This window comes from Lepidochelys olivacea, assembly GCF_965140295.1.
Source record: "Lepidochelys olivacea isolate rLepOli2 genome assembly, chromosome: 3".
NCBI lineage: Eukaryota > Metazoa > Chordata > Testudines > Cheloniidae > Lepidochelys > Lepidochelys olivacea.
In genome coordinates this window covers 21,305,317-21,520,368 of record NC_140413.1, presented here as the reverse complement: position 1 = coordinate 21,520,368, position 215,052 = coordinate 21,305,317, and the positions used below count along the sequence as shown (strand labels likewise).

Genomic DNA, 215,052 nt, shown 5'->3' with positions numbered 1-215,052 from the left:
GAATCCGTTGTGGTAATAATACAGGGTTTCTTTCTTTCTTTCTTTCTTTCTTTCTTTCTTTCTTTCTTTCTTTCTTTCTTTCTTTCTTTCTTTCTTTCTTTCTTTCTTTCTTTCTTTCTTTCTTTCTTTCTTTCTTTCTTCAAACTGCCCCAGCGTCTGTTCAGGTTGCTTGCCGACATTAGGTTTTGACACTTCTCTGTTGACACAAACTACAGTGTTTGCCCCCCCTTCCACCCAGATTATACCAACATCTAGGGACAGCCCCCCTCCCCCAGGATTCGCTTTGACTAGTCAGTTTGAATTTAAACTCCATTCTTCAAGATTTTGTAACGTGGCTGTACAAAATTACCTTGGGGAAAAGGAGCGTCAGTTTTTACCCTCGAAGCATTTTTCTATATACTCTGTTATGAGGTTTAGATCATTTTAACCCCTGCAGGGCACTGTATGCACACCGATGTACAATGTCTGTTGAACAAGTGATAATATGGAGTCATTCCATGGAAGTGGATGGAGTTCCTCCAGATTTTCACCCATTTAAATCAGAGCAGAGTTGAGTCCCAAATTTCTGTCATATGGTGCTATAGAATGGAGAAAGGCTGGTAGTACTTTGCTCTCACTCCAGTGTACAATAGGAGTAATTTAATGGAGTTAAACTGGTGTAAAGTCGATGTAAGTGATAGGTGAATCATGCCCATACATCTTACTGACCTGTTCAAACAATGGTGCAGGTGAGGTGGAACTGACACAAGTGTTATGAACATAAGAGAAATAGACATTGACTGGCCTGAGATGCTTTCTATAATCTCTTAAAATTGCAACAATTTCCAAACTATGTAACTTTGCAAATGATTTGTCAGCAATGGGACAAAACTTACCCAGTGTCTTCAGTTGAAATGGGGCTACTCACATCAGTAAGCACCTTTTTGCCATTATACCATTCATTCTCAATTATGTGCTGAACAGTGGACACATAATCAGAAGCAAAAATGATAAATTGTTGAGGAGCCCCTGAAGAATTTTAACTATTGAGAACCTGCTTGTTGGGTTAAGGGGATAGAAACTAGACTTCAGGCCTCATCCTGCTGCCCTTTTGCAGGCAAAACTCCCATTAAGCTTCAATCACATCTTGACTTTATAGGGCACTGGTGGGGCTAAGGATACATTCCCAGGGTTTGATTCTGGTTTTACATTAGTGTAAATTACACTTGTTGAAAAAATTGGAGAGGATTCAGAAAAAAGCTACAAGAATGATTCAAGGTTTGGAAAGCCTCCCTTAAGTCTCTCACTGTAAGAGCTCAATCTATTTAGTTCATTCAAGAGAAAGTTAAGAAGTAACTTCATCATGGGTTACAAGTACCTACAAGGGGAAGAGATTTCCCAAAGGAGAAGGCTCTTTAAACTAGCAGAAAAAGGCATAATGAGATCCAATGTTTGGAAGCTGAAGCTAGACAAATGCAGAATGCAGACTAGAAAGAAGGTGCACATTTTTAACAGTGAAGGTAATTAACCACTGGAACAATTTACCTAGTGAAGTGATGGTTTCTACATAGATTGAAGTATTTAAATCAAGACTGAGTATCTTTCTAAAAATGTGCTATAACACAGGAGGTATGGGCTAGATGGAGACATTAGTGCATGATGTTCTCTGGTCTGTTACACAGGAATTCTGACTAGATTGGTTCTTAACATATATCAATAATGGTTCTTAACATATATGAATCTATGAAACTTTAATGAGTTGCTTCTGATTGACACCAACATGAGTGCACAATCGGGGCCAAAGACTTAAAATACCTGTTTTTAATTTTTTTTGACAGAGTTAAAACAAATGAATGGCTCCTGGAGTTCCTCAGAGAAAATCCAACCATTTAATTAGGCTTTTAGTTTTTCTAGCCAGTGCCTTTATAATGATTTATAAACAGTTTGAGTCCCATTTTGGCATACTCACACAGGGGCCAAAAAGCACTTGAATGAAACATTCACTAATATTTACACTCTGACCATAAAAGGTGAACAGTTTGCTTGTGGCTACATATAGGTTTGTAGGAGACTAAACTACAACCTAATCCCCCCCACCCCACCTCTTTATATATAGTTAAATAGAAGCGCTTTGTACTACTCCAAAGTAATTTAAGCAATCCAGGACCTGAATAGCACTTATGCTCTTAAATCTGAGAAACTCATGCCTCAGTGAAAGGGCAGAAATGGACACCATGGACCTGACATTGGCCTCTGTTACATCTATGCAAAAGAGGGCAGCAGTTGGCCACAAATTCTGGATTTCTTAGCTCTGTTGGCTGAGATTAGAATCTTGTTTGCACATCTTTGTGGCAATTTAATAGGTCTTTGAGAAAATACGATATATTTTCTCGTACTAGCTAAAATATTGCCAAATGAATACCAATGCCTGGTAGCTACAGTAATTTGCTTTTGTAGGAGTTAAATCAATTTTGTAACTATATATGGGTCTAAGTGGCAAAGTTTGGGTCTAGATCTGAAGCCAAACTTTTCCAAAGATCAGAAGTGTTTGGACCTGATTTGATTTGTGCTATTGTAGAGAGAGGGAGTAACCTCAAAGAACTAGGTTGGGATCCAAACTATTTCAAAGTTCAGAAGAGTTTGGATCTACAAGGTTGGTTTGGGTTCAACTCTAATTATAACAAATACCCTGAGAAGATAATACAGTTACAGAGAATAAACTAGGCAATATTAATAATGACAAAACAGACTCTGGGCTAGATCCTCAGCTGGTATAAGTTTGCATAGGTCTGTCATTATATCACCTGGGGATCTGGTCCTTTAAGTCTGCAAAGCTAAGATTCAGTGGGGCAAATTCTGCTCCATGTAAATTTAGTTTAACTCCATTGACTTCAATGGAGCTACTCTGGATTTACACCAGTATAACAAAGGACAGGTTGGCTCCATATATCAGAATGAATGTAAACAAGTGCTAAATATGGCATATTCTTACATTGGGATTACTTCAAGACACAGAGGTTAACAGTGTAAAGGAAGACTTGACTCCTTGCCAGTGGTGTGTGGTGTGTGTTTTCTATTTTGGATTTCATGATTTTTTCAGCCGGACCTGACTCTCAGTGGTTTGAGGCTTGTAAATAACGCTAGCCAGGTGAAATGCATTTCATGAGGGTAAGCCTTAGCAAGTGCTTCAGTAAAGGTCAGCTGGAGAGTTCACAGGTTTGTTTCAAGTTTCAGTGTTATTAACGATAAAATTTAGAAGAAGTTATTAAAAACAAGGAGGCTGACATGAACTTCTCTGAAGCAATTTGTCCTGGAAATATCATGTAATTTACAATGTTGCTGAGACTTTTAAGTGCCTAATTTTTCAAACACTACTGGCTGCTTGATATTTTTCTCACTGCTCAAACACTCTCCCCCCCCACCCCACCCCAGTTCTCTATTCTCCAAAAATATTAGTAGTGGCAGTTCATAGCTGGTTCAAACCTAGCTGAGCTCTATATACAGGAAGTCATTGCCAGCTGATGGCTACCTTGTCAAAGAAATTGGTAGCCTCTAGCCAATTTCTAAACAGACAAAGGTCTGTATTGCCAAAGGCCACTGCCACAAGTGACATTAATTGACATTTCCTTTTGGCAAGGAAAGAATAGGCCCAGGAAACTGAACTCACTTCTCAATACTACAGATGGTACCTCCAGACAAGGTTAGACACTATGGCGACAAGTGTAGAAAAACCTAAGGATATGGATACACTGCACACTAAGGCTGGGTCTGTGGGACTTGGTCTTGAGGACTTAGTATTCCCAAGCCCATGCTTGAGCATCCACACTGCATTATAAACCTGGGTTTACAATTGCTGGACTTAGGTCTCACAGCCATGCTAGCACGTCCATACTGCACAACTCAGACCCTCTGACTCGGGTCTGTGGCTTGTCTTGTGCCCACACTGCAAAATGGTAGGACTTGGATTTGAGTCACAGTGGGACTTGGCCTCTGCTGACCTGAGCTGGACTGATTTGTGTATGAACAGAAGGAGGGCTTGGGCTCAAACCCGAGTCAAAGCCCAGGCTTGCTGTGCAGCGTAGACGTACCCTAAAATAGACTGAAATGCATTGGCAGGACAGTGTAGTGAAAACCTGCATTGCTTTGCCCGTAGTGAATACTTTGCTGAGCCTGTGGATAAACTGTAGAATTTAGGCTCTTGAGTTCTGCCTGGTATCTTTCATGATTGCTACATTTAAAAAAATGGGCCAAGTTTAAGGCACAGTGAGAGAGTCTGTGATGACACCCGTTGTTCGTTTATATTAGAACCAGTCACCAATCTGCTGCCTGTGGCTGCCTCTCTGTTAGGTAGGGGCATTAGGGTTTTAGACAGAGAAAACTACAGCTGCCCACCCTTCAGAAAAGCAGCTTTTCTGCCCTCTCTTTTTGCCTGCAAAACGTTCGGAGAATTTCACCAGGATAGCAATATCTGGGCGAGAAAAAGTGGGGAACAAAAAACACATTTATCTTTTCATTTTAAAAAAAATCAATTGCAAAACTCTCACTGACTTTGAGGGGACCAGGATTTTACCTTTGGGGACTAATATTGCTTTCACTCACATGAGTATAAGCCAGGATGAACTTCATTGCAGTTAATCAGCAAAAGATGGGTGTAAGTGAGATAGAAATGTATCTATCTGGGGTCAAATGTATCCCAGGTGTAAGTCAATAAAGAAGGCATGGAAGGCAGAAACAGGATAAACTGGAGCTGTGTGTATAAATGCACTACTGTCTTCTAGTGGAGGGAGCGTTGCTCAACATTATTCCTGTAGATGCAGATTTTGGAGCCAAAGGTCATGAGTTCTCTTCCCTTACTTCACCTGTTTGCAACCTGTTGCCAACCGTCTCTCTGTGTAGAGTTTTACAACATCACTCCAAAGCAGCTGCAAAATACTGGAAGTAGCCAGGGAAAATCTGCTGATCGCCTCTGGAAAATAGGGACCTAAAATCCATTTTATCCCCAGAGCCCTAATAATCCTTCCCTGGCAATATTTGAAGATAAAATGACATGCCCATGCTGATCCTGCAGTCCCGGGCTCTCCATCACTCTAAAGGGGTGGGTGAAATTCCCCTGGTGCAGAGAGACTGCACAAGGCCTCTGTGTTACTTATGTCCCACCCAAGTCCTGAGGTTTCAATTTCCTCAGGCCTTTAGTGGGACATAAATACCGTACGGCCTGGCTTTCACTCAGTGTTTATAGATACAACAGCTAATGACATACATCAAGGCAAGCTGTGCACTAGGAAGAATCACTATCTGTGGTATGATGTGGTCCTTATCACTGTAGTATCTGAGCACCTCACAGTCGTTAATGTATTTATTCTCCCAATACGCCTGCCTGGTAGGGCAGTGATATTATCCCCATTGTACAGGTGGAGAACTGGTGCACAGAGAGAGACTACTTGCCTTGCCCATGGTCACGGAGGAAGTCTGTGGCAGAGCCAGGAATTGAAACCATGTCTCCCAAGTCTGAGGCCAATGCGCTAACCACTCTCATTTTCCTTTTAATCAAAGCCACAACAATAACATTTGAAGGAATAAAACCAGTCAACTAAGAATGTCTTTTTGATCAGATACTTCTTGCCTGGGCTAACTTTTTGGGCACGTCTAAGCATTATAAATAGGATAGTGGAGTATGAACATGAACAAATGTGAATTCAGTAGGGTTAGAGTGATTTCAATGGATAATTACAGGTTCTCAATCTGCACTGTTTATACAACCTTTCCAATAAAAAAGCCACAGTTTCCATGCAGAGAATATTCTACAGCAGGATTTATTTGACCTTCAGCACTGTTTTTATCTGCAGGATATAATTACAGCTAAGCTAGAAATATTAAGCATTTGAAAAGAACTGTGTATTTACAATTTGTTGGCTCCGTCCTCCCCTCCATGGGATATAATTCACAAAGGAAGAGGAAACTTGCAAATTGTTACCATTTGATTTGGAGGCACTAATGCTTGAATTCAGGGAAGCCTCTGCATTCAGGAAAATGCTAATTCATGTGCCTAACTTTAAGCACATTGAAGCCAACGGAACTTAAGCATGTGCTTAAGCATGTTCCTGAATGGGGTCCTAAAACCTCATGAGTATCGCTGTGTACACAGGCACATGTGTTCTATGGAATGCCAGGGTAGGAATAGTTGAAGGCAAAATGGGTTTGTGCCAAAGTTAACTTGCTAATCATTATGATGTCTAAGCTGATTACTGGCAAAAATCACTTTTTCCAGAACATTTAAACCTTTTTTCTTCCTCTCACAGATTTTTTTTTAAATGTTCTTAAAGAAACAAGACTATCATAAAAACTTTTTACGTGAAATAGAAAAGACAAGCATAGAAGGAAAAAGTGTAATCACTGACACAGACAAAGATTTAGTGGAAAAATCTGTAGTAACGGATTATCTTACAGCAGTTTTACACTGTTAGAGCTGTATGGACTTCAGCGAAATTATTACTAGTTGACAGTGGGGTAGGTGGATCAGATTCAGGCCCAAAATGTATTCTTTGGCTAGATCTATGATGCCTGGAATTCTCTCAATGACTTGAAGCAGAACTGGATAGATGCACAGTCATAACAAACCACAGAGGCTCTGACTACACTACAGAGCTTGCAGCCGACGGGAGAGAGCTCTCCTGTCGACCTACTTACTCCAGCCCCTGCGAGCAGCCGGAGCTACGTCCACACTGGTGCTTAGGTCAGTGTAACTTACGTCGCCCAGGGGGGTGGCTTATTCACACCCCTGAGTGACATAAGTTATCCCCGACATAAGTGGTAGTGTGTACACAGTCTAAGCTCCTCAAAGCCTGTCTAATACTGAAATGTGACATTGAGACAAAAATACTGTGGATATTTGCACACTATCAGCTTGATTATGTCATTCTCTCTCTCTCCCTACAGTGTTACTAAAAAGACAATTGGATACTCTGTAATGTTCATATTTTGCTGTATTCTTCACTTTCCCTTTCCCTTTCCAAAGCAAACCAATCATCTTTCCATTTACAGCTTTAGGCCCCAAGCCTGCAAGCTCTTGGGCACATGCTTAAGTTTTGTACCTGAGTGGTTCCACTGAGATCCTCATGCATAAAGTTTGGCACATGCATAAGTATTTGCAGAACTGACGCCTTACAGGAAATCAGAGATAAGGGGGTCTGATTCACCATTCTCTTGCTCCAGTTGCTTGCCATTTCATGGAGTTACAATTGGACTAACATAGTGGTGAATCAGCCCTGAGAACTGATGTGATGAATTAGGGGTTGCTTCTGCCAGCTGAAGCTAATGGGAGTTTTACCACTCAGTTCAATAGAAGCAGGATCGGTTTCACACTTTCACGTGTAATATTGAAAGAGGAGAGGCATCTACCTTTCATTTAAAATCAGAATACAGAACTCCACTTCTAATATGCCTCTCTGACACAGGCATCATAAATGCTAATCGCTGTGGCATTAATGAAGGGTCTGTACCTACTTTGGAGCGAGTCCATCTGGAAACATGGTGGTTTCCTGTTGTCCTTGTAGCCAGCACTGTAATAACAGTGGCTATTCTTTTATTTCCATAGGGGCAATGTGGCTGTGTTGAGGAGAAAAAAAGTCTGAGCAAAGGAGAAAACAATGACCATCTGAATACTGTACTTTTCAAACCTCCCTGTTCTTCAAAACAGGGTTGGCGTTCCCCAGCTCCCACTAGCTACACAGGGGTCCGATCTGAAAGCCCATGGAAGGACTCCATTTGACTTCCATTGGGTTTGACTCAGACCCCCAAAGGCCAAATATACCAAATTACCCATTATCCCCATGACATTTGTATAACTGAGGCTGGAATGGGTTTAATTTTTTGCTTTGCAATAGCACCTCGAGTTGTAATAATGGCTGAGCGCTCCCAAAGCTTGCCTTTGTAAAATGCCAAGTTCTGCCTTTCCACTCTGCCAGCGTGACTGTACAGATCTCTCTTTAATCCCCAGTACTGAAAAAGTGACCATTCAACCCTTTGGGCCAAACGCTTTGCTTGTGTAAATCAGCGTAGCTCTATTGAAGTCAAAGGAACCACTCTGGCTACAGCAGCTGAGGATCTGGCCCCAGTGATTTACCTGAAGAGGAAACAGCTGCCAAGGGCCCCAACCTGCAGAGCATGTCATCATATTACTAGCGAATGATCAAGTAAACTATGAAAAAATACATGGTGGGAGGGGAAAAAACAAATATTCCCCTGATGGGATGTTACTGACCGTTCAGAGCCAATGAAATGGGGCAGGAAGAATTTTTTTCGGCTTCCCTCTCTTCAAATAAATCACTGATAAAAACCGAGGATATTACAAAAGGATTGACATGTTACATGTTATACTGTAGCCTAAGCAGTTTTATGTTTTCTATGACAAATAATCTGAATTCAATCTCTTTTATCCATAATATGGTGCATTACTAAGCACAAGTCAATGCACATTATGCAAAGCTATCTATGTCCTATGCCAGTCTGCCTGTTCGGGACCTTAAAAAAAATTAAGAGTCAGATCTTCCACTGGTGTAAATCACCAGTTGAGGATCTAGCTCTACATCTCTAAAGGTATTTTTACAGCCTAATACTTAAAGACTATTCACAGGTACTAGGGTTGATTTGCTCCTTACCTGCAGTGGTTTTACACCAGTATAAATTTACTTACTTTATTGGAGACAGGCCTGACTCAGACTGGTGCAAAGGAGATCAGAATCAAGCTCACAAGTATACTGAAACTATGACCAGATGGAACAGGGTAGAAATTTGGGAATTAAAAATAGTATTGCAAATCTAGATGGCCTTTAAATAGTTTGGTTTTGAATGGTGTAAACCAAACCTTGATCTCAGTAATGGCCCAAAGTCATGAACGGCATTTTATTCTCAACATCTTGGCTTTGCTCCTTGTCTTTCTTCATCATTACTTTCTAGTATCTTTTTATATTTTGGGGGCCTGATTTTTCAAGGCGTGGAAGGCTTCTCATAACCAAAGAGAGAGGGTGGGTTAGAACTCACAGAGCATGCTAAACAGGAACACTATGACCCTGAGCAGCAAGGCACTTAAGCACATGCTTAACTTTGAAAAAATCTGACATCAGTGGGATTTAAACGTGTTCTGAAAATTAATCATTTGCTTAACTGCTTTGCTGAATAGGGATGCTCTGCTGAACTGATTCTGATCTGACATCAGTTGTACCGTGGTGTACCTCCATTAACCTCAGCAGAGTTACGCTGATTTATACCAATGTAAGAATGATCCGAATCAGATCATGGGTTAAAATCCTGGCCCTACTGGGAGTTTTGACATTAACTTCAAGAAAGCTCATATGCCCTATACGGTTGGAAAGTCAGGTGGGATTCTCCAATGCATCATTCATTTTCTCCCTCTTAACTTAAAAAGAATAAAGGTCAACATTTCTAAGCATACACTTAGGGCTGGTTTATTCACAAGCCTTCCCCCATTTAACTAAATCTGTTTCGTAAAACCAATTTAGCTATTTTTGGTGTGGGTCTGTGTGTGGACACTCTTATTTTGAAATAAAAGTGGCTGAAGTCTGTTTGTTACCAACTTCAGCTGAAAATGTTGGGGCAAATTTCATGCTGTTACCTCTTTGAAATTCTGGACTTTTTCCCTTAGCAAGAATTTGATGCATTTTTCTTTGCAGAAAACACCCCTCCACCTGCTCCATATTTCTAATGACCCCAAGAGAAATGTTCACAAAACGTGTTCACCCAAGCCTGTTCCATTACTGACTTTACTATCATTGCAATTGCATTCTTTCAAGTACGAACACAATATTTGCAGCTCCAACAACAAAATAAGACTCTGTCTTGATCAGCCATAGTTTTATTTATTTGTTTTTTTTTTCTCTGAATAAAGAAGGCCTAAAAAACAACCTGGGGGGTCCTTGTTCCAGTATGTACTCATGTATGAAAAAAATACTTTCTTACATATCCCTGTACATGCCTACAAAACTATACATTAATTTTGCTCACCTTTTCCAGGTCTATGTGACATGTTTCTACCGAAGATAGTTCTGTAACTGATGGTGTAAATGCATTGTGTGTATGTATTCTAAAGTTTAAATAGAATTGTACATATTGAATTGTAAATGAACTGTAAACAGCAATCTATATTTTCTTGAATATATTTTATAGCAGTATATATTTGTTAAATAAGCATTCTTGTATACTCCTCATTAACCTTTTTAATATTTTGTACAGCTAAGTTTATTAAATATTTTATGGATATGTTTTTCTGAAAATTTTTCTTCCTTCTGAGGATTTTTGCGTGTTGAAAAATGGAATATGTTTGGTTATGAACATCCTTCACTGGTCTAGTCATATCACTAAAGCGTCTGCACTTCCTGGTTTATTTAGGATATTAAAAGAAAAAACAAATGCAGTGTAAAATTAACTACTTTTTCCTTTCTAATCCAAACTCTGTTCTGTATAAATCTGCAGAGTATGTGTCACATCCCTGCTGTCTGGTCTGCGACTAATAAGGGCCCACCTACTTTGGCTACTAGACAAGCAACTCCCAAAATCAATGGGAGCTTTTCCACTGACTTTAGTGGGAAGTGGCTCAGGGCCTCAAGGGATTACTCCTTTAGTTCAAACAGTAGATGGTTGTGCTGTGGTGCTGACTGTCACCTGTTCAACTCTGATGACCCATGTGAGGGTTCATCTTATGTGCTCTGGGGGGTGTAGTTACACCCCATCTCTTATTCAGGGCAGATTGGAGAGCTCACGCTAGCCAGCTATGAGAAAGGGTGGCAAAAAAGGAGTTAACGGCCCAACTCCATTGTCTTTCAATGGGAGTTGGGCATCTAATGCTCTGAGGCACTTTGGAAAATCCCACCCTTGAACTGGACTCTACGAACCTGGATACTCCTCCCACTTACAGGAGTTTTCCACCAAAGTAACTCTTGTGATTTCCTTGCGGTTACTCTTGATTTACACAAGTGTCAGTGAAAATAAGGCCCTGAGAGTAAAAATGAGTTTTTCCCTGTCACCCATTACCAACCTTAGGCCAAGTCATGCTCTCACTGAAGGCTTGATCCTGCAAGGTGCCAATCACATTGACTCCTATGGAGCAAATGACCAAGTACGTCATTTAATTTAAGCATGAATAGTCCCCCTGGTATGAAGTTATGTGCCTAGATCTATTAGGCCCAGGATGACTATCACTTCACAGAAAGAAAAGGAGTACTTGTGGCACCTTAGAGACTAACCAATTTATTTGAGCATAAGCTTTCGTGAGCTACAGCTCACTTCATTGGATGCATACTGTGGAAAGTGTAGAAGATCTTTTTATATACACCCAAAGCATGAAAAAATACCTCCTCCCACCCCACTCTCCTGCTGGTAATAGCTTATCTAAAGTGATCACTCTCCTTACAATGTGTATGATAATTAAGTTGGGCCATTTCCAGCACAAATTCAGGGTTTAACAAGAACGTCTGGGGGTGGGGGGGTAGGAAAAAACAAGGGGAAATAGGCTACCTTGCATAATGACTTAATAAAGGATCTATAACCTATCCTGAAGGATGACCCAACACTCTCACAAATCTTGGAAGACAGGCCAGTCCTTGCCTACAGACAGCCCCCCAACCTGAAGCAAATACTCACCAACAACCACATACCACACAACAGAACCACTAACCCAGGAACCTATCCTTGCAACAAAGCCCGTTGCCAACTGTGCCCACATATCTATTCAGGGGACACCATCACAGGGCCTAATAACACCAGCCACACTATCAGAGGCTTATTCACCTGCACATCCACCAATGTGATATATGCCATCATGTGCCAGCAATGCCCCTCTGTCATGTACATTGGTCAAACTGGACAGTCTCTACGTAAAAGAATAAATGGACACAAATCAGATGTCAAGAATTATAACCTTCAAAAACCAGTTGGAGAACTCTTCAATCTCTCTGGTCACGCAATCACAGACATGAAAGTTGCGATATTACAACAAAAAAACTTCAAATCCAGACTCCAGCGAGAAACTGTTGAATTGGAATTCATTTGCAAATTTGATACAATTAACTTAGGCTTGAATAGAGACTGGGAGTGGCTAAGTCATTATGCAAGGTAGCCTACTTCCCCTTGTTTTTTCCTACCCCGCCCCCCCAGACGTTCTTGTTAAACCCTGGATTTGTGCTGGAAATGGCCCACCTTGTTTATCATACACATTGCAAGGAGAAAAGGAGGACTTGTGGCACCTCAGAGACTAACCAATTTATTTGAGCATAAGCTTTCGTGAGCTACAGCTCACTTCATCGAAAGCTTATGCTCAAATAAATTGGTTAGTCTCTAAGGTGCCACAAGTACTCCTTTTCTTTTTGAGAATACAGACTAACACGGCTGTTACTCTGAAACCTGTCATTGTAAGGAGAGTGGTCACTTTAGATAAGCTATTACCAGCAGGAGAGTGGGTTTGTGTGTGTGTGTGTGGGGGGGGAGTGAGAAAACCTGGATTTGTGCTGGAAATGGCCCAACTTGATTATCATACACATTATAAGGAGAGTGATCACTTTAGATAAGCTATTACCAGCAGGAGAGTGGGGTGGGAGGAGGTATTTTTTCATGCTTTGTGTGTATATAGAAAGATCTTCTACACTTTCCACAGTATGCTTCCGATGAAGTGAGCTGTAGCTCACGAAAGCTTATGCTCAAATAAATTGGTTAGTCTCTAAGGTGCCACAAGTCCTCCTTTTCTTTTTGCGAATACAGACTAACACGGCTGCTACTCTGAAACCTATCACTTCACAGTATCAAACCTTAACACCTGTTAAAGTAGGAAAGGAGAAAGAAAGAAATGTTTTTACGGCTGATTGACAAAAGCAACTCTCTGAGACTGCTCAGAGTCTAGTAATGTTAGTAGCTGTCCCAAAGGAGGGGGCAGAGTGCAGGTGACACAGTAAAAAGTGACTGACAACTGCATCCATCACATGGCTCTGCAATTTATTTTTCACACATACAATGCCAATGATATCCAGGTGACAAATATGCATGATTTAAATATCTGATCAAAACAAACTGAATTTGAAAATGTTGATGAAATTTTGAATTCAAAATTTGGAGGAAAAAAAGGAAACATTTTGGAAAAAAAATAATGAATTGCTTTGGGATTTTTTTGACCAGCTCTAGTGATAGTTGGTAGACATTAGATCACATAGTATTTAGGCAGCAAATTTTGTATTAAGTAATTTGTATAACTAAGCATCCTTTGGTTTTTGGTCTTCCTTCATTATTTCTTCTTTCTTCATTTTTATTTTTTGAAAAGTCAGCCTCCTTTTATACATAATAAAAAAGCTATTTTGGCAAAGCTCGTTAAAAAATCCTTTTTAGGTTAACTTTTAATGTCAAGGGATGCATGAATTAGGAAAGGTTTTTGTAGGATTTCTTTCCGTTTATGGGGACTACATTCATTAAGGGATAGTCCAATATCTATGGGAGAATCTTTGCTGCATGTGTTTTCAGTGGGACATTTGTATTTGGTGAAACAGTCACATAAACACAATTGCCAGAAAAATCAAGGTGTAGAGAATGAATTGTTCTAACCTGTGTTCATAAGATGACCACCAGCTAAGTGATTTACACAAGATGAAAGAGTGGTGTATGACTAAGAATGCCCCGTGTTAGAACTCTACCATCTACAATATTGTAAGCGTGTTTATCTGGAGAAGGCACATTTGGGAGCATGGAGAAATCCTGAAAGGCATCAGATACGTGTTTCATTCACAACAGACCAACATCACTTTTCAAAGCCAGAGAGAAACATATGCAGATCAGACACTAGAAGTTTGCCTGAAGTATTTAACTCTTACAATGCTGGCATTTTCCAGACTGCAGCTAATTTTAATGGGCTTTGGATCAGGCTCTTATACCCATCTAGAGACTTACCTGGAGTGTTTCCTGTCAGACCCCATGCAGCTCTATATATTTTAGTAAACTCCAAGAGATGTTTGAGGAGATGATTTGGGAGGGCTTTTGTACAAAGCACAGCATAGGAGGTACAGCTCAGTCTATGTTCACTAGTTAAATATTACCTGGGCATTGTTTCATTTATGCAAGTACTTCAATTTTCTCTCCCACAAAGTGGAAATTTCCAAAGGAATGTCGCTGTGTTTGGCTCTGTCCTGTTTTGGAAATTGCCTGGTGCAAGCCCATAGGGTTATGATAACAGAAGGAAACCCCCATCTGGTGAGCCACATCACTTGTTTTCCTTTTCTCTTAAAATCTTCACTCATGTCTGCTGTAAGTTAGAGATAAGAAAGATTAGCATGTAAAAGGACTTTTACAGGGTGCCACCTATCCTGGGCCCCACTTCAGGAAAGCACTTAAGCACATGTGTAACTTTAAGCACTTGAATGATCCCATTGACTTCCAGGGGGCTATTCATATGCTTAAAGTTAGGCACATGCTTAAGTGATTTGCTGTATTGGGTCGTTGACCAAGAATCTGCATTTGAAATCCCTCTGACTTTCACACTTGTCTGATCTCTTATGTGTAGACTCACCTGTTTTGCTAGTGAAAAGGGACCCATACAGAAGGAACAACAGATAAAGTAAACATTTATATAAGACAGCCCAAACGGTGAACATTATTCCTCCTAATAACAAGCGTAGTTGGCACAAAAACACGGTTGGCAATTTTAAAAGGTTTCTCCCTTCAATAAAAATGAGAAACTGAGCACTGGCATTGGGAATGCCTCTACTCCCCCTCCCCCTGCCAAACTCCATTCCATGTGGCCTGCATACGGAAGGATTTTTGTGAAGATTGGGTATAGTGTAGTGTATTTGAGAGGTTGGGGGCTTTAAAGGACGTTAGATTGAGATTTTAGTGAATCGGAAAAATAAGGGGCATTCCCCAGCTGTCATTTACACTCTGAGTTTCTTCACAGAGGGTAGTGGAGAACTTTTCAGCAAGGATTTGAACAACAAACCACACATTGAAAAATGAGTCATATGTTTTAAACAACATGCTATATTTATTAGCCTCTGCAAACTGGTAGGAAACCACAGCACAATTATTTTCTTGCAAGTACTTTTGTGCAATATACGAAATGGAAAAATCCAGTTCACTTAGCATCAGCTTGAACACTTGAAAATAATCTCTAATTGAGGCTCTCTCAGGGCAAAGGCAGTGGCTTTTTCTTACTGTGTCCCACTTGTGCACGAGCATTGTCCTGTTTCATAACTTCTGCGTGATGCTGCCCTGAGCAACAATCACTTCTGGCAAGTGGATCGTATTTACTGCTGCTACAGTTTTTGCTTTTACCAAAATCCCATCAGTTGTTCTAGCAATAGATGCTGCTTTTAATGGTGCCTGGTCACTCGCAAACTCTCCCTGGATTCTTATTTTGTCTAAACGCTGAGAAAGAGAACGGTTTGCTGAGAGCGAAGAGCCCCAGAACCTCACTGTAACTGTGAGCCTGAGTGTGACCTGTGACACTGAGAGTAACACGACAGTCTCCCGGGTCCAGCAGGTTTACACAAATCCAATAATGTTTTGAGCAACTGTGCTAACAATAAAACTTTGTCTCTTGTTCAGAGTGTTTGTTCACAGGCTAGCTAGGCTTTGGGGGTGGAACCTCACTAAACCACAGGCCCTATAACTCATACAAAGAGGTGGTTTCGGCAGCAAAGATTAAATAGTCTAGGTGATTCAGGAGCTTAAATCCATTGATGTTCACTGAGATGTAGACTCCTATGTGCCTAAGTCACTTCTAAAAATGGGACTTCAGCTCCTAAGTCAGGTAGTAGTTTTTGAAAATTCTGCAGGCACTAGGTTATGAAGTAGGATAATTAAAACCAAATAATTGATGTCAAAATACAAGCAAGTACATTTTGCTAGAAATGTTTGTACTTTTCTCACTGTGTTTGCTCACTTGCTCCAAAAGACCGCAACTGAGCAAAACACTTGAGTTTAACGTTAGATATGCAACATCTCCTACTTACTCAGCAAAGCACTTAAGCATCAGCTGAAGTCCCATTGAAGTCAATGGGGCTATTGACGAGTGAAACATGAGCTTTAGTGCTTGATTGGTCAGGGCCTAATTCACAAAATTAATTAATTTACAATTGGTCACCAGTCATTACTGCAAATTAGCAAGGTTTTACTGTATTCTTACAGTAAACTGGCATGTTTGGCCCATGGTCTCTTTTGAAGTTCTGTGCTTTGGATCTTGGCTAACCCCTTAGCACCAGAAGAGTTGGATTTTCCTGGTGAAAAGCCTGTTGCACTCAGCGTGAAAAGAATAATATTTCTCATACTGCAGATGAGATCTGTCAGCACAGTACTTAGAGCTTGATTTTCAGAGGTGCTGATTAGTTCCCATCGGCTTCAACAAGAGGTGCGGGGCGGAGGGGGTGGGGGTGGGTCAGCACTTCTGACAACTAGGCCCCTTCTTGTTAGCACTGAACAGAGTAGCATATTTCTAGACTTCAACCATGCGGAATCAGCTCCCAAGAGGAAGGAATTGATTGATTCATAAAATTCTCATTAGCCTTAGAGCAAACAGATTTAATAAAGTCATAAGGGATTATTTAGCAGCAGATCTGGCTGTTACTGACCATCTCTACCCACATGATAGGTCTCAGTGCATTCAGTGGGATTTACTATCATTGTTTAACAGGGCACAAGAGAGGAACAATATAAAAAGAACACACAAAGTTCATGTATTGTGAAGTCAGTTCCCCATCTTCTGTATATGAATAATACACTGTGAACAAGAGTACACCATAGGTTTTCAGTTTCCAGGCTTCAATGGTTGCTTGTAGTCTCTTATTACTGCAAGATTTTCTACCTCTGGAAGGACCACTTAACACAGCTGAATGTTTACAAACTGATTCCATACCCAGCTATTCAATTCAATATACTGCAAGGAATGAACAGTTTATTCAATCATATCAACAGGTAATTACAGAAGAATCTACTGAACTCAGTGCTGACATTTGTTGCTAACATACATATATATGCTTCACCCTGCACATGGGTTCAGAAGCCGTAGCAGAAAGAACATCTAAAATGACTGCATATCAGCATCTGGGGGCTGTTTCACCGCACATAACTGTAGATTTCAAAACTGAGCACAGTGATTTTTGTTGTTGCAGTTGTTATGACCATATAAGGCAACAACATATATTCTATTGCCACTATGGTCCTGCTGAGGGAAGGCAGCTTCTATGAGCTTGTAATAACCACGACCAGGTTAGTTTCACAGAACAGTCTGGGACAATTGCCTCACACACATTCATCTTATGCCACCACAGATTGCCTAACATTTCAACCTTAAGCATCATCTTCTGTTTCATTAACATCATCCACAAACATCATCCACAAATTCATTGGTGTACCAGCTGTTTTACAATCCTGGAGTTCTGAAGACAAGTCCACAAAAACCTGGAAATTGGATTCCGCTACAGTTTGCCTTTAAATACCAGAAAGTAACAAAGGAACTTAAACAGAAATGACCGTGTGCGTAACCATATAAAGGAACAGCAAGAAGAGAATTATGGGGTTATCCAGTCTGACCTCCTGCATCATACAGGACTTCTCTATCATCTCCCATAGTGCCTTATTTAAATTCTTAATGGATCATACAAGTCAGAGATGAAAAAGACATATTAGGTCATCTATCTCCCTGCCAGGAAAGGACTGCTCCTTACACTATATTATCAAGTGCTTTTTCTATTTTTAAGTCGCTCTGGGGATTGGGCTTATATCTTTTCCTTTGAGAGACTATTTCACAATCTCACTGTTAAGACGTTTTTCCTGATTCCACTTGTCTCTCTTGGCAATTTCTGCTCCCAATGCCTATAGAGTTTTCATTCTTAGCTTTGAGTCATTTTCACAAATGATAGATTTTTTTTTTGCACTGTTTGCAATCTAGATTGAAGTGAAATAAAAGGGCGAAGGAGTGCGCATGATGATGATGAAGTGTATTTATTAGTAATGTATTAGAGTAAGGACCAGATCCTCAGCTGGTACAAACTGATGGAGCTATGCATATTTACACCAGCTGAGGATTTGGCCCTATATGTTTTAAAATGGTTCATGAAATTTCATATGCACATCCAGTTGCGACAGAAATGTTGGCCATTTTCTTATTGTGAATTCATTCAACTTGAGCATTTGGGTCAAAAGTTTTAATCTTGCATCCCTCTAAACTTAGGGACTTAAATCGATATTTAGGCACATGACAAAAGTGGCTTGATTTTTTAAAGACGCTGAACACATGCAGTTCCCATTGGCTGCAGTGGGTATGCAGTACCTCTGAGAACCACGCCACTTATGTAAGTGGATGAATATAGATTTAGGTATTTAACTTGAGACATTCCACTTTGACACTTCTGACCTTGGGCCTGTCCTTTTCCTGCTCTCATTTTGAACTTCTAGCTCTTCTAGCACTTACCAGCCATGTGTCCAGAGAGAGGTCTTGGTGGTTCTCATACCAATTTGTGGACAGTACTATCAGCTGATAAATATTTCATACTCTGCAAAGTCCTGCTCTATATTTGACAGAATCCCTGAAATGCCTTGTAGAGCACTGCTGGAACAGCATGGGGATCCAAAATTATTGTGTGGATGGAGCTATACTTTAGACCAGTCAGTAGGACTTTATCCTTCTGTAAGATGTCTCAGTAGAAAACAAGCCATAATCTATAACGCACAAAAAAATTAGGGTCAGAATCTGAAAGAGAATTACACATTCACCAAAGGGTAACTTTTTTTTCCTTGTCATTATTCACTGAATGAGTGTTTATAATCTGGTCAGAATGTCTTGTACCCAGTCTGTAATCATGGCCGCCATCTCTCTGCTGGCATCTAGGACAAAAGCATGGCGGATTCCCTTCTCACAGAGCCGAATGTCCCCATCTGGAAAATCCATCTTGATCTCTTCAAAATACTGTTGTGGGCACCAGTTGTCTGCAACTCCATAATAAAAAATCAGCTAGAAATCAAAGCATAGAGAAAACATTCATTTGAAAAGGGAAGGGGGGAGCAATAGTCAAATAAAAGAGCAATACAGAATCCTAGAACTTAGGGGAAGTGGCATGATCCAGCAGTCCTGCTACTAATCATGATAAAATCACTTCACTTCGCTATGCCTGTTTCCCCATCTGCAAAACTAGGGATGATGATACTTTGTAAAGTGTTGTGAAATCAAGTGGACGAGTGCTCAGTAAGGGAGAGGATTTTCTTTATTATTTGAGATTGAAAACCCTGTTAAACCCGCTAGATCATCAAGTCCATGCCTCACCAGGGCAGACTGTAGGCTTCTTAACAGCATCTAGTTAGCGTTTTCTACGTTATTAAGGGAGAGTTTTCCAATGATTCTGTCTAGTAAGAAATGACCAGTTAGGTTTGGACTGGATACACATATTAAATATTCTTTAACACTACTGTATATAAAGAAAAATTAAATCTAAAGGCCAGATCCTCTGCTGGCACAGCTCCATTGAAATCAATTTACACCAGCTCAGGATCTGGCTTGATACAATTTACATATAAACATACCACCTTCTTTCTCCCATACACCAAGAAAGATGTTGAACCACCAGAAATGTTGTTCCAGTCATCACATTGGTGATGAAAGCAAAATGACAGCTAATCAGACACTGTACAGGTTCTTCATTATTTAAAAGGAAGTGTAAGAAGGAAAAGGAATTAAAAAAGGCCTATTTTTTCATCTTACCATTTTATATTTAAATATACAGTGGGATCATCAAAGGACAATGTCCACAAGTCAACAACTATGACATGTTACCAGAGGTAGATGCTTATACATTTGGTAGAGAAAATGAGCTACACTCTGTTAGGAAAATAAAAAATGGCCCCCATTATTTTATCCTCCTGTCTTCTCTTTGTGCTCTTAACAAAGCTATGAAGGGAGGGAACTACGAGGATGGATTCTAAAAAAATACCGGAGCTGATCTAGAAAAGCTCGATTGCCGGGATTCTTTGCTAAAATGCTTCAGCAACTGTCAAGATGCCGTTATCCAACCTCTGCTGCAACTGTCAGGGCAACTGCATATGGAAAGAACTGACCAGAAAAGTTCCCCCAATTATGAGATCTCTAGCAGAAGAAAACAGTTGGTTAGACTTTTCTGGGTCCCATCACTCACTCATGCTGCAACAGCTACACACCAAAAACATCAACGTAATTTAAGTCCTGAATAGCAAACACCGAGGCCCGTGCAATTTCAGTTGCACGAGTTATCCCTTTACAGGATCGAGCCTTAGAAAGCATTACATTTTTAAAGTGTACAGTAAGACAACACTAAAATGGCAGGGTCTGTTCATCACTTACCTAGCCCAATATGGATGGGAAAAAAAGTAGGTATATTGGATTCAATCTCACTTAATCTGCATGTTAAGCACACCAGACTGTTGTGTAGCAACCAGTTGTGTGTCTGGAGTTAATTCATTTCTAGCTTAGGAGTTTCTGCTTATAGAGGTCCAGAAATCAAAGAATGTATCCTATTCTATTTAATTTAGGTATTTAGAGGGTACCAATCACTGTACTGCACAGGTACTGGCATATCTCTGTGTGGTACATATATACTGACTTGGCAGCTCATCCCAGCTGCCTTGCAGCCCAGGGTTTTGCCTAAAATGACAGGAGATTTTGCTTTTAGCTACTATGCGTTGCTGGTAAACACTACCTCATCATCATCATCCAGTTGGAACAAGACCTTGTAATTGGTGCAAAACATGCTACATGTTGTCTGTCTATTTTATCTACTTATCCCATACCTATTATCATAGTATCTGAGCACCTCAAAATCTTTAAGGTATTTATCTTCATAACACCCCTGTGAGGTATTATCCCCATTTACCGATGGGTAACCTAGGCTAAGAGATGGTAAATGAGTCGTCCAAGGTCACACAGGATGTCTCTGGCAGAGCAGGAATCTGAAGCCAGGGCTCCGAAGTCCAAAGTTAATGCCGTAACCAATGGACCATCTTCCGCTCTACCAGGAAAGTGAAAATGTCTCTTTCTTAGAAATCATTTCATAACTCTTCTGGTAATGTCTCAGATTTTCATAACCAGCTTTTTGAAGGGGTTATGGACGGCAAAGTCGTAAGATTTTGAAAATGTGCAAGAATGGGTCCAAAAATGATGCTTTGTGCTAAAATGCCTCAATGCAAGTACGAAAAATATGCTGATTTCTCAGTGGGTCACATGTACAGCTTGGTCCAATTACATTAATTACATTTGTTGCATATTTCATTTCTGAGCTTCAGCACATAACTGAGCAACACAAACAAATCAGGAGACAAACAAGATTGTTTTTAATCACAAAAAAGCTTCAATTGTTTTAATTTTAAACCATTCTGCAACAATTTGAAGTAGAAATAAATGCACCTCATTGTATACTGGAGTAGAGGTGGGCAAGGGGCCAAAATTTCGTTATGGATGACATTTTACAAAATGTTACATGTTTGTGTCTCATTTGTTTTCCTGACATTGAAGCTCACCAACTCAATTTTTGGATACAGTGGAATACTGGCTGTATCAGAACGGTATGTCTTTAGTGGACACATAACTAATACAAGTTATACATCTAGGCGCACACGCACATGTGTTTAACATAAACACAACTTAGCAACTGAACACAGAGTCTCGCAATGGGCAGTGTTATGTAATCTTAATAATAGGTGGGATTAGCAGCCATGCCACTTTAATATAAATAAAACTTATATTCACATATATTCTAATGAGAAATTCCTGAACTTTGTTAGAATCCAACTTTGTTTTCTGATAGTCAGTTCTGCTACCTGCATCCAGGTGTTGAATGCATTGTGCCATACAATCTAAAATGTGGGTCACAATTAGGGGGCGAGATTTTCAAAGACATACATGGAATTAAGGCACCAACGAAAGTCAATGGGGGGTCGGTATCTAACTGTCATTTTCAGCTTTGAAATTCTCTCCGTAAAGGGTAAAACAGTGGAACTCTTCACCTATACACTACATGGCCAAGAAAACTGTAGATGAACTTTGCCATTAATCCCAACTCATTCAGACCTTATTTAAACAACAATAGTTTTCTCTGCAATTCAAACTTGCCCTCCTTTTAAGATCAATCGCCTGGCTCTGGCCCACTTTGTGGCCTTTTACTCCTTTCCCCAATTCTTTTGCCTATCGGGCCTGCTGCTACTCTGTCCCTCCATACAATTTGGTGACTGTTTGAGAATGAACATTCTCCATTGCAGCAGCTAGCACTTTATGGAAAAGACTTTCTTTACCTCCAGGCTGCATACAGTAAAACCTGCCAAGAGCGACACTTCACGGGAGTTAGCAAAAGTGGTGACTTGTAAGAGGTGGTCTCTCTTCAAAGGTCTGCTGTAAAATGGGCGCTTTTACGATGTAGAAAAAGGCTACTATTGTTACCCATGTTTCATGTTTAATCTGAATCGCCTTCTGAATGAAGATTACATATAGTATACAATACAGTACTGTACTGTATTTGAAATCTCTTGGTGGGTTTATTAATACAGTAGTACAGCAGAGTATACAAAAGTACACAGCATTTCTCAAATTGGGGGTCCAGACCCAAAAGGGGGTGGTAAGGCTATTGTAGGGGGTTTGTGGTATCGCCACCCTTCTGTGCTGCCTTCTGAGCTGGGCGGCTGCAGAGCAGGGGCTGCTGGCCGGGTGCCCAGCTCTGAAGGCCGCACCAGTGCCAGCAGCAGCAAAGAAGGGTGGCAATACCATGGCAGTGGTACTGCCTTCAGAGCTGGGCACCCAACCAGCAACTGCTGCTCTCTGTTCTGCATTCAAAGCTGGGTGGCCAGAGAGCAGCAGCTGCTAGCCAAGCACCTAGCTCTGAAGGCAACGCCGCTGCCAGCGGCAGCATAGAAGTAAGGAAGATTGGTTCCTCCTACAGGTGTGTTATTATAGAAGGGAGTAAGGAAATGTGGTCACTAGTCACAGATGATAGGTTGTTACTCTTCACAGATTCTTCACAGTGAAATTATAGGGGGAAAATGTTCCATGGCCTCTGCAAGTAGTCACTCATGACAGGTGGTCTCTTTTCAGAGGTGGTCGCTAAGACAGGTTTTACTGCATTTACATTAAGTAGCTCTGTAATTAATGAAACATAAGTAGCTGGAGGCACATGGACTCTTCTTCATCAAGAGTGGGGAACGTTGGCCTTCAGTATGCTATTTGTGTAATTGGGAATCTGTAAAATACATCTTTTCCTCTGGCCCATGTGTGGCTGTAGAGTTGACCTGAGTCAGTACAATCACTATACCATTATGAGTACACTATTGCTAACCCAAGCATTCAAAAAACATGGGTCAGGCTCCAATAGTCACAAGACTGGCTTAAAAAAATCATGAGATTTAAGGGGAAAAAACAATACATTTGGGATTCTTATTATTTTCCTTCTGGTCTTGGAACATGTAGGATTCCCATTTTGTAGCTGACACCGTGAGAGCTAGAAACATACTTTGTGAGAGCCGGTAATCTTGTGGGTAAGGCATTTTAGCTTATGTGATCCCTCATGAGAGGCACCTGTTGCTTGTGAATGAACAAAGTGGTCTGTTTTTTCTCAGAATTTCTCTACACGGACAGACTTAAGATTTTAACTGTGTATTTCAATATTTTTAAGTTTTGGGGGTTAAGTTTAATCTTAATGCTGAATTTTTTGAGTTTCATATAGTAGTAACTACAATGTTCTTGTAAGCTGTTCCACTCTGAAGTTATTATAAGTATTTTTAACTTTAACTCCTTAAACGTTGTCTGCATACAGTATTATCAGCTCCTCTGCCAGACCCGGCACAATGATAGCAGCTGCTGTGTCAACACGAGGAGAATCTGAGATTGATATCAACAGGATGTTTACATTTTAAAGAGTTTCTAAGAAAACAGTAAAGATTTCCTGCAGTCGACTCTATTGGCATTTATTTTAGTGTGTATGACAGTTCAAAAAAAGTATTAATGATTGAGGGTGGAATTTCCTTATGGCTCTCATAGGTCAATACCGAAAACAAACAAACAAACAAAAATAGTTAAAAATATCCATTGGGTTAAACACAATTTCCTTTATCTTTTTGGAATTCGGTACACAACACAGGGTACAACTTTAGACCCCTGCTCCTGGGGCAAGCACAACTCCAACCGATGGCACAGAACGAAGGACTGGCGCTGAGTTGATATAAACTGGTGGCACATGTGCCACTGCAATCAAGCTAGTATCAGTATCCTCACTGAAAAATCCTGATGTCAGAAATGCTAACTCTATTATTACGCCCGCATGCATTCACCGGATAAGGCAGCAGCGTTCCTCCCTGAAGGGTCGCGCCACAGTAACTAGTCAATAGTCTAATTTGCTCTTGGGTGGAACTTGGTTTAAAAGACTTCAGGCCGGGATTCATTTTTGTCTCCGTCAAGATGTGTAAAAACTGATTTGTGGAAGTGCCTCCTTCTCCTGCCAAGAGCATAATGTAAATGAGACAGAAATGGATTGGTCTGGGATGCTCTTTTCCAGTTTTGGATTTGCCTCAGCAGTGCCTTGGCTTCACCAATCTGTTTCTGGGTGGAATTCAAAGTGTTGGCTTTAACGTATAATACTCAAAACGCTTTGGGACCTGGTTCTTTGAGACATCGCCTCTCTCCCCCTGCGGTATTGCTGCAGTCGAGATCAACGGGTGTGATGGCAAAGCCTTTGGACCTTGCTCCCTAGCTAGCTTTGCCAGACCCCAGATTTGTTCACTTCCCGGGCACACTGTAAAGCAATTTTTGTTTGTTTGCTGGGACTTTGCAAATGGGCAGGTTGTCGATCTGCAGAGCAGGACATTATTTTTAATAGTTACTTGTCTGGCTTGTGGTAATGTTGTAAGGGGACAGGTCAATTAAGATCTTAATTATTTGTATGGGTTTAAAAAAAAACAACATTAAGGAAAGCGCGAGGGTTTGTGAAACCTAAGTAAATAAAATCAGCTTCTCTGTAAAAACTGAGAGCTGAAAGGCAACTGAAACCCAGCTTTCAATGTGAGGCAGGTGCTGAGTTCTGAAAAGTGGGTTCTGTACAAGTTGGCTACATGATTCTGTAGGCCGTGTGTTTCCTCTGCATTCTGCGATATGTTTCATGCTACGGAATACACTGCATATAGTAGACTCCTTGGTGTTCATGCCTAATCCCCACCAGGGTTTATGGAAAGTATATGTCTGGACAACAGGGAAGTTTGTTCACTCTCTCTTTGCTTCAGTGCAACCTCATGCAAAAATATCTGTTAATAATGCTAAAGGCAGCTATGCATGTGGACCAAAGATTACACAGAGAACTATTTACTTACAGTGCCTGAGACTCAAAGACTATGGGGTAAAAATATGCTTTTAATAAAGGATGTATAGGATTTGTTCATAAATAACAGCCCTTTACATAATACAGATTATTTGTAAAATCTTAAATAAAGTGCTTTGCAATATATATTTAGCCATGTCAGTAACGTGCAATCTCATACAGAAAGTCTGGATAAACATCAAAATATAAAACCAAGGATTTGAAAACCACTATTGAAGTTTTAGAAATATATGATCAGATTCTGCAGCCCTTGCTCACTCCAGACCAGATTCTGACACCCTTACTAACATTCAACAGGACCTCACCTCCCCTAGGTCATTGGGATTGCCATGGAGTAGGGTGCTACTCAACTTGAGTAAGGCTATCAAAGTCTGGTCCTTGGTGAGCAGTTCCATTGACTTCAACATGACAACTGAAGGGGAAAAATGAGCGAGGGCAGCAGCATCTAGCCCACTGTGACCCACAGTGAAAAAGGCCAGGCCAGGTAGAGCAAAGCTGAAACCGACCTAGTTCTCAGCTCCTAACACTGGGCTCTATTTTTCTTCATCTATGACTATGGGTACATCTACACAGCAAGCAGGATCCTATGGCAGTTAGTCTCAGAGCCCGGGTCTACATACTATGGTGCTAAAAATAGCTCTGTAGATGTTCATGCTTGGGCTGGAGCTCAGGATCTGAAGCCTAGGTCTGGGGGTGGGCTCTGGATCAGGTCCAACAGGAAAAAACAGCCATGAACCACTACACATGGGGTGTGATGAAATGGGACAAAAATTGGGAGAATTTCTATAAAACCAGAGTGCAAGTATTTACTAAATGCATCCTCTTGGAAGCCCTAGAAGCAGAGATATTAGTCCTTTTTTAAGAGTACATTCCCACTGAGGTCACAGGACTGCTCCTGTGAATAAAGATACGTCACAAGTAAGACTTACAAGATCAGGCCTTAAAAAAAGCCCAGGAGTATACTTAAAGGAGTTAAACATAATTTGGGGATATTATGCAGTAATGTTACTGCTTATCACATCTACCTTGTGGAAAATCTGCTACAGCCATTTACCCTTTCTTTTGACTTTTCCTTACACTTGCAAAGATTGTGATGTTCGGTGTTGATTCGTCTTTTACCAATATTGAATTACAGCACACTTCCTTTTTTGTAAAAATCACAATAAACTTCCTCTAGTACAGTATCTGTGCTTCCAGTTTCTGTTAGGAAAGGGAGTAGGTGTTATTACAGTGAAGGAACTCAGTTCAGCTGGCTCAAGAATAATCAGCTAACAATAATTAACCCCCATAGCTAAGTTAGTCTTGCATCACTAAACCCTACCTTATTTGTCTGGATTTTCTAATTTAACATAACTCTTGATGGTGCTGCAATACCGAGCCTATTGGACATTCACTCACTGCTTGGTTTTCATTAACAATGTTCATGCCCCAATTTTAAAAAATCCACCATAATTATATGGGAAAAAGGAACTCTCCATTTTCTGCACACAATTCCATTGCCACTGCCATTGAATGTGCATATTTTCCCTCTTTAGAAGTCTGCAAGTGAAATGTCTCAACTAATGACCCAAATAATGTTCCAACCCCCACAAAACACACATCTGATCAATTAGCATTGTTAGACTGGGAACCTTAGGTCTGAAGAGAAACATATTTTCTATTGCTCCCCAACTACTAAGAATTACAATTAAATCTGGATGGAGAGAGACTGGAATAATTTAGTGTCTCTTCTTCCCTCTCCTTCAGAACACAACATGAAAATATGATCCAGAAATAACTTTTCTATTTCACAGCAGCTGGCACAGTCAGGTGTTAAGGTTGGCTTTTAACTTATGATCACACTGACTACTAAACAGTATAAATTTTTTGAAGCAACAACTTGCCAACTCTATAGCAACTTGGACTATAGTTCCTATTTTTATAAACTTCCAACCTTTATAAATTAAACCCATTTTTACTGTCAATATACTTCCAATTCAACTTAAGGCCAACTCAGATTTTTCCCCTAATTCTCACATTCCCAGAAATTACTAGAAGGAAGAATAAAAAAAGAAAGGCATTTAACCTCACATTTGTTTCTGCTTCTTCTTCGGCTTGCCAGCTGCCTATAACCTCGCCTCAGCGTTTCACTTTCTTGGGTACATTTGTCATTTTAGAAGTGTGACGACACAGTGGAATCAATAAAACAAAGTTAATACAGGGTTTCAAAGGTTCCTGCATGCCAAGGCATTGCATAGATTGACAGTGTCAAGAAAACACTTACTAAAACAGACAAAGGCACCTGCAAACAGTTATCATAGGTTCTGATGCCGCAAGGGAAAGAAGCATGTGTGTAACCTGAAGCATGTGAGCAGTCCCACTGAATTCAATGGAACTACATAGCTATAAGTAGGATCCTACCAAATTCACGGCCACGAAAACACATCACGGACTGTGAAATCTGGTCTGCCCCTGTGAAATCGGGTCTTTTGTGTGCTTTTACCTTATACTATAAAGATTTCATGGGGGAGACCAGCATTTCTCAAATTGGGGGTCCTGACCGAAAAGGGAGTTGCAAGGGGGAGGGTTGCAATGTTATTTTAGGGGGTCACTGTATTGCCACCTTTACTTCTGCACTGCCTTCAGAGTTGGGTGGCTGGAGAGCGGTGGCTGCTGATTGAGGGCCCAGCTCTGCAGGCAGCAGCACAGCAGAAAGGGTGGCAATACCATACCCTGCCATTCTTACTTCTGCTCTGCTGCTGGCGGCCGCTCTGCCTTCAGAGCTGGGCTTCCTGCCAACAGCCGCTGCTCTCCAGCTGCCCAGCTCTGAAGACAGTGCCACAGAAGTAAGGGTAGCAGTACCGCAACCCCCCCCACAATAGCCTTGTGACCCTTTTTTACCCCTACAATTACAACACAGTCAAATTTCAGATTTAAATAGCTGAAATCATGAAATTTATGAATTTTAAAATCCTAGGACTGTGAATTGACCAAAATGGACAGTGAATTTGGCAGGGCCCTAGCTATGAGCACTGTGGCTCTGACCCAGCAAAGCACGTAATGCACATTGATAGTCTCATTGAAGTCTATGGGTCTACTCATGTGCTTAAAGTTAAGCATGTGATTAAGGTCAAATTTTCAAAAGTGCCTAAGGTCCGATCTTGCAAATCATTGCTTTACTTTATTACTGTGAGCAGTCCCCTTGTAATCTGCAAAGCTTTACTTATATGGGGTGTGATCCAAAGCACACTGAAATGAGTGGGAGTCTCCAATGGCTTTAATGACCTTTGGATCAAGCGCACGATTAGTTCTCTTTAAGTCAAGTCAATGAGACTACCTGCAAGGATCAGGCCTTTGGTTTCTTCTTTAAGAATCTCTCCAAGGGAGACAGGACAATTGTCCTTCCCCCAGAGGCAGAGTTAAATAAAATCAAATCATACAAGCCCAGTGCTCCATGATGAGAATGTCATGGCAACTTTTTGGAACATCAGAACTGGAGCATACCCTTTTGCAGGATTGGTTGAGATTGCATCTTGTACTTTTTCTGTCTGCATCCAGGCCAAAACTGTCTGGGCATTTGAAGGGAATAACTGTGTTGAAAGGAATGACAGACAACATTGATAACGGCACTGTTGACTGTACGTGGAGATTTTTGGTTACCTAGCCCAACTAGCAGTATTTTATTTCCAGTGCTCAAAATATTAAAATGCATTTAGAAGCGCGCAGCAGAAAAGTGACACATAAAATCAAAATTTAACCTTAACCAACTGACAGAAAATACACATGGTTGGATTCTATGATGTGTCAAGTTCACCTTGCCCCGCTTACATTGCATGGCACAGGGTGAGCTACAGTAGCTGAAGATTTACACTGGAGAATCCCATCCTGTGGAGAGGCAATCTCTGCCACTGTCAAGTGCTGGAAACCACTCTTGCAGGTGCAGGGAGGGAGAGTGTGAAAAGCATGGGGAAGGGAGGAGGCGTGGCTGAGCGAGTCTTTGCCATTCCTGATTTCCCATTGGTATAAGGTCCCCTCAGTAGAGTAAGTGAAAGTTGCCCCTCTCTGGCCTTAACTTATACCAGAGCCAAGCAGCTGAAGATCAGGGAGTCACTATTGTCTCCCTGACCCCTCTTCACTGTGCCTAGGCTGTTTCAGGTGCAGTGGAAAATCAAGCCCACAGAATCTGATTCTGTACAATAAGTTTCCAGGCACTCTGAAGCCTACTGTGTCTGTGGAGTCAGCATGAAGCACTGGAAACAGCTACAAACAAGGCTGAGAGCTCTTTTTATTCAGAATATCACCAGGTTCAATCATCATTGGATTTTGCAGTCTGTCACTATCCAATTTTTAAGTTCTCTGCCATTTTGATTTTACAAATTACACCTAAGGGCAGAGGTGCTGGAACTAGCGGACTGCTGCACCCCCTGGCTTGAAGTACTAATAACAACCCATATAGATTTGGTTTCTGCCTTCGGCACCCCCACTCTAAAAATTGTTCCAGCACCACTGCCTGAGGGACAGCAGGGCATGTATATATGCCATGCCAAGAGTTCAAGACCATTGTGATGTCAGAGGTAACTCAACCAATCATCACACTTACTCTGCAGCTTATTTGCATGGAAAAAATTCATTGGTTCTGTGAGGGAGACTGCTCAGATGGTGGATTACTTGGCCTAACTGCCCACACCCATGCACCAAACTGCAACCCACACAAATCAACATAAATCCTCCAGCACAATCCCTCAGACACAAATCAGCACAACCACCTATACTCACAAACACCACCACAACCAGTATACACAATAACCCAAATATGTAGCTCCTCACCACACACCCCTCGCTTTGTCACCCACACAAATCTACACAATTCTCCCAGCACAATGCAACTGACGCAACAACCCCAAACATCACTCTGAAGCCTAGAATGTCTCTTGAGTTACTGTGAAGTGACAAATACAGCTACAAGTATGTTTGAGAGCTCTTTTTGTTTAGCATATCACCAGGTTCAATCATCACTGGGATTTGTGGTCTGTTACTGTCCAATTTTTAAGTTCTCAGACATTTTCAGCTTTTTTACCCACAACTTTACGCATTACACCTATGCAATAGCATGGGTTTTCAGCTACTAGTCTAATAATAATAGTTGATCTTACGTAGAAAATATCACGGGCCAGATTCTGCTCTCAGATACAGTGGGGGTAAAGCCAGACTAATTAGAGTAAACAGGTCTGAGTCTTCTTTTACATTGGTGTACATCAGGAATAACCCCTCTGAAGTCAATGGAGTTACACTGGTGTAAAAGTGGTCTGAAATCAAAATCAGACCCAGTGGAATTCCTCTGGATTTACATTGGTGTAACTGAACGCAGAAGTTGTCCCCAAGTGATTAGGCATCTCACAAAACTCTGAAGATTAAATGGTTACCTTCTTTAAATTTTGTTTTATAGTTGTACTGTCTCTCTCCACAACCTTCATCATTTCTTGGCTTGCCATATATAGGACATTCGCTGAAGAAAAAGAAATGCACAGTAATGGAATTAGAAAGCAAATCTCTTACACTTACAGCAAGCTATGGGTGCAATCCTGCAAACAAATACTACCGGCTGTGCACTTATTATCCTGCGCAATCCACGGAAAGCAACACAGCTGATAGAAAGTGTTCGCAGGACTGGGCTTTGGGCCCTACAATATCATGCAACATATCAGATAATTTTCAGTGAAATTCACTTATCACTATTCAGACGACGCAGCCACTTTGCTACTGACTTTCTGAGAGGGCTACCTGACCCAAAGTACTAGTGAAGAAAAAGGTGCAATGTATTAATTAACTATTCTTATATTACTTGGTGTGATCTTTAGTATGCTCTTTGGGAATAATCAGAAGTAATGGATGGAATTCTCAGCACTCAAAGAGCATTTTTTTCTTTTTCAAAGCACGTTGCAAATACACAGAGTAATTTATTTTCTCAATACTCCTGTAGATTAGGTAATTCTGAGTTAATGTTAATTAATTATTAATTATTCTTAGTCTACGGATTGTGATAGTGCCTAGAGGTTCCAATCACAGCCCAGGACCCCTTTGAGCTAGGTACTGAACAAACACAGACTCTAAATGGAGCTGCCTGGCTGTCAGAAGCAATCCTCACCAGAGGAGGGAATGGTCAGATATCCATGATGGCTAATACTGTGCTGGCTGCTGGTTTTTCAGGGAAGACTTCCTAAAAACAGGGTCCTGTCTGCTCAGTATGGACATAAAAGACCCCATGAAGCCCTCTGTGGATTTAGCATGGCGTACCTGGCCATGGCCCCTCCTCCCAACCATGTCTTCTTGGCTGCCACCCCCAGGCTGGTTGGTTGCTAGCAGTGCTTTGTGTATAGTCTGATCTGGCTCCAGTTGAAGTCCATGGGAGTTTTGCCATGAATTTGCAAGAGCACCAGAAGCCGCCTGTTGGGATTGGGATGAATGGGGCTGTATACATTAAAAAATTATTGACCACCAATGTGGAACGTGACAATCTTGCTAGCGATACCGCAGGCAATTTCCTGTTCTCAGCCCAGCCCAACAGTGAGAGCAAAACTGAGTTAGGACAAGGACAGACATCTAAAACGTCTTCTGCCTGCAGCCTATTTAGAGTCTCCTGTCTCCCCTCTTCCCACCTTAGCCAATCCTCTCTCCCATCTCTGCTTTAGGAGGTGACAAATTGCTCACTGATGGGTTTTGTTGAGACATACTGGGTTGCTGTTGCGGTTCTTGCCTACAAGGTGTGTTTTTCCTCTTCAGGGAGCACAGAAACAACCTCTTGCACAACAAAAAGAAAAGAGTCAGGGGCTGCCCAATTCCCACTGAAATTCAGTGGGAGTTAGGAACCAAACTCCCTTAGGCGCCTGCAAAAATCCTAGCCATGGGCTGCAACTTTCATGTGCTACTGATGATTTTGGGTGCACAAAATGAGACACCTTTAGGGTTACCATATTTCAGGTTCCCAAAAAGAGGATACTGCTGGGGCAGGGGGTGCAGATGGGGGAGCTGGAGGGATGTGTGTATGTACTGGGAGGGATATTTGGGGGTGCTGGAGGGGTGTGTGTACTGGGAGTGGGTTTGAGGGGTGCTGGAGGGATGTGTGTACTGGGAAGGATATTTCAGGGGCTGCTGCAGAGGTGAGAGAGTACTGGGAAGGGTATCATGGTGGTACTGAAGTGGGTACCTGCGGCCTCACTCTTGAGGTGGGGGGCAGTGTTCACTCCCTGTCACAGTGATAAGGTGGCTGGCGCAGGCCTGGGGTGCAGTGTCAGCCGTCAGTCAGCGCCTCCCTGCCTCTCCCTCTCCCCAGGGCTGGGGGACAGGGCCTGAGTGGGCAGGATCTGGCAGCTGTGGCTGCAAGGAAGGAACCAATCATCTACAACTGCAGGAAAGGGACCAGTTGGAACATGGAGACAGCTCTTTCTGAGCTGCCAACATCTGCTTGCAAAAATTCCAGACACTGCCTCTTATCTGAAAAGTCCCCCCGGACAGAGGACCAAAAAAGAGGTCGTATCTGGGAAAACCAGGATGTGTTTAGACACATTGAGCACGACTTTCAGAAGTGCTGAGCACCTGCAGATTTGGTTGGCTCCCACTGGAGCGGTGGCTGCTCAGCACCTCTGAAAATCGGGCAGAAGGCACCTCAGATCAGAGGCCATTTTTGAAAACACTGGCTTTAAAGTGCACTGAAAACTAGGAAATGTAGTAGAATTGATATGGGTACAAACCCTGAGCTGTGAGAATGTCCATATAGCACTAGGGCTACGCTACCGGCCTCTGGATAAAGAAAAAGAAACTGAGTGCACTGTGGTGAAGGATTACAAAGTGGCAGCAAAATCTAGCAAAATGGTAATGAAGGTGGAAGTCAACTATCCACATAAACGGGTTAAACAGCATAACAGGACAAAGTTTAGAAAAACAATTTCTTGCCACTTTAACACTAGACACTTTCAGTGACTGCTTGGAATAGCCAGTTCTAGAGCACACAAAAGGAGAGGTTATTCTTGATGTCTTAGGAAACACATAGGAGCTAATCAAGAAGTGAAAATGGCTGTGCCACTAAGTAACAGTGACCACAACATAATTAGCTCAAGATGTAAAAACAAAGAACAAGAGATTCTTTAAGTATATCAGCGGAATGAAGCCTGCAATAGACTTGGGAAGCCTGCGGGAGCATCAGGGCTAACGGGAACAAAGAAGGAAGATAAGGGCATTGCTGAGAAGCCAAATGATTTCTTTGCCTGGTCTTTATCAATTAGAATGTTGGGGAGATTCTTACTTCCAACGTGCTCTTTTCTGGTAATATGGATGAGATGCGCTCAGAGTCTGAGGTGCCAGAAAAATTACTGCTGAAGCAAACTGAACATTTAGAAAGCATGTCACCAGGCCCAGATGGTGTATCCAAGATTTCTGAAGGAGCTTAAAAAAGAAGTGGCTGAACTGCTAACAAAAAAATTGCAAGCTCATTAAACATAGCCATCCAGAGATTCAGAGACTAGCAAGTGTTGTATCTATATTTTAAAAAGACCCTGGGGTAAACCAGGGAATTATTGACTGGTAAGTCTTGCATCTGCACGGTAAATTGATTGACATAATAACTGAAAACTGAATAACAAAACACCTGGAAGGTGTCTAACTAACATGGAATCTGAAAAGGAAAATCATGTTTTACTAATCTCTTATAATTCTTGAATGTGTCAATGAAGTAGTGGATAAAGGAGAACCAGCTGACATAATTTATTTAGACTTCCAAAAGGCTTTTGACAAAGTTCCACAGAAAAGGCTAATAAAGAAAATAAGTAGTAACAACATGAGAGGCAAAGTGTTGCCTGGATCAAAAACTGGCGACGAGACAGAAAACAAAGGGTAAGATTAAATGGCAAAAGGTTAACAGCAGTTGCCTCAAGGTTCCATACTAGGTCCTGTGTTGTTTATAAATTTATTAATGACCTGGAAAGGGGACTGAGTAGTGAGAAGTAGCAATGTTTACAGATGACACAAAGTTATTTAGGTTAGTCTGGATCAGACAAAACCTAAACAAGTTAGGTGAATGGGCAACACAATGGCAAATGAAATTCAGAGTCAATAAATACAGTAATCCATGTGGGGAGGAAAATATTTACCTATTTGGACACCTTACAGGGTTCTAACTGAACAGTATCAGCTCAAAGAAGGCCTGGATGTCACTGTAGACAGTTCAATGAAAACATCTGCTCAGTGTACAGCTGCAGTTAAAAAAGCAAACGATGTTAGGTTGCCTAAGGAATGGGATGGTGAATAATACAGAGACTACTGAAATGTCTTTATATAAATCAATGGTGCAGCCTCATTTGGAATACTGTGTGCAGCATTGGTCACCCCATCTGCTATAGGATATTGCAGAACTAGGTGGATTCAGAGAAAGGTGGCGAGAATAATCTAAGACATAAAAAAAAATCACACAAAGAGAGACTGAGAAGATTGGGATTGTTCACTTAAATAAGGCGATAAAAGAGAGAGGATATGATACAAATCTATGAAATATGGTATAGAGAAGATAGACTGGGAACTTCTGTTTTCGCTGTCTCATAACAAGAACAAGAGGGCAGTCAGTGTAATTAAAAGGTGGAAAATTTAAAAAAAAACCACACTTTTTCCACACACAGTGTGATTAAACCTTAGAACTCAGTGCTACAGGAAGTTGTTGAGGCGAAGAACTTAACAAGATTCAAAATGGGATTGGACATTTATATGGAAAACATATAACCATTTTTTTGGTGCAAGGGATGTTAAACCTCATGCTTAAGGGCTTATCCTGGTCTCTAACTATTAGAGATCTGGAAGAGACCTCATATAGAGGGCAGATCACCCCACATCTGTATACTGAGGGGTTCTTACACCTTAATCTGAAACATCTGGCACTGGCCAATGTCAGAGACAGAAGGGTGGACAAGATGGGTCTCAGGTCTGATCTAATCTGGCAATTCCTAAATACAATGCTTTTGGAGTACACCGTGAAATTTACTCCTCTTCCTAATTATTATTTTATCAGGGCCAGTGGTGATATTTTAAAAAGCAACTTCTCCAGATTTTTATGTAAAAATCGAACTTGAAAATAACTCAAATGCTCAACCGAAAAGGAAAGGGTACAGAAAACATCCATGTACTGGGTGAATGACGAATATTCATCTTTTATTTAAAAACACCCCACCCCCACCCCTATCCCAACCCACCCCTCTCTACAAGGGACCAACCAAGTAAAAATGCCTGCAGCTTGTGCTTTCAAAGATACTGAATAGCCACAGCGCCCACTGATTTCAATAGGAACTGTAGGTGCTCAGCACTTATGAAAATCCGCCCCTTAATTTCTTGTGATAGTAAAAACTGATAACACCTTCCTACTGCTATTTCTCCGGTGACCAAAACAACAACAGAATACAAAGGTTTTTTTATATTTGTATAATTAATATTCTTTTTTGTAGTTTAAACGCAGTTTAAATGCAGTAGTGCAGGTATAAATATATACTGCAGCAATAAAATACATGCACAGCGCAGATGTACAACAGACACGGACATCTTTCATAACAGCTTACTACCCTGGAACAATCTAAGGCCTGATCCTGCAAAGACTTATGCATGCAAGCAGTCCCACTGAAGTGAACTTGTCCACACGTGGACATAAAATTAAGATGTGCTCATACAAAGGGAAGCATCGAAGCCTTAAAGAATGTTGTGAGCTAGATCATACTTCCATTAACGGGTTAAATCAAATGGAAAATCCCAACGTTTTAAAACAATGTACAGTCAATACTGCACTCTGTTTATTTATTAGATATTTATATTGTGAAGTGGCTAGCGAATGCATAACATTGGGTGCACAGACATACTCTTTTATAGCAGGATCAGTGGCTTTCTCTCCCCTTTGCTGTTACAATACAACAAATTGGGCTCCTTCACAGTGATTAATTTTTTCAAAAACAAAATCATAAAGTTCAGGGAGAAATCTCTCTCTGCCACCGCTTCCTAGTTCTATACTCTGCTAACCTTGACATGTTGTCCTGTTTCCTTACTAGGAGAACGCTGAGCTTTGTTGTCAAAGAAAATTATTCAGAAGTATCCACTAAATTTTGTGCCCGACTTTAGGCCTGATTTTCAACAGGTTCTGAGACTATCCAGCTCTAACCAACGTCTATGGTAGCGGAGTGCTTGGCCCTTCTGAAAATCTAACTGCGAGTTGGACACCCAGAATCTGAGGCACACAAAATTAACAAACGCTTCTGAAATCTTCTGTCAAATTGGTCAGTGGGAGGCTCCCCACTGAGGTCATATGCTAGGTGCTTATTGTCACCCATTTTTGCAGGTAGGACGGTCTGAGACAAGAGCCAAATGACTTCTTCTGTCTGAAAATTTCTATGAAACTGCCTAGAATCATTATTAGAGTCCTGTAATCTGGAACAATACTTATTGTTTGTCTTGACTTCTAGTATGATGTAAACAAGCACTTTGTAGTGTACCTCTCTTGTTCAAAGCAGGGCCCATATCATGTGGACATATGCACATGCTTAACTTTATGCACTGTGCGTAATTTCATAGAAATCAATGGGATTACTCACACTGTGCAAAGGTAAGCACGTGCATAAGTCTTTGCAGGATCGGAGCCTGGGGTAATCACCTGAAGTATGCCGCTAATTTAGGACTGTGTCCAAGTTACATCGGGGTTGTGACCTTAACACCCAACTTGCAGTTTGAAACCCTGAGCGAGCAGTGCCACTCAGAAATAAATTGCATGTCTCAGTTCAGGGAAATTTGGTTTATTAAAGGCAAACCAAAGTTAAAAAACAACATTTTTTTTTAAAAAACCCTTACATCTTTTAGTAGTGTGAAGGAATAATTATCTTTTAGATAAAGAGTTGGATGAGGAATCAAGAGGTCTGGATTATCTCCCCATCTCGGCCACAGAATGCCTATGTGGCCTCAGAGCGGTCACAAAATCCTTGCACCGCAGTTCCCGCATTTGTAAAAACCTGATAATAATACAGGGTTGCCTGACGGGGGTGATGTGAGAATTAATTAGTGAATGTTTGTAAAAAGCCTTGAAACAGTTGGAAGGAAAACATTATATAAGCACAGATTACCGTCAATTAGGATTTATAAAAGATAATTTAAAAAACAGTAATAAAGTTTGTGAACTTGACCACGTCCCTTTAAAAATTTCCACTACTGCCTCACATACGGCATGTTACAGAGACAAAGTACAAGCGGACTGAAAGTAAACAGCTGTCCTGAATACTAAAAAGCCCTGCAATAGCAGGTCTAAGGGCCAAATTTGCAAGTGCTCAACAGCACCCAAAGTCTGGGCTCATCTACATGGAAAAGTTGCATTGGTTTAACTTAAAGTGCAATTTTAAATGGATTTAGTGAAACTGGTGCAAATAGACTGTGTGGATACTGTTAGACCCTGCTTCCTGCATATCCTTATACATGTGCTTAACTCCGCTGTCATTAGAAGCCTTAGGACCGCTCACAGTCGTTACATTAAGAACTTGTGTGTTTTCAAGATCAGGGCCTCATTTTGGTTTAATTCAGGATTAGTTTGGTTTATCTTAAATCAATTAGAAATTGGTGTAAGTTGAACTGAAATAAGCCACTTTTACTCTGAAATAAAAGTGTCTACACAGGGGTTTCACCAGCGTAACTCAACTGGTTAAAAAATAGATGTAAGTTTAACTGGCGCAACTTTCTCATGTGGACAAGGTCTCAGCTGAGATTTAGGGACCTAAACAAAGTACCAAAATACTCAGCAGCTCCCGTTGTGGCACCTGTATGATCAGATTTTCAAAACAAGATCAACATGAAACATACCAGGCTCTTTCGAAACTCTGACCACTTATTTTGGTGCCTAAATGGGAGGTAAGCTCTTTTGAAATTGATGCCCTTGGTCTCTTATGTATTTTACAGACATTAAAGAGGGGTGCACTGTAAAATTAAAAAACACACTTATGTCTGACATTTGCTTTACCTACGCTTGTTATAAGTAACATCCAACAGTGCTAAAAAAGAAAAAAGATAGCAATCCCTCCGACATCCTCCCCCAAACTATATTTCTACTTGTCCAGTTTGTTTATTTTGTGTACATGACAGTGATTTGTGCACAGCCAGCTTCACTGTTTCCTCTGCATAATCGGTTAGGCCATGATCCTACAAAAATGTGCGCACACGTTTGTCTTGACACACTGTAAGTAGTCCGGCTTCAATGAGACAACTCACAGAATATAAAGTTAAGAATACATCAGTCTTTGCAGGATCAGGACCTCTGTCAATTTCCTCTGATTATGTGGGTTTTTCACATAGCAATCAGAGCGAAAAACATTTTTAAAAACAGGACAACGTAGTTATAAACTCACAGAAATTGGCAGGAGTGATCAGAAACAGCTGTAGCAGTACCTGAAACAATTTTTAATATATTTTATTAAATTGATTACTTTGCCACAGTTGTTGGTGTCCCTTTATATTCAGAACCAAAACTTTAGGTTTTAATTACCCCCCCCCACAAAGCTAATAATAAAGTTATCATTAAAAATTACATTTCACTTTTAAAACGTAAAGCCATTTTGAACTGGTAAATCCTGTCTATTTTCGTAAAAAAAAAAAGTTTGATGTACATAAAGGATATACATATCATACTGCAAAGGTGAAGTGGAAGGAGTGAAAATGGAAGTCCTTCGTTTATTCACAGGTCAGGTATAGTGCAGTTAACTGCAATGCAAGTTTCTCCACATGATCCTGCCAATGACCTTTCTCCTGACCTGGAAGGATCACTCTCTCTCCATGAATTAGAGGTGATTAAGCATCAGTGTCAATTTAGTCTCAGGCCTTTGCTAATCAAAGACGGCTAACTGTGCCAAAATGTGTCTGATTTATTCATGGTGGTTTTGTGACAGAAGAACACTGATTAGACTCAAATCAAGGACCCAGAAAAGACTGCTTTATATCATTGGTAGTTCTTTAACCCAAAGTGTCACAGCAAGGGCTTAATATCCATCGGCTAAATTAATAGTTTTCACCAACCACAGTGACTGAAATCAATCAAGCTTTTCAGTCTTTTGGGCTATTTAATGCTGATTCAATTAACCAATTGTCAGATGAATATCTGTATCTACTGAGCTGTAACTATTGAGCTGAAATTCAAACTCCCCTCATTTATCCCAATATACAGTAAGGCAAGTAAAGTACAAAATAAAAGATTTCCCCTGCTTTGATGGCACGAGAAGTCCAGTAGCCTTATTTATTTCTCAGGTTTAAGAGCCAGATCCTCTGCTGGTATATCTGTAGTGCAGCTCTATAGTAGTCAATGGAGCTACACTGAAGATATTGCCCTAAAACTTTAAAACCTGTACTAGTTTTCAGCCAGGACACATGATTTAGGGGTCTCGAACACATGACTTATGAGGAGAGGCTGAGGGCACTGGGATTGTTTAGTCTGAGGAAGAGAAGAATGAGGGAGGGGTTGATAGCTGCTTTCAACTACCTGAGAGGTGGTTCCAAAGAGGATGGTTCTAGACTATTCTCAGTGGTAGAAGAGGACAGGACAAGGAGTAATGGTCTCAAGTTGCAGTGGGGGAGGTTTAGGTTGGATATTAGGAAAAACTTTTTCACTAGGAGGGTGGTGAAACACTGGAATGCGTTACCTAGGGAGGTGGTGGAATCTCCTTCCTTAGAATTTTTTAAGGTCACGCTTGACAAAGCCCTGGCTGGGATGATTTAATTGGGGATTGGTCCTGCTTTGAGCAGGGGGTTGGACTAGATGACCTTTTGGGGTCCCTTCCAACCCTGATATTCTATGATCCTATGATTCTATGCTACTCAGCTCGGCTAAGTTTACATGTGACATATCTGACATCAGGAATCATAACATTCAAAAACCGGTCGGAGAACACTTCACCCTCTCTAACCACTCAGTAAAAGACTTAAGGGTGGCAATTTTGCAACAGAAAAGCTTCAAAAACAGACTCCAGCGAGAAACTGCTGAGCTTGAATTAATATGCAAACTAGATACCATTAACTTGGGTTTGAACAGAGACTGGGAGTAGCTGGGTCATTACACATATTGAATCTATTTCCCTAAGTTAAGTATCCTCACACCTTCTCGTCAACTGTCTAAATGGACCATCTTGATTATCACTACAAAAGTTTTTTTCTCCTGCTGATAATAGCTCATCTTAATTAATTAGCCTCTTACAGTTTGTATGGTAACTTCCACCTTCTCTGTATGAGTATATATATCTTCTTACTATGTGTTCCATTCTATGCATCCAATGAAGTGGGCTGTAGTCCACGAAAGCTTATGCTCTAATAAATTTGTTAGTCTCTAAGGTGCCACAAATACTCTTGTTCTTTAAGCAATTTAGTGATTTCCTTTGACTTCACTTCCATAGTTTGAACAGAATGTGCGTGTTTTCTTGAAATCCCCTAGCTTTTTGCTTGATGACTGAATGTTGCAATCTGTAAATACCACTAGGTTGCTGATTTGCAACAGGAAAATTGTATTAGCAAGAATAGTTAATTGCAAACTCCAGTTGGAAATTGAAGAGCCACATTGTGTTACTTGTGGTGATGGATGGCAAGTTGGAATCATGTCTGTTGAGAAAAAACAAGTCTAAACAAATGTGGTCTAGCCACGTCAAACCAATTTATGAATACAAAAGTGCAACTTGGTTACATTTTGAGATGGACGTGAGCCCTGAATTAGGTAAAAAACAATAGCACTTTGAGATGCCATGACTTTAGCTCTTGTCCCCATTGTCTAAGCACTTAGCAACGTAAATAAAGTAATGTAAAAACAATACTGCGTTCTCTTAGTTTCCCAAGCATCTGGGCTCTTCTGTAACATAAAAACTACAAAGCAATACAAAACTACAAAAAAATACAAAGCAATGCCACACTAGTGGAACAATAGAGAAGATCCAAAGAAAAATTGTTTTCCACTTTTTTGACCAAGCAATTAAGGAAATAAACATGAAGACTCCTTTTCCAACAAAAAATGAACGGCCATGAAGACAGCCCTGGCCTTCTTCATGGCCATTTGTTCTTCAGGCTACAGCAAATGTGGGAATACACAGAGCTACCCATGCTCTAGAGAGCACTTAATTCCCCTCATGCTTGTTGGCTCTGCTCAGACTATCCTCCCGCCTACATGACTGACTGAGCCTATAAATTCTGCTCATTAAAGATGTCTCAAAGTTATGTTATAAGTCAGTAATGAGGGAGAATAAAGCAACTTTGATAGGCAATTTACTGGTGCCTGGGAAGCAAACGCTGCTGACAAATCTGGAGGTGTCTCAGAAAGAAGGCTTGAGGAAAGGCCTAATCTGCTCAGCCACTCTTGTTGGAAGTTCCTTAGTTTGATCTTCTGCTTGTACTAACCAATAGCAAGAGTGAGGGGACAGCCCACACTATGCCTGAAAGTTTTTTTGTTTTTAATGGGGCACATGCAATCTTTGGATCCAATTGTGTGTGTGAGCTCCTGGCTGCATTTGGCAGGAGCCGGGTAAGGGCGTACAAGAAGGAGCATCAGGGAAAATGTTGTCAGACTCAGACAAACTTCCTCCTCAGGGTGCGTGTGGCAGCACTCCCCCCACAGCAGCGGTTCTACCACCCACACAAGGGCCAGATCCACAGGGCAAGGGGCCACCGCCCTCCCCCCACCATGCTCCTTGCTGGGAGGCTAGTGCCACTGCTCGCCAGACAGGTTCAGACACACTACGTGTGCAGAGGAGCAGAGGTGAGGGAAGGCTTCTTGCGCCACTTCATCCCCGACCCTTCTCATTTACACACCTGCCCAAGCCAGGCACAATCCAACCCATGGAAATTGGCACACAGAGCTCTTGCTCCCTGTGCTATACTCTCCAGTCTTTCGTCTGCTCCATGACATGGTGTCTTTGCATTGGGTATTTTGACACAATATCATATGGCAACCTCCTGTCAGATTGCTGCCTACTATCACTCCCAGTCACTTCTGGCACTCCTGCTTTCCAGATACCCGCCTCCTTCCACTAAGTATATGTGTTTAGGCTTTTTTTCCCTCTTCCACAGATGTACTTTATTAGCTTGCATTTTTCCAGGCTGAATCGTATTTCATTGTTTGCTGCCTGCATTTCCAGCCTTTTCTATTACGTCACTGTCCTCACTGGCATTTGCAGTGCCTTCCCTTTCAGTATCATCTCTACTTCTGGATAACGATCTGAAATACCACCAGGCCTTAGCAGAGCTTCCTTCAGTACACTCTAGTGATCATCTGCCAACCCATTTCCAACACAAAACAAGGGGACGTTCAATGACATTAAACGGTGGAAAATTCAAAACCAATCAAAGGAAATATTTTTCACACAATGTGTGATTAAACTGTAGAACTCGTTGCCACAGGAAGTTGTTGAGGCCAAGAATTTAACAAGCTTCAAAAAGGATTGGATGTTTCTATGGATATCAAGAACATCCAGTGATATCGTAATTAACGGCAACAACAATTTTGGAAGGGATATTAAAACTGGTGCTTCAGGGCGCAAGCCAGTCTCTAACTATTAGGGTATGTCTATACAGGGAGCGTCTCAGAGCCTGGTTCAACAGATGTGGGCTTGCGAAGCGCTGAAGACAGCTGTGTAGACGCTACAGCTCGGGCCACTCAGGGTCTGAAGCCCACCTCTGGCTTCAGAGTCCCAGCTCCAGCCCAAATATCTACACAGCTATTTTTAGCACCATAGTGTGAGTCCAAGTCTGCCGACCCAGGCTCCAAGGCTCGCCACTGCGGGCTATGTAGACAAACCCTTTGAGATCTATGCTGAGGGGAGGATTATCCCACACCTGCCTTCCATGGCCTTCTTGCAGCTTCCTCAGATGCACCTGGCCTTTGCTAAAGGCAAGATACTCGACTAGATGGACCCTTGGTCTGATCCAGTCTGACAATTTCCCTGTTCCTAGCAACTCAATGCTGTACCAGTCAGCATGAGAAATTTACATTCATCCATGACCAACCCACTCTGAACTAATTTGTCAGCAATATCTTGTGAGGCATTGTATGTTCCACCAACCTAGACAAAATGAGAGTCCCCGTCTTTCCTGGGCCAGTCTATGGAGTTACAAGAGACCCAACTTGGGTGGTGGGGGGGAAATAATATAATTTCTATCCCACCAGGTAAAGATTTACAAGAGTGGCTAGACCTAGTTTTCTGGGTCTAAACCTATTGGGTCAATATGATCACTTCTTGATGTTTAGCAGCTGTTCTCTGCAGCTTAGCACAGTTTGTACATCGCTTAGCACAATGGGGTCCTGGCCCATAACTGGGGCTCCCAGGCACTACAGTAATAGATGTATGGTATCACCTTAGAGACAGATAGTGATCAGTACTGACTGAACGGCCTTCTGCAGAAGCCAGTAGGAACTAGGGAGAGGGAAAGGGCTGACATGAAGTGGAGGATAATTGATTGTGTATGGTGGGAGGAGCTCCTTCATTCATATGTATTATTTTTTGTATTAAAGTAGTGTACAAGGGCACCAATCAAGATCAGGGCCCCATAGTCCTAGGTGCTGGCAGTACTATGAACATGGAAGTCTGCAATGATACATTCTTATTCAAGTCTAATGTCATAAAGGGGATGCCCGCAGAGCCCTCTCAAAAGTTCTTAGCCTCCCTTACTAAGGTTGACTGACCACGTGATCATTTCATAATACCAGATTGTTGCAAACTCTACAAGAAATATGTTTCAATAACTAAGTTCTTGAAAGTGTACTTCCCAACATCTGGCATATTTAAAGGTAGAATGAACAATATGCTAGAAAATGTACAAAAGTGGAAAATCCTGCAATGGCTTGGAGATGGACTGGGTCTTATTGTAATTATGAATTCTTTGTATTCAGAGTGTGTGCAGAGGCACCAACCAGGATTCTGGCCCCACTGTGCTAAATCCAATCTCTGCCCCAAAGAGTTTACAGTTTGTCTCTGGATTCCATAACTGTGTAACACCAAGTTGCTCATAAGCACTGGATTGTTGGCCACACTTTCCCTGAGAAAGAAAAAAAAAGATTAGAGTCCGAAGTATGAAAATTATTTCCAAAGGGGTGGAAACAAAAGACCCCTCACTCATTTGTACTTTGCAGCTTATCTGCATATTACCGTTTGCCTGTCTCTTAAACGTCCTCTCACTACTGAGACAGTATTAGCCAAATTACAATGTAATTAATCAAATTTAGGTTGAGTTTCCATGTCAAATTGAAATGACCTGCAAGGAGTAGATTTAGCCTTTGAAAATATGTTTTCCTCGGGGAATGTACTACCATCTGGTCACATTTTTTCCTGGTAAGTTGCCCATCTTATTGTAAGGTTCTTCAGAGGAGTGTAACACTAGTTTCCTTTCCAGTTTATCCTTTGCTCCCAAGGAAGCAATCTCTGTCATTCCTTAGAAAAGCTCAGAACACAGTGGTAAGAAATAATAATACCAAACAGCAGTGTAATTTCCTAAGGGGAAAACATATTTTCTATCTGTAATTATTGCCAACAGCAATCTTGGAAATTTTGTATAATTTACTGTTTAAAGCATCAAACAGAAGGAACTGTTTAGTACCAGGGATGACTGAAGTAGGAATGTGAGAAAAAAATAAAAGTAAAAACAAAATGTTGATGTTTGGAGATTTACATGATGTAAACGTTTGTTTTGGCTTCCTTGCTGGTTTACACATGGGTCTCAAATGAAACCAGTTTAATTAGTGCAGAATAATAATAATAATAACCCCCCCAACCCACATAATAACTGCATTTAATATAAACGTCTTCTCCAATCTGCTCGATATTAAAGTTACAGCAAGACCACAACTGTACCCGAAAGTTAGCCAGGAGCACTCGAAAAAAGCACAGCAGGGCTGAAGGCAACAACAAACAAAACATTATTCAACAACTATATCCAGGTGCTTTAACAAACAATGGATGCCTTGTCAGGGAGTGAGAAAAAAATTCATTTGCTTTGTGCATTGTGGCATGCACCGCCTATGTGGGGTGTGTGACGGAAATTGAAATATCTCTGCTCTTATGCCTACTCTGAGTTACTTGGATTCAACTCCCATTGACTTCAACTGATGGAGAGATCTGAGTCTTAACCAATCAAACTCACCTCCAGTTCAAACTCTCGCATACTCTGCAAGATGGCCCTGATGATGGAAATTCTGGTAGAGGGTACAGGTTTTAATAGTGGAAAGTAACTACAACCTCACTTTCTGTGTAGGAAGGACACAGAAAGGACCTCAAAAGGATGTAGGGCTGGCTACAAAGTAGGATGGGCAGAGTGTGTTCTAATTTAGCAGCTCCATGCAGAGGCTCCTGCCAGCACTCTGATGGGAATCAAGGCCCCATTCTAGCCAACTATTTCAGCATGTGAGTAGCTCTATTGAAGTTAATCTCAATGCTTTTGTGGATCAGGGCCTAAAGTTGATCCTTCCTCATGATGAACCATGATGGAGGGCAGCACTTGGACCACCATTTGCTTTCAAAGGAGGTGAATTCCCACTCAGGCACAGTGGATTTAATTAGCATGGGAAAGTGAACCTATACCTCCCTGAGTCAGCTTGGGCTGATTTCACTCCCATGTTCTGTAGCGTTGAACCCCCACCCCCGATTGCCTTACATACAACACAATTCTAGTGACAGCTTGGTACTGCTGTCTTCAAATACCTGTTCACCTGATCATTAGCAATTAGCAATAACTGAAATCACCCTTCCAAAACTATACTCATGACATATGGCAAGGCTGGCTTAAATACTCTTTTAACGTGTCACTAGAGGTACATCTAGACTAGAATCTGGGGACCTGTTGCAATTAACCAGTATTTAACTCGAGTAAGGTAGCGCCTTTATAAATGCTCATCTAGATACTCCCACAAATGTTTACTCCAGGACACAGGCCTTTGTGGTTTACCCCTGAGTGTTGTTAGCTTTGTTGGAACCATTTTACCCTAAAATAAGCGGTACATGTTTGTGCCCTGGAGAAAACATTTGTGGAGTGTCTAATGTCAAAGCCGTTACCTAAAGCTGTTACAAAGCCATTATCTAAATCAAGTTAATTGCCAATTAATTATCTCAAGTTACAACATGACCACAAATTCTATTCTAGACGTACCCTCGTGGAACTGAGAGAGAGGCACAGGAAAAGGCCTGTTCCAAAGCCTGTTGAAATCAATGCGAGTTTCTCCACTGAATTCAGTGGGCTTTGGGTCAGGTTCAAAATGAACAAAGCCCCACTATGCAGATGACTGTCACTACTGCTACTGTCTAACATACAAAGTGACCACAGCTGCTAGCATTTAACCAGCAGATACCTATTTTCAACAACACCTCCATGCTGCAGGTTTTTCTTCTCCCACTTCCAGTCTGTTAGCAATGTATCGCCCGACTCATCACAAGTTTGTCAAATTAACTCAGCTCCCAGGGATGACACCCAAGCAAGGGTGAATACACAAACCCCCAAACAAATCCCAAACTGTGCTGTGTACTTCTTGGACATTATCAACAGGCCCATTCTCAAAACATTCAAGACCTATGAGTAATATTTATGATGGGAATAAAACTGACAGTATTTATATATATATATATATATGCACAGGACATCTGTTGGAAAATAAAAGCTTTTACAAGTAATAAAATGCCCTTGTTAAACTTTTATCTCTCTTTCTTTTGGAAGTGGGGTACATTTAGAAAGCAGAGTGACTTAAAAAAATAAATAGGACTGTAAATATATAAAAGTCATTCACCTTCCTCCAATAATTTAATAAGAGCATCCTATTCCTAAATTGGGGAAACTTTAGTTCACTCACAGAGAGAATAAAGCAGATGTGGGATTTTTCCGTCCGTGTTTAAGTGCTGTCTTGGGAAGGTGAGTTGTCTGACAACATTAAGCAAACATTTTAGTCAGGCATCGCACAGGAAAATAAACAGTAGCAGAGGAAGCATGAAAATATGAAAGGCTGTTATTCTTTGGCCCCTTTTCCTGGAAGGCAGGTGATAAAATATTACCGTATTTCCACAGGTAAGGAAACACTCTCTTAAGTGCCTCGCAAAAATACATATTACAATAATAATTTAAAACGTCATGCCGTATGAGACTCAGCTGTGGTAGCACAGAAGGGCTGGTGGAAGCTCTGTGACTGCAGGAGCAAAGGAGAATAGGATTTGCCATTCTGGGTGAGCCCAGTGGACCACCTAGTCCAGTGTCCTGTCTCTTGACAGTATTCGGTAGCAGCAGATTTAGGGGAAAAGTTTAAGACACCTTGCAGTAGGCAGGTATGGAATAACCTGCTCCTAAGGAAAGTTCTTTCTTAACTCCCATTAGTCAGAAGGTAAGAAGAGAGGGAGATCAGATGCTGTGCCACTCTGAGACTTTCCTGTCCCATTTGTCTAGCATCAGCTCCAACACTACAGTAAGATCTGTGGCATGCAGAGTACATGTAGTTATATACAGAAGCAAAAGGCAGGCTGCGTCCACACTGTGGTGTGTGCTACACACAGCAGTGAAAGACTGGCAGGTCCCCACTGCCAGAGCCTTTCCCTAATTGCCTCCCCTCTACCAGGGCCTTTCCCTACGCTAGCTGGATGTGCAGTGTCTGTACTCTACACACCATCGTAAGTGTAGACCTGCCCTTAGAGAAGCCTGAGGGTTGCCACGGTGGCTAGCACTTGCGTGAGTGCACTAGGATGGAAGGGAAAGAGGGAGGAGACCTCTCTCCATGGCCACACTGGTTCCTACTGTACAGCTGTAATAATCTGGTTCATGCTATACAGATGTAACTTTCTAATCATGCAGGCAAGATGCTGATTTCACTGACTTGACTTGCAACTAAACTTTACCTTTAAAATTCAGAATCTCTGGCTATCAAGGCAAATGCAAATTTTGGAAAGGTTTCTCCATTATAATACTGGAATGGGTTATTTAAGGCTTACAGTATTATCCGAAGAAACTGCCCTGCTGTGTGACCTTGGGTGACTCACTGTACTTCTCTGTGCTTCTGATTCCCCTCCTTATTCTTTGTCTTGTCTGTTTGTGGCCAGGATGGTTTCTTATTATGTGTCTGTACAGAGCCTAGCACAATCAGACCTTGATCGTGATCGGGGCTCTAGGCCCTAATGTAATGAATAATAACACCATCATCACCACCACCACCACCACCATCATCACAGGAAAACTATTTCCTTGAATCAAGGTGAAAGGCATTAGCAGAACACTGCAGGCAACACCCTTATAACTGTACAGAGGATTTTAGTTTCCAGACTGTTACGGGCAGATCAGTTCACTTCAGTGTAGCGGTGCCCATTTACAAGCTAATGAGTTTGCCCGTAACCTTTTAGGAGTTAAGACTGTCATTTCAATGCAAGCAAATACATTCTGTAAATGCTACTGTCTTCATTTTAAAGCAAAGGTAAAGCTTAAAAGTAATATAATTTAGGTGCCTAATTTTAGGTTCCTGAGTCTGAAAACTGTCATTGAGAATTGAAGGGGAAAGTATTTGTATTTCATCACGTAAAATGACAGACTTGTAAATGATCGGCCTAATATACTTTCTAAAACATTTAAAATTAATAAAAGGTCTGGGGAAGGTGGGTGTTAAATCGTTTTGAATAGTTTTCACAATGCTCTTGTGTGGTAGGCTGAACTGGATGCTGTCATACAATTAGCACTTCTGTAATGTTTTAATTTCAAAGTGCTCCAACATTACCAGCAAGGAAGCTTCCCATTTTATATATAAGGAAACTGAGGCAGAGAGGGGAAATGACTCCTTCAGATAAGACAGCAAGTCAGTGGCAAAGCTGCAGTTAGAACCCAGGATCCTGACAGCTAATCCTCTCTAACCACTAAATGTTCTGCTTCCCTAACTGGCAGTGAAGGTAAAGCTTTCCTGAATAATCACAACATGTTGTTTTCTGCTGAATGCAACAAAATGAACCATCTGTAGATAATATGCCAGTATTTAATGTCTCTTGGTCTTAAAGAGAGAGATGGATCAAAAACAAAACCTGGGATCTGAACATTCCCAAACTTTCCCAGATCCAGACTCAAACGTCCCAATTGCCCCCGGGGTAAAATTCTCAAAACGACCTAATTGCCTAACTACCTCCAAGTGCCTAAGGGCATGGCTACACTGGAAACTTCAAAGTGCTGTCACAGGAGCGCTCCTGCGGGAGCGCTTTGAAGTGCGAGCGTGGTCGTGCTTGAGCGCTGGGAGAGAGCTCTCCCAGCGCTCCTGGTCATCCACCTCCACGAGGGGATGAGCTCCGAGCGCTGGGAGCGCGGCTCCCAGGGCTTGGATACTGTCTACACTAGCGCTTTAAAGCGCACTGACGTGCTGCACTCAGGGGGGTGATTTTTCACCCCCCTCAGCCAGCAAGTTAGAGCGCTATAAAATATAAGTGTAGCCAAGCCCTACGACACTTTTGACAAATTTTACCTTCTAATGAGCCAAACCCAAATCCTGGATCCAGAAAGCTCCAAACTTCAGAGAAGTTTTGATTTGGATCTAAATTCTGTGGCTCAACATATTTCGATGTCATTTTATATCCTCTCACAGCCCTCTAGAATATAGTGAAAGGAGGATTATTGTCCCCACTCTTCATTTTTATGATGTTTTAAAACAATTTCAAATGCTGTTTTCCCAGTTATGATTTTTTCACTCCTCCCCATCCTTTCCAAACCCCATAAAGCAAACTATCCCCTCCCCAGATTTTAGCTACTCCCCTGGCCTGTAAACAGGTTAAACAAACAGGGAGATTCCTCAAGAGAAGTCACAGGTTCAAGATCACAAAGGATGACCGGGCATATGGGCCATTTGGAGGTTTTTCTTCCTATTGTGCTTATCTGTATCTTTGCTGTCATCCAGACGTTAACCTCTGACCTACAAGCCTGCCTCTCTAAAAAGCCTTGCAGTGTTTACCCATTATGTAATGTCTGTGCTTTTGTGGAAATTTTACAGAAACAAATGGAGGAAGTTTGCCAGTCAAACTAGTGGACAATAAATCCTGTCCCATGTAGATAGACTGGTTTACTGTCACCATAAACCCCATACTTCCATGTCACAGAAGAAATGATTTCAGATTTCAAAACATTAAAGTGACATAAATGTTCCAGTACTGAAGAACAAGGCAAGTTTTATATTATCATTATTTTTATTAGATAGGAGAATTTACAAATTAATTTTTACTTGCTAACCTAATGATTGTCTATGTTTCAGATAATGGCAAGGCCAATAAAGTCCCATACTTAGTACTGTAACATTTTTTCTGTCTCTTCATTAGTGCAGGTCTGAAACACTTGGTTTCAAATCCTAAAATGAGTTTGCAGTTTATAACATTTTCACTTCAAATGCCTTTCCTCAAAAATACTTCATTGTAAGTCGCTGATTATTTGGAGTCAGTCTTTAGCAAACTGCTTTCAGGATTGTAGATTGCATCTTTATAGGTACATTATTTTGTTATCTTGTTCTCCCACCCTCCCTCTGCCCATTTGTCTGTTTGTCCTCTTGCTGCCTCCTGTCTGCACGTACATTGTAAGCGCCCTGGGGCAGGGACTATCGTTTTGTTATCCCTATTTGTCAGTACAATGCCTAACACAATGGGGTCCTGATCTTTGAGTGGGGTTCCTAAATAATAAATAGTAACAACAACAGCAACAACATGTTGTTTTAGATCACATGTAGAAGCAAATACATTTTCAATCAGTAGTGGAGTGGGCAAAAAGAAACGCAATCTTCCTGTCTTCATATACTCCTCTTTTTGGTTGACTCTCCTCATTAAGGACCTCTTTCTGCTCCCTCTGAAAGGAGATTTACTCTTGACGTTAGTGAAAACAGGATCGGAACTCAAAGTCTTGTTATAATTAAGTTTTATAAATCTCATTTCCTTTCAGCGGAGAGAAAACACATTGTTGTGACTAAGCTTTGGATGTGGTAACAAATCCCTGGCAGGTTAGTTTGTTTTAATGGACACATTACTTTTAAGGAAACTTTTACCATTTTTTCTTGCCCTTAATCATAGCTTTTATTGCAATTGCAGTAATTCAACAGATGTATGTGCCAAAGGTAATATGTGTATTTTTAATGAGTCGACACAAACTTCCTGGAGAGGAGAAACAAATTCATTTTCAGAACATTTTTGAATCATATTTAATAGCTATTAAAAGGACAGGGGAGTTGATCAGAACAACATTTATGACAGTTTCATATGCTACACTAGTTTACAGATGAGTAGTTACATACAACAGGATTTAAATAGGCCAGATTGCTGAGCTAAATATTTTTTTGCTGAACTGATGACCAAGCTATGGTCCTTTTTTCTTTCCTGCTTGTGAACCTACAAAAAAGACCTACAGGTTTGATCCTGTAAAACCGAACTTGTTCGGGTAGCGGTAACCTATGCGTGTAGTTCCTTTGAAGTCAGTGGGCCACATAGTGCCATCAGTTTCCAAACTGCTGAAATCAATAGGGAATTCTGCTTAAAAACGGATGGCGTGATGCAGCCCACTGAACAGTCACATGAATAAGACCCACTTACGTAAGGGCTTGCAAGACTGCCTTCAGAGGACCACACCAACAGCTGGTTTAAATCAATAAAGTGAATGGATTGACACCAATTTTACACCAGCTGACGAGCGTGTCTTAAAGCTATAAGGTTGGACATCCTTGGCTGTTTATATCTAAATCGTCTCTTTGCATGGGAAGATGTTAGATAAATTAAAGCAACTAGTGCACTTAGCACGATATAAACTACTGTAATACAGAGATGTTCGCATCCTAGAATTGAGTTCTTGCCACGGCTGGAGTACTGAGGGAAGGAACACAAAAATATACTGTGACCTTATATTTACTTCCTATGTTGATAATAACTCCTGTAAAAGATGACATGCCCTTACCTAGAGAACAATGTTTAGTAACTCTGAGCCTAATTCTGTGAGGTTCCAAGTACTCCCATTCCCCTATAACTTGATTTATTTAACTGCTTACTTGGGACTATATATTACAATTTGTTGTTGAGGACAATGCATTTAGCACTGTCCAGAACAGACAACAAAGACATTCCCTGTCCAAACACTTTATGATCTAAGGCCGTGATCCTGCGAATGATGATCGAGTGCAGACTCTTCCACCTGCACAGAGTTGCACTGCAGTGGGACTCGGTCTACCCTGGTACAGCTCTTTGCAGCACTGGGGTCTAAACAATCTCTTAGAAGGCAGGCCACACTGGGAAGTCTAGGTGTCAGATAAGAATGTCTCTAAAAGATTACTATAAAAAAATCAGAATTCACTTCTTTTGATCACCGCATGGCAGCTTCTATAGCAAAGTGTCTTCAAGCGTTAATGTATTGAAATAATGTGGGAAACACCACAATATGCTTTGATTTTCATTTTGGAATTTTCAGCAGAATTTGGGTGAATAATTCCCTACCTGAAATCTGCTTTTGTCCATAGAAGATGTATAAAGTTTACATATGCATTTTATTTTATTTTATTTTATAGTATGCCACAACATATGAAGAATTTTGATTTTCTGTCTTTCTTTGGAGAATTTTAAAATTCATATGTGTAAAGCATCAAAGAAATTCCTCATGGGTGTAAAGTTATTTATGTGTGTAAATGTCAGCAGGATTTTCTTTTCTGCATTTAATTCGACATTGGTGAGGCCTCATCTGGAGTACTGTGTCCAGTTTTGGGCCCCACACTTCAAGAAGGATGTGGATAAATTGGAGAGAGTCCAGCGGAGGGCAACAAAAATGATTAGGGGACTGGAACACATGACTTATGAGGAGAGGCTGAGGGAGCTGGGATTGTTTAGCCTGCAGAAGAGAAGAATGAGGGGGGATTTGATAGGTGCTTTCAACTACCTGAAAGGGGGTTCCAAAGAGGATGGCTCTAGACTGTTCTCAATGGTAGCAGATGACAGAACGAGGAGTAATGGTCTCAAGTTGCAGTGGGGGAGGTTTAGATTGGATATTAGGAAAAACTTTTTCACTAAGAGGGTGGTGAAACACTGGAATGAGTTACCTAGGGAGGTGGTAGAATCTCCTTCCTTAGAGGTTTTTAAGGTCAGGCTTGACAAAGCCCTGGCTGGGATGATTTAACTGGGAATTGGTCCTGCTTTGAGCAGGGGGTTGGACTAGATGACCTTTTGGGGTCCCTTCCAACCCTGATATTCTATGATTCTATGATTCTAATAGCACCCCGTTAAGAACTTTGTAATGTTAATTACAGCCAGAAAGAAAAAAATTGACCATCAGTGTCAAATGTCCAAATTTTCATTGTCCAAACTGCGTGAAGTGAAAAAAGTAAACAAAAACTCAAAAGGTGTAAAGTAAATTATATTTTAAAATGCGTTCTTTTTAATAATGTATGGTGTTAATAGTACAGATTTAAAGATATTCTTTTAAAATATATTTTGGGGAAAATATAATGTTTAACCTAACAGTCTCCGTTTAAGAAAATAATTTTTCAAGACATCCAACCACTTCATTCACTCCCCGGTTCTGAAAAGGTCCTTAAAACTCCAAATATTGTGGATCATTTTATGGATCAATTCAGAGCACTGTTTTATGAACAGGTTCAAATTTCCCTGTATCCTGTCCAGAATTCTTAACTTGAGAAGAGAAAAGGACTTCAGGACACATACAAATCCTGCCTCTCTTTAAAATTTGTTCAGAGATTTGTTCCTGTTTTAACATCAAGTTCATTTGATGCCCTATACAGCATGCTAGGTTTGTTGAAGCAGTTGGATAAAAAGTAGATATAGTAAAAAAAATATTCTGCTCACCAACACAATCCACACTGAAGAGATTTAGGGAGGTAACTATTGAAGCTTCATCAGGACATTTCAATCCTCGCAGCACAAACCGCACCATGGAAGTTTTGACTCTTTCCGGGAGAAATGACAGCAGGTAGACTGGCATGTACAGAATGTACCGAAGCTTGCACAGCACAGGTGTCAGGAGCTTGCCTTGCGGGGACTGAGCCATGCGCTCTATTGTTGGAAACAGCAGCACAGAGCGGAGAACCTGCACAGAAAGAGACTGTCAGGAAAGTCCTCTAGCACTGTATCAAATTCTGGAAGAGAGATTTTTTTTTTTAATGAGGCTTATTTTTAAGTAAAATGAAGTTTGTCAGATGCACTATTAACTTGCAAAGATATTTATGTGCTACATGAAATGCCAGTTTTTTTGGAGGGAGCAAATAAGGGCCTGATTCTGCAAGATACTGAGAGGTCTCAACTCCCATTGACTTTAGTGGGACTTGGAGGTACTCAGCATGGTGCCAGATCGGGCTCGAAGTACAATTTAGAAGCGAGTGCCCAATGCTTTGAACATAGTCAATTGTTACGTAGAGATGACGGTGATACCACAAGAGGGCAGTACACAGGAAAAGTCTTTTTTTGTGTGTCTATGCAGGTTTTTTATTCTCATAATTTTATTTGATTGTTTCCTATGGGAGAGAACTGATTTTTCAAAATCATAGCTATCACATCATGGTCTTTTCAGTGGGTAGTGCAACTACAGAAAGGTTGATCAAACCATAGTAAAGTGGGGCTATGACTACAGTTAAAACAAGATTATTATAGTTATTTATTAGTTTTACCAATAAATAGCACCTAACAGCCATGGTCATGGCCCAGGACTCCACTGAAGAATGTTGCATAATACAGGCCACAATATTGTACTGTAACATATGTATCTTTAAGCTGCATGGTGATTTGAGCTCATAGGGACTGAAAACACTCTGATCTCAAACTAAAGAGAAAAAACAATATGAACCAACCATTAAGTGGAAACATTTAACTTATGCCTATTTTTAAATTCTATTTTATTGAGGGGATTGTACAAATATTCTTAGAGAATATATGATAGAAATCTATTATGAGATGTTACTCCCTCTACAAGTGCCTTGGACTATCACATGAGCTTTCATGTAGGAAATACCTGTAAAGATACACAGTTGCAATAGCTGGTAGTAGTATGAACAAGGCAGACTAAGACAAAGATATTATGGCCATTAAAGTGCTAGGTAATTATGGGAGACTTGCTGTGTTTCACAACGTACTCTGCATAAATGCAGAAGAGGCAAACAGTTACTTCTGCCCAGTTATCAGACTGTCCAGCTTTCCAAGGATTCTTTTAATTATTCCACATATTGTATGATTTAGGCTGGGATTTTGCTTTTAAATTAATTATCTTCCCAGTCTATTAGACCTATATCCTGCAAACTGCTCTGCAAGGGCGGATGCCTAGCCTACGTGGAGACCCACTGACTTCAGTTATGGCTTGATGGTCCAGCCATGCAGAGTAACTTGCAGGATCAGGGCCTTATAAGGTAACAAAAGAAATATGGAAAATGCCAGTAATAGCCTACAATATATTTTCTATACTATATTTAAGATAGGACTTTGAAAGGGTTATTTATGTCGAAGGCACAAACATTTTAAGACTCCCTACACTTTTTCAGCTGAGACTACCTTGATTTCAGACAAAGGAAAATATAGTCTCAGTGAAAAATCAATCCTGGGCCTCTTTTTATTAAAGGCAACCAACAGCTGGCGTATAGGAATGCAACTTGTACTAAATTATGTGGTAGTTTTGTGATATTTCAGCTAGGCGCTGAACTCAAACTCTTGTGATTTAAAGCAGATTTGACCCATGTTCTCAGCCACACATTAATCCTATGCCATTACAGTTTATAGATACAGGATTAGCTGCTTTGAGAGAAGTTGCTAAAGCTTAGACACAAGAGAAGGAAAAACCTAGAAAGCAGTTATGTCCCTTTCTCTCCTGTACTGTGCTGCTACTGATATATATATATTTAAAAAATTGTACTGTATCAAGTTTAAAAGATGGAGCTATGAGGTATTTAAGGGCACATTTCTTTTTCTTTTTGTGTGTGTTCTGCACATAATATAAAGAGAGCTTTAAAATATATGTATTTCTCAACCACTCATCAACTGTTCATTAGCTCTCTGCTAGCATCCAGAATCCCAGATTTGTTTAAAGGCACAGTTCAATTTTAACTTACTTGCAGATAACATGAGGATAAAAATGACAAAAATATAAATGATGATTTAAATTCTTATTGTGTTGGTACAAATATTCATAGGAGTAATATGCTGCTTCTGTTCCATGCAGAATCTGCATTGGAGTATACATTTACCTTTATTTTGAATGTATACTTACTGCAACTAATCAGAATGCAAATATCTAATATCTACCGTGCTTATGATATTTTAAAGTGTCAAGAACACATCTCACACTATATACAGAATACTACATTTACACAAGTAGAATCTACTAAGAAGAAAATATATAAATACTTTTTATGCTACTAAAATAACTAAAACTTACAGAGCCAGCTTTTAAATGTCAACCAGGCATTTTGACGATATAAAGCACTGTATAAGTGCTAAGTATTATAATTACTATTATCAGTATTAACTAAAGCATATAGGTTAACTTGTCTCTCAGTGTAAGGAAATCATTCTGCATACTTTGGGAAACAGATTTCTCATGGTACCAAATCAACCAAGACACACAGAAAATATTATTACATAAATAGGCAGTAAGTCTAGTGGTTAGAGCAGGGGGACAAACATTCAGGACTCCTATGTTCTATTCTAGACTCTGCTGGTGACTCTGTGAATCTCCTTGGTCAAGTCACTTAACCCTTCATGCCTCTGTTTGCCTATATGTAAAACGGTCATTATACTCTCACACTTTATTGGAGTGTCATGATAATAAAATATAAAGTGTTTTATGGTCCTCTGTTGAAAGATCCTGTGAAGGTGCACTGTTTCAACACTAGAAATGACACATGCACTTGCAAATTAAAAGTAAGTTATGTGAAATTTTAAATACAGATTTTTCTATCTGGTTTTGCTCCAAGCCAGCCTGCTGTATGCGTTCACCATCAACTTCTCACTTAAATAGCTAAGGCTCAAAGACCTGGATGGTTCAACCGATTGGTAATAGGATGCAGATCCTTTCACCTTCTGGTGTCCAATATAAATCTTGATAGCAACTGCAAGTTTTTGCCATCTGTCAGCCCTTTCATGGTATATATGAAATGGACTGATTTCCTAGTCCAGTTCCTAATTGAGTGGTGTGCATATCACTAATAGAAGCAACTGGCAACCTTGCTGGTAGCATGAACTGGGAGGCCAAGGAATGAACTGGCATAGAACCTGATTATATTTCACCATATGTCCCTCCAAAACAGATTGACATTAGCAGGGAAGTGTGGGGAGGTTTCCACTGCCACTGCCTATGAGATCTGGTATTTAATACCATCAGTTCATAGCTTTTCAAGTACATGTATGTCACATTCCAGGAAGCAATCCAGACCAGTGAGAGGTTGTGTTACCACCTGTCCTGTAACCCTGGGTGCCTGATAATGCTTTGCTGTGGTATATCCCAAGCTGGGACACTCACAAACAGCCAGACTGCATGCTGGTCACACCCTGAGTGTCTGTGTATAGTTACAGTCCTGGCCCAGCAGTTCTGACCCCAGAACCTGTTAGCAACACTCCAGTCATACTCTTACTTCCACCAGCCTGGGTTACTACTTACAGGGTGGCCACAACACACCCCCAGTCCCAAATTTTCTCCAAAAATATGTGTTCTTCACTATCCAGCCTTCTTCTGGGCTGTTCAGATATTAAAGGTCTGTTGTCTCTCTAAAGGGTCATTATTCAACAGCTTGCTACTTTAACTGGAGTTCCCAAACAGTTCAGTTTAAACACAACACAGGATTGGTTTAGATTAAAATATGAAACAAGTTTATTAACAAAAGAAGATAGGATGTTAAGTGAATTCAAGTATCAGATATTAAAGTCAGAAAGAGTAACAAGAGAAATAAAAATAAGTTTTAGCTACTACAAAGCACTTTAACAAGCTAGACTTGGTTCAAGGTAAAATCCTTACCACAGGTTCCCAGCAATACAATACGGCTGACCAAATTCTGAGGTCAGGATTTCCCCCCAAAGTCAAAGGGCTGGTTCCTTTGTCTTCTCAGGTGAGTGAGTCAGAGTGAGAGATTGGGGTGTTTTTGTCCCTTCAGTTTTATAGTCCACTCACCCTTTTGAAATGCATTTTCCTGGGGTTTACCCCTAAATAAAGTTCATTCCAGCTGTGAGGACAGAGACATGGAGTCTTGTGGTGAAAGAGGTTCCATGTTGTTTGCTAGAATGCAGAGCAATCTGTTCCTGCCCAGCTTTGTTGCCAAAGAATGGACACTTGACAGGTTATTGCCAGTCAACTTTGATGGCACCAGGCTAGAGCAGTGGTTCCCAAACTGGGATTTGTGAACCCTTGGGGGTTCGTGAAATGTTACAGGGTGTTCTCAGGAAAAAATTCCCTAATGGCGGACAGAGCTGTCCCTTGGGACCCCGGGCAGCATGGGGCCAGAAGCCTCAAGCCCCTGGACTTCCAAGAGCTAAGCATATCAAAGCAAGCATATCTATCACACTGAGGAGATTTAAACTTCAAGACTTCTTATAAGAAATGGAAAGGGAGGTGGATATTTTTTGTGGTTTTTAAAATTAAGTAGGCAGCTAGTACTGTTTTTAAAATTATCATGAAGAACAAGTTTAAGTTTTGCTGTAACCTGCGTTGTTTGCCCGGACTGCTCAAGACCTGAATGCTTGTGTTGGAGGAACTCTTTGAGTTGGCTTCTTAAATAGCTTCATGCTGTTTCACATCTGATACTCCTTGATGAAACATAGGAGCCTTGTCTTATAACAGGCTTATTCAAAGTGATACAGTACAAGCTATGAAAGTGAGATCTTGGAAGACTGCTGCCATTCTCATAATGTAATAAAAATACTGTAATGATTAATAATAGTGTGTAATAAGCATGTCATAAAACAAATTTTATATTTCCAAGATCACTGCTTTTATAATTTATACTCAGGTAAAGGAGAAAATCCCTGAAAATATTCATTTTTAGGAGGGGGTTCGTGAGACTTGACATTTTAGTGAAAGGAGTTCACAGGCTGTTAAAGTTTGGGAACCACTGGGCTAGAGGCATCAGCTTGTCTTTTGTCTTTGGGAAACCGGTTTACCCCCCTTCCCAATTGTCTGGTAAACACTTTTTAGTTATCATTTCAGCTTATGTTCATAACTTTTAATACACATATCGTACATACATTATGCAAGGATATTGATGATCAGTGAGTTATTCATTTTAAATGATACCTCACGAGGCATGTTTTGCACAAAGAGTATTACAATAATGTGAATACAGGTGTGTGATAGAGAGTGAGTACAGTGATGCTATCGGTCACAATGTAATCCCTGAGCTCAGACACATGGTCAATAGGAGATTTTATAAAACAGATTATAGGGAAACCAGATATGTAAGGGCAAGAGTGACTCCTCAGGGCAGAGAACAGTAAATCTCTTTTTGATATCACACAGACAGGTTAATTTCAAGGGTTTTTTTCAGGCAGGGTCTATAAATGCCTGACTTTGAATGGTACAACTGGCTTCATGTGATCATTCAGTATAAATTGCTATCCTCAGCGTTTGGGTACTGGTCTAAAACAATGAAAACTGATCCAGCCTGTAAACTACGTATAAACAAAAACATGCTTCTCTATTTCTGTAGCTTGACTTTCCGAGAGAGTAAAATGCAAACAGTACAATCTACCTGGGAGAGGGTAAAGTGCAAACAGCTTCAAAAATTACCAGGGATGATGCTAACTTAAAAAATAAATAGAGCTGGTTGGAACTTTCATTTCACTAAGCCAAAATGTTTTATGGAGTTTCCTTACTGACAGAATTTTATCTAAAAGGTTTTTGGTCCAGAGAGAGAAACAGACAGACTCTGGGCTTGTCTTCAGTGCTAAAGAAGGTGTATTTTTTACTTTTGGGTATCTAACATGCATGAGCTATCCTGAGATAAAAACCACAGTGAAAACAAGGCACTCTAGTTTTATTACAGTGTAAACTAGGTGAGGTCAATAATACCCTGCTTGGTGTTGCAATTACACTACAGTTACACTAGCTGGGTTAGTATCATACATGCATGCACATGCAAGGGCTTATTTTACTGATGTTTCTACAATTTCTAGAGGTCTGGTGAGGAGATCAGAAGTTGAGGTTGATTTTTTTTTTTTAAACAGAGGGGTAAGTTGCACTACTGATAGGTTAACACCAGTGTTTTAAAACTTGAGTGCCACTTAACTTTAGGCACCAAAACAAGTGACATGGTCTTCAGAGGTGCACATTCCCCACACGTCCCATGGGAGCCAATGGGAACTAGGGATGCTCAGCTCATCTAAAATCAGGCCACTTATTTAGGTGGCAAATTCAGTCACCCAGGTAAAAATTGTACGTGTGTGTGTGTGTGTTTTTATACATATATAAAAAAGGGAGGGCAGGGAGAATAGTGTGAGAGCACATACATGGATACTGAAGAGATAAAAAGGGTTGTGATACTTTTTTTTTTCCAAGGAAGAAACCTGACTTGCCAGAGTAGGTGAATTCTGTTCTAAGCCCATCCGGATTCATCTGTTGTGTATCTTGGCTGTAAATGGACAAGTTATCTCTGTGTATATCATTTCACAGAGATGCTGCAGTTTTAAAACAGCAATGTTCTAGTCCATTGACAAAACTGTGGTTTCCATACTGTCAGAAATTGGAACTGGCTCGGAAATGACTTGCTCTCTCTATGTTAGTGACAGAATCAATGGCGGTTGCGGTTCACTTCCACTTCTAAAGGCAGAAATATTCTGAAGCTTGTCTGGCTCTGGCTGAAGAACCTGTTTTAAATTATTTGGGGTGTACAAACAGTTAATGTAATCACCGTTAACCATAAGAATGTAGGATGCAGATTCCATACCAGTTATGTAACTCACAGTTTACAATGAACTTAGAGATAAAATCAGCTGGCAGAAACAGGAAGCAATCCATTACTCTTTATAACTGATCCATTACAGTGACCCATGTTCAGTAAAGCGGTATCCAAGTACGATACTAAAACTCACATGCAGAATCTGCAGCCACACACCATCGATCCATATAAAAAAACATTAGCATGTAGAAATAAGGCATACTTTGAAATCACAAGACTGGAAAGAAATACAGTAAGGAAGTTTCAGAAAGCATTCTTAATAGATCACTGACTCCTTCAAGAATTTGTGGAAACCTAAGGCTGTTTGTCTGTCAAAAATAACACTTATTTTGATATATTTTAGTTCATCCCATGTATTAGTTTATTATTCCTCTGTTGCCTTGGCAGAGGAAAAGCCATTATCTGTCAGGTGAAACCTACTACATTTTTCAAAGATAACATAATGATGTACTTAACGGTAATCTACGGTCCACATTTGACTTGAGAGTGTCACATTAATCAACATTTCTTTTACTCAGCATGCAGGAACCTGCAGGCAAAATCCCTAGGGTCACGGAAATATACCCTACTTTATTAACACAGCTGTGCAGAGAAGGTATCCAAGTTAAAGCACATGACAAAACAGACATTTTCTTATGTTTCTCTCTCATCAAAGCACGATTTTCTAGACTCACCAATTCCGTTTGCTCTCTCTGTCCATATTTTAAACACTTGCACTCTCATTTGAAATCGACACACGAGAACTGCTGAGATACTGTCTTTTTCTCTGAATATAAAAAGATTTTTTATGCTCTAAATGAGTTTTCCTTGCACTGTATATTTAAAGTCAGTATTTTGTTAGTTATATTAGCTAGCCATTTACCTTCACATTAGATAAATACAACCACAGTATTATGTGACAGGGAACAATAGAATTAGGACAAAAAAAGATGCCAGGAAAGTTTGTGAACAAAGATACAAATATTTAAAAATTATTTCACTACAAGGGCTCCACCGCTGCTCCTGTGGCAGGGGCTGAGAGCTGCTGCTCCAGCCCCTAGGAGGCTGACTCAACCCCAGCCACTTTCCTGGTGGCCTGGGGTTGGCCACTGGTTGCTGCTCTAGTGGCCCCAGGGCTGACCGCTGGCTGCTGCTCTGGTGGCTCCTGCTCCAACAGCAATAGGGCTGACCCCCAGCAGCTGATTCAGACCTGCCACGGCTCCAACCCCAGCGGTGCTGACCTAACTCTGCTGATGCTTCAGCCCTGGGACTGTTTCTCTGGCAGCCCCGGGGCTGACTGTCGGTAGCTGCTCTGGTGGCCCCAGGGCTGACCGTTGGCCAGCTGTTCTGGCAGCTTGGGGGCTGCTCCTCCGGCAGCCCCGGTGCTGACAGCTGCTCCTGTCCTGCCCCAAAAGTAGTCCCAGAAGTCCTGGAAAGTCACAGAAACCATGACCTCTGTGACAGAATCATATTCTTACTCATTATACCTATTTTACAGACGGATAAACCGAAGTACAGGGGAGCTTAGTAACTTGCTCGAGGGTAGTTTCTGTATAAATGAAAGAGCCAGGAATACAGACACAGGCATGCTAGCTCCCGGTCCCCTGCTGTAACCACCAGATCACACTCCTGAGGAAGTGGAACTGATAGAGTACAAAGTCAGCAAACAATTTGAAGGAGAAAAAGCATGTTTGTGTAATCAATCCAAACTTTGGAGGGAAAGAGGGTTGTACTGTTCAGGAGTGCCAGTGTGTATTCTTGTAGTTGGTTAGTTCAAATAGATTCTTATGTTACCAAATGTAACCCGCCTGTATGTGCTGTTACATGGGTCAAGACGATCTCCCACTTAGGACATATGTTTTTTATACATCCAATTTTAATTTTCTATATTTTGCATTTAATAATAGCCCAGTTTCCATCTTGGTACTGGATCCTCCTCATTTTCATTATTCTCCCCTTCCCAAATCTCTCATTGTACAGCATGCAACCTATGTTAATGAGTAACGGTTTAGTGTAAGTGACAGAAAGAGGCACATTGCACGAATTTTCCATGGAAGTCACTGGCACATGAATAGCGACCTCATGCAGAGCATAAATTGTTTCACAAGTGAGCTTAACTAGTTGGACTATGCAATTCTCAGGAAATGCACTGTTAGGAAGTAAGTGTCAAAACTGTAAATTATACACTTGACTCTCTTCTAATGGGATTAAGGAATATTTGCTCCCCAAAAAATGTAAACTTCTTTGTGTGTATTTAACTGGCTGATGGCAATGCTTGTCAGTGCCACTTGAGTAAAGAGTCTGTCCCCGTTACTCAGTTTTCAGAACTCAGAGACTAATCCACGAATCATCACAGAGCCTCCTGGCGTGATTAGTTATAGGAATTCTCAGGATAGTGATCCCTGTGCTCAGTGTTAACTATTGGCAGGATCAGAGTGAAAATGTACTCATGCGTGGCTCTGAGCCCTGCAAGTCACCCATACACAACTCCAGCGGGAGAGACACAAACACTCTCAAAAGCAGAATTTATCTCCTAGCATCTGGGGAGTTTAGGAAAAGACAACAATTAATTGTCTGGATGCATTTTTAAGAAACTCCCTCCCTGCAAGCAAATCAGTACTCTGCTTGGGAGCAGTGGTGTGAAGACAGCAGTATAGCAGCATACAGTAAAGTGTTTAGACAAAGATGAAAATGTATTTACAAGTTCTGGACAGTAATTTTTTTAAAATGTACATATATACACTAATTCAAACAACTGTGCCCCAGGTACAACACCAAGGCATAAAAGCAAACCATCCTTAGGTGAGGATAAAGAGTGGTTGACATACAAATTGCTCATAATCCCAGTTTACTAGGTAAGTTTTGGATGTAAAAACACTTGATAATTTCTGAGATGTCTGCTATATGGTATTAGGCCTAGGGATGCTCCTGGGCCCCAGCCAATTCACTCCCAACCCAGATGCAAACCTACAATTCTTTGCTGGCTAGATTTAGTAAGGGCAACAGATCCCAATGCAGAGCTGTGTTGGATTCAACCTTGGATTCAAGGTTCAGTGTGTGGGTGAACCTCAGCCCCTATATGTGAATGAGTGGGCATGTGCTAAGGTTTTCTGTGAAACGTGGAAACCCGTGAGTCCCCTTCCCTGCATTCCCCTCAAAAGGCCCAAGACCATCCTTCTAACCATAGACATTATCAGGAAGAGAGTCCACCTCAACTGCTTTCTCTGAGAGCCTGGTTGACCTCCTCCAATGCCAGTTCAGCTACTCTATCCTCAAGAGTCTGTACTTGGTCTCTCAGGCCTATGAGCTGTTTGCACTGTGTGCATTCATACACCACCTGCCCAAAAGGAAGGCAACTGCACATGCAGCATTCAGTGCAATAAACTGGGTAGCCCCCATCCTGCTGCCGGACTTCTGCCTGCATTATTTTTACTCTTGCAGGGGTTTTTGTGGGGGAAGGACCAAAAAAAATTCCACCATGGCTAAACAGCAGAGTAAAAGAGGTGGTTAGAGGCAGAAAGGCATCCTTTAAAAATTGGAAGTCAGATCCTAGTTAAGAAAATAGAAAGGAGTATGAACTCTGGCAAGTCAAGTGTAAAAGTATAAGACAGGCCAAGAAAGAATCTAAAGAGTACCTAGATAAAAACACACAAACTAACAGCATTTTTTTTAAATACATCAGAAACAGGACTTCTACCAAACAGTCAGTGTGGTATTGGCAATTGAGGTGCTAAGGGAGCACTCAAGGAAGACAAGGCCATTGAGAAGAAACTAAATTAATTCTTGTCAGGGTTCCCTCCCCACTCTGAACTTTGGGATACAGATGTGGGGACCCGCATGAAAGACCCCCTAAGCTTATTTCTACCAGCTTAGGTTAAAACTTCCCCAAGGCACAAATCCTTTCCTTGTCCTTGGATGGTATTGCTGCCACCACCAAGTGATTTAGACAAAGATTCAGGAAAAGGGTCACTTGGAGTCCCTGTTTTCCCAAAATATTCCCCCAAGTCCCTTCACCCCCTTTTCTGGGGAGGCTTGAGAATAATATCCTCACCAATTGGTACAATGTGAGCACAGACCAAACCCCTTGGGTTTTAGGACACTGAAAATTAATCAGGTTCTTAAAAGAAGAATTTTATTTAAAAAAAAAAAGTAAAAGAATCACACTTGCAAAAATCAGGATGGAAGGTACTTTTTACAGGGTAATAAAAAGATTTTAAACACAGAGGATTCCCCTCTAGGATCAGCTTCAAAGTTACAAAAAAAACCCCCAAAAACAAAAACAAACCCAAAACCCCAGGAATAAAACTCACTCTTAGCATAGGGAAAATTCACAAGCTAAAAGAAAAGATAATTTAATGCATTTCCTTGCCATTACTCACAATTTTTGTAATCTTAGATGCTCATTTCAGGTATGTTTTCAGGAGATATATTTCCTGCCTGGTCTCTCTCTCCCCATCCAGAGAGGGAACAAAGAGAGCACAAACAAACCCTCCCCCCTCAGATTTGAAAATATCTTCTTTCCTCATTGGCCCTTTTGGTCAGGTGCCAACTAGGTTTTTCGAGCTTCTTACCGCTTCAGGTAAAGATTCAGTACAGGAGGGATTTTATGCTACCCTTAGCTGTATGTTTATGACAATTCTTTACATTGATCTTCACTGCAGAAGATGTGGGAGAGATCCCACACCCGATCCATTCTTTTCAGGTGATAAATCTGAGGAATTGTCCCAGACTGAGGTGTCAATAGAGGAGGTTTTGGAACAAGTTGCTCAGTTAAACAGTAATAGGTCACCAGGACCAGTTGGTATTTACCGAAGAGTTCAGAAGGAACTCAGATATGAAACTGCAGAACTACTAACTGTGGTATGTAACCTATTGCTTTAATTAGCCTCCGGGCCAGATGACTGGAGGATAGCTAATTTAACACTTATTTTTTAAAAAGGCTCCGGACGTGATCCTGGCAATTGCATGTTGGTACGCCTAACTTCAGTACCAGGCAAATTAGTTGAAACTACAATAAAGAACAGAATTATCATATGTGCAAACACAGTATGTTGGGGAAGAGTCAACACGGCTTTTGTGAAGGGAAATCATGCCTCATCAATCTAAAATCCACCAGAAAATATAATTATGTTATATAATCCCATGGTATGTCTATACCTTGAATACTGAGTTCAGTACTGGTCATCTCATCTCAAAAAAGATATATTAGAATTGGAAAAGGCATAGAGAAATGCAACAAAAATGATTAGGGGTATGGAACAGCTTCCATAGGAGGAGAGATTAAAAAGACTGGGACTGTTAAGGGCGGAAAAGAGATGACTAACAGGGATATGATAGAGGTCTATAAAATCAGGAATGGTTTTGAGATAGTGAATAGGGAAGTGTTATTTACCCCTTTACACAACACAAGAATGAGGGGTCACTCAATGAAATTAATAGGCAGAAGATTTAAAACAAACAAAAGAAGTAATTCTTCACACAACACACAGCCAATCTCTGGGACTCATTGCCATAAGATGTTGTGAAGGACAAAATTACAACTGGGTTCAAAAAAGAATTAGATAAGTTCATGGAGGATAGGTCCATGAATGGCAATTAGCCAAGGTGGTCAGGGACACAACCACATGCTCCAGGTATCCCTAAACCTCTGACAGTCAGAAGTGGGGACTAGATGACAGGGAATGGATCATTTGAAATTGCCCTATTCTATTAATTCCCTCTGAAGCATCTGGCCACTGTCAGGCAGCAGGATACAGGGTTAGATAGACAACTAGTCTGACCAAGCATGGCTGTTCTTATATATAGCTTAACTTATATTTAGGGCTGTCAATTAATCAGTTAACTCAAGTAATTAAAGTAAAACAAATTAACTAGATTAAAAAAAATCACAATTAATCGCAGTTTTAATCACACTGTTGAACAACAGAATACCAATTTAAAGTCATTATAAATATTTTTGGATGTTTTTCTACATTTTCAAATATATTGATTTCAATTACAATATAGAATACAAAGTGTACAGTGGTCATTTTATATTATTTTTGATTACAAATATTTGCATTGTAAAAAAGATAAACAAAAGAAACAGTATTTTTCAATTCACCTCACACAAGTACTGTATTGCAACCCCCTTATTGTGAAAGTACAACTTCCAAATGTAGAATTATTTTGGTTTTTAGGGAAGTCATTAATTGCAGTCAACACACGATTAACACAAAACAAATTAACGCTTTTTTTTTAAACAAGTGTTAATCGCATGCCTCTGTTTTGATCATCTTCACTTATTGTACTTCATTGCTTCACAGACATTGGCACCGTTCTACTGTGTTCTAATGATCTAGAGTGATTAAATATCAGAAAAAGTTAATGGAGCAAAGCAGCAAAAGTTCAGGTCTTTTGAATGGGAAACGTATTTTTAAAAAACTTCCAGAAGGTTCTCTGGATAAAAAGACGGTTATCATTAGCTGAGTTCCAATACTATCGAAGTACTTCAAGTCTGCAGTACCACCTATGTGCTAAATATGCTTTTGCCTCCAGTTCTTGTGCTACAAAAAACCCACTGACAGCAAATGAATCCCACCAATCGTGACAGAGTAGGCTTACAGAGTTTCAGGATCGCTGCACATCCATGGATCAAACAAAGTACAACACCGTAACCAATGCTACTGCAAAGTGGATAGCTATGGACTGCAGACCACTTAACATTGTAAATGACAGAGGGCTAAGAGATATTATTCAAATTGCATCTTCCAATCAGTCATACACCTTGCCTTCCCGAGGACCCATTGCAACACAAATACATGACCTATATCACAATGAGCAGACTACAAATTTGGAGCTTCAGAAAATGCACTAGCTGTTGCTTTGTCTGGTGATCACTGGACATCCTTGAGCAAGCAATGCGATCTTGGATCACGGCACACTTGACTGACACTGCAGTTTGTTTAACAAAAAGAAAAGGAGTACTTGTGGCACCTTAGAGACTAACCAATTTATTTGAGCATGAGCTTTCGTGAGCTACAGCTCACTTCATCGGATGCATACCGTGGAAACTGCAGAAGACATTATATACACACAGAGACCATGAAACAATACCTCCTCCCACCCCACTGTCCTGCTGGTAATAGCTTATCTAAAGTGATCATCAAGTTGGGCCATTTCCAGCACAAATCCAGGTTTTCTCACCCTCCGCCCCCCCCCCCCCACAAACTCACTCTCCTGCTGGTAATAGCCCATCCAAAGTGACCACTGTCTTCACAATGTGTATGATAATCAAGGTGGGCCATTTCCTGCACAAATCCAGGTTCTCTCACCCCCTCACACTCCTCCAAAAATCACACACACAAAATCACTCTCCTGCTGGTAATAGCTTATCCAAAGTGACCACTCTCCCTACAATGTGCATGATAATCAAGGTGGGCCATTTCCAGCACAAATCCAGGTTTTCTCACTCCCCCACCCCCATACACACACAAACTCACTCTCCTGCTGGTAATAGTTAGGTAATAGCCCATCCAAAGTGACCACTCTCCTTACAATGTGCATGGTAATCAAGGTGGGCCATTTCTAGCACAAATCCAGGCTTTCTCAACCCCCCGGGGAACACACACACACACACACAAACTCACTCCTGAAGAGAGACATTATAGCTCAGTGATACTGATTTTGAAAATGTGCTGGCAAAATGTAGACAACATGTGGGTCATTTCAAACACAGTCCAGCTAACAGTACAGAGTTAGAAATACAACAAGCTGCAAATAGGCAGAAACAAGAACCTCTTGGACAACTGATTTCAACCAGATGGAACTCTGCATTGGGTATGGTTCATGGCCTGCTTAGAAATAAAGTCGTTATCAGGGCTACATTCGCTCTTCAAAAGCACCATCTATCAGTGCCAACAGGTAGAGACTTTGAAAACCTGCAAAAGCTAGAAACGCTACTTGAACCCCACAGATTTGTGGCTGAACAACTTGGGGAAGAATTGTATGTCTGCGGCTGCATGGTTTTACCCGCATTCTGCCATATATTTTGTGTTACGGCAGTCTCGGATGGCAACCCAACATATGTTATTTGATTTAAAGAACACTTTCACTGCAGATTTGACAAAACACAAAGAGGGCACCAATATCAGATTTCTAAAGATAGTTACAGCACTTAGGGTGGTTTAAGACTCTGAAGTGCCTTCCAAAATCGGAGAGGGACGAGGTGTGGAACATGCTGTCGAAAGTCTTAAAAAAGCAACACTATGATGCGGAAACTACAGAATGTAAAGCTCCAAAAAAGAAAATCAAGCTTCTGTTGGTAGCATCTGACTCAGATGATGAAAATTAAGGTGCGTCGAAGCCCACCTCTTGGTGCCAGCTGGTAGAGGGCACAGCGTTATAGGGATCTCCTGGCTCTGGTCTCTACATAATGGTCATCAAAGAGCGTCCTGTAAGAATGTGTCACGCTGGTCATCATAATCATTGCAAAACTCATATATGGATAATATTTGAGGAGTTGTGTACATATATACTGAAAATTATGCTCTTAAGGAAGAAGTCCCCAATTTTCTCCATCATATCCACCCTTACCGGTAATGAAATCTATTCATACCCCCAAGGAGCTGCAGGCGGGAGCTGGGGTGGGCATGGAGCTAGGGCCAGGAGCCGAGGCCGGCGCTGCATCTGGGGCCACGGCAGGGAGTGGGGACTGGGGCCCGGAGGCGAGAGCCGAGGCCAGGGCCAGAGCTGGGGCTTGGCCTGAGTGGAAGTGGGGGCAGAGCTGGACTGGGTGGCTCTTCTTCCCCACCCCTCCCTCTGGGCCCCACTCGGGGGGGTACGCCCCACAGTTTGGTGACCACTGTTTTAAGGTCCGTGAATTGGGTCTGGTTACCAGAACGTGACAAACAAGTTTCTTTCAGGCAAGGGACACTTATCTACCTGTCTGGCTACATATAGACTGAGTATTGTATATTCACAATGAACTCCTGTTTAAATCTAAGCAAAATGCTAATCAAGTGATTGCAAAGAATCTAGGTCAGGTCTATACAGGAAAAAACAAGTGAAGACTGTGGCTGGTCAGATCTACATCTGGGTGTGCACAGGTACACCCTGTGCACACCCAGTTATCCTTCACTGAGGGGACAAGTTGCCAGCTGACATGTCTTATGAACAGAGGATTACAGCTGGGCTGGCTGTTTAATGCTGGGAGAGACACTTCAGGTGAGCCAATCTTTATAAGTCAGGGGAATGTCAAGTAAGTTAAATTTAGGCTCTACAAATCATATATAAATGTTTCCATTAATTCTACTTGCTTCTTTTCAAATCTCTTCTCTTTATTCAATAAACTTTTACTTGTTTTCACTATAAATACATCTAAGCGCTGTGAGTGGGGTGAAGCGCTGCTCCTAAGGTGAAACTGGTCAGCTGGTGTGTAGTGTCCCATTGGGGAACAGCAAATCTGTGAAGTCTATGAGTGTCCAGTGGAACAGGAGCTGGAAACTCCAGGGGGATGCTCTGAGGACTTGGGGGTTGGAGTATGCTTATCCCTGCAGAGGGACAGCGGAGCCTGTGCTGACTGAGAGAGGAGTGCTTGGGTTGCCTGCGGCTGGTGGAGTCAAGGAGCTGATCCTGGAAGGCCTAGACAAGGTTTCCTCACACTAAGGGCAGGTAGTAGCAAGGTTCCTAACAACTCTGGGTACCCTTGGGATGGGTGGCAATGTGTAATGCTTCCCAATTCCTCACTGCACTGCATTCCAAAGCAGGCTGCTTTCCTCCTCCTCCTCGCTGCCCAGGAGAGAGCAGGAGTTGGGGAAACAGAGCACAAGAGAGACGGTCTTGCTGATATCAGTTCTGAGCGACAATAGCCTAGAGCAGCAATTGCAGGTAAAGTCCTGCTCGGTCCCTGAAGTCCCAGGATGGAGCCTCAGTTTCTCCGTGCAGATGGTACACATACAGACTGATATACATAGCAAAGGACATGAGCATGCTCAGTGCAGATGGAATCTTCAGAGAATTTAGCTGCTAGACTAACAATTCTCTAATATTGTGGGACCAACATGGCTACAAGAATACTGCATACAAGCCTCTACTGAGCATGTACGAACTGAGATTTTTTTTTAAAGGCTCATAATTTGGCCAAATCCAAATAATTTTTCATGGGAAGAGCAAAAGACATGTCTCTGACAATAGGGCAACCCCACAGCCAAATTTCAAGTCCCTGCTAGAAAGCTAGAAAGTTTAAAAAATTCTTACAACCAATTTTTAACATTTATTTTAAACATGTTAAAACTATGTTTCCTCTAATCTCATTCTCAGAAATGGCTGAAGCATTTTCGCGGAAATAAAAAATCAGCCTCAGATAGACACCCTGAAGGGTTCATGTAGCGTTCATGCACCTGGAAACAGTCAGGGCACACCCTGACTGTTGTGTAGGAGCAATGCACACACTGCTCTGTTCTATCCAAGGACATGGACCATGAAAACATGGACCATCTGGGAAGTCAAAATAAGGACATCAGCCGTGGGAAGCTTCCTCGGCCGAAGCTCAAGGCCTGAGAATAAAGATTGTAGTAGATAGAGGCTAGTAAATAGGAATATTAATCAAAGTCATATTATTTCCTTTGTTGATGCCTTTTGCAGTCGGTTGGGGTATGTGATGCGCAGGGGGGAGAGAAATAAAAGAGGTGGAAAAGCTGACAGGGGTAATCCCATCAGCAGACCAGCCTGCTTGCTTGCCTAAAGCCGTGTCCTGTCTTGTATTGAACCGCCACAACACCCAGTCGGGAAAATTTCAGTCTGAATGATTAAAGTTAGCGGTCGTTATGAGCAAATGAAAACAGTTCATATAATGGGAAGTGTAGGGCAAACTGTGTGTTGCTACTTGTGCCACTCTTAATAATAACCAACATCATAAGAGTTCAATGAAAGCTAATTAATGTTTGTACTGAATTTTAAAATGTAAACACTAGTCAAATACTGAGTATTATTAGTATTTGGCACCTCAGGCCCAATCCTCCAAATATTTATGCATGTTCTATAAGTAAGTAGTCTAGTTGAAGTCAATGAGATTACTTGTATGAATAACATTAAGCATGTCTGTTTGCAAGATGGGAGCCCAAATTATCTGGACTGCAAATTCTTTTTGCAGGGGCCTTCTTTTATATGTGTTTGATTATATGATGGGATTGTCTGCAATAGAAGAGGACTGAACTCGATGACCCAGGAGATCCCTTCCAGTATACGTCTACCACTGTGCAAATAAATAAAAGCACCAGCATCCTACAATCATATTTGGCTATCACTACGTGGTACTAGATCAACAAAACTGCACTCTTATGACAACTGATCCAAAAGTAAATCTGTTCAGACCATTTTCATCCAACTACAGGCATTTTTTGTTTGTTTTTCAAATCAATCAGGAAAGGTTTCTGTAAAACAAAAAACATTTACTACTGTTAAATAATCCAAGCGGGTTACAAAACTATCAAAATGTATTGCGCTTAAATACTTTGGCGTAATTCTGGTCGTTGGCTTTAGCGAGCAGGTGCTGGGTGGTGTCAGTGGCCTGTGACATACTGGCCATCTGAGCAAATGATCTGGTGGTCTCTTCCGGCCTTAAACTCTATGACTCTATAAAATGTACTCATTCCCAGTCGTACACCCAGTCTCTCTTCTTGTTCCTCTGGAAGGTAATACTGTTTGGTTTCATTTCAACTTTCCTCTTTGTACAGAAGGGAGACCATGGATTGTATCTCTTGGGATATCCTTGGGGTATGGGGTATATACACATCTGCGATGAAGTGGTCTCCTAACATTACTACAACTGCTCTACACTACTGCAGCTGTACTTTAGCACAACTCTCTACTTCTCCCCTACACCCAACTCTCAAAGACAACCTGAAAAGTTTCAATCAGTCTAACCGTATAAGATAGCTAAGATTTATAACACAGAGGTAAGAGGCAAGTCTCTCAATTGGAAAAGGTCTCCAAATAAGTTTTCTATCAAGATGAACCATATATACACCATCTTTCTTATTGTATACAGTTATTCATTGTGTAAGGTACTGAGGCTCTCACAGTCAGTACTCCTATTGCTGATGAGAATATTTGAATCCAGTTGGGCTGAGGCTAAGGTACATCCTTCAAGGCAGAGTCACGGTCAGATGTTGGTCACATCTGAACTGGAACCAGAAAATAGGCTCTTCCTGATTTTGGATTGGACCTAGACATTACATTGTAAACAATTATACAGATCTATGAATTTATTAATATAAATAAAATAAATTAACAGGTGGTTTGGAATTGAAGCTCTGATTTGGGTCCATCTCTAATTATAAACTTAAATAAAAATAGTTTCCTTGTATCCATAGAATGCTTTCAGACATTTTGCTTTGGAACTTTGGGATCTGTTATTGACAAATACAGGGGATCAGACTAGTGACTCATCTTGTCCAGTCTCCTATCTCAGACACTGGCCAGTACCAAAAGCTTCAGAGGAAGGTACAAGAAGGTTCACAATGGACAATGATGGAATAGTTTGCTTCCAGGTGAAGTTTCTTCCTAACTTCTGTCAATTATTCATTGTCTTCTGGCCTGAGACATGAGAGTTTACATCCCTATTTTTTAAACTTGTCTGCTGTAACTGTGGTGTTCTCATTAGCCACATCAATCTGTGTAATCCTTTTTTGAACACTACTAAGCTCTCAGCCTCAATGACACATAAAGAAACATAAGACAGGGTTTTTCATCATACTAGGAATTATCTTGTGACTAAGCAATGAAACAGGCTGCTCTGTTTACAAGCTTCCTTTGGGTTGACTCACATTTATTTGTAGTTTTCAAGAAAACAGGAGCAAGACAAATCCTGGACAGCATGAGGCTAAAACAAAGCCATTTGATTCAAGAAATTTACAATGGGAATCTTGAGATCTATCCTTGCGTCCATTGACCCAGGGGATTTTCTCGCACTAGCAGAACTAAGAGACCTATTTACCTGAAAAACTGCAACTCTCCCCTTGCCATATTGCCACAGTTAAGATCAGGACTCAAAGAGATGGTTTTGTACACTTAAAACAGGTCTGTCAACTCCTTATTTTAAGTCTCTTCTTTTGAAAAAGCAAAAGTATTTGAAAGACAATTATACACATTTGTGGTAACAGTGTAAAACAACAAACTCTGGAAGTTAAAAATGCTGTTTATCCTTTACCGTTATTATAGTTTAGCTTCAATAAGGAGGTCTTTTTCCCTCAGAGAGAAAATTATTGCTTGTTATTCTCTTCTCCAGAGAATCCACATCATTGGCATGTCAGAGAAAAGAACAGACAATTCATTGGATGATGAAAGCTCAAGGTAAAGCGCCAATTAAACACTTAATCTCAGTAAATTTTGCTCATTTGCACAGGATTAAGGTGATGGCCAAAAGTGGGGTACAGGAAGACATTTTCCTTATGACATATTGTTGAATACATAGCACAGATTTTTCCATGCGCTGGAGCGCTCATTAGGGACTGTTCTTTAACACTTGGGTGGGTGTTTCCCACACTATTATATACAATTGCAAGGATGTGGAAGTGTTGGACCATGTTGCTTTCCATCTGCTAAATCCATGGTTCTCAGTTTGCACTGTAGCCTCAGTGAGATCTGGCCATAGCATATCCAAGAGTCTTACCTTTAGAAATAGCCTCTATTTTGATAGCTTTATTAGCCACTGGAGACAATACTCAGCAACACAGCCCTATCACGTTATTGCACTATGAAGAATTCTGAAAGCTCTGAATAATGCATTGCAGCTACTGTACATGTATAAAGAAATAAGTTCAGAAATTGAGCACTTGTCTGGGTTCTGGCCATGAGTGACTAAGATTTTTATAAACGTCACTTTATGAACACAGTTGTAAACTATTTAATGCATACCAACAAGAAACTGAAGGTTAGCACTATTATCTCTGGGACAGGGTGTCTGCTCATCTATTATATTTAATTTTTAATTTCTATATATTTTCTCAATAATTTTAGGCTATTTCTGACATTAGAACAGATTAACAATGTTGTCATTTTATTGGCAAATGTGGAATATTATCCTTAATAACCACAGGAAAAAATCATCCAAAACACAAATGGGTGGGAGAAACCTAGGAAGTGATTTTGCTGAAAAAAGAATCGAGGTGATGGTGGACAGCAACTGAAACATACATATGTAACAGGATGTAAAAGAAAATAAAAACTGTCAAAAGGAGTTCTCAGTACAAGCAACAAAACTGATAAAGGGGCTGACTGGACTTATTAATGAGGAAAGATTCAGAGAGAGAAAAATGAATAATTTGACTAAGAAACAGATAAGAGGGATACAGTGGAGAATAACTAGAAAAATATTTTCAGGATGTAAAGGCACCAAGTTCTAATAGTCTAGAAGTAGTTTGTGAACTCTAGTATATTTCAGTGTACAATTCAAGAGACAACCTCCCTGCCATTAACATGGGTTTTACAGGTATAACTCCACTGACATGCACTGGCAATAAAACCAAGGTAGTGGAGTGAAGAATTAGTGTCCACTTCTTTTGAGACCATGCTACACACACACAGTCAAAATGCCTTAGAACTTTATTTTCAGCCTCCATTTATGTGCATGTAAAATTGTCATCCACATATCTACACATATATTTTACAGGTGTAAACACCGTCACTCCTGATTGTACAGTTCTGTCACCTACACGAGTGATAGATTTTGCACCCACAAAACCCACAATTATTTGCACAAAGTACAAGCATACATATGTAATTTCACAGTTTTGCACACACAGATGTGGAGGCCTGGCAGAAAACTCAAACAGGGTATTTAATACATAATGATAATAGCTAATATGACTACGTACAAATATTTGTTCTTACTCAGCGTTCATTCTTCCTCTATGGTCTTCAAGCCATACTTGTTACCTTACTGAAAAGGAGCAACATTTTGCTTCAGTTAAGACGCACAGAAGAAAGAGATGGATTCCGTTTTGGCATCAACTTTTACCATCAACAAAACTCTCAGGTTTTGAATATGGAATCTTGGTGGTTCTGGTAGAAAAAAAAGACAGTTACCTGTTCCGTAGCTGATATTCTTCAAGATGTGTTGCTCAGGTCCATTCCACATTAGGTGTGTGTGGTTGCCACCTGCACTGGTGCCGGAAGTTTTTCCCTCAGCAGTATCCGTAGGGGAGCGGCTCTGGTGTCCTGTGGAGTGGCGCTCGCATAGCTCCCCTCAACCCTCAGTTCCTTCTTGCCGGAAACTCTGACAGTGGGGAAGGAGGGCAGGTTGTGGAACGGACATGAGCAACACATCTCGAAAAACACCAGTTACGGAAAGGTAACTGTCTTTTTTTCTTCAAGTGCTTGCTCATGTCCATTCCACATTAGGTGACTACAAGCAGTTCCTGGGGAGTTCACAGCTGTAATTGGATTGCAATACAGTTCTGCCAAACCAGTGTCGTCTCTAGCCTGCTGAGTGACGGCATAATGAGACATGAACGTGTGGACCGAGGACCACGTCGCAGCTCTATAGATGTCCTGGATGGGACGTGTGCCAAGAAGGCTGCTGAAGATGCCTGCACTCTAGTCGAATGGGCCCTGACGACTGGTGGCAGTGGGACCTTTGCTAGCTCCTAACAGGTCTTTATGCAAGAAGTGATCCAGCTGAAAATCCTCTGCAAAGAAACTGGAAGGCCCTTCATCCTATCCACTGTAGCGATGAAGAGCTGGGTCAATTTATGGAAAGGCTTGGTACTCTCCAAGTAAAAAGCCCAGGCCTTCCGGATGCCCAGGGTGTGCAGACGCCTCTCCTCAGCAGTCTTGTGTGGCTTGGAACAGAACACTGGCAGGAATATGTCCTGGCTCATGTAGAAGAAAAATACCACCTTTGGTAGGAAGGCCGGGTGGGGCCACAGCTGGACCCTGTCCTTATAAAACACTGTGTAAGGCGGTTCTGAGGTCAAAGCCTTAATCTCTGAGACTCGTCTCACTGACATGACCACCACCAGGAAAGCGACCTTCCAGGACAAGTAGGAAAGGGAGCAGGAGCCCAGCGTCTTGAAAGGCGGCCCGGTGAGCCTGGAGAGGACCAAGTTAAGGTCCCACTTCAGGACAGGGGCCCGTACCTGCGGGAAAAGCCTCTTGAGGCCCCTCAGGAACCTGACAGTCATGTCATGAGAAAAGACTGTCTGACCTTAGATCAGCTGATGGAACGCGGAGATGGCCACAAGGTGCACTCTGATGGAAGAATGCACCAGACCCTGGGTCCTGAACTTCAGTAAGTAGTCCAAGATGGACTGCACTGAAGAATGTGAGGGAGAAATGCTGCATTCCGACACCCAGTGGGAAAATCTCATCCACTTGGCCAGGTAAGTAGGTCTTGTAGATGGCTTCCCACTTCCCAGGAGGACCTGCTGGACCTCCTCTGAGCAGGTACGCTCCTCTGGGTTCAATCACAGAACATCCACACCAAGAGGGGTAGAGACTCGATGTGGGGGTGTAGGAGCCGACTGTGATCCTGTGACAGAAGGTCCGGACAGCCAGGAAGGGACCAGGGAGGGGCCATTGCTATGTGCATAAGTGCGCTGAACCAGTGCTGGCGAGGCCATGCAGGGGTGATCATGATAACCTGTGCTTTGTCCCTCTTGATCTTCACTAGGACCCAGCTGACCTGGGGGATCAGAGGGAACACATACATCAGACCCTCGGCCCATGACAGGAGGAAGGCTTCGAAGAGGGAGCCCTTGCTCAGGCCTTGCTGGCAGCAAAACTGATGGCACCTTCTGTTTTGCCTGGTGGCAAACAGATCTACTTGGGGAGTTCCCTACCTCTGGAAGATCATGCGGGCCACCTCTGGGTAGAGTAACCACTCGTGGTGAGAGGAGAAGTCCCTGCTGATGTGATCTGCTAGGGCATTCCTGATGCCAGGGATCTGACCTGCTTCCAGATGGATACTGTGGCTGATGCAGAAGTCCCAGAGATGGAGAGCCTCTTGGCAGAGAGCCAACGAGTGCGCTCCTCCTTGCCTGTTGATGTAGAACATTGAGGTCATATTGTCCGTCAGGACTCTCACCACTTTGCCCAGCAGGTGTGGCAGGAAGACCACACAGGCCAGCCGGACCACTCTGAGCTCCTTGATGTTTATGTGTAATGTTGCCTACTCTGGGGTCCACATCCCCTAAGTTCAGAGATGTCCAAGGTGCACCCACCAACCGAGGTCTGACGCGTCAGACACCAGCTTGACAGATGGGGCGGGACTGTTAAATGGGGCTCCTTCCAGGACCTTCTCACGATCAGTCCACCACTGCAGCGAGGTGAGAAGCACTGGGGGAATGGTGATGATCTTCTCCAGGTGGTCCCTGGATTTGTAATAGGTTGATGCCAGCCATTGCTGCAGGGGCCTCATGCGGAGCCCTGCATGGCGGACCACGTATGTGCAAGCTGTCATGTGGCCTAGCAGTCACATGCACACCCTGGCCATTGTCAGGAGAAATGCGGACACTTCCACGATGAGGTCCATCAGGGCCTGAAACCTGACTAATGGCAGGAATGCTCTCGCCCGGGTCGTGTCGAGCACGGCCTTGATGAATTCTATCCTTTGAACTGGAACTAACGCGGACTTTTTGTGGTTGACCAGTAGTTCCAAGGAGCGGCACATGGCTTGTAGTGCAACATCATCATGTTGGACCTGAGCCTTGGAGCTGCCTTTGACCAGCCAGTCATCGAGGTACGAGTAAATCTGGATACCCCGACACCTGAAGTAGGCCACGACTACCGCCGTGCACTTGGTAAACACCCTTGGTGCTGCAGCTAGGCCAAATGGAAGGACTGCAAACTGGTAGTGGGCCGAACCTACCGTAAAACGGAGAAAGCGTCCGTGTCCTGGGACGACTGCTCCCCTATGGATATTGCAGATGGAAAAACTTCCAGCACCGGTGCATGCGGTGAGCACACCTAACGTGGAGTGGGCATGAACAAGCACTCAAAAAAGAAACCACCTTTTCACATGCCACATGGAGATGTCAGAATAATTTTTTTTTTTTATTTGCAAACAGTACATTTTAGCAGGAAGCCGCAGAGAGAGAAGCAGTATGGAAACCCATAATGTCTTCAATATACTCACTTTTCTGATTATAACTGCACTGTACTGAGATATAAGAACTTAAGAATGGCCCTACTGGGTCAGACCAAAGGTCCATCTAGCCCAGTATCCTGTCTTCCCACAGTGGCCATTGCCAGGTGCTTCAGAGGGAATGAATAGAACAGATAATCATCAAGTGACCCATCATAAAGATGTATAATAAATTAATAAATTAAAAAACAGGAATAAAGGCATAGCAGCCCGGTTAATTGAACCTGGTAGCATTTTTCCTTCATTTCATTTTAGCTTGTGTTCACTATTACCACACTAACTGCACTCTGAAAACACCTTTGGGATTTACAGTAAGATGACAGAATCTTTGCAGTGTGGTTATGCCCAGAAGAGAGAGACCATGAATGACATCTCAGTGGACTATGTTTATCCTTGGTTACTTTCCTGCCACATTTTCTCAGTTGACAGCACAGTAAGGTCAGTCTGCTGTCTGAGGTGCTCAGATTATGGTGATGAGGGTCAGATAAGCCCCAAAAATAGACAGATAGAAAACTCGGTGCTGTATTTTCTACTTTATACGTTCTGCAAAACTTAACCTGCAACATTTTTGCTGCATAAAGCAGAATACATGCAGCTCCAGGGACGCTTCTAAGTCAGATTTTTGGGTGGAAAACTGTAATTTGCCTTAGTTATAGGGACTAATTGATGATATGCACTTTTGCAATTATCCTCATTGCTTTGCTATGGTTGCCAAGCTGTTCAATGAAGTGCTGCTCCTACAATTGCTTTAGAGCCCTTGTTGAAATGTGCACTACACAGACTCTACACATATCCCTTACGTAGGTAGAGAAATTCAGGGGCAGTAACAGCAGTGACTGTTGCATAAAACTGGGATGACGATAATTTTACTTTACTTTGATATTATTTCTTCATTTTTCCAAGTTGGGTCAGTGCCCCAGCTGCCTGGAAAGCCTCAATCCTCTACTGTGATTATTCCCCACCCATCAATAAACTAAGAATAAACTCAGATACTGTATACACTGTACCAAACAGGGAGCAGATACAGGCAATAACAAGATATTATATTTTTTTCAGTCACTCTCTTGACTCTTATCTATGCTTAGAAAGCACACACCTAGCCTGACACACAAGAGGCATCTGACTCCTTAAAGTGCTACACTGACATGGCTGTCTTCACAAACTTCTCTGTGTTCAACAGGACTGTCACTTATGGGGCAAACTAGAGAACAGTCAGCGAGAGCTGAGGCAGAAGGCAGGCGGTAGCCAGGGCTCCCGTCAATGTCGCCTCTAGAGATTTGCAAAGCAAAGCGATTTGGAATTCATAACGTTCTTTAACAAAACAATATTACCTTCATATTGTGTTGCATATGCATTCTAAGCTCAGGCTGGCTGTGTGACAAGGGCTGTTTCCTGCTTGAGTGCTGCCTTCCGTTTACCTTTGTCCCGTGTCAGGGATGTCTCTGCTTTTTAGCATCTTATGCATTCTCTTTTGCTCATACTTAGCTTCATGTTTTTATATTTAAAAGATACTTGCGTCATATTCTTGCCTACTAGTCTGGAGTCAGTTCAACTTCAACGAGGCTTTATTGGCATAAAGAGTGGTGCAAGTGTTGCCAAAGTGTGAGAAAGAGACGGATCCTTCAGGTATCCCTCAGAGGCAGGCACAACCCACCTGGGACAGACTCTCAGCTGCTGTAAATCTGCCTAACTCCACAGACTTCAAAGGGGCTACATTATTTTACATCAGTTAAGGATCTGGCCCCATTACTCTGAGTTAGAGAAAGATCCAAATACCTCAGAACTTTGGGGAAGTTCGTATCCATACCTAAACTTAGCAGCTCATCCTATTCATATAATGGGCTGGACCAAAACAATGGACTCAAACATCTCTGTATTCAAATTTTTAGGTCAGGCCCATTTCAATTTTTAATTGGGCATGCTTACAAGGGATCTTTAGCCAGGTGTGTTGCTTAGTTCCAATGTACACTGTGGGAGATGGTATTCATAAAATTTTGTTGGAAGACCTACACGTTATCCTCTTCAAATGGGTTCCAAGAGCACAAATTGTCTTCTAGAGATATGCTTATGTACCTGCCTAAAATTACTACCCCCTCTGTGAGACTGCACCACTCTGTGTTGCCCTACATCCCTTCTCCCTTTTCTTAACAGTACTTTCAAACTACAAACAGGCAGGAACACTCTCCACCTGTGGAACTTATTGCCGCAATATATTCCTGGCAGCCACATTTCAGACATGCATGAGTGCTAGATACTAGGCTAATACTTTTTAGAGGCAGGGAAGCAAGCTGGAGACTCAAGAGCAGATCCTCAGCTGATGTAAATAGTCATTGCTCCATTGAAGCCAATGAAGTGATGACAATTTACATCAGCATAGCATCTGCACCTCAGTTTGGCAGGGTATCTAGGATGGCTTAACTTATAAACTATGGGGTAGGAAGAAAGGAATTTAGCAGGAAGAGCAACTAACAGGAGGCTTGAAGAAGTTGTAAGTTAAAGTACCCATTCCACACCCATTTTAATTTACACACTCCTCAAGTACATTAGGCATGCTAATTTACACTGCCTTACATAGGGCTGCCAACCCTCCTGGACTGGCCGGGAGTCTCCTGGAATCGATCTCCTGGTGGCTACTGAAACCAATCTGGGAGATTTTAATAGGCAGCCAAAAGTCCAGTCAGTGGTGCAGCGGGTCTAGCCCTAGCTCCGTGTGACTCCTGGAAGCAACTGGCACGTCCCTCTGGCTCCTAGGTGCAGGGGCAGCCAGGGGGTCTCTGTGCACTGCTCCCACCCAGAGCACCGACTCCACAGCTCCCATTGGCTGGGAACTGCAGCCAGTGGGTGTTGTGGGGACGGTGCCTGCAGGCAGAAGCAGCACGCAGAGCCACCTGGCCACCCCTGAGCTTAGGAGCTGGACATGCCAGTTACTTCTGGGAGCTGCCCAAGGTAAGTGCCACCCGGCTGGAGCTCGTACTACTCACCCCCTCCTAACCTCCTGTCCCAGCCCTGTAAAACTTCCTTGTCAAATTTTGCATCAGTTTCCAAATCTAAACAGTAGAGTTTAGTGAAAGTGTGGACTGAACTCCACCCTGCTGCTCTGCATACCTCTATTAAAGGAATAAGTCTAGAAAAAGCAATAGAGGCTGCTTTTGATCTAGTAGAATATGCCCTAATTCCCCCAGGGTGAGGTAAACCTAGCAATTTATAAAATTCACTAATACATAAACTCTATCTAGATGGGTTAGATTATGTGAAAATCTGAAACCATCTTTGGTAAAAACATTGGATGTATACAAAGAATTAGTTTATGAAAAACAGTAAATGGTAGATCAGCCATGCAATCCATTTGTGTGTCTTGCTTAATAGACCAGATGGAACAATGTACAGGTTTACCTAGGCTCAAAGTGAGGTTTCATCAATCTTGAAAGCACTATGTTCAAATCCCAAAATGCTGTAGGATGCCTGACTGAGATTATTAAGACTGTTCATGAACCTCTTAACTACATCAGGAGTAAAGACTAATTTACCATCTGAAGATAACAAAATACCCGCTCTCAAGATACAATAAGTATCCTGTATGTAACTAACTGGTGTCATAAAAGGATCTATATTATACATGGACACCCACAATAAAAACTTTTTCCATTTATGATGATCATATTTTTATGTGGATTCTTCCCTTGAATTTATCAGCACATTTTCCACCTCTAAGAGCAAGACTTTTCTAACAATCCCAGAGTTTTATTCCCCATGCTATTAAATGAAGAGATTTAAGATCCAGGTGATAGATCTCCCTCTGTTATGTCAACAAGTACGGATGGTAGGGGTTTGATTAACCCTCTGGACATGTAAAGCAAGTCCAGGTACCACTGTTATCTGGCCTAGGCTGTTGCTATTCAAAAACCCTGGCTCTGTCTTGGTTATTTCTCCCTGACTGAGGGGAAATGCATACATAAGGGCTTGACCTCAACTTCTTAGAAACACATCTGATATTAGGTCTCTGTCTTTGCCTGCCCTCGAGCAAAATTTCTGACACTTTCATTGCTGCTGGATACAAAAAGATCCATTACAGGCTTCCCTCACCACCTGAACAGGTGTGTTACCACTTTGTCTTTTAAAGACCATTTGTGTATTTGAGAAGTTGATCTGCTCAGATGATCTGCAAAGGTTTTTTCTTCTCCTGATATGCAGATCACTATTGGGTGAACACTTTGTTCTACACACCAATCCCAAAGATACCTTGCCTCTTTGGACACTTATAGAGAATGAGCCCCAGCTGGTTTGTTTGGATTATATAATGCTGTCATATGGTCTATTGGCACCCGGCCAACTCATTGTCTGACCTGAAGTAGGAATGATTTGAGAGCCAGCCTGTTTACTCTCAGTTCTAACCCACTGATAAGTTTATTTTCTCCTGGTGACCAGTGCTGCGTGACCATAAGATTGCTGTTTAAATTGGCCCCTCATCCCAGAGCAGATGCATCAGAGGTATGACTGGTGGCATAGGCAAATTGAATGGCATACCCTTCATCACATTTAGACAATGTCCACCACATCAGTGTTGTTAACACATGCTGTGGAATTACCAATTTACAATGCATATTGTCTATACCTGGTTTGTAATTTCTTGCTAATTAGTGTTGCAGACTTCACAATTAAAGACTGATGCGAAGAGACTCATTAGCCAGAGAGGGGAATGGGGAGGAAGATTATTGACTGCTGAGGAAACTGTAAAGACTATTTTGTTTTTATAAATCTTTTTCCAGAAGAAAGACATTTGCTACAGTTAAGTCCAATTTGGCCCCTATGAAAGGGAATCTTTGAGTTGGATTTAAGAGTGATTTTTCCAAATTTATGCATAATCCCATTTTGGCAAAAATTAAACATATTTGTTTTATACGTAACAGGATCTCTTCCTTAAATGACATTTTTATTAACTAGTCGTCTATGCAAGGATATACATAAATCTCATGTTTTCTCAAATACCCTGCTATGACAGAGAGGCATTTTGTAAATACTCTTAGGGTTACAGATACATCAAAAGGGAGGAACTTGTACTGAAAATGGTTTTCTCCTACCATGAAAGAGATATTTTCAATGATGTGGCCACAATTAAATGCAGAAATGTGCATCTTTTAAATCCAGAGCTGCAAACCAATCTGAAGGGAAAGAGAAGGAATTATAGAAGTTAGAAATGACATGAGGGAACAAAAATGTTTTGTAAAGGTGTTTAATCTCCAGAGATCCAAAAAAGGGTAACAGCCACCATTTTTTTGAATTAGAAAATAACATGAGTGGAAATCCCTCCCTGTGTATTTGTGATGTACTTCCTCTATCACCATAATTATAACAGGGGCTGAACTTCCTCTCTGAGTAAACCCAAATGAACCAGGTCCTTGCTTGATGATAAAATGGGGATGGTTGGAAGGAAGGGATCTGAACTCTAGTGAATAACCACATGCAATAATTACTTTTCCTATGTGATTAATTCCAATTCATGGCAAAAATAGGCAGGTGGTTCCCAAACAGAGGGATAACAAGACTGGTTTGTAGCTCTTTGTCCTTATGTTGAACCTGAGATCTTTCAGGAGTGAGATTTCCCTTTATTACTGTGAGGTTTAAATGACCTCTTCTGGTGTTCTAGGGAGGAATGTTGCTGAGGCTGGTGATAAGAGCAAGGAAACAACAATGAAGAAGGTGGGTATTGTCTCTGGTACAGGAAAAATGGAACTGAAGGTGATCTTCTCATTGGATTAAATTCCCCCAAAGATCTAGCTGTAGATCTGATATTCTTCTCTAGCATATCGTCTGCCTGTATGTTAAACAAACCGTTTCCTTCAAAAGGAAGTCCCTCAATTCTCATCCTTGTCTCTTAAGACCCACTGATCTCAGCCAAGCATGTCGTCTTAATGCAATAGCTGAAGCTATTGCTCTAGCTGATGCATCTGAAGAGTTAAATGCTGCGCTCAATTAGTATTTGGCCTCATTTTGCCCCTCTTCTAAAAGAGCATTTGCTAATCTTTTCTGTTCCTCCGGTAGAGCAATCAGGAATGTTACCATTCCCCCCCATAAATGATATTGATATCTAGCCATGACAGCTTAATTTGCTATTCACATGCTTAATAAAGTAGCTGAAGAAAATATTTTCCTCACAAAGACATCCAGTCTTTTTCCTTCTTTACCAGAAGGAGTAGAGTGAACTTGCCTATCCTTTGACATATGTACTGCAGCGCCTTCTACTAATGAAGTAGAGGGATGGTATGTAAGACCTTCATGAGGAAATTGGTACAATCTGTTAGTCTTTTTGGATGTAGGCTGAAAGGCTGAGGGGGCATTCCAGATTGTCCCAACCAGCAACAGCAATCCTTCCAATAAAGGGAGCATGACCCCTCTCAGTACTGCATCAGGAAAATTCTATTCCCGTACATAGGAACATCTTGATAAGAAGCAGGAGATGGCCAAAGAGACCATTGAACCCAAGGAGCCAAAAGCCCATATTTGAAGCCAGATGGAAATATCTTTGTCCATACAGATCTGAAGCAAATGTATGAGATTGCTTGTAACAGTCTTTTTCCAGATCTGATCTCTGATCCGCACCCATTCTGCGATCTGAGCCAGATGGGTTCGGATGGACCTGGAGATATCAATCTTCCACGCAATAAAGTAGAATGGAGAAAAATTCTTTTCTGGAGATCCAGGAGCGTCGGATGGTGGGCGTAATGGAGAAATCCTGACTTCCTCAACACTCCTTCTCTTCCCTGGGGAAGCATGCAATTGAGATGCTCAATCACAATGCCTGGTTAATCACCAACAGAGTCTGAGACAGAGCCAATCGAAGTACCTGTGCTGTAACTACTATTTCTTGCAGTGTCATGTCAATATCTGTTATTGGATCTTTATCTTTCCCTCACACCATTAATTCCTTAGCTTTAATTTTCAGAAACTGGATCCAACATGAAGAAGAATGTTTCCTGCCTCTACCATGAGAAACTGTTCTCACCATGGGTTCCCTGAAGACCCTCTATCCAGGTAGATCCTCCTCTTGTGGATTGTCTCTTTTCAACTCCAACAAGAATGGAGCATTCATGCTCCCATAATATCTGAGTCTATGAGAAAAGGATTGGTGCTAGAAAGAGGCTGACACAACAGTAGGAAAGGCTTTCCTCTTTGAAACCTTCCTGCTACTGGACCCTTTGGTGCTGCATATCAAGGGAGAGACTTTATATTTCCAGCATATCTTTTCAGGCCTGACACACTCACTACACCTGACACATTGTTGTCATAATATATACCCCAATGGTAGCATGTAACATAGCACTGAAAAACTAATAACCCACTAATCATTAATATTCTTAAGTAATTTATCTTCAGGGTGTGTACAAAGAACTATGAATATGTGCCAGAATTATATTCTTAAAATGTGTTTGGTTCCAAGGCATAGGCACAGTTTCCCCTAGACAAAGGAAATGGGTATTTGCTTGTTGACCACCTTGGTCATCAGGTAGAAACAATGAAGGTACATTTCATAGAATCATAGAATATCAGAGTTGGAAGGGACCTCAGGAGGTCATCCGGTCCAACCCCCTGCTCAAAGCAGGACCAATCCCGAACTAAATCATCCCAACCAGGGCTTTGTCAAGCCTGACCTTAAAAATATCTAAGGAAGGAGATTTCACCACCTCCCTAGGTAACTTATTCCAGTGTTTCACCACCCTCCTAGTGAAAAAGTGTTTCCTAATATCCAACTTAAACTTCCCCCACTGCAACTTGAGACCATTTACTCCTTGTTCTGTCACGTGCTACCACTGAGAACAGTCTAGATCCATCCTCTTTGGAACCCCCTTTCAGGTAGTTGAAAGCACCTATCAAATCCCCCCTCATTCTTTTCTTCCTCAGACTAAACAATCCCAGTTCCCTCAGCCTCTCCTCATAACTCATGTGTTTCAGTCACCTAATCATTTTTGTTGCCCTCCGCTGGACTCTTTCCAATTTTTCCACATCCTTCTTGTAGTGTGGGGCCCATAACTAGACACAGTACTCCAGATGAGGCCTCACCAATGTCGAATAGAGGGGACTGATCACGTCCCTCGATCTGCTGGCAATGCCCCTACATATACATCCCAAAATGCCACTGGCCGGCCTTCTTGGCAACAAAGGCACACTGTTGACTCATATCCAGCTTCTCGTCCACTGTAACCCCTAGGTCCTTTTCTGCTGAACTGCTGCTGAGCCATTCCATCCCTAGTCTGTAGCGGTGCATGGGATTCTTCCGTCTTAAGTGCAGGACTCTGCACTTGTCCTTGTTGAACCTCATCAGATTTCTTTTGGTCCAATCCTCTAATTTGTCTAGGGCCCTCTGTATGTTATCCCTACCCTCCAGCGTATCTACCTCTCCTCCCAGTTTAGTGTCATCTGCAAACTTGCTGAGGGTGCAATCCACACCATCCTCCAGATCATTTATGAAGATATTGAACAAAACCGGCCCCAGGACCGACCCTTGGGGCACTCCACTTGATACCGGCTGCCAACTAGACATGGAGCCATTGATCACTACTTCTTGAGCCCGACAATCTAGCCAGCTTTCTATCCACCTTATAGTCCATTCATCCAGCCCATACTTCTTTAACTTGTTGGCAAGAATACTGTGGGAGACCGTGTCAAAAGCTTTGCTAAAGTCAAGGAACAACACATCCACTGCTTTCCCCTCATCCACTGAGCCAGTTATCTCATCATAGAAGGCAATTAGATTAGTCAGGCATGACTTGCCCTCGGTGAATCCATGCTGACTGTACATTTACATAAATGGTAAACAAAGCCATCAATCTATTAAGTGGGGGAGATAGCCTCTTGCAGAGGTCTGAACTGCTTATGCAAAACAAATGAATAAGCTGATTGTATGCAATATTACTGTATTATAAAAGTGTATTGAGTAACATCTTCTATGAAAGCCTCTGACACATTGGTGATGAATATCATTGGGAAATGTATGCATTAACACTATGTGAGGAATTATGGATACTCGCTAATATTATGCTTTAAAGTTTGTGACCAAAACCACAGGAAAACAGATTTTCCACCAGACAAGAGGGAAGGGAGTTATCTACCTGTCTCTACTGTAAAGCAAGCATTATGGAATCAAAACATTGGAAGCCCCATTTACATACAAATCAGCAGGGGGCTTGGAAGTCCACAGGAAGGGAAAAACAACATGAGATCACCCTGCCTATTGAAGATTTACTGGACTACAAAGAGAGGGGCAGCATGCCCCTAAAAGATCCTTCACCTAGGAAGAAAAGGGAAACTAGCACCTTGTACTTCTGTGGAAGGTCCTGACTGAGAGAATGTGAGCCATGACTGGAAAAAAGACAAATTTCTCACCGACCTACCTTGAACACAGACAGTAGCTTGTTAAGTCCCAGACACTACAAAGCAATTTACTTTTATTTGCTTGTAACCATTTTTGTCATTATCCATTTTACTTGAAGTCACTTAAAACCTCTCTCTTTTTGTTAATAAACTTGTTCTACATTTACTCTAAACCATGCAGTGCTCTGTTTGAACTGAAGAGATTATGAACTGCAGTTAAAATAATGAGCCGCACTTTTGTCTCTTTAAAGGAGCAACAAACCTTATTAATTCTCTGAATATCTGAGGAGAGGGCTGGACATTTCATGGAAGATGGTTGTGGGGAAATTTGGGATTGGGAGTGTGTTGGGGTCATCCCTCAAGTAGTAACCCAGATTGTTGTGGTGCTGGGGTCAGAGCGTTAAACCAGGGCTGCACAGCACACGGACACTCTGGAACTGCATACTTGTCTTCTGGCTATTGGTATCTGGGCTGTGAGCCACAGCAGCAGAGCCATTTAACACACCCAGGGTTACAGGTCAGGAGGTAACACAGCCCCTTACTGGTCTGAGTTGAACCCTAAAACTTCACAGAGCTGAAGCTAGTCTCTGAAATTTTTCTGAACTTTGCACTCGTTCGGTTCCAGATAATTTTGCTGACTGAGCCTCTTGTGGTAAAATTGCTTGAAGCCTGTTCTGCCTCTCCTGATTTGCTCATATTGTGAAGGTTGAGCAAATTAAGCATTTCAGCCGTGAGAGTCCCTCACTCAAACATGCCAGGCATCTGGCTTGTGTGTCAGACGCTGGGAACACAGACAGGCATGACATGCACCTTTTAAATCTAGGCTTTATTCTTTGGTTCTGCCCTCCTTTCACCGAATAACTTATAATTACTCTGATCTAATACTAATATTAAAACTATTTAACTATCAAACTATGACCTAGCTCCAAAACCAAACCAGCTATGGGTCCAGGAACATCCCAGAGTGGTTCCTAATCCATTCAGATGGTTGTAGCTGGAAGGAACTGAGCTGGCTGGAGTTCCATACCCTTTTTATACTCTCACCCTGGAACATTCGATGCTCACTGAGGGGAAGGAAGAAGGAGGCATGTGAGCTAGCTAGAATTCGATTGTTCAGAATGAACCGGTTGGCGCAACACCAAGACTGGGACTATACAGAGGACACACAAAGAAGATCACCACCAAATTATTCAGCTTTATTTCAAGTATGTCTTTAATGCCTTATGCCTACAGTACTTCCTGGCAGTTCCACCTAGATAGAAACAAACCTCAGGAGCAAACATTGTTTTTAAAAGGTATTTGTATTTTAGACTGCTGCTTTTCAGTATAATGATGAATACTGTGCAGCGCACAATGACTACATGCTAAGGCAGAATACCAGTTCTTAATTCTGTGGGTCTGATTCTCATTTCCGCTAAGATGAGATAAAAAATTTATGTCCATTTTACGGTTGCTTTCTGCTGCCTTAGTGTAAATGTGAATCTGGTCAGGAAGGTTGGAAGCCTGGGTCCTGATTCTAATTTACTGCTCTGACAGTGTTAAGAGGCCTGAGTGTAAATATGAATCAGGCCTCTGGAGTTTTAGTTCTTATGCTGTTTTTCATACCATTATTAAAAACATACCACAATATCCACACTACCTGCCCCAAACACCAGGGTAATACTTTTGTACAGTGGTGTTTTGCACCAAATCTGTTGAATACCATCGGACTTTTCTGTTTACATTATCATGGAATTTCTAATACTTTATGAAACATCCATTTTGTGTAGCTCAGTCATCTCACAGAAGATCCAAGCTTAAATGAGCATCAGTATCCATGTGCCTTTCGAGGCAAGAAAGCCGGAGGCAGAGAAATCTTACACTATGTCTCATTTTGGCTTCTGACAGCAGAGAATTACTTGTTGCCAGTATTTCTAATCACAACAGAATAACAGTAAGTATTCACATTTATTGACTTTACATGGCCAAGTTGTAGTCAGAAGACTAAAGACTTTATGGTTCTGTGGGGTGCTTCCAATGTTACACAACTCTTCATATGGCGGTTATGGGTGTGATCCTGCTCCCATTGAAATCAGCAGCAAAACTCCCATTGACTCCAGTGGGTCAGAATCAAGACCAATATGAATAAAATATATTTGAAAGAATAATTTACCAGGATAATACAGGACTTACCATCTAGGATATTTTATAGTCAATATAGAGCTCACCTAAGTCAAGAGGCTGACTGCACCAGAGGCAAAGATCTCCTCTTTATCCACAGAACCAGTACAGAAGGGGCAGCAGCAAACCAGGTTTTGCCCATGCTCAATTACCACCTCTTGTAGAGGTGTGAGTACTTTAGTCTATGCTGATGTCAGTGGACTTTGAATCAGTTTCCGAGTCCATGGGCTCTCAGATGCAGCTTCCGACAAGGCTGTCAGTGCCAACTATGGCAATGGTTTTGCAATGTGGACATCTGTCTAATGGAAAGTGAACTGCGACCATCAACTCATTTCACATGGGTCATCATATGACATCACAGGACAAAGACTTTGGTTACAATGGATGAGGGCTGGATTCTGTAGCCCAAGGGAAAGAACTTGTATCCCAATACCAGTCACCTGAGGGTAGGAAATTGCACTGACTAAGAGTGAAAACCTACTTATGTACATGAGAAACCTAACTCAAATGATTAGTCCTCACTGACTTCAATATGATTTAATTAGAATATTCTATGTGGGAAATTTAAGAGGAAAAAAATGGTCATCTGTATTTTGAAATTGGTTGATTTCCCCCCCCCCCCCAAAGCACGTACTCATAACAAGAACTTTGCCATATGGAATGTGGAATTGCACTATGCAATTTTGAGTTCTAGCCCTAATGCAATTTATAGACAGTACAAAATATTTCTCCTTTGGTTAATACTCTATGGGATAACACTATATACAGAACTATTTGTGAATTATTAAAGTATGTATTTTACAAATATTAAATTCACAGACTGTACGTTACATTTAGAAGTCTCGCAGGGCTGAAATGCAAATTATTCTGTACTATAAATATTTGGGTAACTGAAGACTCGCCTAAATACATTTAAAAAAAGCTTTTTATGTGTTTTGGTAATAATGAGAAAACTGTTCTCCCAAAAATCTGTATCTTATTGTTGGACTGAAAAGTTTAATGTACAAAATATTCACTGACAGAGCAGTATTTTACCCTCAGAATTAAGTCCCATCAAAGCGGGCAATATCATCCTGACTCTGAGGAAAGTGCCAGAGGTGACAGCCAAAATTTGTAACGGTATGATAATGCCGGCAGGGAAGGATTTGTTGCTATTATGATTAAAACACATAAACAGCAGAAGTTTAGGAGGGGAGAGAGTGAAAAGGGAGGAAGATTGGTTGGAAGAAGGACAGGGAGAAGCTTATGTTGGAATGCAGTGTCACAGTTACACACCATAAAGCTTTCACTTCTCCCATTACATGAATGTCAAAAAGCAGCTGCCACTTTCCAGGAGACATTCTTTCCATTTCATTTTGAAAATGTGGGGTGGGATAGTGTAGCACTCCCACAAGATCACTTCATTGTGTTTGCAAGGCACCCATAAGGTATATGCACTGGTAAATTCAATCCTTGCAACCCATATTCTGGTAGACTTCCTGTTTGGGATGAACCTACAGTGTGTCCTTAATGCTCACAATAGAGAGAGGGCTCTAAATGAAGAAAACATGAAGGGTCAGATTCTTTGTTGCCCAGTACCAGGTGTAGTGCAGAGTGTGAAACACTAATAAATCACAATGGTAATGTAGTTACTTTATACTGGTGTAAATGAATACACAAAAATTAAGGACAATGGAGAACCTGACCCTATAACAATGTTCCCCAAACTGTGGGGCCTAGAGGAACGTTTGGGGGGCGGGGAAATGGGGGGGATGGCGGGTTACAGGTCAGCCCCACCAAGGGGTGAGGAGGAAGCGCCACCCAGCCCCCAGCTCTGCCCCGGCCATGACCATGGCTCCACTCCCAGCCCCAACCCCTCTGCCAGCCGCAGTCCTGGCTCCCGGCCTAGTCATGGCTCCAGCCCCAGCCTCGGTCCCGACTGTGGCACCCCTCCTACCTGCAGTTCCTGTGTATGTGTGGGGGGGGGAGGGGATGGAGAGCATGGACAGGGATAAGGGGGGGTGCAATGTAAAACGTTTGGGGGCCACTGCCCTATCATTTGAATCTCCTGAAGCAGCTAAGAAATGGAGGCCAAGATTTTCCATAAATGAGCAGTGATTCTAATGCCTCAGTTTTTAGATGCCCAAACTGATACATCTTGAAAGGGCCTGATTTCCAGTGAGCAGGTGCTCAGCACTTCCTGAAGATCAGGCCCAGATGAGGTTGGTCACCCAAAATCACTAGTTTCTTTCAGCCATAAAGTTTAGCAAGCTGATGAGAAACCATTAGCTGAGAGCTTACAGAAGAACGAGCTTAGTACATGAAGATATTTTTTAAATTTAACTGACATGGGGTTTTATCCTCCAGTCAAAGGGCAAAACAAATCCTGACTAGTGAAATCTGTGATATGCTCAGATGAGAGAGAGAGTGAAGTGTACATTGAGAATTAAAGGAGGGTAAAAACCAGAACTTTGTGTCATTTTCTGTTTTTCAAGCAGTTTGTTCTAGGGAGAATGAAAACAAGAGCATGGACTACAGCCTAAGACAAAGTTTACGCCCTAAACATTGCCAGCACCTGAAAGAGAAAAAGGAGGGAATGCATTGAGGAGCTCTTTAAGTTGCTTTTTCCACCCCTCCATTGACTTTCCCAGGACTGCAAGCATTGCACGCATGAGAGAGGAAAATATAAGCTTGTTTCCTAAGCAAGTTTACAGACTACTCAAATCTTCAATTATTAGGTTAAATGGAAAAGGGGCAGCACAGGCTAAAACAGCACATCTAAATTCACTGTTTGAATTAAAATCACAGTCAGTCATACAAAGGTTTTGTGCCGAATTCACTTTTTGCTACCCAAGCTAGGAAAACAGGAATAACCTACAAAAAGGTTTGAGCTCTATATGTTCCAATTTAAAAATCCACTGTTTAACTTTTAAGATTTATCAAAACCTTGATTTTGTACTTCCTTTTTCAGGAAAATATCTACTTTGACTAGTCACCAGAAGGCTCTTTAAATTCTATTAAAGGGGAGGCATTCATGCTAATGCTTTCAAGAACAATTAGGATTTAGTGCATTCCACTTCTATAAAGGGTGATGCTTCATTGCAGAAGCTGAAATTAAATGGAGTGTGCTTAGAAATTTTCCAGTGACTAGAAATGCTATGACTGTTATTAGAAGCATATTTTCATTAGCGTTAATTGAACTTTCACACATGATTCCAAAGTTAACAAGTTCATTAAATACATTTGTGGTTTCTGGATTTCCACTTAAAAGAATATTTCAAGCTGTATTACACATTAAGGGAAAATGCTAGCGTTTTTCAAAATGTCAGAGTTAACTAGACTTGTGTCTGAAAAATAGGAATTGTCATTTGAAACAAAGCAAAACAAAGTAATAGCACACTTAAAGAGAAAAAAAATAAGCACTTACTCAACAGAGGCTTCTATTTTCCTGCTACCAGGCAGGAATTAAAGAGAAGTTGGCAGAGGAGGAAATGCATTGTGCATTGACATTCTGTTTTCATATGACAGTACCATTGGAACCCTGACCGAAAGAGCTTACAGTTAAGTACCTAGCAAACCACTGGGTGTTAAAAATTAAATAATAATACATTGGAATCAAAGGGAAAAACATAGGACTTATATTGCCATTTTTGTGGCAAGGTTCAACATGTATTTTAAATTATTTTGAAGGTAAATACATTTCTCTTTTAATTTAACTTCTATTTTCTTATTTTATGGCTAAATATGGAAGTGGCACCAGATCCTCCCTGGTGCAAAACCTGTAGACATATCTTCACTGCTACAATGATCAAGTGGTGTTACCACATCCAGGGCACTATATGTTCCAACAACTACTATGTGGGTTAAACCAGACAATCACTATACTCTTGAATGAACCCACAAAGGAAAATGATAAAAGACAAAAACACCCTATCATCTGTGGGTGAACATTTTTCACAAAGTGCTCAATGTCTGATCCATTAGTCATCATCCTCAAAGGAAACCTGCACAACATTTTCAAACAACAAGCCTGGGAGCTTAAATTCATAACTCTGCTAGACACTAAAGTCTTGTTTACACTGTACAGTATTGTCAACAAAAGTCAGGTTTCATCGACAAAACAGTGGAAGTGTATGCACTGCCATACTCCTTCTGCCGACAAAACTCTCCTGCTTCACCGACAAAATAAAACCACCTTGACGAGAGGCGTAGAGCTTTTTGCAGCAAAGTTATATCGACAAAGTGTCAGTGTAGACACTGCACTTGGTTATGTCGCTATATATGGCCTCCAGGAGGTGTCCCACAATGCCCATCCTGACCGCTCTGGTCAGTGGTTTGAACTCCGCTGCCTTGCACCAAGCTATATAGGCTTCTGTCCCTTTAAAGGACCAGGAATTTTTGAAATTCCACTTCCTGTTTGCTTGGCATGGAGAGCTCATATCACATCTTCCTTCCCAGCTGATCATGGTGGCTCCATGCAGCAAACGCTCCCTCGCTTGGAGCATACCTGAGCTGTTAGATCTGCTGGCACTGTGGGGAGAGGAGGCTGTGCAATCCCAGCTCCATTCCAGCAGTAGGAACTTCAATATCTATGGTCAGATGTCTCATGGTATGTCGGATAAAGGCTACTTATGGGACATTCATCAGTGCCATTCGAAGATAAAGAATATGAGGCAGGTGTACCAGAAGGCAAGGGAGTCAAACCACTACTCTGGTGCTGCGCTGAAAACCTGCCAGTTCTATAAGGAGCTGGATGCCATCCTCGGCCATGACCCCTCCTCCACCACCAAGAGCCCCGTGGATACTTCTGCGGGGCTGGAGGTGGCAGACAGACAGTGGACTCCCCAGAGGATGAAGTCATGGACGAGGAGGTCGAGTTGGAGGATGATGTGGAGCCCACGGCAGGTTTGTCTGGTGGCACAGCGAGTCAGGACCTCATTTCCACTCTAAATAGGTCTAGAGCCAGTCCCAGCATTCCATCTCTGGTGCGCATGATGCGGAAGAGGAGAGCCCAGGTAAGTGATCTTTTTTGAGTTGTTGCTGCTCAGTTATATGAGGTAGAGCTGTCCTTTGCTTTGTATATTTTAGAAGTGGGTGATGGGCTAGAAATGTACAAGACTAGCTGTGTTTGCCTGCGCTTCACATTCCCCTGTGCAGCTGAACAGTGCAGTGGAACGGTGTGTTAATGCATATCAAGATTTCACGGGAATCCTCCAGAGAGATCTTTAGGAAACTTTCCTGGACGTACTTGCCAATCCTCTGCCAAAGCTTCCTTGGCACAGCTGTTTTCTTCCTTCCCCTGTTGTAGGAAACTTTCTTGTGCCAGTCAGCAATCACTTGCACAGGGACCAAAGTGTCACACAGGCGAGGAGCATAGGGACCAGGTCTGAAGCTGCACACATGCAGGAGATGCACACTTGCTTACCCTCAGTAGTGAGATATTGGCTTCAATGACCCCTGCCTGTGGAAATCCTGCCTGTGGCAGAATTTACAACATTGTCCCTAGTCACCTGCAGTGACCCCCTTAAAAAAACACCTGGACCCTTTGCCCCATCTTGATCGTCCAGCCATGGCCCTGGTTCCAAACTCACCCTAGTTTAGGGTGTTCACTGAGATGTGTGCTTGCCAAGGAACAATGAGAAAATGATCCGTATGTAAAAAGAGGTGTATTTTATAATAATGATTCAATGTTATGTGTGAACTAATAATCATACTTCTGTTTATTGTTTATTGCGCTTCTGCAGATGTGGCCTTCAGAGGAACCCCCTACACGCTGGCGGAGCACCTCTACCAGATAAGGAAGCGACCAAGTCGGAACAAGGAGGACATGTTCCGAGAGGTGCTCCAATCCTCTGAGGCCGAAAAAAAGAGAACGCAGAGAGTGGGGAGAGACTTTAAAGAAAAAAATTAAAACAGACAGGCAGGACAGAAAGCAGAGTGAGGAGCAAACTGTGAAGAACAAGGAGCAGATGATAAAAGTGATGGAGAAGCAAACAGAGATGCTGAAGTCCTTAATCATGCTCCAGGCAGAACACAATGAGGGCGCACAGTAAACAGGGGCTGTTGAAAATGCCGCAGAAATGAAGTTGGAAGCCCACGGAATGATGGAATAGAAGAAATTGCATCATGGGACATTGAGCCCACACCCACGATGCAGTGTGATCCATTCCACCTTCCCACAACTCCTAACTGCAGAAGGTGGTGAGTAGCACCGTGGGATAGCTACCCACAGTGCACTCCTCTCTCTGTCGAAGCTACAGCACCAACTGTGGAGACACTCTGCCGACAAAATCAGTGTTGTGTGAACATGCACAAATGATATAATTATACTGGTTTGTGTTCGTCGGTTTAACTTGCGTTGACAAAACTCTGTAGTGTAGATAAGCTCTAAAAATCATGGACTGAAGAGAGACACTGGATTTATGGATTACAGCAATCTGTAACCCACTCACCCCTTCTTTTGCTCTATGACTGCAGGGGTGTTAACAGGCTGCTCTACCTTGAACTGTCCCTTAGAATGTGTGCTAACTACTTATGCTAAACAATCTGCTCTATCTTGCATTTAGTTGTGACACTTGGGAGTACTTTTTCCAGATATGAGAAAGAGCTCTGTATGGCTGGAAAGCTTGTCTCTCTCACCACCAGAAGCTGGTCCAATAAAAGATATTATTTCATCCACCTTGTCTCAGAAATTTCAGAGAAAGGTAATCAACTTGCACCCCTTCCCAAGAAACAGCATTCCTTTGATGTGTTTCCCCTACTGTCTCTGCAGTGCAGTAGGCCTAACTGCTCTCACAGACCAAACTCCCCCCAACAGCCTAAATTCAACACTCCACCCATCCTCAGCACTAGATTTTGCCTACTCTGCTCACTCTCTCAAGTCCAACATTAGTACTCTCTCCTCCCACTTACCCTTAGAGAATACTGAGCTGAAGATTCAGGGACAGAAGAGGTCAGAATCCAAAACATAAAGACAGGTTAGCATTCTAAAACACGTGTGTGACGAGTTCGGTCACAGAGACCCCCCTTGGGACTGTCACCTGATGTGCTGAGATTACCTCTCAGCCTGTTTTCACTACCAGCTTGGGACTATAGAACCCTGCCTTGTTGAGCCAGACACACTAGCCTGCTGCGACACAGACCCAGGTCTGGTCCACGCCCCCAAAGCTGCAGGCTTTAACCAAAAACTGCTCAGTAGGTCACCTACCTCCAGCACCCAGACACCCAGTTCCCAATGGGATCCAAACCCCAAATACATTTGTTTTACTTTGTATAAAGCTTATATAGTGGGGAAATCCCCACTCCTTCATCTGAGGAAGAGAAGGGATTTGAACTGGGATCAGCCACCTCTCAGGTGATTGCCCTAACCACTGAACCATGAGATATTCTGATGCACATCTCCCTCAGTCTATCTTGTTGAACCTGCTCCATTGTGGCTAAACAATGAAAGAGTCATTGAAGCTGGGGGAGTAAATCCTGGGTCTCCCACATTCTAGGTGCATGTTCTCATCACCAGACTACAGAGTCATTCTCATACTTGTGCTCTCGCTCTCTCTCTTCGCTCCCTCAGATGACTCCCACATTGCAGGTGAATACCCTCACCACGGGGGTAAAAGATCTGATGGAGATGGTCCTCCTCCTCCTCTGAAAAACAACATGGGCGCCTAATTCCAAAGACAGATTTCAGAGTAGCAGCCGTGTTAGTCTGTATCCGCAAAAAGAAGAGGAGGACTTGTGGCACCTTAGAGACTAACAAATTTATTTGAGCATAAGCTTTTGTGAGCTACAGCTCACTTCATCGGATGCATCTAAGTCTTTAAGGTGCCACAAGTCCTCCTTTTCTAATTCCAAAGAGGGATTCTGGCTAACAGAGATAGGCATCTCCGTGCAGCCTGGATTTAGGCACCTAACTCAGAGAGAGGGGTGGGGCAGACTAGCATGCTGGCTTTTGTGAATTGCAGTCTCTCTCTCCCCATTCATTGCATAGGAGCCTGAGTGCCTAACCAAAGCTTTGTGAATTGCAGTATGTTCCCATGATTCTCTATGGGCCGTAGTACTTTTTGTGCCTGAGGATCACATGTGTTAATAGGGATAATGGTATTCCCCTACCTCACAGGAGTTAAGTGTAGGGTTACCAGATAGCAACTGTGAAAAAACAGGACAGGGGGTGGTGGGTAATAGGTGTCCATATAAGAAAAAGTCCCAAATGGGACTGTCCCTTTAAAAACGGGACATCTGGTCACCCTAGTTATGTGAAAACTCACATAACTCCTGTGAGGTACTCAGATACTGTGGGGGCCATGTTAGTATCATAGATAACACGTACAGGAATTACTGGGTGAAATTCTATGGCCTGGATTACGCAGACTGTCAGACTACAGAGTCCTAATTATCCCCGTGGCTTTAAGATCTATAAGAGAAAGAGGTAAAGGTCATCCAAAATTCCTGGAAATCAGGTAGCAATAAAGGAAAGAAATACAAGTTAGTTTAAAACAAAATGACATTTGCCTGAAAAATTTCAGTAACATTAAAATTTGCCTAAATGCAACATTCAAAGTCCAGAGCTTTTCTCACTGATTTCTATGAAGAATAAGTTTGTTCCCGAGTTTCCCTTGCTTCCTACTGGTAAGCGGGAACATGCCAGCCTCCGTGGCAGAACCTCAGAAACATTCACAGAAAACTCTTTAAACATGAGGAAATGTTTCTTCAATAATACAGAGATTAATACAATTGAATGTGTCCCGACAATTCATATAATTCAATCTTGGAATCAATTCTTTGTGTTCTTCGCTATGCCATGCTTGTTTTCTTCCTAATGAATGAAGCATGTTCAGTAATAAGCAGATGTGAACAATCTTCATATTTTTTCCTCAGATTCCTGGCTTACAGTACTATTAGTGCAACATCCTACCACACCTTGAGAGAATTATCTACAGTACTATGCCCATCCTAAAGATCCCTACCGGCCAGCAGATCCTGGACAGGTCCCTGTGCACAGCTTAAGTAAATGGGTTGTCTGAAATGGAACTCAAGGCAGAGCATGAAGCACCGATGCCACCTTTTTGGTGCTGACTCAGGGCTGCAGAAGCAATCATGGTTTCATGTGTGGCTTCTAGGCACAGGTTCTGGCCTGGGGATTCGCTGGCCACAACGCTTACGCTCAGAGGCTACGCTCCAGGAGCATTAAAATGAAGAGAGAGAGAGAGAGAACAGAGAGAGAGAGAGAGAGAGTGTGTGTGTGTGTTCAGTGTCTGGGAGAATTTTGTCTTAATTGCCTTTTCCCCCCTCTCTTTAAATCAATTTCAATTTCATATAAAAAGTGCAGAATGCTGTCGCTATCTGATTTCTGTGAAAACATATTAAATGCAGAAAAACAACAATTCCCAGACATACATAGCATGCCTCAACACTGAATTTTGGGCATTTACTAGATATAGGGCCAGATTTTCAAAAGAGCTCAACACCCAGCAGTACCTGTTGTGACACTTCTCAAAAATGCTCAGTACCCAGCATAAGCGGTAAATCTGGCTGCAATTCTGGGGGCTGTACTCTTGAAAATCTTGGCCATAAAGTTCTAATTGTTTGTCACATTTACTCACATCGTGCTCTGCGTTTAGGATACCTTCATTTTTTTTGTGGAACTACTTGATTTAGTTATTAAAATATGGATCCAAATATTTGGAGATCAAAGACAACAAGGTTTGATGAACAAATCTGTAAAAATCTACAGGCCTTAATAAATCCTGTTTTACCATTTGCCATTCTAGACCTCTTTTTATTTTCAGGTCTTCATTTCCCCTTCAATACATAAGAATGGCCATACTGGGTCAAACCAAAGGTCCATCGAGCCCAGTATCCTGTCTACCGACAGTGGCCAATGCCAGGTGCCCCAGAGGGGGTGAACCTAACAGGTAATGATCAAATGATCTCTCTCCTGCCATCCATCTCCACTCTCTGACAAACAGAGGCTAGGGACACCATTCCTTACCCATCCTGGCTAACAGCCATTAATGGACTTAACCTCCATGAATTTATCCAGTTCTCTTTTAAACCCTTTTATAGTCCTAGCCTTCACAACCTCCTCAGGCAAGGAGTTCCACAGATTGACTGTACACTGTGTGAAGAAGAACTTCCTTTTATTTATTTTAAACCTGCTACCCATTAATTTCATTTGGTGGCCCCTAGTTCTTATATTATGGGAAAAAGTAAATAACTTTTCCTTATTCATTTTCTCCACATCCCTCATGATTTTATATACTTCTATCATATCCCCCCCTTTAGTCTCTTCTTTTTCCAAGCCGAAAGTCCTAGCCTCTTTAATCTCTCCTCATATGGGACCTGTTCCAAACTCCTAATCATTTTAGTTGGCCTTTTCTGAACCTTTTCTAATGCCAGTATATCTTTTTTGAGATGAGAGGACCACATCTGTATGCAGTATTCAAGATGTGGGTGTACCATGGATTTATATAAGGACAATAAGATATTCTCCGTCTTAACTATCCATGATGTCCAAGATCTTTCTCCTGATTAGTTGTAGCTAAATTAGCCCCCATCGTATGTATTGTATGTATAATTGGGGTTATTTGTTCCAATGTGCATTACTTTACATTTGTCCACATTAAATTTCATTTGCCATTTTGTTGCCCAATTACTTAGTTTTGTAAGATCTTTTTGAACTTCTTCACTGTCTGCTTTGGTTTTAACTACCTTGAGCAGTTTAGTATCATCTGCAAACTTTGCCACCTCACAGTTTACCCCTTTCTCCAGATCATTTATGAATAGGATGAATAGGATTGGTTTAAGCTGGATTTTTCATTATTAGGTTTCAGATGGATTTTTGATGGATGATCACAGATTCTGGTTTTCAGTTCCTATTTTACTCCTTTTCTGTTTGGTTATTTCAGTGTCTTGTAACATTCCAGAATTATTTTTTTGAGATTTATTTGAAATCAGAGGTTTCCCTTAGCAATGCAACAAACATAAATGTTTTCAAAAATTAGATTTTAAGAGGCTCTTAACAGTATTTTTCCTATTTTTCTACACTGTGTGTAAGCACACACACACAAATATCTTGCTTATCACATTGCTTCTACACACAAATAAATGAACCATAGCCATGATTACAGGAAGTATACAGGTTGTAATTTAAAGTGGGCAGGGTGAAGAGAGGGGGAGGGCTCTGAGTTACTACAGAGAATTCTTTCCCAGGTGTCCGGCTGGTGGGTCTTGCCCACGTGCTCAGGGTCTAACTGATCACTATATTTGGGGTCGGGAAGGAATTTTCCCCCAGGTGAGATTGGCAGAGAGCATGGGGGGAGGGTTCACATTCCTCTGCAGTATGGGGCATGGGTCACTTGCAGGTTTAGGTGGATTCTCTGTAACTTGAAGTCTTTAAACCATGATTTGAGAACTTCAGTAACTCAGCCAGAGTCTATTATAGGAGTGGATAGGTGAGGTTCTGTGGCCTACAATGTATAGGAGATCAGTCTAAATGATCATGATGGTCCTTTCTGACCTTAAAGTCCATGAATCTAAGACAATTCCCACAAAGTCCTTTTAAATAAACCTCTCTTTCTGTTTTTTCCAGGGTTTCTTACCAAAGGCAGCCTGATGTAAATTAATGAACAGATTACTACTCTTGACCTTGCACATTATCTCTTAAACATGTTATCAATCAGAGATAAAACAAAACCTTGTACTCCCATGATAGCTATCTTCTAATGGATACAACTGTAGCTTTCTGTTAATGTTTTACACATTTATCCCTAACATTCAGCATCACCTTTATATAACACATCAAGCATTGTCTTTTATTACCGCCCTGTCAGATATCAGTTTGTTAGCAATAAGCTTTCCTAATTTGGGATCTGATCATGCAAGGTTCTAAGAGTACTCACTGGGAGTCGAGGACACTCAACACTATAGGAGGTGTTCACTACCTTGGCAGGATAGGGTACAGGTTGAATGGCTGTTTCACCAATGTAAAAATCATTCAAGAAGAGACATTTGGCAGCGTAGGTTAGAAAGCAGTTACTGTCTTCAACTCTAGGCCCAGAGCAATATCTAGGAACTAGTCATTTAACATTTCAAAATTTATTTAAAACACCCATATCCTTTTAATCCTGATTCCACATTATTGTAACCTTCTCCTGGACTACCTTCTTGGTGTTCAACAGAGGTGGGCAGGAGCTAGGTGATAAGACATATAGCTGTGGTTCTTGATCTGCTTCTCTCAGAGCATTGCAAGAGGAATGGATTTAACATGAGGGGTCTCTAGTTTACTTTTAAAAATATCTATATCTATATCTATATATATTTTCTGTCCACTCATTTACAATCATTTTGCCGTCTTCATCCTCATTGCTTTTCTATCTAATTTTTTTTTGTTCTGGTGCTAAACGCAACCAGGCAAATACAGGACTAAATTGCTCACCTCAAGTGTTGACGACATGATGAACTGCAGCTTCCATTTGGACAGCATAATCAGAGCAATTGTGTTCTGGTGATGTGTAATGGAAACATAGCTTGAAACATTAATGAGGAGAATAAAACAAATCATTCTGAGTCAAGATTAATTTTAAGAAAACTGTCTTTGGAACACAGCACCAGGAAGGAACTCCTGACAAGTAGCCTGAAGAACTTCAAATATTACCCAACTCTTTACTTTATGTTTAGGGGGACAGTGAGATTTGGGTTAGAAGTTTAAGATCTTGTCAGCCAAGACTCAGAGGGTGTACAACAAAGGCACAGTTGAAGCAGGTAATCCCTTCTTAATATGAAGCTTTAAGAGTTCTACATACTCCTAGTCTTAATGTTTGTATTTCCAAACTACACTGAAATTTATTACAATGGTCACCTGACCCTTACGTTCCACCGCTTCTAGCCAACTACCCAGTTCCAGGCAAGAACAGATTTAGGTCGTAGATACTTATGCCTACTAGGGTCTCTACAGAGAACTGTTTGAACCTAAGAACACAGTAAGTACTACTGCCACTCAACAATCAGCCACTGAGTTCCAGTCAGCTGCATGGATAGCATGAACAACAAATCCGCTGCCTAGTGCCCAGTCTGAGTAACCTGACTGTGAGCTGGGCAAACTTAGCGCAGGTATACAGGGAAACATTCTCTTGCTGGGTTTTAGAGCTACCCTGTGGAGGATACTCCAGCCATTCCATGACCCAGCAGTCCCTTCACCATGGGAAGGAGGGAAAGGTGGAAAATCCAAAGACTGAAGGAAACTCCAACCCTGTAGAAGCAGCTTAAAGCAGGAAGCCTGGGAGTTGGGCTGACAAAACTGGGTTTTACCAGGCCAAAATCTGTGTATTCCCGCCTCCAGAAGCATGTGGATGGAACTACACAGTATTTCTCTTTGCAATGGCAGAGCACCACTTACTGAGAATAAGCTCCAAATTAGCATTTTAAGCAGTACTCAAATAGAAAGGAGACCTGTGCCTCTAAAGCTCTCTGAGCTACAGTTTGCCACAGCAGAAAGTGCAAACCTTTAGGCAACAGCATTGGTTTAAATTCTTTAGAAATTTTAAAGCAAACAGCCTCCTGTACCATTTTAGAAGAAATCAGATAATATACCAGTGTGCATAATTGAAATAATAGGGAGTTAAATACAACTGGCCACAGTTTATTTGTGAACTCTTGCCTGTGCTATGTTTAGTGACTAGTGCTTGCATTATATATCAGCATGAAGTCTTCTCTCCCCACCCAGAGATAGAATTTGTGAGCATTAAGGACACCAGTGAGCTGCTATTCAATGTTCTTACACCTCCATAGAGAACAGGTGGGAACTGTTCTCAATAGGCTTAATTTCCTGACTGACAATGGATCGTGTGACTCAGGTTTTGAGGACAGAAATTTCAACTCTGGATGTTATTCTTCGGAGTCTCAGGAGTTGGAGCCACACCTATCCCTAATGAAAGCACTAGGGATAGATTTGGCTCTCTAACTCCATCCTTAGGCATATTACATTGGTAAAATATAGTATCAGTATGTATTCGTTTCTCTTCTAAACAGGTCTGTCTATCTCTTGCCACATTTGGAGTCCTCTGCAATTATTTCATGTACTTGAAGGAGTTCACTGACTTCACATTCTTTTGTCATCTGACTGCAATTTTTTCATTCCTTTGTAAGGGAGAAAGTCTTTTCATGGAGAGAACTATATAGAGAATGTGGTAATTTGGATGAGTTCAGACTATGCATATTCACCCAGAGAGAGAATCTGTAGTCACTGACGCTTACATAACCAGCCCTGCATGACTGCGGATTGTGAAATATGAAAAAACACAGCAAATTCCTTGACACATTTTTTAGTTCAAGGGAGTAGGATTGAGGCCTTCAAGGTTGCAAGATCTACCATTTAGTACTATTGAAAGTGTCCGGCTGTAGGAGTCTGTTGAAGGTACTGATAATCTCATCCATGTCATATTGCTGTTTGCCTTTCACTTATAAAGGTCTCTTAGTTCTTGTGGGATTTTAATTTAGCTTTGAGAGATCTCATAAATTTATCTGTTTTGGTCAGCAGGTGGTCTCTCTCTAAGAAGTCTTTGCTGGCTGTGAGCTCTCGAAAGCTTGTTCTTGCTTTCTGCCTTTTCCCCAAATAGGATAGCTTTATGTTTGTCCTGGATTTTCGTATGCAGGTTGTTTTCCCTCATCTTCCATAATATTTGCCCAAATTCCTCCACAAACCTTTGCAGGAGCTTTTACTCCGTAGATGCTTCAAGGAACTTAACATTTTATTTGTTATATTTGGGCAGATTTAATAAATCACCTAACATTAGTTCTTGCTATTTCCAGATAGATGAAGGATTGCACTAGGATCTCGCAGCTTGGTTGAATGTCTGTTCCTCTCAGCACCTACTCTGCTGCTTATGGGCAAAATAAACAAACTGAAGTTTGTGGGAGAATATACTCCTCATACCTTTGTCAAAGTAGATTTTGCAGCATCTGCAGATGTGATAGTTGGTCACCAACTGCGCTAAGTTTTAGTGTAATGACAGGCTCAGTCCACCTGCACCTACTTTCAAGGATTCTCAAAGATTTGTCATTTACCCAGACTTGATAACGGGTATTGCTGAAAAGTGACAGATATAATACAAAGTTTCCAATTCAGCAACATTCTTAAGCATGTGCCTAAGTCTCTGCTCAAGTGCTTTGTTGAATCAGTGTCAAATTGTGTTAGTTTCTGTAACCTCCCCTTTTCCTCATTCAATTTCCTACTGGCTGCTGATAATGGGAAGGGGATGGGTATATAGCAGCCCAACATTAAAGTTTTAAAATATGCTGAATTTATCTGGCATGATGGAGAGAAGGATTATAAAAATGCTCCTTTCCTTTCTCTAGCTTTACACTATGTTTTCTTATGGTTTTTCCAATTGCAATTTTATTTGCTATTTTATGCAATCCCCTCTCTTGAACTGTTTGTTAAATATTATTTCTACTTTGATCTGTGAAACAATTCTGTGCCTGCTGTCACTGGGTTTACGTTAAACTATTCCTTATTGTTTTCTGTTTTTCCTTTTCATTTAGTGCTTTCTTTCCCCCCCTGTTCATTTCCTTAATTTTTTTTTAACATTGCAGTAACATAAATTCAATATGAAACTACAGTCTCCTTATCTATTCGCCCTATATTTTCAGACCATGGCTTTCACTATAGTATCTGAGCACTTATGGTCAAGTCTCTTTCTTACCTATCAGCTATGGTCCTTGGTTAGGAGTCTCTCACTTCTCATTTCGGTATAAATCAAATATAACAAGTCTGTGTAAGCCAAGAAAATCTATTAATTTATTTCTCCCATGTCAGTGTTCCAGCACATGATGCACAGATCTACACAGTACAGCCGGCATGTTCCCCCAGCATAAGAAGAGATGCTTCTTTTGAGGAAATGCTTACTCAGAACTCTTTGCCATGCTTTAAGTCTGAGACAGGCCTACTCCTGCACAGACACCGTTCAAAAGGCAGTAAAAAGGGCAGAGATAAATGTGTTTTGTGAGTGCAATAGAAGCTTTGTAACCATCAATCAAAAGCAAACCTGTCAATGAAGTCTAAGTTTCCTGAAAGTGATCATTACAACTGACTATGGTAAATGTTGATCACCATAACTGAATTAGACTCTATGCAGTGACTACAAACCCCTTGTACGAAGTGAAAACCTCAAAAGTGGGATCAAAACCTGTTTTCGTGTTTTCTGTCAGTCATGAGCTTGCTTTGCCTCTTTTGCAGCTTTTCAGCTGCTGTCTGGTTCTCAAACTATATGATTCATTCAGAGAACTCTTACACTGGCTAAGCTAAAGTTTCCTTTCAGAAAATGTTTTCTATAATGATGGCACCACGTGCCTGTTGGCTTATGTTCACAGGTCATAATCTCATCAGAAAAATAAAAACCCCATGACCCTTACACTCTTTCCGCCTATCCTTCCATGTTGCTGATAACATTCTGTCATTATTTCGAAGGTCAGACACTCACATAAGGATAATTCTAGCAGTTCACGTATTGTTAATAAATTTCCCTCTTTTGATCCTGTAGTCCCTCTTGGATTTCCAGCAATTCTATACTAAAGAATTTTGTTTTCTCATAAGAGGCCCTTATTTAATATTGTGGTGACTTCTTTCTTTCCTGTCATTATGAAAATACTTCCCAACTTCATAATCAGGCTTTCAACACAATTGAGTCTAAATTATTAACTCAAGGGGTCAGTGAATTGAATTTTGTATCATAATACATCACTTGGCAAAGGAATTGTGACTAACTTTTTATTTACCTCTGTTATGACCCAATCCTGCTCCCACTGAAGTCAATGGGAAATTTGCCACTGACTTCAATGGAAGAAGGTTCAGGCTGTTACTGAGGAACAAAAGGAGCAGTTCTGTGTGTGGAGACAGAAGTAGGTCTGTCAATTCACCTCTCAATCTTCTTTTTGAGAAATTAAACAGCATGAGCTCTCTCACTGCAAGGCATTTTCTGCAGCTCTGGAATAATTTTGTGGCTCTTTCCTGCATCCTCTCCAGTTTTTCAACATCTTTTTTAAAATGTGGATACTCAAACAGTACACAGTCGTCCTGTATTGTTTCATCAGTGACATATGCAGAATTAAAATCATCTCCCTTTTACTCATTATTCCCCTTTTTTACATCCAGGGATCACATTATTCCTTTTTGCCACAGCACAACTGAGGGAGCTCATGTTGAGTTAATGTCTACCATATCCCCTACACTCTTTCAAGACTCACTGCTTCCCAGGATACAGTCCTCCTGTGGGTATGACCTCCCCTGTAACAGAGGCCATAGAACATCCCCAAAATAATTCCTAGGACCTATCTTTTAGAAAAACATCCAATCTTGATTTAAAAATGGTCAGCAATGGAGAATCACCATGACCCAGAGTAAATTGTTCCAATAGTTAATTACTCTCACCGTTAAAAATTTACATCTTAATTCCAGCCTAAATTTGTCTAGCTTCAATTTCCAGCCACTGTATTAACTTACACCTTTGTTTGCTAGACTGAAGAGCCCATTTTTAAATATTTGTTCCCAGTATAGGTACTTACAGACTGTAATCAACTCCCCCTACAACCTTCTCTTTGTTATACTATCCTTGACTCTATAACGATAAGACAAGTTTTCTAATCCATTAATTATTCTCATGGCTCTTCTCTGAACCCGCTCCAATTTATCAACATCCTTTTCGAATTGTGGATACCATGTCTGGACACAGTATTCCAGCAGTGGTTACACCAATGCCAAATACAGAGGTAACCTCTCTACTCCTACTTGTATTAAACAATGACCACCTGGGCCTGAAAAAAGGCCACCAGGGCTCAGTTGCAGGGAGGGTGCTCAGAGAGAAGGACAAGCTCTCCAGGGAGAGAACCCTTCCCAGAGACCACAGGCCTCAAGGAAGAGGGCTGTGCGATCCCTGAGCCCAAGGGTGGGGAAGACTTTATTTCAAGGTTATTTTGGGATTTAATGAAGTAGAACCCCAGCAGGGAACTTTTGTTTCACACCCATCTGGATTGTGTGGAGTTCTTAAAGGGCTCTGTGAGAAGGGAAACCAAGGCAGGGAGTGTCTGCAGCACCCCACTAGGTCAAAAAGGGGACTCTACAGGACAGGCACACCCCACAACAATCCTCATTTGATGATGACTCTGCCCACTGACGACTGCTTTTTGAGAACTGTCAGTTAACCAGTTCTTAATTCATTTAATGTGTGCCGTGATACTGTGGAGTGCTAAATCTTAAAATCAGAATCTCATGCAGTATTAAGTCAAATGCCTTACAAAAATGCAAGCATAGTACATTTAAGTCGTTACCTTTATCAGTCCAACTTGTAATCCTGTAAAAAATGAAATCGGTTTGTATGACAAGACCTATTTTTCATGAAACCATGTTGACAGGCATTAATTATATTCCTATCCTCTAATTTATTATAGGGCTGTCAAGCGATTAAAAAAATTAACCACGATTAATCGCACTCTTAAACAATAGAATACCATTTATTTAAATATTTTTGGATGTTTTCTACATTTTCAAATATATTGATTTCAGTTACAACACAGAATACAAAGTGTACAGTGCTGACTTTATATTTTGATTACAATTATTTGCACTGTAAAAAAACAAAAAGAAATCATATTTTTCAATTCACCTAATACAAGTATTATAGTGCAATCTCTTTATCATGAAAGTTGAACTTACAAATGTAGAATTATGTACAAAAAAACCTACATTCAAAAATAAAACTACGCAACATTTTAGAGCCTGCAAGTCCACTCAATCCTACTTAATGTTCAGCCAATTGCTCAGACAAACAAGTTAGTTTACATTTACAGGAGATATTGCTGCCCGCTTCTTATTTACAATGTCACCAAAAAGTGAGGACAGGTATTTGCATGATGCTTTTGTAGCCGGTGTCGCAAGATATTTATGTGCCAGATGCGCTAAAGAGAGTCCATGCTTCATCCACCATTCCAGAGGACATGCATCCATGCTGATGATGGGTTCTGCTCGATAACAATCCAAAGCAGAGCGGATCGACACAGGTTCATTTTCATTATCTGAGTCAGATGCCACCAGCAGAAGATTGATTTTTTTTTTTTTGGTGGTTCAGGTTCTGTAGTTTCCGCATCAAAATGTTGCTCTTTTAAGATTTATGAAAGCATGCTCCACACCCTGTCCCTCTCAGATTTTGGAAGGCACTTCAGATTCTTAAACCTTGGGTTGAGTGCTGTAGCTATTTTTACAAATCTCACATTGGTATCTTCTTTGCATTTTGTCAAATTTCCAGTGAAAGTGTTCTTAAAATGAACATGCACTGGGTCACCATCCGAGACTGCTATGACATGAAATATATGGCAGAATGTGGGTAAAACGGAGCAGGAGACATAGAATTCTCCCCACAAGGAGTTCAGTCACAAATTTAATTAACACATTTTTTTCTAAATGAGCATCACCAGTATGGAAGCATGTTCTTTGGAATGGTGGCTGAAGCATGAAGGGGCATACAAATGAAAATGAGCAGGTGTCGGTCCGCGCTGCTTTGGATCGTTATCAAACACTTGTATGAGTGAATTGAAAAATACTATTTATTTTATCATTTTACAGTGCAAATATTTGTAATAAAAATAATATACACTTTGATTTCAATTACAACATCGAATACAATATATAAACGAAAAAGTGGAAAAACATCCAAAATATTCAATAAATTTCAATTGATATTCTATTGTTTAGCAGTGAAATTAAAACTGTGATTGTGATTAATTTTTTAATCGCAATTAATTTTTTTAGTTAATCACATGAGTTAACTGCAATTAATCGACAGCCAATTTTTTATTAATAAAACCGTGTATTGCCTGGAAATGATTTCACACCCAGATCATCCTACTTGCCCCTTTTTAAATATTGATTTAACATTAGCACTCTTCCAGTCTTCTGGAATTTACTTGTTATTCCAAGATTTATTAAAAAATTAATATCAGCAGATAAGAAATCCTAAGCCAGCTTTTTTAAGATTCTTGAGTGAAAGTTACTGGGGCCCTCAGATTTTAAAATATTTATCCTTAGTAGATTATGTTTAGCATCCTTCTTGGTTACTGATGGACTAGAAAGTACTTCATCATCTTCACGTGATACAAGCACATCATTCTGCTTTTCCAAATACAAAACAGAAATATTTACTGAACATTTCTGCCTTTTCTGCATCTTTTTACTATCTCCATCCAAAAACAGGCCTAAACCATTGCTAAGATTTCTGTTGTTTCTAATACACTAAAACTCCTTTTTATTGGCCTTAGCCTTCCCAGCCATTCATTTTTCTCTGATATCTTCAGCTTCCCAATTTTCTATACTTTATAGATTCTAATTTAAATTAATTGAATTCTAATTTAAATTAATTGCTGTTTCCCCCTTTTTCCCCATCTGCTTCTTTTATTTCTAACTGATGCTTTCACTTAGCTGATGAGTGCAAATCTATACATATTGTTATGCAAACCATTTATTTTCTTTTACTATAATTTTCTCCATATTTTTTTAATAAAGTCTGTTGTACAGGCAATTTGCTACAGTTGGCCCTAAGAGAGTGTAAAATCCTACACCACTAAAGAGAGTGGCAAAGGCTAAGGAGGTTCTGGAGGTCTCATCAGAAGGGGCATGGGCAAAGGTGTCCTCTTCCAATGAAATGTGTCACAAAATGGCTGTGAGCAGGCACATACAAGAGGAAAAGATATATCGAGGAGGGACTGAGATTTGAAGGGAATGTAGGTGACACCAGGCATTCTGTCTTACATGGCAGCTGGACTGGCCAATCTTTGGATACAGAAGATTTCACTTGAAAGAATTCATTTTGGTTGCCCAAGTTTGATTTTAATCCTAAATGCTCTCAAGAACTTTAAGAACTGCTGGATTCCTTGGGCTTAAAGGCAGATTCTAAACTGGAAGAATGGACAGTAATATATATCCCGTTATTAGAAAAAGAAAAAAGAAGATAGTAGCAACCTTGGAATTGTAGACCAATAAGCCTTCTTTCAGTACCAGGTAAATTAAAGGGAATGATAAAATATCTATATGAGCATAATATGATCATGAATAATCAGAGAGTGACTTTTGTAAAGGAAAATTGTGCCTCTCTTATCTACTCGATTTTTCTGGATGCACTAAAAATAAATAAAATACATACATAAATAATGGACACAGGAGATTTGGTTGAAATGATGCATATGGATTTTCAAAGTCTTAGATACAATCCCTCCCTCTGTGACTTTTAAGTCCCCAAGACTGTGAAGAAAAGTAACTAATAATGGGGTGAGAGGCAAAGTTCACTCATGCACTAGAAACTAGTTAAGAGACAGAAAACAAAGAATGGGCATAAAGGATCAATTTTCAACATTGCAAAAGGTAACAGAGAGGTGCTCAACAATCCATATTAGCTATGTTTGATATTTTATTAATGATCTGAAAAAGGGGATGAACTGCAACAAAATTTGCATATGGCACAAAATTACTTAAGTTAGTCAAGACTGGAGAAACGTCAGAGAGACTCAACAAAGCAGGGTTATTGGACTGCACCAGGGTGGGTGAATTCATTGTTGACTAATGTAATGGAAGATACATTGGAAGAAACAATTTGAACTACTCAGACATGCTGCTGGATTCTACATGAGCTGTAACCACTCAGGATAAAGAGTGGGGTGTACTTTGCACATGGAATAGGATAACAGTGTTTTCAATCAATGATGCCCTCAAACTTGAGTTCAGTTCTGGTCATCATCATCATCATCATCTCTCTCACACACACACACGAGAGAAAAGACTGGGTCTGTTTTGTCTGGAGAAGACTACCAAGAAGGGTCATGGTAAAGGCATTTGTTTTAGTTCAAAGAGAAGTTCTATTGTCTGTGTCACGCAGAAGGTCAGAATAAATGATCACAGTGGTTTCCTTCTGGCCCTATAATCTATGAACACCAAGGAATGACTGGCTCAGTGAGGGTAAATTAGCTTGTCCCATTTTCTCTCTCCCCCCCAATACAAGAATATAGGGCCATCCAAATAAAAAAAAAAGAGGCAGCAGAACAAACTGCTAAAAGGAATCACATTTTTCTTTTTACTCAGTGCACAATTAACCTGTGGAACTCACCACCACAAGGTATCACTGAGGCCAAGAGATTAGCAGAATTCAAAAAAATATTTATTTGTTTAGACTTATACATACATCCATTAACAAGGAAAGCCTATTCCTTGCTTTGGGTACTCTTTGACTATTCTTAAATACATACCCATAAACCAGGCCATTCATTTAACTGTCTATCCATTTATATCATTTAACTGTCTATCCATTTATACTGATACTCAGCATCTGGAGAAAGGGAAAAATGCAGTCATTTGGAGGGTTATTCCCACCCCTGCATTGCCCCTTTTCTCATTGGAGATACCATTGGCAGAGTCTCCCGTACGACACAGTAGCAGTCACACAGAGGACACAGAGAGAAACTCCTACTTGGAATTCTGACAAGAGGACTGAGGCCAGCAGGGGATGCAGCTGTGGCGATAGGGTGATCCCTGACAATATCCCCATACCATTCCTAGCTCTGATGTCAAACTCTAGCACAGCTCAAAGCCTCCAGAGTTCTGGCTGAGGGGCAACCATGGAGAGCAAGAGAGGCTGCAGGACAATGCTACTGAGATTTCACTTCTTCCCTTTCATGCCTGCCAGCATATTCTATCAGGTTTCTCCCATCACTGTTCACAAAGAGGACAATATTTGATTAGATTATGACAGTGTTTTAAACTAAGTACCAAAAATTAAACCTGCTAAATATTCACTAAGGATATAAAAACTAGTGAACTGCTAGAATATATACAACACATTAAGCTCCAGATCAGAACAGTAAAACATGAGCAATGAAAGGTTCATAAAAAGCAGTGAATTTAAGACCAAACCAAAAACTTATACAATAAAGGAATATCACAAAAGAACTATACAAAAATAAAACCAAATGATCTAGCTACTAAACTACACATATGTGCCTGAAATCTTGTGGGAATCAAATATTCCAGTAAAAATAAAAAGGGAGATGGAAACACAAGTTTCTTATTATCACACTTCATACATTATAAAACATAAGTTAACTTATTTTTGGCAAAAGGACAAAGGTTGCACAACACTCTGGCTTACACAAATATTTTTTTATTGTTAAATGCATCTTAAATGTAGCATGTCATAGATTAACTTCAAGCACACATTGCACAGTGCAGTTTCAGTGTCCTAAAGATACCTACGTTTCAACACATTGACAAATATCATGCTGCCAGTATCCACCGGGCCAGGTGTAACAAAAATTACTCAACAATTCATAGTTAATGGAAACCAGATAAAACAATTTGAGTAATAAAATCATACATATGGAGAGCAAAGAAAAGTTGATATTTTTGGACAAATTACTGCACTTGATATTTTCTAGAACACTCCCTTCTTGCAAAACAAACAAACAAACAAAAAAACAGTTACACAAGTTCCTTCAGAAAACTTTGTTTATAATCACAGAATGAGTTATGCCTGTGGAACTAGATTGGGTTAAGTTAAGGTTTCAGTTTTTGAAAAAATTGCTGTTTCTTTTAGAGGGGGGGAAAAGCTTGAATGGGAGGGGACATGGTTATGAAGAAGTGAATGGATATATATATATATAAGCATTGCATTCCTGCTCCCGTCCCGGTAGGGAGTTAATATAAAAGAAGAGGTGAATATTTGGGAGGAGGGGAAGTGAAGAATCTCACTATTATTAATTCTTGTGATTTATTGCTAAGAGTTGACAGTGTGCTAGGCACTCACATTCAAAGGAATGTCCCTGCCTGAAGTCACTTGTTATCTAGAAAACATTAGACACAAAGGAGCTCACTGAAAATGTTGAGATATAAAGGAAAATGTGAACACCAGATATGAGATCTTCCCCCTCTCACACATCCAAACTTCTCTGCTTAAACTAGGTCTATGCCAGAAAAGCAAGAATTTTAGTACATTTGCATTTCATTTAAAAAGAAAGACTGTCCTAACTCTACTACTACTGACATTTTATATAATTAAAAATGTTTAAATCTCTAATTCATTTTTCACAGTTTACGCTTTTTTTCATTTACATTTAGCATTCTATTCATCTTCAGACAATAAGAGCAGATTGACCCATAACACTTCCCTTAAAAAATGTCAATTTTTGTTATTAGTTAGTTTGAGTTTTGGGTTCTCATGCAATAACACAATGCAGAAATCAAATATCTAGTGGTCTCAGCACAGGATTATTAGCAAGGAACTCTGGAATTTCAGTCCGAGTACCATCACTACCTCCTTCTAACCTTGTGCAAATCAGTTAACTATTCTGCCTTTGTTTCTCTTTCTGTAAAATGGAAATATTTACTTTTCTGGTTTACTAGGATTTTGTGAGGTTTAATGTTTGCAGATTGCTCTGACGTTATGAAAGCACTATGGAAGCCCTAAGTATTCTTATTCTTAAACATTTATATTACAGTAGCAATTTGAGACTGAATCAGGCCCTCATTTTACTAGGCTATTATTCTATTGGTTATTATTTGAATTCATGGCACTGGTAGTGGATGTTTAAATAATAAATAAATATTCAAGGAAATTTTGAAAAATTATGCAAACATTTTGACACATATTACCATAGGCTTTTCAAAACACATTAATTAGGTGCATGTTGATCCTGAAACTAGCTAGTAGTATCCCTCTTAATGAAAAAAAAAACACCTTATCCATGACATGCAGCAGCATATATGTTATGTGATCTTCCATTCAAATTATATATTGCATATTATTATTAAAATGTAAACATATCAAAGGGCATCACTGCCAATAATGACATTTACTACTGAATTACCAAACCAGATTACTCAAGTTAATTAACGTTCATAGCATCCTTTGAGATAGATCAGTCCTGCACAAATACCTACCTCATCTCACAAATAGGGAATTCCTACTATTCTGAGTTGGCAGCAGTTCCCTATACCTCTTTTGCAGGGGTGTAAATTGCTACGCATGGTGCTTTACAGTGGAAAAATCAGAGCATATATTTCTGTATCACTCTCTTCTTTTCTGGAGTCAGACACTCACGAAAAGTAACTGAATGTCATTTACTTTAATAAGACTTGGTCTGAAAGTAGGGGGGATGCTGCTTCTACACAAAGGATGTGGAATCATATTATTGTCTTTGTTGATTAATCAGATGAAAAGCGTGGGGGATGCTCTGCTGAGCAACACCACTTCCCTTCCCCAAGGCTGACATACCTGGAGTTCCGATGCCCGCTTCATCATTTCAAGGGTGATGTAGCAACCGATTGAATGACCAATCAGCACAAGCTTCATATCTTTTGGCACGTTCTTTCTGAGGAAGTCCAACTTGTGCTCAATTTGTCCGTGAAGTCCAAAGACATCCTCTAGCTCTTTAATATCCGTGTCTGAAAAATAAAACAAATACACATTCTTTTATTTAAGGGCATTTCCACGAACTCATCTCTCCCCACTTCTCTAGGAAACTCTCTGAAATGAAAATAATTTGTAATTTTGAGTGATCACCCACTGATAAACATAGACCTTCATTATGACCTGCACAGGATGTGAAATGTTGCGTCTAACTGAGGAAAGGGAAGGACTCAGCAACCCAGGGAGCTGGGAGCATAACACCCCAGAACGATGCTCTCTCTTCAGTGGCTTTTCATTCAATTCAAGATCAAATTCAAGGCTTTGGTCCTGATCTTCAAAGTCCTCTATGGACTGACTCAGGTTCCTCAGGGACAATTTACCCTGTGTGATCATGACCTACCACAACAGCGGTGTACCACATGAACAATGGAACCAGAAACCTAAGGATCAAAACTAACACACTCAAGATAGAACTTTTTCTCCAAACAGACCACAGTTGTGGAACTTGTTTCCAGAAAAGGTCAGAAGGATCACGAACCTTCGGGCCTTCAGTGCATAATATAAAATCCACTTCTTCAACATCACGCTCTCCACCTTCAAAATAACCCTACCAAAATCTCACATTTAAAAACACAGAGGTGCTCGCGCACACACCAAGAGAGAGGTATACACAGATTGTTTTGAGTCCACTTTAATAAACTTGTAAATATATTTACACAAGTTCTTAGAGTTCACCAATCATTGCATCCGATGAAGTGAGCTGTAGCTCACGAAAGCTCATGCTCAAATAAATTGGTTAGTCTTTAAGGTGCCACAAGTACTCCTTTTCTTTTTGTGAATACAGACTAACACGGCTGTTACTCTGAAACCAATCACTGCTAATTCTCTGCTCCACCAAAGACTTTGTGTAAGCCCAGGCAAGTGTCTCAGTGCCTCAGTTCCCATCTGTAAAATTGGGACAGTAGCATCTCCCTACCATGAAGGAGTTTTGTGAGGATAGATACATTAAAGACTGTGAGGCACTCAGATATATTTAAGTACCAAAGAGAAAGAGAGAGAGAGAGACGTAGACAGGGCCAAATTCTCATTTACAAATACTATACATAGAATAAATGACATTTATACCCTCTCTTTAAAGGCCCTTTCCACAATATAAAGGGGGTTGAGCATAAATGAGAATCTAGTCCACAATACTGCTAATGCTGACATCAAAGTTTTAAATCCATGTACAGCAAATTTCTTGCCAATCACAGTCAGCAGTTTTAAATACTAAAATTTTTTCACATTAATGCAGTAGCCACTTTCCTAGATGGAATGAGCTGGTACTGTACTAGACGACCTTTTTGGTTGCTTATATAAAATGACCTTTTGATGCAAAATGATAATTGTTAAAAGAAAATAATGTATCCGAATATCTCCCCCCCACACCAAACCTCAAGCAAATTACCACAGAGTTTGCCACAGAAAGGGCTTTGTTCAACCAAACTAATACTCCTAGTAAAACTGTTATTGGTCACGTCCTGGTATGATTTATATTAGGTTGCTTTAAATGAAAAAAGAAAAAAGGTTTTATTAAAACACATGTGAGGGACAGAAAATTAGATGAGAAGCAATGTTTTGCCTATGAGGCTTTCTGCAGGTAATGGAAAATGAAAAAGCTTGTTCTGTTTTCCAAAACTTCAAATAAGGGCCTAAGGCCAAAACATTGTTTTTCATCTTAATTTCTGTTTTTAGCAAAAATTGTCTTTACTACTTTTTATTTGTTTATTTGGCAGCCTAACTTCATGCAGGAGATAGCTGGCCACCTCACTCATCTCAGTAAAAGTACACAGAGGACATGTCAAATTCAGAATAGCAGTATGGTTCATGGTTAGGGCATGACTCTTCACTAGAACTCAGTAGAGTGGAGTTCTATTCCAGGCTCTTCCACTAACCTACTGTGGGACCTTAGGTGAATCAGTTTCCCTCTCTAAGCCTGTTTCTGATCCCATCCTTTATTTGTCTTGTGTTGCTAACTTTCTGGATTTTATTGAGAGTCTTGTAATATTGGACGTTTTACTTAAAGCCCCGGTACCTAGAAAGAAGTGATTTTATGGGAATCTCAGCTTTCATTTTAAAAAATAGAATACAATAAAAATAAATCTGTAACTCTCATTATTGTAGAGAAAAGCTCAAAAATATGTACCACAAAGTTAAAAAAACAGATGGCAAATAGAAAACATGCATAAATAATAACAACAATAAATTTATCTCATGATTTTCTGTGGGGCAGGAGTCATGGTTTTTGAGCATTTGGGGTTCAGATACTGTGTCTTTCTACATTACAAACTTCAGGTCAGGGAAAGTTGCTCACCATGCGTATGTACATTACCTGACACAATGGACATACCAAAAACTCTTGTGTAATACATCAACAACTATGGGCAAACATAGTGCCAACATTTTCAAGCTAGTCTTCCTGAAGATAGGCACCTAAATCCATATTTAGTCACCCAAATAAGTGACCTATAAGCTTCTAAGGTACCCACAGCTCTTATTAATTTCAGTAGGAGCTGTGGCTGCTCAGAACCACTGAAAGGATGGCCACTTATTTAGATGCCTAATTGTAGATGGCAAGCATGTTCTTTTCTTTTCTGGTATATTGTGAGGCCAAATGACACAAGTATGACAAACACTGCATGGGAAGATAAGCATGTATTTGAGTTTTGTAGGATCCATATGCTAACTTTCAATAAATTATAGATTATGCTTTGATCCTGCACTCTTTACTCAGGTAAAACACCTATTAATTGCAATAGAAAATTGAACTGTGACCTATAGAACAATCCAGTTTGAAACTATGAGATTTTCTTCCCTTGTTTAACAGCAGTGATTATTCTAGTAACTTTCATCTCTAAACATAATAGTACAAGAGAAAAATATGAAACTGCTTTCATCGTGGAAAATAACTATGGCCCTGATCCCACAAGCAGATGTGCGCCAGTATGGAATCCTGCTGATTTCAACAGCTGTTTTCACAGATGAATAAGAATGGCCGCAAATCAATGGTTAATAGCATTTGAATAAATAAGAGATTTACTGGATTGGACCCATAAAACCCCTACTGGCAGATGCTGAAATCACTTGCGGCTTTGCCAATCATGAATAATCCACACATTCCAAACTCCAAGACTTCTACACCATCCCACATCATCATGTATCCCCATATATATTGACTTTTTTTTTTGTCCCCATATAAAATTGTCCTTGTCTCATGTTATCTCAAAGTGTCTCTCCAGTGCAAACGTTACCTTTATAATGGAAAGAAATCTATGGGAGCAGGCTTGTGTCACTGGTTTATACGATTATTTATTTATTTTTATGGAATAAAATCGTCCAGGGATTGTCCAAAATCAACATGAGTTTCTTGGGTGGAGATGTTTAAATGGGATCTTTATATAAGCAAATAGATTTGCACAAACACATTGGCAGTTCCCTCTCTAATGGCTCTACATCAGAGAAGAGAGCAAAGGACGAGCTACTTCACCTCAGGTGTGGAATAAATTGCACGGCTGAAATGGAGCTCATTTAAGCTGAATTTTTAGATAGCAGAAGTTACATGAGTTGTACCTTATGCTGAATACACCCTATCTGAGCCAAGCCATGTAGTCTTAAGACTTTATTTAGCTGAAATGTATTAAAAGAAATACTGTATTTCTTATTTTCTTTGGCAAAATGTTAATCTACTGATGTGCTTTTGGAAAAATAAGCTTGTGATCGCTTTAAAGAATCACTTTTTCTGACCTCTATTAAACCCAGAGTCAGAAAACAATGATAGATGAAATTCAAGTGTTTGTTCAGAGATTAGTTGTCTGGTTAACCTTGCTAAGAAGAATGGGACTCTGGGTGTGAGAGAAATAGCCTTTTTGGAAGGGGAAAGGGGGTAGTATTGTATGTGAGTGAAAGTAGATGAGAAGAAAATCAATGGAAGGAACAGATGGATGGGTATCTCCAGCCAGGAGGCTGTGCACCCTCAAGATGGGGGCAGGGGACAGATAGCTCAGTGGTTTGAGCATTGGCCTGCTAAACCCAGGGTTGTAAGCTCAATCCCTGAGGGGGCCATTTAGGGATCTGGGGCAAAAATTGGGGATTGGTCCCCCTTTGAGCAGGGGGTTGGACTAAATGACCTCCTGAGTTCCCTTCCAACCCCGATATTCTATGATTCTAATACAACCATATGAGCAGACAGTAACAACTCCCATGAGACTAACAGGGACATATCATTACAAAATCCCGGATCTCTTTTAAACTAGTTGCTCATAAAAGACACCAAAGGTGAGATTTTCAGGGATGAAATCGTACACTTACCTTTGTACATGCCTAATTTCTGCATGTAAATCCCTGAAGTGTGCATGCAAATAAGGGACTTTCATGCACACATGGACAGTTAGGCAACAAGATTTTGAACACTTAAGTTGGGTACCTATGAATATTTCTGTGCAGTTGCCAGGGTCAAACTTTGAAATCTGGCCCAGGATATTTAATCCTAGTGGAAGACTTCATAAAGTAATTCCATAACCCCCAAATTTTAGTCATGGTCTGCTAAGACACAATATAGACTTTCCTTTGAAATAAAGGGAAGATAATCTGGTGGAGTGCTAGAGGCAGCCATTAGTGAGAAAAGTAATTGTTTCATTTTTTTTAAATAGAAGAGTAAAGAGTGTCAGCTATCAGTTACTTTATTTTTAAGATAATAGACCAGTTCAGCCACCCATTCAGTTATGAGTCTATGTATATGGCCTTTGTCATTGAGCACTTCCCATTTTTCCAAAGATGACTATATTCCCTCGTTTCCTTCCCTCCTATCAAGCAGGCTTTGGTTTTATTTTTGCTTTGGCTTTTGTTTAAAGAATGACTCTGTAGAAATGGAGGATACCAATGTGGGCAAATAGGTGGAGTTTACATTTGGCTCTGAACACACTAAGGTGTTTCAACTAACAGTGACTCCCATATTCTTTGTCTGGCTCTGGTGAAGGGTCTATTTCCCATGGTCACAAGCCTACCCCTATAGGTCAATGGTAGTATGGATCCAGAAGAATGTAGCTGTGATGGAGGGCTGGCAAATCAGGGAGGAAAAAATGTACTACTTTTGAAAGGTGAAAAAGGGTTAATTCATCACTGTGAGAAGGGAAACAAGAACTTGGAAATAGGTCGTCCTATAGCATAAGTATAGTATATTCACATCTATTTGCAAATATACTAAAGTAATAGAGGGCTGTGTTACAAGAGGGCTGTGTTACAATGTGGGAGGAGCTAAAGTTGCTCCAAGAGCCACTGAGTTTCAGAGAGGGACAGTTTCTCTAGAAGTTCAGAGGGATGTATGTCAACTCCACTCTCTTTGAATATTATGGTGTGTTCCCCTTTCCATGCTTTATTAACCAGTCCAGCGTGAGGAGAATATAACCTTGGGCCTGCCTTTTCTTTGCTCCTGTTGGGATAATTTGAAACCCGAGGTTGCTAAGAGGGCAGGGATTGTGATGATGACTGGCTACGGAACAGAAATGTACGTGGGGTTAAGTTTTGCCCCCCCCAGCCCCCGAGTAGCCCTAAATATGAATTACATGGAGAAATACATCAGCACTGTTTGACTGCATAATTAGATGCCCCGTTCAATGACCCTAACCCTTTCCCTTCTGATCAACCCACCACACAGCTCTTGCTCTTATTTAGTCATACAATTATTACAATTTACCAAGGGTCATGGTGGCTTCCCCATCACTGACAATTTTTAAATCCAGATTGCATGTTTTCCTAAAAGATGTGCTCAAGGAATTATTTTAGGAAAGATGTGTGGTCTCTTATACAGGAGGTCAGACAAGATGATCACTTCTGGCTTTGGAATCTAGGAATTTTTTTTTTTGCCACTGAGAAACCCAAAATAAAAATGTTAAAAGCCATGGAACTGTGCACTCAGAAACTGAACTGCAAGTTTTTGCTTTGCACATGAAATACAGGTAAATTTTTGGAAAATGTACCCCCAGAGATCTACTGCTTAAAGCCTGCATGCTTTACCAAGCCCAATTCGATTATTGAACCCTAGCTAATTTATATTAGCAAACTCCAAAATGGGGGGGGGGAGGGGAGAGGAAGCATGTAAGAATGTTCAATAAATATTTTAAAAAACCCCATTGACACTAGGAACAAGTTCTTAAAGCACTGTGTTTTAGATTAACCTTTAGACCTTAATTTGGGCCCTCCTCCCCTAGGGAACTGTTCATGAGACATTTAAGATAAATATACTATTCATTAGTGTTTATTGGAGTAATTACTTTTTGTAAAAGTATCCTCCACAAATAAATTGCCATTTTCTCAGGCTGCTGGAGTGATTCATGTGCATTATTTTCTTTATTAGAAAAATAACACAAATCTTAATTTATAAAAGACTATCTATATTTTGTTCTCAAATATTTGCTTTCCATATCTGCAATAATATTCTTTAATGCCTAATTTGTTTTTCAACAGGTCTTGTGTTAAAAATAAATCATATATGCATGATCACAACAAATGCAGTAAAAAACAAGATTTGCTTTTAAAATAAAAATTAATTACAGCAAACAAATTAACTAGACATACACATTAGTGTCTATTTTGTTCTGCATACCTAAAACTTCTCTAAGCAATAATCAGCAGAGACCTACTTTTGCTGAGATGAACATCAAGACCTAAGAGATAAAGAGACAGACCTTTGGAGCACTAAATCTTCATGAGTGCCCAAATGGGAAGTCAATACAGGTATTGTTACATATGTTTGGATGGTCCAATTCTGAGCTTCCCTACACCTTGCATACTCACTTACCTGCATGTAAATTAAGTGTGATGTGGGTATAAAACGCTACCACCCAGACAAGAGTTATAGGACTACATACAAGCAGGAAAGTGCTTGTTTAAAGATGTAACCAAGTCAGTGAGGAAGGCTGGCAGCAAGACCATCAAGATGGGAACTGTCTCTTACTATGTGTACACCGCACCCAACACAATAGGGCTCTGACCTCAGGACTACCCACAATACAAATAATATATTACAATTATAATAATAATGAGGAAGTCACATGGTGGAAATCTTGCAATTTTCTGGCATCACTAACTCGCTGAGTCTACTCCATGTGATGAGGAGGATCCGCCTGCTTGGCAGAAGTCATCTTCATTTGGTTTCTCACAGAGAAAGTCAATGTTTCAGCTGAGCAATCTGTTTGTGCTGTAAAAGGCCCTTCCCAAAAGTTCTCCCAGCCCTAGCTCCTGAGTTGGACTCTGGCAGGCAGCAATCTAGTACATTTCTTACCTTATGCATTTCCTTTAGGAACTGTCTTATTTTTATTGTGTATTTGGACAACGTAAGTACTGTCCAGTTTTAGAAAGAGAAAACTGTTTCACTGATATCTGAATTCTGTTGTGTCACCAGCCTGAGGTGTGTAACGTAGCATTCCTGGACAGAGGCTTACAATATGGTGTGTTCATTCTTTAATTCTTTAGACATATAGTGGAATAATCATCATTTAATATTTGACCAGACATAAATATCTTCCCGTTTTACAAAGGGAAATTTGTGCCATCAGATTCAGGCAAAGTTTGACTGGGGGAAAGGCAGAAAAACTTCAACTCACAGTCCATTTTAATAACACCTTGTACTGTATTTCCATAGTGACTTCCATCCAAGAGCTATTATTAATTCTAATACTTTGTGCACTGTTTTTATAAAACTGAGGCTATCCCTTCACCCAAGGGATTTGTAATCTAAATTAGGCAGACAGTATATGATGACAACACATAAAGGAAAGAGGCGGGTAATCGGATAAAGGTTAAAACAAAAAAAAAGTAACATGAGTGGCATTACTCAGGACAGAGTCAATGGGGTAACTCAGTCAATAAGGTACTAGGCAAACATAAACACGATTAGCAGAATCTGACCATAAAGAACAAAGCTTATAAGCTTTGATATGTTTGAATAGATGGAAATATGGAAGAGGGGTAGAGAGCCCAAGAGCAGAAAGCAAAGTGAGAAGTGTGAGTATGCAGGTTGGATTTGAATGAGGAAAACAAGACAGCAGGAGAGGTGAGAAAAAAGACGAGTCTCCACCACAAGGGAGTGGAATAAGAGGAGTCATGGTGAGAATGGGAAAAGGCGGCAAGGACAGCAACACTGTGAGAAGATAAGAGCACAGGGGTAAAGGCAGGGATGAAGGAGAGGAGATTCAGGTAGAGCTGAACTGTGCAGTGCCTATAAAGGGAAGACACAGAATTTGAACTTTAAACAAGACAGACAGGAAACTAGCAACGGACTGAGAGGAAGTCGATTCAAGGCCAGCATAGCTACTGCTGACACCTCTTTTATTAGTGTTTCACAGAACTCTAACACTATACTCATCTTTGGACCTGTGACATGGACTACAAAGATCCGAGTCAGTAATGCTCTGTCTATATAATAGACTGTGATTCTGCAAGACCACAGGGAATGCCTAGGAGTTTGCAGTGAACCATGACCATGGAAGTGTGTGCTTATGTGAATGAATAAAACAGTCTGCATTTGCACAAACACAAACCTGTTCAGATTTACAGCTTGTGATTCATAGGTGAATTCAACTGAGCTCTGTGTAGCACACCTCACCTGGGTAGAATGAAAACAAAAATAAGCCTTTATTTAAGTATAACAAAAGATCAACTTTGCAACAGTAGCACTTAGGTCTCTCTTTCAGCCATAATGCAGAATTCCAAGAAAAATAAATCCATCCTAATGTCTTTGGCGCATTGCCATACCTGCAGCATTACAGCTCAGATAGAGGACTAAGAATCTTTGCAGACACTTGAAAGCCACCAGCTCTTTCTCCATGAATGATGAAAGAAGAACGGAATTCTTGGTAACAGGATGGCAATCTTCTCAATTACACTGCTACCTTATTTTAAAACTATTGGCAGTAGAAGAATGTATATTGCACTGTCCTGATTGTTAACATAAATTGCTCTGTTTCCCAAAGCTACATAATAATTTGAAGGTTGGAATGCTTCCTTGTTTTAAATGGCATAAACAGAAGGTTGATAAAACATCAATAAATAAGCCTACATTGTTTAAATAAGTTACAGGGTGGAACCCGAGCCCCACTGATGTAAATCGGAATTCTGACTTCGATTTTGAGGGAGCCAGGATTTCACTCACAGACTCCAATTCTCCACTGCCTTGCAATATGTGTAGCCATTTAAACCCTGAAAAGTGATCACAAAGTGAGTGTAAAATGCTACCAAATCAAAACAGGGGTTGTTCCACTCACTTTGCACAAGTATCAATGACTACACAAAGTATAAAGCAGAGATTGGACCCTGAGAGCCAGATTCTGTAGTCTGCTCAATTCACTTTGTGCCACTTTTGCCAAAAGTGAGCATTAGAGCAGGCACCTTAGGGGAGCAGTGGCCAGGCATCAGGGAGTCCCAGCTGTCTGACATGCTGTGCTCTGTGTCAACATCAGTTTACATGAGCTGAGGATCTGAGCTATGGCATTTAGAGACTCTGTTCCCATCCCACCAGTACTGAATAATAGCAAAGGGGGGGGGGGGAGGAAATGCATCACCTGCAAGGGCAGATGATGGTCCCCTGATAAAAAAGGAACTGATACAATACTGTATAACTAAATAATTTTTGCATGATCCATTATTATTACTGGAGGCATCTTCTTAAAAGATAGGATTATCAAACTAGTGTCTAAATACCAAATACATGTAGATGAATGAGGGAACTATACCACTAACCTTTTTTCTGTACGATTTTATTAATATAATATTGTCCAAGATTAGTATTTAAAGGAATTAAACATATACTTAACTAAATTAGGTACCATACTAACTGTATTAAAGTAGCTAGTTAGCTACGCTTAGTTTCATTTACATCACTTCAGGGCTTTCACAGCTAATTTAAAAATTCAATTAAGTCCGCTATTCAGTTGTCTGCAATTTTAAACAGGTAAAGTTTTGGGTAGGATTTTCAAAAGGGCTCAGCATAGGCCCAACTAACTGGGAATTTTACCATTGCTTCACTGGGAGCAAAAAATTAGGTGACTATTGAGCATCTTTGAAAATGCCTCCCATTTAGCTGACACCCCCAGCCCCCAATACTGTAGCATAGGGGTCGGCAACCTGCGGCACGCAAGCCGATTTTTACTGGCATGTTGCTGCCAGCTGGGGTCCTGGCCGCCGCCCCAGCTCAGCCCGCTGCCGGCCTGGGTGAACGGAACCCCGGCCCGGCAGTGGGCTGAGCGGGGCCGGCGGCCAGGACCCTGGCTGGCAGGAGCCAGCGGACGGAACCCCAGACTGGCAGCAGACTGAATCGCTCGGCCCGCCACCAGTCTGGGGTTCTGTCCGCCGGTGCAGTGTATTGAATGCCTCCCTGTAAGATTGTGCTACTTGTGGGGCACCAGGACCGGCAGCCATAACTAGCACATTCCTACGGGGAGACATTTAATGTCCTACACAGGGGTAGGGAAGGCTGTGCCTCCGCAAACAGCTGGCCACTTCCGGCTCCCTGACTGCCCCCCTCATAACTCCTGACCCATCCAACCACCCTCCCCCTGCTCCTTGTACCCTGACCACCCCCTCCCCGGGACCCCCTGCCCCCTGCCCGCCCTCCTCAGAACCCTCCACCCATCCAACCCCCACCTCCCCCCGCTCCTTGTCTCCTGACAGCCCCCTCCTGGGACCCCCCTATCCACCCCCCCAGGCCCCACTCCCCCATCCAAGCCCCCCTGCTCCCTGTCCCAACTCCTATCCACACCCCTGACAGGCCCCCCAGAACTCCCACGCCTATCCAACCACCCCTGTTCCCCGTCCCCTTACCGTGCCACTCAGAGCATCAGGACTGGCCGCCGTAAGTAGCACATTCCTACGGGGAGCAATTTAATACACTCCACCTGGCCCCGCACAGCCCGCTGATGGTCTGGAGTTCTCAAAGTATGTTCTCGCACCCCTTTTCAAAAATTACACTACAATTAGCTTAAAAACTTGAAAACTTTGTTTGTATATTACAGTGATCGTTAAAAAATGTAGAATGTTAACAGACACATCGGTTTGATGAAACAAAGTAGTTGTACTTACGTCCCTGTGCTTAATTTGTGTTTTCAATGATTTACCTTCTAAAAAAATCTCGCATGTCTCACACCCCCAGAAAGGGCATCTCGCGCCCCCAAGAAGTACGTGCACCCCAGGTTAAGAACCACAGCACGAAATTGATAAGATCTGCATTTTAATTTAATTTTAAATGAAGCTTCTTAAACATTTTAAAAACCTTGTTTACTTTACATACGACAATAGGTTAGTTACATAATATAGACTTATAGAGAGAGACCTTCTAAAAACGTTAAAATGTATTACTGGCACGTGAAACCTTAAATTAGAGTGAATAAATGAAGACTCGGCCCACCACTTCTGAAAGGTTGCCGACCCCTGCTGTAGCATATGAGCACCTCACAATCTTTAAAGATTCTGAGGTGCTTCTAGTACATTAATCATAGCACTGGAAGGGACCTTGAGAGGTCATTTAGTCCAGTCTCATGGCAGGACTAACTATTATCTAGACCATCCCTGACAATTTATTACAGTGCTTAACCACCCTGAGAGTTAGGAAGTTTTTCCTAATGTCCAACCTAAATCACCCCTGCTGCTATTTAAGTCTATTGCTCCTTCTCCTACCCTCAGAGGTTAAAGAGAACAATATTTCTCCCTCCTCCTTGTAACAACTTTTTATGTACTTGAAAACTATTATCATGTGCCCTCTCTGTCTTCACTTCTCTAGACTAAACACCCAATTTTTTCAATCTTCCTTCATAGGTCATGTTTTCTAGACCTTTAATCATTTTTGTTGCTCTTCTCTGGACTTCCTTCAATTTTTCCACATCTTTCCTGAAATGTGGCTCCCAGAACTGTACACAATACTCCAGTTGAGGCTTAATCACTGCAGAATAGAGCCGAATTACTTCTTGTGTCTTGCTTACAACATTCCTCCTAATACATCCCAGAATGATGTTTGCTTTTTTTTGCAACAGTGTTACACTGTTGACTCATGATTAGTTGTGATCTATTATGACCCCAGACCTCTCTCTTCAGTACTCCTTCCTAGGTAGTCATTTACCATTATGTATGTGGTGAGCAACTGATTGTTCCTTCCTAAGTGGAATATTTTGCATTTGTCTTTATGGTCCTTCCCTTCCTTGATGGACCCCATCTCTGCTTAACAGTCCTTCCTCCCAGAACAGCATCTCGTGGTTAAGGAAGCTAAAGCCCTCCTGGTGACATCATCCTCGCAGCCAGGTATTCACCTCTAGGATGCATCTGTCTCTGACTGGGCCCCTACCATTGACTGAAAGGATCGAAGAGAACACCACCTGCGCTCCCAATTCCCTCACCCTTACTCCCAGAGCCCTGTAGTCATTTCTGATCTGCTGAGGGTCATACCGCAGAGTATCATTAGTGCCCATATGGATGAGTAGCACAGGGTAAAAGTCAGAGGGCCAGATGATCATCGACAACTCCACCATAAGATCTCAGATACGGGCCCCTGGCAGGCAGTATACCTCCCAGGATGCCATGTCAGGCTGACAGATGGGTGTCTCCATCTGCCTCCAAAAATGGTCACCAACCACCACTACCCTACATTTCCACCTGGGAGTGGTGGCTGCGATCCTCCCAGCCTTGGGACTATATGGCTTCTCCGCCGCCATCTTTTGGGGATGATTCCTCATCACTCATTGCCAGGGCAACATAACATATCCTCACAGTATCCCTCTGAGGTAGGGAAGTGCTGTGATCCCCATTTTCCTGGGCGGGGACACCAACGCACAGAGAGGCTAAGTAACTTGCCGATAGTCACATAGGAAGTTAGTGCCAGAGCAAATAAATGAAGGCATGTTTCCCACGTCTTTGCCTAGTGCTCTAACCACTGCGATGTCCTTCTTCCATCTCCAAACTCTCTGCATGTTATGGAGATGTTTGTGGAGACAGACAACATAGCTTCAACAGAAACACTTCTGAAGTACAGTTTCACTATGAAAAGTGGCTAGAATAATGGCATTTCCAGATTCAATTTGCTATGCATGTAATGGATGTTCGTTTGTTAAATGCCAGTCATGCAAAGTTATCTGACCCCGGAAGTCAAGCTCTGGGTTTTTTTCTGATCATGCAGTACCACAACTCAGATGAAGTTTATTATAGGCTCTAATGCACAACTGAAGTGTATGCCTTAAAAACTTTATGTAAACCGAAGCCCTGATTCAGCAAAGCACATAAGCAAGTAACTTCATGCATGTTAGTCGCTCTGTCAAGCATCAGAAAAAAAAAGGAAAAAAAAAAAAAAAAAAAAAAAGCCCAGGCAGAACAGCAACAATATCAACCTGCTCAGTCTGAGCCTGGGACATGGTTTCCATTTGTCTTCCTGCATCCTCTGACAGCAGCCCTGCTGCCAATATGTCACGACTCTGCTCCAAAGGAATCCCCTTTCGTAGTTTATCTGATTAGTTTTTAGTAGTAAGAGTAATTAATAATTGGAAGAGACGACCAAGGGATGCGATAAATTCTCTGTTACTCGGAGTTACTCCTTCAAGCGTGCTTTGCTTTGCATTGGTCCACATTTGAATTTAATTTGCAACTCCATGACCTCCAACACACATATGCATACACCCCAAACAGGTTATGGATTTATATTCATAGACATAACTACCAACAAACAATTAGATCAAGCAATGTTTCTTGCACTAACAGATGGAGATTTCCAAAATTCATATTGTAATGGTTCTTGACACCATCGATCAGGTGGAATAAAAAGAAAACCACCATTAGCAGTCGTTGAACTGATGCCATCAAAGCTCTATAACATTTTTTATTCCCAGTGCCAACCTACCAGGTAACAGGAAAAAAAATTCTAAATGTCCTAGTCACGAAGTGGAAACGTTACGCTAATAAGTTAGAGTTCTTGGTGAATGATTCTTATCTTAAACCTAGACTGTGTAGGGAATGAAGAGCCAATGGTCATAACAAAAGCAGTGTATTTCAGGCACATGGAATGATTCTGAGTAATGGGGATAGTCCAAGCTCATTCTGCTTACAGATGGAAAATATATTGTACAAATTGCCTTGGATTTCTGGTAGAAAGTCCTCAAAATCAAAATGAAACAACATGGTTTCTCACCAACCCCAATCTCTTGTTTACTATATTTAAACCAAATTTCATCCTTAATCCATTTACAAACAACAAGAATACAGTAAAGGTACAAACAAAATATACTGAAACATCAAACTGTTGCTCAACTCAGTGAACTGAGGCATATTTTCTAAGGCAGGACACCACAGACACAAATGTTACCTTTTCATGGGGTTCCTTAGGGTTCAAACTGTTTTGTGTGTGTGCAAAGAGCCATCTGCATCTAATTAAAGATGATGGTATCAGCTGGAGAACATACCTATGTCATGGGGTGAAAGGCTGAAAACAATCCATAAACAATCCTAAAACTTAGCTCCAAAGCTCCGTGGAATGCAGTCAGTGAAGGGTTTAAACTCCGCAATGGGTGGATATCAACAAATTTTAACATGCCTCTTATTTTCTACACAAGAATCTAAAAGGATATTTTAGGGATCCAGCAATTGTCACTTTCAAACAATTCTTTAAAAATATAAACTTACTAAGCTCATTTGTAATTTGGGATGGATAGTGCAGGTTTATTTTAACAAAAAGTATTAGTGAAACATTGAATAATGAATTAGAAATGTACCAGTGGACGTTCTTTAAGAAATAAGCTCTAAGATACTATGGTGATGGACACTGTAGAAAACCTTGACATAGACAGCTCAAGAATGCAAAGAAACTATCTTTCACATGGCAACAATACAAGTGAAGACAGTCAGATTCTTTTCTCACACCAGTACAAATTGGGCATAACTTCACTGAAGTCCACAGAATATCAAATAATATCTGAATCAAGTCTGTAGCCTTTCAATTCAAGTAAGTAAATAACTGTATACACAACATTGTAAGATCTGGCTTTATCATTAAAGTTACTAAATGTTTGGATGGGATGCTAAGAAAATAAACAGGAAAACGTAGATACACATTTCCTTAATGCATGCTGCAAAATTCTATTTCATTCATTTTGACCATTATTGAGCAAGGTTCTTGAGCACTTGCCTAGCTTTAAGCATCTAAGGGGTCCTGTGGAAGTCAATGGGAGTTTTGCCATTGACTTTAATTGAGTGCCAAGAATCACCTTTAGGTCTACTCACATGATTCTAGTTCAACATGCGCTTAAGTATCTTGCTCAATCAGGGCTTTTAATAATAATTTACTGCATGCGGCTCAAAGGAAAAAAAATGTCACAGTAAATAAAACATTGTAGCATCTCTAGGGCTATTCACTTTTCACACATTTCAATTTAATACATTCCAGTGGGTCCATAAAATGAAATGTACATTTGTTTCCCTAAAATAAGCATCCAGTAATAAAACCATAATGTGAAATATAAGTATTGCCAAGCAATGACAAAAATGTCAACATTTATATCAATACTAATGATTCATGATGTACATTTAGGATTTAAACAGTCCTCAAAAGGCTGAGATGTACACGCTTTTTGAGCAACAGAGATTGCAGCATCAAGATAGGCAGCATGACTAGTCTGTGTTGAAGCAGTTCCTGCCCTGTCCTGAGAAAACAACCAGTTCCTCTGCACAGGAATTGATGTGGGATAGCTTACTGGTGACGAATCCTATGTGAGGGGCTCAAAGTGAATCATCACTTGCAGTAGCTAGCTACATAAACAGGAAGCTCAGCGTCTACCTATATTTAAAATCCATGCTTACAAATGAAGCCTGCCTAACTCTGCCTGGATAACAGGTTCATGATTTGGTTCTTTCTTTAACACAGCCAAAAGATGCCAATATTCAAGAATTGGGTCCTGACTGCATTTCTTTGTACACGATGCTACTCACAATTCTAAGAATAAGCAGCTTTCATGATGACCAACATCAGAAAAGAAAAAACTGTCCTAATATAAACTCGGGGGACAAATTTTGCAAGCTAAATTGAGCAATAAATTAAGTTGCAGATATATAACTTGGTGTAAGGGAGTCTATCTGGGTCTCAACTGTTGTAATTCGTATGCGAGGGGGCAGAAGTTGTTGTAAATAGGCATAAATTAAGTGTGTGTGTGTCAGGCACTGTAGTTTAACTCAGGCCATGTCTACACTACAGAGTTAAGTTGACTTAAGTTATGTTGAAGATCATAAGACGCTTTAGTAACATTGGTTGTGCACGTCCACGCAACAGTCCTTGTGTTGGTGGACAGAGTCCACAGTTGGTGCTCTAGCATCGAGAGAGAGAGAGTGTTGCATTATGGGTAGCTACCCCTCGGTGCAACTCAACACCCTGTGTCGCAGTAAATCATAGAGACGTGCTCGCTGTCCTGTGATGCAGTTCTTCCCATCCCATCACTCCACAGGCTTCCTACTTCGTTTTGTGTCATTTTTCAACTGTCCTTGTGAACTATGTGCCCACCATCTCTGCCTGACAGCATGGATCCTGAGCTGCTGACCAGTCTGGTGATAAGCGCTATGAACACAACGTGGCTGGTCCTGCAGTACTTCATGAGCTGTGAAACAAGAGTGTGAATGGAAACAAATAATTCAAGATTGTGTACCATGGAAACACATAATTCAAGATTACTGCTGGCATTCACGGAGCAGCTTGCCACAGTGGACTGTTGGCACTGGGCTAGGAAAACAAGCACTGAATGGTGGGACTGCATCGTGATGCAGGAATGGGATGACGAGCAGTAGCTGCAAAACTTTCAGATGCACAAATCCACCTTCATGGAGCTGTGTGCTGAGCTCGACCCAGCACTGCTGCACAAGGACACCAGAATAACAGCTGCCGTCACTGCTGAAAAGCAAATTGCAATTGGCGTGTGGAAACTGGCAACTCCACACTGCCGCCGGTCAGTCACAAATCAGTTTGGGGTGGAAAAGTTCACCGTGGGGGTTGCGATGATGCAAATGTGCAGGGCCATTAATTGCCTCCTGCTATGAAGAATGTGACTGTTGGTAATGCACAGGAAATAATTGATGGCTTTGCGGCAATGGGATTCCCTAACTATAGAGGGGTGATAGATGGCACGCATATCCCAATTTTGGTCCCCAACCATCTTGCCGTGGAGTACATCAACCAAAAAGACTACTTCTCCATGATCTTACAGATGCTGGTGGATCACCAGGGCCATTTCACTGACATCAATGCAGGGTCGTCAGGGAAGGGCATGATGCATGCATCTTTCAGAACACTGTATGCTGGAACTTTCTTTCCAGACTTGAAGAGCCCAGTGCAGGCTGTGCACATGCCCACAGTGACCCTTGGAGACCCCGCTTACCCCTTGCTCCAGTGGCCCATGAAGCCTTACACTGGGAACCTAGACAGCAGCAAGGAGAACTTCACCATCAGGCTTAGCAAGTGCCAAACAACCGCTGAATGTGCCTTTGGCCAATTAAAAAGTCGCTGGTGGTGTCTTTTTGGCCGGTTAGACCTCAATGAGGAAAATATTCCAATGGTCATTGTGGCCTGCTGTACTCTACATAATATTTGGGGTAGACTGCTGAGGCTGATCAGCTGGCTGCTGATTTTGAAGAGCCAGATACAAGGGCAATTCGAGGGCTGCAGCAAGAGGCTATTCGAATCAGGGAGGCTTTGAAGGAGCATTTTGACAATGATTCTCAGTAATGTGTCTTTATGTGATGCATTAGGCCAGGCAATGATTACTTGCCGCCTTGAATTACCCCTGCTTCCTGAGAGTTAATTGTATAGCCAGCGTGTTTCAAAGTTAGCACTAATGGGTGTGTGTTTGTCACAAATACTCATTTTAATAACAGGACAAAACACAAATTTTTGGTAAACTAGGGGACACGACAATGAAGAACAGTCTCATAGTTAGGGTTTTCACAGCTGTAACTCCAGCTTTCTATGGGAAACCAGTCCCTAGGTGTGAAGTGCATGGGCGGTACTGTGAGGGCCTGGGAACACACGAGGACTGCGGTGGAGGAGTTTGGGGAGTGTACAGATTGGAGTTCTATAATAGCTGCAGGGGGAGTCACACACAGATGGGCTCAGATTGCAGGGTAGCGAGGGACTCCATTGTCTCTGTCTGGCCTTCCAAAAGCTTTATCATCTGCTCCTACCCCCGAGGCCTTTCCAAGCTATCCCGCCTCAGTCTTTCATTAATTTGAGGTCTCCCTCTTGTTTCACTATGTGCTGCATCTGTTGATTGCAGCACTTCATGAAATATATCCTGTTTACTCCCCTGGTTCGCTGCCTTATCTGACGGAAGCGCTCTGCGGGTGTGGAGGAGGGGGACCTCAAGAGCACATCTGCAGAAGCCAAAGAAACAATGAACAGAGACAGTATTGTGAGTGTGGTCACAGCCGTTAATCACTATAGTTACACACACCTATTTTTCACCATCGCTGGGCTAGCATACAGGTCGGCTCGAGTCCCCAGTACGGTGAGTTTGGCAGGGGTGGGAAAGAGGCGGGCAAGAGGGTAGAAGGAACAAAGGGTAGTTTGCGAAGGGGGTTACTACAAGCAGCTAGGGAGACTATTCTGAATATTACGAGGAGTACTTGTGGCACCTTACAGACTAACAAATTTCTTTGGGCATAAGCTTTCATGGGCTAAAACCCACTTCAACACTTCCTGGGTTAGTGTTTTTGTTGTGTGGTGTGTAGTTGCTGGTGAGTCTTTGCTTCAGGTTGGGGGGTTATCTATAAGCAAGAACTGGCCTGTCTCCCAAGGTCTGTGAGAGTGAGAGATCATTTTTCAGGATAGGTTGTAGATCCTTGATGATGCGTTGGAGAGGTTTTAGTTGGGGGCTGAAGGTGATGGCTAGTGGCGTTCTGTTATTTTCTTTGTTGGGACTGTCCTGTAGTAGGTGACTTCTGGGTACCCTTCTGGGCTCTGTCAATCTGTTTCTTCACTTCAGCAGGTGGGTATTGTAGTTTTAAGAATGCTTGATAGAGATCCTGTAGGTGTTTGTCAGAGAACACCTCAACCTCCCTGGACATTCAATAACAGACTTAAAAGTGGCAATTCTTCAACGAAAATACTTCAAAAACAGAGTCCAACGAGAAACTGCAGAACTAGAATTAATTTGCAAACCAGACACCATCAAATTAGGCCTGAATAAAGACTGGGAGTGGATGAGTCACTACTAGAACTAAAAAAAAAAAACACTAGGTTTCAGAGTAGCAGCCGTGTTAGTCTGTATCCGCAAAAAGAAAAGGAGGACTTGTGGCACCTTAGAGACTAACAAATTTACTTGAGCATAAGCTTTTGTGAGCTACAGCTCACTTCATCGGATACATGCAGTGGAAAATACAGTGGGGAGATTTTATATACACAGAGAACATGAAACAATGGGTGTTATCATACACACTGTAACAAGAGTGATCAGGTAAGGTGAGCTATTACCAGCAGGAGAGTGGGGGGTTGGGGGGGAACCTTCTGTAGTGATAATCAAGGTGGGCCATTTCCAGCACTTTACAAGAACGTGTGAGGAACAGTGGGGGGGGGGTAAACATGGGGAAATAGTTTTACTTTGTGTAATGACCCATCCACTCCCAGTCTTTATTCAAGCCTAAAACTAAAAAAAAAAAAAAAAACTTCCCCATGCTAATTTGCCCCAACTGTTACTCACACCTTCTTGTTAACTGTTGATAATAGCCCACTTTAAGTGAACTGTCTCAACCCCTTACTTGGTAAGGCAACTCCCATCTTTTCATGTACTGCTATATATATCTTCCTACTGTATTTTCCACTCCATGCATCTGACAAAGTGGGTTTTAGCCCATGAAAGCTTATGCCCAAATAAATTCCTTAGTCTATAAGGTGCCACAAGGACTCCTTGTTGTTTTTGATGATACAGACTAACAGGGCTACCCCTCTGAAACCTATTTGGAACATTGGTACCCTTTTCCACACGCTAGGGTAATCAAACCCAATATCTCAGTCCTAAGGGTAACCCTATATGCAAGGGTACATATCCTGCATGCGTGTGGCTTCAGACTGGCTTCGTATGCTGCTCGCCTGTGTGCTGCGCTGCTCCCTGCAGAAATAATTGACGGGTGGCGCAGCAAAGTTTCCTACAGTGGAGGGAGAAACAAGGCTGCTCTACCAATGAACCTTCTTCAGCAGAGGATTGTAGAGTACCTACAGGAAAGTTTCCTAGAGATCCCTATGGAGGATTCCAGGGACATCCCTGTGTACATTAACAAACTTTTCCCCCATGGACCCACTGCATAGATGCACAGGCTCTGTTGTTAATTTCTGTCCCTTATTCCTCTTCTACCATACAACAAAGTACACGAGAGCTCAATCTCCTTTCACCATTCAGTATCAAAACAAAATGAGCACTTACTGGAGTTCCCCATTCTGCGTGCCAGAGCCAGAGTGTTGGGACTGGCTAGACCCCTCTGGAGTGGAAAAGAGGTCCTGACTTGCCACGCACCGGAGGACCCTGCCGTTTGCTCCACATTGTCCTCCAGCTTCACTCTCATCCACCACTTCGTCATCAGGGGGTTCAGTCTGCTGGTCATTGCCTCCAGTCCCCCTGAAGTATCCACAAGGCTCTTGGGGGTGGAGGTGGGGTCACTGCCGAGGACGGCATCCAGCTTCTTATAGAAGCGGGATGTCTTCTGCGCTGCATCACAGTGATGGTTGGCCTCCCTTGCCTTCTGGTACAGCAGCTTCAGCTCCTTGATCTTAGCACGGCACTGCTGCGCATCCCTCTCATGCCCCATCTCCTGCATGGCACGAGCAATCAGCCTGTAGGCATCAAATTTCCTACAGCTGGAGCGAAGTGTGACTGCACAGCCTCCTCTCCCCATAGACTCAGCAGATCCAACAGCTGTGGTATGCTCTACGCGGGAGAGCATCTGCTGCAGAAAGCCAGCATGGTCAGCTGGGGAGATGCTATGAGAATTGTGCACACCAAGCAAACAGGAAGAGGAATTCCAAGGCCTTTAAACGGGGGAGGGACACATTCTTGTGTATCTTCAGGGCAGCGGAGTTCAAACTGCTGACCAGAGCAGTCAGGATGGGCATTGCGGGATACCTCCTGGAGACCGATTAGGGCGACATAACTAAGCGCAGCATCTACACTGATGTTGCGTCACTCTAACTACAAAAAGCTCTATGCCGCTCATCGAGGTGGTTTTATGATGTTGGCTTAGCAGGGGAGTTACATGGCTGGGAGGAACATTTCAGTGTGTACACCTCCACTGTTTTGTTGATGAAAGCTGACTTTTGTTGACAAAACAGTGTAGTATACACAAGGCCTTACAATTTTACACTCTTTAGTTGCTTCTTCTGCTACTTCCCTGTCTTCTGCCCACTAAATACACAAATCATCCACCTAAAACTCTTTTACACCTACCTACCACCTTATATTTAGCCTTTGAATCTGGCCATGTGTTTTTAATACTGCACCTGCTATCCAACATCTCAAATATACTCTTTGCTGAAGCACAGGAGGGGAGTCACTAAATTTTCAGGAGCTGTCTAGAAAAATGCCATAGACAGAAACCTGGAGCTGACTTATTTCAACACTGGACCCACAATTTGTCAATAGCTCCCAGTTACCCCAAAGAGATGGTATAAAGTACTTTTCAAAACAAGCAAGCATTAAAAACATTTGACATGCTTCCAAATAAGTTAAAAACCATCAGGTCGCCAATGTACTCTGACTTCATACACTTTTACATAAACTCCCTCCTTGTTGCTTATACGGAGACAATAATGAGAGTGAAGTCAGTCAGTTCGTATTGCAACTGAGTTACCATTTAGATTTCCCTGTAATATGACATTTCCATTGGATTACTTCCCTTAACATTTGCTATTGTGCAGGCCACAATCCCATTAGCGGTGGCACAGTGACCACCATGGTAATTGCTTACACACACAAAAATATTATTAGAAAAGTACTGCATGTATTCTTAGCTATCATTACTACATCTCAGCAAGTAGAAACAAGTGTGAGAGCCAACACTGCCTGATCTACCAGCTCTCCACAGACCACCAGCAAGTGCCTGGGAACCACCAGTGGCCCACAGACCACAGTTTGAGAATCACTGTCCTAAAATAATATGCAACCCTCTTATTATAGCACACAGTGTTCCTTGTCTTCTTCAGACTACTATTTTAGCCACTTTCCTAGCAGAATAGTTAATCATAGGATTATACAAATGAATGGCCCTTCTCTGGCATTCCTGCAGACCCTCATATTGTGTCATCTGGCAGACAAACAATGATCCAACATATTATATAATAGGCCAGATTCTGCCCCGATTTACTCCAGTGTAAATCCAGAGTAACTCTGTTGACTTCATTTAGGGTTAATCTGGATTTATATAATTGTAACTAACGGCAGAATCTGTCCCAATGTTAGTTACACAGAGAGGATTTGCAAATGAAACCATAAACTCCATTTTGTCAGGTAGTAAATCCTAAAACAGAGCCAAGAGGCAATTAACCAAAGAAACAACATAGCATAGAGTTTCCAAATGTCCCCACAGAGTGAGAGAGAACATACATAGCCATTTCACCATCAATGTTTTACACTGATAAGAACGTTACCATTTTGGATGATGTAACCTGAAGCTCTCCGTGCCTTCACATGCTGTTTGTCTGCTTCTCCCACTACCCTTTCCTGGGGCTTCTTCCATGCTGCCACTTAAGCATGCAACCTACTTTCCGAATGTGTTGCACGGCCACTACCCTCTCTGTATTAAGGGCCTGACCCAAAGCCCACTGAAATCAATGAAGAGATGAGATTTCTAGTAACCTTCAAGGGCTTCGGCTCAGCCCTTAACATGCTTGTGAATACTCTCTTCCACCATGATGTCTAAATGAAATTAACTGCCTGATCATGACTTCATAGATTGTAAGGCCAGAAGGAACCATCATGATCATTTTCTCTGTCTTCCTGCATAACAGAGGCCATAGAATTTCATCCAGTAATTCCTGCATCAAGAATTTCACCCATAACATCTGGATGAATTAGAGCCTATCGTTTATAAAGTCAATCAGTCTTGATTCATAGCTATCTAGTGATAGATAATACAGCACATCTCTAGGTAAACTGTTCTAATAGTTAATTACACTCTGTTAAAAATAAACATTATTTGTAGTCTGAATTTGCCTAGCTTCATCTTTCAATAGAATAGTTGACTGGAGATAGCCTATATATAAAATCATTATGTTATCAGACATTGTTTTACCAATAACCATTTTGCCCATTTTACCTCCTTGGTGTACCACCTGTCCATCTGTCTACTTTATGTCTTAGATTATAAACTCTTTAAGGCAGGGATCATAACTTACTTTATATTTCTATAGCGCCTAACACAGTATGGGTACTACCATAAATTAATAAACCAATAATAAAAAGCTAAAGATTTAAAATTCAAATAGAAGTTTTCTGACCTTATAATGCAACATAGAAAAGTATCTGTAGAAGACAATTTCATTTAGGGTTTTTTGAGGAAGAAACACTGGATTTTTATTCATATTCTGGCCTGGGACACTGTAATCCTTATTGTTGACTGAGTCATCAAAAACCTTTGTGGAACGTAATTGTAATGCATGGCTGCTTATGTGCATCTAGTTTATTTATACAAATGTATCTGGAGATAAAGACAGAGTTAAAATCCAAGCAGTGGAGTGTTTCAGAAGAATGAACAAGCACTTCGTTTGAATGGTTTAGAAGAGACTTTTTTTCCCCACCAACCCTGATACTGTCTGCACCTTTTGTTATTACTTATGTAGCACTATGGGCACTTTGCATGCAGGAGAAAGGATGTTCTGTGGCAGAGGCAGTGGGTTGGGACTCTTGAGATCTGGTTCAATTCCCAGCTCTTCCACAGATGTCCAGTGTGACCTTGGACAGGACTCAGTGCCCCAGTTCCTCACCTGTAAAATGGGGATGGTAATTATCACAAAAGACCACTAAACTACTTAATACGGCATGTATTCAATTTCTAAATAAATTAATTCATCTCTCATTTTCCAAACAATATGAGTTCATTTGAAGAAAAATAATGGAGGAGGAATTTGACTGCTAAGACTATTTTAAGCCAGACTGTCATCTCAAATAGCTTTTACACTATGGAGATGCTCCAGAGTTACAATGTTCTGCGATCAGAATCAGACTGTATTTCTTGGTAGTAGCATGGATATTTCAAGATATAAATACAGAGCCAGTTTCTGCCACAACTTACTCATACGCAGTGGTACCTCATTCCTCAAGCAATCCCCATTTGCATCTCTGGTGAATTTTTGGAATTTTTTTAAAAGGAAGTTATTTGAAAATAATTACATGTCGTTTACAAAGTTACACTAAAGTATCTCTACTATTCTCTTTCAGTAATTAACTGTTTCCTGGAGAAACATTTTCCTCCATTCTTTTCTTAATTACCCACTGCTCCTTTTCAGAATACACATTTTCCATATACCAAGCACTGCACATTTTTACTCTATTTGCTCCCTAAATGCCAGTCATACACCATCATTATCCGCATTTAGTCTTGCTAATAACTCAAAGGCCCACCTATTTAATCCCTATGAAAATAGAAACTGACATTCATTCTCAGGCAGTAGCCTCTGTTTTGACAGCTAGGGCACTGAGCTGCAATGTATTTTTAAAAGCCTCTTATAGGAAAAGCACTAACTTGTAGTTTAAATAAACTTTCTCAATGCCTAACATGTTACTCTGTGAGCTGTAGAAGATTACATTTCTCATCAACATGTGACCGGAAATCTCAAAGAAAAGTAATGCAAATCCCTTTTAATAGTGATATGCTAAAAGAAGCCCTACAAATTGGACAAATAAACTAATTATGGGTATACTTTCACTGTTTATTTTAAATTAAAGGCAGACATTGCTATATTGGAATTATGATCTGTTTGGGTTCACACTTTTCCCCCCTTTGTTTCTTACAAACTTGTATTTTAAATTGAAATTAACCAACAGATGTCCAAATACTCACAGCTCATAAAGGCAGTCACCAATAAAATCATAATACATTTCACGTAGCAGACAAAACTGCCAGGATAAATAAGTAGTCAGTGTTTATGACATTATAAAAGAAGCCGTTCATAGGTAGCATCTGTGTGACTGACTCAAGCACATTAACCATTAGGAAAACTATGAGTCAAAGTGTCAATATTAGGCACTGCAAAGGAAAAAGCAACACCTTTAAGATTCTGCAAACGTTTATACAGCATATATAGATTATGTTGATTTTTAAACAGAGTGTCCAAGAAAGTGCTCATAAGCTGCTCTCCTTTTTGCAATTTTAAACACGTCAGCATCAGGTGTTATATATAGTGAACAATCACAGCAGTGTTCAGCCTACAAGGATTTTTATAACAGTTGAGCCGGAAGATGAGCCACTCTTTTTGACTAAGGGGCAAGACTGATTTTTGGCTAAGTGAAGGTCAAAATTATGAATAATTTATGCACAGCTGGTTGCTAAAAGTAGAATTATAATACTGAACTGCTGATAAATCAGTTAAAACTCAACATATCTACCTCCGAACAGAGGGCAACATGCAAATTGGTGAGTGCTAAGCCTCTTTGCTTCAATCCATATCAGGAGGCAAGGATGACAGGAGAAAATTCCTTTACCAGATGCCATATGATTCCTTCTTTACATGAAGCCACAGCAGCAAATGGTGAGCTATTTAACATCCCATTCACAATCAAATTGCTAAGCAACATGCACTGCTAACAACAATTTTGTTACCATCGGTGTCTCTTATTCAAAAGTACAGAATACTAGTGCATCCCTCAGCTCTCCTTAGACTATTAGGAAAACAAACACAGAGAATGAAACTTACAGAAGGGAAGAGAAAGTTACTTACCTTATAGTAACCGGAGGTTCTTCGAGATATGTGCCCCCCCCCATCTGTATTCCATTGGGCATATGCAGGCGCTCTACATGCCAGGAGCCACAGAATTTTGAAAGCAGTGTCCAGTGGTCCGCATATGCATCCTCACTCACCTTGTGCCTCCAACCTAGGAGATACAGGAAGGGGCAGACTGACAGCCTCTTCAGTTGCTTCTCAGTCACGAACCAAAAGATGGTCCAAAGCAGAGGGGAAGGAGGATAGATAGCAGAACACAGACAAGGACCACACATCTCAAAGAACCTTCAGTTGCTATAAGGTCTCTTCTTCTTCAAGTACTGGTCCCTGTGGGTGACCAACAAGCAGTGCTCAAGTAGGAGGAGGGTGTGAGGACACAAGCGGCAGAGCTGAATGAAGGACCACCATTCCAACGGATACATCAGCGGAGGAATCTTACACCAAAGCATAAAGTCTTACAAACATGTAAGATATCAAGTAGATGAACTTCTTGAAGCAATATCATAGATGTTGCTTCCACTCTTGAGGAATTGGGCCTTGTCCCATGAAGGGGAGAAAGATTAGACAGCTGACGACAGAGCAAAATACAGCCTTAGATCCTTTAAGAGGATACAGCCTGACCATAATCTCTTACCGCTAAGGCAACAAATACTCTGGTAGACTTTGTTCTCTACATGTAAAAGGCCAAGGCTCATGGAGCAACAAGGGGATGGAGCCTCCTTTCTTCTGAGGATGCATGAGGTTTTGGAAAGAACATATTTTTTGTACTGCCCTAAGGCTCAGATTTGAAAGACTCTGGAATCATAGGTTTAATTACTAGCATAATCAGTTTATCCCTTCAACCTTCCCAACTATTAAAATTGGGTTTCCTGAAATTCTTTGTGTGGGTCTTTCAAATGAGACCTTAAAACCACAGGATGTTGGTGCTTATTGGGGACGTGAAAGAGTCCATGGAAGAAAAAGATTTGAGCCTCAGTATTCTTGGGCAAACTCTCCTTTTCCTCCACTGTTGTGTAGTGTGCCAGTTATCCACCTGGTTTCCATCCTCCTGCAGCATTCACATAGCCTCAAATTCTGTTTCTAGCACTTCACCCTCCAGAAACTCAGGGCCCAATAAGTACGAGCAACAGAGAGCAGGATCCTTTCCCCCGTGCCTACAGATTTGTGTTCCTCAGGGGTTTTATCATCCAGAATGCTGCAGGATGTATGTTGGGGGCTGACATAGGAGGCATAGAAAATGGGTCCATCACCTGTACCCACCAGCCAAACTTCTTTGTGAGGGGCAGAGAAGATTTAGACACTATATAGGCAACTGCAGCCACTTTGACCCACAGTCTACGGAGAGCCTTCCATTCCACTGGGCCAAACAAGGCACCTTGCTACTTGAGCCTTACATGGGAAGTCAGGATTTGCCCCATAATTTGTAATGGGCTTTTAGACCCCTTTGGAAAAGAGAAAACTTAATATAAAATATTGTTTTCTGCAAACTGAATGAAGACAATGAAGAAATAGCAGGGATGTTTAAGTCAAACTCAGTATCAACTGGAAAAGTCACCCATATCCTAGTGTTGAGAGAGGAATGCGTTTGCAGATGTGTGTTGCAGTGAAGACACTTTTTTCTTTTCGCATCCTGACAAATGAATAGGAAACTTCATTCTTCTGAGGTTTCCCACCTCCCTCAGTTTTCAACTGTATTGTGTAACATGAGTGTACTGTGTAACATGAGTGTTTTATATTTTTGCACTATACACTTGCAGGTGTGATCTGACTGCATTTTCCTTGTGCTGACTCTTTAAGGCACTTTTGTGGGTTATTCACACTGCAGCACCTCATAGATACACTTCACAAATAATTTTTTTAGAGATTCATTCTGGTTTCCTCTTTTCTTATTCCATCTTTTGAGGCTTTAGTTTGCAGTTTTCAGATAAAGCATTTGCAATTAATTCATGCTTTTGTTCATTGCATTTGTTGCAATGAACATATGCAGGAAAGGGGATCAGCTTCTAATAACTCAAAATTTACTTTTTTGTTATTTCCTCTTCTCCTTTCTCCCAACACTGACCAACATCTGTTCCCTCAATTGCACTCAATTTATTATTATGATAATGAGATATAACTCGAGGACTTCTATCTGTTTAGCATTTTCCCATGGGTTAATAAGAAATTACGTGAATTCTTAACGTGTTATCACAGAGTGTAGCTTGCTGCCCTACTCAAGAAATCAGTTTAGTAATACTACTAAATTTTTAAAAATTATTAAAATTTTTGGATTTCCTAGAAGACTAGTTTGAAAAGCTGCCTGAGGAATATTTTTAAATAAATTCTAAATTCACACTGACAGGACTTCAACTTCCTGCTCCTAATAAAATAAACAAAAAGTTACACCAAAGCCTTGCATCATTTCATTAATTTTTTTCTGTAGCTGTCCCTCAACAGTTTTCTATGTTTTTATTAACTCCATGGTGCTGCAGACTTACCAGCAAGTGCAGATCCTAACATATACTATGGTATGGCTAGTAGTTGGAAGCATGGGGACTTCTCATCTCCCATGGCCAAAGTGTTAATGTTTGCCTCAGAGTTTGACATTTGACCAGAATGATTTGTAGCAATTTGACAAAAACACCATTAGATTTCAGATTTCACTTTGAACCTTATACGAAGGCTCAAAAGCTCAGGTGCTAACGCTATGGTAAGGAAAGTGACCTTAAACATTTCTGCTCTTAAGCCCCCCTTATCCTGAAAACTGCTTCGTGTAGGTGTAAATGCAAAGAGTAAATGCTTAGGTTTGTCTATGAGTTAAGGAAGTAATTTAAGACCAGAGAAGTACCATTTAATGGTCAGGGTGTAGGCCTGGAAGCCAGGAAACCTTGTCCTGGGTTTTGGATATGGCCACACTACTTCCATGGCTTTGGACTGTGTCACTGTGCTCCTTCTCCCTGGCCCCTCCCTGCATCTATAAGACAAAGGTCTTGTCTACACACAGAAGTTACACTGATCGATTTAAAAACAGTTTTAAGATAAATCTAGTTACACTGGTGCAAATCAACATATAGACATTTTAATTTTGGTTTAAGACCAAAATATTTCCAATTACCTTAAATCTACCCCTAACTGATTTATGCTAAACCAAAATAAATCTGCTAAAAATCAGTTAAAATCAGTTCCAGTGAACCCACAGCAACTCTCTCATGTAGAGGAGCCTACAGATGATAATAAGAACACTCACAGTACTTTCTGCCTCACAAGGTTGTTCTGAGGGAATGTCTGAGGGCATTCCAAAGATGAATAGTACCATGGAAGTGTTAAGTGATATTATTAATAAACATAGGTTTTGCAGGACAAATCATTGCTATGGTAAAATCTGTGTATGTTACAAATTACAGTACAGTACCTTCTGTCATTCCCATGCCACTAGGGGGCTTGCAGTGCCCAGCATGGCTCACAACCCAAACTGGATATTGCCCGTTTAGTCCATGGTATAATGCCCGTATGAAGGTCCTGTAATAGCCTGCCAGTCCTGGGTTACCTGACAAGAGAAACACACAAGTGTGTTCATGTTGATCTTACAACTGACAAACTACAACACAGTTCTGTATGAAACAAACATTTGGTGTGTCTTCTTATGTCTCGTACCTCTGATATTTTTACAGATATGTACACCTTATTTCACTACAGTATCAAACTGTTTCAATTCTACTGACCCTGGGTACTGTGTATCTTGACAAGCTGAGAGTAACCACAGTGAAAAGTGCACTGCTACCCAAATGGAAAGCAATAACTCTTTTTCCATTGAAGGTCAAGCTGCTTTCCCTGTCCATCCTCTTGATTTCTGTTAACTGTGTCTGAAAACTCATACAAATTATACCTACCTTATGTATTAACAAATATCAATGACTATATAAAGTTAGCTCTGGGGAAACCCACTGATGAGTGCAGAATGAAAATATCACAAGGATTTCTCCATATCACACTGATGTAGATACTAGAGGTTCTGCTACTCCATTCTCTGAAACTTCATAATATTCCTTTATCTCTTCAAAAGCTGATTTGTGTCACATTGGGAATGTGAAGGTATTGCTTGGTCCAGCAAAAGAATGAGACATTTTTCTACCGTGTCCACACTGGCAGCTCATTAGATTGCATGAAATCTGTTGTGCATGCAATCTCAACTCTGGTATTTCCTGCCTTTTCAGTGATTAATTTTGCAACCTTCGTGTTAAATTAACATAATCATTTCACACGAAGGGTTATGCTATTTGGATGAATGTAGCTGCATGATGATGGCAATGCAGCATCACAATGCCTACAACTTAGAAGCAGCTTTCAAGAATATTTCAAGATGAAGCACCGTAATATATTTTTTTTAATTATCACCAATATGTATTTAAAAAATACAGGCTAGTATTTTCAAATACTCCAAGAGACTAACTCCCATTGACACTGAATGTGATTTAGATGCCTAACTCCCTGAGGTGCCTTTGAAAATTCCATTCATAATATGTATTGTTTTTAGGGACATATCATGAAACCCACACTCAACATTCACTAATTCCATTTCTCAGGCTAAACTCCCAGACTTTGGAAACTGACTGAGGAATTCAGAATATGGCCCATTAAAAAGGCGCAGAGTACACCATTACATTAAGTGTATATCAGCAAATCTTCCTTCAGTAGCACTTGAAGTGTGGATGCTATCCGTAGAACACCACTTGGAGCTCCTCTGCACACAAAAATTGTACAGCAGTAACTATACCATACAGCACTATTTTCGTAGATGCAGTCATGCTAGTATAAAGGCGCCAGAAGGGAAATAATCCTGGTATATGGCTCCTTTAGATCAGCATAACGGTGTCCACACTAAGGGTTGTGCCAATTATTCTGATAAAAATACCCAGACCCCTAAGCAAAATAGTTATACAGGTACAAAAATTGTGTGTAGATCACATCTAAGTTTATTCCACCTCCTTCTCTTTCTGTGCCGCATATTTTCATTTATTTTAAATCTCTCACTTTAGCCCTTTTATTCTTCAGGTATTATACAGTAAATACAGTGCCCTGCAAAGAGGTGTTCTCTAGAAAATATGTCGAATGTGCACTTTCTTCTTCACTTATCTATAAGCTAATTGCTTGTGCTAGGCCTGACTGTTTGAGGTTTAATAGAAGTACTATTCTAAAAATAAGTGTATTGTTACTAAACTGTACAGATCTAACCAGACTTCCCTCAACACTATTTTCTGTATTTCAAGCCCATTATGTACATTAGCAAAATTACAATGCAAACAGATAAAAATATTGTGTATATAATCAAAGGAGCACTACAAGGTTTATATTAGCACCTGGGAAAAAATTAATTAGGAAAAGTTAAAAATGCGTCCATTTCTCAATGTCTAGATTCTATACAACTGAGCTATATTGTACGTGTCAAATAAAACAAAAAAAATTGGATTTTTGATGAAACAATTATTTATGAGAAAATAAAAACAGATGCAAAAATATATACCACAAAAATGCTTTAATTATACAGCACTCCTTAAAATGCTGCATGTAGAGAGGTAGAAAGATATTGAAAAGGACTCTAGGCACCACTTGACAAACATCTTGAACTCACGTTACAAAAAAGGAAGTCTGTCTTTCAGCAAGATGGAAGATGAAAGTAGCTACCCAAAGATATAGTGTATCTGGTCACTGAGAAATGTTCCTGCATTATACTTCAACTCTGAAATACAATGCATTAAGGTGTTTTATGGTCAAGGAATCCAGTTAACCTCAAAGCAGATATTTTCCTCTCTGAATGCTTCCAATATCCATTTTCAACCAGTTTCTATTTTCTTTATTAACTCAAAAGCAACCAAAGAGGAAAAAAAAATCTGACAATGTCCAGAGCTTTTACACATTCTCTCCCATCATCAACTAGGGCAGCTAGTATGAAAGTATTCTCATGCTTCAGTCACCCGCTGAAGAATAGTGAAAGTTTGAAGTGTTTATAGGGTACTTGTCAGGCTTTGTGTTAAATCCTCTATATAGCTCACGGCACCTGTGACTAATGCCTTTCTGAGACAAAGGAGATTTCTATCCTCTGATAAATGGAGTTGCTACCTGAAGTTTATTTTAGACAGAGAAGAGAGATAAGATCCATAAAAAGCAGGCAACTGCGCCCCATGCCGAACCCTCATTATAAGCACCTGCTTAGGATAAAAGAAATACTGTGCAGTCAATTATTAAAACAGCTACTGATACTTAAAAATGTCTTGGAAGGGTAGAAATGAGAACCGTTGCCACAAAGTGACCTTCTTAATAAGAGAAATCAATAGCATGTCAAGGTTTTAACCAACAAAAAGCAGTGGAGAGAAATTCCATAGCGAACGGAAGAATAGTTATAAACAAATTGTTTATTGAGCTTTCAGTTCCACTGGAGTTACTCCAGATTTGCAGCTGTGTAACTGACAGCAGAGTATAGCACCTCGCCCACCATCGAAAAGCCACGAGGCCGAAGCCTTAGAAGTGCAAAATGGAAGCTTCTCAGGGTATGTCTACAATGCAGCTGGGACACACACAGGGTATGCCTATAATCTGAGCATGGGTAGATAGAGACACAATAGCTCTTCTCAAGCTAGCATGCTTGAATACAGCAGTATAACTGGGGTAGGGTATGCAGTAACTTGAGCTAGCTGCTCAAGTGCACAACCAGGGGGTCCGGGTGGGCTTGTACTCAGATGGCGCCACCTATGATACCCCAGCTACACAGTTATATTTAGCATGCTAGCTCAAGCAGAGCTAACATGTGTCTGTCTACCCACACCGGGAAGCACACTCCCAGCTGCGCTGTAGACAAATTTAAGCATCCACTTGAGGGTAACATTTGCAATCCCCAAGCCCAGTGGAGTTTACTACCTATTGCATTTCTACATGCCAGCATAATGTTCAGCAGCTTTACATGGTCAGTCTGAAAGACACAAAAGGTGTCTGTCAATAAAGGAGACAAGGGGGTGGGTTGTTGTTTTTAGTGCAAAGGGAATCTAAGCAAAGCATTTCCATGCATTACAATTACAAGGTAACAAATGTTTCCTAGGCAGGAGTATCATATCAATGAAAGACAATGGGTTTTAGTCTGTGCATTAAGAAAAGGAGTACTTGTGGCACCTTAGAGACTAACCAATTTATTTGAGCTGTAGCTCACGAAAGCTCATGCTCAAATAAATTGGTTAGTCTCTAAGGTGCCACAAGTACTCCTTTTCTTTTTGCGAATACAGACTAACACGGCTGTTACTCTGAAGTCTGTGCATTGGTGTGGGACCAAAATACGTAGTTTTAGGAGCTCTTCTGTTGCAACAAAAATATTACCTAATTAAACAATTTAAATTGTATCTACCTTGTGGGATGAACTGCCAAGTTTATCACAAAGGTAAATGCCCCTGGAGCAATGCACTACTGCTCATTTGTCCATTCTACAGATTTCCCAATAGCATCAAAACAAAAACCATGCAGCATATCTCCATTTCTTTATCTCAGCAAGTAACTGTTGAAAAATGGAAACCCTGAGTGAATGCAATACGCTGTATCAACTTTCACCCTTTGCAGCGTACTCAAGTTTATTGGAGCAACACATCATTTCTCAGCCACCTCAGGGCAACTGAATCATTCATGTATGGTAACAGTTTCAAGTTCCAAAGATTAATCAATACGAAGAAGCACATATTAAGCAGATGTCCCCAACTGTGCTTTTTTTGTTATGGTTTTTATATTTTCAAAAATATCAAATCAATTATTGATAAGGAGTGAACACAACAGAAACAAATATTTTGATTTTGTTTTCTTGGATTAGACTACAAATTTGATTGATAAAGGTAATCCTGTTCATGGGAATACTTAGACTTCCGTAAGGTGTTTGTTTCGGTACAGCACAGCATTTTGATTAATAAATAGAATGATATAAAATTGACACACATTAAATGAATAAAGAGCTGGCTAACTGATAGACCTCAGAATGTAATTGAAAATGGGGAATCATCATCTAATGGGTGTTTCCAGTGGGGTCCTGCAGGGATGAGTTCTTGGCCCTGCGCTATTGAACATTTTTATTAGTGACCTGGAAGAAAACAAAACCATTGATAAAGTCTGCAGATGGCACAAAAGCTGGGTAAATGGTAATAAACTCACAGTTTCACAGGATTTATGGCCAGAAGGAACTATTTGATCATCTAATCTGACCTTCTGAATAAAACAGACCAGAGAATTCCACTCATTTACACTTGCATTTAACTCAATAAACTTTTGCATGGCTAAAGCGTATCATCCAGACACACATCCAATCTTGATTTAAAGATCTCAAGAGTTGGAGAATCCATCAAGTCCCTGGGTAATTTGTTCCAAATTGTTAATCACTCGCGTTGTTAGAAATGTGTGCTTTATTTTTAATTTAAATTTGTCTGGCTTTAACTTACAGACATGAGTTCTTGTTATGCCATTCTCCACCAGATTGAAGAGCCCTTTGGTATCTGGTATTTTCTCCCCATGAAGGTATGTAGCTGTGAGGTATGACAATTTACACCAGCTGGAGTTCTGCCCCAATGTTTCATTGATAAACAACAGCAATGCTGCAACACAACTTGACATTTCCTCTAGAAAGCTACACAGAGGCAAACTGCAGGTTTTTTTCAACACACATGCACGCACTCACACACTTTCAAAAGAACAAGCTATATATATAGTAAGTAAGTATGGAACTGGATATAGTATCACCATCCAAGTTAATTACGTGGTTGAAGTTTTTGTGCTTAAAATATAAGTAAATAATAATGTTCATTTTAAAATCACCGTATCCCCTGCACACAGTGCAGCAAAGACAGGTAGCTTTTCGGCCTACAAGACTCAATCATTTTGAATTTTTCTGCAATTTTTTTTTTTTAATATGTAGCCTGAACTTTAGTCAGGAAAACAGTGGTAGCAGATAGCTCTGCATACTTTGAAATAATCCCCAGATTTACTGCAGGACTCACAACATCCTCAAAATCAAGGTACCAATAAATATAAAAGTGAAATGTTTAGGTTTGTAAAAAAATGAGTGTACCATTAAATATAGCAGTATGGACATGACACAAAAACAGCACACAGAGGGCTTGCCTTTGAAACAGGAATAGATTAAAGCGCACTGTGGAATTTTTAGTGCATGGCAGCAGGGTCCACACAGACACTTAGTGTGTGACACGCTAGGGAGGGGTCGATTTACACCCATTTGCCAAGAACTAGGCATTCGTATAGACAAGCCCACATACCGCAAAATCCAGTTCCCACCAAAAAAAGGGGTAACTCAGGAACACATCTCGTTTCACAGCCATGTTTCCCAACCTAGGGAAACCTGACTACTCCAGAGGGAGCACAGAGTAAAAAAACGGAACAAAACAACTCAAACAGTTTTGGAAGGGATATAAATACCTCTGCATCAAGGCATAAGCCACCCTCTAATTTATGGAAGTTAGGAAAGAAATTTTCACCATGTGTACATTTATTCTTCAGTTCCCAAGCAAAACAGAACGTGACACAAAGATACAGCAGGAGACTTACACCCAGCCCTCTCTCTCCTCCAGCAGCTCATCCTCTGAGCTCCCCATAACTTCCTTTTCCTCCCAAATGTGTGTGTGTATATATATATGTGTATATATATGTATTATATAACCACCTAGCTACTGAGCCAAATGTCTCATTAGCCCAGCAATTACAACCCAGGTGTCAATCATCCCCCCCCCAACAGAAACTGGTTATTTGCTCCCAGCTGAACCACAACTTTCTTTGTGCTGCAGCATGCTGAGTGCCAACGGTGCTATCCTAGCACCCTGTCCCAGCAGGTTATTCCATCACTGCCAACTATAAGGTTTCTTTCACCTTTTTCTTAAGCAGCTGGTATTGGCCACAGTTGGAGACAGGACACTGAGGTAGCCAGACCACTGGTCCAATTTAGTTAGGAGATTCCTATAGACACACGAGGTCTCAATCTGACCCACGGGGTAGTAAGGAACTGTGAAGAGAGCAGAGAATGAGAGAAGCTCTCTGAATAAATGAAGGGAGAAACACAGGCAGCAGGGGATTTACAAAGAGCTTTAGAACTGCTAGATATAATCAACAATTGCCAGAGATTTAATTTTAGAAACATTCCAGTTTCAGAACTCAGAACTTTTGCAACAAGGTTCACATGATAATTTGTTTCGACAAAATTAAAATGCTGAACGGTATTTTGAAATGAGCAACCATAAATGAAAGTTTAAATCCGAGGTGCACAGCAGGACCCCACAGATTTCATTTCTGTCGCATGGATTCCAGTTGCCCCCTTCCAGGGCTGCCATGGCTCCCAGTTCTGACTTGAGGAATCACAACGACAAGTTTCTTGCTCACAGAAACTTAATCTGCCCTTGGCTGCAGTCCAGCAACCAAGGAAGGCAGAGATGTAACTCGCCCATGTTCATGCATGGAAAGCAGCCCACATAGATGTCAGACAGATTTAAATGGAGCATATACAGAACACAATGATGTTCTCACGCATGGGAAAGGCTTAAGGAGGCTGACACACACACACACATATCAAACAAACTGAAGATCAGGTCTTAAAGGGAAACATAGGTTTCCGTGACATGCTGGGCAAAGGATTTCCAAATAAGATATATCGAATGCATATTAAAGTTATACAAATGATCATCATAATTAGCTCCTGTCACTTAACTTTCATTTCTTACTTGTGTGCACATTCAAGGGCACGACGATATCTCTCCTTTATTCTTTCCCTTAAACATAGCCAAAGTGCAGGCAACTGCAAGTATCTTAAGCAGAAACACATAAAGCGGGCTTCACTTTGACACATCATAACTACGGTGCTATGAACTCGGCTGAAGAGCACCTTATAGTTTTTGCCCCCATTATGTAAACAGAGGACCGAATCTGCATTTTGCACTTATAGTCACTTGTCCACATTTACAGACTAGTGGAAAACTCAGAAAAATTCTGTGAGGCACCTGCTGTAAACAGCTTATTATGTCCCTGAGGTTCCCCAAGCCTTGCTTCTTCCCCTCCTGAACCCTTAACATATTGAATTTTTGCCCAGATAGCTATAAGAATCAGGCTGTTTTGTGTGTGAAGAGGCACGTGGAACCCACATGGCAAAGTAATCAAAGAACAATGGGCAGTCTTAGGGTTTCCAACTTTCTACTTGCACAAAACCAAACACTCCTGTCCTGCCCCTCCTCCAAGACCCCACCCATGCCCCGCCCCCACTCACTCCAGCCTCCCTCCCTCTATTGCTCACTTTTCCCACCCTCACTCACTCGCTCATTTTCACTGGGCTGGCTCAGAGGGCTGGGGTGAGGGCTCTGGCTGGGGGCAAGGGGTTCGGAGGACGGGAGGAGGATCAGGGCTGGGGCAGGGGATAGGAGTGTGTGTGTGGGGGGGGAAATGAGGGCTCCGGTTGGGGGTGCGGGCTCTGGAGTAGGGCTGGGGATGAGGGGTTTGGGGTGTAGGAGGGTGCTCTGGGCTGGGATTGAGGGATTCAGAGGGTGGGAGGGGGATCGGGGCTGGGGCAGGGGATTGGGGCACCGGGGGGGGGGCAAATGAGGGCTCTACCTGGGGGTGTGGGCTCTGGGGTGGGGCTGGGGATGAGGGACTTGAGGTGCAGGAGAGTGTTCGGGGCAGGGATTGAGGGATTCAGTGGGCAGGAGGGGGATCAGGACTGGGGCAGGGGGTTGGGGCCCAGAAGGAGGTCAGGAGTGCAGGCTCCTGTCGGCGCTTACCTCAAGCAGCTCTGAGAAGCAGTGATATGTCCCCCCTCCAGCTCCTACACAGAGGTGCAGCCAGGTGGCTCTGCCCACTGCCCTGTCCATAGGTGCCACCCCTGACAGCTCCCACTGGCCACAGTTCCTGGCCAATGGGAGCTGCAGGGGCGCCACTTGGGGCAGGGGCAGCGCTGAGGAGCCCCCTGGCTGCCCCATGCATAGGAGCCAGAGGAGGAACATGCCGGCAGCTTCCCGGCAGCTGCACGGCACGGAAGCAAGCAGGAAGCCTGCCAGCCCCACTGTGCGGTGCCATCAACTTGACGGTCAATGGCCCGGTCAGCGGTGCTGACCAGAGCCGCCATTATCCCTTTTCAAGCGGATGTTCCTGTTAAAAACCAGACACCTGGTCACCCTACATATTTAAATTCCATCTGTAGGATGAATCAGGTCTGTACCATCCTGTGAGAGATCTCATTGCCAGCCTAACTAACATGCCTGAATCTAACCAGCTAACCAATTGTGCCCATGAATCAATTCCACGGACTGAGGGCTAGAAATCACAACAGGAAAGCGCATCCTCATTTTCCATGTATGAGTAAGAGAATATGCCAGTGTAGGCTACAGATAATTAAAGTTTGAAATCCCAGATGTGCCTCTGGACGTAGACATTAGTAAGCAGTACTGCAGAGGTGCATTACATTTATCAAGTGCAATGTCATATTTCAATAATTACCTCCAATTCACCCAGATTTTAAATGTACATAAGCATGGCAGGTCATGGGATGTAAATTTATTAATAAATTGATTCCCTATGAAACTTTTGCAATATTCCTAATTCATATTTATTAGAGGCAGAAAAAAGTTAAGAGGAACCTATCAGATTGACAAACAGACAGCATAAAAGTTTAGCAGGATGCAGTAGTCTCTTAAGGTGGTCCCCACAACTTCACATGGGTTAAGCTTTATTAACTTTTTTTCCTTTTCCCCCAGAGCAAATAAACAATTTATAACCTTTAATTATGTTTCTTGGTACAGCAAAAGGTTTGTTAAGCAAGACTGCAGAAACGACAATGTCAAAAAGGGCCACTGAATGACTTAATATGTAAACACTCAAAAGTCAGATGGTGACACTAAATAGTACTATGTATTTTAAGTAAAAAGATATAGGACCAGATCCTAATGAGGTGTAAATGCAACATTCAATATGGAGCTACACTGATTTATACCAGCTGAAGACCTGGCCCAGGATGAATGCTCTTTTATGGACACAAGAATAAGGGGAAAATAAGTTTAATAAATCCTAGTATAAACTTTTTTTTCCTTGAAATTAATGAACTTGAAATCTAAAACCATGTCAAATTCAAGTCTTGTTTTCAAATAAGCAAAGCACCATACTGAATGACCACGGTATTTTTAATATTAGTTTCTGCATTACTTTTTGAGTCAGATAATATACAAAGATAATGAAAGAGAAAAAGAACACATAACCCAAAAAACCAACAAAACAACCCAGATATTTGATAAAAAATATATACAAAATAAATATTAGTCAATCTGTATTGAGGTCTGTTTTGAGGTAATCCAATTACTTTTCTATTTTATTCTCTGAAGGACAATGATCAGCCCATGATCTTATGAAATTTATCTTCCTTATACAGTAGAACCTCAGTTACAAACACTTTGGGAATGGAAGTTATTCGTAACTCTGAGATGTTTGTAATTCTGAACAAAACATTATGGTTGTTCTTTCCAAAGTTTACAACTGAATATTGACTTAATACAGCTTTGAAGCTTTACTATACAGAGGAAAAATGCTGCTTTCCCTTAATTTTTAAGTAGTTTACATTTAACACAGTACTGTATTTGCTTTTTTTTTTTTTTTTGGTTTCTGCTGCTGCCTGATTGCACTTCCGGTTCCAAATGATGTGTGTGGTTGACTGGTCAGTTCGTAACTCTGGTGTTCGTGACTCTGAGGTTCTACTGTAGCATTCTGGAAAAATATTCCAAATGGCTAATTGTGAATGCCCTTTAAACATTTCCAAATAATCTTTTCTAGGTTTACTAGTCCTCGACCAAAAAGCACAGGAACTGACTTCAAAGCTAGAACTCAGTTTGATTTATCTGTTTGTTTTTTAAAATAATATAATCACACAAAAGATAAAATTAGGAGGCCAGTAAATGTGATGTAGGGTGTTACTTAGGATGTGGCTAGATTCTACTCCTTTCAAACGGCCTGATCCAAAATCCACTGAGGCCAATGACAGTCTTCCCAAACTTGGTTGGGTCCTAGGCCAATGGGAGCATTGCCAGTGGCAGAATCAAATCTAAGGGGAAATCAATCTTCTTGGGAATGAAAGGTATGAAATGAAGAAAAGAGACTCTCAAATGGCACAAAAATTAATATTGGGCAGAATCCGGTTATACAGTATATCAATAATTTGTAATAAAGTGTATGGAGCAAGTTGGAAAAAAATAACCCAATGAAACAAAACTGGTAGCAGCCAATACAAGGAAAGATGGCAATAGAAATCCAAATGGAGATGGACAGACTACAAATGGGCAGACAAACTCTTATGCAATTCAATGGAGAGAAATATAAGGCAATGAAGTTATGGCTAAAAAACATTAAAAAAACCAATCTACTCACAATATTATTTGAATATGATACATTGCATACCAAGTGGTTCTATGATTTTATCCATCACTCATGTGGAATTCATGGTTAAGTGGAGGTGGGGGAGAAAGCAATTAATTTTTTTGCATCTTTGAACTTAAAAGTTTTCAAATGTAAACTGAAGGTCTCCCAACCTTGTACCAAGGGCCTGAATGACAAAAACTGGAAAGTGTGTGTGTTTTTGATAGTTTCAGTATAAACCACTTTATAGACATAAAATAAGCATATGCGTAGAAGAACGAACTTTAATAATGGAAGAGAATTAGAAAAATTTTGTCTGCATTCCTTAAAAAAAGAGAAGATTCCTTTAGTATATTCAAAACTTTCAAGGGACCATGGCACTTTACAGAGATGTTAAAAGGCAATTTGTCATCCTTTCTCACTCCTGAGTCCTAAAGAAAAGATAATACCTTAGGCTTTGCTCCCTAAAGTCTAATAACGGACTCACACCTGTATTCCTTACTGACTCTCAACTCAGTCAAAACTCCCACTGACATCAGTGGTTCAGGCAAAGAACTGGGGGAAGGATGGTTTCTATTAGTGGCTCTGCCACAGACTTCCTGAGTGATCTTTTTCATCTCAATCAACTTCTCTGTGCCTCGGTTTTTCCATCTGTAAAATGGGGGTGATAATACTGCCCTACCACGCAAGAGTGTTGCAAACCTAAACTCATCAGTGCTTGTGAACTCATTAGTGCTTTGACCTGATGAAGCCTGGGTACTAGAAATGGGCACTAAAACTTAAAACTGAGAGATGGAAACACATGATGAAAATGCAAGTTATTCTTTATTTATTATGAGAGTTTTTACTTCTTTAGGAATGACTAAGGAGTGGCTGTCCATTATATATACTAGCATACTCACTGGAGAGCACTGCAACACTCCAGTACAGGAGAAGGAAAGAACAGATTGGCAGCCTTGACTTTGAATTTTTGGATTGGTCAGTTTTTCACAATTGGAACATTTAAAAAAAAAATAACGGGTCAGATTTATCCCAGACTCCTACAGGCTTATACCAGGGGATGAATGAGGCCTGACCTATTCGTTAATTAGATTCAGAGAGTGGAAGACATGTTTACTTTCTGTGACTTAAAGAGATCAGCAGGTCAAAGTATTAAATGTCACTTCAGATCTATATCAGGCTCAGGCACTTCCAGCAGCAGTGACCAGGAAGGAAGAACTACATTATATACTGATGCTGCAGTTACTAACATTTTAAACTTCTTATGTATGCAAGATGTTGATTCCACCAAAACTGAATTCCCTCCACAGCCAGATCTAACAGCAGGTAGTTTCCTCTTTCCTTCTGCTTCATGGGCCACCTGATGAGAAACATACCATTATTTTAAAAACATCTCCCTGGGATGGCTCGAAAATTCTTAACCTTTTATATTATAATAAACGGGCTTTTCCCACTCCTGTCTCTGCTGTGTTGCCCAGCCAATCCTGCGGGAGCTATCCTTCCAAAAGGTTCCCCACAATCAACGACCCTCTCCATTGGCGGAGGCAATCCAAACCGCAGAGAGAGAAAGTGCATTAAGTTTTCAATGCAAAATGTCTATCCCTCTGATTTGGTAGCAGGAGAACCTGGCAAAGCACAGATGTCACTCCCCTTCCGGTCCCTGCCCTGCCCTCTCAAACTTGACAAAGCCCACTCCCTGCAGGGCCCCATCAGAAGGATTTCTGCAGCACTGGGGAAGGAAACAAAAGTAGCATCCCAAACTCAGATTTGACATAGGCCTCTCTCTGCCCGAGGAAGAAGAAAGCATGGAATATGCATAGTCTATTTTTAATGAAAGATTTTTTTCTTCTTCTCTTGAAACGCAGTGAAAGCCGGTGTAATGACTCAGCTGGAACAAAGCACAGCAACAGTCAGATTGTACAGTATTACTCAAATATTTAGCACTCTTAGGACCTGATCCAAAAGCCAATGAACTCAATGGGAGTCTTTCCACTGAAGCCCATACAGTGCTTATCATGTGTAGATCTCAAAACACTTGATATAGGAGGATAAGTGTAATTATTCCCACTTTACTTACCTGTCCACCACATCACAAAGCTTAATAAGGTTCAGCAAAGTGAGTATTGTCTCATTATAATTATGCAAGTTATGTTTACCTGCAGTTGTACTGTGGAAGTGCCGATCAGAGAAAGCACACTGTTTTGATTAAAAATATTATAAATTGGCCCAGAAAATAGGTACAAGATCATGAACTGCTCTCCTAATGACTCAAAAAAGTCTAGAAATTAATAGAACCCAAGGCCAGAAGGGACCATTGTTATAATCTAGTCTGATCTTCTGTATAACATAGATGAGAGAACTTCCCCAAAATAATTTCTCGTGCAGATCCTTTAGAAAAACATCCAATCTTGATTTAAAAATTGTCACTGATTGGGAATCCATCATGACCTTCGGTAAATTGTTCCGATGGTTAGTTACTTTCACTGTTAAAAATTTAAACCTTATTTCCAGTCTGAATTTGTCTAGCTTCAACTTCCAGCCCTTGGATCATGTTATAGCTTTTCTTTGCTAGATTGAAAAGCCCATTATTATATATTTGTTCCCAATGTAAGGACTTGGGGGCTCTGATCAGGACTCCCCAAAACCTTCTCTTTGCTAAGCTAAATAGATTCAGCTCCTCTCTGAACCCTTTCCAAGTTATCAACATCCTTACTGAATTGTGGACACCAGAACTGGACACGGTATTCCTGCAGCAATTGCAACAGTGCCAGATATAGAGGTGAAATAACCTCTCTAATTCTACTCAAGATTCCTCTGTTTATGCATCCTATGATTGCATTAGCTCTTTAGGCCACAGCATCAGTCTGGGAGCTCATGTTCAGCTCATTATCCACCATGACCCCCAAATCTTTTTCGGAGTCACTGCTTCCCAGGATAGAGTCCCCCATCCGGTCAGTATGGCCTACATTCCTTTTTCCTAGAGATATACATTTAACATTTAGCCATATTAAAAGGCATATTATTTGCTTGAGCCCAGCTTACCAAGTGATCCAGATTGCTCTGAATTAGTGACCTGTCCTTTTCATTATTTATCACCTCCCAAATGTTTGTGTCATCTGCAAACTTTAGCAGTGATGATTTTATGTTTTTTTTTAGGTAAGTAATAAAAATGTTAAATAGCACAGGATCAAGAACCACTGTGGGACCCCACTAGAAACACACCGATTCGATGGGGATTCCTCGTCCACAATTACATTTTGAGAGCTATCAGTTAGCCAGCTTTAATATGCACCATGTTAGTGATGTATATTTATAAAAGATGAAGCGTTGCTGCTTGGGGGCAGACGGAAGACTTACACTGGCTTTTTGTTGTTGTTGTCATCTGTTTCCCTTCATTTATAAGTTTGCAAAATTCAGTCATTTGCAATGCATCTCAGTTAGCATGGGAATCAGCAGGATGCTACCTGTACGGTATCTCTCACAGGAGCAGAGAATTGTGTTCTTAATAACTTAACTATCTATTTCCCTCAACTTGTAATTCTGGGAAGGCGGGGGGAGTTATTTTGCTCTCCAGGGAGGTATTTTCCCTGCATGAATACGCTGGTCATTAACTTGAAGCTGAACTGCGCGGAGTCATCTGTTCCCTTTGGTTCTTTCATTTAAGTACAAATATCAAAATTGCCAGAAAACAGTAGGGGTTCTTTTCCCGTTGTCAATCAGTCCCTTCCTCTCGCTGCTCCGCAGTACAAGTTATGGCACGTTATGTTTAAAGTACTCAAGAAGAGCCACATTCTGATATCAGCAAAGCCACTAAAGCCAATGGACTAAATTTACCCCAACTTTCTTAAGGTCCACAAACATCAGGAAGTCTGCTAAGGGGCAATTGGGGCTGCATAATATGGTCTCAACCTCTCTGGTGCCCCACAGTGCGTCATGTACTAAGTTCAGCATCCACTAGCAAAACTGCCCTGGAGCCCTGGATGGAAACCAAACCGAAGCTGACCTTCTCTGGCAGAAGCCATGAGGGATGGTGGAACTGGAGCAATCACTGCCTTCCTGTGGGATGCTGGAGTGCTATTGTGCCCCCCCATACCTTCTAGATGTCTGGTAGTGTGCTCTTTGCACCACAAGCGCCAAGGCAAGCACTGTAGGTGCTCCAAGTGCTAGGATCTAGCATCAGCTTGGCCCCATTATGCCAACTATTTCCAAATGCCACACTCCTCCCAAGGCCACCAGACCCTTTGTGACCCACTCCTCCCCACCTGGCATGGAACCTCCCTGCTTCTGGAGAGTATCATCCATCCCCGCACAGCAGAAGAGATTAATTCTTAGCAGATTCACCACACTGCCCTCAGCTGATCTATGACTTCTCAACAGATTAATCACAGCGGAAATACTAACTGCCCTGAACTCTACAGTGTGGAGAATCCCCTCGCCAGTCCCTAACATAATTCTCTGGGTATGCAGTAACCACCAAAAAAGTACCATAAGAACAGCCATACTGGGTCAGACCAAAGATCCATCTAGCCCAGTATCCTGTCTTCCAACAGTGGCCAATGCCAGATGCTTCAGAGGGATATTGAAAGAACTGAGGTTTAGGAGCTGAGTCAGCCATGTTTAATGATGGAATATCTATGCGGCAGTCTCAGCGGTATAGCCAGTCAGGAAGGATGAACCAGCAGCTAGGGTGCTCATCTGAGAGACCTGGGTTAAATTCCTTTCTCTGCCACAGATTTCCCTGAGTAACATTCGGCAAGTCATTTAGTCTCTCTGTGCCTCAGTTCCTCCTGTGTAAAATGGGGATAATAGCACTTCCCTTCCTCAGAGGGCTGTTGTGAGGATAAATACATTAAAGATTGTGAGGCACTCGGATATGACAGTAAGAGGGGTCAGTACTTAGGGTAAATACAGAGAGCATGGTGCTGAGACATCAGATAGCACATGTCCATACAGAAACAAGCTGGGTCCTTTGGCCTCACGTTTTACTCAGCCAAAGATATAAAAATCTGAACAGAACAGGACATTATTTTTACCCTGTAAACACAAAGCATCCGTAAGTTATTTAAACATCAACAGCAACTGCACTGATCTAGATTTCATCAGAGAATCTCAGCTTCACCTTACAAACATTATTTAACTCAGCCACACAGATGAATTATTATCCCTATTTTACACATAGAGTAGTTGAAGCACAAAGGACTGTGATTACTGCTATTTTTACTGAATGCCTTTAGTGTATCTGGTGTTGTTCAAGGATCTTCTGCTACTACAACAAAAAAGTCAGACAATACACTACAGCTTCATGAGAACTTGGGTGATGGTCCAATCTTGGGATCAGCAGTGCAGATGCCTTTGGAGGAGGGAAGAGATGTGTTACTATTATATTTTACTGGGGGAATTGTTTTTATTTTTAATTTGTTACTTAATTGTCACTGAACATTATTATTTACAACTTAGATACCACACTTGAGAATTGGGCAATAGATTAGATATGCTTTGCAAAAAAGCATTTTTTTAAGGCACAATATGAATAAAGGAAGGAGTCCGTTTGGCATGATAAAATAGCCTGAAGCCAATCAACCATTCTGCTAATTCAGCCTCCTTACACTCCACTGATAATGTCTGAAAACAGATTTTCATGAAGTACAGCTATTAACAAAAGAGTTTGATTAAGTTTATATATGCCTTCAATGACTGCTTGCACCCCATGTAGTGCACTCTGGAGACGATTTTCCCTTTGTTTGCAGCAAAAAAGTTTTCCAAAACGATAAAACATATTTATGCTAATCTTTCAAACAGCTCCATCTTCTGGCATATCCATTCAACACTACATTCAAAAATCATGACTCACTTATTATCAGTTGTTAATTCTGTTTGATTTGTAATAAACGGTGTCTGCAAAACATATGGTGAGAACTGTGAACAATAAACATCTGACTGTGAGCACTTTTTGTAGCAATCTCTGAAGGGAAGGAAAGAGAAACTTCACTTTCATCGCTCAACACCGAGGGTTGACTGTACAGACAGTTGTCAGAACAACAAACGCACAAGAAAAAAATATTGATATAACTCTTGAATAGCACGAAGGGGCGATTCTGCCACCCTTACTCACCCTGATTATTATTCACTTTTCTATGGCCCTGACTGATGAAAATACTTAAGCACATGCTTAACTTTAATCAAGTGATAAAACAATTTTAACGTCAATTGGACTCCTCACATGCTTAAGATTAGGGATAAGCTTAAGTGCCTTGCTGAATCAGGGACGACAGGGCCCTGATTCAAAGTGTACTAAAGACAACTGGAGTCTTTCTATTGACTACAATGGGCTCTGGATCACGCCCCAAGTGAGTTGTCCAAGTGAAATCCAGAGGACTAGCATAGAGAGGTACTACTCAGCAATGGGTAATGGTGGTAGAACCTAGCCCTAAACTATTAAAATTAGAAAAGATATAATAAAGAAGCTGCTACAAAGCTTTACATACCAATTTAAAGATCTAAACTGCTGATTTCCAATGCCACTTGCATGACTATGACGAAGAATAAACTGAAATAGCAGACAGAATTACCTCCCAAAGAGACTGTACAAAACACATAGCTAGAACAACAGATTCTTAACAGAGGAAGATTATAAAGGCCATGTTCTGACCTCCAGTTCTGACTTTAATAAGAGTATGACCATTCACATCCAAAGTTGCAAGATCAGAGAGATCTTTCAAATACTTCCCTCTGGACTTCACTGTGACTATTCACAGCAGAAAGCACTATGTCTGATAGGTAGGATTCAGCCCACGTGCTAGAGAGCAGGATTCAGCCCAGCTTCAGCAAAGCACTTAAGTATATGCTTAAAATTTAAGCACATCATTTAAACACATCTTTAAGGCCTACTGAAGAACAAAAAAGATTTAAACAGGTTTAAGCTCTTTGCTGAACCAGGAAATAGAACTTAATTCATTAACGGTCAGACTACAAAGTGCCTGCTCACACTGGTGAGTAGTTACTCGAAAAAGCAGCTCCTTCAGTAGACTTCAGTTAAACTACTCATTCAAGTAACTGCTCACCAGTGTCAGGGGCTCACATTCCAGACCTAGCCTTCCTGTATCTTAATAGGAGTGAAAAAACAAGAAATCATGTTTTCGAGTCCATGGGTCCAACAAATTAATTTATAATACAAAAATCTATTTATGTAGTCATTTCAAAAAAACTGTAATAAGCCCTTCATATAATGACTAATTTGTGAAAGCAGCTGACTGGATTTTATCCAGCAATCTCTGATATTCCTTACGCTTTCCTCTTTGACAAGTTGAAATCCAGAGCGAGCAAAAATAAAAGGTTATTCAAATTTTATTGAAATATATTTCCATTTTTGTACATTATTGAATGGAAGTGAAGGCTTTAAAAAGTACTTCACTTTACATTAGAATTTACTAAAATTAAAAACATTTTATTTTGAGGATGACAAGTGACTAAGGCCCTCAATCCTGCAAACACCTAAATTCTACTCACATGAATATTCCCACTGACTACTCATACAAGTAGAATTACACACATCCCTAAGTGCTGGCAGAATGAGGATCTAAGCCCCCAAAACATCTTTGCAGTGCATGTCAATCTTTTGTTGTACAGAAAACCATAAGCAGCTGCCATGTGACAGTCTTAAAGTAAGAAGAGCTCCCTAAAAGGCTAAATCTTACAATGAAAAAAGAAATCTAATACTACCAAATCACTGCATATACTGGTAAAACAATATGATGATCCAATAACCTAGAAACAATCCAACTGCAAACAAGCAGATCAGGAAACTTGGCCAGTAAGAGAGTATTCTACATGGATAAAAGAATAAAAATCTGAAAAGATTCTTGTATATTAATGCATTAAACTTGTGCAAGCACACCTTACCACAAAAAATGTTATGATTTACATTACGCGTTATCAACCATGAACTAAACTTCCTGGTATAAAACCACAAAGATGACAAAACTGCCCTATTTACATCAATGAAATCAAGAGTTAGGATGTTTGGAATGGAGCTATTACAAAGTACTCCTGCAATGAGCTAAACAGCATAGAGGTTATATAAGTCTGTACTCTATTTATTTACTAAGTTGCGTGTTTTATAAATACACAGACATAAATAGACAGATTTTCTTAAAACAGAACAAGAAATTTCCATCAAACTCTGTGGGCCCCAGTTCAATGATGCCAAATGATGTTAAATATTGCTATTGTAGATTGTACACGCCACTGCTAATTTTACACTAAACCAACACCGCAAAATAAAAAATAAATTTTCATGACTTTGTCTGATGCTATTCCCTAGAATGAGGTATAGCCCTGATAGCCCTGATCCTGCAAATATACATAACTTTACTACTGTGAATCTCACAGATTTTAATGGGACAGGTATATGGTAGTAAAATTGAGCATATGCTCTAACTGGGTCTTTTTTCAGAAGAGTATATGGCAGTAAAAGTGTTAATACTAAAACAGTCCGGGCTTTGCCTACAGTGGGGAAAAGTAATGAGTTAGAGAATGCATTAACCAACCTATTCTAACTAACATGATGTTAAACAAATTTTGCACCAAATGTGGATAAGCACAATCCTATTTAAAAATGCATCCGCTGGTCATGGTTACATTAGGATTCACTCCACTAAAGTCTATGCATTTTAACAGCTGTAAGACACTGCCCATGGGCTTAATCCTGCACCACTGAAGTCAATGAAACCTTTGCCATCAACCTCAATGAGTGCAGGATCAGGCAGTATTTTTGAATCACCTTCCATATTTACAAGTCAAAGCTGGGAGCAATTTGACCCTTTATGTATGGTTTTGATTAAACAATGAAAAGGAAATAAATATACAGGACATATTCCCAAATCCCCTGCAAAGCTTGGGCCTGTTGCCATTAACTCTGGTGGGAGCAGGAGCAGGGTCCTTAGCATTTTGGTATCTTTCCTTTCTGTACTCTAAAAACAGTTTGATTTGATTACACATAAAACAAGTCATATGCTTGAAATTTATTAGACTGGAAAAGTATGCACCAGATCACTCTAATAAGCAGAACAATGAATCATCATCTACATTAAAACTAACTATAGTCGGTTCAGACCAGTGAGTGCCTGGCTCCACGTCCTCTGCTTCTGGGGCAAGACTCACCCTTCAGCTCTTGCCTGGATTTTCCTTTCATCAACCCACTACTCAGCCACCCTTTTGCCCTTTCTTGCACTGCCTCGCCCTATAAAAGGAACAGAACTATAATACAAACCTTTCAAGTGTGAAAATTCCAGCGCTCAGAAATAATTATTTATCATTTTGTGACTCAAACAGTTTACAAAAGCTAGAGGGAGAATGGGCTGGAGGGGGGAATCCACCTAATTCTGAATGTTTGTGTCTGGGAATATATTGCAAGGTGATCAGAGATCCCAGATTTTCTCAATGCCTGCTCCATTATCTTAGATGTTCCACAGTTAATAGAGTTTTTGCTGAATTATATACATAGGCCAACACCAAAGCAGAAAACTTACAGTGACAGAAAGGTTGAGTTATGAAAAATAAAATTGATATTACTTTAAATCAGTTAAACTACATTAAACAGGTGGTCAGAGCAAGGGGTGTGTGTCCTGTTCTTGGCTTTGCCACTGACTTACCCCTCCATGTCTCAGTTTACCCATCTATGATATGGATATAATACCATTTTATAAACTTCCCACAGGAATTTTGTGATGTTAATTTATGTTTTTAAAACCTTGGCTGACAGGCATTATAGAGATTGAAAATGAATGCTACTAGAGCATTATAAACAACAAAGTAAAGAAAATAATTCAGGGAGGAAAAGTTATAAGTAGAGCTGGTCAAAACAAAAAATTAGATTAAAAATGTTTTTCAATAAATTGGAAATGAAAAATTTAGCCATTCCCTCACACACACTTTTTTCTTTCCTCCTGTCCCTTCTCCTCTTACCCCTCTTCCAGCCCCACCCCTACCCCCTGTTTTCCTGCTGAATTCAACAGAATGAATGATGGTGGGAAATTTTTTTTGTTTCTTTTTCATTCTTCCTTTGCAGCTTTTGAAAGTTTCCTCAACTTTGGACAACTTGCAGTTTGTTAAAAGAAGAAAAGAGAAAAAACCCCTGGACATCGTTTATTCTATTGCATCCAACACTAAAATGAAAAAGAAGGAAAGAGGAAAAGCAGTGGGAAGTGGAAAAAAACAAAACAAAACAAAACTGAAAGACCAAAAGATCTAAATATTTTGAGAAAAATCTTCAAGAAAAGTTGCAGGACCCAAAACATCATTCCATTTCTAAATCCATGGAACAAAGATGACTCCAATATATTCTGCCAAGTTTTTTTCATTTTTCTACCTGCTTCAGTCTGTAGCTAATGGAAACGAAGAATGAAAACCATCCTAAAAATAAATCATAGATAGGACCACATGCTATATTTCAGATTCAAAGTAAAGCTTTCCAAACTTTTGGGGTATTCTAATCTCTCACAGATATGCATATGACCCCAATACTGTAGCATCTCAGCACTTCTCAGCCTTCAGTATATGTTCAGAGCAGCCCTGTGAGGCAGTGAAATGCCTTTATCGCCATTTTACAGCTGGTAAATGGAGGCACAAATTATTAATTACTATTATTAGTGTACTATGAACTATAAGAAGTTATAAGTAAGACTAATGCCCAAATCCTCAAAGGTATTTAGGTGCCTAATGCCCATTGAAATCTATGGAAATTAGGCCCATAACTACCTTCTGAAGATCTCAGTTTAAGTGACTTGGCCAAAATCACGCAGAGCAGGGAACTGAATCCAGGTCTCCAAAACCCCAGGTAAATGACTTAAAAGCAGACTACCCTTCCTGATCCAATTTGCATGTTTAGCAGTGCAGACATCAGCTACCAAGAAAATGTTACTAGATACACTTCCAATTTTTAGAAAAAGTGTTTTAGAACATGACTTTTCCAAAGGTAAGTTAAAACCAGTAAACGAAACATCTACTTTGCAGAGTAGTAATAAATGAAGATATAAGAAGCTAATATCCAACATTAAACATTCTAAGTAGACATTAAAACTTGGTTTTATATACATTTCAATTTACATTTTCAACAGCGTTAACCCATTCTCTCTTCACCATTACTTCTCTGCCACATGGATCCCACCTAAAAAGAGTCCATGGATTTAAGGCTTTTCCCTAATATTCTCCATTAATTTATCATCATCATCATTATTGCAGTTGTGCTCAAAATCCCCAACCTGGATCAAGTTCCATTGTGTTAAACAGTATACAAACATCTAGAAAGATGCAGAATCTGCCGTAAAGAGTTTACAATCTAACTTGTAATAAGACACAGCTACAGATCACAACAAACTATAATAGGTGGAAAGAGGGAGAGAGGATAAGAGCTCTCCTTTGGAATAACAGTGTGGGCAAGTACCCCAAGCACTCCTTTCCTGGGGTTTTGCTTTATTAAACAAAAACAATAAATGCTCTTCCCAGGGATCCTCTCGCAGGACTGCTCAAACCATACCCTAGATCCTCCTTCCCCTAGAGAGAAACATCTGCCTAACAATTCACATGCCTCAGTAGGTCAGCGTGCTCACTTAGCCCTGTATCAACCGCTGCTACCAGACTGGGACATTTCATGCTAAAAATGCCAGTTTGTTACTGTTAATTACAAAGGGAAAACTGTTAAATTTCTTAAAAGTTTACAGCCATAATGGAAAGATTTCTAGCTATTTCAGATTATTATTTCTGCAGTGCTACCAATTCTCATTGCTTTACTATGTCTCTCACAACGTTTGGTGTTCGATCCTGAAGGGATGAATCTCAGCTCATTAAAAAAAATAAAAATCTTATGGTTGCAGAGAAATGCTTGACAGCGTGAAATCTCAAGGCCCAAGAATCAGAAGGCAAATCAAAAGAACCCATTAAAAATAAATTATTAATGATTTTTAAGTTGAGCTCATGATTTGGGGTGGGGGAGGATCTGCGGGAAGGGCTGACTCATGTTTTTTGAATACTGGGGATTGGCAAGTCTGGTATTGCAGTAAGCCATGGGTCCAGGGTCACTGTACTAGTGGAGCTAGAAACAAGAGTCAACAGGTAGACATTCAGAACGTAAAATCATCCATATAATACGGAGTCCCATTACAGGCACTGCACGCAGCAATATCTATCGTTAAAGTTGCCTGATACTTTCAATTATAAGACCGTTTTCAGTTGCATACATATAAAATTTTGCCAAACTGTTTGGGCTGAAATTTTTCATGTCAGTCTTCGGCCTAAGGCACTTTCCAGACTTTTTGGAAAGTTTCAGCTAAAACAGTTCAGCTGCTTCCGAGAACGAGGTGAGGGGAAAAATGTGTTGTTTTGCCCATGTTAAAAACCTTTACAACTACAATTGTTTTGGCAAGAAACTCTAGAGCCTCCATGCTTTGCAGCAGGGACTTGAAATTTGGCAGGGGGGTCATGCTGGTGTTAGCGATGTGCCTTTTTCTGTCTTTTTTTTTTTTTTTTAAAAAGAGCCCAAATCATTCCTAGTTATAAACCTCTGAAAAAACTGCACTTTACATATGCTCAGTATTAAGAATCTGGAGGACAGTTTCTCTAAAAATTCTGTTCACACCAAGCACGCGCTCTCCCCCTCACAGCCTCTACATGCTAACCAAATGGTACATGCACCATCCCCACTGACCAAACGGACATGTACCATCCCAGGACTGAGCAGGGCTTCTCCTGCAATTGCTCCTCTCCGCTGCTGTGTGCCAGAGTGGGGCTAGGTGCCAGAACTGAGAGCAGGCGGATTGTCTCCTCTGTGCACTCAGTGCTCCCCCTGCCAGTGCCCAGGCAGAGAAGAAGAAACACCTTGACTCGTATGCACAGGGATGAGAGAACGGCACAGGAGAATTGAACTGGTGGAAAAGGGGTCGAGAATAGAGCTGATTGGAAATTTTCAGACAAAACTTTTTTGGGAGGGGGTGGGGTGACAAAATGCTAATTTGTCAAAACCCCAAACTCTTCATGGGACTGTACTGGAAAAACTTCCATTGGGAAAGGCTTTCCAGGTCCAGGTCCTAATTGCTGGTTAAAGCCCACCCCAGAATAGCCTGGGATAGAGGAAAGCAGCACAGAGTGAGTGTCCCACATCCCAGGTGAGTGCCCTAACCCCTGGCTATTGGCTATTTTAGGGCAGATCTCTCTCTGTTTTTTTCACAAAAACCTTTGAAAGGTCTTGGTTTCATTCTGATGTGGAATGGGAACATTTTTGAAAAATCCGAAAGTTTCATGGGAGGGGAAAACTATTTCTTGATCTAGCTAGGAGCTGGGAAAAGGAAAGGAACACGGACGGGAACAAGAGAGGCAGGAGACGGGCTAAGGCTAGTGCTGAAGGGGAAGGCAGTAGCAGGGGTGAAAAGGGGCTTGGAAAAAATAGCATATAATCACGTAATTAAAGACTACCATAATACTACTCACAAGAGGGCCGAAAGAAGGTTGCACAGGAAACCTTACTCCTGGCATTTCCTAGCTTTTGAGTGCTTGGAGAAAAAACTTGACATCTGCTTTGCTTCAGTCAATATTTAACATCTCAGGTAAAAAAAAAAATATTAACTATCACCTGAACAGAAATTAATACATACATACTTAATCAGAATCAAGTCTTGGTTGGTTACTCTACAGCTGCTAACTGCTAGAGCAAAGATTAGCCCTGTAAACAGATCACTGTATCCATGGTAAAGTGTCATTCAATGTTTAACTTTTTAACACATAAGAAGGTACTTTGTTAACTGCTAGGAACCAGGAGGTCATTATAGCTACTATAAACTGTGAAAACGGAAAAAACAATCATCTGGTTATAGGACTGCGGGAGAGCCAAGGGCTCTCAGCTCCTCCAGCTGGATACTGACTGCCAGGAAATGCCCTCACCATCATTCATTATTCCTTAGTCCAACATTTTGTTTAGCAACCTGTTTCTTTTTAAAAAAAGTTATTTTCACAGTCAGGGGAACTTCCAATTTGTACTGAAAATAAACGGCAAAAACGTGAATCAGCTGTTAGTAAAGCCTCCCAGACCGCAGGACAAATGTTGCTATGAACATTTCACTTTTGCTCCTTCTGGGTGCTTGTTTGGCCAAAAGATGTTTACAAAGTTTTTGCAGAATGGTTTTCTCGGAAATTATATCTATGTAGTGCTGCCACTCCACTGCCTCACACATAACAATTCTTTCCCTGTCTTCATCACTTCAACGCAGAAGCAATGTTCAGGAAAGCATCTACAATATGGGAGAACACTTGTTTAATTCAGCAGGTCTCTTCTGGCCTTCCAGAAGTACATCCATTTAAAGCAGATTGCATGCTACAGACTTTGGTCCCAATCCTGCTCCTCTGAAGAGCTCTGCTGACTTCAGCGGGGGTCTGCCCATACAGCGGTCACTGCAGGAACAGATTCTGCCACCCCTATTTGTGTTAGCTGGTGCTTACTTCACCAGATGTTCCCTTGAAAAGGTGGCCACAGCTGATTTTTATTTATTAGGAGCAGTATTTCTCAACTATCGGTTAAACAGTGATAGGTTTAACATTAGCTGATGTGTTAAAATGACACAATCATCCAACTCCAGTAGGTATCGCACAAAATGTAGTGCCCAAGTCCCAAAGAGAGATGCCCAGAAATATCAGATACACAGAACTTTTGGGGAGGCTTCCAAAACCTTGCATAAGAATCCAACAACGGAATCTGCATGCTTTTTTGCTATAGAAATGGACACAACATTTTTAAGGCATTGGGTGTTTTTTTAATATACAATATGATTTTCACCAATCACAGTCCAGAAGTAATGCATATTTAATGTATTTTGACACAATTAACATTTACGGGCCTGATGCTAAGAGGCCAACTACCACTGAAGTAAGATCAGGGTATTTATTTTTAATGATGGAACTAGTGTCCAAATACACCATACCCCAAACAATTATTAATTTTTTGGACTTGCCCCTGAGTAGTTATTTATAACAGCAGAGTATACTTACAAATAAAGAGATTTTTTAGTCAAACACATGAAAAGGAACTGGAAAACCAGAAGGGTCATTCATTGCCTCACTGTTTCTCAGTCAATTAACATTATCTCTAAAGTACAGTACTGTGATGGAGAGAAGAAAGTTAAAAGTACTACAATAGTTGGCCCCTAAGCCCAATATAAGCAATCACTATTGAGGTCACTCAACATAATTATAATTGTAGTGCTATACTGGATCATTGAAGGACAACTCCTGCTTCCACTAAAGTCAATGGCAAAACTCCCGTTGATTTCAATGAAGCTAGATTTTGGCTCTTAAATCTTAACTCTATTTAATCAGGCAAGTGTTAACAGTTTTGTATGTATAAAATGTAAATAATTTAAGTAATAATCTTGGATATTTGTTAGATTAGTTGATTTAAAGGGTAATTTAGGCTCAAAATCTACGATTTTTTTAAAGAAGTCTATTACAAAGCTCACATTAAAAGAAAATAATTGATAAAAATAATTTCTTCTTAATTGCAATTGAAACTCTTCCCTGTGAATTTAATCATTCAGGGGACATGTATGCAGGGCTGATGAGGAAGCATTACCCTAAAGGACAACAGCTGCAAAGTGAAACTGACGAGGAAGAGAAGCAAAACTGCCCTGCCTGCTTCAACTGTTCAAGATAAATAGGATGCGGAAAACAAGTGAACAGCATAAGGAGAACATCAGACTTTGTAAATTTTCAGTTTTATGCATGTAAAGCACAACTTGTAATGCAGATTATAAAAAACCAAATGAAGGATGATTTTGTGATTCAAGTATCAGGAGTTTGGGTTCTATTCCTGCCTCTACCTCAAACTCCCTGTGTGACAAACTGGGTAATTTTGTCATATTTAATTTAAACCTGCCAGTGTTCTTTTAATTAGAGCTTTGCGTTTTTTCCAAACTTACCTGGAATAATCAGAAATAAGAGCCCGGGGAGAGTTTTACTTTCAGTTTCCAAGAGGTCTTTCCAGGGCCCACACTTTAAGACCTGAGTAGCTGCTCCACAACAGTAAATAAATTCTTCATACAGAGGGATCTGCTCTTCTGATCCTGGTCTCGTGCTCTCTGCTAAACAGAACAAGAGGCTGTTATAACATATCAGTAAATATCTATGTACGATTAGCACCACAGCACTAAACACCCCATCAGTAAACAATAAATAACCAAAGAAACCCAGTTCCCATGTCCAGTGTTCAACTAAACAATGACCTGATTCAGTAGCTACTGCTTTAGTATATTGTAGACATTGGTATAAAGATACAGAGGCCACTAAATTGGGGGCACATGACTCTGACATATACATTGATCAATCAGGCCATAACACAGTACAATCGTTACACCTGCTACACCTCTGGGCCCATCCATCTTGCAATACATCTCATTTTGCAAAGCTGCTAGTGCAAAGACTGACTGGGGTTTTCTGGACAAGGAGAAATCACCCCCAGAGCTATATATTTACAGTTTTTACTTTTGGTCCAATAGCAGGAAACAGATAACAGAGAAGGATTACGTTATATTTACTAAAACAGGACAAGGAGGTCCTCATTCAACAAGGTAAACTTTCAACAATGTGAGTAACCCCACTGACTCAGATGCTTAAAACTAGGCATGTGTTTAAGTACCTTGCTGAACTGTGGCCACAGTAAGACAAAATGGGTTCTACACTAATGCACAGAAGATGCTTTGCTCCAAACTTCCTATGTGACTTCTTGCGCAAATCATGCAATAACTTATCCGTGCCTCAGTTTCTCACACCATAAAATGGTGATAAGGAGAGTTAAGGAGAGCTGTGACAAATGACAATGTTTATAAAGTGCTTTGAGAGCCACAAGTGGAAGACTCTAATACTGAAGATGCTACATGCTGTATAACAAGACAAGACATGACATGACTGCAAGTGGACACTACTGACAAAGGAACAGAGCATCACCATTAAAGTGAAGCTGTCAGCATCAAATCTGATATTAAGTACTTTAAGTTACTGCTTCTGTCTCCGAGTTCCCTTTGTCAGTTATTATGGTTTTTACATGATATATTCCTAACTTTTTAAAGAAAGTTTTCCTCTCCCCTGAAACTGAAACTGAGTGAAAAGACCCAAAACAAAACTAACAGGGGAAAACTGACTAGCTAAAAACCAGATCCTGCATTCAGATCCGAGAAAGCAGGCCATGGAACTCCAGGGAGCAAGGTTCTACCCAGGTGGCTGTAATGGGCAGATCCTTGTCTAAAAGGAAAGAAACAGTGCACTGATTAGGCACAACTGCCCATTAAAAACAAACTGAAAAAAAGAAAAGAAAAGAGAATATTTTCCCCCTTAGGCATTATAGTACATGCAACAATGGTAGAGTAATAAAAATTGTGTTCCCGCTTTAATCTCAACAGGAATAACAATGACTCTCAGCAGCTCTGAGATGGGATGTTCACCCCACACTTACCCTGAAGAGGTTAATGGAAGCCAGTTAGGCCAATTAACCTATTAAGCTACAAACTGGAAGAATTAAGGCTGAGAAAAACGCCCTAATTAGGGGAAGTTCACCTGTGCAGGAACAGTCAGGGCTTCCATAAAGCCAGGGAGCTGATAGCAGAGAGGGGCCTCAGGGAAGTATTCTGCAATCGCTCCACGGGAGAAGGGTGGTCTGTTTAGGGCTAGAGAAGCAAGTAGCCTACAGGGAGGAGGGAATTCTGGGTCTGGCAAACCTAGGGAAGGAGGGAAGCCAGAAGGGTGGGAAAGGCTCAGGTGAAAGGCAGCAAGGTCCAGAATGGGACAGACCTCAGTTGCTCATTAGAGGGTCTTTGAGCTGGAACCCAGAACAGAGGGTGTGCCTAGGTTCCCCTACCAGCCGCTGGGGAAGCGGTACCATGGGGCAGTGAATGGGAAGACTGCTCAAGACTGCTGGTAAGGAAGGCCTTTGTTACCCCGGAAGGGAGAAACATACATAGTGAGAAGAAAAGGAGGACCTGTGGCACCTTAGAGACTAACCAATTTATTTGAGCATAAAAGCTCATGCTCAAATAAATTGGTTAGTCTCTAAGGTGCCACAAGTCCTCCTTTTCTTTTTGCGAATACAGACTAACACGGCTGCTACTCTGAAACCTTACATAGTGAGGTGACTGGAGGACCAAGTCACAAAGAGGGAGCACACAGCCTCAGAGAGTGAAAGAGAAAGCAGCAGCCAGGCATGCAGTGAGCAGCAGGAGGGGGGCCTCACATCTGTAAAGCGCTAATCCCCAGAGCTCCACCTGCAGTGAGTGGACCCCATGACAGGCTCAACAAGACTAACAGACCAGCCTCACTAAACACAGAATGGGAGGTGATATCAGCATGGCACACTGATGTGCGTTACCACCATCATCTAGAATTTGTATTCAGATAAGGCCCAACTGTGATCAGAGCCCTCATTGTGGTAGGTGATGTCCAAACAGATAGTAAAAGACAGTCCCTACCCTGAAGACCTTATGATCTAAATAGACAAGTCAGATAAAGGGTGGCAGAGGAAAGCACTGGAGAAGTTACTTGCCCAACATCACAGCCAGTCAATGGTCAAACTGGAAATAGAATTCACATTTCTTAGGCCACAGTCCAGTACCCTGCCTCCCAGCCTTGTTTGTACTCTCAACCTCACTTCCACTATAATGTCGTTTTTGTTTGGGAATATTTATAGGGATGCAAGGAAAGGTCTTCATCGTCTAAAGCTACGTTGGCTTGTTCAAATTATATATCTGTGTCAAAATTTAATTTCAGTGTGTTTTCTTAATTCTTTAACCATCTGAATACAGCAATGAAAAAGAAAACAATGCACTATAATATGAAAATATAAGGGCCACACAAATATAACAACCAATACATATATTCATCATTTAGAAACTTTCTAGTATCCAAGTGGAGGTCACCTGGGAACTGAATAATTTTGCCAACCAGGAGCTTTTGTTCACCTCTAGACACATCTGTAATATTAGTCAAAAAGGTGTGCATGTTCATCAACTCACTAGTTATGAATAAAAATGTCATCAACGTGAACTATGACACACATGTGAATGTTTGCCAAAAGGATCATTTATCAAGAAGTGGCAGGTGCATTTGTCAAACCAGAAGACTTGCAAAGTCATAAGCGTTGGCCTTGTTTCAATGTTATTTTATACATATATCATCTCTTGGGGCTGTGACCCAAGAAACCCTTACTACCAACTGGCAAAGAGGTTACAGGAATGTCCTGATTCTGTTATGTACATTCTGCTTCAAAGAATGCCATGTGAGGTCTTAAATGTATCAAGGTACGAGACACCACAAGAATTAAAAAAAAACAAAACAGGTTTTCTCTCAGACAAGAGATCTTTATTCACCTCTCTCTGTGTCAGATGTAAACCAAACACTGAAAACTAACGTAATGGATACCCATTTACATATGAAATCAACGGAGAAGGAGCGCTCGGGAAAAAGAAGCCCTGGGTGGTTATACTGTCTCTATGTACAGACAAACTTTCTCCAACACTTATGAAGTAAATGGGCAATGCATTTACATTGATGAAAATGGGAGATCAGCCACCCTTGGTCGAAATGCTGCAGAGGACTTTTGGAGGTGAGATAAACTTATTGAGATCAGAAGTTAACCTGTTAAAGTTTGGTCTCTAGAAAGCAAGTTATGATTTTGTTTTATATGCAAGCCTTTGTTGCCAATATTCTGACTCATTAACATTTAAATCTTTGATAATAAACTTATTCTTATTCATATATCTACATGCTGTAACATTAAGCAAGGTGATGATCCTGAGTTGAATTCTACAAGCTGGTGTGCACAGTGGTCCTTTAGGGACAGCAGACCTGGTATTTGTGTCCAGTGGAGAAGGGGATGAACACTACAGGGAAACACTTCAAAAGGACTCAGGGACTGGAGTGCACCTACTGTTAACCCACAAGGCAAAGAAAGAGCTGGCATAGCCCAGAAGAGTGTGTTTGGGTGATTAACACGCTGGAGGTGTCAAGGAGCCAACACCACGGTAAACACAAGCAAGACCCTCTCATACCATAGGCAGTGGGTAACAAGGTGACAACTCTCAGTCTTGGGTACCCTGAGAACCATCACAGGGGCTACTGTAATAAATAGGCCTACATGTTTACCCTAAACATAAGCTCAACTGTGAAGAACAAGTGAAAGTTCATAAAGTGTCACAATTACTTATAACAATGAATGTTAATGGAAATAGGTGCAAAAACGAGACAAAGACTGAATTAATCAAAATGAAAAGGCATACTGAGATAATTCAAGGACTGTATTAAGATGATGTCTGGTAAACAAAAGAAGTATGGAACTGGAAATCCAGGAACCAAATATGGTGAGTCGGAAATGAGGCCTAACTGGTGAACAAAATAATGAAGGGATGGGAAATTCCAGCCGTCACTCCCTTTTGGGGTCCTTTAAAAAAAGAGAGACTTTGGGAGGCAAATGCAACCATTAGCAAAGCTTTTTACACGGTCTCCCACAGTATTCTTGTCAGCAAGTTCAAGAAGTATGGGCTGGATGAATGGACTATAAGGTGGATAGAAAGCTGGCTAGATTGTCAGGCTCAACGGGAGTGATCAATGGCTCCATGTCTAGTTGGCAGCCGGTATCAAGTGGGGTGCCCCAAGGGTCGGTCCTGGGGCCGGTTTTGTTCAATATCTTCATAAATGATCTGAAGGATGGTGTGGATTGCACCCTCAGCAAGTTTGCAGATGACACTAAACTGGGAGGAGAGGTAGATACGCTGGAGGGTAGGGATAGGATACAGAGGGATCTAGACAAATTAGAGGATTGGGCCAAAAGAAATCTGATGAGGTTCAACAAGGACAAGTGCAGAGTCCTGCTCTTAGGATGGAGGAACCCCATGCACCGCTACAGACTAGGGATGGAATGGCTCGGCAGCAGTTCTGCAGAAAAGGACCTAGGGGTGACAGTGGACGAGAAGCTGGATATGAGTCAACAGTGTGCCCTTGTTGCCAAGAAGGCCAATGGCATTTTGGGATGTATAAGTAGGGGCATTGACAGCAGATCGAGAGATGTGATCGTTCCCCTCTATTCAACATTGGTGAGGCCTCATTTGGAGTACTGTGTCCAGTTTTGGGCCCACACTACAAGAAGGATGTGGAAAAGTTGGAAAGATTCCAGCGGAGGGCAACAAAAATGATTAGGGGACTGGAACATATGACTTATGAGGAGAGGCTGAGGGAACTGGGATTGTTCAGTCTGCGGAAGAGAAGAATGAGGGGGGATTTGATAGCTGCTTTCAACTACCTGAAAGGGGGTTCCAAAGAGGATGGATCTAGACTGTTTTCAGTGGTAGCAGATGACAGAACAAGGAGTAATGGTCTCAAGTTGCAGTGGGGGAGGTTTAGGTTGGATATTAGGAAAAACTTTTTCACTAGGAGGGTGGTGAAACACTGGAATGCGTTACCTAGGGAGGTGGTGGAATCTCCTTCCTTAGATATTTTTAAGGTCAGGCTTGACAAAGCCCTGGCTGGGATGATTTAGTTGGGGATTGGTCCTGCTTTGAGCAGGGGGTTGGACTAGATGACCTTCTGCGGTCCCTTCCAACCCTGATATTCTATGATTCTATGATTATCAACAGAAAGAATAGAAAGGAGTGAATTTTCCATTATGACTGCCCACCTCATCCCCCAACATCTCCTGTGACCACAGGATCCAGCATAACATCACTGGGCCTTCATCATTCTAATCCCAGGAGATGTCCTGACCAGATCGGAATAAAGAGAGAACTCATTTGACATCACCAGCTCTGGCTAAATCCCAAACACCATCTCGCACGTGAGGTTTAGTCGCTCTCCCCACCCTCCCACCTTGTGTGTCCTTTTCCTTCCTCACCTTATTTCTTCTCTTTCCTATCTCTCTCCTTTTGCCTCCTGTTTAACAGAAGTCCGGTTTAGCCAAAAACGCCTGTATATTTTGCAACATTGCTTTTAACTGCCTCTTTGGTCATAGGCTTACAGCAATGTCTTAAATAGCTTGATAATGGCACAAGTTTGCCAGGTCTCAGAATGGCTGATAAAACCATGCACTGTGCCGGTATTTTACTAGATCTTCGCTGTTTCAAAGAGTCAACACCAGGGGCAGAAGCTGCATTTTCTATCTGTGCTGTTCTGCTTTTTTCTCTCCCCTCTTATGTGTGTTTGCCTCGTTCTATCTTCTAGGAAACGGAATCAGACTTTAATCAACAACCGTGATAACAATAGTTTCGGCCAATCTCAGCTAACTTTTTCTCTTTTCCCCCCAAAAAAGACAGTTATTACTAGCTAAGGGTTTTTTCCCCATCTGAAGACTCTCTCCAGCTAAAGAGAAAGGGAACAAGGGATGTTGTTAAAATAAAAGCCTTACTTTTAATACTCTATATTTCAAATGCTTAACCTTTTCTCTCCCCTCCCTCTTTTTTCTGTATCCTTAATAAAGGGTTTTAAATATTTTTAAGGGCATATTTGCCATGACACTGAGTAGGCTGAGGTCTCTGTATACCAAATGCTGAACCTTGGTTAAAACTGTTTAATGTTGGACAGTTACAGAATTGTGTTAATACCTTTAATGCTGGTCCTATACATTCCATTGAAATACAACAGAGCTCAGTCAAGGGCTCACTGAAATCAATGAGCAAACTATCATAAGCTTCAATGGACATTAGTTTAGGCCTTACACTCTTCCAATCTAAGATCCAGACCTCAGGCCTTTCTTAAACCATTAAGGACGGGTCTAAATACAGTTGGAGTACTAAATCAATTTATGTGAAATTGGTGGAGCCACCCTTTGTGTGGGCACTTTTAATCTGAAATACGAATATCTATACCAAGGGGCATTGCACCAATTTAACTACATCCATTTCTAAACTGGATTTTAATTGAATCAGAGTTCAAACTGTGTGTAGAGAAGGCCAAGATCTGGACAGAGGAAAAAAAAATACTTTTTTTCTACTTTCAGGTATATGTGATACAGAAATCATGAAGTGCTTTTTCAGAGTACCAAATTACTGTATATAAAGCATAATATCAAAAGAAAATGAGGGTAATAAATGGACAAACAGATTGTAGGCTGCAATTTAAATTGAAACAATGAGTCAGCAATACAGATTATATGAGGTCCAGAGTTCCACCAGAGCTAGACTGTAAACAAATTAAATTTTCATTGCAATGAATGGGGCGGGGGTGGGGGAGGAGGAGGGAAGGAAGGCAGTGTTTTCTTTTAAATAGCATTAATGAAGAGTTTCTGGTAGCTCAAGGGGTGTGGGTGGCCTGCATACTTTTGCTGCAACGGCATCTCAGCTCTATTCCCCACTGCTGTCCTAAATTTCTATGTGGGTGTGTTCAGCTGCACAGCGATAAGCATGAAGTCCCAAGGGGTTACAGATTTATTGTATATTTCACTCTCATACAACATCTTCTACATTAGGATCTCAACGCATTCCACAAATATGAATGAATTAAGCCTCACAGCACCCATAGGAGGTAAGTGGTGTTCGTTTCTCTCTCTCTAAAATAGAAGACAGACATGACTTTCTAAAGGGCGGAAGAATCCTATATTAAAAGACACACATAGAACCCAGGGTTCCCAACACCAGGCCCTGATTTACCCACAAAAGATAACTGAGTTGATTTTAAATATCCAAGGTGCAGGGAAAGGCACAGTCAACTCTTTTTCGCTTTTGTTTCACTGTTTACTTTAAGGAACCCTAACAGATTTGGTAGGACCAAAACCTGATTTGCCCAGTCATTTTCTTACATCTCCTCTATAGTTTGAGTGCAATGCTTTGCACATACTTATTTTAAAATGAACAACTGTGTCAACACACATTTTTCTAAAATAAAGTTGCAGGACACAATAAGCAACTGCATAAGACCAAAAGAAAGAGTTTGAGTGAAGAAAAACAATTTCAGTTTTAAAAAACAGTTCAGTTTAAAACTTCTGGGTTTGACTTAATCATTAAGAAATAAAACAGATCTTACGAATTCATCGTAATGATTGGAAGTCCCTTTGCAAATTATTGAATTTTGCAAAATCTGTGAAAAAATGGGGGAAGTGGAACAAGGATACTGCACTATAACTTTGCTCATTTATTTTGACAAATATACTTATGTTTTAATTACAGCAGACCCTTGCTAATCAACATTTGGCAAATATGCAAACAGAAATAGTAATTCCTCCCCATTCCTCAAAGATTCTTCAATAGCAGAGTAACTCAAGTAAGGTCTCATTCTTCTGCATTATTTTCAAATATTCTGCAACCGAGTGACATAAATAATTAAACCTAATGATTGTCAAAATAAAGGATGCATTACCCTTGCTTTGTTAAATTGCTTAATATTCAAAAAATCTACAAACTTCAGTAAATTGTATTTGCTTTGTTAGAAAGTCAGTGGTATTAGCTGGGATTTACACTTGAGCAACAGAGTTCAAAATCTGGTCTAACTACCTTGTTCTGAAGAGTTTACATATAATCTGATCCTACAATATCTTATTCACAGAAGCAAGTCTCATAGGAGCAGTGAAATTCTGGCCACACTGAAGTCAATTGCAAGACTCCTTTTGACTTCACTGGGGCCAGGATTTCACTTGAGAACTCCAGTGGGACATGAATGAGGACTACTGACATGAATAGGATTTGAAGGATCAGTTCATAAATCAGACAAAAAATGAAGGAATGCAACAAATTTAGTTTGGATTAATAGGCCAGAAACATGTCTTGTTGGTTAAGGTGCCTTTTCTTCCTGTAGTTTCAATACCGCAGGACTTTGATTTTATAGCACATGTATGCTGTAGTGTCAACTTGGAAGCAAGAATGGATGCTAGAAGGAAAGACAATTAAGCAGATAAGAATTTATACCAAACACTTGTAATTAGTATCTAATAAAAACTGCCTGTGAAAAAATCCTCAGTAATAATATTGCATGAGCCCAGGGGTTTTAGCTCCAGGCTGCTGAATTTTTCCCCCCTATGATAAATCATAACATATACTGCTGAAAAATATTATCAGCAAAGAAGTTTGGGTGATTTTTTTAAAACCTGGTCTGTAAAACAAAACAAAATCAAAAACTCAGGGCTACATGTTCAGCTGGCATAAATCAGGATTGCTCCATTGACTCCACTGTCTCTAGATGTCAGATTATAGTATTTAGGGGAATCAGTGCACCCAGTTATTCACCAGGAGGAGATTGTCAATTCTATTATCTATGCAGTTCTCCTCTCATTTACACTGATGTACCTTCAGTCTCGTCCAAATTACAATACCGTAAGTGAAATAAGAATTATGCCCTAACAATCTCCCTTTCCACGTACAGTCACTGCCCGTCTATCTGGCGATATTTCTGATATAACAGTCAAGCTGCTATGTGATGCCATTACTTGGCTGCAGGCTTAACTTGCAAGAATCACTCAGAGGATTTTCAACCAAATACAAATTCTTCACCTTTCAATTATTGGTTCACATCCAACCAAGATCAGTGGTGAATGAAATGAAGCCATTATTATCAGGGCCATAACGAGTAGCTGGTCTCACTCCAGTTCTTGTAAACAAATGTCCATGTGAAAAAAACTACTAGTGACTCCCTTTGAACAGCATCAGCAGAGGCCAATGTGTGAGTGGCACAAAAGCACTTTGGCAAAGCAGCGTGGGGAAGCTCGCATTGTTGCTGCCTGTGGACAAATAGGGGATTTCTTTCTGCACAGCTTTCAGTCCCGCAACTACAACAAGAGGACCGGTACTTATGAAGAAAGACTTAAAAGTTAATCATTTTTATTTTATTTTTATTTGTGTGTGGGATACAACATAATTTGACACCAAATGTCAACCAAACACCATGAAAAGCAAAGAAATAAGCTGCAAACGCATCCAACACTCCCCTCATAAACCTCAAATAACTCCCCTTCCACCACCCACAGCCCACATATTTCCACTCTCATCCCAAACACGGGCATATTCTTGCTGCTTACCATGCCCCTCCTACTTCCCTCCCAGCCTCAGTACGTAGTAGAGTCGATTGGTTTAAACGTTTAAGAGCTAAACATAGGAGAAGAGTGTGACTGAACAGCCCCATCTGGAGCACCCTTCTGTGGCAGGACACAGCATGATACGCATCAATGCCTCGGTTTCTCCTCTCAGGGAACCAATAACTCCATGCAAGCTTATCCACTAGTCCATCAGCACAGTTTATTACCAGACACAGTTCATTTAATCCTGAATGAAGTCTCAACACATATAGTTCATTTCTCACCCCAGTGCAGTCATTAAGATCACCCAACATCTCATCCAGTAACACCCCATATATCACACACCGGCATCTTCAAACATGCTCACACTCTCTGTCAATCCTCCCCTGTCCTTGTACCAGAACAGCCACCCTCATACTTATAACTGGAGTGCAACCACACTTTTCCCAATGAGAACCCGCACAGCCTCCTTGCCAGGGGAGCATCCCTTACCTCCCCTGCTCTCTCACAGTTCCTCTGGATTCAGCTCTCCGCCCCTAGAGAGGTCAGCAGGTGAACTCTTCTGCTGCTGCCCTGCATTCAGCCCTCTCTGGCCCTTGGTTCCAGCTCTCTGGCTTAGAACCACAGGCATATCCCTCTGCTACTGGTCCTCCTGCCTTCATCCCTCTATCTCTATGACTTAATAGAATCATGGAATATCAGGATTGGAAGAGAACGCAGGAGGTCATCTAGTCCAACCCCTGCTCAAAGCAGGACCAATCCCCAACTAAATCATCCCAGCCAGGGCTTTGTCAAGCCTGTCCTTAAAAACCTCAAAGGAAGGAGATTCCACCACCTCACTAGGCATTCCAGTGCTTCACCACCCTCCTAGTAAAAAAGTTTTTCCTAATATCCAACCTAAATCTCCCCCACTGCAACTTGAGACCATTACTCCTTGTTCTGTCATCTGCTACCACTGAGAATAGTCTAGATCCATCCTCTTTGGAACCCCCTTTCAGGTAGTTGAAAGTAGCTATCAAATCCCCCCTCATTCTTCTCTTCTGCAGACTAAACAATCCCAGTTCCCTCAGCCTCTCCTCATAAGTCATGTGTTCCAGTCCCCTAATGGTTTTTGTTGCCCTCCGCTGGATGCTGGACTTGGGGACCACCACCCAGCAAATGCCTCTTGCTGCTCTCCTACCTTCAGCCTTCTCCTGGGTCCCAAACATACAGTCTCTGGAAGCCCTCAGCTGCCCTTTCCTTACTGATTCCGATTCACTAGCTGTGTCTCTGTTCCTCCATAGACCCCAGGTGCTGCCCGCCCTCTTAGCTGGCCTAATGGGAGAACTATTCTGGTACAGGGATGCTGGACCTACTTTATAGAGAGGGGCCAGCCACCCTGTGACAGGGAGCATGATGAGTAGCAGGGATCCTGTGGGGTGGCTGTGGGCCCTGAGAGAAGCATGATCATAGAATCACAGAATATCAGGGTTGGAAGGGACCTCAGGAGGTCATCTAGTCCAAACCCCTGCTCAAAGCAGGACCAATCCCCAATTTTTTTTGGGGGGGGGACATCTGCTTGGAATTATGGAAAGAGGAAGCACGATGTGCAAGTGAAGCGGTGAGGGAGCACAGCACCTAGCCCAATGGGGTATTGGTCCATGACTGCAGCTTTTAGGTACTACCAATATACAGATAACAAATAGGGCTGTGTTTGATAGAGATGTGAGAAAAATGAGATATGAGATGAAGAGGGTGGTGTACATGAGAGATGGAGGAGAGAAGTTATTTGATGATCCATAGGTGAGGGCAAAGGGAGACTATATGTGGCAATACTGTGGCTGAGCAGGTGGCCTGAAGTAGGGAGTAATTCAGTGCTTCTGTACTAAGCTACTGTTGCTTGAAGGGTTTCCTTGGCATTTCAAGGCAGTAATGTCACTGGGAGTTGTTGACATGCCACTACTTTGGCAACAAGACTCTCAACTCCTACGACTTTGCTCCTGGGTGCTATATAGTCAAGCCCAGGTATCCATGCTTGAAGCTGATGACTCAGCTCCCCAGCACACCAAGCCAGCTGTACTGATGGAGAGCCCTTTAAGTACCAATATCTTGGCACAACCACTGGGCTCCTCCCATTACAGGGACAAAGCTCTGGCCACCCCAGTTCAGTCTCCAGCGCGCACACACCTCTACCTCTTCAGCCTCGGCCCCAAAAATGCCCCAATCACGTAATACGATGGTCACATCTCAAGACAGTGAATGTTTTTCATTTAAGATAACACTTTTTCTACAGGGAAATAGAAATGAAAGTTTCTATCAGAGAAAAGTGTGTTTGATGGAGAGATCTGAGTGAAAGAGTGGTCAATGCTTTCAGAGAGGGAGGAAATTCGGAGCACAAAGGACAGAAGACAATTCTTCTCTCACTCTGTCTCAAGAGGGGATGGTGGTTTACAAGGAGTAGCAGGAGAGGAAACAATTATCATACTGAAGAGTTATAGACACTTCAATTTAACTCTTACTTTTGGCCTAACTTCCATCCCTCTTCATTAGCAATTATTTTCCTGGTAGCAAATCAATCTCTCCTATCTCAGGAAAAGAGAATGTGTCCCTCATTCTCAACCTTAGTTTTCATTCCTCCTTTCTCAATTATCCTCTATTTGAAGCATTCTTCCCTCTCTATTACATGTTCCACTCCCCACCCTTCCCTTTGAGCACAAACCCGCCTCCGCTTCAAGACTCATGCACTATTTCAGGGATTGGCAACCTTTGGCATGTGACCCGTCAGGGAAATCTGCTGCCGGCCGGGATGGTTTGTCTACCTGCAGCGCCCGCAGGTTCGGCCGATCACAGCTCCCACTGGCCACAGTTCGTCATTCCAGGCCAATGGGGACTGCGGGAAGCAGCATGGGCCAAGGGATATCATCTTAGCTATGCTTTTTATGTAGCCTGTTGTAAAAGTAGGCAAATATCTAGAGAAGTTAATATACCCCGTGGAAGACTTCTGAGTAGCCCCAGGGGAACACATACCCCTGGTTGAGAACTACTGGCTTAGGACACATCCCTGTCATTGGTGTCTCCCATTGGCTAGTTTAGGGAGTTCCATATCTAGTGAGCAAGATTTTGTGCATTGCATTCTAAGTTGCCTATCTCTCCCTGAGCACTGTATATGGAGTGTAGACTCCTGACTTGGCTTAGAGGATCTCAGAGCTGATCCTGTGATTTTCTAGGCATCTAAAAGTATAATGCTGGGTGATGCTCAGCATTGCAATGCCTAAGTCCCTTTGTCAGTCCCACCTTTTGTATATAAAAAGAACAGGAGTACTTGTGACACCTTAGAGACTAACACATTTATTAGAGCATAAGCTTTCATGGGCTACAGCCCGAAGCTTATGCTCTAATAAATTTGTTAGTCTCTAAGGTGCCACTAATGCTCCTGTTCTTTTTGCAGATACAGTCTAAGGGTATGTCTACACTACGGAATAAGGTCGAATTTATAGAAGTTGGTTTTTTAGAAATCGGTTTTATATATTCGAGTGTGTGTGTCCCCACAGAAAATGCTCTAAGTGCATTAAGTGCATTAACTCGGCGGAGCGCTTCCACAGTACCGAGGCTAGAGTCGACTTCCGGAGCGTTGCACTGTGGGTAGCTATCCCACAGTTCCCGCAGTCTCCGCTGCCCACTGGAATTCTGGGTTGAGATCCCAATGCCTGATGGGGCTAAAACATTGTCGCGGGTGGATCTGGGTACATATCGTCAGGCCCCCGTTCCCTCCCTCCCTCCGTGAAAGCAAGGGCAGACAATCATTTTGCGCCTTTTTTCCTGAGTTACCTGTGCAGACGCCATACCACGGCAAGCATGGAGCCCGCTCAGGTAACCGTCACCCTATGTCTCCTGGGTGCTGGCAGACGCGGTACGGCATTGCTACACAGTAGCAGCAACCCCTTGCCTTGTGGCAGCAGACGGTACAGTACGACTGGTTGCCGTCATCATCATGTCCGAGGTGCTCCTGGCCACGTCGGCTGGGAGCGCCTGGGCAGACATGGGCGCAGGGACTAAATTTGGAGTGACTTGACCAGGTCATTCTCTTTAGTCCTGCAGTCAGTCCTATTGAACCGTCTTATGGTGAGCGGGCAGGCGATACGGACTGCTAGCAGTCGTACTGTACCATCTTCTGCCGAGCAGCCATGAGATGTGGATGGCATGCAGTCCTTCTGCACCGTCTGCTGCCAGCCAAAGATGTAAAAGATAAATGGAGTGGATCAAAACAAGAAACAGACCAGATTTGTTTTGTACTCATTTGCTTCCCCCCCCTCCCCTGTCTAGGGGACTCATTCTTCTAGGTCACACTGCAGTCACTCACAGAGAAGGTGCAGCGAGGTAAATCTAGCCATGTATCAATCAGAGGCCAGACTAACCTTCTTGTTCCAATAAGGACAATAACTTAGGTGCACCATTTCTTATTGGAACCCTCCGTGAAGTCCTGCCTGAAATACTCCTTGATGTAAAGCCACCCGCTTTGTTGATTTTAGCTCCCTGAAGCCAACCCTGTAAGCCGTGTCATCAATCGCCCCTCCCTCCGTCAGAGCAACGGCAGACAATCGTTCCGCGCCTTTTTTCTGTGCGGACGCCATACCAAGGCAAGCATGGAGACCGCTCAGCTCACTTTGGCAATTAGGAGCACATTAAACACCACACGCATTATCCAGCAGTATATGCAGCACCAGAACCTGGCAAAGCGATACCGGGCGAGGAGGTGATGTCAGCGCGGTCACGTGAGTGATCAGGACATGGACACAGATTTCTCTGAAAGCATGGGCCCTGCCAATGCATGCATCATGGTGCTAATGGGGCAGGTTCATGCTGTGGAACGCCGATTCTGGGCTCGGGAAACAAGCACAGACTGGTGGGACCGCATAGTGTTGCAGGTCTGGGACGATTCCCAGTGGCTGCGAAACTTTCGCATGCGTAAGGGCACTTTCATGGAACTTTGTGACTTGCTTTCCCCTGCCCTGAGGCGCATGAATACCAAGATGAGAGCAGCCCTCACAGTTGAGAAGCGAGTGGCGATAGCCCTGTGGAAGCTTGCAACGCCAGACAGCTACCAGTCAGTCGGGAATCAATTTGGAGTGGGCAAATCTACTGTGGGGGCTGCTGTGATGCAAGTAGCCCACGCAATCAAAGATCTGCTGATATCAAGGGTCGTGACCCTGGGAAATGTGCAGGTCATAGTGGATGGCTTTGCTGCAATGGGATTCCCTAACTGTGGTGGGGCTATAGACGGAACCCATATCCCTATCTTGGCACCGGAGCACCAAGCCGCCGAGTACATAAACCGCAAGGGGTACTTTTCGATAGTGCTGCAAGCTCTGGTGGATCACAAGGGATGTTTCACCAACATCAACGTGGGATGGCCGGGAAAGGTACATGACGCTCGCATCTTCAGGAACTCTGGTCTGTTTCAAAAGCTGCAGGAAGGGACTTTATTCCCAGACCAGAAAATAACTGTTGGGGATGTTGAAATGCCTATATGTATCCTTGGGGACCCAGCCTACCCCTTAATGCCATGGCTCATGAAGCCGTACACAGGCAGCCTGGACAGTAGTCAGGAGCTGTTCAACTACAGGCTGAGCAAGTGCAGAATGGTGGTAGAATGTGCATTTGGACGTTTAAAGGCGCGCTGGCGCAGTTTACTGATGTGGTTAGACCTCAGCGAAACCAATATTCCCACTGTTATTACTGCTTGCTGTGTGCTCCACAATATCTGTGAGAGTAAGGGGGAGACGTTTATGGCGGGCTGGGAGGTTGAGGCAAATCGCCTGGCTGCTGGTTACGCGCAGCCAGACACCAGGGCGGTTAGAAGAGCACAGGAGGGCGCGGTGCGCATCAGAGAAGCTTTGAAAACCAGTTTCATGACTAGCCAGGCTACGATGTGAAAGTTCTGTTTGTTTCTCCTTGATGAAACCCCCCACCCCTTGGTTCACTCTACTTCCCTGTAAGCTACCACCCTCCCCTCCTCCCTTCGATCACCGCTTGCAGAGGCAATAAAGTCATTGTTGCTTCACATTCATGCATTCTTTATTCATTCATCACACAAATAGGGGGATGACTACCAAGGTAGCCCAGGAGGGGTGGTGGAGGAGGGAAGGAAAATGCCACACAGCACTTTAAGCACAGCACTTTAAAAGTTTACAACTTTAAAATTTATTGAATGACAGCCTTCTTTTTTTTGGGCAATCCTCTGTGGTGGAGTGGCTGGTTGGCCGGAGGCCCCCCCACCGCGTTCTTGGGCGTCTGGGTGTGGAGGCTATGGAACTTGGGGAGGAGGGCGGTTGGTTACAGAGGGGCAGCAGTGGCAGTCTGTGCTCCAGCTGCCTTTGCTGCAGCTCAACCATACACTGGAGCATACTGGTTTGGTCCTGCAGCAGCCTCAGCATTGAATCCTGCCTCCTCTCATCACGCTGCCGCCACATTTGAGCTTCAGCCCTGTCTTCAGCCCGCCACCTCTCCTCCCGGTCATTTTGTGCTTTCCTGCACTCTGACATTATTTGCCTCCACGCATTCGTCTGTCAGTGTGGGAGGACAGCATGAGCTCGGAGAACATTTCATCTCGAGTGCGTTTTTTTTTTTCTTTCTAAGCTTCACTAGCCTCTGGGAAGGAGAAGATCCTGTGATCATTGAAACACATGCAGCTGGTGGAGAAAAAAAAAGGGACAGCGGTATTTAAAAAGACACATTTTATAAAACAGTCGCTACACTCTTCCAGGGTAAACCTTGCTGTTAACATTACATATATAGCACATGTGCTTTCGTTACAAGGTCGCATTTTGCCTCCTCCCACCGCGTGACTACCCCCTCAACCTTCCCCCCTCCCTGTGGCTAACAGCGGGGAACATTTCTGTTTAGCCACAGGCAAACAGCCCAGCAGGAATGGGCTCCTCTGAGTGTCCCCTGAAGAAAAGCACTCTATTTCAACCAGGTGACCATGAATTATATCTCACTCTCCTGAGGATAACACAGAGAGATAAAGAACGGATGTTGTTTGAATGCCAGCAAACATACACTGCAATGCTTTGTTCTACAATGATTCCCGAGTACGTGTTACTGGCCTGGAGTGGTAAAGTGTCCTACCATGAAGGACGCAATAAGGCTGCCCTCCCCAGAAACCTTTTGCAAAGGCTTTAGGACTACATCTAGGAGAACCGCAAATGCTAGGGCAAAGTAATCCTTTCACATGCTTGCTTTTAAACCATGTATAGTATTTTAAAAGGTACACTCACCAGAGGTCCCTTCTCCGCCTGCTGGGTCCAGGAGGCAGCCTTGGGTGGGTTCGGGGGGTACTGGCTCCAGGTCTAGGGTGAGAAACAGTTCCTGGCTGTCGGGAAAACTGGTTTCTCCGCTTGCTTGCTGTGAGCTATCTACAACCTCCTCCTCATCATCATCTTCTTCGTCCCCAAAACCTGCTTCCGTATTGCCTCCATCTCCATTGAAGGAGTCAAACAACACGGCTGGGGTAGTGGTGGCTGAACCCCCTAAAATGGCATGCAGCTCATCATAGAAGCGGCATGTTTGGGGCTCTGACCCAGAGCGGCTGTTCGCCTCTCTGGTTTTCTGGTAGGCTTGCCTCAGCTCCTTCAGTTTCACGCGGCACTGCTTCGGGTCCCTGTTATGGCCTCTGTCCTTCATGCCCTGGGAGATTTTCACAAAGGTTTTGGCATTTCGAAAACTGGAACGGAGTTCTGATAGCACGGATTCCTCTCCCCAAACAGCGATCAGATCCCGTACCTCCCGTTTGGTCCATGCTGGAGCTCTTTTGCGATTCTGGGACTCCATCATGGTCACCTCTGCTGATGAGCTCTGCATGGTCACCTGCAGCTTGCCACGCTGGCCAAACAGGAAATGAGATTCAAAAGTTCGCGGTTCTTTTCCTGTCTACCTGGCCAGTGCATCTGAGTTGAGAGTGCTGTCCAGAGCGGTCAGAATGGAGCACTCTGGGATAGCTCCCGGAGGCCAATACCATTGAATTGTGTCCACAGTACCCCAAATTCGAGCCGGCAACGTCGATTTAAGCGCTAATCCACTTGTCAGGGGTGGAGTAAGGAAATCGATTTTAAGAGCCCTTTAAGTCGAAATAAAGGGCTTCATTGTGTGGACGGGTGCAGGTTTACATTGATTTAACGCTGCTAAATTCGACCTAAAGTCCTAGTGTAGACCAGGGCTAACAGGGCTGCTACTCTGAAACCTTTTGTTTATAGGGACTTGGGCCATGGAGTTTTTCTTCTTACTTGTATTATAGAGGCATTATGTAAATTTAAGAGACTACTTACATAACAAATATTCTGAGAGAGTTTACCTGAGAATTAGTAATATCACAGAAAAAAATATTACGACTGGCAACATTATTACTATATCGATTTTACTGAATGCATACCTGCATAAACTTACTTCTTGCAATATTGTTATAGCATGAGAAATTTAATGCAGTATTATTCCACAATTAGTATAACTGCATCATCATTGTGTCGTGCACAATATTACCTATAATGTACTATTCCAGCACTATTATAGTACGCAACACTGTGCTACAATCAGTATTTTTTCTTGCACTATTGGTGCACGAGAATACACTGCATGCAACATCATTCGGCAAGGCAGTGCTGTTTCTTGCGCTATGATAAGCGCCTACAGGCAGCACCAGCTGCAAAGAAGCGCCTGGCGTGCGAGGTTCTTTGGGCATGATCTTGGACAGGAATTGATCTGATACCGGGAGACCAGCAGCAGCGTTATCCCTTGCACAGCTGCGGAGCCCTGCACTGACAAACCCTGCAGGCAGCAAGGTCCCCTGCCCGGCAGCAAGGTCCCCTGCCCGGCAGCTCCCGGGCGGGCAGGCGGCAGTCCCATTGCCTCACCCCCCTTGCACTGCACGGAGGGCCGCCGCCGGGAGGCCGGGCCTCGCCCTAGCAGGAAAGCGCCGGGCCGCAGCTCCGGAGCAGGGATGGAAATGCCCGGGCCGGACCCCCGCGGCACGTACCTGCCCCGGCGCCCAGCATGTCCGCGGTCATTGGGCTGCACGCGCCGGCTGCCGAGCAGCGTCTGCCAGGCCGGGCGGAAGGAGGGCGCGTCCCGGCTTCTTCCGCCCGGCAGCGGAGGCCCGGAGGCCAGGGCGGGGCGGGGGAAGCCTGGCGCGCCCTTGTGTCGCGGCCGCGCCGCGCGTCTCTCTCGCGGCGCTGGGCGGGATCGGCGTCGCGGGCCGTGATGGCGCCTGCGCATCCCCTTTCCCCCCCCCTCCCCGCCCCGGGCCCCCTGGAGACCGCTGGAAGTCGGCCCCCGGGGTGGGGTCCCCATGGTGGCAGCCCGCTGGCTGGCGCAGTCCTGGGGGACCGCAGCAGGCACCTGGCACCCTCCTGCAAGGAGCCCTTGGCAGCATGGCCTGACTGCCTGCATAGCGGGGGGGAGGGACCCTGCTGCTTGTCCCTTTCCAGTAGGGTGACCAGCTAGCAAGTGTGAAAAATCAGGATTGGGGGCAGGGGGAAAGAGAATAGGTGCCTATAAAAAACAAAGCCCCAAATATTGGGATTGTCCAATCTGGGTGCAGGCAGCTCAGTGGGAGATCTGGGTATGGGGGGAATTTGGATGCAGAGGGGTTTGTTGGGGGGGGTTCTGGGTGCAACAGTAATGGGACTCTGCAGGGGGGTCCAGGTGAAGATGGTTGGAGCTCAGCGAGGAAGGGCGTCTGGCTGTGGAGGGGGGAATAGAGCTTGGAAGGGGGGTCTGGGTGTGGCAGGTTCAGTGGGGTGGGGATCTAGGTGCAGCTGGTTGGGGGTCAGTGGGATGGGGATCCAGGCAACTCATTGGGGTGGTCCAGGTGCAGGGGAAGTGTGGCTTGGAAGGGGAGGTTCTGGATATGGAAGGGTGAGGCTCGGCAGGAGGGTCTGGGTATGAGTATGTGGGGGTCTGGATGCGCAGGATTGGTCAGATGGAGGAACAGCTCCCTGTACAGTGATCCCCCTCCCTGCAGCTGTGGAGGGATGGATGCAGGAAGTGGGGGGAGTTTGCAGAGCTTCCTGGAGCCGGGGAGAAATCTGGGGGTGGGTCTGACACAGCCCTGGGTGCTGTGCAGGGGAAGAGGAAGTCCCTTCTTCCCCAGTCCAGCTGTGACTAGCAGCTGAGGATGGGAGCCACCAGCTGAGTCTTCCCCAGTCCCGACCCCAACGCCACAGAGATTTACATCTCTGCTGGCTGCCCTGGGCACCCAAAACATTCTGCTGGGAAGGGTCACATGACCGCTCTTGTGGCTTCCCTCTGCTTCCCTGTCAGAAAGTCATTTTTCTGTAGGGAAGCAAAGAAATCTGCGGGGACAAATTCTGCACACTTGTAGTGGCGCAGAATTCCCCCAGAAGTAATAGAATATCTAACACATACAGAGAATAAAATAGTTTCAATGTAACATGCCTATAAAGATCCCACATACACAAAGGCTTTTAATCTTAGGGTTTCAATCTAACCCCATACTTAATACAATGTGGTATACGTGGCCTCCACATATACATGAGAAAACATTATATTCACAGCTTAAAAATAAAACATTTACTTAAACACTAACCATTTAACAAACATTTAATATTTAACATCTTGTGAGTGGTGATCAGCCAGTCACAGGATGGGTAGGAGAGATCTCATTCAGAGGCAGGCATCCACTTTATTAACAGACACTCCCAGTCTCTCTTAAATAACAGGTAGAAAGAATATCAGACTTACACTTCTGCTCTGTCAGTGTTAAGGATGATGACGTCAACGCCTGGAGATGATGGATGTTACTGCTTTCCTGGAGCTACTGCTGCTGCCTTAGAAGATACTGCCTGTGTAGCAGCGGTTGCTGCTGGCCGCTGCTGCTGGCAGGTAGCTGCTCTGAGGGCCATTGCCAAGGCAGCCTCAGAGTTGTGTTGCTGCTCTCAGGAAAGTTCCACCTTTGCTGCTGCTTTTCTTCTTTGTTTTTTTCCAGGTAGCATTCTCCTCCTCGGGTGTCTCGCCGTCTCTGCTCACCCAGGAACCACAAATCCACTACAACTCACCCTGCTAGCTGTCGACCATATAGGCTGCTTGCTCTGTCAATGTCAGCTCATCTCAGCCAATCAGCTTCCAGATATTAGCAAAATTCTAGATCTTTCCTATTACGTCATTCCTATTTTTAGATAGCTAAGCTCCTCCTTCTGATGCCATCTTGGGTAGAACTCCTTCCTCTCACCTATTTTTAGATAACAGAGCTCCTCCCTCTGAATTGTTGGAACCTTCCGCAATTTTCCCCTCTAAATTTAAACTACATCATCCCTGTCTCCGCTGTTTTGACATAGTGAATGCCAGTGAAAATGAGGTAGGATCAGAGGCTAAAATAGGAAAAGAACAAGTTAAAAATTACTTAGACAAGTTAGATGTCCTCACGTCACCAGGGCCTGTGAAATGAATCCTAGAATACTCAAGGAGCTGACTGAGGAGATATCTGAACCATTGTCAATTATCTTTGAAAAGTCATGGAAGATGGGAGAGATCCAGAAGACTGGAAAAGGGCAAATATAGTGCCAATCTACAAAAAGGGAAATAAAGGCAACCACGGGAATTACAGACCAGTCAGCTTAACTTCTGTACACAGAAAGAAAATGGAGCTAATAATTAAGCAATCAATTTGCAAACATCTAGAAGATAATAAGATGATAAGTAACAGTCAGCCTGAATTTGTCAAGAACAAATTGTGTCAAAGCAACCTTATAGCTTTCTTTGACAGGGTAACGAGCCTTGTGGATGGGGGGAAGCGGTAGACGTGGTATATATTGACTTTAGTAAAGCTTCTGATACTGTCTCACATGACCTTCTCATAAACAAACTAAGGAAATGCAACATAGATGAAGCTTCTATAAGGTGGGTACAAAACTGGTTAGAAAACCGTTCTGAGCGCGTAGTTGTCAGTGGTTCTCAGTCATGCTGGAAGGGCATAATGAGTGGGGTCCTGCAGGGATCAGTTCTGGGTCCGGTTCTGTTCAATATCTTCACTAATGATTTAGATCAGGGTTCGGCAATCTTTTAGAAGTGGTACGCCGAGTCTTCATTTATTCACTTTAATTTAAGGTTTCGCATGCCAATAATATATTTTAACGTTTTTTAGAAGGTCTCTGTCTATAAGTCTATATATTATATAACTAAACTGCTGTCATATGTAAACAAGGTTTTCAAAACGTTTAAGAAGTTTCATATAAAATTAAATTAAAATGCTGATCTTACACGGTCGGCCCGCTCAGCCTGCTGCCAGCTTGGGGTTCCGTTCACCTAGGCCGGCAGCGGGACCCCGGCTGGCAAGGGGCCAGCAGCCAGAACCCCAGACCAGCAGCGGGCTGAGCGGGGCTGGCAGCCAGGACCCCAGACCAGCAGTGGGCTGAGCAGCTCAGCCCGCTGCCGGTCTGGAGCGCCATCCGCGGACTCCTGCCAGCCAGGGTCCTGGCTGCCAGCCCCACTCAGCCCGCTGCCGATCGGGGGTCCCGGTCCTGTCCACATAGAGTAGGTACCTACCTTCTCCCTTGTTCTAGCCATTCTCTTCCTCTCTCTGCACTGAGATGAGGGTGGGAGTGCTCTGAGAACAGGGCTGGTGGTGAAGGAGCAGGCTGGGGGTTGGGGTGCAGGGTCTGGCCAGGAGCTAGAATGAGGGAGGGGGCTCAGGGTTGGGGCAGGAGGTTTGGATGTGGAGCGCTTACCTGGGCAGCTCTCATTTGGTGCAGGTGGGAATGTGTGTGGGGTGTGTGTGTGCAGGAGCTCCCGTTTTGTGCTGAGGGTGGGGGTGGGGATGTGAGGGGTGCAAGAGTCAGGGCATGGGGTGTGGGGGGGCTGGGTATGTGTGGGGGTGCAGGAGTCAGGGCTGGGGTTGTGTGGGGGTTCAGGGCAGAGGGCTGGGGTGTGTGAGGGGGTGCAGGGGTTAAGGCGGTGGGCAGGGGTCGTGGGGGTGCTCCCAGCCCCCTGCCCTGAGCAGCTTATGGCAGGGGGCTGGAGGGGATATGCCGATTCCACCCCCTTCCCCAAGGTGCCCAGAGCAGAGAGCACGCTGCTGCTCCGCTTTTCCCTCTCCCCTCCGTAGCAAGGGCCATCAGCTGATCGGCCACAGGGAGGGAGAGGAGGAGAAGCAGGAACCTAGCATGCTGGGGGAAGAGGCGGGGTGAGGGGAAAGCTTGCCTGCCCTGCAAGGAGAGAGTAGTGGGTGGGCCGGGCAGGGCAGGATTTTTAATGGCAGGCTGATGTCTGCCAGGGTAGGCAGATAGCAGCGTGCCATTAAAAACTGGCTCGTGTGCCGTCTTTGGCACGCGTGCCATAGGTTGCCGACCCTTGATTTAGATAATGTCATAGACAGTACACTTATAAAGTTTGCAGATGATATGAATCTGGGAGGGGTTGCAAGTACTTTGGAGGATAGGATTATAATTCAAAATTATCTGGACAAACTGGAGAAATGGTTTGAAGTAAATAGGATGAAATTCAATAAGGACAAATGCAAAGTACTCCATTTAGGAAGGAACAATCAGTTGCACACATACAAAATGGGAAATGACTGCCTAGGAAGGAGTAGTGTGGAAAGGGATCTGGGGATCATAGTGGACCACAAACTAAATATGAGTCAACAATGTAACACTGTTGCAAAAAAAGTGAAGATCATTCTGAGATGTATTAGCAGGAGTGGCGTAAGCAAGACACGAGAAGTAATTCTTCCTCTCTACTGTGTGCTGATTAGGCCTCAAATGGAGTATTGTGTCCAGTTCTGGGTGCCACATTTCAGGAAAGATGTGGAAAAATTGGAGAAAGTCCAGGATAGGACAAGAAGCAATGACCTTAAATTGCAGCAAGGGGTATTTAGGTTGGACATTAGAAAAAACTTCCTAACTGTCAGGGTGGTTAAGCACTGGAATAAATTGCCTGGAGGTTGTGGAATCTCCATCACTGGAGATTTTAAAGAGCAGGTTAGACAAACACCTGTTGGGGATGGTCTAGATACTACTTAGTCCAGCCATGAGTACAGGGGACTGGACTAGATGACCTCTTGAGATCCCTTCCAGTCCTATGATTTTGATCTGACATGTTGGATTCTCTATTTTTAAACTATGATTAATTTCTACTTATTTAGAGCCTTAATCTTAAAAGTAATTATCGTTTTATGCAACTCAAAGTGTCCTGATACTGTCACCATCTTAAATATGTCAATTTGGAGAAGTGAATTTTATGGTGTTTTTAAACCCCCCTCTGAGGTTTTCCTGCAAGCCTCTGTTAAGGTGCTGCAAGATAGCTCAGAACATTCAAAGCAAATATCTCTTGTTACAGTCCCCTTCTTGCTTGATTTGCACCCACTTGTTTATAAATCCAACATTTCATAATTTTATGAGTTCGATAAGTGTGTGGTCTTGTCCAGTGTTGGTTCAAGAGTTTCCTTTATAGGAAACCGCACCAACATGTCTTCGTACTGGCACGATTTCTCACCACTCTTGATTCTCACTTGATTCTCACTCACCTATGTGCCACAGTAATTTCTTTTAAGACTGAGGGGCTGCATATGCTTTAGCTGCCTGAAATTCTGTTTGATCCAGCCCACCAAAATAATGAGCATAATAACCATTATAATTTGAAATGCCAATATTATCTCAATGGGATGTGGAATTATTTTAAAAAATCCTATAGTTGTTGGATATCATCTCCAAAACACTTCCCATCAGCTGTGTTTAGCACTTCTTAGATACTCAATTATTTGGTCAATTTTCTTAGTGGATTGGTGAACAGTAATCATAACTATGCATTTTCTTGAGCTTTTTGTAATTATTTTTGCAATTCAGGATGATTTATCAATTGCTTAACTAAGATCATATTTAATCCTAATTCAGTTCTTTCATATAGCTCATATTGATCTTTAATTTCTTCATTTTCAATTTTGGGTAATGTGATCTTGAAATTGCAACCAATAACTGAGGTAATGTTACACAAGCATTTGTTCTCATAAGGATTATGAATTATATTGTATATATGATTTACTTAAAACAATGTACACCAACTTCTGATACATACACATTTTCTTCTGATGTATACAACAATTGATCATTAAACAGAAAAGGATCTAACTGATAATGGCATTTTCCTCTCTCTTTATTTAAACATACATCATAAGGTTGGATTGCATCACTATTGCAAACGTATCCAATTCCACGTTCCTCCATACAAGCCTCAAGTTCAACAATCCATGTCTAATTTTGTTTTATGGCCCACAATTTGTATTTTATTGGTTGCATTAATATTTAACCCCAGTGTTACAATAGGAAATATCCATTAAATTTGGGCACTAAGCACCATAATTATATATGTAGTAACTTGATTTAATTGAGGATTGTATGTGGAGTTCACCATCTTCCATCAGGAACAGAACCTCTTCTCAGCCTCAGTGGCATATTTCCACATTATACTTCTTATTTCTAGAGGTAAACTTCCACTCATTACATCTTGTATAATGTATTTACAATGCCATTTTCCATTTCCACTGACTACACCATAAAAAAAAAATGTAAGCAAGGCTTCTCAAAAACATTCATAATCAAAACCCTCATTCAGACCTTCACGTTCCAAAGGAAAAATAACATCACTGCAAAAGCCCATTATAATGTCATTCTTTCCATTCTGGCCATCAGTGTTGCATACTGGAACCACACAAATTAAATTTTGATATCATGAGCCCAAAAGTGGGACATAGAACAGAGTCAATATCAAAATATTTTAAAGTATGAATATTTTTGCTTATTAGCCAACATGACTTTCAATTGCTAAAAGCAGACAGAAGGTGAAATATGTATTAAGATATAAAGTTAAGTGTCTGGTCTTAAAAGTAGCCATTGCCCACTGGTCAAGTTAACAATGGGAATTACGAATACTGGATCAGCATTTTTGATCTGTTTGACTAATTAAACTTATAAATCAGAAAATCCTATATTAGCTTTCACTAGAATTTTAGATCATGAATTTGACGGGTTCAATTGACCAATAAATATTGAAAAAGCTGGTTACATCTTTGTTCACCAAAAATTAGGTGAAATTCTGCCTTGTATTTTTGCAATTCATATTCTCTGTTCATGCTGTTGTACTGGGCCCTATAGATCCCAGATTCATTTGTTAACTTAGATAAGAACAATGTTGGCACCAGTAAGTGAATTAAAATTGGACTTGACATCATAAAGTGTAAATTTTGGAGTAGCTATTTCAAAAGTTTGAAGGTCATGGTGTATTTTATAGAGAGAAATTCTATTATTATTTTCTTCCTGTCCATCTTTTACCAAGAATATTATGCTAATGCCAGAGATATATTGCTTTGTAACACCTTCACTGTGTTTAAGATGACTAAATGATGTGCCTTCTGTAATTTTTCCCAGCCAGGTAGTAAAAGTGGCTATAAGGTGATGGCTAGTACTTATATCATTTAAAAAGATGTTGTTAAAGGTTTGGACACTCATGGCGATTGGGGGAGGTCCCGGACAGTTGGAAAAAGGCAAATATAGTGCCCATCTTAAAAAAAGGTAAGAAGGAGAATCCGGGGAACCCACCTCAATCCCTGGAAAAATCACGGAGCAGGTCCTCAAGGAATCCATTTTGAAGCACTTGCAGGAGAGGAAGGTGATCATAGAATATCAGGGTTGGAAGGGACCTCAGGAGGTCATCTAGTCCAACCCCCTGCTCAAAGCAGGACCAATCCCCAACTAAATCATCCCAGCCAGGGCTTTGTCAAGCCTGACCTTAAAAATATCTAAGGAAGGAGATTCCACCACCTCCCTAGGTAACGCATTCCAGTGTTTCACCATCCTCCTAGTGAAAAAGTTTTTCCTAATACCCAACCTAAACCTCCCCCACTGCAACTTGAGACCATTACTCCTTGTTCTGTCTTCAGCTACCACTGAGAACAGTCTAGATTCATCCTCTTTAGAACCCCCTTTCAGGTAGTTGAAAGCAGCTGTCAAATCCCCCCTCATTCTTCTCTTCCTCAGACTAAACAATCCCAGTTCCCTCAGCCTCTCCTCATAAGTCATGTGTCCCAGTCCCCTAATCATTTTTGTTGTCCTCCGCTGGACTCTTTCCAATTTTTCCACATGCTTCTTCTGGTGTGGGGCCCAAAACTGGACACAATACTCCAGATGAGGACTCACCAATGTCGAATAGAGGGGAACGATCACGTCCCTCGATCTGCTGGCAATGCCCCTACTTATACATCCCAAAATGCCATTGGCCTTCTTGGCAACAAGGGCACACTGTTGACTCATATCCAGCTTCTCATCCACTGTAACCCTAGGTCCTTTTCTGCAGAACTGCTGCCGAGCCATTCGGTCCCTAGTCTGTAGCAGTGCATGGGGTTCTTCTGTCCTAAGTGCAGGACTCTGCACTTGTCCTTGTTGAACCTCATCAGATTTCTTTTGGCTCAATCCTCCAATTTGTCTAGGGCCCTCTGTAGCCTATCCCTACCCTCCAGTGTATCTACCTCTCCTCCCTTTAGTGTCATCTGCAAACTTTCTGAGGGTGCAATCCACACCATCTTCCAGATCATTTATGAAGATATTGAACAAAACCAGCCCCAGGACCAACCCTTGGGGCACTCCACTTGATACTGGCTGCCAACTAGACATCGAGCCACTGATCACTACCCATTGAGCCCGACCATCTAGCCAACTTTCTATCCACCTTATAGTCCATTCATCCAGCCCATACGTCTTTAACTTTCTGACAAGAATACTGTGGGAGACTGTGTCAAAAGCTTTGCTAAAGTCAAGGAACAACACATCCACCACTTTCCCCTCATCCACAGAGCCAGTTATCTTGTCATAGAAGGCAATTAGATTAGTCAGGCATGACTTGCCCTTGATGAATTCATGCTGACTGTTCCTGATCACTTTCCTCTCCTCTAAGTGCTTCAGAATTGATTCTTTGAGGACCTGCTCCATGATTTTTCCAGGGACTGAGGTGAGGCTGACTGGCCTGTAGTTCCCAGGATCCTCCTTCTTCCCTTTTTTAAAGATGGGCACTACATTAGCCTTTTTCCAGTCATCCGGGACTTCCCCGATTGCCATGAGTTTTCAAAGATAATGGTTAATGGCTTTGCAATCACATCTGCCAACTCCTTTAGCACTCTCGGATGCAGCGCATCCGGCCCCATGGACTTGTGCTCGTCCAGCTTTTCTAAATAGTCCCGAACCAGTTCTTTCTCTTCAGAGGGCTTGTCACCTCCTCCCCATGCTGTGCTGCCCAGTGCAGTAGTCTGGGAGCTGACCTTGTTCGTGAAGACAGAGGCAAAAAAAGCATTGAGTACATTAGCTTTTTCCACATCCTCTGTCACTGGGTTACCTCCCTCATTCAGTAAGGGGCCCACACTTTCCTTGACTTTCTTCTTTTTGCTAACATACCTGAAGAAACCCTTCTTGTTACTCTTAACATCTCTTGCTAGCTGCAACTCCAGGTGTGATTTGGCCTTCCTGATTTCACTCCTGCATCCCCGAGCAATATTTTTATACTCTTCCCTGGTAATTTGTCCAATCTTCTACTTCTTGTAAACTTCTTTTTTGTGTTCAAGAACAGTAAGGATTTCACTGTTAAGCCAAGCTGGTCACCTGCCATATTTACTATTCTTTCTATACATCGGGATGGTTTGTCCCTGTAACCTCAATAAGGATTCTTTAAAATATGGCCATCTCTCCTGGACTCCTTTCCCCCTCATGTTATTCTCCCAGGGGATCCTGCCCATCAATTACCTGAGGGAGTCAAAGTCTGCTTTTCTGAAGTCCAGGGTCCATATTCTGCTGCTCTCCTTTCTTCCCTGTGTCAGGATCCTGAACTCAACCATCTCATGGTCACTGCCTCCCAGGTTCCCATCCACTTTTGCTTCCCCTACTAATTCTTCCCAGTTTGTGAGCAGCAGGTCAAGAAGAGCTCTGCCCCTAGTTGGTTCCTCCAGCACTTGCACCAGGAAATTGTCCCCTACACTTTCCAAAAACTTCTTGGATTGTCTGTGCACCGCTGTATTGCTCTCCCAGCAGATATCAGGGTGATTGAAGTCTCCCAGGAGAACCAGGGCCTGCGATCTAGTAACTTCCGTGAGTTGCTGGAAGAAAGCCTCGTCCACTTCATCCCCCTGATCCGGTGGTCTATAGCAGATTCCCACCATGACATCACCCTTGTTGCTCACACTTCTAAACTTAATCCAGAGACACTCAGGTTTTTCTGCAGTTTCATACTTGAGCTCTGAGCTCTGTTTCATGTCAGAAACAATCAACATGGATTCACCAAGGGCAAGTCATGCCTGATCAACCTGACTGCCTTCTATGATGAGATAACTGGCATTGTGGATATGGGGAAAGTGGTGGATGAGATATACCTTGACTTTAGCAAAGATTTTGATGCGGTCTCCCACAGTATTCTTGCCAGCAAGTTAAAAAAGTATGGATTGGATGAATGGACTATAAGGTGGATAGAAAGCTGGCTAGATCGTCGGGCTCATCAGGTAGTGATCAATGGCTCGATGTCTAGTTGGCAGCCAGTATCAAGTGGAGTGCCCCAGGGGTCAGTCCTGTGGCCGGTTTTGTTCAACATCTTCATTAATGATCTGGATGATGGGATGGATTGCACCCTCAGCAAGTTCACAGATGACACTAAGGCAGGGGTCTCAAAGTCCTGGCCCCTGGGCCATCTGCGGCCCGAGAACCTCCCCACTGCGGCCCGCGGAGGAGAGACGCAGGCAGACAGGCGCCGCCCCCCGCAGCTCCCATTGGCTACAGGGGAGAGGGACAGAGGTACCATCACTAGTTGCTGGGCAGAGCCAGCCATGGAGGCAGCATCATTAGTTGCCGGGCGGACACAGCATCACTTTTTTCCACAATGAATATAATTTAACAAGTCAAAATACCGAACACAACTGTCTGATGCCCACCTTGCTCCAATCCTGAAGGTTTCAGCTGCTCAGTCACTTTGGCCAAACATCAACAAACTGACAGAACTGAAGTGTTGCCAGGTGTCTGGCAAACACTAAAAACTCTCTGGGAGGTGAAGAATTGTATAAAGTTGTATGACAGTTTTATTATTTCTAAGAAATTCAAAATAAAAAATACAATATAGATGTTTCTTTTCTGAACACCATCTTCAGTGACATTATTGGTTTGCTGGGAGGATTTGAGGATGGGCACTGGCCCTAAGGTAAACTGAATTTGAGACTCCTGCACTAACGCCTGGTCTACGCTACAGAGTTAGGTCGAAGGAAGCTGCCTTAAGTCAACCTGTTAACGTATGTGTCTACACTACAGGGTCCTTTACGCTGACCTAAGTCGCCTCTAATGTCGACTTCTGTAATCCACCTCTGCGAGAGGTGTAGCGCTTGTTGATTTTCATAGGTCGACTGCGAGGTTGTGCAGATGCAGTGTTGTGTAATTTTACTTAATTGGCCTCCAGGTGGTGTCCCACAATGCTATTTGGTGACCGCTCTGGAGATCATTCTGAACTCTGCTGCACGGCAGCCAAGTACATAGGAAACAGCCCCTCCCCTGCTAAAGCCCTGGGAATTTTTGATTTCCCATTTCTTGTTTGATCAGCATTGGGAGCGTGCCAACTTGAGCACAGCTGATCATGGAGACTACACACCCCAAATGCGCTCCACCCTGGTCTGCACAGGAGGTGGTGGATCTTATCGCTCTGTGGGCAGAAGAGTCTGTGCAGGCAAAGCTCTAATCCAGGAGAAGAAACTCTGACATCTATGCAAAGATCGCTCGTGGAATGGGGGAGAATGGCTACACGACGGTCACACAGCAGTGCTGTGTGAAAATAAAAGAACTTCACCAAGTGTACCAGAAGGCAAGGGAGGCGAACGGTCATTCTGGTGCTGAATCCCACACATGCTGGTTCTACAACGAGCTGCATGTGATTCTCAAGGGTGACCCTACCAATACCCCCACAAGAAACGTGGGCATCTCACATGTGTGTGAGTCTAGGGACGACAGGGAGGATGATATGGTGGGTGAGGAAGAGGAGAAGGAGGAGGAGGAGAATGGGAGACAGGCGAGTGGTGGATCCATTCTCCCTGAGACCCAGGAAATACTTTTAACCCTGGAGCTCTGTGGGTCGCAGGACATCATGATGGCCGACCATGATGCCGGAGAAGGTACCTCTGGTGAGTATACAGTTACAATCAAAGTCCAGTTAAAACTTTAGTGGGCACAAACATTCGGTGGTATTGCACATTTACTGTGAAGAATAAACGAGGTGCTGAGGTTCTTTGCTTACAAGAGGCTGTTTCAGCTACACAGAGGGTGGCCCCCAGAAACTACTGTTTATTAGGACCGGGATAGCCCAGGAATCCTCCATGGATATCGCTAGGAAACTTTCATGGAGGTACTCTGCCATCCTTTGCAGAAGGTTTCTGGGCAGGGCAGTCTTATTTCTTCAACCATGGTAGGGCACTTTCCCACGCAACTTCTGAATTAAGTCTGCTGGCATCATTGCGGTACACAGGATAGCAGCATACGGACTAGGTCTATACCCAGACGCTTGCAGCATCTCCTTCCTATCTGCCTCTGTTACCCTCAGGAGACTGATATCACACAGGGTCACCTAGGGGAAATGGGGGACACTCTCATTAAAAGTGCTCTTACAAGGGGGGGAAAAGAAAAAAGCGCATGGCATGTCGACCCACCCCACCCCTCCACATTCCAGATCGCCAAACTATGCGGCCGATAATGTGCCTTTAGTGTTCTCAGCATGGGTCAGCAAGTAGGTTAAGTGGCTGATAGGGGACTGGGGCGCCACATGGGAGATTCCGCAATTTGGGAGTGAAAACATTTCCTCCACCCCATTCGTAAACAGATTCACGTGGTGCTATGGGGAGAGCTGATTGTTTGACTAGTTACCTCTGCTCCCGACATGAGCCTGCCATAAACTTCATTGAAAGTGCAGTCACCCATGACTCGGGGCAGGGGGCGCTACTCACCATGGCTGGAACAGCAAAACGGTACAGTGAACGCTTACGGATTCTGATTGTGTTATGGCTTGCACCTAGTGTAATAAGGGTTTTTTTTGTTTGTTTGTTTTTTTATAAATGAAAACAGCCTTGCTATGGAAACCTTTTATGCATGTACAATGGTCCCTTTCTTTTTTCCCCCATGACTGACAGCTGAAATGTGTCCTTTGGCATGTCATCAACACCTGAAAGTAGACTTTCGCTGATTAGAAGGAGGAGAAAGAGAACGCAGGAGGACATGTTCACCGAGATAACGAATGCCTCCGGGACAGCTGATACAGAGCTGAGAGCATGGAGGATTTCACTGTCTGAGAAGTTAGACATGGACATGGAGAGCAGAAATGCTTCCCATAAGCATGAGTGTGCAGCGCAGGGTGAGATGCTTCGGATTATGAGGGACCAATCAGACATGTTGAGGTGTCTGCCCTCCTGCTTCTGTTCCTTCAGGTTGACCAGAGTCCCTCTGCAGACCCTAGTGGACAGCCAGCCAGCATCGCCTAGCGCAGAATCACCCTCCCCCAAGCGTTCCATGAGATTTGGGAGAAAAGTCCATTATCCCTTTCACTTAACTCAGGGGGAGGGTATAAGGAACAGAAGGTGCCCATTCACAGACCTTTTATATATCTAGAATGCGGTGTTATGTTACACAACTTAAAATGTTTCTCCCGTTCCAACTTTACAACCCCTTTTCCGCAAGGCTAACTTTTCTTCTGTTCTCCCTCGTTACTTATGTTTGTTAAATAAAGTAAATGGATTCGAGAAATAACTGTTCTTTATTGAGTAAAAGCAGTGGGCTTAGCCTGGGGGTTGGCTTTACAGGGACAGTGATACAAGCCAGGTGAAGCTTTGGGAAAGCACAATGCAGACAGCAGCTCACATTACTGTGACTCATTATTGAAACGGATTTTCACAGGCTCACAGATACACAGTGCCCCTTGCTGTACTCTTCTTATTGCCCTGGTGTCTGGCTGCTCAAACATGGCTGCCTTGTGATCTGCCTCAACTGACCACCCTTGTGGACAATATTCCCCCTTTTTTCCCCCACACAGATATTATGGAGCACACAGCAGGCAGCTATAACCAGGGGGATGTTCTATTCACTACGGTCCAACCTTGTTAGTTAACTTCTCCAGCGCCCTTTTAAATGGCCAAAGGCACACTCAACCACCATTCTGCACTTGCTGACCCTATAGTTGAACCATTCCTTACTGCTGTCCAGACGGCTGGTGTGTGGCTTCATGAGCAATGGGAGCAAGAGGTAGGCTGGGTCCCTCAGGATAACTATTGGCATCTCAACGTCATCAAAGCTCATTTTGTGGTCTGGAAAGAAAGTCCTGGATTGCAGCTTTTTTAACAGACCCGAGTTCCTAAAGATGCACACGTCATGAACCTTTCACCGACATCAAAGTAGGATGTTTGGGAAACACCCCGTGATCCACCAGTGCTTGCAACATCATTGAAAAATATCCCTTTCAGTTTATGTACTCTTTTGCAAGGTGGTCTGGTGCCAAGATGGGGATATGTGCACCATCTATCATCCCACCATAATTAGGGTCACAGTATAACCATCCACTATGTCCTGCACATTTCCCAGACTCACTCCCCTTTGTAGCAGAAGTCGATTAATGGCCCTGCACACTTGGAGCACAGCAGCTCCCATGGTTGATTTACCTACTCCAAATTGACCGGTAACTGTCTGGCGTTGCAAGCTTCCAAATAACAATCACCACTCACTTCTCCAGTGTCAGAGCAGCTTTCATTTTTGTGTTGCTGAACTGCAGGTCAGGGGAAAGCTCTGCACAAAGTTCCTGGAAAGCAGTCTTCCACCTTCAAAAGTTCTGCAGCCACTGCTCGTCATCCCATACCTGCAAAACGATGCAGTCCCACCAGTCAGTGCTTGTTTCACGGGACCAGAAACGGCGCTCAGAGTGCAGCTGCTCTGTGACTGCCAGCAGCAACTGTGAATTGTTTTTTTCAATGGCTTGAAGGAGGGCTGCTTGCAGGACATCGCTATGTTCCGCACGGCGGGTCCTACTTAGGCTCTGGAAATACTGCAGGAGAAGGCGCGAGGTGTTTGAGATGCTCAAAGCAAGAGTGCACAACTGAGCAGGCTCCATGCTTCTGGGGTTATGGCATATGTGTGGCAGTTTTAAGGTGCGAAAAACACTGGGTTTTTTGCCACAGATATGAGGGAGGGAGGACAGTGCATCATGGGACGCTGATGCAAGGTTCCCATTCTCCCCTGCGACAATGATTTGGTCCCATGAGGCATTTCACAAACTTCGCAAAACACACTGCGGCAAGTTGCACTTTGGGATAGTTACCCATGATGCACTGCTTTGTACATCGATGCAGGCACTGCTAATGAGGACATACTCCATCGAGACAACGAGCTTGGTGTGGCCACACACAACTGACTTAATTAATTTGGAGGCTCAAGGTCGAATTAGATAAAGTCAACTTAATTTTGTAGTGTAGACAAGCGACTTGGGGGGGGGGGAAGAGGTAAATATGCTGGAGGGTAGGGATAGGGTCCAGAATCTAGACAAATTGGAGGGTGGGTCAAAAGAAATCTGATGAGGTTCAACAAGGACAAGTGCAGAATCCTGCACTTAATACGGAAGAATCACATGCACTGCTACAGGCTGTGGACCGACTGGCTAAGCAGCAGTTCTGCAGAAAAGGAGCTGGGTATTACAGTGGTTGAGAAGGTGGATATGAGTCAACAGCAGGGATCTCAAACTCAAATCACCATGAGGGTCACAAGAGGACTAGTACATTGGCCCGAGGGCCACATCACTGAAACCATTTCATACAACGACACAAAAGTCAAAAATGAAAAAAAATGAAGAGTAATATATTATGCTATTAAAAGTCAATGTATTAACTTTTTAAAAACTGTAATGCGAAAAGTCAGTGCTAATTTTGACAGTCATTTCATTTTTGGCCACTTAGCTGGCAGCGTTTTGCATCAACATTAGGTTTGATAGCCTGAGACGAAACCAATCTCAGTGTTGCTTGCAAATTTTCATCAGTGAGCTTTGACTTTAAACACAGATTTGTTAATCTTCATGGAAGAAAAAAAAGTGTTCACATAAATATGTACATGTCAGGGTTCCTTCCCCACTCTGAACTCTGGGGTACAGATGTGGGGACCCGCATGAAAGACCCCCTAGCTTATTTTTAGCAGCTTAGGTTAAAAACTTTCCCAAGGCACAAACTTTGCCTTGTCCTTGAACAGTATGCTGCCACCACCAAGTGATTTAGACAAAGAACAGGGAAAGGACCACTTGGAGTTCCTATTTCCCCAAAATATTCTCCCCAAGCCCTTACACTCCCTTTCCTGGGGAGGCTTGAGAACAAACAAGATGAGCACAAACCAGACTTGGGTTTTTAAGACCCCAAAAAAACAATCAGATTCTTAAAAATCAGAACTTTATTGGAAGAACAAAAGAAGATGAGAACAACTCTAAGATCAGAATGGAAGGTAATCTTACAGGCAGTCAGATTCAAAAGAGAGACTCCCTCTAGGCAAAACCTTAAGTTAAAAAAAGACACAAAAACAGGAATACACATTTCCTCCAGCACAGCGAATTTACAAGCCAAAATAAAGAAAACCCAATGCATTTTCTAGCTAGATTACTTACTAACTTTACAGGAGTTGGAGGGCTTACATCCTTGATCTGTTCCCGGCAAAGGTATCACACAGACAGACCAAAGCCTTTCCCCCCTCCTGATTTGAAAGAATCTTGTCCCCTCATTGGTCATTTTGGGTCAGGTGCCAGCGAGGTTACCTTAGCTTCTTAACCCTTTACAGGTGAAAGGATTTTGCCTCTGGCCAGGAGGGATTTTATAGCACTGTATACAGAAAGGTGGTTACCCTTCCCTTTATATTTATGACAGTACTTCCAAACATTGCCATTATCCTTGCAGAAGCAGAGAACGTGGGAAATCTTTCTTGTGAAAGAAACTGGTAGAATTCTGGAATTCCAACATCTGTATACTTTTGCTTCAAAATGGTATCACACTGAAGCTCTGCTAACTCCATCTGCGTTTCCTCTGCAACATTGTCAATTTCCACAGCAAATGGTGTGGAAACAAGTCGAAAATGTGGTTCAAGTGCCTTGAAATCTTTAAACTGTACATCAAACTGTTTGTGTAAGTTAGAAATGATATCTGGAAATTTTTTCAAGGATTCAACTTTTTCTAAGGAATTCAGAGTCAAGAAATGGACCAAATTGCCAGCAGTCAGCTGTTTCCCCTACAAAGTAAGCTTGACTTTGAATAACTTAACACTGTCATACATCCGTGTTATCACCTCTTTTCTACCCTGAAGCTTCAAGTTCAGTGCATTCAGGTGATCAGTTACATCTGTTAGAAAAGCAAGGTTACAGATAAAAGTGAATTCAGGAAGCTGTGGAACCTCCTTGTTTTTCATTTTCATGAAGGAATCAATTTTCCTCTCTAAGTGCAAAAAAAAAGAAAGCTTCAAAACATTTCCACGACTCAGCCATCTAACTTGAGTGTGATACAGAAGTTCCCCATATTCGCTGACCATACTTGCTCGAAAAGAAGTGACCTTTTTGAGATTCAGCCCTCGTGCACATACAAAATTAACGGTTTTAACAACTACATAACTTCCTTCGTTTGTAGATTTTTACTACACAGGGCTTCTTGGTGCAAAATGCAATGTAAACTGGTGAAGCTAATTCCTGGTATATTGAGGCTGTTTGGTTTGGTCTTCAATAATCCAACCGTGCCAACATTTTCAGAGCACATTGATGGCGCACCGTCCGTGGCCAAAGATACGAGTTTGTTCCATGGCAGTGCAGCTTTTTCAATGTACTCTTCCTGTCCTTGAAATATGTCATGTCCCGTTGTGGGACTCTTCAGTGGCATTAAGTCTAGCAATTCTTCAGTTATATTCAAATTGCAATCTACACCTCTAATGAACACTGCACACTGTGCAGTATCTGATACATCTGTATTCTCCTCAAGAGCAATTGAAAATGCTTCAAAGTCTTTTGCCATTTGAATCAATTGTTTTTGCACATTATCTGCTAAATCTGTTATCCTGCAAGCAACTGTATTGGCAGACAAGCTTATGCCTTCAAAAACTTTCTTCCTATCAGGACATAAAATTTTGCTCTACTTCACAGGACATTCTTTTACGAATAGACCTTCTGTAAAAGGTCGCGATGATTTAGCTATCATTTTGCTTATCACAAAACTTGCTCTTACTGAATCTTTGCTCGACTTGTTAATCTCCGAAAAGAAATTTCTTTGCTTGGCAAATGCTGCTTTAAGTTGCCAAACTTTTTCCTCTCGGATTTTTCCGGTGAATGCATCATATTTTTCACGGTGCATCATGTCATAGTGCCGATGCATGTTATACTCCTTGGGAACAGCAATCGTTTGCTGACAAATAAGGCATTGAATTTTATCTTTTACCTCTGAAAAAAATATTAATTCTCCCCTTTGTCTTGGAAAACTCTTTTCATAGATACTAAGGTCAGAAGGGACCATTATGATCTAGTCCAACCTCCTGCACAATGCAGGCCACAGAATCTCACCCACCCACTTCTGCGAAAAACCTCTCACCTATGTCTGAGCTATTGAAATCCTCAAATCATGGTTTAAAGACTTCAAGGAGCAGAGAATCCTCCAGCAAGTGACTCATGCCCCATGCTACAGAGGAAGGCGAAAAACCTCCAGGGCCTCTTCCAATCTGCCCTGGAGGAAAATTCCTTCCTGACCCCAAATATGGCAGTCAGCTAAACCCTGAGCATATGGGCAAGATTCACCAGCCAGATACCCAGGAAAGAATTTTCTGTAGTAACTCAGATCCCACCCCATCTAACATCCCATCACAGGCAATTGAGCCTATTTACCATGAATATTTAAAGATCAATTAAGTACCAAAATAAATGTGTTCTTTTTTTTGATGCCGAAGTCATTTCTGAGGGGTTTTAATAAAATATAAACACTCAATAATGCACCTTGCTCAAAGGACAAAACATACACTTACTTTTAGAATTATTTTGGTTAAAGACCCTACCCCCTTGTCTGCTCCCAGCCCCACCCCCAGTCCACCCCTTCCATGAGGCCCCACCCCCATTCCAACCCCTTCCCCAAAGTCCCTGCCCCAACTCCGCCCCCTCCCTGTCCCTATTCCAACCCCTTCCCCAAATCCCCAACCTGGCCCTGAGCGTGCCGCGTCCCTGCTCCTCCCTCCTGGAAAGTCCTAAGCGCCACCAAACATCTGTTTGGTGGCAGAAAGTGTTGGGAGGTAAGCAGAGGAGTGGGGACGCGGTGTGCTCGGGGGGAAAAGGGGAGGGGTGAGGGGAGCTCGGTGAGCAGCAGAAAATACATTGGGCCGCATGTTTGAGACCCCTAGTCAACAGTATGCCAAGAAGGCTAACAGCATATTGAGCTGCATTTGTAGGAGCATTGCCAGCAGATCGAGGGAAGTGATTATTCCCCTCTATTTGGCACTGGTGAGACCACATCTGGAGTATTGCATCCAATTTCTCCACCCCCCGCCCCCCACTACAGAAAGGATGTGGACAAATTGGAGAGAGTCCAGCGGAGGGCAACAAAAATTATTAGGGAGCTAGGGCACATGACTTATGAGCCGAGGCGGAGGGAACTTGGGTTATTTAGTTTGCAGAAGAGAAGAGTGAGGGGGGATTTGATAGCAGCCTTCAACTGCCTGAGGGGGGTTCCAAAGAGGATGGAGTTAGGCTGTTCTCAGTGGTGGCAGATGACAGAACAAGAAGCAATAGTGTAAAGTTGCAGTGGGAGAGGTCTAGATTGGATATTAGGAAAAAACTAATTTCACTAGGAGGGTGGTGAAGCACGGGAATGGGTGACCTAGGGATGTGGTGGAATCTCCATCCTTAGAAGTTTTTAAGGCCCAGCTTGACAAAGCCCTGGCTGGGATGATTTACTCAGGGTTGGTCCTGCTTTGAGCAGGGGTTGGATGAGATGACCTCCTGAGGTCTCTTCCAACCCTAATCTTCTATGATTCTATGACACAACTCCCAAATGTTGTCCTACTGTATTTAACTTATTAGCCAATACCTCTTCCTCTATACTAGGGACATCAATTTGTTAGCTCTCAAATTGGCGTGGGGCATTGCTCTAGACTTCAAAATAGTGCTTCAAGCCCTGTACCTGTTCCTTCTAAGGTTGTATTCATCAAACTTTTTTCTTCTTCTATCAGTAGGAGCTTTCATTCAACTTTTTTTTCTTCCATCCCACCACCCAGGAGTTCAGTATAATTAGTTTGAGGGTTAAATTGTTAACGCCTTTTTTTTAAACCTTTATACCATTTTTATTCCAATAGATATTGTGTTACTTGCCAAATAGTTAAAGATTCCTAAAAGGTAAGTGGGGAGGTGTCTGTTCATTTCTAGGTATATCCAAATTTACACTATTATAAGAGAATTTTTATAGCCACAACTACCCAGAAGAGCCAAGATGAATAGAACAGCCTCTTCCACCATCTGACTTGTCTGAAAGATAGAAATAACTGAAAGACCCTTTCCTCTGAAAACAATAAATTCATATTTATTTTAATACCAGAATTATAAAAGCCATAAACACTCTTATTTTAATGAAATATATTTTAACAAACGCATTCCTATTTAAACTCTCTTTACTAAACTACTTATTTCTGTCCTAATTCTACTCTTATTCTATTTATACTTAACTATTTTATTCTAGCACTTAATATAAACTTATCTGTGACCTATACGTAACTTAATCTATTAATTCTATCTATCCTATATACCATATTTCTTAACTAATCTACTCACTAACCTTTCTTCTAACCAACTATGATTACTACTTATCCAATTATTTACAAATCATACTTTTTACAAATCACCCCTCCTAATTTTCCCACAATACTCTTCCATTAAAATTAATAGAGCAGTTTAATGATTCTATTATGTCTGTGCTGATGGTACCATAATTATTCTTTCCCAAATCAACCAACCCAAATTGTAAGTTTCGTAAATTTTACCTCCCAATTGTAAAAGTGATTGGTTGACTCAGCGGGACACGGAGCTGCCTCTTAAATCCAGTATCAATCATGATTCTATTCCGGGTGGCTGTACGATTATCTCCCTCTATGTTGGTATTCAGGATGGAGATGGATGATCTGTGTTAAAACAACACAATACCTCCACGTTCATGTTTGATAGAATTAAAACCACCGGGACCAAAAGTCGCCTCTCTCATATTACCATTAGTCTTACAATTACTAAGTCCAGCAAATTCTCCTTGTCCTCTCCATTCCAACTGACCCCACTTTCCCCATCTTCTTCTTCCCAATATTCCACCATAGTTATTTCTTATCTGGTGTATCCTTTTCTAATTCTTTCTCCCTATTAAACAAAATTACTAGTTATTGGTGTCTTTATACATTACTTAGATTTCTTACTTATCACTGCCTTAACTACTATATCTTATTTCAATGACCATAGAGCATTTCTTTTAAATCTATAGCTCTATAATTCTTCTCTCATTCTTTGCAGGTGCAGTACTGGTTTCATCTAGAGATTTGTCATTAATGTGATTGCTCTTTGTTTATGTGCTTCAGCAATAGATTCTGAATAGTTGCTGCACCCCTTGGTACCATACTTAACACTTATTTACTACCTAATTGAACTTAACCCATTACATACTTATCTACTAACATTAACATTATTGCTATCATGAAATTATCTAACTTCCTTCACTATATAATTATTCATTCATACTTTATCTAGATGCTTTCCTATTAAATTCCACATATACAGTTGATCTTCCCCAGTCATTTGTTTGGAGATAGTGCCAAGGTGTGGACAAAGATGTGCCAAGGGGGGGAAGGAAGGGGGTGGGAGGTGAGGGGAACTTGGCGGGCTGCAAGAAAACTCTGTGGGCCACATGCGGCCCATGTGTTTGAGACCCCTGGCTTACACCTTAGCTCCCCTCCATTCCTTCAACTGACTGGAGTGGAATCACTGTTTTTTCTCCCTTTATTTCTACCTCATATATAGAGTGTGATGGGGCAAGGCCAGATGGCTATAGAAAGTAGTGGGAGATAGATATATTAGCTCCAGGCTAAACAAATCCCTGGTACCAGGATAAGTGAAATGGCAGCTGCTCCAGGTCAATTTAGACACCTGGGGCCAATTAAGAACTTTCCAGAAGGCAGGGAGAATGCTAGGTTGATTGGGACACCTGAAGCCAATCAGGGGCTGGCTGAAACTAGTTAAAAGCCTTCCAGTTAGTCAGGTGGGTGTGCATGTCAGGAGCTGTGGAAGGAAGTTGTGCTGTTGGAGAGACTCAGTAGTACACACCATATCAGGAACAAAGAAGGAGGCCCTGAGGTAAGGGTGAAGTGGAGCTTGAGGAAGTGAGGGCTGCTGTAGGGGGAAGTAGCCCAGGGAATTGTACATGTCATGTTTCTAAAAGGTCAGCTACCATAGCTGATACTATTAGGGTCCCTGGGCTGGAGCCCTGAGCAGAGAGTGGGCCTGGGCTCCCCCCGCTTTTGCCCCCTGATTAATCACTGAGACTGGGAGACAACAGAGTCTGTGCAAGGAAGGATAACTTCTCCTCACCTCCCTCACTGGCTTATGATGAAAATGGCTCAGTAGACTGTGATCCTTGTCTCTAGAGATAGAAGGGTTACATGGAGGGTCACTGAGCCTCTGAGGCTACCGAAATCTGCCAGGAAACATGGGACCCACGGAGGCAAGGACAGAGCTTTGTCACAAGAGGGACTGGCTTTATTGGTCACAATTACCAGTCCCACTCACCGTGGACTCCCTGTGGCCTTTGTCTGAAAAGAACTTGTATAGGACCTGGGTCTCCCACCTCTCATTCTACAGGTTTGAGACCTTCCAATCTTTGTCCATCAACTCTGATGTTCGATTTGATTTGCAGGGCTACTTGGTGCTGCAGGGCATTGATATCCTCTAGAAGCTCTCATATATACTGATCAACTACTAGCTCATATATGGATACTCATGGGGGAGATGGGGGAGAACGCCCCCAATCCACCAATGTTCAGAAGTGCACATTGGGCTTCCCATCATTACTTCATGGGGTGTAAAGCCATGAGAAGAGAATGTCGACTGCACTGCCATCAGGACCAGAGGTAATTTAAGGTCCCAGTCTTTGCCCTGGTTCATGATGACCTAACGCATCACTGTTTGAGTTTGGTTGGTCCTCTCTACAAGACCAGAACTCTGTGGATGTGCTGCGATATGGACAATGGTCTGATTCCCAGGGCCTTGCACATTGCTTGCATTACCTTTCCCAAATAATCGGGCCCCTGGTCTGGATCAGTACACTGAGGGAGGCTGAACCTGGCAAAGGTTTGTTCAAGCAGTACTTTGACTACTT

General features: G+C 41.8%; 1 protein-coding gene across 5 annotated transcripts; it reads right to left on the bottom strand.

The window, feature by feature from the left end:
* Window positions 1-16,883: 16,883 nt before the first annotated feature.
* Window positions 16,884-191,801, bottom strand: LDAH (lipid droplet associated hydrolase). Of its 5 annotated transcripts, XM_084625068.1 has the most exons (8): window positions 191,638-191,801; window positions 172,576-172,737; window positions 145,623-145,757; window positions 116,131-116,300; window positions 54,146-54,386; window positions 38,723-38,762; window positions 30,743-30,825; window positions 18,783-18,973 (listed from the first exon to the last, which is right to left on the bottom strand). In XM_084625068.1, exons 1-8 carry the CDS (start codon window positions 191,666-191,668, stop codon window positions 18,921-18,923), a joined length of 915 nt encoding a protein of 304 aa, XP_084481194.1. In that variant the 5' UTR covers window positions 191,669-191,801; the 3' UTR covers window positions 18,783-18,920. The 5 variants fall into 5 exon arrangements, with proteins under 5 accessions (XP_084481192.1, XP_084481193.1, XP_084481195.1 ...); XM_084625066.1 differs by lacking the exon at window positions 38,723-38,762 and having other exon boundaries at window positions 16,884-18,973; XM_084625067.1 differs by lacking the exon at window positions 38,723-38,762 and having other exon boundaries at window positions 16,884-18,973; window positions 172,576-172,734.
* Window positions 191,802-215,052: the final 23,251 nt, after the last annotated feature.

Excerpts from the sequence above, each read along its gene's own strand:
- LDAH (XM_084625066.1), bottom strand. The coding sequence starts at position 191,668 with ATGACCGCGGACATGCTGGGCGCCGGGGCAG. Across the intron at positions 145,758-172,575 it reads CTTATTTCTGATTATTCCAG|GTAACCCAGGACTGGCAGGC; the intron begins GTAAGTTTGGAA and ends TTCTCTTGTCAG. Across the intron at positions 30,826-54,145 it reads CTTCAGTGTGGATTGTGTTG|CGAATGTCCTATATATGGCA; the intron begins GTGAGCAGAATA and ends CTTTTTCTTCAG.